Consider the following 288,358-nt stretch of genomic DNA (forward strand, 5'->3'; position numbering starts at 1 on the left):
CAATAGTACTGCATCTGAATTTGCATAATCAAGGATTTGCTGCATTTTCATGAGTGTAGTGAATAGACGTTGGTTGATATTTTCTATCATCTGCATGTACTGTTTTTATAATCAGGAAAAAAAAAAAAAGAAAAATGTAGGATGCCTGGGTGGCTCAGTGGTTGAGCATCTGCCTTCAGCTCAGGGCATGATCGCGTGGTCCAGGGATTGAGTCCCACGTTAGGCTCCCTGCAAGGAGCCTGCTTTTCCCTCTGCCTCTGTTCTCTGCCTCTCTTTCTGTGTCTCTCATGAATAAATAAATAAAATCTTTTTTAAAAACCAAAACAAAAAATGTAATTTCTTAAAAATTAAAAAATATGAAATTTAATTTCATAGAAAGGAAAAATAAAAGGACACAGAAATGCTTGAGTTCAATTTGCTGAGATCAAATAAATACATTTCCAGGAAAATTGCTGGGCACTGGAGCCACAAAAGGAAGATGTGTAATTTGTGAACTAATGCACTGCTCAGCGGGGTGTGGTACCTCAACAACTACTAAAGCAGATGCAGTGGGACACCTGGGTGGCTCAAGTGGTTGAGCGTCTGCCTTTGGCTCAGGGTATGATCCTGGAGTTCCAAGATCGAGTCCTGCATCGAGCTCCTGCATGGAGCCTGCTTCTCCTCCTTCTGCCTATGTCTCTGCCTTTCTCTGTGTCTCTCATGAATTAATAAATAAAATCTTAAAAAAAAAAATAAAGCAGGTGCAGAAAAGGTGTATTTCCCTGAGGCCTCCTATCCATCCTAATTTCTCAAACTTTCAACTACTATGGCAGCTTTAATCTATTTTATATGTTGAAGTTCCACATAAGATTATATTCAAGGGGCACACCTGAGTGGCTCAGTCAGGTAAGTGGTAGACTGGATTTTGACTCAGGTCATGATCTCAGGGTCCTGGGACTGACCCCTGCATCAGGCTCCTCGCTCAGCAGGGATTCTGCTTACGGATTCTCTTTCCCTCTCCTACTGCCCCTGCCATGCTCAAGCACTCTCTCTCTAAAACAAATAATCTTTAAAAAAAAAAAAAAAAAAGAAGAAGAAGAAGAAGAAGATTAAATTCAAATAAACTAGTCTAATAAAAGAAGGAGGTGAAAACTGAGAGTTAGTCTATTATAACACTGAAGGGTTCATGATCCAAGTTTTATTCTAGTCACTGTACATACACAGCCATGTGAAAGACACAATTGTAGTTGTCACCTGTCAAAAATGCTGGCATTTTTTTCTAGGTAAATTTTGACATCACTTATCCAATACTTGTTGAGTGTAATGAGCACGATATTATGCATATATCCATGATAAACTAGTTAGTGAAGAAAAAGAGCAAAGAGCATCTTGAGGGTTATCAGCAAAGTCTTCATAGGTGTGACAACTGGGTCTTAGAGCATGTGCAAACATCTCCTGATTGGATTTTTTAAAAAAAGGTAGAGGCATTATAGGTAGAAAGAACTATACATTTAAAAGTAATTAATAATAAACAGCTACCACTGAATGGATACTTTATGCACGGAATTTTATCCTCACAACCAGCCATGGAAGCAGAGGTTAGCATTCCAATGCATAGGCGAGGGTATGGCCAAATCACAGAATGCTTGAGTGGCAGGGCCGTATTTGAAACTGGGGTCGTCGGATTTCGAAGCCAAGATTCTGGGTGCAAACAGGTGCATACACCGGAGAGGTGTGGAGTAGCGAGGTGCTGCTGGATTTCGAAGCCGAGACTGGGTGGAAACAGGTGCATACACTGGAGAGTGTGGAGCAGTGAGGTGCTGCTGGATTTCGAAGCCAAGACTGGGTGCAAAACAGGTGCATACACCGGAGAGGTGTGGAGTAGTGAGGTGCTGCTGGATTTCGAAGCCGAGACTCTGGGTGCAAACAGGTGCATACACCGGAGGGGTGTGAAGCAGCGGGGTGCTGCTGGATTTCCAAGCCGAGACTCTGGGTGCAAATAGGTACATACACTGGAGAGGCGTGAGGTGTGAAGCAGCGAGGTGCTGCTGGATTTCGAAGCCGAGACTGGGTGCAAACAGGTGCATATACCGGAGAGGTGCGAAGCAGGGAGGTGCTGCTGGATTTCGAAGCCGAGACTGGGTGCAAACAGGTGCATGGAGAGGTGTGAAGCAGCGAGGTGCTGCTGGATTTCGAAGCCGAGACTGGGTGCAAACAGGTGCATACACTGGAGAGTGTGGAGCAGCGAGGTGCTGCTGGAAGGGAAGTGGTGAGCCACGGGCCTAAAAAGGTAGGCGCCCACTACCGCCCTCTTGACTAAAGGCAAATTGGGCAAAAAGGGTGTGGGGGTGGGGTGGGCTGGAATTGGGAGATATCAGGACAAATGCATGACTTCATGTGTGTGTATCCAGCCCAGTTCTGTTCCCCGAAGAGGCCTGGGGAGCAAGGACAACCGCAAGCCGTGCTCAAAGGTGGGGTCAGCAGGGACGTGCAGGTTTGCTTGCCCTGCGTCCGCCCGCTCCGCTGTCTCCTCTCGCCACGGATGCACGGTCCCTCACCTTCCTGCCTGCCTCTTTTGCAGACAGGTAAGCAGCCCCTCAACTCCTGCAACGCCCGGGGCCGCAGCGCCCGCCAGCCCCGCCGCCATGAAAGCCCGGCGAAGCTCCCGGAACCGGAAGCAGCGAGGAAGAGCCCGGGTGGGCGGTGACCGCGACGGCGTAAACCCGATATGTGGGCGGGGCCTCGTCACGTCTCGCCTCTTATTGGACCTCACGTCTGCCAGTCTCTGTCTCCGCCCTCTTATCCCCGCCCCTTCCGTGCGTTCCGTGTCTTAAACGGCGGGTGGGGCCGGGCGGAGACTTCCGGTTGGGGGAAGAAAGTTGGGGCGGAGGAGGGGCCGCGAGGAAGGAGGAGGAAGAGGAAAGGGCCGGGCGGCGGGGGCTGTAGGTCGTTCGGCGGCGGCGGCGGCGGCTCTCTTCCGGGAGGACGATGGACAGCCAGGGCAGGAAGGTGGTGGTGTGCGACAACGGCACCGGGGTAAGCGCCGGCCGGGGACGTGCTGGTGGCGCGGCGGCCCTCGGCGCTCGCGGCGGCGCCCATGGGCCCTCGGGCCGCCGGGACCCGGGGGCGCGGGGCAGCGCTTCCGGCCTCCGCGGGCGTGGGGGGCCAGCTGACCCGGGGCAGCTCGGGGTGGGGGCGGCGGGCCTGGCGGACGCTGGAGGGGGAGGGTGGGGTGGGGGATGGGGGGCCCGGGGGGACCCAGCCTGCAGCCCGGCCGCCGCCGCCGCGCCCGACGGGGATGCTCTGGCTAGAGGGCTGCAGGGGTCAAAGGCCGGGCAGGTGGGTCTGTTGGATGAGGATTCCGTTCCCCAGGGTCGCTGCTTCTGTAGAAGGGAGAAGCACCAGGAGGGCCTTCCTCTTCCTGTAGAATTGAAGATACCGAACGGCAGGCAGGAAACGAGCTCGAGGAGAGAAAAAAAAAAAAGGGAAGTGCTGTCATGCAACGAGCCGCAGCCCTTTCGCAGTTTTCGAGCAGCCGCAGTTTTTGGAGCTGCTCCCCCCTTACCCGGGGGTAGGGGAGCAGCGTGGAGCCAAGCATCATCTACTTTTTGTTATGCAGGCTGGGAATTTGGCCTCGGTGCAGCCCCCGCAGAGGCACGTCCGTGTCCATTGATCTTGGGAGATCTGGGACACCCCCCCCCCCCCCCCAAGGCTCAAGTGTTCATTTTGGACCTTGCGGGGGAAGTTCACCAATTCTGGTAACTCCCTCCCCCATCCTACTTCCTTAGATGCAGAAACACAGATCATGTTAAGTTTTTAAGATTCCAAAAGGCAGACGATTGTTAAAAAAAAAAAAAAATCTGGCTAAACACTGATTTAGAAATCATGTGAAAGTTGTTGCGTTCAGACCCCTCCCCCATTAAAAAAAACACCTATTTGGAGGTGCACATTAGGAGACAGAAGAGTTACTTACGGGATGGATGAGTTCTGTAGTGATCATTTGCCCCTACATTGCAATGATTTCTTTTTCTTTTTTTTTTTTTTAAGGTTTTTATTTATTTACTCATGAGAGACACACAGAGAGAGAGGGGCAGAGGGAGAAGCAGGCTCCATGCAGGGAGCCTGACGTGGGACTCGATCCAGGGTCTCCAGGATCACGCCCTGGGCCGAATGCAGGCGCTAAACCGCCGAGCCACCTGGGCTGTCCCATTGCAATCAATGATTTCTAATCATTTTGGAGTTAGGGTATTTTGTGACTTTTCTCCTCTTTTTTCCATAAATGTGGCATAGGAATGAAAATAGGCTTCCAGGGATCCCTGGGTGGCGCAGCGGTTTAGCGCCTGCCTTTGGCCCAGGGAGCGATCCTGGAGACCCGGGATCGAATCCCACGTAGGGCTCCCGGTGCATGGAGCCTGCTTCTCCCTCTGCCTGTGTCTGCCTCTCTCTCTCTCTCTCTCTCTCTCTCTCTCTCTGTGACTCTCATAAATAAAATTTAAAAAAATAAAAATAAAATAAAAAATAGGCTTGACAAGTACGAATCTGGTCAGTGGCATCTTTACAGCACTTATATGGTGACCGATGACAGCTACATCTGTGGTGAGGGAGGCACGACATATAGTTGTCAAATCACTACGTTGTACACCTGAAAAAAAATTTTTTTTACTTGAATTTTAAAATATTCTGGAAATTGGATTGTTGGGATGAAAAAAAAAAGAGCTGATATTTACTGGCATAATACTGCCCTTACTGTTTTACAGACTTTTACAAGCGATGATTATATTAGTTTTGTATGAACTAAGTTAAAAACAAGAGAGTAAGAAGAGATATCATAATCATGGGACATCCGTTCAAAATGGTATACTTAAAAAAAAAGAAAGAAAAAAGATCCACCACTATGGAAACATGTAAATATGTTTCTGTGTCCACAAACTTGTAAAGTTTTAGAGGGAGAAATAAGTTCGTAGAGGTTACCCTGTGAGTTTGGGGATAAGAGGGAGGGAAGATGGGAGAGGCTTCGTGACTCTTCTGCATTATTCGAAAGTGGTCTGTTTTGTTTTTTAAGAAAACATGAGACTCTCTTCAAATTAACTACAAACATTACTTTTACAGCTGAAAGTCCGTTAAAGGTGCTTTAAAAAAAAAAAGTAGCTTGATTCCCCCTGTAGTCTCAAATTGACCTCTAAATAAATCTAAGACTTTGGGATCCCCGGGTGGCGCAGCGGTTTAGCGCCTGCCTTTGGCCCAGGGCGCGATCTTGGAGACCCGGGATCGAATCCCACGTCGGGCTCCCGGTGCATGGAACCTGCTTCTCCCTCTGCCTGTGTCTCTGCCTCTCTCTCTCTCTCTCTCTGTGTGACTATCATAAATAAATAAAAATTTTTTAAAAAAGAAAAAAAAATAAATCTAAGACTTTAAAAATTGAATTTAAAATATTTTTGTAGATATATTTTATCTTCCCTTTAGAAATCAGAGCCTTTATATTTCAGTGGATTCCTTCTCTTCGAATGATAATGAGCTCTGTATTTGTAGTGTATGAGCTTTTTGATATTCAATTAGAATAGGAGTGTTAGCCATGAGTTCCTTTTTTGTTACTATTTCATTAGTTTACCTGAGGTAGAAAGCTGATTGTATGTTACTGATTAGGCTTATGGCTAATCCATAATTTAAGATTCTTGTACTTTAAGAGATCAGTAAAGGAAAAATGTAGTTAATTTGAACAAAATTTATGTATTTGGTGTTACATTTCTAATTACTTTAAAATTTTATCTGAATTTTCTATAGACCTGACTGGCTTCAAATGAAGAAATAGTTCTGATGTAATATGTAGCCAGGAATGCTGTGATATTTCTGAAAATTTAGAGGATTCTAAATACAGAAATTCTCTATTTCTTACTGCTTATATTTCATAGTCCTCTTGATTTAGTTTAGGTACCTAAAGCTATACTGAGTTATCTACAAGTAAATACTAAGGTGTTCAAATTTAATTTCTAAAAACTTATGTAAATAGTTGTTAGTCTTAAAGCAACTTGCCTTTTACACATTTTAGCTTTTAGACTCATAGGCTATTTGAGAAGTTGATGATTTTGTCTAACCTTGCTGGCAGGCCCTGATTCAAATTTTCTAAAAGTGGGTGAGTTATTAGGATTACATGCCAGATTACAGATCACATGCCAGATGTTGGTATTGCAGCGTCTCTTCTGCACCAGCTCCCACCTAGACTAGGGTCTCTCTCAATTAGGGTGGGTGGCCTAGAGAAGGAAAACTTACCTGATTCCAATAATTCATGCATTTCATCTTTGTAACCATTCAAAGCCAAAATAGAGCTTCCATCTAAATAGAGCCCCTGAAAATGGCCAGACAGGTGAAAATCTGGAGATCTGTTAGGCGTCTTTCAAGAGTCGGGCCCAAGGCCCCTAATATATATTGTTGCCAAATGGGTGATTTCATCAGCATTGAGCTAGTTCACCAAGGAGGAAGACCTCTGCGCCTGCTATGTGACTGGTACAATTTTTTAGGGTCTTGGGGATCCCTGGGTGGCTCAGCGGTTTGGTGCCTGCCTTTACTCCCAGGACGTGATCCTGGAGTCCCGGGATCGAATCCCACGTTGGGCTCCCTGCATAGAGCCTGCTTCTCCCTCTGCCTAAGTCCCTGCCTCTCTCTCTCTCTATCTCATGAGTAAATAAATAAAATCTTAAAAAAAATTTTTTTTTAGGATCTAGTGATACAAAATAGCTTGTAGTGCAAGGATAATTATGCTTTCACTAGTAATTCTCACATTTGTTGTTTATGGTATGCTTTATCAGATTTATGCTATATTTTAACTTTTTTTTTTTTAAGATTTTATTTATTTATTCATGAAAGAGACAGAGAGGCAGAGACACAGGCAGAGGGAGAAGCAGGCTGTATGCAGGGAGCCCTATGTGGGACTGGATCCCGGGTCTCCAGGATCAGGCCCTGGGCTCAAGGCAGGCTCTAAACTGCTAAGTCACCCAGAGATCCCTATGCTAGTTTATATGTTGAATTTAGGAGTGCTGATGTAAGAACAAACCAAAAGCAAATTTGGCTTCACTCTGCAAAATGCTTTGGAATAGAATTTGGCTTAAGATGAGACTAATCACTAGGCAATTAAATTAATGAATATATTAATACCATCAGATTGAATTAATAAAGAAAAAATTAAATAAGCTCAAATAAGGCTTTATAAACCCCAGTTTATTTTTCTCAGGGGAGAAACGTACTTTTAGAGCATATATAGGTGGATTTTTTTTCTTCATTTTTGCTTGAAAGAACGTTATACTGTTCATGCTCTTACCATTTGATGACTCAGTGGCAAGTAAGGGAGCCAGTTCAAACCACAGTGCTAGAAAAGGAAACTATATATGGTAAAATCTATTTCTTAAACATAGCCTTCTTGCACACAATGAGAGAACTAAGTCCAGGACTTAAAATGATTAGAGTGGGTGAGTTATTTCAAGGATTAAAATGATACCAAATGAGTAGTTGAGAAAAGAATATATTCTTTGCATTTTATCGCATCATTAATTAGATTTTTTTAAAAAGTACTTTTTGCAAGAAAGGAAATGCCAAATTGCGTCTTCATTTTGTTATTAAAAATAGATTTTGATTAAATTATTGTTATAGCTATTAATGCTTTCGGATTTGAAATAATGTGACATAGTACAGCTACTGTCATTTTAACTGAGTATCTGGTACCTTGTAGGAGTGTTAGTTCTGGATTACTGTGGCAGCATCTGCTTCCAATAAGCTACTGCATAAGCTGAATAAGTAATTTCATTAATAAGCGATTGATATGTTTAATTTGAATTAAAAGCCAAATTTCCTTGTTTTGTAAAACACCAGAATAAGTAAGTAGGTTTACAGTTGTTTTGATAGTTTCAGGGGGGTCTCATAGCTTAGTCTCTTGGCAAGAATTTCATCCCTTAAAATATGCTCAAACAAGAATTTTAAGATCTAAACTGCCCATGTGAACATTTATAATCAGTAAACATTGACTATGTGCTTTTTTATGTATTTGCCATGTGGCATGCTTCTGAGTATGTGCCTCTCAGAATGAGAGGGGAAGCATATCAACCTTCACAGCCTCCTCCCGGCACCAGGACTTCTTTATTTCCCATGCCAGGCTCATCCTCCTACCTGCAATTTTAATATGATTTCTCTCTTAAATCATTTGTTTATATTTAATATGCTGATGGCCTTTAAAAACTTGTTGATTGTTTTTTCATTCATTCTATAAATTTCTTTGAAAGCATTTATACCTATATAAGTGAGCATTTTTAGACTGCAGTGGACCTTTTGACACTCCCAGTGTTCTTATCTGTTCATTACTTTGTGGTAAACATAAGGACTTAATATCTACATAATACTTTCTATATTTGGAATATAAGGTAAATTATGACTAATGTTGATATTAGGCTGATGATCATGACAGTTTTACTTACAGAAATTTGAGTATGGTTAGAATAATAATTAGAAGAGATTCTCTATCCTTCCATATCTTTTCAGTTCATATTAAGTGAGCTGAATTTTGACTTAAGGACAAGAAAGAATTTATGCTGTAGAAGAATGTGGGAGGTTTTTTCCTTTTTCTGTTAATTTGAATATACTTGAAAATACTAGGAATTATTAATTTCCTCTGTGGCATTTGTCTTTCCAACTCCTTCTGGGTCACATTGATAAATACGTTAGAAGACATTGTAGAAAAATGGACTAGTACTACTGAATTCTGTTTAACATTATTTTGGGATAAGAATATAGTATAGTTCTTTACTGTCAACCACTACTCAAATGGAGAAGTAGGCAAGAGCAAACAGATGCCATCATATCCTACTATTGACTTGAAAGTAATCCAGTAGGAATTGTATCATAGTTTTAGAAGTGGGTAGCTATAACTGAAAAATGCCCTAGCCTTGGTGGCTTAGAGGTTAACTAACCAGGACTGGGTTTTGTGGGTTTGGAAGAATATAAACGGTATGTTTTTGTTGGTTTGTTTGTTTGACTTTATTGATTTATTAGAGACACAGAGAGAGAGAGAGGGGCAGAGACACAGGCAGAGGGAGAAGCAGGCTCCATGCAGGGAGCCTGACGTGGGACTCAATCCCGAGTCTCCAGGATCACGCCCTGCTGAACCGCTGAGTCACCAGGGCTGCCCGGTATGTTTTATGTAGTTTCTAGAATGTAAAGGTTAATTGAGAGGATAGGAATTCAGGTGGTATTTCAGACATATTTTTCATAGTTTCATCTGCATAAGTCATGACTTTAACATACTTTAAAAGTTCTATTTATAAAAGACTTGAAATTCACTTGAAGTTCTGAATGGCAGAATGTTCTAGGCTATTTATAATTAAATGTTGTTCATCAGCATTTCCAACAAGGTTGGTGCAGATATGTTTGAAATATGAAAATTCTGTATTTTGGAGGGTTAGTCAAAAGTCAGTAAGTTTAAGATTGATGCTAAGTTTTACAATCATCAACTAAAACAGTTCCTTGTACACAGTAGCTTTCTGTCAAGGGATAGGTTAATAGTTTCTGTTAGCCTTTTTGTTATTACTGTCATGTGTCACATTCAGATACTGTTTTTCTCCTTAATTCTTTTAAGAGAATGTATGGTGCCTGGAGCCATGAAACAATGCACTTTTTCTCAATATGAAATGTATTCTCTGTATTAAAGTAATCATAGTATCATACACTCAAATCAACAGCAAAACTTAATTTTTATTGATCAGTTACATAGTATGTACTTCCTACGTGCCAGACACGGTTCTAGGCACTTGGGATCCATCAGTAGACACAAAATCCTTGCACAAGAGAACCTACATTGAATAAAGACTTATTAAGGAAGAGGGTAGAGACCCTGATTACACTTCCTGTGCTATAGCTTCCTCCTCCCACCCTAAAGTTTTTAATTGCATTTCCTTGCAATGTCTGTTCTTAAAAAGAAGACTGAACAGACTGTATTATTGGTATAAGAATTAAAAACCCTTGGTTTTATTTTCAGTTGTACTGTAGTTGTTAACTTCTCTAGTGTATCAGTTTCTTACAAAATATCATCAGAATCAGTGTTATGCCCTCATTGAGAACTATACTGTCCGAATATAAAATTCTGTTACCTGCTATTACAAAGTACATTTATCTAAATGTAAAAGTATAAGCAGTCAGAAATGCCTACCATTTTATTTTAACATTGATCCTAGTCCAGATGCCGTTTTTCCTCCCTATAAATGTTGATTAAGTGAATTGACAGAGATAAATGAAAGCCTGCTTTAGAAAAATTGAAGTTTTAGTTCTGCCCAGTTTCTAACATTTCTCTTTCTAAAAATTATTAGCATTTGTTGAGTGAATCTGTCCCAGTCTGTGTGACTACGGTGTGTTGAGATTTCTTTGAGACATTGGGCTGCTCCTCTATGAACTAACTTGAACTCTGGAAGTAGTCAATGCCATAAAGGAAATAAAAAGGAAGATGTGATAGATTGGGTGACTACGTTGGATAATTTGAAAGCACCAAAAGTTTAAAATACTGTATAAATGCAAAGTGATCTTTTTCAGATGCTGGTTTTTAAGTGGACATAGTAAATACCTTGACACTAACCCACTTTTACTGTTCTCTTCTAGTTTGTGAAGTGTGGATATGCAGGCTCTAACTTTCCAGAACACATCTTCCCAGCTTTGGTTGGAAGACCTATTATCAGATCAACCACCAAAGTGGGAAACATTGAAATCAAGGTAATATTTTATTTATTGATAAATGAGGATCAAAACTTGTCGAGTGTTCTTTGAATTAAGTAGTTTTAAGATATGATACCAAGAAAGCTAAGAGGCAGAATTTCTTATATTTTTAATTTATATCCACACTTGAAGAAAGACACAAAAACAGAAATGCCAATACTCTCTGAATGGAGTAAAACTCTTAATAAGATTTTTATATATTAATGTGAATATTGTATTAGTGACTTAAAGTTCTATTACATATGTTTGAAAGAAATCAGCTTGATATTTTTATGTCTTTCAACTCTATATATTTTTCATTATATGTTACTGTCTATTTGGGACCTAAGACTTCTCCTTTTCATGTTCTCATGGCCTGATCCTCCTCCTTTTTAATATTGCTAGTCAGGAAAACAGGCTATAAATTTTATTGGTTCCTTTTTTCACTAATATAGTAACTGATTTTCTGATGTTCAGGAAGAGCCGTGCAAGTCTTAAGTTGGCCTTGCATTATTTATCTTACTGTAGGGAGAGAGGAGGAAGGTTGTCGTTACCTGCTCACTGTACTTAAACATGAGAGATTGGACATTAAGGATGATAGATTTTTCTCTGTATTAAAGAGATTGGAAATCAAGTGGGAATTACAATATTTTAAAAGAAAAAATAGCACAATCAAAAAGATAGTGGTCACCAGTTGACTTAAATTCTTCTGGTGGCCTAGGGATCAGATTATAAAAAATGCAGTCAAATTTTGGGGCCCTTTTCCTGAATTATTTGTGAACAAGCTAACATTGTTGGTCCTATCTGGACAGTCTTTGGCAAAACTTGAGTTAGATTATGAGTCTTTTGAAATGAGTTAAGTGGACCCCTTTGGGATGTTTGTTTGAGATATCTAGAAAGGTACTAATAGCTAGGAGAGATTGCTACTTGGTAGCGCTCTGCTCTTGGTACTAGAGAATTGAGTTACACAATGAGTACAAATGCCAACTGAAACTGAGGTTCTGGGTTAAATTTTTAAAAGCCTAAGATAGTGAATGATTCTGGCCTCTTTCGTTATTTTACAATCAAGTGGGACACTCAATATGATAATTTTTTTTCCAAGGTCTTTTCTTTTGGGAAATTTAGGGATACCTTATTCTCTTTTTGTGAATGCCTTTCATTCTGATTGAATTTAATCTTTAATGAACAACTTAAAATTTAGCTGATACTAGTGATAAGGACAGACTTTTAATGAAGTTGGAAGTCACATTTTTATTCAGTATCAGGCTTTTAAAGAATATCTTTTTTATATAATTTACAGATAATAACGTTTTTGAGGTGTACAGATACATCACATATAACCATTTGTATTCTCTAACATGGCACAAATGAATACATATCTTTTCACTCCCACTTTCTTGCTTTTTAAGGCCAAGTGATAGAAATGAAACTAGTCCATATTCTAAGACATTTTTGCTAAGGAATTCCCCCGTAGCATTTGCTTGTATGGTTTGTCATTCTGTGTTCTGTTGGCTCAGTTCTGTTCAATCTGTTCAATCTTTTAAGTCTCTCAAGTTAATTTGTTCTTCCAGTAGAAAATAGTAGAAGAAATCTGTGTCAAATTTAACTTGACTACTAGAGCTTGGAAAAGCCACTCTAAACTCACCCTCTACCTACTCAGCTAGACCTTTTCTGTTATTTATTTTCCTTAATTAAGGTTCTTAAATTCAGTAATGAATTAAAGAAACTTGACTTTCTGGAATTCCTGTGCCTAGTGGATTGACTTATACATTTTGTGTTTTGTTAGCTAAAATGTGGTGATAGACTAAAAACTGGAAATTTAAATTGTTTAATGAGTTAATTTTCATTCAGGAGTAATAACTGTCCATGTTAATTTGGCCCTATTTATTAACTCCGTAAAATATAGAACTGCATCTGACCTCTACCTAATTTGTCTCTATTGCTTGTATGTTTAAAAATTTCAGTGAGGATTTTATTTAGGCCTTTTCTGACTCTTACTTCTACCTTCTCTCTCTTCACCTTTCTTGACCTGTTGAAGTAGAATAACAAAAAGATGGTAAGTGAGGTTACACACATGCTCTCTGTTTGTTTTCCACTTTTGCTTGACGGGACAGTAGTTGTTGTTTTGTGTCCCTGTAGTATTGGGGAGGGGGGTAATTCCATATTTTAATTTTAAGTACTTTGATTTTTAACCTTTTTCATTGCTTCAATTTAGTAGCAACTAATTAAGTCCTATACTTTCCTGATTGCATACAATGGACCAAACCAGAACTAATTACTAACATAGTTTTGAATTGTTTTCCTTGTGTTTCTTGTAGATGAATGTTATAATTAAAATGGAATGTGGTGTGCATAATATTAGAAACCAAGTAGCTTTATTTAGAATATGTGTGATCCAGAGCATTGGGGTGAAGTTGTTACATATGGATAAATCTATTTCATTGATCAATGTTAAATTGAACATTGGGTATCATAGTCTGTATGTATTTACCTCCAGTTGGGTAGCAAATATGTAATAAATTGAGTAAAACTTTAATATGCAAATGACTATAGATTGTAAAAAGGGAAGAAAAGAGATTGACTGCCATTTTTATTGATGAGCGGATTTTTATAACATTACCTGAGGATAAATAAGAAAAATGTGAAAGTCTTATAAGACTTTTACATAAACAACAGATCTTCCCCCTAAGTAAATAGCATCATGTGGCCCCTTTGTCTTTTGAACTAGAAGTTGGGCACATCCCAGACAATTAACTCTTCTTTATATTTTTGTGTGATAGTTCTTAAGTGCTTCAGTAGTAGGTATTTTCAGGTTTGTGTGTTTTTGATATTATTTGTAAGCAGCTTTGACACAGATGAATATCAGGCATTTCTAGTGTTTTATATTTTAACTAGTAACAGTATCTTTTTGGAGTTTTCTTTTGGATAAATGAAAACATTTAAATGGAAATTCCTATATTTATTCTAAATAAAAGATCATGCATTAGTGTAAAATCTTAAAGAGATTAAGAGTACATTTATAGAGAACCGTGTAGGCTTTAATAAACTTTTTTAATGGAATTTCCTTTTAGGGATTTAATTGTGGTTTTAAAGTGTGTTCACTCTGTTTTCCAATTTGAGGTGTCATTGTTCAGAATAATTCTTGGCAAATATAATCTATACTGCCTGCTTTTCGTAAAATATAAATGCCTTTGAAACAGCATCTCAGACAGTTTCTGTGATTTCTCATTCTTTCAGGCAACAGGTGGTAGTTTAGGCTTGAAGTTCAGGGATGAAGTAAGTGGGTGGTAAAAATCTAAGGTTCTGAGGTATGAGGGCAAGTTACATGCTCTTGGCATTTGTATTTTTTGAAGTTGAAATGTTCTAGGGAAGATGATATGTTTTATGATTTTTTAATTAAAATTTTAGATATGGATAAATTTTTGAATTAGGTGTTTGAGTTACTCCAAATTATTTGCACTAATTTCGTAGGTTAACACCCTTTTCCATTTTAACTGCCCTTTTTTTTTTTTTTTTTCAGAGGAATGGTAAAATATTCAGTGCCAGATGTTTCTTTCAGTTAATCCTTTAGGATATCTGTTTTAGAAGTAGATAGATGAGGCTTTTATTTTGAGTTCGTATTGGGTCAGACATGTAAAGCTCTATTCTTGCATGGAAATAAAAGTAAATATTCTGATGAAATCAAATCAGACTTATTCTAAATTTGATGAACTATAGTTGTGAATGTGTATCGATTATATAAGCCATCTAATAGAATGATACATTCTAAAGGAAAGTAAGTAACAAAATTGTGTATTATATTTGTTAATGGTTAAAAGTAACGTATGTTCTTGTAGGTATAGATTCCACCCTAACATTTTATTAAGTGGTTAGAATGTATAGCAGAGTTGTACGAATTTTACAGTGAAACCTGTATATCCATCACTTAGATTCTGACATTAATATTCACTCTGCTGACATATCACATTTTATTTATTCATCCCTCCATCAGCCTCTCGATATATTCCAAGTATCAACATACTTCTAAAGTAATTTACCATATGCATGTCATTGACTAGAATTCACAGATGCAGATTTTTAATTTTCCATTTTCCTATCAGATGATTTTAAACAGTTAATATTTAAGAAATTTGAGTATTTAAGTTATGCTAATATTACTTTATAAGAAATTAGTTGCAACAGAGAAATTTTAGTGAACATTTTTAGCATCTGCTTTAACTTTGTTTTTCCTTTTTGTTGTTGCTTTCAAGTGGATTTTCCAAAAATCTTTTTTTTTTTTTTTTTTTTTTGAGTTCTCACTCTGGTTTACCTCTGATCTTTTTTTAAATTGTCATTTTTTAAAGTTTTAAACTCATATATTTAAACCTCATTTTGAGACATTTTATGTTAATTTTAACATTTCATTTCCTCATGTTTTAAACTTATGGTATTGTAGCAAACAGTAGCTGTTTCTGATAGCTTTTTTAAGTTGAATTTATCAGTATATGTAGAAATCAGGATTATTTATCTTGACAAGCTGATTTTTAAAATAAATTCTACAACATCATTAGCCTTATTATACATACAAAATTTGACTTTTCAAATGTGGGTCATCTTAAGTATGCTCTGGCTCTCCTTGGAGACAAGACTTGTGAGTACTCTGCTTCTTGTGTGCTAGCATAGTTTTCCAGTATTATACTTTAAGGTTGGAAATGTTGCTCATGAGATAATTTTTAAAAATTGTTTCCCTGTGTCTTAATTTTTGGTATCTCTACAAATTTCCATTGATCTTGATGAGACATATATATAGAAACTTAATTTCAATTCTGAGGCATGTGCAGGTAGAAATTTGTGAAATTTGTAAGTTACGTGGTGCATATTTGCATTATTACAATATAATAATCATTTTATTTTTAACTTTCATTATGCTTTATAGTACATTAAAACGTATCATTTACACTTACCATTTCGATATTTAGTACAAAGACGTGTGCTGCATGCATTGAGCATTTTTCTACAAGTTTTTTTTCCCTGATGTGCTATTTCACATATCACAGGCCTTATTTTTTGAACATTTGAGCAAAAGAAACAGATGAAACCTCATACAAAACCCTCCAAAATATGAAAATGTGGGGTTTATTTGTGCTAATGCTCTTCTTTTGGAAACATATGTATTAAAGGTAAGGTCCATTTATTGATTTAAACCACGTTGTACATAAAAATTTATTATTCATGATTAAACTTTCCAAGGCATTGTTCTTGAAAGAAAAGATTTTTTAAACTTGTGGAATGAAGAACTTTATCTGAAAGTGCCAGAAAAATTAAAATTAAATTATCCCCAAGTTTTCCAAAAATATCATGGAAATGTAATTTTCTAAAGATATTTTATGCAAAAATTTGGCCTAAAGCCTTGATATTATACTTTTCTAGGATCTTATGGTTGGTGACGAGGCAAGCGAATTACGCTCAATGTTAGAAGTTAACTACCCTATGGAAAATGGCATAGTACGAAATTGGGATGACATGAAACACCTGTGGGACTATACATTTGGACCAGAGAAACTTAACATAGATACCAGAAATTGTAAAATCTTACTCACAGAACCTCCCATGAACCCAACCAAAAACAGAGAGAAGATTGTAGAGGTAAGTTTTTAAATGTATATATGTGCTTCTGTGATATGGTGTTAAAGCAAAGATTCTTTTACCATTGTTATTAAGGATAAAGACAATGAAAATAATTGTTTCCCCCCCAGATCCTATTAACTAGTCATTATTTCTAAGTAGGATATATCAGTAAACAAAATAAAATCCTACTGCCATGGATCTTACATTCTGGCAGGTGACACCCACCCCTCTACGCCACCCCACCCTTGCCACCCAAAAAGTGAGTTAATTGAATGGTTCCTTAGAAGAATATAGATGATAAAGGAGGGGGGGGAGAGCAGGTTAAGGGAGGTGGGGGTTATATTTTTCATAGAGTTCGAGAGTAGGCTTCTGAGAGAAGGTGATGTTTAAACAAAGAGTAAGGGAATCTGCCAGGAAATATGGGGTAAAAGCATTCCAGACAAAGGAAGTAGCCAATGTGAAGGTCTTAGAATGGGAACAAGCCGGGTATATTAGAGTCCGCAAGGAAGCCAGTATGGAAAAGCAACAGGAGATGAGGCCAGAGAAATAATAGGACAGGATCATCTAGGGCCTTTCAGGCCCTTAGAATTATTCTTTTACTCCAAGTGAAATGAAACATGTCACACAGAAGGGACATGCTCCAATTTAGATTTCTGTGGCTGCTGTGTTTTGCGTAGACCATATTTGAAGATTTTCACTTATCAAGGCAGAAAATGATAGTTAGGATTAGGTGTAATAGCAGCAGAAGTAATGAGAAGTGGCCGGACTGTGGATCTATTTTGAAGGTAGGGCCAAAGCATTTTTTAATGCATTAAATATGGGTAACAGAGGGGAGAGTCAGAGATGACTCCAAAGGTTTTGGCTTGGGCATGTGGAGGATGATGTTACCATTAACTGAGATGGGAAAAGACTGAGATAAGTAGACCAGGATTTGAGGGGAATAGATCGGGAGTTCAGTTTTGGTCAGCCTTCATTAGACATCAATCAAAAATGTCAGAGAGATAGAGGTACCCTCCCCCTTTTCAAAAGTTCATGTTATGCCACTCCACTTTTATATGAGAAAGGGGGGAAAGTGAAAATGGCATCAGCACTTGTTTTGCAGCGAGCCTATAGAGGCAGCGTACACCCTGCACAGCGGGAGTAGCCCCGTCAAGCTCCTCTCCTTCCCCGGACCTACACTCAGCATCAGGGCACCATAGCTTTGAACTGTGTCTGTGAGCATCTGTGCTTTATCTCATTTTGTTTTCTGCATCCATTAGCAAGATTTTCCCTAGAGTATCAGAAAAGCCTAAGGAGGTTATTTTTGGGGTTGGGAACACTCACAACATTTTTCCATATAAATTAATGGTAATTGCTTCTTTGGATTTATAATATTTCAGCTTTACCTAAGTTTTCGTAGGATTGCTCTTTTTTTCCAATAGCAGGGAGACCTATAAAAGATCAAGTTCAGGAGAAAAGCCTGAGGCTACAGATAGCAACTTGGGAATCATCAAGATATAGATAATCAGTTCACCAGGGAAGTGGGAGCAGATAGTAGTGAGAAGGCTAAGGACCAGGGAGGTGGGAGTTAGCAACAGGAGATTGGAAGGGCTCTTTGGGAAGCAGGTTCAGAGAGCAAGAAGTAGTCTGCATTCTTCATAGTGTAGATAAGTAGCTTCTCAAGGTTGTCTTTCATTATGTTTTGTTTTATATGAGGTAGATACTATGTGTCTTTGGTTATATATGAAGTAAAAACTTGTATTTTTTTTTTTTTTTTTTTGTAAAACAAAATCTGTTTTAGTGGCTTTGCAGATAGAACTTAATGTTAATATTGTTTTATTTTTATGACCATATTTAGGTGTTGATGGAAATTTTGGAAGGATTTTAGAAGAGATTGTTGCTAGACAATATTTTTAAATTCTGGATTAAACTTAAGTTTTATATTAAGTGTTTTAAAATTTTAAGATCCTGGTGTTATTTACAGAATCCATGTAATTCCTAATGGCTTATATCTTATTACTTTTTTTCCTCCCTAATCACTCCTAGAACTGTGAAAGATAGCCTATATTGTGTTAGTTCATATTTTAGTTGCAATTTATTCTAAGTGGTTTATAAGTACTAGTACTTTGTGACGAATAAGTAGTTATTTGTAATTGGTATTTTATTTTTAGCAGTGCATTGTAAAATCAGAGAAGAGGTATTTTTACATTAAATCAAAAGGTTCCTCCTACACATGGAAACTTCTTCAGGAAAGCAGTTCGGTGTTGGAATGAACCAAGTTTCCTTTCAGATGAAAAGTTAGGGAGATGACATGACACCTGGATGCCTCTTCTGCTAGCTAGTTGTGTGTATGTGTGTATTTATTTATTTATTTCCCTGCCCCTAGAATGACAAGTATTGGTCTCGCCTTATATTAATATTCTTTTTACTTGGGGGTGCAAATTTGGCTGTGACTGATAATGCCCTACTTTAATCTCATCCAGAAAGCTGATTTAGTACTACAAATACTTTCTAATTATCTTACAAATAAAACCAAATTCTGATGGACTTTCAAGATGACAAATGCAAATTCATCTTCCACTCTTCGGTTTTCTTCCCTGTAGAGGGAGAATGGGGGATGATGGAATAGAATACTGGTTAGAATATCTAGTTGCTTAAGTGATGCATATATGTTTCAGAGTTCTAACATTTAAACCCTTTGTGATTCTCATTGTGATCAGTTATAAAATGTCTAGGTATCTAGATTTTCACAGTGGTGGGCAGCACTGCCAGTCAAGTAGTACTCACTGTAGATGGTAGAAAAAGTCCTACAGAATGTTCCCAGCCCACCTGGACTACAGAGAATGAGCATGGTTGTGACCAGATAGCACAAGGAGACTCCTCCGTTTGGTGTGGTTCAGCTGAGAGTGGTGCCATAGCTGCCACAACTGGGGCTCAAGCTGGGAGAGTGGGCGTAACAGCTAGGCAGTTTCTATATCTGCCAGCATTCGGGAATTACTGCATTTATTTTTGTCTTCCTGCCCTGATGGTTTACTACTTTCTTCTTCTTCTTTCTTCTTTCTTCTTTCTTCTTTCTTCTTCTTCCTCCTTCTTCCTTCTCCTCTTCTTTCTTCTTCTTTCTTCTTCTTTCTTCTTCATTTCTTCTTCCCTTTTTTTTTTTTTCTTTTTTTCTTTTTCTTCTTTTTTTAACTGCTGGTGGTAGAGCTCCAGGCTTGGCCCAGGTTGGAGCAAAGGAGTTGGGGGAGGGTTAGCAGTTAAGCAATTTCTATAGTTTGTCCTTAAAGATATTTTTATTAAGGGACATCATTAAAGAAAGGCTTGTTCAAATGCAGAAATCTTTTTTCCACTCCAATTAACCATTAACTAAGACACTCAGAAATCTTTCCTTTGGGGGCACCTGTGTGGCTCAGTGGATAAGCATCTGTCTTTGACTCAGGTCATGATCCTGGCTCCCCGGATCGAGTCCCACATCGGGCTCCCTGCAGGGAGCCTGTTTCTCCCTCCCTCTGCCTGTGTCTCTGCCTCTCTCTGTCTCTCGTGAATAAATAAGTAATCAAAAAAAAAAAAAAAACTTTATAGTACTTATGAAATACTTGAGGACTCAGTATACATCTGAAATTCTGTTCCCCCGCGCTGGAGCTCTGTGACAGCTGAGGAGAATGGAGGACTCCTTTAGGTCCCTTTTGATTCTGTTTTAACAACTAATCTACTCTGTGATGTCAAGAAAGCATAAAAGTATTTATTATGTACCTTCTAAATACCAGCATTTCTTTCTTTCCTTTTGCATTTTCAGGTAATGTTTGAAACTTACCAGTTTTCTGGTGTGTATGTAGCTATCCAGGCAGTTCTGACTTTGTATGCTCAAGGTAGGTGAAACTTGACTTTTAAAGTAACTCAGCAGACATTAAGTACATTTTATGTCAGAGGAATTTGATTTTTCAGTAAGTTATAAATCCCAGAAAAGCACGGTATTTATATATTTATTTAAATTTTTTTCCGGGTACCTGGGTGGCTTGGTGGTTGAGTGTCTGCCTTCGGCCCAGGGAGTGATCCTGGAGTCCTGGGATCGAGTCCCACGTCAGGCTCCCTGCATGGAGCCTGCTTCTCCCTCTGTCTATGTCTCTGCCTCTCTCATGAATAAATAAATAAAATCTTAAAAATAAATAAATATTTTCAAGTATTCAAATATTTTCACAATTTCTAAACTTTGTCAAATAAAATATTACATATATTTTTATTTCCTTCCTTAAAAGAAAAGACTTAAGGTAAAAAGAAAACTTCTCAATTTTTAAAAAGTAGGAGGTTCCCTGTTTTAGACTATTTGTAAATATTTTTCATGCAGTAAGGAGTGAATATGGAATTTGTCCTTAGAATTTGGCAGAGCTAAAAAAAAATACATTAGAGATCCAAAAAAATTAGCATAAAGTCTTGCTTGTTGTATACACAGTAGAGGAGAAGGTACACAGTTGGAAGTGCCTTCCTAACTTATGTTTTCTTGGTGCTGCCATTAGTAACTGCCTCCCTTACTATTGAGAATAAAAATTGGCTGTGATTGAGCGTGTACCTTTGGCTCAGGTCATGATCCTGGGGTCCTGGGATCGAGTCCTGCATTTGGGTCCTTGCAGGGAGCCTGCTTCTGCCTCTGCCTGTCTCTACCTCTCTCTGTGTCACTCATGAATTAAAAAAAAAAAAAAAAATTGGCTGTGTGGGGAGTTCTTTATATTCTACTAGTCTTAGTAGAGAATTTATGGGGCTCTCAGATATGTGCCACATAGTCTGTTAGGCACTTGAAATGTGAAGATGCCCCCAAAGAATTTAGAGTCTAATAGGGAAAAAGATATAGAAACAGATAATTTCACTCAGCATGTCAGAGAAGGTTTCTGAAGGAAGTGACACCTGAGCTAAGTCTTCAGCCTTAGTAATTAGTGTGTATGACATAGTCCTTAGAAGACTCACTTTGATATTGTGATGACCCATCTAATTCTAAACATGAATTAGTAAAAAAAAAAAAAAAAAAAAATCACCTTGGAAAAATACATGTTGGCTTATTAAACTGTCTTCAGTACTACCTATAGACACTTAGAAAATTCTTGGAGGAATTAAATTTTTAAAGAAGCTTTTATTCATTCACCAAGTGGAATGTACCTTGCACTGTGTTTAGTGCAGAGGAGGTAGTAGTAAATAAGGTAGATGTCATCTCTTCTTGACCTTAAGATGATTATATTCCAGCTGTGAGTAATTTTCCTTTAAAGAGGAATTAAAAATCACTTGTTACTTTACAAGGAGTGTGCCTGCACCAAGGCAATTTTATTTCATTTTTAGAAAAATAAATTTTAGAAATTATTTTAGAAAATACTTTGAAAAAAAACATAACTAAAAAATTTGAATCTAAGTTGGTGATAAGTTTCGTTTAGGTGGTGAGGATGGGACAGTTCTGCTGAAGTGAATTTTTGTTTGAATTGTATTTGAATAAAACTGACCTTAACAGATTTTTCTAGCAGTATTCATGTATTTCTGTCCAATGAGAAGATACCCTCTCTTAATTACTGATATTTAGCCATTTTTTTGTTCAACTGTTGAATCCTTAATTTTGAGAAATGATAGTCTAGTAATAACCTAAAGAAGTCTGAGCCACAGTACATTCTACTAAGTGAGGTGGTTAGTGCTAAACAATAGGAAGAAGATATTTGGAGCCATAGAAGGGTTGTGAATAAGGGAAGTGACGTAGTGAGTTAGGAAGCTATGTTTGACTGCATGCTACAGATAGGATTGAAGGGAAAAACTGGAAATTAGGGAATCTGGAGGTTAGAGTTGTCAGGAAAGGTGAAAATGAACAGGTACAAACTCAACCTTCAAGAATCCATAGGAATCAAAGTGGAGAGAATGGGTACTCCAGTAGCAAAATGGTGTGCCCCTGGAAATGGGTCAGATTTGTACAGGGGAGGGCTAATCTGTAACCTATGGGAGTAGGAGAAAATAAGGTGAAGGTGGATGAGAAGGTCTGTTTGGAAAATGAAATGTAAATCCCTTCTTTAGTTAATGTTACTGGGAGTATTTTTGAATTAATGATGTGGATTCCTCTTTTTACACTGAAATGTTTCTTTTCGAGAGGAATGCAGCAATAAAAGGCAGTAGATGATTTTTATGAAGCTTTTTATGAAAGAAAATCATCAATCAAGACATACCAGCTTCAAAGGGAGATGGATTGAATGAATGTATCAAAGATGAATCATGAGTAAATATTATAGTGCATTCAAGTTTGTATTAAGAAAGGGAGAGAGCGGGGCAGCCCTGGTGGCTCAGCGGTTTAGCGCCGCCTTCAGCCCAGGGCCTGATCCTGGAGACCCGGGATCGAGTCCCACGTTGGGCTCCCTGCATGGAGCCTGCTTCTCCCTCTGCGTGTGTCTCTGCATCTCTGTCTCTCTCTCTCTCTCTGTATCAATCATTAATAAGTAAAAATAAAAATAAGAAAGGGAGAGAGCCTATTCAAGGATGTGAAAATGATAAAATAACAGGTAAGAAAAATCACTTCTTGGCCTTTTGGGCAAGATCAAGTGAAGAAAATTGTAAACATTGCATATTATAAGATTAAAAAAAGTTTTTTGTTTTTTGTTGTTGTTGTTAAAAACATTATTAGACTATTAACTATTAGAAAATTTGAGTCAGAAAAAGGTTTTTGTTTTTGTTTTTTTCCTGAATTAACCCTAATGCAAATGGTAACATTTGCAGTCACTTTTATTTTAAATATATGTATGGGAAACAAGGCAGCTTCTTTGCTGTTCTTTTAGTATAAGGTTCAACTGACATTGTCTTTCTGTCTCTGGTGAATAATTGAAGTGATCCTTTGGCTAACCAAGATTAATGGTTCTCAAGTGTCCAGCTATCTAGTATCAATAGGAATTTTTCCAAAACAGAGTTTGGAATATATTATTAAAAAAAAATAATAAGTACATTATTTCAACAAGTTCACTATCAATTCGTGTAGTATTTATATCTCACAATGGTTTTCATAAAAGTTACTGTGATGCTTTAGAAAGTTTCACTTCAGGGGCACCTGGGTGGCCCTGTCGGTTAAGCATCTGCCTGCAGCTCAGGTCATGATCCCAATGTCCTGAGATCCAGCCTGGCATGGGGCTCTCCGCTCCCTGGGGGGACCTGCTTCTCCCTCTGCCTCAGCCTGCCCCTCCCCTACTTGTGTTCTCTCTCTGTCAAATAAATAAAAAAAAATATTTTTTATTAAAAAAAGAAGGGGGGGGATCCCTGGGTGGCTCAGCGGTTTAGCGCCTGCCTTTGGCACAGAGTGTGATCCTGGAGTCCCGGGATCGAGTCCCACGTCAGGCTCCCTGCATGGAGCCTGCTTCTCCCTCTGACTGTGTCTCTGCCTCTCTCTCTCTGTGTCTCATGAATAAATAAATAAAATCTGTAAAAATAAATAAATAAAAAAAGAGGGGGATCCCCAGGTGGCTCAGCGGTTTAGCTCCACCTTCGGCCCAGGGTGTGATCTTGGAGACCTGGGATCGAGTCCCACGTCGGGCTCCCTGCGTGGAGCCTGCTTCTCCGTCTGCCTTTGTCTCTCTCTCTCTCTCTCTCATGAATAAATAAAATCTTTTTTAAAAAATTAAATTAAAAGAAAATTTCACTTCAGGGCAATTCAGGGATCAAGATTAAATTGGAAAGAAAAATAAGCGAATTATACTGAGCTTTAAGAACATGTTTTTCAGTATAGGTTTCAGAATCTTTCTTCCCATCTCCTGGGGTAGCGCGTGGTTAGACTAAAAGTCTCACAAGAGACGTGTGTGAGAGAACACTCACTTTAGTGTCTAGATGTTAGAAGTAAATTGCAAAATAACAAATAATAAAGAAATGCTGACTTCTAGACCATTCTGGTTGGTGAAGTTTCTAGTTTGGCTTCTGTACTAATTTTTGAAATTTGCTCACTCTGATTTTTCTGATTTGGCTTTTTATTTAAAACCTACTGGTTCTCACACAGGTTTATTGACTGGAGTAGTGGTGGACTCTGGAGATGGTGTAACTCACATATGTCCAGTGTATGAAGGCTTTTCTCTCCCTCACCTTACCAGGAGACTGGATATTGCTGGAAGGGATATTACCAGATATCTTATCAAGGTAAGCAGAAGAAGGTATCACAGAAATTTGCTTTTAGAGGCACCTGGGTGGCTCAGTCAGTTAAGTGTCTGCCTCCAGCTCAGGTCATGATCCCGGGGTCCTGGGATGGAGCCTTGCAATGTCCCTACTCAGCAGGGAGCCTTCTCCCTCTGCCTTTTACCTTGCTTGTGCTTGCTTTCTCCCCCGCCCTCTTTCTCTCAGTGTCACATAAGTAAATAAAATATTTTTTAAAAAAGAAGAAAGAAAGAAAGAAATTGGCTTTTGTAATTTGGTTTTTACTGACTTAACATATTTGAATGTATCCTGTCAGGATCATAGCAGATCTTCTGTACCACAGAGGGAATGACCCATTTACCCCATTATTCATATAAAAAACCGGTGTAAGATTTACACACATGCTCTCAGGTATAGTAATGAGAATAGAATACATCATTACGTAATTATGTTTGCTACTCCTGAGGACTGGGGACTAAGAAGAGACCTTAAAACTTCTTGAACAAGAGAGGCAGCCTTTTCTGCCATAAAACCTTTCTTTGAGGGGCACCTGGGTGGCTCAGTCTTTTAAGTGTCTGCCTTCGGCTCAGGTCATGGTCTCACGGTCCTGGGATTGAGCCGCACATTGTCAGAGTCCCTGCTCAGCAGGAAGTCTGCTTGTCCTCCTTCTGTCTCCCCTCATCCCCCCTGCTTGTGCACGCATGCGCGCGCTCTCTCAAATAAATAAAATCTTTAAGAAAACAAAAACCATGTGTTAAAACCATAATCTTGATTGGATTCCCTTTTCTTGTCTTTCCCCAGAAAAACAGTGATAGTAAATTAATGATGCTTGATTAAAAACAGGGCCCAGTTAGAGCACCTGGGTGGCTCAGTCAGTTAAGCATCTGACTCTTGGTTTCAGCTCAGGTCATGATCTGAGGGCTATGAGATTGAGCCCAGTGTCAAGCCCCACATTGGGCTCTGCACTGGGTAGCGAGTCTGCTTGAGATTCTCTGCCTCTGCCCTACTGGCACAGATGTGCAAGATCTCTCTCAAAACTTTAAACAATCGGGCCCAGTTGTACCAGACTTCAATATTTAGTAGTTTTCATGGAATATATCCAGTTTTTAGTGTTTACTACATATTAAAGTTTAGTTCTAAATATAATTAGTATAATTTTATTTAAAATATTGCTGAAATGGGATGCCTAGGTCGCTCAGTGATTGAGCATCTGCCTTTGGCTCAGAGCATGATCCCAAAATTCCGGAATTGAGTCCCACATCGGGCTCTCTGCATGAAGCCTGCTTCTCCTCCCTCTGTCTCTGTCTCTGCCTCTCTCTCTCTGTGTCTCTCGTGAATAAATAAATAAATAAAATCTTATAAAAAAAAAAAATCTTATAAATAATAAAATATTGCCTGAGAAAGCATATAAGACTGTCATTTAGAGGCATGAGTTTTGTTTTGTTTTGTTTTTTTAGTTTAGACTGGTTAGTATAACTAGTGGTTATACCCCAGGTCAGTGGCTCCTCCACCAGGGGTGATGCTGTCCCCCAGGGACATTTTGCAATGTCTAGAGAGAGACATGTTTTGGTTTCTCCAGCTGTGTAGGAATGCTACTAAACATCCTACAGTGAATGGGCAGCCCCCACAACAGAGAGTCATTAAGGTCCACAATGTATCATTGGTGCTCCTGTTGAGAAACTCTTCTTGGGTGATGTCTGTGCAGTAAAATGGGTTTGTATTAAGTCTTCACCTTGACATTGAGTTCCTTTCATCTCATTTAAGTAATGAGATTAAGTTAATGAAAACTATAATATTCTCATTCCAAGCGAAAATTCCGTTTGAGGAATTTCCAGGGATTTTCTCACAGAGATTAGGGGATTAATTTTTAAGTTTTTATATGAAAAGTCCAATTTATTCATGATGCATATTATGGCTTTTCTTGTTTCTTTTTGTTTGTTTTGTTTTTAGCTACTTGAATTCTCATTGTGTATTTGATTAGCAAATGCTCTTGCTAATATAAATATTATCAGATATAATATTAGAAGTTAGGGATAAAACTTTCTAAGACCTAGGGGTATTTCATGAGTATAGCATTAATTGAGCAAATGGCAGATTATAGGAGTCTGGTACTAAACTATTTATTAATACGTAGACTTTTGATTATTTATCAAAACCATCTAAACATTAGCACTCAAGCAGTAATTTTTATTTTTATTTATTTATTTTTCTTATTTATTTATTTATTTATGATAGTCACACAGAGAGAGAGAGAGGCAGAGACACAGGCAGAGGGAGAAGCAGGCTCCATGCACCGGGAGCCCGACGTGGGATTCGATCCCGGGTCTTTAGGATCGCGCCCTGGGCCAAAGGCAGGCACCAAACCGCTACGCCACCCAGGGATCCCCTCAAGCAGTAATTTTTAAAAACTAGCTTAGTTTTTTTAACTTGTTTTACCCATTTATTATTCATGAACTGTTCATTCTTTCACTCTCTGTACAATCGAAATATAAATCCTTCTATGGAAAGTACTACTCCTATTTCTGAAACCTTCTGTAAGACCTAAGGATTCACTGTCCATTTGTTATGGGCATGAGCTATTTCGTGAGCCGTGATAGCTTTTGCCAGAGTTGAACTCACAGAATAATTGTGAATTTACTGTTTTTTGTATCAGCTGCTGCTTTTACGAGGATATGCCTTCAACCATTCTGCTGACTTTGAAACAGTTCGCATGATTAAAGAAAAATTGTGTTATGTGGGGTATAATATTGAGCAAGAGCAGAAGCTGGCCTTAGAAACCACAGTATTAGTTGAATCTTATACAGTAAGTATTTCCAGTATTTAATATATATGTGGGTTTAAAATGGAGGACCATGATCATTGGTGTGTGCTTATGTAGGTTTTCTTAGAATCCGTATTTTTGTTTTTGGGTTGTTATGGTATGTGTATATATGTGACCTTTAATGTCTTTCTATAATAAGTTTCTTTGATTTAGTTATTTTAGACACCACATAATGTGAAATACGGCAAGAACCATAACTTGCTTTTCTACCTTAAGACATAATTAGATAAGAGATGTTATTTTGAGATTCTAGTATCTGGAGTAGCATTTTTCAACATGTGTTTACTTTGTCTGGTAAGTTTGGGAGTCGGTTCCGCTTTACTGAAGAATTTCTCAGAATCTTTGTTGTGCTAGTATGTGTGTGCCTGTGAGAATATGGCATACTGCCTGTTTCTCAGCCTTATTAGACTACAGGATTCCAGCATTTCATGCATGACAGTCGTGTTGTATGAAGCACACTTTGGCAAGTGCTCATCCTGTAGCATTGCTCCAATAACTCAGCAGGTGGCAGTCTTTTCCTGACTGTATTTTCTTAATGAGATGTTCAAAACAGACGTTAACTTGAAAGTGTAACTGGGAAGACTCAGAACTCAGACCCCTGGTTATACTAGGGGAGTTGATTCTACCTGCATTTTTAACTTCTTGTTATCTTAATTGTCATCTGGGTTTAAAGTACTTCCATATCTCGTATTTGATCTAGTTATTACTAAAACGAAATCAAGTAATAGGCAGTAAAAGCAAGTATTCTTCAACCATTTGATTCATGTAGGCTCTGCAGATCACAAGTATGTTTGAAATAGTCATTTTAAGAATAACTTAATTTTTATAAAATTGTCTTATTTTTAAGCAATACTGATCCAGATAATTGACAAGCAACTTAATGATCTCCAGATTTGCCCTGGCGATTCTTTTCTAAAGCTTTTTTGAAGGACGCCTGGGTGGCTCAGTGGTTGAGCATCTGACTTTGGCTCAGGGCATGGTCCTGGAGTCCTGGGATCGAGTGCTGCGTTGGGGAACCTGCATCTCTCTCTGCCTCTGTGTGTGTGTGTGTGTGTGTGTGTGTGTGTGTGTGTGTGTCTCATGAATAAATAAGTAAAATAAGATAAATAAAATTTAAAACTAAAGCTTTTTTGATAGTACCTCTAGATTTATAATTTTTCACCTACATGACTTATTTGGAAGAATATGGCATGAGAAAAAAGATGAGGGAACTACAAATGTCAAACATGTTTTATTTAATTTCTCCCCTCCTTTCTCAAAGAATTTGAGGTGGATTACAAAATATATAGTTGACCCTTGACCAGCACAGGGGCTGGGAGCGCCATTCCCCTATGCATTGTATAACTTTTGACTCCCTCAAAACTTAACCACTAATGACCTCCTGTTATTGCCTTGCCAATAACATGAACAGTTGACTAACACATATTTTGTATATACATTATATACCATGTTCTTACAATAAAGTAAGGTAGAAAAGAAAATGTTAAGAAAATCATAAGGAAGAGAAAGTACATTTACAGTACTCTATTTATTGAAAAAGAACCGTGTGTCAGTAGACCCATGCAGTTCAAACTTGTGTTGTTGGGTCAGCTGCACAACAAATAAGAGTAGACTGATGAAACTGATGATGGCAAAAGAGTAAAGTTTCACAGTGTAATTATTTGGTAAATTCTTTAAAGTTTTTAACTGAATGTGTCTATGCTCTGCTACATGGTAAAAATAAATCACAAATATGTTAAAATAGAGAAGCAGCATTGACACCAGCAGTAATCCAAATGCACAAGTTTATTGCTTCCTTTTTATGCTCAACTGCACACAGCAATGGAACATAACACATCCATGCATTGGTGATTTTTCCAAGAAATTCCTGATGTGTTGGAGCATGGCATGTTGGCATGTTCTGTATTTTTAAAAACAGAACAGCATGATAATAACTAACCGTATTTTATTTTACCTTTTTTTCCTTTTTGAAAGACTTATTTTAGAAGAAACATGTTGATAAGTGATTTTGGTTATAGAACAGATGTGTTTGAAGTACTAGTGTTCTAAAGAACACTGGGAAATTTTTTAATGTTTTGCTGACTAATACCTGTTATTCTTGGTTCCTAGCTCCCAGATGGCCGCATTATCAAAGTTGGGGGAGAGAGATTTGAAGCACCAGAAGCTTTATTTCAGCCTCACTTGATCAATGTTGAGGGAGTAGGTGTTGCTGAATTGCTTTTTAACACAATCCAGGCAGCTGACATTGATACCAGGTACATCATAATGATAGTTTCAAAGTTATTTGTCAGTAGATGGAGTGTGTGCAGTTAAAATGACCAAGTTGTCTATTACCCTACTCATGTTTTTGAACACATAAGGCAAAAGAATGTTTTGAGGGTGGCACTGGATGTGGAGTATATATCATTGAGTCTCAGAAACGACCTTAAACTTTTTTTTTAATAGTTCAAAATTAAGGAAAAATTTCAAGAATGATATAGAGAACTCATGTATACCCTCTACCCAGTGTCACATTCTTAGTTTGATGTTGTGCATGTTTCTTCTGTCATTCTCCCTCTCTCATTTTTCTTGAGCCTTTTGAGAGTACGTCGAGCACGTAAGTAAGTCCTCTTTACTCCTCAGTACTTGCTTTGTATTTCCTGAGAAGAGAGGTGTTGTATTCTCTTACAGCCACAGTGCGGTTATTGAGCTCAGGAGATTGATTACTGATCTACTGTTAGCTGCCATCCACTTTTCAGTTTCACCTCCTGTCCCAGTAATGTCCTTTATACAGTTCTTTCCCTCAGGCGATTATCAAGTCTATGATCACACAGTGTATATAGTTGTCATGTCTCTTTTATCTTTTTATGACAGTGACATCTTTTTAGACCACAGGCCAGTTATTTTAGAGAATTTTTCTCAACTTGAGTTTGAATATTTTCTCATGAGTAGATTCAGGTTACGGATTTGGGGCTGGAATACTACTTAGGTGGTATGTGCTTATCAGGGTCTCCCATCCACAGATGGGATCTGTTGTTTTTTGTTGGTGATATTAGTAGTAGTAAGCTCTTAATGAAGCTTCCTGTTTAGTTTTTGTATTTTTTCTTAGTTTATAAGTAATTTGTAGGAAAATTCTTCTCTTGCTGATGTGATGAATCACATTGATTGTTTTACGAGTGTTGAACCAGCCTTGCATCCCGGGGTAAATCCTACTTGGTCATGGTGAATAATCTTAATGTATTGTTGTATCCTATTGGCTAGTATTTTGTTGAGAATTTTTGCATCCATGTTCATCCGGGATATTGGTCTATAATTCTCCTTTTTGTAGGAAAATTCTTTGAGACTGTGTTGATCTCCTATTCCTCGTCAAACTCTGCCCACCACCCTTTTTAGTGTCTGTTGATGATTCTTGCCTAAATCCTTTTTTATTAAAGGTGATTTTCTAATTCTATCATTCCTTCTATATTTATTAATTAGCATTCTAGCATGAGGAGGTGCTTTTCCTTGTTTTGTTATCATGGACTCATGACTTTGTCTGGTGATTATAATTTATTACTGTCTTTATTTTGATGCTCACATTCTTCCTGATTTGGCCAGTGAGAGCCCCTTCAAACATACCTCTGTGTCCTTTGACATGCTGTTATCTCTTTGAGCACATTGTTTTGTGGCACAGGATAGTCCTGGCTTATCTATAATTTTGTGGATGAAACATTACCATATGTATAGTTGGAACTATATAAAAAGGATCCTTGGAAATACGACTGTCCCCACCCCTTGTTCTCCACCCTAGTTCTCTCTCTTGTAGGTCTCATTAGTTTCAGGCTTATCCTTTCTGAGTGTGTGCTTACACAAAAGGTAGCATAGTATAAATGCTTTTTTGCACTTTACTTCTTTGACTTAATATATCCTAAACAGTCCTGTACCATTTCCTAGGGGTCATCCTCCTTTTTTCCAGTGTATACATATCATGGTCTGTTCAGTGAATCTTGGTTCTTTAGGTAGATTCCAGTATTTTTGCACACAAATAATGTTGGAGTTAATAACCTTGTGCACACATTTTTGTACTGGTGGGTGTGTATATTCTGAAAAAATTTTGAGAGAGGGAATTGTTAGGTCAAAGGATAAATAAAGGCATGTAGTTTTGTTACTGCTCAGTGCCCTCTGTGGCAAGTGGGACCCTCCTCTTTCCTACCGTAATAGATGAGGGCACCTGTGTCTCCACAGCTGGTCATGGTTTGGCAGCTTTTTAACTTTTATGCCAGTCATGAGACTAATGTGATATCTCAATGTAGTTTGAATTTGTATTTTACTTAAAAGTGAAGGTGAACGTATTTTTCTATGTTTAGGGCTGGTTTTATCTTTTTCTGGTGGATTATCTGTTCATGGCTTTGGCTGCTGCTTCTGTAGAATTTTTGCAATTCTCCCTCTCCGTTTTTAAAAGTTCTTTTTATATTTATATTAATAGCTCTGTGATATCTATTGCAGATACATGTCCTAATTCCATTTGTCTCTTGCTTATAGTGTTTTTTGGCTATACAAAAATTTGTATTTACTCAGTATCAAATAAATTTATAACCTTTTATTGCACCCAGGATTTGAGTCCTAGTTGAAAAGCCTTTCTTCTATACACTCAGGTCATGGAGGAATTTACTCAGAAGCATTTTGTAAAAGGCAATTGTTTGCTTACTTGTCTGGTTAACCCTGAATTAAATAAGCACCAAGCGAATTTTTGTGCAATGACTGAGGAGCAGAATAATAATGGAAAGTAATAAAAATAGCAGTTGTCTTATAACAAGCAATCAATTTAATGGAAGATGATCCAAAAATCTAAACTTCTAGTAGGGAGTAAATTCTCATAGTAGGGATTATGTAGTTACTTTCATCCCTTGATTTAACAATCATTAATAGTAAAATTGCATTTGAAAGTGTATGCCTATTGGCGGTGATTCAAGTTTTGTCATTCCCAAAGCACTGGAGTCAGGTTCAGTACCCTTATGATAGAGTTAGCATTGAGAAGTAGCACAGCTCAACTTTTGTGTGTTCTGCATGTTCAAGATGTCCATGTAAATGCCGGTGGGTACCTACCATGTGTAGCCATATCTCAGCTGCAAATGCTATACTCATGTGCATACTTCTGCAAGTAAATATAAAAACCGCTCTTCTATAAGCTGGGATTATAATAGCCTGAGCCATTGGAAGCCAGTTTGAGTGAGGCTAAAATAGATGTGACTTGGCTCCTGAACTTTTCTATGAGAAGAGCTCCTCAGACCCTCACTCAGTTATGTTACTTTTACTGCATATGCAGTTACTTTAGATTTGATTATCTGGTATCATAACCATTAGCGTATTTTAAGGGAGAAAGAGAGGACTGCTATAATAAGCAAACACCTCAATCTCACCTAAAATAACAGCAGGCAGTTCCAAAGCAAAAGAACAAAAGGCAAATGGAAAAATTGAAAAGCAAGAACTGAAATCATAGTAGAAAATGGTTAATTATAGTAACAACCACATCACGGTGGCTCCAGGGAAGCACTGTGATAAGACATTCCAAATAGTGGAAGTTTATAATGTAAACTATGGTTATTATTGAATGCTCAATTACTGGAGCAGCTGGGTGGCTCAGTCAGTTGGGCATCCGACTCTTGATTTCGGCTCAGGTCGTGATCTCAGAGTTGTGAGATTGAACTTGGAGTCAGGCTTCATGCTTAGTGCAGAGTCTGCTTGTCCCTCTCCTCTGACTCCTCCCCGCCCCCCGGTGCTCGCTCACTCTCTCAAGAAAGAAAATCTTTTTTAATAAAGGCTCAGTTATATTTGCAAGAAAGTATGTCATATGCTTTAGAAGTCATTTCATTAAAATTACAGTATTTCACATGTACAGAGGGTTGGTTATCTAATGGCAGTGTGAATAGCAAACATTCAGCCCCGCAACTTTCATGTTGAGTTTTGTTTAATTCTCCCAGCAATCCCCCTGAGGCCGACAGATATAAAAGAAACTGAAAGACTGTTTTCCTCATCTGAAACCCCAAACGAGTACCTTTTATGTCCTTCCAGATCTGAATTCTATAAGCACATCGTGCTCTCTGGAGGATCTACTATGTACCCTGGGCTGCCATCACGGTTGGAACGAGAACTTAAACAGCTTTACCTAGAACGAGTTTTAAAGGGAGATGTGGAAAAACTTTCCGTAAGTATAGATCAATAATGCAACTGTTAACATACTTTTAAAACCCTGTAAAGTAGCTTGTGAATCTTGACAGCCACCAGAGGGAGCAAGAAGTCTTCCTAAACAAATTATTAATGCAGTCCCATGCAGCCTTGAAGAGCTAGGGAGAAGTCAATGACTGGAGGTAAGCTCTGTTTGAGAACGGTGGTACGGCCTGGCCAGCTCTGTATTCAGTGGCCCGAGGCAGTGAGGTCCAGGGCCAAATGTTCCGGTTCATCTGTAATAGCCTGGAGTCAGCTGCCTCTAAATGCGGGAAGAACCTGCCGAGGGAAGTCCCAGACCCTTTGCTGTGGGGGACAGGTTTGAAGACCTCCAGTGGATGCCTGAAACCACAGATAATACTGAATCCCACGTTGCTATGTTTTTTCCTATACAAGAACACCTATGATAAGTAATATATAAATTAGACCCAGTAAGAGATTAACAATAACAACAAAATAGGACAGTTATAACAATATAGTAGAATAAAAGTTATATGAACGTCTCTTTCTCAAAATATCTTACTGTACTGTACTCTTGTGATGATATGAGAGGATAAAATGCCTACATGATGAGGTGACGTGCGTTATGCAGGCCTTTTGATGTAGTGATATGTCAGAAAGAGATCATCTGCTTCCAGACCATGGGTAACTGAAACCACAGAAAGCAAAGCCACAGATAAGTGGGGACTGCTGTACTATGGAGAGAGAAATGCTTCTTTGATGTTTTGGGATGATTTTTAACTTACTTTTAGGATATGTAATCAGCCTTCATTGTTATTCTTGGACTGTTTCATTTTTCTGATTTTAGGTTATTTTTTCTGACTGTTTCTTGCATATGTCTTATTTCCCTAATCAGATTGTAAAACATCATATGTCAAATATTTTGAATCCCCATCAGCTATCTTAGCTCCTGAAACAGGTGTTAATTGGTACTTGTCAATGTATAGAATAAAAAGTAACGTATGAACTAGTATATAATAGTTGATGGTTATTTGGGATTGATTTTTTTTTTTTTTTTTCCTACAAACGCTGGAGTGTGTGAGGTATACTGTATATACTATGCACTCAGCTGGGAGTCATTTAATTCTGAGTTAATCGCTGAGCTTTGTCCTAGCAACTTTGATCTGCTGTTGTAGATAATGAGATTACATATTACAGGGGACTGTATATATCAGAGATACTAATGTCATATCTTTCAACTGTGACTCAGATTGTGAAAATTGAATGTGGATTCATATGCATTGGACAAACTAAAAGACTCAAAAGGAGCCTTGTTTAAGTATTTTGCTTATTTGTCTATTTTTGAGTTATGCATAGAGTTTAAAATTAGTCTCAGGTGATTATTTCTTGAACTGCTTCTGGGTGCCAAACACTTGTCTAGGTGCTCAAACAAGCAAAACAGTAGTAAATAGAAACCAGATCCCCACTCGGATTCCGCGAGTGTGTCCGTAGTAAAAGGCACGGTGAGGAAAAGTGAAGTAAGGTCAGGGGCTAGAAAGCTCTAGTGACTGGGGAGGTGGTATGCATCTTTCTATAGTGTGGTCAGGGCCGGGCTCTGAGGGATTGGTTCTGAGCAGAGACCTAAATAGAGTGAGCAGTGAGCCTCCTAACCCTCGGTGCGAAGACTTCCAGGCAGGAACGGCAAGGGCTGTTGGAAATGTGCAGGCGTGGCCAGAGGGGAAGGAGTGAGCCCAAGGAGGCTTGGGAGTGAGCTTAGATAGGTGGTTGGAGGCAAGGCTTGTTCAGCCACAGTGAAGGCTTTAGCTTCACTCCTAGTGAGATAGAAAGCCTGGGAAGGATTTTGAGCAGGGAAGTGATAGGGTCTGACTTGTTTTAAAAAGGATCGCTGAGTCTGGTGTGGTTAGTAGATTGTTGCTGGAGGGAGGAAGAAAGATTGTAGAAGGCTGAGTTAGGCTCGGAGGGAGGGGGGAGATGGTGGAGGTTTATGAAGTGGAGGAGGTATGGAATGGTTGTGAGTAGAAGAGAGAAGACACGTGTCATGGAGTTGCCGAGCTGCACTGAGGGGCTCAAGTGACAGAAGTGATGCAGTTAAACCAAGACGTTGAGTTTCTCACCTGTCGTATTCAGTTGCTGGGGGCAGCTGTGAAGTAGTCGGTAGTTGGTGTTGGGCCACATGAGTTTAAGACTTAAGGGAGAGAAGGACCAAGTCACTAAGGACAACACCAGGAAGTGGTGGAGAGAGCACACACGCATGCAAGGTTGAGGTATGTCTTTATGTGGTTACATAATCAAGAGTGGCTACAGAGTGTAAAACTTGTCCCACTTGTCTTTAATTTTGGTTGCTGTGTTCAATTTTTCCAGCATCCCCGTGGTTTACTTGACCGTATTTGGTCTTGTTTATTTTGAGAACATTTCATTTGAATTTGAGACAATATAAAGTGAGCTTTGCTTATAAGAAAAGAATTTCAACCTTACTGTTACATGGGACCCCTTCCTCTATGATTTAGAGGCATTAGACCTTGAAGAAACTGTGGAAGTCCTCTTACCCAAACTCTTGACATCTGGCTAAGTGATTTGTTCATGTGGTCGTCACCAGGAGATTGGAAAACCTGCCACAATCAGGACTCTGGTACTTGTGCTCTCAGTAGGCTGATTGTAGAAATCTCTTGGTCAAATCAAGACACTTTTGAGAGTGACGGGGGTGTTGTTAATAGTGTTGGGGCAACGGGTATAAATGAGGGCTGTTCTGAGCGCACTGGGATGGATGTGTGTGATCTCCTAGCTGTGAGCTTTGGGCAATATACAAAAAATGTCACTGTCTCAGATACGGAATCGTGCCGTCCTACTTATGTCACAGGACTTGTGAGAATTCAGCAGGAGAATATATGAAAAAATCATTTTCATAAAGCAGAAAGCTTTATGCACTTGTGACATATTATGATCTTGTTTTTCCCCTTTAGAAATTTAAGATCCGCATCGAAGACCCACCGCGCAGAAAGCATATGGTGTTCCTGGGTGGTGCAGTTCTAGCAGATATCATGAAAGACAAAGACAACTTCTGGATGACCCGACAAGAATACCAAGAAAAGGGTGTTCGTGTGCTGGAGAAACTTGGTGTGACTGTTCGATAAACTAACTCCAGAGCTTGTTCGCATCACACCCCTAAATGCTTTCTTTTTTCCTTTATTGCCAATCTTTGAACTCATTCAACTCCAGGACGTGGAAGAGTCCTCTCTGTGCCCTTTGACTGGAAAGGTCAGGTTTTATTCTGGTGTCTTGGGGAAGCTTTGTTAAATTTTTGTTAATGTGGGTAAATCTGTTTAATTCAACCACTTCCCTACAAACACAACGAGAGGGCAAAGGGTCCTGTCTGCTGCTTTGTTTCTTCTAAGTAGGCATTTAGATCATTGCTGTCGGCTTCCTATTTTCACATTACTGCTCTAATGCTGCTAGTTTTAGTCTTTAGCACACTAGGTGGTATGCCTTCATTAGCATAAGAAAAAACTTTACAGGAGCTTTTTACATATTATTGGGGTGGGGGTGGTAAGGCATGGGCGGGCAGCTGTTGACCCCTTTACGGCATTTCCTCTGGTGTGGTGCTTTCAACAGTTACTGCACAGTTGAAGTACCTTAAAGCTTCTGGAATTAACATTTTAGGGAAATGTTAGGCTCAGAATTAAAGTGTTTGGGGTGGGTTTTTTGCGTGGGGGCAGGGAGTGGTCTTTTGATTTTGACTTTTTGATTTTTGAGCTTTTCTGCTCTGAGATATCTAAGATGAAATTTATTTGCAGTACTTTGATTTGGCAGGTTTTCTTCTACTTTTGGTCTGCCTGGAACTGTTTCCATGATATAAAAAGCAAGTGTAATATTCCATTACATTACCATGTGGCTTAGGGATTTATTTGTTTTGTTTTTAAATCAACCATGTTAGCTGGGAGTAGACTCCCTAGAATCTATCAGTGGAAAATTAACAATTTAAAAATGCTCTTGGAAATTCAAATTACAGATTTAAAAAGTGCTTAAGAGTGCTTCTTTTTATACCAGAAGCATTAAGGTAATCCAGTGCCAAGTACCATTCTTGCAGTTACTCTTTTATATAACTGACCAGTGCTTATTTAATAAGAATAAGTAGATACATATAAATAATTACTGGCAGTAGGTTATAATTGTTGGGTTAAAAATAACATTAAAATATGGGACTTGTTGCCAGTTGGGTAATTTTCATTAGTTTTTTATTATTATTATTTTAATTTGAAACCTGAAAGTGGAGTAAAATTTGACTACTTAAAACATTGGCAAAAAAAAAAAATCAAGATTTAAATTTGTATTTGTACTGAAAAAGTAATCATAACTAGTAAATCTCAGCCACCTTACACTTGAAAGAAGAGTTGTTGATATTTCTTAAATGTTAGCAGACTTTCCCGTCTGTCAGGAAAATCCTATTTATGAATCCCGTCGGTATTGCTTTGTTACTGAGAAAACCAAATAGTACTCAGACTTGAATTCTTTCTAAATTTGAAAAATAAAGTAATAAATTGTATCACGCTAAGGACAAGATGCAGATTCTGGGGAAAATATGTTTTTATTCATTTCAAAATATTCTTTACTAATAATGGTTTTGAGCAAAGAAGCTCAATTTTTAGGTGACTGAAATTAGAGAGGTTATTGGCTTTAGAGTCTTTTTTTGTGAGCAAACTTAAAAATCAATTTATATGAAATAAGCAAAAGCAGGTTAGTTTTAATTATGCAGCTTCTGTTAATATTAAGTATTTTTTGTCTGTTTTACCTCAATTTGAAACAAGTAAAAGAAGTTTGCATGCTGGCCATGCTTCAGTACACATGAATAGCCTATGAATAACGTGTACCAGAGTGGAGGGACATGGATGTCAGTCATTTTGGAATTCTGAAGTGTTCCTAAATCATGTTCTTCTAAATCCCCCAGCCTTTGAGTCCTGGGCTAAAGGACACAAATATAGGACAGTAGCTACCCAGCTGTTCATTTAAGGTAAATGGATTAACTCTTAGCCTTTGGTCATGATTTTAATATATGAGGGTAGAAAACAACAAGGACTAGGATGGACTCTTAGAACAATGAAAGATCATTTATCATTTGTCCCTTGAATATAGAATTTGGTTTTACTTTCATAATTCTGCTAGCAAACATGACAGTTAAAATGGTGTATTTATATATATAAATAGTATAATTTTAAAATTTCCATTTTCTAATTTTCCTATTCCAAGGCAAAATAATGCATTTAGTAATCTGGGGGGTAGTGGAAATACTACGTTTAATTGAAGTTGTTAGGTCGGGAGTCCCTCAGAAATTAAAATTTTTTTCTGTTTTAAAAAAGATCTGATGTTTAGCTCTTGGAAACCATTGTCACTTAAATTTCCAATAATGATTAAAATTATTTTTAAATTGGAATTGCCAATGCCTTGACCTTTGAGAAGGGTTTCTTGGAGATAAGTCCTACATTTAAACTTTTTTCTTTAAAACGTGGTATTGGATGTTGACTTTTTACACAGTTCTAAGCACTGTTGTTAATATCTGGAAAGCATTTTGAGAGATCAATGGACAGTAAACATTCTACATTTAACGTGAATACACTTCTTTTTGATTCAGAAAATAAAATCAGATTTTTGAAAGTAAATTTGAATTTTGTGTTGGTTTTGCCTATCATTTTTCTCTTTATTTTATTTCGTTTTATTTTTATTTTATTTCATTTTTCATTTTATTTTTATTTTTTAAAGATTTTATTTATTTATTCATGAGAGACACAGAGAGAGGCCAAGACACAGGCAGAGGGAGAAGCAGGCTCCATGCAGGGAGCCCAACGTGGGACTCGATCCCAGGTCTCCAGGATCACACCCCGGGTGGAAGGTGGCGCTAAACTGCTGAGCCACCTGAGCTGCCCTCATTTTATTTTTATTCATATTTTCATTTTTGCTAATGCAAATTGGATTGACAACTTCACACTAGTTGTCAGGCGAGGTTCAGTTCCAGTTCCGTGTTGTTCTATTATTAAAAAAAAAAAAAATCCCGGGATCCCTGGGTGGTGCAGCAGTTTGGTGCCTGCCTTTGGCCCAGGGCGTGATCCTGGAGACCCGAGATCGAATCCCACATCGGGCTCCCGGTGCATGGAGCCTGCTTCTCCCTCAGCCTATGTCTCTGCCTTTCTCTATCTCTCTGTGTGTGTGACTATCATAAATAAATTTTTTTAAAAAAATTTTTTTTAATTAAAAAAAAATCCCTCTTTTTTTCCGGTATGATTTTAAATACGTAAGGAAAACAGAAACTGGAAACCAGAGGAAATTACAGCCACAGCTGTAATTTTTCCTTCAAGCGGACAGTTTTATTTCCTGCAAGACTTACAGTGGCTGTTGCAGGATTAGGAACACCAGACAGACCTTCTATGTAACGTGCCCCTTTGTTCTACTGACCTCTCCTTGCTTTCCTACTTTGAGGATAGGCGCTGAGGAGTAGGTGATAGGATTTTCGTTTAGCCTTCTTCATGAACTTGTGTGCTTGAATCTCATCATCTCTCCCTTCATGGCCACGTTCCCCCAGGACTTCCTGGGGTTTGCCTCCGCGTCTTCCGCAGCCTCTTCCTGGTTGCCGGAATAACATGACCGCTGTGTCCATATGCCACGGAGGAAGAAGATACCGGGCGCTGCTCCTCGGTGATGGAACGAATGTTGCAGTGCTCTCCATTTTTTCCCTTCACCCATAAACTTTGAGCACTGCACAGTTGAGTGTGGAGATGTGCTAATTGTAGAAGCATCAAAGAAGGGTACCCAACAAAAGTGAACCAGAAGCTCACGGATTGATTTTAGCTCAATATTTAACATATAATCTGATCTTGGACTAATCGACCCAACTACCCACGGCACCTGGGGTATGTGTAGGGACCCTCTTTTCCTCCAGCTCAAATTCCTTGACCTATTAAAAGCTTGAATACTTTGGAAGGGCCAAATTACTGGCTTTAACCACTGTATTGCAAGTAATCTTAGCTATAGAGTAGAAAAACTTGCGTTGGGGTTGTAAATAAGGCAGCTGTTGTATACACTTACACCAGGTTTTCAAGTTAAACTTAACATTTTAAAAGCCGCCTAAAGCATCGTGCTCTACATCGTTTACCATCTGAAGTTAGGGAGGAAGAAGCTATTACACTATAGTTTTGTTTAAATCCTCTTTACTATGGCAGTGACAATAATAATAATAATGCTTTGTACCTAGTCTAAGTATTTCATTTTGTGTTGTGTGCAGATGTAAAAGCCCCATCGGGGTAGGGGGATCTAAATGATGACTGTCTTTGGCAGAACAGTTCCTGTCCTGTCTCCTCTGTCTACCCTCAGTTCCTGCCCACCCAGAGGAGGAAAAAGACTGGAAAGGACTCTGCAAATATTTTTCCTTGAAAGAGAAGAATCAGTATTTTAACTATGCTTGCGTGCACCAGCTGAAAGGTTTGGGTCTGGGTTTTGGCGAGTGCGGAACGCAGTCAAATAAAGAATAATAAAGTATGGTTTCTAAGCCCAAGGTGTAGACTAGAACACTGCCCTTGGCCGTCAGCATCAGGTTGAGCTTTTGCCCGATGAGTGCCTTTTCTTAATGGTAAAAAGGATACCCCACCAGGCCGCCTTGCTCTTCCTTGAATATGGGTTTGGAGAAGAGGGCCCAACCCTCAGGAATTAAAAGAGTTCTATGCACTAAAAAAAGTCATTGAAAGATTTTTGAATGCAAAGGTATGAATATCAGATAAAGGTGGACATTTTTAGCAGTTAGCTCAAGAAACTGAAGTCAAGACTTGCAACAATATTCAGTTGATCTTTTTGTGAAGTGGCTGCCTTGTGTGCAGGGGTGGGGACTTTTTCTCCGGGTATATTATAAAATATGCATAAGAAATTCTAAGGCCTGTCTTATCTTAGGTAACCAAAATCTGAGGATTTCCTGAGTGAGGAATACTTCCATTAACTGCTCTTAAACATTTTCAAGTGTCATGCCAACTTGGTATTTGAAGAGTAAGAAATTTGGGCTTTTAAGTGAGACTCCAATGTCAAAAATAAGTTGATAACATAGCATTTGACCCTTTGATTCGAAGCTTTCGGTCTCTCTCCACGTCTGTGTTTTCTTTCTTAGATCTAAAGCTTCTGACATTCATCTTTAAGAACTGTTGAAAGGAATGTAGGTTTGGAAACTACAACCGTGATGACCAGGTGCGATTCAGAAGACTTCCATGATCAATGGAAAAGGCCATTTTGCTCGTTTGTTTTGTTTTTACTTAGAGTTTTAGGTAGAATTTCATACATCAAGTATCCTATAGGAAATTAGGTAGGTGGAGCATAATGAGCTAAATTTCCAAAATAGTCAAATTACTTGCCACTCAGTGTCACTCCTGATACGAAGTCAGAATCACACAGGATGTTTTAAAATGCAGGTTCCTGCCCTGACTCGACCTACGGAGTTAGGGGCTGAGGTTCTGAGGGTCGGCCTGTTTTCCAGCTGTGCCGGGGGCCCCGCCCCCCCCCCCAAAGCTCTCACTCCCCTGCTGGAGGGTCTTCACAGGGCAGGCAGCCCCAGAGAACGAGCCACGGCCCCGGGTGCACACTGGTGCACCCTTGCCCTCCCCCCTGACGCCCCGTGGAGCTCTTGGCAAACACGGTCAGGAGTGGGGTGGGAACAGGCCCTGGACACCACGTCTGGGCGGTGCTGGGTGGCCCCCCTGCTGGTTTCCACCCCGTCCCCAAAACAGATCCTCAGTCCTCAGTCCTGGGGGTGCTAACAGCCTTTACTCAAAATGCAAACTCTGGGGAGGTTAAAGCACCATTAGCCATTCAGATGTGTGTGAATTTAAAGGAAGACCGGGGAGGGACTCAGCCGACACCTCAGGAAGATTATCAGCTCTTTGTGATTTAAGGCAAGGGAAGGTCTGTAAGTTTGGCCCAAGGCGCGCCTCGCAGAAACCAGACTCCGGGGAAGATGTGGACTTACCGGTTTATTGCTTTTTAGGGGCCGTAAACGTCCGGGGGAGCTGGGTGTGGGAGTCATGAAATAACCGGAGCAAACTGCGTATTTCAAAATTGTTTTTAGAGCTTCGTCCTCCCTCTGACTTGCGTGCTTCCCAGCTCCCGAGCTCCAGCTAGTCCGGCGAGGGCTGCGATCCAGCCGTTGACGGGTTAAAACGATTTGTAGTCTGGCCAAGCAGCCCACCTCCCCGATGCAGCTCACTTCTGGAGGGGAAGGGTCTGTTGCGAGTTCCATGCAGCTGCCCCACAAACTTGAATGCAGCTTGGAGGCCGAGTACAGATAGTGAAGTTCTGGTTGGTTCGGTTGGTTTTGTGTTTTTGAAAATAGAGACCCAGTTCCAGAATTTGGAAGTTTGCAGAGTTTTATTAGCGTGGCTGACGGCTGCTGGAAAGAACCAGAAGCTCACCCCCCTGCGTTTGCTTTCTCAGGCGAGGATCATGTTAGCCAGAGATTTGAGGGGGGGGAGGCCTCGGTGCGGGCCGCAGGTGAGCGTGTGCAGGTGAGCCCGTGCAGGTGAGCCCATGCAGGTGAGCCCGTGCAGGTGAGCGTGCGGGAAGCTTAAACAAGCAGCTGCAGGGGAGGAGGGGGGGAGTCCGATGGAGCCTCCGGCGAGTGGGGGCTGCTGCTCTCTTCGTCCCGGGGCGTGCGGCGGTGCCTGCGCTTGCTGCCCCTCGCCCTGTATCCCATTCCCGCCGTCTTCACCAGGTAAAGCTGCTCCTGAATTCCCATCTCGGGAGCCTGCAGCCTCCTCTGAGGCGCGGCAGCTCGGGGAGGGCGCCTCGGGGGTTGCAGACCCACCTGCAGCTCGTCCCAGGGCGGAGGTGTGGTGGCCGCGGGGGGGACACGGGGGCGGCCTCTTGCTGACGTGCCTCGGGGTCAGCGCGCGTGTCAGCCGGTGCCTTTGCTCAAGCGGTGGAAGCGCCGTAGGAGAACTGTCCTCTGACTCCAAGCTCCTGGCCTTTTACGAGTGGGGGACGGCGTCGTGTTTGGCTCGGGTGAGCTCAGGGGCGCCTGGGCTGCGGGTGGCCTGTGCTCCTGCCTCACGTGCGCGCTCCTCTGTGCTTTTCCCGCTCAGACCGGGTAAGAGGAGCCGAGACCGGCCGAGTCGGCGAGGCCCGAGCCCCCTCCCGCGGGCGCTTCCCAAGGAGCAGCGGAGACGTCCGGGCACCCTGGGCGGGGCGCTCGGTGCTGGGCCGCGATCCTGGGCCGTGAGGGCAACGACGCCGGAGGAAGCCCCACGGGGAGGAGTGGGAAGAGGAGGACTCCTGGCCCCGCGGTCACGGCCGGCCCGGCCTTCAGAGGCGGGGCCCCCAGGGCCGTCCCGCGGGTGCTCCCCGACCCGGCCCGGCCCTGGGCCTCCCCGGCAGCTGCGTGGGGGAGCCGAAGAGGCCCGGCCCGGGCCTTGGTTCGGGAGCCTGTCGCTGCCAACTGTCGCATCTAGAGCGGCCGATTTCCCGGTGTCCGAGCGCCCCTCCGGCCGGGACCTGCCCCCGGGGCACCTGCTGCGACGCAGGCCCGGGCCCCGCTTTCAGGAGTGGAGGCGACCAGCCTTGGCCTCAGAGAAACCTCAAGCCGAAACCGGGGTGTTTTGTACAGAAGTAATAAGCTGCGGCTCAAAGGATGAAAATCTGGGTGTATTTTCCCAAAGGTTGTGCTTCCTCGTTGCCTGAGAGAATGAAGCCCGGTGCCCCCTGCCCAGAGCCTCGCTACCAGGGGCCCTGGGACTCGGGCTCCTCCCTGCCCTCCCTCTCCCCTTCCCTCTCTGCCCCTCTGCCTCCCACTTCCTCCTTCCCGCCCCCCTCCCCCCCTCCCCTCCCCTCCCCCCCCTTCCTGTTGTGTGCCTTGAGAAAATTGGCTTCCTTTATTACTCTCCAAAGTGTTGCCAGTCTCATCCGTTTGAAAGGGCCTTTGTTCCCAGCCCCTTTGGAAAAGGAGAGTGTTTTCCTGCCTTGGTTTACTGCCTCTCAGGGAACAGGACTTGCGGCCTGAGCCAGCGTTATCGAACTTTGACCTTGCCCTGAGTTTCTGGGAGCGCAGCAGCGGGGTCCCAGGGAGGAGCCCCCCACAAGCCGCAGCAGGCCCCGCCGCCCGGTGCTGCCCCAGGCCCGTGCGGGCCCTCCCGTCCTCGTTGCTCCCCGGAGGTGAGAAATCAGGCGCGAGAGTGAGAAATGAGGCCGCGAGAGGAAGATCCCCAGCAGCAGGGCGCAGAGGCCGAGCCCGCTCGCAGGCTGCCCTGTGCTCCCCGTGTGCCCGCCCGCCTCGAAGCCTCGATCCCGGAGGAGCCCGCCCGACTCCCCGTCCCCAGCAGAGGCCCCGGGGGAAGCCCTCGGTTAACTCGGGCGGGAGAGGGGAGCGCCCCGGCGGGGGCGGCTGGTCCCGCAGCCCTGGAGGAGCGTTCGACGCGGCCCCGCCGCCTGCTCTGCGCCGAGCGCCCAGCGAGCCTTTCCCAGGCCGGGAGTGAAGCCGGAGCTCCGGGCTGAACCGAGGAACCGCCTGCCGGGCTGGGGCGGGCCTAAGCCCAGGGGAGCCGTGCCCTTGGAGGGAGGGTCTACCAAGTTTGGGTTTTTGAATTTTTTTTAAGGATTTTATTTATTCATGAGAGACACAGGCAGTCACAGGCAGAGGGAGAAGCAGGCTGCATGCAGGGAGCCTGACACGGGACTCGATCCCGGGACCCCAGGATCAGGCCTTGGGCCCAAGGCAGGTGCTCAACCACTGAGCCTCCCGGGCGTCCCTGGGGCTTTAATTTTTATTTCCCTTCGGTAGCCTTAAATTTTGCTTCTCGGGTGTTCATTCGGGTCCAAGGCCCTGAATTTAGATCAGAACTTGACAGATTCGTCTGTAGAGTCTCCAAAATCTCTACACACAACAGGAAGGCGAGAAACGGAAGGAATGTTAGTTATTGAGGTTCGCGGTGGCCCCTGGAATCCAAGTGGCCCTTGAACACTCGGGGACCGGGGACATTGGAGTCGTTGAACCGGCTAAGGGCTGGCTGCTGGGCTGCTCAGGGCGCCGAAGGCCGTGGAGGCTGCCCCGTGGCCCGGCTGGGCCGCGGGTGTCCCTTGGGCAGCAGCCGTCTCGCTGTCTTGAGTGCAAGGACCTTCCCGGATCTCTGCTGGGAAGACCAGTGTGGTGGAGAATGGCCATTGTTTGCTTCTGTCCCCCCTTGGCTAGAGGCGGGCAGGCGGGGGGCTGGATCCGGGTCCCCTGTGGGTCTCCTGTCGCTGCTGCTGCTGCAGGGGGACCGGAATAGTGGTCAGCCTCTCTCTCAAAGCCCCGGGGAGCAAAGGGCAGGAAGGAAGGAAGGAAGTTGTGTAGGATAAACAAAACAAAGCAAACCAAAAAAAGCTGCAAGAAAGTACTTGAGCTGTGCGAGAATCTGTAATTCACGTAGTCCCGGGGCTGGCTGAGGGTTAGGGCCCGGATGCCGAGAGTGTGGAGCGCCTGGCCGGGCCTAGGAGGGCCCCGAAACCGATTCCTCCCATGTTTCTGGAGGTTTAGAACCGTCCAGGCCCTGGGAACCTGGTTCTCTTTGACCATAACCAGCAAGTTTTACCATGAGGCCATTCACCCTGTCAGTTCGCCTTAGGTTTTCATAATGGGGTTAAGTAGGTTTCATGAACTTGTTGAAAATAATTCATCGCTTAAAAAAAAAAAAACTGCTTTGAAAGAAGTGACTGTAGTGACACCAAGGGTGACGTGATCTCTTGACTGTTTAATCAAAACCCATTAAGCCAAGGAATCTCCATCAGGTGCTCTTAGGTAACTGAGCCGGCCCCTGACCACCTCCACAGTTCCGTGCTTCTATGGCAAAGACTAGATTCCTCGGGATCGATGGTGTGTCACACCTCACAGAGGGCTCCTCAACATCTTAATGAGCCTTTGGATAGCACCACACACCTTTAAAGAGGCCAAGGGGTGGGCGTTTTGAGAGGCTGCCCAGTTATCTTCACTCTAAAGGGGGCCGAGGGTTTCTAAGCCGAGTGCAGCTGTTCAGGGGAGGGCCTGGAGCCCCGGCCTACACAGGAGCCAAGGATTTTGCAAGTGTTGCACGTGTATATGTGTTACATTATTTTTTTTATATTTTTATTTATTCATGAGAGACACACAGATGCAGAGAGAGAGGCAGACACAGGCAGAGGGAGGAGCAGGCTCCATGCAGGGAGCCCGACGTGGGACTCCATCCCGGGTCTCCAGGATCAGGCCCTGGGCTGAAGGCAGACGCTAAGCCACTGAGCCACCCGGGCTGCATTACATTAACTTGCAGTCGAACTTGACAGTGAACCAGGAAACGAAACAAAAAAATAACCAAAAACCAACTCATGACAACGTCGGTTTCAGTTGACGCTAAATAAGCACATTTGAGGTTACACGGGTTTTGCAGGAAATACCTTTTTCTGCACTGGATCGGATTATTCCGCTCTGCAAGGATTAGGTTATTTAGCCCTCAGTTTGGACGTGAGGTCAGATCCTGCTCGGCTCGTCTTGCTCCCCCTACGAGTCCAGGAAGAGTGAGAAAATCCGAAATAAATTTCCAGGAACTATGGAGGCTGCATGCAGATGGAAACACAGTGAAACAAAGTCACAGCCGGGTTTTCCCCTCAGGGGGGCCGAGGGTACGGAGGGGAGCGGGCAGGGGCGCAATCGGAATTTTGGGTGTGCCTCCTCTGAAATCAGGCAGAAGTGCTAGAAACCAAGAAAGCCACTTTGAGAAGTACTTTCCTTGATGTCAGGAAACTGTGGGATTATTTAATCACATAAAGACAAAGATTTTTTAATTCACACTCTGCGGGGGCTGAGCTCTCCGCCCGCTGCCAGGAGCGCCGCAGCGGTGTTTGTTGGTCCCGAGTTGCCCGCGACGCCGTGGCCCTCGTGTCTCTGTGTGTCGCCGAAGGACAGATGCTCGCCTCCTTGCGGCGACGGTCCCCAGATTCAGGGCCTGTGACACCGTCATCTGGCTGTCCCAGGGTTGCCAGCAGCCCAGGAGGCTGCAGAGCATCCCCAAGCCCATCCGACCCCCGCACGAACCTGAAGGCCCCGTGTCCCCTGCTTTCTCCGCCCTGGGGCCGCTCCCCGGCCGTCCTCTGCCTGTGGTGACCTCGAGCGTCTGGAGAGCGGGGGCTCATCCTGCAGGATGTTCCTCAATCTGGGTTCCCCGCGAGCAGGTCCGGGTGCCATCACCCGGCCAGAAGGCAAGGCCAGGGTGCTGGCTGCTGTCCACCGGGATGTCCATGTTCGTCCGCTGTCCCCGCGTGCCTCGGTTTCCCCTCCTCCCCGGTGTCTCCCAGCAGCCAACAAGCCATCTGTGGGGCCGTATCCCCCGAGGGGCGAGGACCGGCCACAGCGACGGTGGGGCTCCCAAGGGCGGGAGTGAGCCCCGGCTCGGATCCTGGCTCCCACATGCCCTGTGGCCCCGGGTGGGAGTCCCCCCCACCCCCTCAGCTCCTCCGTCCCCGCCCCTGAGCTGGGAACACGGCCTTCCCCTCGTGCCCCTGACGGGGAGCTGGTGTGCCGCCGAGGCCCTTCGGGGGTCTCCCCCTTTGCCAGCTCTTCCTCACTCTCTAGGGTTACTCTGGGGACCACGGCCTGTGGCTGTCACTGTCGTGTTTGGTGCCGTGAGGGGCGCCGAGGGCAGGCGAGGAGTACGACATGGCACCTACAGCAAGTGGGGGCCGGGGGAGGGGGGCTCCTGCCTTGGGCTCGGGTCGCGCCCGGGTCCTCGGAGGGGGTCTGCCTCCCCCTCTGCCGCTGCCCTCCTCCCCCTCCTTGTTTTCTCTTTTTCCAGTAAGTAGATAAAATCTTAAAAAAGCAAGACACCTTCAGCCCAGGGCGTGACCCTGGAGACCCGGGATCGAGTCCCACGTCGGGCTCCCTGCATGGGGCCTGCTCCTCCCTCTGCCTGTGTCTCTGCCTCTCTCTAGCCCTCATGAATAAATAAATAAAATCTTTTTTTTTTTTTTTTTTTTAAAGGTAAGTCATGGAGGTCCCGCAGGAGAAGCTGGGGCTGGGGTGGGGGCGCAGGGACAGCACGGGCCTAGGGTGTGTGGTCCCAGGCGACGGGCGGCTGTAAGGACAAGGGCCACCAGGGGCCCCGGGACTCCTCCAGGCGCGGGCCCGAGCCTGCTGTGCCCCAGCGTGTGTCCCTGGGACCACGAGGCTTCTCCAAGCTTCCATTTCCTCATCTGTGAGATGAGGGGTTTTGACCACGTCCCTAGTTCTCGGTCCAGGCCAAGCCTTAAGAGCAGGAGGGGAATTTTAAGAAAATGTCAATTCCCGAGTCCATCCCCACAGCCACTGAATCAGGACCCAGGCAGGAATTTTTCAGAAGTTCCCAGGTGATTCTACGGTAAAGCCGAATTGGAGAACCACAGGCCCGAGGAACCCTAAACGTCCTTCCTCGCCTGAAGTTTCTTCAAGTCCGTGAAGGAATATTCTGAGGAACCGAGTTTTCTGGTGAACTTAGAATTCACCACCAGAGCCTCCTTCTTGTTTCTCTTCCTATTTTTGACGAGCGTTTTCTAAAGCAAATAAACCCAAATAATCTTTCTGTAAAATGTTTTGATTCTAAAAAGTCCAGGGCAGCGGTGCCTGGGTGGCTCAGCAGTTGGGTGTCTGTGTCTGCCTTCGGCCCAGGGCGTGATCCCGGGGTCCTGGGATCGAGTCCCACATCAGGCTCCTTGCAGGGAGCCTGCTTCTCCCTCTGCCTGTGTCTCTGCCTCTCACTCCATATCTCTCATGAATAAATAAATAAAATCTTAAAAAAAAAAAAGTCCAGGGCAGTTAACACGGAGTCATGTCAGTTTTAGGGTCAGGTGTACACAGTGACTCAACACGTTCGCGTATCTGTGTGGTAAGTGAGCCTTAGTCCCCATCATCTGTCTCCCCCAGGGAGGACCCCCAGCCAGGACCGTCAGTCCTTCATAGTGAAGGGGCCGTTTCCCGGGGCGCCTGGTGCCTCAGTGGGTGAAGCGTGTGCCTTGGGCCCAGGGCATGATCCTGGGGTCCCGGGAGGGAGCACAGAGTCGGGGCTCCAGGCTGGTGCTCTTTCTCTCTCAAATCTTTAAGTCTATTCCTTTGTCTCTTTTTCCCCTCTTGTTCATCTGTTTTGTTTCTTAAATTCCACATTTAAGTGACATCACATGGTATGTGTGTTCCTCTGACTTACTTCACTTTGCATAATACCCTCTAGATCCATCCGTGTTGCTGCAAATGGCAGGATCTCGCTCCTGTCTGACGCCCGAGGAGAATTCCGCTGTGTACGTGTAGCCCCCCCCCCCTTTCTCCGCTCCTCTTCTGACGGACGAGCCCAGAGAGCCTCGAAGGTCCTTCCTACTTTAATGTTTCTATGACTATGAAAAGGCTTTCAGAGGAACTAGAGTTTTCTGGTTACTTAGAATCCCCCCAAAACTTCCTTTTCAGTTTTATCCCTCCTTTTGAAGACTTTTCTAAGGTGTATAACTTCCTACCCAGGGAAATAAGGATAATATCCTCAGAACATGGACCGTCTCCCGAGCCAGGACAGATATCAATCATTGATAACCTCTCCAACTTGCCTTAAAAATCCTTCCCAGGGGATCCCCGGGTGGCGCAGCGGTTTGGCACCTGCCTTTGGCCCAGGGCGCGATCCTGGAGACCCGGGATCGAATCCCACATCGGGCTCCCGGTGCATGGAGCCTGCTTCTCCCTCTGCCTGTGTCTCTGCCTCTCTCTCTCTGTGACTATCATAAATAAATAAAAAAAATTTTAAAAAATCCTTCCCAACCCTAGGCAGCCATGACCAGTCAGCTGACCCTGGGAATGAAATGGAAAGTTAAGCTCCGTATTTCTTTCACGATGGGGTAGCTTTCAAGGCTCAAAGATTCCAAACAGCCTTCCTTCCGCTCCAACTCCAAGCGCACAAGACTCTAAAACAGGTGGTGGTCGGGGGGCTGCGCTGCATGTACACCGAGTCTGGGAAAACTTGGGGTATAAACACCTACAACTCTTCATGGAAGTGTGCTTTCTGCCGTTTACTCCTTTTACTTGAATGCAGAGAAGCCAGTTCTAGGGAAATAGTATCATGAATAGACTAAGAGCTAGAGTTCAAATTCTTTTTTTTTTTTTGTGTTTGTTTTTTTAAGATTTCATTTATTTATTCATGAGAGACACACAGAGAGAGGCAGAGACCCAGGCAGAGGGAGAAGCAGGCTCCATGCAGGGAGCCCGACGTGGGACTCGATCCTGGGACGCTGGGATCACGCCTGGAGCAGAAGGCAGAGGCTTAACCTCTGAGCCACCCAGGCGTCCCAGGAGTTCAAATTCTCACTAGTTGGCCACTTGGGCCAAGTTACCCAAACTACCCTCCGCAAAACGTGGGCTAATCCTAGCCTCTATCTCACAGGGTTATGGTGAAATTTGAATGAAACGACAGACCTAAGGCCCAGGGTCTGACTCCCAGGTTAACGCTCAACAGTTGTACCATGGTAACAGCACTTGTTGAGGGCGTCATTGAATTATGATGAATGAACATTGCATAGACGTGTTAAAGGTAGTAGAGATAATAGTAGTGGAGATAAGAGACGTACCCCTACCAGGTGCCCCAAACCCCACTGGTGGCAGGAACATAGGCGTCTGTGCATCCAAAGTGGGTACTTGTCAAGGCCGTCCTGGGTGACAGTGACCCATGTCTGAGACGTCATGGCAGCTTGGGGTAATCAACAGGAGCTACGGTACCTCCGAGGGGGCATGTGGGAGATTAGTGGGGGTGCTTTTTGGTCGACACCCGCCACTGGCATTCGGGGATGGACTGGAAGCTGGGTGTCCTGCAATGTCCCGAGTAGTCCCGTACGAAGAAAAATGATCTCCTGTCCCGCATGGCTTTTGAATATCCTTCCAGACAAACTCCTTACCAATGTAAATGTAAGCGAGACTTAGAACATAATAATTCTGGAAATAAGTTCCAAGAAGTTATTTGAAGAGCCCAGTAATTTAGAAGACTGTTCCACAGAGAGAAGCCAGCTCAAAAGGAGGAGAGATCCTGTCTGGAAATTACCGTGTAATCTGCTCGCGCTGTGCAGGCGTGAGCCAGCTCGACGCACTAAGCATTTCTAACTACAAATTCTTCTGAAAAGGGTTTCGGTGCCGTTGGCCAGGTACTGCGCAATGACACCAACCGAAAATTTGTTAACAGGGATTTGAGCTTTCTTTGAACAGACTCGAGCCAGATATAAACAGGCTTGTGAAATACAAGGATCTCCTTGAGTTTCATTGTTTGAAAACATTTAAAAATATTGTTATAGGGGATCCCTGGGTGGCTCAGTGGTTTAGTGCCTGCCTTTGGCCCAGGGCATGATCCTGGGGTCCCGGGATCGAGTCCCGCATTGGGCTCCCAGTATGGAGCCTGCTTCTCCCTCCTCCTGTGTCCCTGCGCCTCTCTCTCTCTCTCTCTCTCTCTCTCTCTCTCTCATAAATAAATAAATCTTTTTAAAAAATATTGTTATAATATTGCCATCTATGTACCTATTGTTTTTTTTTAATAGCACAATGATAGGAAATCTAGGATGTAAGAATCCCACCCTAAAATGTATTTTTCTAGTTGCCTGCTCTTTTTCAAGAACATTATTTTGAGGGCAGCCCTGGTGGCACAGCGGTTTAGCGCTGCCTGCAGCCTGGGGTGTGATCCTGGGGACCCTGGATCGAGTCCCACATTGGGCTCCCTGCATGGATGGAACCTGCTTCTCCCTCTGCCTGTTCCTCTGCCCCCCCCTCTCTCTGTGTCTCTATGAATAAATAAATAAAAATTTTTAAAAAAGAACATTATTTTGTTTCCTTTTCTGGAGGGTCCTGTGTCCCCACTTGGCCTCTCTCACTCCATCCTCGCAGGACACAGCCCAAGTTCTTTTTAAGTAGAGACTGTCCCTAGAGCGATAACCCCAATCATAAAGGGGGGAACCATCTGGATTCTGTACTTATAAGTAAGTCCCAGCTCATTTATGACTTTGAGTCTGTGGCTTGCCTCAGGTGCTATCTCTATTTCAATCATGGTGGTTTTGTCCTACACGCAGGAGAGTGTTCTGTTATTAGCGTAACATTAGTTTTTATTCCAATGTCCACCCGTACCCCTGCCTTTCATTTTTCTGTTCTTGTACAAGCCGCTCTGATCTTCTTCTCTTAAACCCCAAGCATCTTATCAGCAGGTTCAGGCTGCTGCATTGTCCTCTGGGGCAGCCACGCTTGAGTCTGTATTTTGCAATACGTGCTACTTTATTATAAATTATCATCTTTCTGTTGATGCTCTTTGTTAGAAGAGTAGGTCTCAATGGGGGACGATTTTGCTCCCTGGGGGACATATGGCGATATCTGGAGACAACTTTGGTTGTTGTGATTGAGGGTCAGGGGCTGCTGGCATCAGTAGGCAGAGGCCTTGGGAGGCCGCGAGCCACCCTGCAGTGTAGGGACAGGGCCGCGGGCCTATGTGGGCCCATGCCAACAGGTTAAAAACCCTGTGCTGGGGTGCCTGGTGGCTCAGCGGCTGGGTGTCTGCCTTCAGCTCAGGGTATGACCCCGGGGTCCTGGGATCGAGTTCCGCATCAGGCTCCCTGTGAGGAGCCCGCTTCTCCCTCTGCCTGTGTCTCTGCTTCTCTGTGTGTGTGTGTCTCATGAATACATAAATACAATCTTAAAAAAAAAAACCTGTTAGGATATTACATTAATTACATTAACTTGTGTGTCAATAGCTCATATAATCCTCAAATTTTATTTGGGGGTATTGAAAAGAGTTTATAAAATATTTGTCATACAAAGAAGCTCTAAACCACTGGCACAAATCAGAATAAGAGGACGTGGTCTGGGTAGACTTTGCATTCCCCACTTCTACCCGAAGAGCTTGAACTAGTTATATAAGTAGAAAATGACTTTTTTTTTTTTTAAGATTATGTATTTATTTATGAGCGAGAAAGATGCAGGGCTCTATCTGAGGGCCCTGGGATCATGGCCTGAGCCAAAGGCAGACGCCCAACCTGGGGGCCCAGACTGAGCCCCCGCCGGGGCCCCAAGTAGATAATGACTTTGAAAGAGTTTCTGTGCTCTAAGCTCAGGTGGGAGCCAGGGGTCGGATGTGAAGCTCTGGGCACCCGGGCCGCCGAGTGTCCGTCCTTCCTGCCCCATTTCCTGAAGTCCCCCGACGGTCCGTGTCCACACGCCCATCACACCTGCGAGCGCCTCCTCCCGCTTCCACGACCCTTCCCAGGCCGGGAGCTCGCGGCGCCCTTCCTGCCCGGGGGCACCTGCCGCAAGAAGGTCTCGGGGTCCAGGGGGCTGCTGCGGGGGAGACGCGGGGCAGGCCCCCGAGGGCCACCGCCAGACCGGACCTGCAGGGCCCCCCGCTGCTGGTGACGATCACCCCAAACCTGGGCGCCATCGTCGTCCTCGGGGCGAGGGACCGGGCCCGGGGCAGGCGCAGACAGCATGAGCCCAGGCCCGCCTGTCACTGAGGCCTCTGCCGCCGTCGGGCCACATCCCCCCTCCTGGGTGGCCCTGCCCGGAGCCCCCTCGCGCCCCTGGGGGAGGCTGGCTGAGGGCCCTGCGCTGGCTCCCGCCGCCCCAGCTGCACACCCTGCGGCTCCATCCCAGCTGCTCGCAAGCGGAGCCAGGGCGAGGGTCCGTGCATTTGGCTCCGCGCTGTCACCGGGCTGCACCTGCCGTCTGCAGGCTGGACCGGCGGGGGCACAGGGCGGGAGGGGCGCCGTGGGACAGCGATGGTTCCCAGAGAATCTCCCAGAAGGAACAAGGTGGGGCAGCTTTGACATGAGGAACTCGAGAGGGCAAGCGCTCCGAGGTCACGCAGCTAGGGAGGAACCGAATGACAGCTGCAAATTCTGTGTCACCTACGTGAGCTCTTGGTTTTTCTTTTTCTCCCCCCTTTTAAAGGCATTACAGAAAAATAAAAATGCAGCTAGGCAGGGGTGCCCAGGTGGCTCACTTGGTTAGGCTCAGGTCTTGACTTTAGGGTCATGAGTTCAAGTCCTGCACTGGAGGACAGGTCCCTGCACTTGGGACGCCTGGGTGGCTCAGTAATGGAGCATCTGCCTTCAGCCCAGGGCGTGATCCCGGAGTCTTGGAATCGAGTCCTATATGGGGCTTCCCGCAGGGAGCCTGCTGCTCCCTCTGCCTGGGTCTCTGCCTCTCTCTTTGTGTCTCTCGTGAATAAATAAATCTTAAAAAAAAAAAAATCCCTGCATTGAGCTCCATGCTGGACATGGGGAGAAGAAGAAGAAAGAAGAAAGAAGGAAGAGGAAAGAAAGAAGAAGAAAGAAAGAAGAAGAAAGAAGGAAGAGGAAAGAAAGAAGAAGAAAAAAAGAAGACAACTAAGCAAAAAAAAGGAAGAACACCCCAAGTCCCACTGCCCAGAGATAACCACCATCTCCTTTATCCACTCACCTATCAACGGACACCTGGGTTGGTCCATAATCTGGCTATTGTAAGTGAGAGGGGTTGTGATTTTAGATAAGGTAGGCTGGGAAAGCTTTTCTAAAGAGGTGACGTTTGAACGGAGACCTGAAGTGAGTAAGGATGAAACCCTAAAGAGATCTCAGGGAAAAGCATTTCAGGTGGAGACAACAGCAAATATAAAGGTCCTGAGGCAGGAACGTGTTGAGGAACGAGGAGGCCAGTGTGGCTAAAGCGAGGAAAAGCGGGGGACAGAGGTAGAGGATAAGGTCGCAGGGATACGGTGCAGGCCAGACCCTGTAGGACTGTGAGAAGGTCATGGGAAGAGCTTTGGACTTTATTTTATTCTATTTTTAAGATATATTTATTTGTTTGTTTATGATAGAGAGAGAGAGAGGCAGAGACACAGGCAGAGGGAGAAGCAGGCTCCATGCCAGGAGCCTGATGTGGAACTCGATCCCGGGACTCCAGGATCACGCCCTGGGCCAAAGGCAGGCGCTAAACCCCTGAGCCGCCCAGGGACCCCCAGGTTTTGACTTTATTCAGAGTGGATGGAAGCCACTAGGGGAACCAAGCAGGGGAGCGGCGTGTGGTTTAAGGGAGACTTTCTGCTGTCTAACAGGCACGAGCAATTTTCTAAACGGTAGGAGGCCACTCACTGCCTTTGACAATAATAGAACTTATGAAGATTGAGTTTTTATTTAATGACTGGAGGAAGATCTTATAAGGCCTCCGGATTGGTCATTCGCTCATTACACACGTACTGAGCACCTACTATATGCCGGGTTCTGTGCCAGCTGCCAGGGATACAGATGTAGTTGATAAGACTTTTTTTTTTTTTTAATATATCTTATTTTTAGGTAATCTCTACACCCAACACGGGGCTGGAACTTACAACCTGAGATCAAGAGTCACATGCTCCGCTGACTGAGCCAGCCGGATGCCCCACAGAGTTGATAGACTTTTAGTTCCTAACTTTTGATACCCCAAAAAAATCACAATTACTTTGCCCCCCTAATTAGGATTTCAGGCTCCCATTCACAGGGTGGGTGGAGTTCCATCGCCGTCATATTTCAAGAGGTGAAGGTCCTCCCTTTCTTTTACGGTCACAGACGCATCTAGAAATTCGCAGGTGCCTGAGCAGCGAAGGGCCTCTGGTCTCCCCTCTGTGAGGGAGGATGCCAGCGTGCTCTTGGCCCCAGCCCAGCGGGTTCCCAAAGGCAAGCAGCTCCGTCCCCCTGTACCAACCGGGGCTTCCAAGATCCTTCCCTTGTTCCAGGACCACAGCTGTTAAGAGTTCAGTCCCCCTCTGGCCTGCTTGGCGCTCGCTGGGCGTGATCGGGTCCCTGACAGTTGCTGCACGGATGCGAGAGGCCCAGTGACCCTCGCTCCAGCCCCTGATCACCTTTGGCCGGACGGGCAAGAGCAGGCAGAGCAGTATTTACAGTGGGGAGGCCGGGGGCGGGGCAGGGGACGGACTCCGGGTCCTCTGCCTCCCCGGGACGAGCCACAGGCCCACACCACCCGTGCTCCGTGCTTGTGCGCGCCTGTACGCTGAGAACACTATCCACTTCCAGGTTTGTGCCATAAGGAAAGGTGTACAACAAGCTCCTCTGTTTATCATGAAAGATGCTGAATTTCTTATGACAGTAGAGCAGAAACAAGTTGTTTTCTTTTTTTTCATTTTTTTTCCCTTGGAGGCAGAAGGGATTTATTTATTTATTTATTTATTTATTTATTTATTTATTTATTTATTTATTTATATTGGTGTTCAACTTGCCAACATATAGCATAACACCCAGTGCTCATCCCGCCAAGTGCCCCCCTCAGTGCCCATCACCCAGTCACCCCCACCCCCCACCCTCCTCCCTTTCCACCACCCCTTGTTCGTTTCCCAGAGTTAGGAGTCTCTCATGTCCTGTCTCCCTTTCTGATATTTCCCACTAGTTTTTTCTCCTTTCCCTTTTATTCCCTTTTTTTAATTCCCCAAACGAACGAGACCATATAATGTTTGTCCTTCTCCGATTGACTGACTTCACTCAGCATCATACCCTCCAGGTCCATCCATCGAAGCAAATGCTGGGTATTTGTCGTTTCTAAGGCTGAGGAATATTCCAGTGTATACACAGACCACGTCAGAAGAAGGACTTCTAAGGATCATGCAGCTGAGGTGAAAAAAGTGCTCTTCGGGGTGCCCGGCGGCTCAGTGGGTGGAGACGTTACTTCCTATCACGGAGTTGGGAGTTTGAGCCCCGTGTTGGGGGTAGAGTTGACTTAAAACCTTAAAAAAGGAAAAAATAAATAAATAAATAAATAAATAAATAAATAAATAAATAAATAAATAAATAAAATAAAATAAAAAATAAAAAAAAAAACTTAAGAAAGGAAAACAAAACAAACAAAACAAAAACCCGAAAACCGGTTTTGTCGTTGACATTTTGTCCGTCACGTTCCCTCTCTGACGTCTCAGTCTCCTCGTCTCTCCGTGTCCTACTCCAGGGAATAGCATCTTCCGTCGCAGCCGGTCTCTCCTGGCAGCAAACACGGGGCCATCTGCGGGCAACCAGGGCCGGGGGCGAAGCGGCTCTTTCGCGCGGTCCCCCCCCCCCCGCTCTTCGCTCCTCCTCTTTCCTTTCACGTCCATTTCCATCCGTTCACCAGTGTGTCCCCGGGATGTTATAAAGGGCACAATGAATAAGGTAAAGAGACGTTGGGGGTGTCCAGAGGGGTCCCAGGAGCTCCTGTCCCAGTGGAGTGGGGGTGGCGCCCTCCCTGCACCGGATGCGTTCACCTGAAGCTCCAAGTTTTGTTTAACCTTTTTCTTCTGATTCATTCCGATTTCCTTAATGTTTGTTGTTGTGGGTTTTTCTTTAAGTGACCTCTATGCCCACCCCGGGGCTCAACCCCACGGCCCGAGAGGGAGAGTGGCCTGTCTCCGACCGAGCAGCCTGTGTGCTGACCGGGAGGGGCCCAGGGGGAGCCTCCGGGCTGTGCCGGCCCCTGCTCTGGCCGGGCCGGGCCCCTTGGGCTCCGCCAGAGACAGTCGAGTGGGTGCGTGAGTGGGGGCCAAGGAGGCTTCGGGGGCGCCGGGCCTGCGCCCAACTCCCCGCGGTGGCCCGGTGACAGCGGCACTAGTACTGGCCCCACTTCACAGGTAATCGAGGCTCGCCCCAGGTCACACAGTGATGCAGCAAAGCTTGGCTTGAAATCTAGGGTTGGGGGGTCCCCGGGGGGCTCAGGGGTTTAACGCCGCCTTCGGCCCGAGGCGTGATCCTGGGGTCCCGGGATGGAGTCCTGCATTAGGCTCCCTGCATGGAGCCTGTCTCAGTCTTTCTCTCTCTCTCTCTCTGTTTCTCATGAATACATAAAATCTTAAAAAAAAAAATCTAGGGTTGGGGTTCTTTTTTTATTTTTTAAAGATTTTCTTTCTTTCTTCATGAGACACACAGGCCGAGAGAGAAGCAGGCTCCCTGCGGGGAACCTGACTTGGGATTCGATCCCCCGACCCCGGGATCATGACCTGAGCCAAAGGCAGACGCTCAACCACTGAGCCACCCAGGTGCCCCCTAGGATTGGGGTTCTAACACCCGTGTCTTTTTTTTTTTCCTTGATTAAAAAAAGCTCAAAGTGGAATCGGTCCATATACGGCAAAAGGCAGCACTAGGGGGTTACAGCGGAACAACTGTGTCCCACCAGACCCCAGCCCGGACCCAGTCCCCACGCCTGGCTGCTTGTGCTGCCTTCCAGCTGCAGGAACGCACAGATGTGCCCGTGTGTGTGTCTACACATGTATGTGCAAGTGGCTGTGTGCTGTCCACACTCCCTGCACCTCTTCTTCGTGTGGTGTCAGTACGCAACTGCCTTTCACGGGGCCGCACAGTGTTCACAGCACAGACCTGAATATAGGAACTTACCCAGTCCACTCCTTAGGGACATGAGGACTTTCTGGAGTTTTCTGTGTCTCGGGCCTGTCTTGAACTTTCGCCATCGCAACAATGCTGCAGTTAGCATCATCGGCACATGGCTGTGCAAACGTGTGTGACCGCGTTGTTCATTTCGATCACCAGAGCGAGATGACAGGTGGGGACAGTTGGGGGTCCCTCACCAGGTTACTGGGTCAGAGACTCCGCTTCCGTCATCTCAGGGTACTGGGGATGGCAACCAGGGAGCTACCCAGGCCCTAGGCATTGGCATGTGCCGTAAAGACCACCTCAGCTTCGACAGGGACGGACTGTGGCAGCGCCCGGGGCCCCAGGGTGTTTCTGAAGGAGACTGAGCCCGTGGGCAGCAGGGGCTCCTCTCCAGCCCCCCACTCCCCGCCTGGGGCAGCCGGGCATTGGTAAGGCTTGCGCCCTGCCCGCCACCCCAGGAGGCAGCCACAGAGGTGGTGTGGTGGCCCAGGTCACACAGCAGACACGGTGCAGGGGGGGGTCCCCTCCACCATCCCTCTCGGTGCAGCATGCACAGCGTTGCCCCTACTCTGGTTCATGCTGAGGCGTGAGAAGCTTCTGGGCCTGGGGGACAGGGTGCAGCCTGCCCTTCTCTCTGTCCCTGGGCTGACGTGCTGTATGCCCAGCTGTCAGGAGTCTGGGGTGACAACCCCCCCCCCCCCAGTCGTCCCGGCTTCGTACAAGGTCTCCTCTGTCCTTATGTGTCTCTCCCCAGCTCGGGCCGCCCCGGATCCGCTGTCCTCCTTGTAGTGACTCCGTGTCCCCTGCGCTTGCCTGCAGTGGCTCATGCCATGGGGTGGCCTCCAGGCCGCTAGGGAGGGCCCCACGCCCACCCTGGAGGCCTGTGTCGCCGCCGTCCTGCACAGCCGGGGGGGACAGCACATGCGGGGACCAGGAGCACAGCCTGGGGGGACCAGCACCCGCGGGGACCAGCACCCACGGGAGGGTCCCGCCTGTGCCAGGTCCCGGGGCGGGCTGCTGGGGGCGGCCAGGCCCGGGGCTGCAGGAACCGCAGTTGGCTGGGGCCTGCGAGCATGGGGGGCCGCGCCGGTGTGCACCCCACAGGGTGAGCCCCGAGCCACCCGCGATGCTCCGAGGGGCCCTGGGCGGGAAGCTGAGTGTCCGGGTGCTGTCCCGGCTTCCAGGACGGGAGCGTTGGGTCTCGGTGCCAGCCTGGCGGGGGGGGGGGGGGGGGGGGGGGGGGGGGAGGGGAGCCCCAGAGACCCCGCGCACCAGCCCCCCCCACCGGCCCTGTGTGTCCCTGGACGTCCCTGGGCTCAGGTCAGCCTGGGGGGGGTAGGGCGCCCCCGCCTCCCCATCCTCCCCCCTCCCCCTTCTATCCCCACTTCCCCCTTCTTCTCCCCCCTCTTCTCCCCCCTCCTCCTGCCCCTCCTTGCCCCTCCTCTCCCTCCATCCCTCCTTCCCCCCTCCTCCCCACCTCCTTTCCTCCCCTTCCCCCTTCTCCCTCCTTCTTCCCTCTTCTCCCCCTCCTCCCCCTCTTCCCCTCCCCTCTTCTCCCCCCTCCTCCCCCTCCTTTCCTCCTCCTCCCCCTTCCCCCCTTCCTCCTTCCCTCCTCCTGCTCCCTGAGCCCTGCTCTCTGCGCCCTGCTCCCTGCGCCCATGAAGCCGCAGACCTGCCATTTGATGGGAAAATGAGAATCTCAGTGCAAAGTCACAGGAGACAGAGGGAAGCAAACACCATCGTGCCTCAACATAACCCGGACGCAACCCCCTCTTCCAAGGAAGGGGCAAGGCACCGGGGTCCCCTGCTCCTCTCACATCCTTTGGAACCAGCTCCCAAAATACCAGAGGCTGAGCGCAGGCCTCCCTCGCTGTCACCGGGCTGAGTGATGAATCCTGCAAACACACAATCTCTCCCCTCCCCCAAGACTGTGCATCTACTTACATTTAGTGTCCTTTTACGTTTTTTTGAAAAACTCTTTTTTCTCTCTCTCTCTTTTTTTCCCCCCTAAACCTAAAACACCAGCTGTAAAACCCACCGCTTCCTTCCCCTCCAGGTCGGCAGTGGTGGGAGGTGGTGGCGGCAGACAGCCGGGCCGGGCCCCCCTGTGCTCTGAGTCAGGCCTTCCTCTGGGCGGCCTGCTGCCTGCAAAACAAACTTAAAAGCTGGTGAATGGCACTTAGGGGCCCACAGGCATGCAGGGAGGCCGAAAATATTTGCAGAGGCACACACTCTGTTCACAGAATGAAAGGCCACTATGTAAATATCTGGGCTCTGTCGGGGCGAGGCATCTTCAAAGTGGCTTCTGCTTGTCACACCAAGCCAGCAAGGAGGCAAAGACGTTCATTCAAAAGCTGCTCGCAGGAACCGTGCCACAACTTCCTGGCCCCAGAAGGTAGACTCAGAAAGGGACCACAGCCTGGGGTCCCGTGTTTCTTTTTCTTGCCCTTTCTCCTTCGCTGCACACCGCACAGGGTGGTTGTGTGACGGCCTACAATGTCAGCTTTCAGGGCTGCGCAGACATGATCAGTTTTCTCTCTCTTGGCAGGGGAAGGCTTTTTTGGAAGACACTCAAAAGGCAACCATAGTTACTAATGGAGCATGGCAAGCATGAGACAGAGGTAGTTATTACCCAGTCTTGACAAAAAAGGAAAAACGTGGGCTGGTTTTTGCATCAAGCCACAAATATTAATTCCGAAGACTCCCAGGTGAACGCAGAAGCACAGCAGACACACCTGATACCCCCTTGCGAGCGTCCCACACGCCTCCCAGAAATCCCACACGCACGTGAAGCCTGGCGACGGCCCTCTGACCACACTGGGGGCACGAGCCAAAATCCGGGCAGAATTTTCGCTCACCACATCATCCACTGGGATGCATTTAGAAGAACATTCTTGGATGTCACGCCATTCATGTTGGCCCCGCCGAACCAGACGGCCCCCGGAAGGGGAAGAACTAGGTTTTGTTTCCCTCCGTCCCCTGGTCAGTGATCATCTCTCACCTGGGCAGGCAGGAAGTGGTCTTCCAGGTCAGACACGGCCTAGTTCCCCTCGTCTGCCTTTCTCCAAAGCGACAAGGACTGTAGTTTCCAGCACGTAACGCAGTGAAAGAAGGGTGGCTAAAGTCATGCATCATCTCCTTCAGATGCTGAATTGCTAGAGGAAGTGTCCGTGATGGGTAGAGAGGGGAAGGGGGCCGGGAGTGGCTGCTCAAGGTCTGCTGCGTTCCCCAGCCTCATCAGAGAGCCTGAGAAGAAACACGTCACCTGGTTCAGAAATCTCCCAGAGGGTGCTCAGCAGCCTCAGATCCACAGAGGAGGCCGCCAGCACCCAAGTGGGAGGCTAAGGATGCTGCATTTACCTTGCCTGATGGCCTAGGCTGAGCCCGGAGAGAGGGCTCTCCATGTGACACCAACAAGGGGCCAATGAAAAGAAGGAAAGGAGACCCGCCCTCAGGGCTGGGGGCAGCACAACTCTCTGAACACTATTGTTCTATAGAAACAGATGCTAATCTAAGAGAACTGCCGCCCTGCCTCTCTGGGAAGATGCAAGAAGATACGGACGGCCTCAGGGCACCTGGGTGGCTCAGTCGGTTAGGTTTCTCACTCTTGGTTTCAACTCGGATCATGAGATCGAGCTCCAAGTCAGGTTCCATGTTGGGCGTGGAACCTGCTTAAGATTCTCTGTCTCTCCCTCCTTCCCCCCACCCCATCTCTCTCTCTCTCTCTCTCTCTTTCTTAAAGGAAAAAAAGAAAAAGATCTGGCCTCTGCAGAACTGGCTAAAGAAGGAACTAGAAAGACAAAACCATCTTGAGCTAAGAAAGGAGACAGATGAGAACTGGCTAAAATAAGATAATAGAAAGTACCTCAAAAGAGAAGAGCCAGAGTCAAAGCTGCATTTGGAGAGAGTAAGGGCAGAAATGACTAAGAAATAGCTGTTAACTAAGGAGGAGAAAGGCCACTCGCTTTTTGTTCTCAGGATCTCTTTATCCTCTTAGAAGTTAATGAGGATGACAAAGAGCTTTAGTAGCTGTTGATAGGCCTATAGTAGAGATTAAAATGGAGAGGTTTTAAAAATATTTATTAAAAACTTGCTTTAAAATAAGCCTCTGCATGCTAACATAACATTATTGATGAAAATTAACCATGTTCAAACAAATTTTTAAAAAGATTTTATTTTAGAGCATGTGTGCAAGTGGGGGGAGGGACAGAGAGAGGGAATCTAAAGCAGACTGTGCTGAACCTGACCTGTTGAGAATTTTTATCATAAATGGATGTTGAATTTTGTCCAATGCTTTCTGCACCCATTGAGATGATCATATGATTTTTATCCTTAAAAATAAGGATAATGCTAATGGGGTATGTCCTGTTGATGGATTTATGGATATTGAGCCATCCTTGCATAACTGAAATAAATCCCACTTTATTATAGATTTATGATCTTTCTAACGTTTTGCTGAATTTAGTTAATTTTTGGTGAGAAGTTTTGCATCTGTGTTCACCAGGGATATCAGCCTGTGATTTTCTTTTCTTGTGGTGTCCTTGTCAGTTTTTCATATCAAGGTGATGCTGACCTCATAAAATGAGTTTGGAAGTGTTCCTCCTCTTTTGTTCTTTGGAAGAGGTTGAGAAGGATTGGTGTGAATTCTTCTTAAAATTTTGGTAGAATTCACCAGTGAGGCCCTCTCTGTTCAGGGACCTTTGGTTGTTGGGAGGTTTGTGATTACTGACTCTCTTTACCAGTAATCAATCTGTTCAAGTTTCCTGTTTCTTCTTGACTCAGTAGCTTATGTATTTCTAGGAATGATCAAGACCTGAGCTGAAATCGAGTCAGGACATTTAACCCACTCCCTCCCTTTTTTTCTCAGTGACTCTAACGGTTTGCCAATCTTATTTCTTCAAAGATTCAGAACTTGGTTTCATCGATCTTCTCTACTGTCTTTTTGGTCTCCTTTTCATTCATTTCTGCTCTGATCTTTGCTATTTCCTTCCTCTACTAACTTTGGGCTTAGTTTATTCTTTCTCTAGTACATTAAGGTACAAAGTAGGGTTTTAAAATTGAGATCGATCTTGTTTGTTAATGTATGCATTTATCACTGTGAACTTCCCTCTTAGAACTGCTTTTGCAGCAATTTATAGGTTTTGGGTATGCTGTGTTTCCACTTTCATTTCTCTCAAGGTATTTTTTAATTTTTGAGTTTTTTTTTCTTTGACTCTGGCTGTTTGATAATATGTTTTTAAATCTCCACATATTGTGAATTTTCCAGTTTTCTCCCTGTAATTGATTTCATTTTGTACCCTTGTGATTAGAAAACATGATTGTGATCAGATTTCACTAACCTTTAATTTATTAAGCCCTGTTTTGTGGTCTAACATGATTATCCTAGAGAATGTTCTGTGTACTTGAAAATAATGTGTATTCTGTTACTTTGGATGGAATGTTCGGTATATACCTTTTAGGTCCATCTGGCATAATGTGTCATTTGAGGCCACTGTATCCATATTGATTTTCTGCCTGGATGAGCTATCCACTGGTGAAAGTGGGCTATTAATGCCCCATACTATGATTCTGTTGCTGCTTATTTCTTCCTTAAGGTGTGTTGATATTTGCTTTTATATTTATTAGGCTCTTCTAAGGTGAGTACATAAATATTTATAAGTGTCATATCCTCTTGTCAGACTGACCCCTTCATCATTATGTAATGCCCTTCTTTGTCTTTTATTGTAGTCTTTTTGAAGTCTGTTTTGTTTGACATAGGTATAGGTATAGAGTCCTCCTTTGGTTTCCTTAGCATAAAATATCTTTTTCTATCCTTTCACTTTCCATCTTTGTGTCCTTACATCTGAAGTGATTCTCTTATAGGCAGTGTACAGATTGGTCTGTAGAGACATATTATAACTAAAATGTCAAAAGTTAAAGATAAGGACTCTTTTTTTTTTTTTTAAGATTTTATTCATTCATGAGAGACACAGAGAGAGGGAGGCAGAGACACGGAGGGAGAAGCAGGCTCCATGCAGGGAGCCCAATGTGGGACTCGATCCCAGGTCTCTAGGGTCACGCCCTGGGCTGAAGGCAGCGCTAAACGGCTGAGCCACCCAGGTGTCCCAAAGATAAGGAATCTTTAAAGCAGCAAGAGAAAAACAACTTGTTACATACAAGGGAACAGTCATAAAAATATCAGCAGATATTTCAACAGAAATTTGCTGGCCAGAAGGAATTGGCATAATGTATTCAAAGTACTGGGGAAAAACAAAACAAAACAAAACAAAACAAAACTTCCAACCAAGAATTCTCTACCCAGCAAGGTTGTTATTCAGAATCAAAGGAGAAATAAAGATATTTCCAGATAAGCAATAGCTAAAAGAGTTCATCACCACTCAACAGGCCTTATCAGAAATGTTAAAAGATGTCTTTTTTTTTTAAGTTAATATTTTTAGTAATCTCTACACCCAATGTGGGGCTCAAATCCATGATTCCAAGACATCGAGTCACATGCTCTTCCAACTGAGCCAGCAAGGGCCCTTAAAGGGATGTCTTTAGGTTGAAAGGAAAAAGTGCTAATTAGTAATAGGAACATATGAAAATATAAATCTCACTGAAAAAGGTAAATATATGATAAAACTTAGAATACTGTAATATTATAAGGATTGTGGATTAATTATAAAGCTAGTACAAAGGATAAAAACAGGGGATCCCTGGGTGGCTCAGTGGTTTCGTGCCTGCCTTCGGTCCAGGGCATGATCCTGAAGACCCAGGATCAAGTCCCATGTCGGGCTCCCTGCATGGAGCCTGCTTCTCCCTCTGCCTGTGTCTCTGCCTCTCTCTCTCTCTGTGTCTTTCATGAATGAATGAATGAATAAATGAATAAATAAATAAATAAATAAATAAATACATAAATAAATAAAGGAGTGAAAATGACTATAATAATTAAAGGCAGGGGATCCCTGGGTGGCTCAGCGGTTTAGCGCCTGCCTTTGGCCCAGGGCATGATCCTGGAGTCCCGGGATCAAGTCCCACATCGGGCTCCTGGCATGGAGCCTGCTTCTCCCTCCTGTGTCTCTGCAACCGCCCCCCCCCCCCACGTCTATCATAAATAAATAAATAAATATTTAAAAATAATTAAAGATATAAAGATGTAAAATGTATTAAAAACAAAGTGGGGGGAGAGTAAAAATGTAGAGCTTTAGAACATATTCAAACTCCAGTTGTTATCAACTTAAAATGAACTGTTGTAAGTTGCCATATGTCAGTTTCATGGTAACCACAAAGCAAAACCTATAGTGGACACAAAAAAGAGAAAGGAATGTAAGTATATCGCTACAGAAAATCATAAAATCACAAAGAAAGCAGGAAAGCACAAAGGAAGAAAGGAACAGAGTAGCCACACAAGAGCCAGAAAACAACAAATGGCAATGAGCACGTACCTAACAATAATATAGAAATGGACTAAGTTTTTGAATTGAAAGAGTGGTTAAGGACCTATTTTTAAGTAAAAACAACATATACTCAACGTGTGTATAAATGCATAGGAAAGTCCAGAAAAACACACAGGCTTACTTTTGGTGGGACCAGGAGAGTGTTATGGGTTGAACTGTCTCCCCTAAATTAATAATGGAGTTCTTTGCCTTTACTGCCTCAGAATTTTATCTGATTTGGAGAACTGAGTCTTTACAGAGGTAATCAAATTTTAAAAAATTCGGTCATTACGATGGGCCTTTAATTCAGTGTGACATTTCCTTATAAAAAGGGGGAATTTGGACACAGGCACAGAGGGAAGACAGTATGAACAGGCATAGGGGATGACCATTTATTAGCTTGTGTAAAAAGCCTGGAACAGACTCCTCCCTCACCTCTTGCGTTTGTGGACTTCTCGTCTCTGTAACCGAGACCACGCATTCCCGTGAAGCTACCCAGACTGTACTGTTGAGGCAGCCCCGGCAACCTGGCGCAAGGAGGCTCCCAGTTTCATGTTTTCGCAGGATATGACCATTTTTATAACGACTGCGTGCATTTCTTCTATAATCAGAGCATGCCCTTCCTTCAAGTTTTAATTTTGGAAAACGAGAGAAGAGACAAGAGGGGAGAAGAGGCCACGGTGGGACTATCACACAACTGGTTTTATTCTTCATCAGGAAATAAGGAACGTACCTCCTGCTTCTTGCTCGGTCTCGGCTCCGCCCCCACCCCAACACTGCCTTTTGGGGGGCTGCCTTGCTTTGAGGGGACCTCTATCTGAGAAGACTGGTGGGCTGTGATTTGCTAGGTGACAGCTGGGGTCTGGTCATGCAAGATGTCACCAGGACCATCGCCCTTCATTCCACACACCTGGCTCGGGCCCGGAGTGTGGGATTTCGGACCATCTCCCCCTCAGATCAGGGAGCCCAAGGAGCCTGCAGCCAGAATGCCTGCAAGCAGCTGGCACCTTCTACAAGCTCTGGCCCCTCATTCCCGCGGGGTGACGGAGCCACATCAGAATAACAAACCACCCTAGGAGTCCCCGTAAGGCAGAATTTTCCAATAGTTTTTCCCCTGGGAAGATGCACCTGAGCACAGGTCCAGGCGAGGAGGGCACTGACTTTTACAGGGGTCAAGGCCACCGAAGAGGGCCGCAGGGTTTCAGGAAGCGGCGCCCCGCAGACCCCGGGCTCCCACCCCAGGCCAGTCCGCTGAGCCAGGCCTAGCGGCCTCCACGGACCGCTCAGAGCCCCCGGCCTTCTGCAAGCGCCACCGCTGGCGCCTGGCCGCGGACACCTGTGCGAGCCCCGAGGCTGCGAGCCGGTTCGGAGCTGCAGACGTGCAGGTCTAAAGACTCCCAGGACAGCCCCAGTGGCCTCGGCGTCGTGCACGAGAGCCTGGTCTCGGGTCCCTGGGGTGTCCTCGGGTCTCCAGCGCAGAACTGCGGCCGGGCCCAGCCTTTGCAGGTGCCCCCGTCACCCGCCCGGCGGGCCCAGGCCAGGCGGCGTCCCGTCTGCTAGAGCCTGAAAAGGCCAAAGCTCGAGAGGGGACGTCCCTTGGCCACGGGCTAAGGGCCAAGCACTGCCGGCGGGGCCGGGCCAGCGGGGCCGGGCGGGAAGCGCGGCCCACCTGGGGCTCCTCGCGTCCTCCCGTGGCTCCCGTGGCTCTTCGCCCGCTTCTTCACGGCCTCCGGCTCCGGTTCTCTCAGCTCTTGCCGCCCCTCACGGCCGGTTCCCCCTCCTCCTGCTTTCCGGCCAGCGTCTCCCATGGTTGCGCCTTTGCCAGGGGCTCGGGGAGCTGAAACCAAGAGGGAGGGCAGGGCCCGCCTGCAGGTCTCTGAGGCCCTGCCCGGCTCCCGAGAGGCTCCCGAGAGGCTCCCGCGGCGCGGAGCCTGCCTGTGGCCCGGGACAGGCCCCGACGCTCCACTTCCCCGGGGACCGTCGCTGGAGCCGTGCGGCGTCCAGAGCCCCTCTGGGAGGCAAAGCGGGCCCGAGGCCGCCGGGACAGGCCCACTCGGGGAGGCCCACTCGGGGAGGCCAAGGGGCTTGCGTCTCCCAAACCCCGACCCGAGCTCGGAGTACAGCTGTTCCCTGTGAGGAGCCCGCGGGGGAAGCCAGGCCTGGGGCGACGGGGTGTCCCCCCCCCCCCCCCCCCCGGGGCTGGGCCACGCCGCATTCCTTTCGCTTGAGGCGTCCGAGCCGAGGAGCGGCAGCCTCCCCTCGGGAGCAGGACAGAACCGCGGCCGGAAGGGGAAGGGCCTCCCCAGCCCGACCAGCGCCCCGCGCCCCGCGCCCCGCCGAGGCCCAACCGGACAAACAGCCGAGCCACGAGCTGGTAGGACGTGGTTGTATTTACACGGTACATCGTAAAGCAATGGCTACGTTGCTCATACATATTAGAAACCATAAAAAAAAGTTAAGAACTAAAATGTACATCATACACTTGTATATATATTTTTTACACAGAGGTAAAAAGGCTTATTATAAAAAAATCAATACAACAGGGTTTTTAGTATACAGGTGAAGGACGAATTACGCTTCAGGCACTTTAATTTGTTAATGTGAGCAAATAGCTTGGGGTGGGGGGTGGGGGAAGCTTCCAAACAAATCTTTTGGTTAATGTTTTGTTACCACAGATACAAAAATAAAATCTGAATAATTTCTCTCAAATGATTGACGTCAGTATGGCAAAGCTGACTGGGAAAATACGACCCACCGCTCAGCTGCAGTGTGGCAATTAGAGACGTATTTACATCAGCGTCCCCACGGCTGGCCTCGCGCCCTTAACCGCTCACTGCTGCTGCCCTCAGACCGAAGGTAAAGGTAAAGGTAAAGGTACGGGCGGAGGAAGATGCACCAGCACAACCTCGACGGCGGGAAAGGGCAGGGCTGAGGAACTCAACGGGGACTCCAAGAAACAACAAAAAACCCAATAAAACCCAAGATAACAACCGCGCGGCAGGGTAAGTGTGTTCCTAGCGAAATAAATAGGGGCACTTGAACCGAGGTCTGACAAACCTACATTAGTGTTGTGCTTTGTAGAGGAGAGACCTTGAGAAATGCCCTGAGGAAGCGCCTCGGGCGGCCGGGCGGGGGCCGGGCGGGGGCCGGTCTCTCCACGGGTCTGGGCCGGGTCTGGGGCGGCCCGAGGGTTTTCCACGCGGTCTCCAGGCTGGGAATCGTTCCCGCTCCCTCCATCACCAGACCGACGGCTCGCGGCTCCCCTGCCCAGCCCGAAGGCCCAAACCGGTCACTCCGACGAATGGAAACGTCCGTCTACCGACGAACTCGCGGGCACACGGAGCATTTACACCGACGATCTGGCCAAAGAAATGTGGCGGGTGCTCGGGGGGGGGCTGACAACACGCCACGAGGGTAAGCACGGCCAGCACGGCCCCGGTGTGATTGGCGGCCTGGAAGAAAGTCCCTTTCCTTGAAGACTGCTGTCCCGTGTGCAATAGAGAAGGGACGGGGGAGGTGGAGACGCGGAGAGCAGGCGATTAGCACGGGAAGGTCACGGCGGAAGCACAGCCGGGCTTGCCGGGCCTGCCCCCACGGTCCCCGCGACGTTCTGATTGTACTATGCTACGTACCACTCTTCACTTTTCCTCTTTTCTGCAGCAAGGAGGTTGGGCTACTCCTTGCACTATATTAGAAAAATACTCTTTTCCAGCTAATGAGAAGCCTCCTACACGGCAAGGCGACAGGTAGCCCCAGACTGCTGACCTAACCATCTGTGCGCCCGAACTGGCCAGTCTGGGATTGGAGATGCAGGAGAAAGACACTTAGGCATTGGAAGGGTTTTTATATATGGCCTTTTGTTCCCCCGCAAGTATAAATGAGAAAATTTGGTGACGTGAAATTCAGTCCCGAATGAAAACAAATCGGAAACCCACGAACAAAATGCAACCCACCACTCTTCAGGTTTAGGACGTTTAAAATCCACCCCCTACCCTCCCCCCCCCCTTTTTTTTTTTTTACAGATAATCGCCAGTGGGCCCGTGGGAGGAAGCTCCTTTACTTTTATTTACCACAACCGTAGTGTTTCTCAGCTGGAACTCTTTGGAGAACACGGGGGTGTGTGTGTGTGTGTGTGTGTGTGTGTGTGTGTGTGTGTGTGTGTGTGTGTGTGTGTGTGTGTGTGTGTGTGTGTGTGTGTGTGTGTGTGTGTGTGTGTGTGTGACTATTTCGTTTGCAAAACAACGAGCACAATTTCTTCGTTAGTGTTTTCTTCTAATATTGCTAAGTTTTCAGAAGTGGTGGGGAGACAAAATTTAAAAAAGTTCTACCTTAGGGGGTACCGGGGAGGCTCAGAGAAGCCTGAAATCCTCCTTTTCTAGCCCTGGTCCATGAGGATGCAGATGCAATGCGGTTTAGGGAATTATCCTGATTCACACAAGTTAAATCTGAAGTTAAGGCTCAATTCTTAGTCATTTTTATGGGTGAATGTGTTGCATCAGTAAAATAATAACAGACGGATTTTGGGGGGGGCGGGGAGGGCACAGAAAATGACGATGGGCTGCAGACAGAAACTGCAGCTTACTTGGGAAATTTGGCTTTACAAAAGTTAAAGCGATCTTGTTTCGTGGCAGAAGTCTGTTAGCCAGCTCGCCTCCCGCCATCGCCTGACTGCAGGTCAGAAGGCTCCTGGCGGGGTTTCATCAACCTGACCTCACGCAGGCGCCAGAAGCGGGGCTCCTGAGCTCGCCGCAGGCCGAACCAGGAGAGTGCACCTGGGAAAGCCCGCCGCCAGCGCGCACCCCAAAGCGGCGGTCCCCACTGCAGGCGCCTGTGCACCAGCAGAGGTGGGGACGAAAGACGTGACGTGAACGCACGGAGGAGACCGAGTGATTACGGCTTGTCACTAATACACGAGTGTGTGCGCGGGGGCTCCTTTCCATGGACACTGCGGGTGTGTGGGTGGGTGTGTGTGGGTGTGTGGCCGATGCAGTGGGTGGCTGGGTGGGGGTGGCCGGGGAAGTGCAGAGTCCACCAGGCGGGGCTCCCCTGGCTGGTACCGGGGAGCAGGGAGGAAGGGGGGGAGGAGGGCAACTGAGTCACACGGCCGCTTTGTGCTTCCCCCCGCAGCACCTGCACATCACTCCGCAGTGGTAGCAGGCCCGGAGGGGCAGGTAACAGCACATACAGGGGGCCAGGAAGGACAAGGCAATAAGAGCCATCCACCGGAGGCAGAACTTCTCGTCGCTGGTGTCGCACGAGCAGGGGTCTGTGTAGTCGCCCTCGGGGTCCGACATGCAGTGGTAGAGCATGCTGTCCGCGCACCACATGCAGCTCACCCGGCGGATGCAAGTTCTCACGGCGTCGGGCGCGTCCTGACAGCGGCCCCTCCGGTTCTCCTCGTGGACGAACATGTCCCTGCAGTACTCACAGCGCGAGCGCTCGCCGTCCTCCTTCCGCCGCCGCGACTTGCCCCGGGCCGGCTGGGTCTTGATCACGCCAACCCCGCGCCCCTTGGGGTCGTCGCCCAGGCCGAAGTCCGACGAGTCCACGTAGGGGTAGTTGTAGTCGTGCTTGGGGACCTCGCCCTTGGCAAAGCGCACGTAGGAGTCGGTGTCGTCCGCGGGCTCCGGGGCCTTGCCACGCACGGGCGCATGCCGGTAGTCCTCGTAGCCCGTCAGCCAGGTGCGCTCCCGGGGGTTGATGCGCACGATCTCCTCGTCGTCGTCGGGGAAGCTCACCTGGCGGTAGGGCCTGGGCATCGGCTGCCCGGGGACAAGCAAACACACATGGTGTTACAGTGGCCGCAGGGCGGGGAGGGAGGCCGAGGAGGAAACAGCCCCCCACCCTATGTACCCCTGGCCTCGACAAAGCCATCCCTGGGGGGAATGGGGGTGGGAGTGGGACCAAAACCAACCAAACACCCAACAGACACACCTGTCCTGTCATTACCGCACATCCCCGAGGTCATAGGGGTATTTCAAGGTGTCCTCCTCAACCCATTCCCGGGGCCCCGAAATTTCTTTTCCCCCTTTTGTTGAGGGTATGACCCTCTAAGGTGGGCAAGTGTGCGGACTGTGGGGGAAAAAAAATGTATTTTGAATATTTAGACCTGAAGACACCCACATGGAGAAGCGGAACTTGGGAGGCCTTCCCTAGGAAGCCTAAGGTGCCGGGGAGCACGGTCTGGATTTCTGACAGCCTAGTGGAGTTTGACCTGTTTTTGTACAGCGTGTTCTCTTTTGTTAAGATGGGGTTTTTTGGGCAGCCTGGGGTGGCTCAGCGGTTTAGTGCTGCCTTCAGCCCAGGGCACGATCCCGGAGTCCCGGGATTGAGTCCCACATCGGGCTCCCCGCATGGAGCCTGCCTCTCCCTCTGCCTGTGTCTCTGCCTCTCTCTCTCTCTCTCTCTCATGAGTAAATAAGATCTTTAAATAAAAAATAAATTGATATAACCTTTATTAAAAAAAAAAAAGACGGGTTTTTCCCCCAGTAGAACTGAAAAATACTGGCGTGCACGGCCTGTGGTAAGGGGAGCACATGTGGGTATCTGTGTGTGTGATATGTGCACACCAGGTCACAATACAGAATGCATTTTTGCACTGTGGGTCATGCTCAGAAAAGCAAAAAAAAAAAAAAAAAAAAAGATGCTAGGAGCTACCATACGGGGGTATCTTGTCATCTGGTGGGGAAGAGGCAGGAAGGGTAGGAGTGCAGATCTGCAGGCTGTCTGGGGTTTGGATCCTGCCAGGATCTCACAGATGGTGAGGGGCAAGCTGTAATGTGAGCTCAGGCAGGCCAGACCCAGAGGCCCCCACCGCCGCCTCCTGCAGGCAACAGAGTCATCTCGGAGCCAGTCCTGCTGTGGCTTCCGGCAAGGCCCTGTCCAGGGGGGCAGGCGCTGAACACTCGGTTACCAGAGAGACGCAGGTAAGCCTGCCCGTCCCAGGCACCTTCGTTGGGACAGAGTGAGATTTCATACCCCTGAGGTCCTTTGGGTGTGAAGGCTTTTTAAGGGGTGGGGAGAACACAGCTCTGGATGAACCCAATGAAGTAAAATTCAGACTTTGGAATGTCCTAGTAAGTCGCTAAGCCTCAGATTCTTGATCAAAAAGCACAGGGCTAATCTATACACGCTGCGCACCCAGAACCTGTCGCACAGGGTGTGGCTGACACCTGCTGCCGTTATCGTCATTAGGATACTGTCACCGAATTTACCGCGAGTTTATCCATCACTCCCACCAGACTGTGCGCTCCTTGAGGGCAGGGGCCACATCGCACACACACTGCCTGATTCCTATTAGATTCTAGAGCGTTTCACAGATGTTGGAAAAACCACAATCTTAAATCAATCAAAACAAATCCTGGGAGAATAGGCTTTGCTAATTATTCTGCAAAGTAAGGAGAGTCAATTAAGGTCAATTAATTCCCATCTATTGCTCCTGTAATGTGGTTCTTAAAAAGAACATTTTATGGCAAAATATTAGGAAGCACACAATAAGATTTTTATTTATTCATGAGAGACAAGAAAGAGAGGCGAAGGGAGAAGCAGGCGGCTCCATGCAGGGAGCCCGACGCGGGCCTTGATCCCGGGTCTCCAGGATCAGGCCCTGGGCTGAAGGCGATGGCGGTGCTAAACCGCTGAGCCACCTGGGCTACCCAGATTTACAGAACTCTTAAAAAAAATCATTAGGGCAGCCCAGGTCGGGCTCCCGCGTCGGGCTCCCTGCATGGAGCCTGCTTCTCCCTCTGCCTGGGACTCTGCCTCTCTCGTTCTGTGTCTCTCATAAATAAATTTTAAAATCTTTAAAAAAAAAAAAAAAGTTCTGTAAATCTAGCTTTACATTAAAAACAAAACAAAAAAATCCCCTCACTGCCCTATGTTGCTTTTTTTTCTTTTCCAAGCAGACTGGTGGCCACATCACCCTCCACGGGCACCAGTCCATGTCCCACAGTTTGGGAACCTGCTCTGCAGAACGGCCACTCGGTAAATATTTGTTGAATTACTGAATTCCAGACTCCAGCTACATCTCCCCAAGCAAGCCTGGGCCTGCCGCCTGCGATGCCAGGGTGCCTGAGCCAAGCGGACGGCATTCCTTACTCCTGATCCTGGCTCTGGGCTTTCACACAAAGCCAGGAAGCCCTTTGGACAGAGGAGCTCGGGAGGCAGCAGGACACCCTGGGTGAGCACACGCTTGCATCTGTCACTTGTTCTGTCGGAGACTCTAAGCCCTTAGCCTTCTCCTCGGTACACTGGGGAGGGCGAGGACCTGCCGTGGGGTGATTCGTGAGGATTCAACGAGATGAGCACATGAAAGGCTTAGCACGGGGTCTGGCACGCGTGTACACGCACACACACGAGGAAGTAAGGAGGAGTGGCTGCTGCCACCATCCATGCGAGAAACGGAGGCTGCCTAGGCTTGAGCGCCGGGGCACGGGGAAGGGGAGGGGGCCGGTCCAGACTCGGGAGGCATCCACCCCGCACCCTCAGAGGAGCCAGACTGCCACGCACCTGTTCGAGGTGATAGTGGTCCGTGGGGTAGGAGTCGTGCAGGTGGCCCAGGGTATAAATCCTCCGGTGCTCACAGGATGTGGGAGAGGAGATGGTCCGAGTAGGCTGTTCCCTCTTCTGGGAGGAATTAGAAGAACTGTCTGTAGCTGTCTGTGTAGAGGGAGGTAACCAAGGGTTAATTAAAACAAAAACAATAACCAAACCCACATAGCAAACCCTAACACACCGTCTACCCACACTTGTGGCGTCTTGCTGGACTTCCCGAAATCTGGAGTTTATCTTGGCTGTGGGAGGCAGAAGGACCCCTAAAGGGCCAGATTGTCTAAACATGATGTGGCTGGCTCAAAGGGCAGGGAAAGCCAGCCACCCAACCCTGGAAAGTTGGGTTTGTTTTCTCAAATGTGGGAGTAGTCACTGGGCTTTGCGGGGAGAGGGCTCGCTACACCGGGCCTCCTGCGGGTGCCGTCCCAGTTTGATCAGGAACGGTTACCCCATCTGCAGCCCTGAGTGCACGGTACTCTGGTGAGTGCAGGGGAGGCAAAAATCAAACCCAAATGTTCCTGTGCGGAGCTAATCCCAGCCTGGGAAAGTCTCAGAAATAAGGATATCTCAAGGGTATCGTGGGCATCGGCTTTCCAGGAAGAAATCGGGTAATCTTTGGGCTGAAGGCAAGCCTTGGGGGTCACTGTAAGCTGGAAAAAGAGAGCAAGAGAGAGGATGGATCGCACGGGAATGACGGTCCCTGCCTGTTGGTGGTTAAGTGCAGATCTGCTCTCCCGCTAGAGGCGATGGGTTCAGACTGGAGGCTCAAGGACAGTGGAAAGTGGACAGGTCTGTGGAAAGTGATCAGATACTGGGATGGACTGTGGCCACCACCCTTACAACCGGGAACCTCAGAACCCCTTCCTCCATTGGCTTCTCAGGATCACAGTTCCTTTACTCCCCCCAATGAAAAGGTTTTCCTAGTATCCGGGGGTCCTATTTCTGGCAGATACTAAGGCACTCCTAGCTCTTGCTACTCAACCTCATATTCCCGTGGTCTCCTTTGCTTATTTATCTCTTTATTTATATATATATTTTTTTGTTAGCATCCTGTATCTTTTTGGGGGCAAGGGTAAAAAGACATATGAAAGTTATTTTTATACCCTCACCCCCAACTTCTAAAGTAATGCCTAGAAAAATGGGACAAGTATTTAGGTAAAGACACCTGTATTCCCGGGGATCCCTGGGTGGCGCAGCGGTTTGGCGCCTGCCTTTGGCCCAGGGCGCGATCCTGGAGACCCGGGATCAAATCCCACATCGGGCTCCGTGCATGGAGCCTGCTTCTCCCTCTGCCTGTGTCTCTGCCTCTCTCTCTCTCTCTCTGTGACTATCATAAAAAAAAAAAAAAAAAAAAGACACCTGTATTCCCATTACATGACTACTGTTAATTTTTAAAACTTGGTGGACATGTGCAGCACCTCTTTGAGGACCCAACCTTTCTGATTTTTACCCCCCCTCTCATCCTGTTTGGTCCAAGTGATGCAGAGCTGACACCTGTTTCTCATCTCCCAATCCAGAGTGACTAATTCAGATACAGATTTACGGTCCACTCCGACGACGCAATAAGAGATTTTTTTTCACTGAGATCAGAAAAGATGCTGTCTTTATCTCCGAAGTTAAGTTCGAAGGGTCCTTCTAGGTCAGAACTCAGGGAAGAATTCTTCCTTGAATCCCAGTAACAAGAATTTTTACTTTTTCCTAAACTATGTCCTGTTTTTCAGCTCTCTCCGCTCTTGTCTCATGTCTTCGGGGGTACTGACTGCCCACCCCCGCCCCCGTTAATACACAGGTGGTCGTAGAGCACACGGAACAATAAGGCAAAGAGCTCTTAGCAGTCCTGGACTGTACAGGTGCACATGGCGAGCCGGGCCCGGGGAGCACAGGCGCAGGGGCTACTGTGTCCACGTCGCCGGCGGGACAGCACACTGGGACCTGCCGACCCGGCCAGGCGGCCACCGCAGTGCTGCACTGAAATGCAGCCCCTGATCTCCACGGCCCACGGGGGACGGCCATCCCCACACGGCTGCTTCGAGGTCGCGCCAGCCCTTTCCCATGCCTGCTCGCAGAGGGCTTTTGCTGAGGTTCAGGAGTACAATGTCTCCAAGTAAAGAGCCTGCTTTAGGCAAACCCAGGAGCGAAGGGGATGATGTCTCATCATACAAAGGTTCCTAAAGATCTCAATAAACACTTCCCTGGTGAGTAGGCACAGGCCCTTCAGCGTGATTCAAATCTCAAGGGCTAAATTCTGAAGCTGCACCCCGCGTGGCCATCCTCTCTCGGGTTAGAAGCTAGCCTACCGAGCACACACGGCACTGTGCACCTCCGCTCACCTCCTGTGTTAATCATCTGTTCACTCCCCACCCTTTATTCTGTGACCTTTGTCCAGGTTCACGATGTGTAGAAAGGAGGCACACCCGGGTTTCCCTAGCGCTCATCAGCCAACCAGCAATGCCACCCCTGATGCACTCCTCCTACCTCCCCAGCCCCGAACAGCCTCTTCCCACCGCACAGTCAAGTGCAAAGCTTCCTGGAAGCCATCAGGGAACGTGAGACTGAGCAGCGCCTCTGAGTCTCTCCTCATCTGATGGTGAATCTTTATGGGGATGCAAGGAGGACGGAGAGCTCTGAGGCGTGCCCACTGTTCACGGCCTCCTGCAGGCAGAGCTGAAGACCATGCCTGGACGGCGGTGGGTGAGCACAGACTCTGGCCAAGGAGGGCATGTGGGAGGCTCCATTAAGGCCGGCGCTTACTCCACATCTACACCATCAGCCAGACCTTGCCACGTAGTGCGTGTGGCCTACAAACCAAAGCAATGTGCTAGGAGGGCACCTCCAACGAACAAGGGGGGAGATCCTTTTCTTCACATGTACCTTTTCTTTTCTTTTTCTTAAATTAAGTAATCTCTATGCCCAACGCGGGGCTCAAACTCATGATCCTGAGAGCAGGAGTCACATGCTCTACCTACTAAGCCAGCCAGACACCCCATCCATGTGTACTTCAGACCCGATTCTCTGAGCTATAACTCTGCTTGGAATTGCCACACACACACTGGAGAAAAGCAGCCCCCCATGAGCTACACACACACACACACACACACTCCGTCGGATTCCTGGAATGTCGGTTGTTTGTGCGCACCAGCCCATGACACCTACCAACCTACCCATCTGGCAGCTCCACCTTCGACTCCACCAGGCTCTGGCTGCTTTTAAGCTCACCTTGCTCTTTCCAGGGGTTGCCTCTTTTGAGGGTTTGAGCTCAAGAAGAACAGAGGCAGAAGCTGCAGACTGAGGTTTCCCCCACGTGGGGACAGGCGCTGCTGCCTCGCAGGAGCCCTTGGGTAACGCGACCCAGCGAGCATGGCCATCGCCATGTGCAAAATGTAGCCTCCGAAAAATCTTGCCTCTGGGTTGGACTCTGACTCAATGTCCAGGCCCATTATTCAAAAGACACCCAACTGAGCAGTTTGTGACCTAATATGAGGTGCCGAACAACAAAATGCAATGGAATAATCTAATGCTAAGTAACAAGGTCTCAGCTCAGGAAGACTGGATGTGAGTCATCCTCTAATTAAAAGTTGTGTGATCTCGTTCAAGGTAAGAAGCTTTGTGTGGCCTGGTGTTAAAGCTCTCTACTAGGGCGGAAAGCTGAGGCAAGACTTTGACAAGGAAGAACCTAGACAGAATAGGAGCGGAGAAAAGGAACACAGGGAGGGTCTCGGAGCAAGAGTCAGGGCGTAGAAGAGGGGTCCTGCCCACCTTAAAATCAAGGAAAGAGAGACAAGGGGCATGATCCTCTACTCTGCCTGTGACACTCATTCCTTCCCTGGAAGGTTTTGGGGTTTTAGAGGCTGGGTGCTTTGTGGCTCAGACACACAAGGTGACGGGCCAGGGGCAAGGCTAAGTGGCTTCCATTCTAGACTCCTGGACAACCCAGAGCAAGGCTCAGAGGAAGAGGAAAAGAGTTCAAGTTGCCCAGTGAACATCTAATAAAATTCCTCAAAAAGAGCAAGCTTCCCATGGCCAGACCCTGCAGGCATAAACAGTACTTATTTTGAGAATTCAGCTATTTCTTTTAATTCCCCAGAATTTAACAACGAATGAGAGAAAAATACCAGAGCTTCAAAAGTTGACGCAGACTTCTTCCAAATAACTGACTTTAGGGTTACAGTATCGGACAGTCCATCAAAACCCGAGGTGCAAAGGACACTGAGCCGAGGCTGCCTGGAGTGGGTGGAAACCGGAACGAATGCGGGAAGGAGAAGATCCAGGTCTCCCGTAAACCCGCGGCTGGCTCCCTCCTACTGCACGGGCGTATTTTTACAAGACAGGATTTCTTACTCTTGGAACCTTGGCTAGTCTTCCCTTTCCTTGGGTTTCCCTGGGAGTTCTTAGAAGCACATGCATCTGTTCACATGCCCAGGGTCCCGGAACGGGCCTCCTTCATCAGGGAGGCCAACCTCTTTGACCCAAGGGAAGATCAGAGAAGGAAGGAGAGAACCAAGAAGCCAGAGCAGCTGAGGAGGCAGTTTGCTTAAATTACCATCCTGGGATGGAATCCTGGCTGTTGACCAAGGGCTTTTGGGGGCATTCAGGGTGGGTCAGATGATGCATTTCAAAGTGAAACAAGTGTTTTCAAGATATGTGCATCCCTTCAGCTCCCCTTGGGATTTCCTACTGAATCTTTGTTTTTTCCAAAAGAAAAGCAGCAGGAAAACGCTGCTTAGGCAAAAGACGTGCCCAGGGCTGTTCTTTCAAGGACACTTGGACCTATCAAGGACACTTGGAGTGTGTGTCCTATTCTGTCTATCTGTGACTGTGAGGAGGTTGGCAACTGGCAATTTACTTCTCCGTCTTGGGGATGGAGACAAATGGGACGAACCCCACCTTCAGGAAGACAAACAAGGACAGTCCCTTCATCCCCGTGTCCCCAGGAACACACGCAAGGAGAAGAAAACACAGGACACAAGGAGCAACTGTGTCAGGTTAAGAGGCCAACGTGTTTTAAACAAGACAAAGAAAACTTAAGTTAAGAAAATGCTGAAGAAAAACTTCAGTTAAGAAATGCTGAAGGAGCCAGACTACCTCACCCAGAAACCCTACAGCCAGGTTCTGCACAAACTGCAGGGTAGAAAGAAAACGGACTCCAAGCCAGGTTATAGGCCATGTGTCTCGGACAAGCCGTTGGATTTCCCAGGGCCTCAGTTTCCTCACGTGTAAAATAAGGGGGAAGGGGGACGCCTTGGTGGCTCAGCGGTTGTGTACATCTGCCTTCGGCACAGGGCGTGATCCTGGAGTGCCAGGATCGAGTCCCACACGTCAGGCTTCCTGCATGGAGCCTGCTCCTCTCTGTGTCTCTCATGAATAAATAAATAAAATCTTTTTTTTTTTAATTTTTAAAAAATTTTTATTTATTTATGATAGTTATATATATATATCTTATATATATATCATATATATATATATCTATATATATATAGAGAGAGAGGCAGAGACATAGGCAGAGGGAGAAGCAGGCTCTATGCACCAGGAGCCCGATGTGGGACTTGATCCCGGGTCTCCAGGATCGCGCTCTGGGCCAAAGGCAGGGGCCAAACCGCTGTGCCACCCAGGGATCCCAACAAATAAAATCTTTATGAAATCCTTCCCTTTTATTATTTTTTAAAAAATATTTTATTGGGCAGCCCCGGTGGCGCAGTGGTTTGGCGCTGCCTGCAGCCTGGGGTGTGATCCTGGAGACGGGGGATCGAGTCCCACATCGTGCTCCCTGCATGGAGCCTGCTTCTCCCTCTGCCTGTGTCTCTGCCTCTCTCTCTGTGGGTCTATGAATAAATAAAATCTTAAAAAAAAAATAAAAAATATTTTATTTATTTATTTATTCGTGAGAGACACAGAGAAGCAGAGACACAGGCAGAGGGAGAAGCAGGCTCCATGCAGGGAGCCCGATGCAGGACTTGATCCCAGAAGCCCAGGATGACGCCCAAAGCCGAAGGCAGATGCTCAACCGCTGAGCCACCCAGGCGTCCCCCCTCTCCCCGCCTCCCCTCCTCTTAAGAACATCAGAGGTCCCAGGGGTTTGACCAAGACTGTTGCACTTCACTGATCTGAAGGCCACAGACTTCCTTCAGATTGATCAAGTATAATTCTTGTCTTATCTGCAGATGCTGCTGCTATTTTACATTTTTAAAGGGCGCTACCTAGTAGTTATGACCACAATTTGTATTATTTGTACTGCAATCCGCCACCAAAATAGAGCTCAACAGCTGATGCAAGCAACGCAATATTCGACCTTCTTTCCATTGCAAGGGCTTCTCTCTCTCTCTCTTATTTAAAAAGTATGTACATGCACTAAATATAAATGTATACCATGCCTCCCCACCTCGGGCCGGGCAACGAGACCAATGACACGAGACTCTGGACACTTTTCTGCTTCTCAGAAGACAGTAAACTGCACAGTTGAGCGCCTCAGAAGGCTTCTGGTTCAGGTGGCTTAATGAGCGTTGTTTCCAACTCTTCAGTAAAGCACGCCTTTCCCCTCAGCACCTGCTAGACCCACAGACCTAGGGCCAACCCTTTTTCCTTCAGTAAACAGGGCGTTGTCACCCATTTTGTCAGCACGTCTTTGGGAACAGGTAGCAACACTAGCTCACCTGCCCTAAGGGCCTAAAGAGGTTCCAGGTGTCCTCTTCTAAAAAGGCAAGAAATCAGCCAGACACGGGCTCTTGCGTGGCCCCAGCAGGCAGGCAGTGTAGGTCCAAGAGGCGGCTGCAGGAGCGGGGGAAAGACAGGACTCTGTCCTCAGACTCGAGGACATTCTCCTCTCTGGGACCCAGAGGATAAAGTGGGCATTCTTTCATTGTGAAGAAACAAAACAAAATTCCCACTCATTGAAAAAAAATAGTCTTTATGTCTCTAAATTCTGAAGTTAGGTGAAATTTTACTGTGAAAGGAAAGGACTCTGATACACACACACACCTCTTGGCTTCGCTGGAAGGGCTGAGGGGCTGGGAGCAGGGCGGCGGGGCTTCAGGGAACCCTGAGCAGGTATGAGCTCTGTATGAAGGAGTCAAACGGAAAGAACAGTATCCTGCTAGCCACGGCCTAGAGACAGATGCGATGCATATAAACGAAGAAAGACGCAAGTGGGAGGGCTACCAAGAGCCTTTGGGCTTCCTGAGTGGAGAGCATTGCCAAGCTTTTGTCTGAGCCCTAGACATAGTAATTGCTTTAATTTAGCCACCTAGGTATCAGGCGTTGAATAAAAAAAGATCCTCCCCTTCCTAGGCAATGTGAGCTTGATAGTTACTGTCATGTAGAAGATAAAGCAGCTCCCACCCATCTTTCGGAGACCTTCCAGCCACCCTGCGCAGTGCTGGGTCTCAGCCAGTAGCAGTTACGGGACCTGCTTCCTGGTGTCGACCACAAAGCCTATGGCGGCCCCTCCCAAAACATTTTTGCTTTTCTTACTAAACCACCAGAGACCAGTTTCACTAGCTGAACTCCGTAGCGGTAGCCTACGTTTTCAACCTACTTTCTCTTTTATGTCGCCTCTCCGCCATCCTACTCAGCCCAGTCCCTGGACTCCAGAGGCGGAGGCAACAGGAAACAGCTCTGAGCAACTGGTCATCTACAATGAGACTGAGGCTTCCAAGCCGGGCCAAGGGGGACCTCGGGCCTCCGCCGAAGCTGAAGTAGTTTTGAGCCGAGGCGCTAGTTGAAGAGGCCATCGTTCAGGAAGCTGCTCTGCAAGTAGGGGGTCTGGTATATCTAGTAAGAACAATTTATTGAAACTTAGTGAACAAACACTTCCTTTTCTTAAAATTCTCTGAAAGGCGGCAAGCAGATGTGAAGTTTGCATTCTGGGTGGGCAGAGTATGGAACTGAGTCACACTGAGCCTTGGTGATTTTATCTGCAGAAACGGAAGTGTCAGTATGTCCCTCACAGGGTGGCTGCGAGGACCAAGTACAGTCACGTATGTGGGAAGTGCAGGGCAAGGTGCCAGGGGTAGCTCCACACCCGCAGTGCCTTGCCTTCCCCTCCCCTGGGCCAGCAAATAGAGGCTCAAAGGAAATACATTCACCTTTAGAAGGGTTTTTGTTTTTTTTGTTTTCTTGAAGATTTTACTTATTCATGAGAGACATAGAGAGAGAGAGAGAGAGAGAGAGGCAGAGACACAGGCAGAGGCAGAAGCAGGCTCCACGCAGGGAGCCCGACGTGGGACTCGATCCCGGGTCTCCAGGACCATGCCCTGGGCCGAAGGCAGGTGCTAAACCGCTGAACCACTCGGGCCTCCCCACCTTTTAAAGGGTTTAAGTCCAAAGGATCAGTGACTCACAGTTAACTACTCGCAGAACCAAGTCTGGAATAAAGGCTTCTCCTTAGCTTCCAAACCCCACACACTCAGGGGTCACACACCACTTTGCAGAAAATCAGTAAACGAACCCCACTTACTACCAAATCGGTAGGTTTACCTTCAGTTTTAATGTCAGGATGGATTAGTTGGGAAAAAACTTTAAGAAAAAGGAAACACAGCATGCTGCAGTCTTCTGCTTCTGTAACTGAAAACTTAATAATTACAAAACACAGTGAATTCATTTTTTTTCCTACTAAAATCAAGAATGAAGGACGCCAGCGTGGCTCAGCGGTTTAGTGCCTGCCTTCATGCCCAGAGCGTGATCCCAAGGTCCTGGGATCGAGTCCCACGTCAGGCTCTCTGCATGGAGCCTGCTTCTCCCTCTGCCTGTATCTCTGCCTCTCTCTCTCTTTCTCTCTCTATCTCTCATAAATAAATAAAATATTTTTAAAAACCCCAAAAGAATGAAAACAAGCACAACTTGCAAATACTCAAAAGCCCATCTAGGACAATAAAACAAATTGCTTCTTAGTACTTTGGTTTCAAACGTTTGCTCTAGCCACGGTTTATAAAACACCTGGGGTGGATGGGAGGCGCCTCGGATGTCATTAGGGACAACTGCTCTGAATAGCCAGAAAGTAATAAAATGCAGCTTGTAGTAAACAGGATGTCAAGGGTTCAGGCATAGGGCATGAGGAAGGACCAAGTTTTCCAGTCTAGGCAAAACATGGCTGGAAGCGGACGATGTTGTAAAAGCCATGACTTTTTTCCTATGTGAAGGAGGGCTGCCTGCCTAAAGTATGATGAAATGCCAAACGTAATCCAAATACCAGCCTTCTTCAACCGGCTTCTAGGAGAGATGTTAGACCCACGCACAGTGACGCGGATTATTCTTCCCAATTCTGCAAAGGATGGAACACAGGTTAGTACCATTCTAGGTACACGGGAGACTAGTGATCTCATTACATAGGACCGATGCCTTGAGGCACAAGGCTTAATTAGGAACTGCTACTGAGAAGGGCTGCCCTAATCCAGAAACAATACTCGCGTGGTGGTAGTAAAAACCTAGAAGGCAGGGGAAAAAACAAAATCGAGACCTTACATACGGTAGGCTTTCCTATGGTCAAGCTTTGAGGTGCTATTTTGGGGGACTGCTGGGCTCCAAGTCTGTCACATGAATGGGCCACACAGGGCACCGCTCATATATTTATCCTCTTTTTTTTCTCCCCTTTCCAATTTGGGTCCAAGAGAACCCTAAAATATAACGCCTGTATTTGGCTGTTGTCTAAAAAATAGAACAGCTGAAATATCATAAATATAATTGTTCAGCAGAGGAAGAGCAAAATAGCAGTGGTGAGCTGGAAAGGCTGGGGGTGGCGTGCACGGCTCCTGTGCCATGAGCTGGCCGCGGGGTCTTCGGCAAGTCACCCGGTGGACTCTGAGCTGCTTCCACGGCCCAGGCCGTAAAACGAGGTGAAGCCTACTTCATCTGCCAGAAGGAAGCAGGCTGGCTCATGTGATAGGAACTCCAAATCCCTTCCAATTCTGAGACCTGTAATTCTAAGGAGTTGGCATGTCTACCGCTAACCTCGCCTGCCCGCAAGCCAAACATTTCCAGCTAATTATTTGCACGGTGGACATACTGCTTCCCAGCACCAGGCGGAGAAAGCAGAGCGAAGAGTACCTCCAGCCGCAGACCTCAAGGTCTGCTCCATCTCTTTAGGTCTTTAAAGCCTTGACGAGGGGTAACCAGGATCGCTGGAACTTCTCGATTCTGCTTTCTCCCTTGACCTCCTGGCCCTTGTGCTGAGAAAACCCTGGCATTCTTTTTTTTTTTTTTTGAATCAATACACGTTTATCATTTAATATCATCAATAGTAGTTTTGCCCCTCCCTATCTCTGCTTGTGCACCGGAGAAAAATACACTTCCAATTCAAATTCTCGTGGCTCCTTCTTCTCGTGCTTCTCTCCATGTTTTTGTTTTCTTTTAAAGATGTATTTATTTATTTGAGAGAGAGAGAGAGAGAGAACAGGAGAAGGGGCAGAGGGAGAGGGAAAGCAGATTCCCTGCAGAGCGGAGAGCTGCTGGCGGGGCTCGATCTCTTGACCCGGAGACCATGACCTGAGCCAAAATCAAGCGTCAGACTCTTAACCGACTGAGCCACCCAGGTGCCCCTCCACTGTTTTTAATGCTGTGTGGTTGGTTATATAGGATTTTTTCCTGATTTGCAGAGTTAGTTGTTATTTCAGGACTTCTTATTATGGAAGATGAAGACTTAGCTATTTTATACACCCCCAAGTATCTGTCTATAAAGCAAATATTTCCCTAATCCTCCAGCTTTAGAGCCAGAATCCAGCCACTCAGCACAATGACAGCTGAAGCAGGGACAACACTTGACTGCAGATTCTAGATTAGCCTGCTCTAGAAGTATGTGTCCATATACACTACAGCTGCGTTCTCCCCAGATCGCATTAAAATTATCCTTGTCTATCTATGAAGATGCTAGTAACGATTAAAAAATAATCTTAGACTCTGGCAGCAGTAAATAAACCACTGGGTTTTATGGATCCAACCCTACAAAATAGGATTTGGGAAAATTCTTCATTAAATGGCCATAAAACACAGAGCCGTTCTATACAGTCCATTGTTTCTACTTCTCCTCTTCTCCCCCCCACCCCAAACCCCTTTTCTTGTACGTTTCAAATCCTCTGGCCTCGGAGTCCTCAACTGTGGGAAGCTGGGAGGAAGTGAGTCCTAAGCTGGGGACCAAAGCAGCTCAGCCTATCCAGGGAGCTAAAGTGTTCCTATCTCAGGCCGACAACGGGCCTCCTCCGCGAGATACGCCAAAGCACAGGTCTTTTCTGCAGGACAAAAGCACAAGAGCGGGAACAGACTTGAGGGTCTCTCCGTCTCCCCAGCCCTGAAATGAAAGAAACTAAAAGCTGTCGGTCAGAGGCACCAACAAGAGTATGCCAACCCTCAGCAATGCCAAAAACTACTGTTAAACAGAATGCTAACCTGTTGTTGTTGTTTATATTTTTTGCGTTACTCATCTTCCAAATTTTACCAAATGGCTGAGACCTGATACCTGCATACGTAATGCCAGGCACACCCTTGCCACGTAAGTATTTGTGTTCACCTGTGCCAGTCACTATGACTGAGGTCCCCATGAGCAGAGGGCCCGGGGTGAGACCGTGTTGCAAGGGGGAAAGAGTCAACGGAAGGGCAAGAAGCCTCAGGAGCAGTCAAAAGCTTCAAGGGACTGACAATGCTAGTTGTTCAGCTCCTCTTTGTAGACACAGCAGAAAACACAGCTAGAAAAACAGGACACAAAGCTACCAAGAATCCCTGAAAAACCACCCAACTTTGCAGGGCCTCCCAGGATAACAATAAGGCAAATGAACAGGGACGCCTGAGTGGCTCAGCAGCTGAGCATCTGCCTTCAGCTCAGGGTGTGATCCTAGAGTCCCGGGATCGAGTCCCGCATTGGGCTCCCTGCATGCGGCCTGCGTCTCCCTCTGCCTCCCTCTCTCTCTGTGACTCTCATGAATAAATAAATAACATCTTAAAAAAAAAAGGCAAATGAATAAAATACGTAAACCTCTGACGGTTACACACTGTATCTGAGGTTCAGATCACCTGTTTATAGAGAACTTTTAGACCAAAGCTTTATAGGATTGCTGAGACTATCGTGGTGAATATCCTGCTTCTAATTAGATAACGATTCAGTCATTCAGCAAATAAAAAATTTAAAAACAGAAAAAGGGCAGGCTTTCAAGTGGCAGGACAGGAATCGCCATCTGAGTGCTTTGGAATTTTAAAGGAGACCAAACAACTGTAACTGATGGGAGGGAGAACTATTAGGACGCAAGAATGAATCAACAGCCCAAACTCAGAAAATCAGAACAGCCACTCATCGGGAGCCTCTGCTGGTGGCTCTGGCAGGAAGCACATGGACACAGAGCAGGCTGGTGGCATCGGACGGAACAAACAGGCACGGGGACACGGCGGGGGAGGCGGCAGGTGGCCGCGGAAGCACGGAGCATGCACGCGCGTGTGTGTACGTGTGCGCACGCGCTCATCCACGCACCAAGCGGGGCACTGATGTTCCTCTGAGGAATCACAGCCTGGTTTCACAATCCTGAGGAGTCAGGAGGACAAGCTGGTTTGGGGGATCAGCAGGAGGGCTGGGAAAGTGTGAGCAGGGACAGCCTGCGCTCGGTGAGCGCCCCAACAGCTCCAGGGGGAGTTGGGGTGTCTCTTCCTCCACTGCTTCCCACCGTAGAACACGCATCAACACACTGTCCGCAACGTCCTGTGCTCCTTCCTGCCCCAAGGAATCCCCTGAAGCAGACGGAACCCCCTGGCACTCGTGGCAAAGACAGACCCCCCCACCCCCATTCCTCAAGTTTCAACCTTACACACACTGTTCTCCCAGAAAACCCTCATAATCCTGGGTCCATCGTGTTGTTCAGAAGGTCTTCTCGCTGTTTATACTCTATCCGTACTGCATGAGCCCCAAGTTCTTAATATCTGTCCCATCAAGAAGTTAGACGACAAGAAGCTTCGGGAAGCCGTGGACCGTGCAGGAGTCCGTGGGGGCGCTCCCTGGGGGGCTTGGACACCGCACATCAGGTGACCCTCCCGTCCTCACAGTCAAAGGCCTAGGCCAGGCCTGCTTGGGGGAGGGAGGTGCTATTACTAATAGGTCCTTGTTTGTCAACAGATGCTACAAAGGCAAACAGACTTCAAGGTCCACCGGGAGGCAATTAAGCGCGGCTCCTGGGGGCCCGCGGGTGTCTGGAACCAGGGGCTCCGCACACTCGCTCCGGACCGGACCCGGAGGGCCCCGGCCTCCATCACCCTCTCCCTCCCGGCCCCGCGGGTCTATAAATCACTCCTGGCAGGTAGCTGGGAAGCAGCTGCGAGGGACAGTTCTGCTCTGGAGCACAGGAAGCCACCTTTTAACCCGCCTGCTGTTGTTTGTCTCTCGAAAAACGTGACAAAGGAACAGATGTAAGCAACATGCCAACTGCTGGGGGGAGCTGCGGGGCGCTGGAGGAAGCCTGCTCCGGCCGCCTCGCACCAGCCGCTCAATGGGAACACGGGAGCTCGGCTCCTGATGCCCCCAAGCACGCGCTGTTCACGCCAGGCTGGGCTCCGTGGCCCTCGGGCAGCTCGCCACCGTGTCCCCTGCCAGCCAGGAGGCCCCTTCCCGAGCCCGGTTCAAATGCCTCCCCCCAGGTCTGGGTTGGCCTCCGTCCTAGAGGCCTTCTCGGGCCCTCCCGGTGGAGCACCCTGGGCCTCGCACCAGGGCCCTTCCCCCAGCCTCCCATGGGTCACTCTCCGCTCTGTGCAGACCATCCTGCTAGCTCCACAAGGGCTCGAGGCACAGGTTACACACCTCTATATTCCCAAAGTCGCATTTTTCAAATCCCTGGTTCCATGATGAGTGCACTGGGAAACACCTTCAAAGGGCTGAGGCCAATATTTAAAAATACGAAAACAGCTTATGAAAGATACTTGGGGTAAGTGAGGAACTAGTGGGGAACTCTTAGATGATATAAAATTCCTATTAACCTTCCTAGGTTACAGTCATGATGTCATGCTTCCTAAGAGAACGCCTTATTTCTAGGAGATGCATGCAGAAGTATTAAAAGAATTAAAGCACTGAGGTTGAACTCGTTTTCAAGTGGATCTGCAAAAACGAGAACGAAAAACAAAAACCGAAACCACGTGCATGTGCATGGGTAAGTACACACATGCACAGGGAGAGCAAATGGGAGAAAATGTTTCCACCGCGGAATCTAGGTGTTCACTGAGTTGTTCTTTGAATTTTCCTGCGGTGCTTTAAAAGTCTCATAATAGAAAGTGGAAGTAAATGAAATGGAAGAGGAAAAAAAAATGAGAATGCAGAACATGAAGTATGATCTGGTTTCAGGTGTCTACATGTGTGTGTCCTGCGCTATAATGTAAATATTTCTTACTAGTGGGTCAAGGAGAAGAGTTTGAAAATGCTGCCCTACAGCTTCCTCGCCGCGCCAAGCACACTGCGGGCGTGCAATGAACTATTTGTTAATTAACTTCTAGAAGCACAAGACTTCAATGAAGAAGCAAGCTGAGGAGTCATTTGGTGTCCGGTCATATCCCATTAACTCAAGCTGTGTCAAAACATCCAAGCCTTTTCCTGCCTTAGCATACCTGGGCCTAACCTCAACTCAGCCTTCAGGCTGTTCTTATCGGACATTTAATTACTCCTCAGAAAGGCTATTCTGGGCTTTCCCCTCAGATGCCAGGGAGGGGGTTGTTTAAACGGAAGACTGAGTCGGGTGACCAGGTGTCCCACAGTTTGCCTTGATTTGAAGTGTCTTGCACACTAGGGAAGACCACGGACAGATGAGGGAGAGCAGATCTGCTGTGCCACGTGGCTAACGGGACCACGGCAACATGGGCTCAGCTAGCAGAGCAAAAATCGGGACAAGACGGAGATCTCCCCCGTTGGCATCCCAACAGCAACAGCAAATGCCGAACTCCAAAGTGTCTCTCACACCCTTTAACAAAACCCCTTTCTGACTATTCACCAACTAATCCAGGAAGCAAAGGACAAAGGGAACTTACTGTAAAAACGTCATCATCGCCAAGCTCAGCTTCGTTATGGATGGTGGAAGATGATGTGGTTGAACCTAAAAAGATCAAAAAAAAAAAAAAAAAAAAAAGGAAAGAAAGAAAGAAAGAAAAAAAAATTCAGTAGAACGCATTTCCGACAATAAGTCAAAGCCAATCATTTAAAAAAAAAAACATATTTTAATGAAACCACACTCCGTTCCTTTCGAATGCGAATCATCAGTAGACACACATGACCTGGGAATTAAACGTTTTTCATTCACTCTTCTTTAACAGACTCTAGCTAGAACGTTCCGGAAATCACACCTGCCGACTGTAGCTCTCAGTTAATCCCTCAAACTTCTGCAGGGGCCACTGGCAAAGAAGCACCCAGAGAGGCACCTTGAGTGGGCAGGGGAGCCAGCCCGCTGCTCCGAAGCACAGTGGTCCCCGAGCTGGGACCCGCCACAGTCTCCCCGTCGCCTGGACTTAGCTTTCTGGTCTTTTCTTCTGCCAACAAGAAGGGTTGACTGGACGGTTACGACTCTTGCTCTGGAATTCGACACTGGACTCAAAAACCCAGACGGTGGGAGATGCCTTCTGAGCTGACACCCACACAAAGAGGTTCTCTCTCACAATGTTGGGGCATCGGTGAGTTTCCTGTTTCTGCAGGCTGGAAATCTGGGCTCCTGCCAGAAAACCCCATTTATTCTATCATGGAATGATCTGGGCATTTAGGGTATTTACTTGTCCATCTCCTTCTTCACTCTGGTATGCAGATCCATATAACTTCTCTCTCTTCCCCTAACAGTACCCAATACCACGTGGACCAGCTTAACGGACACTGTTAGTGGCCAAAAAGAAAAACATATTAAAACCTACCCAAGTGATAGGTATACCAAAAAGGAAATTTCTTCTCTATCTCCTTTTCTTGGTTAGGTCTTTCAAAACATGCATCTGGAAAATATTCTGCTATTCCATACAACTGGAATTAGAAGTATTGCTCAGAAAGGGATGCGAACGATTTAAATTTCTAACAAAGAGGTTGCAGGAAAAAAAAGAAGTCCCCTGTGCAATTACTACTGATCTTTCAGGAGTTTTCTCTACTTGTTCAATTCTTCCAGGCGACTGGCATTTGCGGAAAGTCTCATAGAAAACCACTAGGTAGGGCATATACAGAGAAAAAAATTACAAGTGACAGAATCAAATTTGTGTGTAGCTTCAGTGAATGGCACACAGCACAATTCCATCAATAACATAGGAGCTGTTTTCTCTGTAAACGTCTAAAAGCTACGTTGAATAACATTTTAAACATTTGCCACCTTATGTCAGACCCATCGTGTGAACTCTGGTCTTTACTGCCTTTCTGGCCATCACATGGTTGTAGCCAAGAGGCTCGTGTTCTAGCTAGAACTCTCTTACTACCAATGTTTTTTTTTTTTTTTAATTTTATTTATTATTATTTTTTAATTTATGATAGTCACAGAGAGAGAGAGAGAGAGAGAGATGCAGAGACATAGGCAGAGGGAGAAGCAGGCTCCATGCACCGGGAGCCCGACGTGGGATTCGATCCCGGGTCTCCAGGATCGCGCCCTGGGCCAAAGGCAGGCGCCAAACCGCTGCGCCACCCAGGGATCCCTCTTACTACCGATGTTAAGCGAGTCTTCTTTACAAGATTTGCTTTTTTGCTCTCACCCCGAATCCACAAAGGAGAAAATGCCATCCGAACACTGCAATTCTTAAACAAATGCAGCACACGTTCTTCTGTAATTAACCTCTCCGAATCCTGAATTCGGCTTTCGCGTGCCTTGCTTGTTTCTTTCTTCAACAGGGTCCTGGCCATGGCACTTTCCATACTCTGAACGGATAACTGAACGTGGTGAAGTGCGGACTCCAGGAAAGCCCACGAGAACTGACTGCCCAAGAGCCTTCCAGGCCACAGTCAAATGCAATGTCTACTACCCACTCACCCACAGACTTAAGGCCTAGACCAAGCCGGCTCCAGGAGTCACAGATCACCTTCCTTTTCGGTACCAGCCAAACACCCTGGGCTCTCATTACAGGAAGGCAGTGGGAAGACCTGGTGCCTTCTGGGCCCATCAGAATCCATTCTCCATTTCTGAGCCCACATGGACCAGACCAAAGCCATTTCAATAGTCAGAGAAAGGTGACATCTGTCAAGCCATCGACATGCAAGTCCAGAACTTAGCTTTTCAGAGCAGAGTCTACAAACCAAATGGGATCACCCCTTTACTCTGGAACCCATCTCCTTTCCCCCTATACACTGTCACTTTGCAATTGTTCTCTGTGGAGGTTCCTGAAGTTTTGGCATCTACTGACCTAGCCCCCAGGGCTCCCCCAAATAAAGCACAAAGATAGGATGGCAGACAACTGGAATAAAAAAGGACCTTGGAACATTCCCATTGTCCCCGTAAGAACACAGTGACAAAATCCAGTACCTTCTATGAGGTCTTCGATTGCTTTCCTCACTCCCCTGTCAAAGGCTCGAGCATCTGCAGGGCTTTGGAAAGTAAGTCCAAACTTCCTATTGTCGACCTTCCAGTGATGAAAGGTTGGGTTGGCTTTGGTGTAGACCAAGTCCTTTCTTACATAGCATTCCAATACCACCTGAAGGATCAAAACGCACAGGCTGGTTACTTGTGAAGCAGACACGATGGTGTCTGGTTACAAAAACCCAACTAGGAACCATCCATCGTTGCTGGCAACAAACGAAAACCCTCCAATCCCTGCCTTCTCTCATCTGTGAATCTCTCCATCTTGAAAGAAGCTTTTGCTTGCCTCGTGGACCATCTGCTCTTTGCTGATGGTCCCCCACCCCGTTCGCCTTTGGTAAGCCTCACTGTACTACTTAACGTCCTAATTCTCCATCATTTTAATTCCTCCCGCCCCTGATTGTGGGGGGCACTACACCAAGGCCCAGCTCTTGGGGGCTTTGCTCCTGTTTCAGGTCTACTACTTCTATGTCAGGGCCTTTGTATTCATGGCTCTCATTCCCTCTTCTGTCCTGATGGGTGTTTCCCAGCGACTTCACATGCAACATGTTGAAAAAATTAACTAACCTGTTCTGAAATTTCTGCCAACTTCCCATATTTAGCAATGCTGACCTTTCTCTGTTCACGCTCTCCATCTCAAAATCTCCACGCCTGTCTCCGTCTCTTCTGCTTTCTCTATCTCCTGTATTACTGACCACTAGGTCCACTTCCTTTTTATCTTGTGTATCAACCTCATTTCAGTTGCTCCCACCCTGTAAACTTTGATCTGCATTATTCCAACAATCACGTTTCTAGTGATCTAGTCCCAGAAATGCCTTTTACTAAAGCTGTGACCTGGAGCTAATTGTTTCAGACCCTTGATTTTTTTTTTTCTTTAAAATGGAAATAACGCCAATGCTATCAACGAGAGAACACAGACACCAACATGCTTGGAAAACACCAAATGAGAAACTTAACAGGGTCACGCTCGTTTCCCAGGATATTCCCACCATCACATTTTACTCTTTTATTTATTCCAGTTCTTCCTGTGACCTTCACAATTTGGTACTTGATTTCACAGTATTTTCTAACAGTTTCATGTGCATTAGCCTTGTGCCCTTAACCAAGCTGTAAAAGATCAAGATGCATTACAAAATAACTCCATGTCCAGCACGGTGCTGTTGTTGATAAAGACACCAGAGTTTAATATTATATAATAAAAGAAGCAGTGCCGTCATGTGAATGTAAACTTCATTCTTTATTCACACACACACACACACACACACACACACACACACACACAAACAAACCAAAATAGGGACAGTATTTACTCCTACGGCTTCATTAGGTATACTAAGATGATTTTGCTAAGTTTTAATAGCTTTGATCTTGTTCTGGCAAAGCTCCACATTTAACAAAATCAGATCTTATTAATTTTAGACTAAGCAGAGAGAAAGAGTAAAAGCCCTGCCTAAATTAGTATAAGTTCAAATTAGAGAGCAACTTTAAATGCAGACAAGTTTCAAGAATACATCTAAGCAAACAGAAATTAAGCGCTGCCTAATAAATGGTCCCCGACTTAATAAATAGATGAGTATAATGGTGACATTGGTATATCAAACGGAGATCCCAGCAGTTCACTTTATCACATTGTATTGAAAGAAGACAAAAGTCCCCTCACATAGTTCTATTTATGATTAAATTGCTTATTATGGCCATTTTTCTCTAAGAATAGTGCAATGATTAAATGTCAGCCCAGCCCCATTCCAAATTGGGGAAATCCAAATAACCAAGGCTTTAACCAACAAATGTTATCTATTTTAGAATTTAATAGTCTCAATTCAAAGTCTCAAAATAAACTTTTTGTAAAAAACAGACTTCCAGTTTCTCTCTATTTTTTTTAAAGTAAACTCTACCCCAACATGGGGCTCGAACTCATGACCCCGATGGGGTCAAGAGTCTCATGCTCTACTGACTGAACCAGCCAGGCGCCCCTCTCCGTGTTTTTAGGGTGAAAAAAAATTAGTCTTTGGTTGATGTTTTCCAGGTTTAAAATTCTCCCAGTGGTAAATTTTCTTAGAGAAGGTACAGAACTCTTAGAAAAGTTCAGCCATCTAAGATCAGTGAGGGCAAGGGGACCAAATACCCTCTCTTTATGTCCTTGTCAGAGGAAAGAACATCATTACCTATCTGTTTAGTGAGAAAAAGGAAAAAGTTCAGATGCTGTCACCTTCGCAGGTATAAACCCTCTAGTGGAGTTTGGCATTAACTCAAAACCTGAGAAAGGCTTTAACAAATTATCCTTTTAATTGAGATGCACGGGGAGAGAAAAAGGACTATAGATTCTCGCTGGGAGCTTTATTTATTTTTTTTTTTAAATTTTTTATTTATTTATGATAGTCACAGAGAGAGAGAGAGAGAGAGGCAGACACACAGGCAGAGGAAGAAGCAGGCTCCATGCACCGGGAGCCCGACATGGGATTCGATCCTGGGTCTCCGGGATCGCGCCCTGGGCCAAAGGCAGGCGCCAAACCGCTGCGCCACCCAGGGATCCCTTGCTGGGAGCTTTAAAAAAATCTATGAAATCCATGAGGGCTCCGTGCTTGTTCCTCTCTCCCTCCAGAGCCGGCCACCGCCCGGGGGGACACAGGGCCAGGCCCCTTCCTGCCCCCTTCTGCGCCTTCTTTCCATGCACGGAAGCAACTAAGCGCGGCCACACCTGCGACTGGCTCTGCCGCTTGCCCGTTACCCTCCTGGGGGACGGACCTTGGAGCCGACCCGGGGAAGCTCAGCCACGGAGGCCACGTGGGGATCGCCGGCCGGTCGCTCCGGGGACAGCGCTGGGGCGAACATCCTCTCCACGTCCCCAGTCCTGTCCCGGGCGCCCCTGGGAGGACTGCCCTCTCCGGCCCCCACTCGTGTCACGGGGTCCAGGACGGCAAAACTATTATTTTCACAGAGTAAGACCTTTTTTGTTGTTCTTGGCCTTTTCACTGTCAGCATTTCTGGTGGGGACGCGAAAGGCACAGCGAGTGGGGCGGCAGCGAACTGGCGACCCCGACCCCTCGGCCGGGTGAGGCCAGCTCACGCCGGCGTGTCCTCCACGGAGCAGTTAGCAGGTATTAAATCGTGACCCTTGAACTCGGCTTTTAGCCTGTGAGGCGAAACGGGAGGCGCACACAGGGGACTGTCCCCTCTGCCCCTGCGTTCAGTGCGCCGGGCGGTGCTGCTCTGCTGAGGGGGAAGCGGGCAGGGCTCCAGGCCGGGGACCGAGGGGCGGGCCACTTGCTCAGCTGGTCTCGCCTGCTGCATATGGATGGCGACCGTGGCAAGGAAAGGTCCTCGTGCAACTGTTTCAGTGTGACCCGGACTAACTGCCTTCTTCAGGGATCGCCAGGTTTCCTTGACAGAACCACCGGCGGACGAACTACGGTTTACTCGGCCCCGGGATCTGGCAGATACTTTCTTGAAAAGGAACACGGCGAGCCCGGCACTTCAAGGGAAACAACTGGAGGCATCTGTTGCCAATACTAAAACCTGCACTTTCCAGTGAAATTAGAATTTTGGACAGCTTCCCAACATTTAACTTTTCTAATGTTATTAGTGGTGATGTCGAGAAATGTTGACTTTTTGATACTATAAGACTTAAATGTATCAACATCTGGAAGATCCGCGGCACTCAAACCATTATTTTTCAAATGACATGACGTTACAAAATCAGGAATGAGTAAAAGGTCCACTCAAAGTGAAAGACAACTCTGTCTAAAGTGATAGATTTTACTGTAACAGTCTGAAAAGTTCATTAATGTGGATTCAGATCACACATCTCAGAAACTACTTACTCCAAGCCGAGTTTTGGTGTGGTACCCAAGTACATCTACATCTAATATCCTGAAAAGGCTATTAATAATTTTCTCCCTTTTTGAACTACTCATCTGTGTGAAGCTGGGTCTTCCTCATAAACTTCGACCAAAACAACAAACGGCAACAGCTTGAAAGCAGGAGTAGATCTCAGAATCCAGCAATTCCCTATTAAGTCAGATATTAAAAGAGATTCGCAGAAATATAAAGCAATGCTACTCTTTTCCTCCAATTTTTTTATTCTGGAAAATAATTATATAGTGACTTGTAAGTAATTTTTAAAATTTAGGTTTTAATTTCTAATATGGTAAAAATAAGTAGCTATAACTAAAAAAATGAAGGCCTTTTAGGGGCCTCAATACATTCTTAGAGTAGAAAGGGATCCTGGGACCAAAAAATGTTTGAGAAACTTTGCTTTCCTTAAATCTTTGTGTCTAACACTCTAGGATTGGGTTTAAATATGAAATTGCAGGTTAAAAAGTACATACATTTAAAATGAACATCCTGCCAAATTGTCACCCAAAGAGCTCTACCAGCTGGAACTCCCACCCAACGTGCACGTATGCTCACAGATCTGCACATGTACAATGAGTGGAATGACCAACCTTTTAGATTGTGATTCATCTTCACAGGGTGGTTTCTCATGGGATGTAAGGAGTAAAATTCTCTACTTTATCTAAAATAATTCAACTCAGAAATTTTACATTTATATATCATTTCTCAGGAAAACTTAATTGTCCCAGCTTAAAAAAAAATTATCCATATAACCATTTCTGAATGAATGTCTGGAATACAGACTTTCCACACCGAAACAATGGTAGTTCTGTTCGCAGGCTTCAACTTATAATTCAAATAACAACAAGAACCAAAGTGATAAATTCTAGAACTGCACTACGTTGGGAAAATTAGTGATAACGCTGTTTCTATCCGAAAAAGTCATTTCTGGTCCTAGTTGGAATACTACCAACTCTGATACTATCCATCCAAAAATGATCTCCACCCTCTCCTCACCGTTCCACCACTTTGTGTGTGTGTGGGGGGGTGTCCTTCAACAACCTATGCAATCTGGAGGCTCCCATGTGGGGTTCATGCCCTCTAATAGGCAGCTTGGAGGCCAAAGGAGTCACCACAACTCCAAAGGGTGTGTGTGTGTGTGTGTGTGTGTGTGTGTGTGTGTGTGGTGGGACAGGGCGGGGGGGGGGGGGCGGGGGTGTCAGAGTTAAGTACCACCAAGTAGAAGAGTCCAGAATGTCCCAGAGTGTAAGGGGTAGAGAGATGGAGAAGCACTGGGTATATGGGGGCGTGTGATTTCAGTGTGAGGGCCTTATAATGAAATGGTTTCTAATGTAGGCTCTGCTAATGACCACGTGCTTAAGACCAAGGAAATGGATCACTTCTTGGAGCCTTGAGTTTCCCCACTGCAAGGTGGAGATATAAAGTATCTTCCTCCTTCAGAATGTTACAGAAATTTAACTGAGGTTTTATTTTACATACAGGGCCTTGACCAAAATGGTAAAAGTTTACAATTATTAGGTACAAGTCAGTGGTTACATCCAAGTTTATAATTATATTTCTAAAACAAAGGGGCTGGATGAGACAATCTAAAGGCCATGCTACGTTGACATATTCTCTGACAAACTGTGAAACTATCAAGAAAAAATCTAAAAAGACTTCGCTGCTCAGGCACGATAATTTGCTAACACAAAAGTAGTAATAAAAATAAAAAGGGAAGGGATCCCTGGGTGGCGCAGCGGTTTAGCGCCTGCCTTTGGCCTAGGGCGCGATCCTGGAGACCCAGGATGGAATCCCACATTGGGCTCCTGGTGCATGGAGCCTGCTTCTCCCTCTGCCTGTGTCTCTGCCTCTCTCTCTCTCTCTGTGTGACTATCATAAATAAATAAATAAAAAATAAAAATAAAAAGGGAAGAAGTAGGAAAAAAATCCTATTAAAATTTTTGATGAAAAAGAACACCAAAACAAAATGTAAGTAACAAATTGCAGTAAATATGGCCAATGAAAAGGAGTATCTTTCTTATAGGGGAGGGCATGCGTAGCACGGAGAAAAATAAGGCCCCCAACAGATAAATAAGCAAAGGACACGACAGATAATTCATAGCTGTTTAACAAGTAGAAAAACATCAATACCATTAGTGCTCAGTGACATGATACCATTCTTACTCTGTCAAATTGGTCAAGACTTAAAATATAAGACCCTCCATGTGTTAAAGGAAATTCTCATCCATGCTGGTAGCAGTTCTTTGTACAAGTATCCAAAGCCATACAAATTTGATGCTCTAAATTATTCCCAGAAAATAGTAAATGTGGAGAATGCAGGTAGGTAATGCTGGGTGGGTGCGTGGGTGGGTGCCAGGGAGGAGAAGCACCTTAACAATGATAATAACCCTAAGGAGATGATCAAATAAACAATGTTGCATCAACCTGATACCAGCAACTAGAAAATTTGCTAAGGCAAAGCAAATGAGGTACAAAATTGTTGGCGAGCTCCAGTCAGAGCTATGTAAAAATAAAAATAAGCACATGGGGGAGAAACTACTAACGGCAGTTGTACACATGTGACTTTGGCTCAGTTTTAGGGTCAAAGTGACAGGTATCAAATACTGGTTCCAGGTCCTAAGGATGGGTCCCCCAAGAACAAGGGGAATTTCTGAATCTCAATTTTTTTCGCTTGTAATTATCCAGGCTATTGTAAGGACACGGTGATGTCACCTAACTAAGGGCTAGTGTTGTGTTTAGCATATGGCAGATGTCAGCTAAATGGCAGTTATCTTACTTTCTTACTGGTAGCGTGGTCATATTGCCTTTATTGAGAATATATTGCAAATAAGGACGTTTTGATTATTTGACTAATGGGTAGGGAATTTCCTGAATGGACACCCTTCTTAAAAAATGAGCTTATGTTCTCCCTTTTAAACTTTCATTCATCTTCTTTCTGGAAACGAATCAAGTGTGAAAATAGCATTTCTGTTAATCTATATATAACATTTACAAATTGTCCTGTCTTATCTATTTGGTAACTTTTTTAAACAGAAAGAAGTGGTTGCAAAAGATTACATTTGTACATTTAACACATAAAACTCAACAACACGCTCGCTGTCAAGGGTCTCAGACGTAACACGGACGTTTCCTGTGGTATCTTGCTATTTTCCCTGATGTGATCCAATACGATCCTGCACGTTGTGAAGCAACAGTTGGCCTCTCAGTATAGACTCCAGGATCAAACAGGACAGAGAGGAGCAATGTTCAGGTTCAAGGCCACCAATTAAAAATAGGCTCGGACATTCAATTTTTCTTTGCATCATAGATTTCTTCCTAAGTTAAACCTGGACACCCAAGTTCTTTCGTGGAACTGTAGGTTATGAACTACCAATGCTCCACTCGTGAAAGAGTAACGATCACTCTCCAAAGTATGTATTTAACAAGCACGTAGAATGATTAGAGATGTGTGATACCACTACTTTTATACAAACATGTTTTATTCATTAGTGTATGAAACCAAAGCTCCAGTATTTTTTCAATAAACAGTACTGACAAGTAACCACATGTCGGGTGACATTCGGCCTTTGCACCTGACCTTTGACCAGCCAAGCCTTGATGGCATGCTCCACGAAGAAACCCTACATTTAAAAAAACAAAACAAACAGACAAACAAAAAAACACGAAGAAAAAAAAAAAAAAAAAACCCCGACCTCACAGCTCCCGACAGTGTGATTCAAAACAAAGAATACGCTTTTGTTTTGAGTATCTCGTTACAGTGACAGAAAGACAGCGGAATTCATCAAAGACGCACAAGGACAGCCAAATACACGACTTCTAAGCACCTGCGGTGTCTGGAGTGTGGTAAAAAGTGCCTCCGCGGGAAGGCCAGGGTTAACGTTTTGCATTTGACATCAGCTCCAGAGCTCTAACTTCCGAAGCTTTCACAACAGTTTGAAGTCAGAGAAATAAAGGGGTGGGGTGGGGACACGGGGGGGGGGGGGACACGACAGTAACCACCACCAGCAAAACCTACGAGAAGAGGGCTATGGTTAAACATAAAGCAATCAGTCGTTTGCTGATGTAAAAACCCATGCGGTGCATGTCTGCCATTACCAGTTTGTCTTTCTGTCGTTCACCATGGATGAGAAAGCCGCTTCGTCCATTGCCTTCGGGGTGCATGACCTTACAGACCCCCACGCGACTGATCCCGCCTCCTTCCTGTGGGAACCATCCCCCGCTGGAGTCATCTCTGGTCATAACCACAGCCTTGACACGCACAATATAGCTGTCACTAAAACGACAACAAGAAGAACGGGGCATGACAATGGTCTGGCAGCTGCAGGACATGTTTCACAATGCAAGGGGACCACCAGCCAGCATGTTTCTGGACTCATCGAAAGAAAATCTATGCCTCGCAGCAACGGTAAAGGGTAGCTTCTCAATGTAAGGCGGGGGGGGAACCCAACACTTAAACTAAACACACGGCAAATATACATTTTTGAAGACACCCAGTAATTCTTAAAAAAAATTGTGAGTCTTTGAAGACATATGCAGGCATAACATTCTCTAGTTTCTGGGCTGTATTAATAAAATAAATGAGCTCATTGCTGTAATTTGTTATCTGTAAGTTAGGAAAGACAAACCTATTAACTTAAGAGGATATTACCATTTCAACCCTTAAGACTTAGTTTACAATGAATGGCCTAGGCTTAACATTTTTTAAAATTAATAATCTTTTGATTTAGCACAAGAACAGGATAATTCCCTTCCGAATTGCACATTCACCATGCAATCATGTATGTAGGTGGGAAAGCATTTCAGTCCCAATACCCTCTACACATGTGTTGCCTTCTGTTTATGATTTTATTTTTTCCAGTCTAAACTTCAATTTCGCAATAAGTTCTTTTGCACGTTTGCCAAAAATCCTTTCTTCTCCAGAGACCAACTCTAGCTCTTTCCACTCTTCATCGTTTTTGGGGAAACGCACTTGGGTGTCTCGGCAAGGCCCTTTAAATTCTCATTTGCTGTTTTCTTTCTTTGGACAGAATTCATTTTTTTACTCATTCAAACATATATTCACATCTTCTATATGCCAGGCACTGGGCCAGATTCTGGGGGAAATAACGATGCAGAGTAACACAGAAGGCCTTCTGTCCTCGGGACGGTGGGAAGACCCTCCGCCACCCCCCACGCCAGCCAGCGCCCGGCCACTGCCATCTCCAGTCTACCAGAGGCCACTGCCCTACACCCCTGCTCACCCTGCACTCACCCAGGTTTCCCGGGACTCCCTTGTGCCTCAACTTTTCCTGTGACTCTACTCCCCTCCACCATGCCTCCGTGCTCCCTGTTACCTCCTTATCATTCCTTTCATTTTTAAAACAGGTAAAATACATATGAGATAACATTTTACCTTTTAACTGTGTGAGTCTGGGGCACCAAGCACACTGCCATTGCTCTGCAGTGTCACCACCATGGTCTCCAGAACGATGGTTTTCATATTCCCAAGCTGAAACTGCAGACCCATTCAACACTAACATCCCGTACTCCCCCCACCCCGCCCAGCCCTGCAATCACCATTCTATTTTCTGTCTCTATGATTTTGACTGCTCTGGGTACCTCACAGAAGTTCCTTCCACTTTCTGAACCTGAATGGAAGCGTGTTCTGGGGCTGAGCTCCTGGGGCCCACGACTTGGGGTCACGGTCTCTCTCCTGCAACCCTCCATGCTAAGCCTAGAGGTGGGGCGAGGTGGGGCGAGGTGGGGCAGAGTAGTCCGGGGTACTGGCGTGCTCTCCAGTTCCTCTGAGACTCACAGGTCTGACCATGCCCCCAGTACCCTCCTTTTCAATCTTCCACAGACCTCTGGGCCACATCCCTTCCCTCATTCCAGGAAGACATTTACAAACTGTCCCTCCATCTCTCCACCATGATCCCTGCTGTGATTCTTGGTAATTTCCTTATTCACACAGAGGATCCGGACACAATTCTTTGGCTTCTTAGTTTCTGGAACTCTTCCTCAACGCCCTTGTCTTACCCCCAACCTTATGTAACCCAAGCCCAGGTCACATAGCGACCTTGTCATTACCCGTCTCTGCATCACCTCCTTAACCTCAATTTCAAGCATCCTGCTCTCCAGCTACCACTTCCCAACTTCGCAGCTCACTCCCTCCACATTCCTACAAGTCTTCACCCCACTGGGACCAACCATCTATTGCTCTGACCATGTCCCCTGACCCCATATCCTTCATGTTCTCACTCGATTCACTGCTCAATTTACATTCCATAATCTATCATAACACGCTTTTGTACAAAAACAACACATCGCCCTCTCTTTCTTCACTGTAATGCTTGGTGAGACCCCAACCCTGGTGAAATTCCACCATCTACTTAACTCCATGCCCCACCCAGGCTGTTGAACACGACTTTGTTCATAGGTCTTAGTTTTATTTTATTTCTTTAAAAGATTTATTTATTCATGAGAGACACACAGAGAGAAGCAGAGACACAGGCAGAGGGAGAAGCAGGCTCCATGCAGCGATCCTGGCCAGAACTCCGGGATCACGCCTGAGCTGCAGACAGACATTCAACTGCTGGGCCACCGAGGTGTCCTTTTTGTTGTTGTTGTTTTTTAAGACAAAGGTCTAGTTTTAAAGTCACTAAACTCAAGTGGGCTCGTAAGTGCCCCCCAGCATGCTGATACATTTCCCTCATCTGTCCCCAAGAAGATCATTTCATAGGTCCACCTAGCCTGTCCCTCTCAGATGATGGATGAGCTTCCTTTAATTGCCCTGGGGAAATAAGCAAAGTCAGAAGGGACCTTGCACCTGTACCCACTATTACTCTGCCTCTCCTTTAACTATGGCTAAACCATCCATAGCCCAAGCCAGGGCCAACCACCCTACCTAAAATTCTTCTAGGGCCTAATAGTGCCCAAATTCACATTTCCACCCAGACCTCTTCCCTGAGCTTCAGGTCAGTAAAATCAACTGCCTAGGGCATCTGGCAGGCATCTCAAGCAACATGTTTCAGATTGAACTCTTAATTCTCAATACCTTTTTATTCTATTGGGTTGTCTCCTGGATATATAGCCAGAACCTCCTTTTTATCACCCCCATCAACAGTGCCCTAATCCCTGCTACCATCATGTTTCAGACTATTTCAACAGCCTCCTACCTGGCCTTCCTATGTCCACACCTGCCCAACGTACTAAGAAAATAGAAAGGTGAGTCAGATTATGAGACTTTCCTCAAACAAACCATCAAATAGCTTCCTACATTACTCCGAGTAAAAAATCAAAGTCAAGCACTTATCACTCTCTTCCTTGTTCTTTCTACCTCAGTCCCATTGCCCTCGTCCTCCACATTAAGCACACTATGACCTCAGGGCCTTGGCACTTGCTATTTCCCCCACACACACCCTTCTCTCCCCACTAACTCAGCTCATTTCCTTATTTCATTCAGGTCTCTGCCCAAGATTAATTCATCAGGGAAGATTCTCTGCTTTATATACAGTAACACCCTCCAATCTCTTAAATCTTCTCATCCTTCTTTATCTTTCTACATGCTACTAAAACAACATCCGCCCTATTTGTTTGCCCACTTTTCCCAACTAGAATGTAAACTTCATGGAGCAGAGCCTTTGCACTTTTTGTTCACTGCTACATTCCTAGAACCTACAGCATGTGTTTTATATGTGGTAGGCTGTGGAATGAATGGGCTAGATACATAATATTTACATATTTAAATATTAAAAAGTTATTAGTAGCTAACAAAATCTCCAAGAAAAAAATATTCATAGCATGCATTTTTAAAAAATTTTTTTATTTATTTATGATAGTCACAGAGAGAGAGAGAGAGAGAGAGAGGCAGAGACACAGGCAGAGGGAGAAGCAGGCTCCATGCCGGAAGCCTGACGTGGGACTCGATCCCAGGTCTCCAGGATCGCGCCCTGGGCCAAAGGCAGGTGCTAAACCGCTGCACCACCCAGGGATCCCAAGAAAAAAAATATTCAATACTCATTCACTTATCAGCCAAAATAGCTTAGTTGGGATAGAATAAAGATTTCATTAACAAGAAAAGTAAATTTAATAATCAGGTGGTATCTATCATTAATCTGCTCGTCTCATGATTCAAACCCATATTCCTAATCTCTTGATAACATTCATTTATATTAGTTACATGCAGACAAGTTGAAAATACATTCCTCTCCCTCCCACCCATGCTCCATTCATTCTAGAAAAACTAAAGGTCCCCAGAATTTGTAACTCTCCAAGATGAAACACACGGCTTTCTCAGATCTTCTGGGAACGTACTATGGGTTCATCCTGATAGGAAATGGCCAAGGTGAATATCTGAAACTCTACACACCTCTTGTTAAAACATGTTTTTTTTTTTTTTTTACATTTTTTGTGTTGCAGCTGTCTGCTATCTTTTTTTTTCTTTTTTAATTAATTAATTAATTAATTATAGTCACACACACACACAGAGAGAGAGAGAGAGAGAGAGAGAGGGGCAGAGACACAGGCAGAGGGAGAAGCAGGCTCCATGCACCGGGCGCTCGATGTGGGACTCGATCCCGGGTCTCCAGGATCGTGCCCTGGGCCAAAGGCAGGCGCTAAACCGCTGCGCCACCCAGGGATCCCTGCTGTCTCCTTTCCTGTGAGGGGATAAAGTAAACAGGGAAAAAGAGAAGTTGGCATTACTTATGTTGGTGCCATTAACTTACTTCCAAAGAGTATTCATTTATTGGAGATTAAAAAAAAAAAAAAAAAAAAACTCCACCCCTTGGCCTCCAGGCTACAGGAGCTGCTAATTCTGGTCTTTGCTTGCAGCCTGCCACATTCTCTCTCTGGCCCTAATTCCTCCTGTGCCCCTTCCCAAGAGCACAGACCTCTCTGTGATGGGGTGTGCGTGCTGGGGGGTGGGGAACAGAGCCCCCCCAGCCCATCTTCTCTGGCAACAACCCCATCAGCCAGCATTAAGGGAGGCATCTGGCTATTTAAAACAAGCCAGGGGATAAAGTGTTGCACTAAAAGCTGTGAAGGATGTCTGGATAATCCAGCTGCATGGCCACATGCCAACTGCTTCCTATCTGTGCTGTATTTATGTTACTCAGGCACTTCACCCCACCCAGAACAGAAACATCAGTGAACTCTACTACCAAAAAGGTATACGGGACGAAAACTCCCTTCCTACCTTCCCTCTGTCTCTTTCTGGAAAGAATTAAACAACATGTTTAAGCCAGATGTTGGTTTGTTTGGGGGAGGATGAGACAGGAAGGGCAAGGGCAGATTAGGATTTTTTTTTTTTTTAATTTGCACAGGGAAAAAATGGTGCTGGTATGCTTCAGAAGAAATTTTTAAAATGCTATCATTGTCAAAAATAACAAAATTTTTAAAAAATGTTTCTGCAAGCAGCAACTGCTTAAACCAGTGTAACTCATTAGGATCTGGTGAAGTTCCACGTGTCGATCTAAATACCAAATGAATGGAGCCCTAGTGTCTGAACTGGGGCTCAAGTGCCCCCAAAGACTCCGTGTCACTACATATGGGACCTGACTACTGCCACCCAAACAGTATCATACTCTTTCAGTGCATTGTGAGTAAAAGTGGCTTTTATGACTTGAACTGGAGACCTGCTGTTTAAAGGTCATTTCTTTGAGGAAAAAGCTTTGCATTCCAAACACATGGGCTTATCTGTAAAAGTAAGATTTGTTCTATGATCTGTCAGTGTGCAACAGAGGGCGGGGACATCCTATGGCAGGATGGGGAGGCAAAACAATTTCAAAACTAGATTTTTTTATTTGGAGGTGTGGATGGATGGATTCCAAGGTGGCACACAGCAAGGTTTGGGTCTTTGGCTTTTATGTTCTAAGTTCTCTTCCAGATTCAAAGCAGGCCCTGCCTGGCCCACAATATAGAAGTAAACAAAGCAAACAAAGGAATCATAGGACTTGGTGATGAGGCACCTTGGTCTGTAAATGCCATTCAGAGCCAGACAGGTTCAGTGGCACCCTGACCTCCGTAGCTGAAGAATCCTCTGGTGGAGCTTCAGGTTTCCTCATCTGCAAAAACCCCAGAGAGGATGGACCTGCTGGCATGTCTCAGGGGGTGAGAAGCGTGCTAGAGGCCAAGTGCTCGACACTGGGAAGTTCGGTAAGTTGCAGCCATCATAATTATTTTTTGCTAAACGTCTGACTTTGAGGACAAAACAGGTCCTCTGAAGACCAGCTCCCCTGGCCACTAAGGAGTGGGTTTCCAGACGGCCGGCCCTTTTCAGCTAGCAGAGAGCGAGTAGCAGGGAGGCTGTCAGGCCCTTGACAACACAAGAAAATCCCAAAACGGAGCTCCTGCAGTTGTCAATGCAAGTCGGATTTCTAGACACTTGGTTTGGGGCTCCGTTTCGGGCACACCTGTAGAGGAAAAGAATTCCACCTGCCATGTGCGAGGTGGCCCCGTGCTCCTGCCCCTGCCCCGCAAGCCCCAGGGACGGAGCCTAGGCCCCTTACTCGGCCCCCAAAGTGCCCAGGGCCCCCGCCTTGGGGCCAGCCCTCATCTGCTGAGGCGGCTCCTTTCTCTCCCCGTCCTGCTCAGCATGCCTGCCCCCTTCCTTTCCGCTCCCCGCCACCAGACCTGGAGGGGGATTAGTGAGCCAAATACGACACCTGAGCCAAATACGACACCTGAGCCAAATACGACACAGGTCCTCCAGGGGAGCCAGGCGCACTGTCCCCCGTCCCCTCTCATCTTCGTGCCTATAGATTTTACAGAGTCTTCGATGTTATTGATCATATGCGTATATCAAGTATTCTGTGTGTGCAGAAATAGGAAATACAGGCCTCGTCATTTAAAAAAAATTAGAATCGGGATGCCTGAGTGGCTCAGTGATTGAGCATCTGCCTTTGGCTGAGGGCGTGATCCTCGAGACCCAGGATCAAGTCCCACATCTGGCTCCCCGCATGGAGCCTGCTTCTCCCTCTGCCTCTGTCTCTGCGTGTGTTTCTCATGAATAAAGATTAAAAAAATAAAAAAAATTAGAATCAACAAATTATTTCAGCGGAATCAAATGCACCGAGAAGCCAGATATTGGTCATATGCTATTTAAGCAGGTGGTGGTTTCAGGAGGGGTGACACTCCAGTGAGTACCAACTACTTTATTTTTTAAAAGTGGACTGCTCTGGTCTCAGAAATGTACACATTCCCAAATTACAGGCAAGAAGTTATCCATAATGTAGTTCTGTGCATGGTGGTAACACGGTTTTCAGCTCTGTACCAGCCACTAGAGGTAGGACACTTGCTCTGTCCACCTAATGTCTACTAAAATGTGGAGTCTGTACAGTTAGGCCACTACAGAAAACCGTGGCACGAAAAGCCCCTAAACATGCTAGATCTTGGCAGCAGCCCATTCTGGCAAAGCCATCAGCTCTCCTCTCAAACGCCGATGAGCAGGCATTAGAAGCACAGAAGGAATTTTCTGAATGTCCAACATTTGCTTCATAAAGAAAACTGCTTTGCAGGATATTGGAGTTGGGGAAGCTGAAAAGTAGGCTAAGATCGCTTAAGAAAAAGCCTTCCCTACAGTTACTGAACATCTGTGACCTCAGCCACGCAGTCGTGCTGGGGACTGCCCTCCCCGTGTCTGCTGGGAAAAGGATCCACATACTCGAACAGGTACTAACACCATGATTTTGAACGCCTGGTGTCAAAGCTCTCTCCCCAGGACCAGATTTACCGAGACAGGACATCTCCGTTGTACTGCTGCTTCTCGGAGACGCCACAGCTCATCTCGCCCTTGCAGAGCAAAGCCCCCAGAGGGTGTTACGACAGAGCTGTTCTATGTTCTATCTGCAGGGCCAATGCAGGTGTTTTAAAAATGGTAATGTAATGAGTTTCCAGGAACGGGACCCCAATATATAAATGTGGTACCCAAAAGGTCATGGTAGTAGTGGGTGCTTGTCTTACACTGACTTCATCCAGGAACCAGCACAGGCTCCAAGCCTGGGGTCCCGTGGGAGCCCCAGAGGGGTGTGAACAGGTTCTCCTCCTTTACTGTGTGCTGGGCTCAGAACCCGTGAGCGAGGGTATGAGAAAATGTTTGAGGAATCCCCACGTTAGTCTTGTCTGCTGTTCTGCAAAGTCATTAGAGCCCTCCAAGTCCCACCCTCGGAGGGTGAGGTATGGGGCACGTCCCTTCCCATCCTCAAATGCCACATATGAACACAGCATCTTTGTTGTTTGTGCTACCTAGCTACACTGAAGCGTATAAATAGACTCCCTCACCCACACACCATTTTCTAACGCACCATGGAAAGGGTTGCTTTCTCCATTATTGTGAAGGACACTGCCAGCAAGACTGGGTGTTCGAAATACGAACGATTATTACTTTTAGTAAAATGTTAAAACCAAAGCTCACAAGTTCATTAGATACGGCCACTGGTATTTCTACGTTCCTATCGACACTGAATACAAAAATACTCCTTTAGAAAAACGATCACAAACTCCCAGTTGACAAAGCCAGTGAATGAATCTAGGCTTCATAATAAATGCCCATACCCTGAACAGAGTGCCAATTTAGCCTGCTCCGTGCCTCTGCAATATCTTCCTTTAAGTTACAACACTGTAAATAGACACATTTTCTAATCTCAAGTGCTACTTTACACTTTCCGGCCTTAAGAGCCAAAGCAGCACGTGCACTGGACATTCTGGCACATTCTCTCTCACACGGGGCCAAGGCACCTGCCCTGTAGATGTCCTCAGGAATGGACGTTCTGCAGGGCTGGCCCACGTGGAGGGTACCGGGCAGCGTGCCATCCACCGCTCTGTTCCCTCTTTCTTTGCTGCTGTGTCTGGTGACCCGTAATGGCCAAGGAAAGGAAATGAAGCAAAGACAGAAAAAGGACAAAGATCAAGACTGGACGTTAGGCTCATATGCTTTACAGTGGCTTAACGAGGCCTTTGAGGAAATAGTTGAGGAAATACCAGAGGCACTGAGGGGTCCCCTGACATCCTTGCAGCCTGGGAGCACTGCCCTGGGAGCACACCCGACAGTTCCACCGGGCTGGAGAACCGGACAGCCGGCCGAGGCCAGGGAGAGCCTCTGTGCCCCGACCTCAGCCAAGAGCCCCCAGTCTAAGGGCCGACCTTTGTGGTGTGTGAACAGAAGGTGGTGACGCCCACAGCAGTGCGTGGGCCTGCCAGCAATCACCTTTCTGAGTTTCCTTCCCAGCAAGGTTTACAAAGTTATATTAAACTCAGTCCACTGTACTGAGCTCAAAATGAAATTTTTCATTTCACCTCTAACTTTTATCGCCTGTAGTTTGAACAAGTATGAATCCTCCACAGGAAAAGAGTGATTCGGCTGGATCCTACTTATCCTGCTCTTGGGTTTTTTTTTTCTTCTTCTTCTGTAAAAATCTTTTGATTTAATATATCAAATGTCTTAGGAATGGAGCTGTAGTTTTGAAAAACAACAAAACTTTTCCTGTCAACATTTAAACCCGGCACTTAGGGGCACCTGGGTGGCTCAGGTGGTTGGGCATCTGCCTTTGGCTCAGGTCATGATCTGATGTCCTGGGATTGAGCCCCACATCCCCACATCCCTGCTGAGAAGGGAGCCTACTTCTCCCTCTACCCCTCCCCCTGCTTGTGCTAATAAATAAAATCTTAAAAAATATATATATACCCAGCACTTAAATTCAGCAGCCACAAGAATACTAAATATATAATATCCGTGATGAGGAGTTGCTTACAACTAGGGCACAATAAAGATAAGGCATGAGGGCTGTTCTGCTAATATACAAGCTAAAACCATAACACTGGGCAGTTTTAAATCTGGCAAATGAAGTGTTTGCTGAAGTAAATCTTAACTTTGCACGCGAAAAGGCAATTTCAGAAGTTGTATCAAAGACAGATTTTTTTTTTTTAATGGCTCTTTGGCAACTCTCCCTGTGTCAATATAACTTTCCTGAGCAAGTACCTCTTGAGGTAACTAATGCATACAGTTAGAAGAAAGGCCCCGCTGAGGTCAAGCCTGGAGTGATGGGGAAGGACAGGCTTGGTAGTTTACTGTGAGTGTGTGTGTGTGTGGGGGGATACACAATCAGTGAAGAAATTTCTTGAAATTTGAAGAGTCTCTGCTCTAATTCCTACTAATAGCAGAAATCTTAATTTCCTCACCCTGGGAGGGGGGGGTGGGAATTAGGGAGCTGGAGATCCCTGAGCATGAGGCCTTAAATCCTAGGTGGGTGTCCTGGTCAACCACATGGGACCTCTGTATCCTTATCTGTCCAGTATCTATATGGTAGGTAATTAATTACCTTGATAGCAGGCTGTGGAAGAGTTGAAATGATCTGAGTTTTATTTTATTTTTTTTAAGATTTCATTTATTTATTCAGGAGAGGCCCAGAGAGAGAGAGAGAGAGGCAAAGACACAGGCAGAGGGAGAAGCAGGCTCCATGCAGGGAGCCTGACTCAGGATTCGATCTTGGGTCCCCAGATCAGGCCCGGGGCTGAAGGCTACGCTAAACCGCTGGGCCATCCGGGCTGCCCTGATCTGAGTTTTAAAACACTGGTTCCCAGATATTAAACTCTGACAACAAAGAAGTAAATATGATACAATTTTTAAATTTTTTAAAAAAATTACAATTCCACTGAATTCAACAAAGTCAAAAAATTTTTTTGAAAAGCTTTCTTTTGTATAGCTCAGCATCAAATGATCCTCTGCTCGTCACAAGTAAGAATTATACTAGCACAAAAGGGGTCTAACTCACATTTAGACTCTTGCTTTCAAGGCAAATCTATACCAAACAAGACTTCCAAACCCAAGTGGACAGGTTGCCAGCCTGCCTCTGCTCCTTGCTCCTGTAACCCGCACGCTTAGGAAAGGAATCATATCTGCTAAGGCTAGTTACTGAAGCAACAAGATTAAACATATACATGTATATGCGTGTGTTTTATTTCTTTTTTTTTTTTTTTGCGTGTGTTTTATTTCAATGTGAATTCTATCTCTGCATTATGCACAGATCATCTCGATGTTAATACGGGAAATTTTAGGTTCAGGCAAACCATTTTAGCAAGTGAGGGTAAGGTTTTTTTTTTTTTAAAATCATAACAGCTTATTAAAGTTGTTAAAGTAGATACTGAAGATTTCTGAGTTTTTGTCAAAAATCATCAGAGCAGGGGGCATCCAGGTGGCTCAGTGGCTGAGTGTCTGCCTTTGGCTTAGGTCACGATCCCAGCACCCTGGGATCCAGTCCTGCATCGGCTCTCTGTTCAGCAGGGAACCTGCTTCTTCCTCTCCCTCTGTGCAGGTGCTCACTCTCTTAAATAAATAAAATCTTAAAAAAAAAAAAAAAATTCACCAGAGCAGGACAACTTGGACCTGGGTAAACTACTTAAAAAAAAAAAATATATATATATATATATATTTGAACCAAAATATAATGAATCTACTTCTCAGACTGGAATAGTTCTGTCCTGAAGGGCTGAGTCTCAAGGTGATAACACAGTCGGAAGTGGGGGTGAGGGAAGCCTGGGAGGAGAGAGGCCGAAGTCTGAATCTAGGTTTATGATTTTGCTTTTATTGTCGGCTGCTTTGCTGAGCCCAGAGTTCAGTGGAGTTCATAATTAATCAAGATCAAAGGATTACTAACTTAAAACAAACAAAATAACCCACCCCTGAAGAACTCTTTCTTCTTCTCCTACTTTTTACTCCGAAAGCAATAATTTTCTTTGACTTTCCCTCTGTTTTACACACCCTTCCAAAAATGGTATTTACGATCCACATTTAAACCCCCAAAGGCCAGCTAATGGAAATGTCAGATTACTAGGGAAAATTAACTCTCACCACATTAAAGTATATATGTAATAGAAACACTGGTACTTCAAAACACAAATGGCAAAGGGAGTTGTTTAAAGTTAATAATCTCCAATTCAGGTCTTTAAATTGTAGCCCTTGAACTTCCAAGTCTGACTTTCTCAGAATGTCTTTGCTTTTTTTCTCATTGAATTAGAGAAAACAAAGGACGAGAGTATCTAATGATCCACATGCTGAAATGTTTAGGGAGAAACAGACTAATATCTGCACCTACTTTGAAATACATTTAAAAATATATATACAACAGGGCATCTTGGATGGAGAGAGGGGTGGACACATAGATGCCCAGGTGATAAAGCAGTAACAACAAAATGGTAGCTGCAGACACGGGAGCTACTGAGTGTTGACTGTACACTTCTTTCTTTTTCAACAGCTGAAGACTTTCATAAAAAGAAAATTTATGGTGCTGCACTATTTTTTTTTTAAGATTTCATTTATTTATTGATGAGAGACACAGAGGCAGAGGCAGAGGGAGAAGCAGGCTCCCTGAGAGGAGCCCCATGTGGGACTTGATCCCAGGACCCCGGGGTCATGACCTAAGCCAAAGGCAGACGCTCAACTGCTGAGCCACCCAGGCGTCCCTACTGCTGTACTATCATCCTAAATGGAGATCAACACTAAACCTAGAAGATGTTGATAATGGCACTAAAAAGTCAGCCTACTTTCCATGTGGTCCAGGTCACATTTCTCATTTTGCTCATCTGCTACTCCCCCCACTGCCCATCCTGAAGGAAACCACGGTGAAAAGGTCAGGAAATTACCAAACTATGTTAATTACCGAATTCCTAAACCTACAATATCCTTTACGAGCTAGTCCTTAGTAAAACCTGCTCTCACACAAAAGTGATACTGTAGCCCAGAAAGAAGAAAGTCAGTCAGAATGTTGAGCTAGCCACAGGCTGACTAGCTCTTAGGAGCCTCCCTGCCTCTGCTCCCGAAGGATCTACTGGACCTAGATGCCGTTTCAGATGGCAAGAATTACCAATTCATTCTTTCCCTTTCTTCTAAGCTCCCGCCACCTCCTTCAACAGAGACGAAAAGCTTAACACAAAGAAACAAACAAAGCACATGCAAGGCATCTGTTCTCCCCGAAGAATTCTGGACCTCTTCCTTTCCCAGTAGAGCCTGGGATACAGGTGGGCCTGAGGGTGGAGTTTAGGTCTTCAATCAAGACTATGAAGAGCTACACAAACAAGTCAGATATGCATTTTTTTTTTTAAGCTAGGGGGAAAAAAATTGTAGAAACCATCTACTCCAGACCCCTTGCTTAGAAAAACTGTAATCCAGACACAAGGGAGTTGTTCAAGGTCACTGGCCTTGGGGGCAGATAAATGACTAAGATTTAATCTTGGTTAACAGCCCACATCACTTTTTTTTTCAAAGGTTCCTATGTGGTGACACAGGTTTCCCGTATCTAACCTAGGCGATTCTAGCGGGTATAAAATCTTCTCGTTGGTCTCTTCCAGTTTCTTTTTTGTTGTTTTTAAAGATTTTATTTATTTATTCATGATAGACACACACACACACACACACACACACACACACACACACAGAGAGAGACGGGCAGAGGGAGAAGCAGGCTGCATGCAGGGAGCCTGATGTGGGACTCGATCCCGGGTCTGGACACCCTGGGCCGAAGACAGGCGCTTTAACCGCTGAGCCACCGGGCTGCCCCGGTTTCTTCCAGTTTCTTGTACAGGCAACTGACTGTCAAAGGAATCATATGGAGAAATGAGGAGGTATCACTAATGACACTGCCACGTGAATGAAATGACGAGCTGGGGGAGAGGCTGGGAGGTCCTCCTCAACCCTTCCAGCAGTAGAGGCACCATCTTCATTTCCAGATCAGTCAGCAGACACAACCTCTACTGCACAACTCCTTCTCCCTCTTGGGTGGGATACCCAGACTCTACAATCTGAGAGTGAACTTCAGTTTCTTCATATGTAAAATGAGGGACAGGGTCCAGTGACCTCTGAGGTCCTTTCAATTTTGGTCACCCCTTTTAACTTTGTGTAAAAGGGGGGGTGGTGGCGTTTGAAAGTCCTTCAGCTGTGCCAAAGGGCTTAGCAAACTTAAGTCACCCAAATACTCTACAAAAGCAGATCAGAAAACTTGCAGGAGCAAAATGCTACAGAAAACGTTTTTTTTTTTAAAAAAAAAAAAAAAGATTTTATTTATTCATGAGAGACATAGAGAGAGAGAGAGAGAGAGAGAGAGAGAGAGAGGGGCAGAGACAGAGGCAGAAGGAGAAGCAGGCTCCACGCAGGGAGCCCAATGTGGGACTTCATCCCAGATCCTGGGATGACACCCTGAGCGTAAGGCAGACACTCAACCACTGAGCCACCCAGGTGGCACCCCAAAAACATACTTTGATTTGGGGGGAAAAAATAAAATCCTTGAAACTACAGAGACCTGAAACCACAACAAACTAACAGATATGCTCTCTAGGTACAAGTAGCACTGGGCAATTATAAGGTTCTTAGGAGCAAACATGACTATTGAAGTATTTCTTTAAAAAAAAAAAAAAACAAGAAAATGATGAAAATGGAGTCTTAACAAGTTTCATAAGATCTTTAAAGAAAACAGACACAATGTAGCCATCTAGCTGGGTTTACCCATCCACAAATGGGAGATGCTCTTTAGCCACGTGGAAGAAAATCCCCAAGACATATTTATGAACCAAATGCAGGCAAAGAGGAGAAAAGGGATGTGCTGCTCCCTTTCTCCCAAATAGTTCATCCTGTGCGCTTTACTCAACTGACTCAAGACTGATGCTCCAGTACCAAATCTTCATTACCTTCAGAGAGAAAGGAAAAAAATGTTAAGAAAAGGTAATGGAGAACTGCCTAATTAGTCAATGTGGAGAGACATTTACTATATAGACCTTTGATAAAGCAACTCAGTGCTGGTTTGGTCCAGGCTCCCTCAACGTCACCAATGAGTTCTGGTCTAAAAATTTTCTTGTAAACTGGACTATATTTTTCCACAGGAAAAAAAAAACACACATTAAATGGTGAGCATCGGGATTCCCAATCCAGTCTAAAAGCCTAATCAAACCCTAAAATACATGAATCACAGTTATATTCCCAAATGGTTTTGACTGCTAAGAGTCTCCTTGACAGGGACGCCTGGGTGGCTCAGCAGTTGAGCGTCTGCCTTTGGCTCAGGGCGTGATCCTAAGATCCGGGATCGGGTCCCACATCGGGCTCCCTGTGTGGAGCCTGTTTCTCCCTCTGCCTGTGTCTCTGCCTCTCTCTCTCTCTCTCTCTCTGTTTCTCTCATGAATAAATAAATAAAATCTTAAAAAAAAAAAAGTTTCCTTGACAGAAGCCTTGTTGCTCACCTTCTGTGGAACAGCCAGTTCTATTCAGCTCTCACTAAGCGTGTTCCTATCCGATGGGGGTGGGGGGTGGAGTGGAAGAAAAGGGGTAAGCAAGGAGGAATCCCTAAACTTTTTTTAAAGATTTTATTTATTTATTCATGAGAGACACAGAGAAAGAGACAGAGACACAGGCAGAGAGAGCAGGCTCCCCATGAGGACTCAATCCCAGGACCCTGGGATCACAATCTGAGCCAAAGGCAGATGCTCAACCACTGGGCCACCCAGATACCCCTCTCAACTTCTGATTTAGGCTTCGTCTACGACCCCTGGATCTTGACCAGCCCTAAAAAGGGCCAACTTGATGATCACGTGCTAGGAAGACTGAAAAATCTTTTCACCTCAACAGCAGACAAACCAAAGGAAAGCACTTAAGTTAACCTAACTTGGGATGACTGGCTTAAATGCAAATGTAACAATGGTACATGGTATGACTGCTACAGTTTAGGAATTCCAAATTCGGTGTCCCTGAGGAAGCTGTTCTGTCCTGTGGTGCCGGTGACTGTTGGTCAACGATAAAGAAGGACAAAACAAGCGTCGGGCTCACAGGCTAATCGCCCGGCAGCGGATTCTTGACTAGTTCTTCACCACAACAGAGACAGGATTTGACCTTACGAGGGCAATTTCCTTCCGAGCTATTGCAAAACAGCCATCCACTCAGGAACATGTGCTTCTAGGAAGTTACTCTCCTGCCATAAGAGAACAAGGCAATAAGAGAAAAGTGTAGGCCAACTAGCTACCAAGCTTGCTCACCGCTGAACACCATATTCTTAAAATATTATTTCATTTATGGGAGAGTATGCTAGTTTCAGTTCAAAAAGAACTTCCAAGGAACTCTAGAGCTACCCTCACACAACAAAGTCTACCAGCCTGTGGAAGGACTGGAAGCGGTTTTATTTCAAGACTCATGATCTTGAGTGAGTCTTGAAATTGAGACCTTTGGAGGCGAAGCTGCTTACCTGACCGGGCTTTCCTGACCATCACCACCATGTTTGCTTCAGGGAGACCAACCAGGCATTCAGTGGTGGCTAAAGACCACTGCTTGAGGCAAGGCAACTGAGTGGCCATGGCCAACCACCCACGGCGCTTTACTGACAGTGGCAGGCTGTACAGCCAAGGAGATGTAATTACACTACCTTAAAGTCATGCTGTCACTGTTGGCTGTCATTTAATATTGGAAGAAAGAAGAAAAGGGCTCCTGTCTTAATGTCATTCAAGAGGAACTACCCACAGCTCATTTCATTCACCAGTGTGCTTCGGCCACCTCCCAGGCCTAAGCTCACCTCGAGGAAAGTCACGATCCTCGAAGGCACTGTGGATACACTCTCCCAGATCGAGAATTGCTACCTACCCAGCAATTTCCCAGTGAGTAACCTGGCATAGGGAAACTCTGGTGTAAACTGAAAAGGCTGGATAAACATAAGGTGATATGACAAAATGACACTTTTTCTGGTGTGTTTGCATACAGAGGATTAACTAACATTTATTGAAAGTCAATTCCTATCTCAAAAGGCAATTAATTTCACATCTATGCTCACTGCAGCATTACTCTCAACAGCCAAGAGGCAAAAACAACCTAAATGTCTTTGAAGGGATGACTGGATAGAGAAAATGTAGTATGCATACACAGAACATTTTTCATATGAAATAAAAGAGAGAGAGAGAGAGAGAGAGAGAAATCCTGTCATTTGCTACAACATGGTAGAACCCTGACATTATACTAAGTGAAATAAGCCAGTCTCCAAATTACAAACACCGCAAGATTCCACTTTCTAAAGTAGTCAAACTCATAGAAACAGGAAGTAGAATGGTGATTGTGAAGGTCTAGGACAAAGGAGAAATGGGGAGTTGTTTACTGGGTATAGTTTCAGTTCTGGAAGATGAAAAAGTTCTGGAGATTATTTGTACAACAATGTGCATATGATGAAAGTACTACGTACTCAAAAATTGCTAAGATGGTCTATTTAATTTATTTATTTGGCTATTATTAAAGGAAAAAAAAAGATAACCAATCTAAGAAACAAGAAGGGGACATGTGAAATGCATATACTCAAGAAGGACCCCAAATGCAGGAATTTGGGGTTTAGGCTAAGAAATGTTTTTTCAGTCTTTAAGAAGTTAACACTGCCACTTAAAAAAAAACAACAAGAGCACCTGGCTGTCTTAGTCAGTAGAGCATGTGACTTTCAATGTCGGGGTTGTAAGTTTGAGCCCCATGTCGGGTGTAGAGATTGCTGAAAAATAAAATCTTTAAAACAAAACCAAACCAACAACCACCCACAAAACTCCCTCCTGATTATCAAGTCAGCATATGTCCATTGTGCAAACTATTATACATCATGAGCACCCTTTAAGCTACGAAACATTCTTCTACACTATAAGGAACAATGAACAAATTTGTAAGACCTTCACAAAGTAACTATAAATGGAAGATCTTATGCCTAAAATATAAATGTAAGTGTGGCCTACGCTTTGTTCTTTCGGATACAAGGCGGATCACATATATGAAAAACACAAATACTTCCTTTGTAATTGGTTTTACAGAGATAAAAATGGCTTTTCTTATAAAATCACATCAAAGAACAGAGGAAAGTTAAATATAACAGACCTTCCCCTAATTGTTAGCTCTAACAAATTCCCCTCATCCTTAACCAATTATATCCGAATAGAAGTCTTATCATGTTTACAAGTGACACAATCCCTAAAAAATATTTCATATGATTAGTCCTTTTTACTAACCTGTTTCTAAGATTATTAAAACACAGACACACAAAATCACAGACTTTCTAACAGTTCTATTTCTTTAACATGAGGGTTAGCGATGTTTTTAATATTTCTCAAAGCAGGAAAAAGGGGCTGTTTTATTTTTCTCTGGAACAAGTTCCTGCCAGATTTTGCACATTGCAGTTCTTTGGCGATGTGATGAGAACACATGCCCACCCACAGACACTAATTTTGCTCTTCACCCTTCCCAAGCAGCCTTTATGACACATGCTGTCTGCGCTCCATTTCATGGAATTCAAGAGGCCCAGTCAAACAGCAGGCCTCGTGGGGCTAGAGCAAGGGCAGGCAACCCATCTCTTTCACTGGATGGGTACAAGGAACATGTGTTTGAACGAAAACCACAAAAAAGCCAAACCCAGCTTGGACATCTCCAAAGTGAAAAATCTTTACAACTGCATGAATTAGCACTGAAAACTTAAAAGTCATCTCTTGGGTTGAAATCTGGAAAGAAATAGTATCTTGTTGTGGTTCCTTGCATACTGAGCTCTGTGAAGACGATGTAGCTCACTCCCTGTGCTGCTGTCAGAGTGTGAGGCAAGGAAGGTAGAGCTGTCACGGAAGCCAAAAGCTCTTTCAGGAAGGGCTGAAGCGCCAGCCTGGTTCTCAAGCATTCGCTTTCTCTATGGTAATCATTAATTACAAAGAAATGTTGGTGATTAAGAATCCAACTGGGAACGGGCATGGCTTCCCTAACTGTCCCACATATACCCTAAAGACAATCTGGGCACAGATGACAATGCAAACAAGCTGTTAGCAAATTTATATCTGAAAGAATGCTCAGGATGAAGAAAAGTTCATGCTGGTTGGATAAGACAGTGGTCGTTCACCCCATATGTGGGTCCTTAAGAGCGAGGTTTATATGTCCTAAGAGGGCTGTTCTGTACTTGTCTCTGGCTTTTCTGAGACACAACAGGAAAGCTGTCATTTCCAGATAATGATACAAGATTTACCTACAAGTGCTGGTAATCCCACGCACTATGTAGGCAGAGTGACCATACACTTCGGATGTGGGGAGGACAGTGTAACAGCAGAATAGTGGACAGGTCCAGCTCTCCCCTTGGGGGGCTGGAGTTACCACTGCTCATCCACCTGTACAGCTACAGAAGATTATAAACTCATGAAACAGGTCTTTCTAGACACAAATATGTGTTTTTAAAAAATGTTGATTAATTAATTTTAGTAATGTCTATTTCTTTTTTTTTTTAGATTTTATTTATTTATTCATTCATGAAACACAGCTAGAGAAGATTATAAACTCATGAAACAGGTCTTTCTAGACACAAATATGTGTTTTTTAAATGTTGATTAATTTTAGTAACGTCTATTTCTTTTCTTTTTTTTTTTTTTTTTAGATTTTATTTATTTATTCATTCATGAAACACATACACAGAGAGAGGCAGAGACACAGGCAGAGAGAGAGAAGCAGTCTTCATGCTGGGAGCCTGATATGGGACTCGATCCCGGGTCTCCAGGATCACGCCCTGGGCCAAAGGCAGGCGCTAAGCCGCTGAGCCACCCAGGGATCCCAGTAATGTCTATTTCCAATGTGGTGCTAGAACTCACGTCACTAAGATCGAATCCCATGCTCTTCTAAGCCAGCCAGGTGCCCCAATCTATAAGGATTCTAAAAAAACAGGTTTTTATTAAATGGTTACCGAATTCATTACAGCTTTGAGTTATTAAATATAATTTTAAAAGATGCTAAAGAGGGGAGGGGTCTCCAACTCCCTAAGATATGGAAAAACTATCTTTGATGCTTACTACTAATCTGTTCCAATAAAATATCCTGGACACTCTAAGCCTTGAGGATTCAAATGCTCTCCCTGACTGCCGCTCCTCAAAGAAGAAACCAAGAAAGTAATAAATAAATCCTTCATCCGAGGTTGTCACTCTACTTGGCTCAAAAAACATGGCCTCCAAAACTATCAAATGAATTTTTTGTTTGTTTGTTTTTACTAGGGCAGTTCTTTCTCAATATCCATCCAAGAAGAGTTAGATTCTGAAGAACCAAGAGGGAATAGCTAAAAGTTGCTTCTACACAGAGCAATTAGTGGCTCCAGATTATAGACTCCAGTAAATCTATGAATAAAAAGAAAAAAAAACCCAGGAGGCAGCTATTGCCAATAACGATGAACCACACTGAAGAGGGAACGAAAGCAAGGAGAGGGCTGGGCCCAGATCACTGGCATTTTTCAATTTAACACCACCTGGCACATAGCTCTGAACGTAGGCAGCATCTCACTCAATACCTATTGATTGCTTCCAAGTTGAATGATATGAGACCCCTGGTACTGGCCATGGTCTGTATTCCTTTTCTCTCAAAAGAGGAAGAAGGAATCTAAAAAACATGTAGTCACTCTGGATCAACAGCTCATGGTGCTTAACGGCACAGGGGCCTCTGAGAACGGTGGCTACAACCCTAGGGGTGACTGTCCTTGCCAAATCACAGTCATCAAGATGCCCTGAGTGGGTAATGAAACCAAAGCTGAACAAAACCTATTTCGCCCTAAAATCATCTGGACAGGATCTGAGTCGCGACTATACAAATCACAGGGAAAGTAAGTTATTTTCACTGAAAATTCCGATACAGAAATTTAGACTAAATTTAGACAAAATGTTTTTATGTACCTGCCTGTAACCATTTTCTGTAGGCCTCAAGGGGGGGGGGGTGGGGAGAAAGGTCAAACAAAGCCTAAGATTTCAGGGAAATCAGAACAGATGAGTTATTCTACCTTTAATTCACGTTTTTAAGTCACATTATTTTCCTGATGACTTCTAACAGTGAAACTTGAGCCACGACACCCACCAAAGCAACAGGAGAACCCCATCCACTAGAAGACCACAAATTCAGGCTTTAGTTCAAGCTAACATTTTTAAAGTAGCCTTTCTTCTGCAACTTAAGAAAAAAAAAAAGTCAATGAGAAGGAATAAAAAGCCTTACTTTGAATCTGAAGTATTTTTTTAATACCACCAAACGCTATTATTAACTATGCACGATACAAGCATGTATACACATACACATATAAAAATAAGCACTACAGATGTGGGCAGGAAAATTCTTAGCAAAACCCCCACATATTTCAAATACTGTTCTTCTTCATTATTGTCCTCTACCATAATTAGCATGTTACAGCATAACAGGTGGCTTTCATTTATAGAATGCAAAATTAATGAAATTTGGAGATGGTCCTGTCTTCAAAAACAAATTGGCTATTCTAAAAAAAAAAAAAAAAAAAAAAAAGCACACCTCCTAATGTACAGAACAGAAACAAAACAAACCCCCTTCATGCTGGCGTTCCATATTATCTAAATTTCTGAATGTATTCAAATAGGTAAATTTAATACATTTACGGACAGTTTGGAGTACACGTCCCTCAAGGAAAACAAGTCATTATGACGGGCTTTACAAGAATGGGGAAGAGACAACAAAGACTGCCTACATTTCCAGCTCGGTAAGCCTAGATCTGCTTAATGCTCTCTGAGTGATAACAGAATTTACCACCATAGATGGAGCTGCTCTGCAAATGTTAAATCTTAGGCAAATTTGTGGGCAGTTGTGTTATGGGGTCCTGACCCAGCCATTCTGGACAGACAGACCAGAAAAGCATAAATAGTGCCACTATAAACTAAGTATAGCATCTGTCCCTAACAAGTAGGACACAAAAAGTATTTTTTAGAAATATGAGGAGACACTCAATGGACTGTCAACACACAGAGGAATGTTTAATATACTCAAATAAACAAGATCTGTGCCTTAACGAGTCAGGCATTGTTTAAATTTAGTGAGTGAAGAAAGAGAGAAGGTCAGACAGGCGACACGGCTTCCCAATTATGCAGAACAATCCTTCAGATCATGTGAAAGCTATAATTAAATGTTGTTACCAACCCCTCACTACCCTTTCTCCCACCTAGAAAAGTAATGCATGAATTCAGCATGAGCAGATTATAATTTGCAAAAATTAGAAATACTCAGTAGGGGAATAAAGCTTTCTTGCATTAAGTCATGTATCTTGAAGGATAAGAAAAATCACAATATTGAAAATAAATCAAAAAAAAAAAAAAGAAAAGAAATCCAACATAATAAACACAATGATTACTCCTAGACCAGATCCATTAGACCACCTCTGGGTTTTCTTTCTTTCTTCTTCTTCTTTTTTTTTAATTTATTAAAAGTTTTAAGCTACCCACCTAAAAAGGTATACCACACCTCTGCAAGCTGTTCCTTAGGTAGAGTCCTTTAAACTCAGGGCTTTAAAAAAGGGATGAGTTCACCTGAATATCTAAAGAGAAATTTGTTTGCAGCGAGGGAGATGAGTGGACAAGAGCTCTGTCCATCTGAAGACCAGTGGTAACCTATCTGTCCTTGCATGTGAGCACACGCGCGCACACACACACACACACACACACTTCAGTTCCTTCCAATTAGAATCATTTTTTTCCTCCCTTAAAAAATGCTACATTATCGGAAAGGTTAGGTAGAAGAGAACAAGGAGAAAATAAAGTTCACGTAAACAGTGAGCACATACCTGCCGGGTGATGCCATTTCCTCTACATTGTAGAGCCCAAGTGCTGGGTATTAGCATTATTGCTACTATAAAGCTTCCGATAAAAATGGATGGTCTCTTGCGGACCTGAGAACCAGCTGGCTGCTTGAAAAGTGGTTTCCCCCATATATGATTCAGTCTCCTTGACAAATATACTGCATCGTACTGGATGAGTCATCCGAGGGTTAGTCCGCATTTTATAGGCCTGTTGTGTCATTACTCACATTCAACATCCTGCTTCTCAAAAGTGGAAGCTGGAAGCCTGACAGCTGACAGATGCTTTTTCCAATTAAAATATTGTTTAAAAAAATTCCTGTAAGTTATGATTATCAATCATTGATGATACTATGAAATGCCCAAGAAGCAAATGCACAGCTCAATACCTGAGAATACAGTGGTAGAACCACAGGCGCAAATTGCTTACCCGCCCCCATCTCCAAACCAAATAATTTGGTTCAGAGCTGAGAGCAAGGACTCCTCTCTTTTAAGATATCAGTGAATTAGTATAGGCACAGACCCTGTTGATTCTGACGTTGTAAGTTAACCCAGCTGCGGGAGCTCCTGTAAAAACTACACATCAAAATTTTGGTCCTGGTTAATCCTGTCAAGTGGGAGAGTGGCACTGTATTTATAAAAATGTCTACTTCTTAAAGTTTTTTTTAGGAATGAAATGATGGGATATCTGGGATTTGTTATGAATATTTTAGCTAAAGCGGGGTGGTGGTGGTAAGGAAATGTGGTAAAATCTTCATCGTTGCTACATCTGTAGTAAGTAATATGGGGATTGGCTATATTATTCTCTCTTCTTTTGAGTTATCCAAAGATTTTTATAATAACTTGTTTTAAAAATTAAAGGTTTCTTTCCTAGTCCCTACAGTCTAATTTGTACCCAAACAAGGCACTTTTCTAGTTGGTACGAACCTATCATATGTGTGAATGGCCACCATTCACACAGTGCAACCAACTGACCATGGGCGTGGGAGTTTCCAGCTTGAAGATATGACACACATGTCCAAAGGCCACTGTGAGAGCTGTATCCACCCAATGAACAAATGCCTGGTGCTCTCCCCTCCCAAGACTATCTAGTGGTTGTTCCTTATGCTTCCTTTGAGGACACAAGCCCCAGTCTCATTCGTGAGCTCAATGTTGACATTACAAGGGAGAGGTTACTATTTCCAGCTTCCTTATATGGTTTTGGAAACACTCCATGAGAGGTTATGTAAGTCACATCCATAGTCCCCTTATACCAACACATCTCTTTGTAAGGTAGCAGTGTTTGCTCGACTCACTTTATGCTCAAATTGGGTTACTTAAACCATCTGAGGGAGAAAGAGAGCTTTGATTTCATGCCTGGAAAAAAAAAAAAAAAGATATGGAGGCTCCAATGTATGTTAAACAAAACCACCATTGAAACTAGGTGTTGTTTTAAAAATCGTCCTTGTTGATATGTTCTGAAAGTGTGACAAGTCACCACAGGAAACTTAAAACACAGAGGTCCTATGACAGCCTAGGACCTCTGAACTGCTCCCTTGAGTTCTGAATCCAAAGGACAGGAGGGTGTGTCGGGTCAAGGCTAGTCCTCAAAAGACATTGCCCAAGTGGACTGAAAACATGCAACAAATGGTTGTGATGGTCCCCACAGAACATCAACTGACAAATGAATCCAATGAATCCAAACTGCTTAGGACCATGTGTAGACCTGAGCTGAAGCCCTCGCTGGTTCTACAAATTCTTTCCTCATAAAGGCTGCAAGCTACAGGCTTATCAAAATGCCCCCTCGCAGCTTAATGAAAACTTTTCACATTTGCAGAACACAGTTTACAACAGGCAGAAATGGGGGGAAATTCAAAAACCTCTAGCCTAATTTGAGTTTCTATAAGTAATTTGAAGAAATAAACGTATAGTTCATTAAAGAATATAAAAATCAAATTTAATTAAAAATTTAAAAGCGAGATGCCTGGGTGGCTCGGTGGTTGAGCATCTGCCTTTGGCTAAGGTCCTGATTCTAGGGTCCTGGGATCGAGTCCCACATCGGGCTCCCCATAGGGAGTCTGCTTCTCCCTCTGTCTCTCATGAATCAATCTTTTTAAAAAATATATAAAAGTAATGGTAAAAAAAAAAAAAAGTAATGGTAATAATAATGTGTACACATAAACATATGCACACACACACATACAGAATGAGAACACGGCGAATATGGTAAAATGTTAACAAATGGGGAACTGGATATAGAAGAGTCCTTCAGAGGCGCCTGGGTGGCTCAGTCAGTTAAGCATCTGACTCCTGGTTTCAACTCAGGTCATGATCTCGGGTTGTGATGCTCACAGGATCATCAGCCCAGCCCCGTGGTGGGTTCCATGTGCAGCACACAGTCTGCCCAAGATTCCCTCCCTCTTCCTCTGACCCTCTCCCTCCATTTATATGTGTGCACATGTGCGCGCTCACTCTCAGACAGATAGATATATAGATACATAGATAGATACAACCTTTTATAAAGATTTTATTTATTTATTCATGAGAGACATACAGAGGGGCAGAGATACAGGCAGAGGGAGAAGCAGGCTCCATGCAGGGGGGCTGATGTGGACTCGATCCCGAGACTCGATCCCGGGACTCAGGGATCACGCCCTGAGTCAAAGGCAGATGTTCAACCGCTGAGCCACCCAGGCATCCGAGATAGATAAAATCTTTGTGTGTGTGTGTGTGTGTGTGTGTGTGTGTGTGTGCAGAGGAAAAGGCATTTTATCTGGACATATAGGAATTTACAAGGGTATATATCTTTAATGAATTAATAGCTAATCAGTATATTTTCTTTTTCAGGTGATTTCTTAAAGGTGCTAGTTTTTTTTTTTAATAAATTAATTTTTATTGGTGTTCAATTTGATAGATAAAATCTTAACAAAAACTTTGCCCATCTAGCGGAGGTAACAAATAGAAAAGAAAAAAAAAAGTCCATCATTCTATTCCTACAACTTTTCTATGATGATGAAACACTTCAAAATAAAGTTAAACACACAGAAAAGAAAATACATAACCTTGTTTAAAAATTTTTTTTTGCCAGCTCTAATAACCACCACAGTTGCTGGTACCAGCACACCCATTAAAAAAAAAAAAAATCATGCACCATAAAGGAAATTTACCAAAATGTCAACACTAGGAAAGGTCTCTGGGTTAAGATTTCTCAAAGGGTGTTCCCCATAAACAGTTTTAGAAGAGGATCCAAAAACAAAACCAAACAACCAAACAAACATTTTGGGAAAACTACAAACTATATCCTTGAGAATACTGTTTGTTTAGTCTTGCATTTCGGAAGTTTATCTGACTACAGGAACCCCTCCCTCCCGTGACTATCCCCACGAGAAGAAAGCACTTTGGGAAACGTTGCTGTATGTGATGGGATATGGAATTGCCCCCCCACACACACACACACATCTTTTTACTCTTTTTAGCTTTCTTCAGAACACGCCTTACTTATTACAACAACAAAAGGCATCCGAACTTGGTTTCTGCCATCGTTAATGAACATTCCTATTTGGCAGATTGCACGCAAATGACCATCAGGAGTCAGCAAACAATCTGTAGCATGCAATACTCAGTCTCCCTGAGCACACGAGATCGGTGTGACCTCAGTGGCACCTACGCGTACAGCGGATTAACAGCTCACGGCAGGGTTGGCGTTAGAGACGAATGGCCATCCCAAGGCGCAGCAGCTTGCTCCAGGCCCAGCACTGGGGCTTGGAACCTAGAAATCAGCCTGGACTCCTCTGGCCTCAGACTCCTGGGCTTTTATATACTCCTCTCCTATGATCCTCAGGTATTTAGGAAGCAAAACTAGCTGGGAAGCATAGCAGAACTCGGCTTCCAATTTATTGTAACTCGTGAATGGACTCATTTTAAGTTTTTGACACATACTAATTTGTAAAGGAGTTTTTAGCAATGATGTCTTTGCATGTTTTGGGGCTTTTCAGCAGGGATGGAGAGAGGTTAAAAGTCCAAATACTGGCTAATGTCAAGATCTAAAGGCAAATGTGGGTATCAGTGATGAAATCTATAGGCCGTACCGTGTAGTGGTGAAAGAGCCTGGAATTGAGTCAAACTGTCTCGGTTCACAATCCAGCCCCACCCTTATGTTATTTAACTTCTCTAAGCCTCTGCTCCTTTATCGGTAAAACGGGTGTAATATTAATACCTTCACAGAATTGTCCTGAATGGGATAAATGGGATCACTCACAACAAGTACTTAGCGCAGGCCCGGCCACGTACAGAGCAGGCCTGAATTTATGCAAACAACAAAGATGGGGATGTCTCTCAAAGTCTTATAAATTTAGATGGGCAGGAGTGGGCAACTTAGGGCCAGCCACCACACTGGTCTGTTCCTATATCGCCCAGGGCTGCTTTACAGCCACAAAGGCAGAGCGAGCAGTTGTGACAGTGCCCCGTGGTCCCCAAAGCTGAAACTATTTACTAAAAAGAAAAAGTTTGCCAACCACTGGCGAACAAGAATTTAGTGGATAAAGAAAGAATCGGGTCTTTCCGCTATAGTAGTTTCGGTTATTGGTCCTTTCTTCTGTTAAGGTCTCAATTTAAGAAACCAGACACACAGGCGTTACTTTCGGTGATCTGGTCCCCGAGGGCTGGAGCTCCTGCCTTCCTGTGATGCAAAACCCGCACCCCAGTGCCCTGTGTCCCGGCCCGGAGGGGGTATCTAGAGGGCCTGGGGCTGCCTGGGGCTCCTCCCATCTCCACTCCTCCCTGACCGGCCCCCTCAGAGAGGAAGACCTCCCTATTTCAGAGTCAGGCTGATGAGTGTGAGCCCACAGACCTGCCTCCCCTCCTCCAAGTCACATCTGTACATTATGTCGAAACCACATGTGTCCCCAGAGCTTGAAGCAAGAGGTGAAAGATGATCTGGAAGAGGCATTCAGGAAACTGAACAAACAGAAATGAAGGATGCTTTCAAGAGGGCTGGACAGCCACAGGCGGGACTAATACAATTTGAGGGGCCTTCAGAAACGAGGGCTGCCGTAACATCATCACTGCCGACAAGAGCCCAGTAAAGAGACCGAGGGCCAACCCAGAAAAATGAAGAACATGCTTTAGATGCGGGTCCCAAGGCAGTCCCTGCATCCAATCGTGCTGCCTGTTTTCTTTGGCAGGAAAGCTTGTTTATTTGGAGAAATGAACCCATTGCATTAATGGATAATGCAGGTGAAGGGAGTCCTGGGACTGGTCTCTGGGAGAGGAAACTCAAACAAAAGAAACCATTCTAACTCCCTTCAGTTAGCTCTTATAGGAAGAAAAAAAAAAGCCTTAGGCAGCTGTTTGGATAGAGATTAAATCTGAGGTGTACTTAGATACACAGCCTTTCTGGTGGCCACTTGTTGCCTCACTGGCAAATATCAACAACTTTACAGTCGATCCAATAGGAAATTGCATAGTTAATACCAATGCGCATGCTGAGGGCTCTTCAAGAAAGGGAAGGGGGAGCCTGATGATTTCTGTTGTCACTTACTGAGAGCAGGATTTCAGAGACATACTCACAGTGACAAGTCTCACTTGAGACCAAGCCAGTTTTCAGCCACACTCCTGAAAGTGTAACTGGCTGGCACGAGGGTTAAATAGGTTCTTTATAACACTGGTGGTTACTCTGGGGATGTTCAGCTTGGTCAGAGCCAGAAGACCTGCACTGAGCTATTATGTTTAGTTGATATTTTCTTTCTTTTTTGAGAGCGTCGGAGTCCAAGGGGCTGAAGGAAGGGGAGAGAGGCTTAAGCAGACTGTCTGCTGAGCACTGAGCCTGGGGGTTGGGGGGCCTCAATCTCACATCCCTGAGATCACCACTCTGAGTCGGATGCTTAATCAAACGAGCTACCCAGGTGCCCTAGATTTTTTTTTTTTTTTTTAAAGATAAGAGACCTTATGATGTGAGGACCTTTCAGGCTGTGGATTTCTTGAAGGAAAGGTGAAGGGAACTGACATTCACCCCGTGCCTACTTGGTGCGGGGCATTCTATATGGTGATAATACCCACAAATTTTGTGCCTGGCCTGCGTGCAATAAAAACAGGGGGCTGGATTACGAGGTCAATTTAGCCTAGAGAGTCTAAATACCTTCAGACAGGGCAGGACTGACAAAAGTGGAAGAGGGAATCCAAGGTGTATCAGAAACATGGGAAACTCACTCTGGGAAATTAGGAAAGGAGCTAAGAGCTTAATCAGGAAGGAAAAGGTAAGGGCATTAGGGGTTTTGGAGATATGGCCAAGTTGGAGGCCAGATGTCCACCAGAAGACCCTTCAAGCCTGGAGAGCAAACAGGGCAAGAGGGCCTGGCCTCAGAGACATGGGCTACAGAGAGAAACAAACCTACACCTGTGCCTGAGATTTTAAGTTCAAGGGAAGAAGGTGCCTCAAGACCTGGAAAGGGAACATGGGAAGTGCCCAATGGGTGACCAGTGAGTGTATTTATCATGTGCCACACTCAACAGTGAGATCTGTTGAAAATCTGCTTATGGTTGGATAGGTCATTCTTCAAGATACACTTGCTCCATGAGGATCCTACACAGGCTGAGTGTGCCAGGCCCAAATCTGCCATCAGCCCAACCCAGCCCAGCCCACTCTGTTGTTTCCCCAACTTCAGGACAGAATTGGACCTGAAGCTGCTCAAAGGCTGTGTAGTTCTAGGAAGTCTTAAACCTACCATAATGCTGGCCACAAAAAACTTATCCAAGATAATGGCAGCTTCCTAGCTGGAGCAAGCCTTTCTCGCAGAAGAATTGGACCTAGAGCCACTTCAGAAGTGGAAGCCACTTCTGTCAGATGGCTCTACAGATATTCAGTTGCGGAAATGGAAATCTCTCTTGAGAACTCTCGACAGTGCTCTTTGACTGTTCACCTATGGAAAAAGCACACACTGCTGGAGTTAGAAATCCTGCAAATTCATTCTGTTGGGAGGCAGTAGCTTGGGCCTGGCTTTCCCACTAGTTACGTGCCTTTGGGCAGACTCACTTTTCTTGGTGCTTCAGTTCCCTTGTCTGGAAAACGTAGGGCGTAACCTAATCCAGTCTTTGAACCTCCAGAATTCTACAAGGCATGGATGGGTAACAGCGACACGAGAAAACTGCCTACTAACACAAGTGAACAGAGAAGAGAGAGGAGTCTAAAGAAGGCTGGCGATGCTGGTAGATCAAGACCAAGAGACTGGCAGCAAAGCTATGTTCTGACCCTGGATCTAAGAGCCCAGCCTAAACTAACACACCCGTTTAAAAGGATGTGGATCTCACCCCAAAGCTAGAACTGTCTTTTCCTTACAAACAACATTGGTCAACAACAGCAGCTAATGTCAACATTGGCTGGATCATATGCAAGCATTGAGCTTTACGATTTCACAGGACTTTTATCCCAGACGGAGACCAGAGGTAGGAAATGAAGCCTAGTACACTCTCTTTGTCTTCATGGCAATCAGTACCACTGATTACGGCATTTTGCTGTGACTTGCATGTCACCTTTGCTAATGGATTTGAGACTCTCGAAAAGACCCCCCCACACACACACATTTTTGTAGCTCAATGCCTAACAAATGGTAAACCTTTGGTAGACCAGAGTTTCTTTCATTTCATTCAACAGAGATGACCCTTTATTGGCTTAAATAGGGACTGGGGATGAAAATTAGATGGAAGGAGGAAAAAGACAGAAAGGTAGTAGCAAACTTTTGTAACGTGTATTCTTCTTTACTCCAAAACATGGTAAGCTCACTGTAGAACATTTAGAAAATGCAAAGGAAAACATTCACCTGAAGTGACATCTAGGTGGTGGAATGTAAGAGCATTACAGGCATCTACATGCCTGTTTACTAATTTAATGTATTATTTGTCACTGTCTGAACCCCATCACACAAATAACTGGGAAATGTTTCCTTATTTTTTTTATTTATTCATTTTTAATCAAAACAAAAGATATTGTGTATAAGGCTTAACAGGATTTTTTTTTTTTTTTTTTTAGTTCTTTAACTCAGCACCCTGGGCAGGGGTGGGGGGATAAATAATCTATGGGTTTCACATCTTAGAGATCTTAGATATTAACTAAAAAACTAGAAGAGCAGTCTAGAATCCTAAAGCAAACTTCAAGAGATTTCTAGTTCTAGACCAATGACACTTGACATATGAGTAAACTAAGGCCAGCAGCCAAGGTTTTTGTTCAAATTTAGTTGTAGGAGCCAGAAACTGGGCTCACAACTTTGGACTCTGAGTCTACATTACCTACCTAGCAAAACCCAAAACCATCCCTCAATTCTGTCCCCCTGATAACTTTTGGTTCTGAAAGGCAATCAGAGGCGATTCCAGACCAAGAGAAGTAGATGATGGTCGGTGTCCAGAATATTTACCGGCACTACAATTCTCAGGTACCAGGTTAAATAAATCACCAGAAGGGCAGCCAAAGTGACAGATTACTCTGAAAATTGTTTCTCTGAAAATTGTTTCTGACTTCGCCATCAACATTTAGTTCCATCAGAAATTTTTAAAATGGGCCAACGAATCTGAGTTAGGGCTTGCTGGTCAACAGAGTGCAAGCGATCAGGTAAGGCTTTCAGATCACTCACTTTGGCACCACCTTTTAAAGGATCTTCCCCTCTCTGGAATCTCCAAAGGTGGTCATAAAAAAACTTGCTGAGAAAGGAAAGGAAAGAGGAGAATCCAAAGTATCTCCCCAAGAGAAGATCATTGCTCTCTCTGTGCTAGGTAAGCCTCATAGGGGAAGTTCGTATATGCATAGTTAATTTTCCCATATTCAACATGAGAACAGAAGCCAGAGTCTGAGTACGTTTAAAAGGAGAAAAGAGGGGGGCAGCCCAGGTGGTTCGGCGGTTTAGCGCCGCCTTCAGCCCAGGGCCTGATCCTGGAGACCTGGGGTCGAGTCCCATGTCAGGCTCCCTGCATCGAGCCTGCTTCTCCCTCTGCCTGTGTCTCTGCCTCTCTCTCTGTCTCTCGCATGAATAAATAAATAAAATTTAAAAACAAATAAATAAATAAAATAAGAAAGGCTCTTTCTCTCAATGAACACATGAACTCTGGAGTTGGTCAAGATTTGGGAACCAACTGTCCATGTGCCCCTCCTGATCTGTTGCTACCACTGAGAGGACCCTGGTAATTAGAGATGCAGCACACACTCATCTTTTAACATGGACTGCAAATGCTGGCCAACTACCTCACTTGGTGCTCCATCACGAATACAGTGATCCCTCCCAAGACTGGAGAAGAGGCAAATAAAAGGCTGTATACTGGCCTCCTCCAGAGCTGCCAAGGGTAATTAGGACCACATGCCATTTTCATGGGTACAGCTCTACTCAAAAGAGAAAAACACCTGTAAGTGAGATAACAAGTCCCAGGTCAAACTTCAACCTGGTCAGTGCTCACTCCTAAAACAGTTCTCACTGTAGTCATTCAAGGACAAAAAGGGAGCAAGGAGGGCTTACTCACTCCATTCACTTAGATGCTTACCAGTTTTATTAAAATTAGTACCAGATGGCTAAAACAGAATAGTGAGAATGATCAATGAATGTGGGTCCTATGTAGTTTACAGATGCAAAACCAAAGAGTAAGGCCCAAATACACAAACTGGCATAAAACATAAGAGGTATACTTGTGGCAGAGCCCAGAATAGGTCCTGAGTATCCCTGAATTTCATCTTTTAAAACACTTTTAAACAAAATTCACTCCAACCATGTTCTTTGCTGATTCAAGTCTCCTCCAGATTCTTTCCGCCCTTCTTTCTCCACTCAAGAGGGAGAAAACTGTTGCACGCATTTGTTTCCTGTAAGCCGTAGAGAAACTGTCCCTAATACTAAGAATGTGCCAAACGTGAAGAACAAGTCTTAACATTAGAACATTCCTAGCTACCAGGGTAGGACCAGTTCAGCTCCACAGGATTTTGCTACCACTCAGAAGTTGGAAATAAAGACAAATGCACAGACAATATGGCACACAGGATGCCAAGGTCGAAACAAGACTGCACAGAGAGACGGGAGATGGGAAGGGAAGCCATCCCAATCCCTTCACCCTGGCCCGCAGCTTCTCCCACCATGCCTCCTCCTCCTCCTAAGAGGGCAACCAACTGTGTTGAAGGACGTAGGTGGCTTGCGTTCCCTGTCCTCTCTGATTAAAATTCAGATGTCAGCTCAGTTTATATTTCAGGGTGAGGAAGGAGAAAAGCCCATGGGCTTCAGAAAAGAAGCAAATATTTATAAATCTGCTTTTGAGTAAGGCATCACAGAAAAATATGGCACATATTCCATGGGCTGGTCAAAGCTTCACTGATCATTTCAGAACATACCAGACTCTGAGGTGTTTTAAGTACAGGTAAGGAGTGGTCAGAAGCTTGTCTAAGATTAGCCGAGGCATGATAAGCCATCAATTTATCTGCAGGATATGTGATTGTTCTGCATAAGTAACACATTTATGATTCATAAATCAAAATATAAAAAGGGATACTCCCTTGGGGTGCCTGGGGAGCTCAGCTGGTTAAGTATCAGTCTTTGGCTCAGGTCAGCTTGGGGTCCTGGGATCAAGCCCCACGTCTGGCTCCCTGCTTGGTGAGGGAGTTGCTTCTCCCTCTCCCTCTGCCTCCCTCATTCTCGTTCTCTCTCTCTCTCCAATAAATAAAATCCTTAAAAAAAAAAAAAAAAAAAAAAAGGTATCTTCCCACCACATCCTATTTGCTCTGGTCCTTCTTCCATCCAACACACCAGTAGTAAACGTCTTTTAAAAGTTTTTTTTTGTGTATCCGGGGCAGCCCGGGTGGCTCAGCAGTTTAGCGCCGCCTTAGGCCCAGGGCCTGATCCTGGAGACCCAGGATGGAGTCCCCCGTCGGGCTCCCTACATGGAGCCTGCTTCTCCCTCTGCCTGTGTCTCTGCCTCTCTCTCTCTCTCTCTCATAAATAAATAAAATCTTTTTTTTAAAGTTTTTTTGTGTATCCTTCAAGGGTTTATACAAATATATTATTCACATATTCTGGATCTTTTTTTTTTTTTTTTTTTTTACCTCCTAGGGATCTTTCCAAACGGCAACACAGAACAAATTCATTCCCTTTTTACATCTGTACGATATTCCACCATAGAGATATAGTACGATTTATTTAACCACTATAAATGTTTCTATTAAAGAACATTTAGGGTTTTCTGAACCTTTTGCTATTGAAAACAATCCGGTGATGAACAACTGTAGAGATCAGAGTTGCCTTTACGTATTAAGATGCTTGTTTACTGCTCTGTAACCTGACCATGATACAGAGACAGGAGGAATAAAAACCTTGCCATGCAAATCCATCTGAAATCAAGACAAAGCTCTTCTAAAGCAAAAAATATGGTGATGGAAATAGGAGATTCTCATTTGATATGATGTATATGGAGTGGGCAGACAAATAGATATTTGTGGAAGGAGCCAGAGTCCAATTACTTAGGTTGCCCATCCTCCATCCTTGTCCTTCTCCTGCCCACTCCCCACAAATACTTGCCACCCATTCATTCCAGGGGCTCTCCAGTCATCGGTCCCTTTAAGAAATTCCAGCAGCATCCCAGCTCTTAAGAGCCACACTGTGTCAATGTGGTGACTGGTGACTGTGTCAGTCTTTCTGCCCCCCTCCGCCACGTCATCACCTGGACCTAAACCCGGAGGTCTAGCTGGAGGTGAAGCCTCACAGAACCAGCTGCACCCTAAGGAAGCAGGGCTGAGTTGGCTGGTCCCTGCATCAAAGCACACGTCCCAGGTGAATGCTCAGGGAGAAGCAGCAGGGCAGGACCCCTCAGCAGTGCCCAGACAGGAGCCCAAGAGGCAGTCCCAGCCCTTCCCAGCCACTGCCTTCAGCAAAGGAGCAGGAAATCTGAAACTGTCCACAGAGCTGACTCATACTGTCTTTCTGCAAGCAGCCTCAGGTTCTATTCTAAGTTCACCAAAGACACTATGCCTTCAGGCAGAGGCAGAGCAGCACAGCGGTGGCTGTGACTGGGGCCTCAACAAACCTCCAGCACAGGTCAAGGTCTCACCAGAAGGGCTAACTAAGGAAGGTAAGGAGCAAAGAGAGACCATCCTGTAAACATCGGAGGCGCCGAATGCCATTTACGCCTTTTGTCAGACCTGCATGTGCATCCTCACCTGTGTGCACACAATGATGGTTTAATTACCCCGGGGTGACATCACACTATTAAAAATGAATTATACTTGTGTAGACCCTAATTGGAACAAAGCAAATGTGTAAGTGCATTTTTGTGACAAACTGGAAGAAAACTGAGCCCGGATTTGCTATTACATGAGATTAAAGACTTACTGTTAATTTTCTTAGGTGTGTTAATGGTATTGTGGTTATTTTTTAAAAGTCCTTAATCTCTTAGAGATACACACTGAAGTAGTTATAGATGAAATGACCTCTAGGATTTGCTTTAAAATATGCCAGGCCACTCCTTCCCCCCACTTCCCCAAAAAGCGCGTGTGGTGGGGCAAAGGAAACATGAATGACTGCTGGGTGATGAGTGCATGGGATCCCTTACATCATTCTTTTCATCTTTGTGAATGTATAAAACATTTCCTAAGAAAACAGGTTGTTATAATAGCTATATACCACTGAGACCTCACTACTGACTGGAACGGGCAGGTTCAACCCCTAGAGGGGACACCCTCGCCCCAGATAATCTGTGGAGGATAGACAGGACAAGTCAACTCAGGAGGAACGGGACCAGAAGACTTTTCATCTCGTCACCTAAAGCACTGCTTCTCAAACGTGGCTGCACACTGGCATCATCTGGGAGTTTGGCCTTTAAAAAACAAACAAAAACACTGGCGTCTAATTTGTTTGGGGCACAGCTTAGATTTCCAGATTTTTCAGGGTTCCCCCCAGGTAATTTTAATGGGCAGCAAAAATTGAGAAATCAGAGCTCTGGGAACCTAAGAGGGTGGTTCAAGGGAAGTCAGAGATTAAGTGTGAGGGGTCCCTGCTGGAGGCTGCCTGTGACCCCGCTGGCCTAGTTCTCCATCTTGCCAGGGTCCCCAAGTCAGGGACCCCGGCCAGCCTTCCCTGATGACCAGTGCAATTAAGGATGACACCAGGACTACAGTAAAAACTAGGGACTTGGCCAACAGCTTAAAACCTGAAAGTGGGCTTCCTTTAAATCCAACCAAGAAATGACCTGGGATCAAAATCAAGTTCATACTGAACATTCCATTGAGCGTTTCCTTTCACTCACCTGAGCAGCCAGTGTGCACCTTGCCGAGGCTAGCCTAGGTTAGCTACCGAAAAGCTTTTGTTTTAAGAGGCAGAAGGGCCTTAGGCAGCTTAATTTGTTATAGCTTCTGAGTGCTACACGGCTGGCCTGATTCAAAGCAGACAGGAACTGGCAATTCTCCTTTTAGGAGTGCAAGCTGCACCTCACAAAGGACTAGGGAAATTTCCCTGCAGCAGGCGGCGTATTCTGATGTAGGACTGTGGGCTTCTGCACGGCAGTGAGGTGTCATTCTCAGGACCCTGGGAGAGGTGGAGGGTCTGCACCTGTTGGGGGCTCTCCATAGATGTACCTCTTCTTTTTTTTTTAATTTTTATTTATTTATGATAGTCACAGAGAGAGAGAGAGAGAGAGAGAGAGAGGCAGGCAGAGACACAGGCAGAGGGAGAAGCAGGCTCCATGCACCGGGAGCCCGACGTGGGATTCGATCCTGGGTCTCCAGGATCGCGCCCTGGGCCAAAGGCAGGCGCTAAACCACTGCGCCACCCAGGGACCCCCTAGATGTACCTCTTCTGACCCTTTCTCACAACACCCCTGAAGTGGAACTGCGATCCAACCTTACAGAGGAGGGAAACGAGGCCTATGCAATTCAAGTTATGACCCTAGAGGCAACCCAGCAACAGAGAGCAGCACCGGAATTTGACCAGCCAAATTCTAAAGCCCGATGCTCTTTCCACAGTCAAGATAACCTTTAGGATACACTGAACACGGCAACCTCTAATTTCCACCTGTAGGAAATAATCCAAAGGTTGCTTCGGGACCCAGCCCTTCCGGACAAACCTATTAGTCATCCTGAGCCTGAAGATACAGAAGTTGAACTTTCTTTCACCGTTTTCAATGGGGACGTGCATTTTCCTCCACTCCTAGTGAGGGCCAGCCCAATGGTGCTTTCTAGGTGCTCAGCAGTCCATGGCAATACAGAAGGAAGAGGGAGGCTTCTCGCACATCCAGCTTTGAATTCTGTGTATCACAAAGGGTAACCGGACGTGGAAGGCAAGTTAACAACATGCAGAGCCAGGTTTTGGCCTCTACGCCTGGGAAGCCAAGGAACCTTCTGCTCCCAGCCCCAATACCAGCTACATGAACCCCAAATGCCAACCCAGCTGCAAATGTCACTGAAGACACTAAGTCTAAAGATGAATACGTACTCCAAAAATACAACCTTACAGATCTGAGTCAATACTGCCCACTCACCCTGACTTTCTAGTTAAAACGCCATTTTTTAACTTTTCGCATATCTACCACCAAAGCTTATTTTCGACTCATTAACTAAACTTAGCTCTAAAGAACTTAAGGCCATTTCCAAACTTAGAATCTACTTTCACAATTTAATTGTTTTTTTTTAAGAGATTTATTTATTTGAGAGCGAGCAAGCGAGCGAGCGCACACACGAATGGGGAGCGAGGGGCAGAGGCAGAGAGGAGTAGGCTCCCCGCTGAGCAGCAAGCCCCATGTGGGGCTCTATCCCAGGGCACTGGGATGCTGACCTAAGCCAAAGGCCGATGCTTAGCCACCTGAGCCACCCAGGCGCCCCCACCCTCACAATTAAATACTTAATATCATCAACTTCTTTCCATCTGAGAATTCCAAGAAGGAAAGGCTTTTGAAAATGTTTCAAAGCCAATGGTTGAGAGATCAAGATATGCATGTTGCTTCCTGAGGTGAGGTCACAGCTTTGAAAGATACAACACTCAAGTACAAAGCTACACATTCAGATACAAAGGTATAAATTCTAATGTGTTTGCCTTAGAACAAAAAAACTGGGGCCACATGACCATACTTTCTAGTACATTTTGTGTAGGGCTCTAATCCATCATGCAGCATTAAATGGCATTAATGAACATCGTAATGAAATGTTAACTGACATTTACCTGATGTGCCAAGTAACAATGCCTTTGTGTGTCCTCTTTAATTTGCACAGCAGTTATCTGAGATGGGTACCGAGTATCCCCATTTTGCAACTGAGACCGCTGCCCAGAAGCAAAGAGCCCAACCCATGAAGCCATCCAGAGGGCGAATGAATGAAGACAGCAGCCGGACTCCAGAGCACACAGCTCTTAACCCCTTCCCTTATTTCCAAACCTCCCCAAATTAGCCAGCAAGCCGTGGAGTTGCCCTTTCTGCACCAACATAAACTGCAAGGCACCTTGGAGAGGCCAATGGAACATCTTTCGAGATAGGCTGGGACCTTCCACTGGAGCCAAAAAGCTCCCTGGGGAGAAGACGCTGCAGCATATAGCATTTTAAAAGCCATGTGAGAGGCTGTCCTCCTAGCAAAGCTCTGAGACACTCACAGTACTCCTCAACTCTCAGCTCAGCTTTTCAACAACCCAGAATCAAAGCCTCCCTGGTGTCGTGTCCCAGCCTGCACCAGCAGACGTGTCCATAAACAAACGCGCGTGCAGAATGGAACAACGCGTTCATGGGCTGGTCTGGGCAGCGCTGAGTGACACCCTACAGGTAAGTCCTCAGCTCTGGAGTTCCACAACCCAAACTGTACTCCCTGCCCCACTGATTTCTAGCCATGAGATCTCAGGGAACTTCTCTTTCTAAACTCAGTTTCTCCATCTGCAAAAGGGGGAAACAATGGCTCCTACTTTGGGGTATACTGGAGTCTGTGATGCCAATTAACTTACGTGTAATAACGCATGTCACACAGAACGAGCACTGGAGAAAAGCTGGTTCTCATGTTGATTATACCAGCAGAAGTTCACTATTCAACGGACAGAAGTATGGAAAAAATGCACCAAAAAAATGGAGCTCCTTGGTGTGGAGCTGCTGGGACGGCTGAGGACAGAAATCCCCTCCCGGGCACAGGTGCACCAGCCGAGAAATTTCACCCTGTAAGAGCCTCTGGCAAAATGCTAAGTGTATAACCCAACAGGTTCCTGGCCTTCTGAAGTCAACATGACACTCCTCCCTGAGACAGGGAATTATTTGGGGCTTTCAAGTACCAGTGGGGTTCTCAACCCACCCCCTCCCCAACCTGAAATGGCACCCCCGGACATTAGGAGGTTGGCTGTGGTTCTGTACTACTGTCTTCGTCAGAGCAGGACTTTGCTAAGCTTCACCCTCACCACTCCACTCCAAAGATGCATGGGTCTGAAATAGTGGCTTCTGTTGCCTAACTGGGTAGTTCCTGGGGTGGCAGCTACTGGAGCCTGACCCGGGAATAGATGAACAATCTAAACAAGAACATAAAACAAAACAGGAAGATCCTATGGACAACAACATCCCTGCAGGCCCCATGCTGACACGGGGAGTTCTGAATGGGGGGGGGGGGGGGGTGCGGTGGTGGTGGAGGAAGCTTCCAGGAAGGCGGCTAGTCTGCAAAGCAGGCTAAGAAAAAAAAATTAAGCCAGGAGGGGGTGTTTCTAAAAGGATTTTTAAAAATAACTGCTTATGAAGTTATTAACTCTTTGCTTAGAAGGAGGCTGTCCTACTCACTGTCCTAGAGAGTCCAGTTAGGGCTGGGTCTCCCCTCAGCCAGGCCACCAGGGAGAGGGGGCACCCCTCCCCTCCCAGCCCCTACCACCTTCAAAGCCACACACAACTGGCGGCTGATCTCACCACACAGACCAGCAGCACGGTCCCTGAGAAATGTAACGTGAGCCCCCTGTGCAATTAAAATTTTTCTAATAGTCACATTAAAAAAAGTAATAAACAGGCAAAACTCATTAGAATAATACAGTGGACGTGGTCCAATGTATCTAAAATATTTCCCTTGCCACGAGTCATCCAACTGATGAGAAATTATTTTACATTCTTCTTTGTAGTAAATCTTCAAAGTTCACTGTGTTATTTTACACTCCGGGCACGTCTCAGGTCACCCATGCATCGCTGAGAGCGCACCACGGCCCAGGTGGCTGGTGGCCACCACGCTGCACCGTGCAGGTGGAAAGCGGTGGGCCGTGGGCTGGCACAGAAATTCCCAACCCAGCCACCTGGACCGCCCAGGGGGAGGGGGGCGCCCTGTGCAAAACAGGCCACCCCCCCCCCAAAACTCCCCACCCGGGAAGGCCTGAGCAAGAGGCGGCTGGCTTCCCTCCAAGTTCTGCTGCGGCACAAGCCACCACCCCTGCAGCCAGGTCCCCACGGCCTCTCGGCAAGAGTCGCACGAGAAGGCTTTTATTTAAGAACCACTCAGCAGCACGCTGGCCCCGCATCTGGCCCCGCATCTGGCCCCGCATCGTATGCACAGGAAGCTGGGAGCTCCTGTCCCAGAGGCAGGTGGCGTCCTGGGCCCGCGCGGGACAAGGCCGCGCCCGCCTCCCCGAGCTCCTCCGCTGGGCCACCGGGTCTGAGCACGGCCCGAGCTTCCACACGGCTCCTCTTTTCTTTGTGCACAGTCACGAGCACCAAGGATATGCTCGTGTCCCCTTGTCTGTCAAGGGGGCAAAACTGGAAGATGTTTCTCGAACAAATGATGGCCCAATGAGGGGTATTTTAAATTCTTCAAAGAAGGGGCAGATGCAGTAGGTGCCTCTGCAGCCAGCACCTCAGCTCCTAGGGCTCTGGCCGCGGGGGTGGGGGGTGGGGGGTGTGGGGGTGTGGGGCTGCCACGTGGCGCGGCGAGCTGGGGGCGCCTTCGGACACCCCGCAGGTCCCTGGCCGCGCCGGCCTCTCCCGGGCGCTGGGGCGGACGTCTCGGGCTTGGCCTGGCTCGCCGGGCTGCCTAATTGAAACCTCTCAGAGGAAGCGTCTGACACACCAGCATGGAAAAGTTCTCTTATCATTTGGAGAAAATAATTTAGGGCTGGGTAGATAAACATGTACAGGAAATACTTCTATAGAGGTCCTGATCCTCTGAAGATTAATAACCCACGGAACTGGAGACCAGCCTCAAACTCGGAGGAAATAGGCCAGTTATAAAAACAGGAAGAACGGGAAGTTTATTTTTGGATGAATATTTGTTCTAGCGAAGCTCTCGATACTGACACAAGCCTTGATCCGCGGGTCATGCGCTGCAGCTGAGCAGCTGCGGGCAGGTCTCCACAAGCCGTCCCGTCCCGCCAGAGATTTCCGGGTCTCTTCGGAAGGGGCCTCACCCCGCTCCTGCAAAGCATCTGCCCCGCTGCACGGCCCCGGCCCCGGGCCCCTCCCCGCTGCGGCCCGGCCCCAAGGCCCTCCCGGCCAAGCCTCCCGTCCGTGAGCGCGGCTGACTGTGGGGCTCCCGGGGCCGCGGCCAAAGGGAACACGGAAGCCCTACGACGTCAGGCTGGCCAGAGCAGCGCGGCAACGCCAGCTCCGAGGGGCCCCCAATGGCAGAGGACACGACCCGTCCTTCTCCCCCTCTTCACCCTCATGGGCATTCGTCCCTCCTTTCTCAAAGGCCTCCCGACAGGGAAATTGGCTTCCATCCTCTTTTCGTTTGTTTGTCTGCTTTGATTAGATCTAGTGAGCTCACAGACAGCGTGACTCTCGGTCCAGGTGTCCCTGCGGAGACTCCGCAGCCACCCCAGCCCTCCGACGCTCCGTCCCAGGGCGGCCCAGCCACCGGCCCTTCCGCCGGGCTCCCCGCGCGCATCTGTAGTCCGGCCGCTCCCGGGCCCGTCTCTCCCTCCCAGGGGACGCACACCAACGTCACCAGGGCTCCCAGTTCACGGCCCGGTCATTTCTGTGCCTCCTCTTCCCACCTTTCCAGAACAAAACTTGGTACACGTGAGGAATACTACAAATTCCTACAGAACGGCCACCAGGAATGTCGCTCTCTCCTTCCAGTGGCCACTTACGGAGCCTCCTAGGACCTTGCCAAGTCATCAGTTAGAGGAGAAATCTTGAGAGTTCCCTGAAGATCTGGCTTTTAACCAGACGAGATGCCCGGGCCCTCTAGGGACGGAATTACAGAACGAGCTCGAGGGTGTCTGAACAGGAACTTCCATTAACCACCATTACGAAACCTACTGGCCAGACACAAAGGCTGCACATGTTGACTCTGGCAGTGGTTCCACAGGTGGCCCAGCCGGCGCAGCGGCAGAAATCTCGCCACCTCCTTGGCCGCTGCCAGCATCGTGGGGGGCACTGAAGGAAGGATGGTAAACAGGAGCCGGCACTGCCTTCTCTCGTCTTATGCCATCTGACGCGGGGTGGGTAGAGCTGAGAGGAAGAGGGTGATCGATGCTTAATTCCCCACCAACTGCCGTCGGGAAGTAGGACAAAGGCAAGAGCCTCGGATTTTTCTCACCTAGAAACTGTAAATGCGATCTCACTGCCCTTGAAATGATGACCTCTTCAGAGAGAATGACTGGGCCCAGAAGTTCTTTTGAGCAAGGAAGCAGAATGAGGTAGGGAGCAGAAGAGATGAACCATGACCACCACCACCCCTGAAATGTGAGCCTGCTCTATTATTCTTTAAGAGGAAGAAAAACATTGAAAATCCCAGATAGCTTCCTAAACATTCAGGCAAAGTTGATTTTTCCAGCAATTGGCAACTGATCATGCTCATGGGAGACAGCAAGGCCAAGGGGGGGGATGGGTGATACTGAATCAGAAAAGGCACAGGCGGTAACTTTCTGAGCTCTCTGATATTAGAAGATCTCCTCCAAATTGAGTCAAGGAACATTCCTCTCCAACCCCCCACCCCACAGCCATTCAGTAACACTGACCACAAAAGCAAGAGCCACCACGCTTTAGCCACCACTGAGTAGGGCTGGACCACTGGTTCTCCCTCACACCTCTGCTGGCGGGGTCCACAACACTCTGCACTTTTCTTGTTTACTGCATTCTGCACTTAGGGTGCACCTCCCCCTTCAAAATGTAAGGTCATCCCAGACCCAGACCGGTGCTGCCAACCTGGTACGGTCCGAATGTAATCACAGATCTGTCAAAAATCGATGATCTCCATCCTTCCAGGATGGTTCCCTTCTCTTCAAAAGAAGAAAAACCAAGTTAACATGCTCAGGGTGTCTAAGGGAGGACCTTGCAGGTTTTGGACCTCCAGCCATCATCCTGGACATTTAGGGCACTTTGTGTCTCAGAAGTCCCAGGCATTCGGGCACCTGGGTGGCTCCATTTGTTAAGCATCCACCTTCGGTTCAGGTCATGGTCTCAGGGTCCTGGGATCGAGCCCTGTATCCAGCTTCCCGCTTGGTGGGGACTCTGCTTCTCACTCTCTCTCTACATTTCTCCACTACGTGTGCTCTCTCTTGCATGCATGCATGCATAAATAAAAATCTTGCCCCTCCCCCAAAAAAACCCCCAAAAACGGAGTCCTGGGCATTAGACCATCCTTCTCAACCTTCATGTTTTTCCCAACCACATTTCACTCAGCAAACATTTCCCACATATAGTTCTTTAAGAGCTACATTTTGCTTTTGTTTTTTAAGTTGAAGCTGGCTTCAATGTTACAGGAAAACACCTGGGTTACGAGGTACTCAGCAAATACCCTGAATATCTAAAAACCCCAACGTGGGGACTGACGGGCTCCTCCCTTGTGAGAGGATGATTTTGTGGCCTTTTTGCTAAAAACCTCATGCAGAATGGGTTAAGTGGTAGGTACTCAATCGATGCTGGTCCCCTCACTCGTCACAGAATCCTGGAGACAGAAATTCCAAGTGGCTACCAGAACAATCTCCCGGTTGGGCTGTATTCACAGCTCTTGGTTGTGCTTCTCTCTTTCAGGAATACAGTCACCGTTCTCCAGCTATGACCACAGAAAACGGAATACGAACTCCCTCCAGAGGCTTCTAGTTTTCCCATCTAATAACTTGTAACCCTTATCGATTTTTTGTACAAAATCACGGTAAGCACACCCAAGTCTCAGTCTACCAAACAGGGAACAGTTTATATAAATATATTCAATTCTGATACCAGTAAGTGAAAAATACCAAAGTTTCAAAACATACCAGGTAAATGTTTCAAAACTATTTTTGAAGTCAATAAGGACCTATGTGGCAAGGTTAGGTAGTAATTCTGTACATGTGAATTCCAGAGCGAACATACTACAGCATCTGGTTAACCAAAATCAGAAATATTTAAAATAATTAACCCTATGCAACCGAGAATGCGAATTTGTTTCCAGCATAGATCTAATAGCTTAGATCTTGTTAATTTTTAGTTAACAGTCCAGCTTAGACTGTTAACTAAAAATGCAAACTACACATACACATTTACGTAAAAAGGGAACTTATAAATACTGGAAAACCAGGGAGTTTGCAGTGAGGCTTGCGTTTTAAGCACAAGGCAGGGTTAGTGCCTGGCACAGCCAAAAAGAACCAGGCCAGGGACTCACTCACGAGGTCTTTGGTCACTTATTTTCATACTTGCTTAGGCGGAGAAGTCTAACCTGAGTGAATCCACTGCCTCCATGGAAGGATCACATGTCCCCCATTGGGGGCAGGGCAGGGACTTATCAGCACCTGACAAACGAGGAGGGGTAAGGTGGCGCCCACCCAGGGCACCATGTGAGCAGGCTGCCCAGCCCAGCCCATGCCTGCCTCCCGGCTGACGTCTCTGTTCCTCCTCTATCCTGGGCCATGGTCAAATCAGTCCAGGCCCAGAGACTTGCAGCTCCCTTTTCAGTGACTTCTGGAGCCCAGAGGGTGAGGACCTTCATGAAGAACTCTACTGTTTGCTTGAATGAAGGTGACCAGTCTCCTCACTGGGGTGCTTACCATGTGCTTAGGGTGTGTTACCTCTGGGGCACTTAGTCCCTTGGTCCCATCCAAAGACTACTGACCAGTAAGACAAGGGGGCAGAGGAAAGGGAGACCATTTGTCCCCCAAACACATGCACGCACACACACAGACGCACGTACACTCATTCCTCTTATGTTCTTGTCCTTTCCTGATACCCAAACCCTGGGATCCCTGGGTGGCCCAGCGGTTTAGCACCTGCCTTCGGCCCAGGGCCTGATCTTGGAGTCCTGGGATTGAGTCCCACGTCGGGCTCCCTGCATGGAGCCTGCTTCTCCCTCTGCCTGTGTCTCTGCCTCTCTCTCTCTGCGTGTCTCTCATGAATAAATAAAATATTTTTTTAAAAAAACCCAAACCCTGAGCACCTGGTCCAGTATCATAAATTTGTATGTTACATTATAGTATTATATATTCAGACTGTAACACAAGTTAAACTGTCTCTCTCAGTCCAGCTCCTAGCCCACCTTCCCCCCACTGTCCTTGGTTTAGAGGTGAACTGGCTCTACTGGGTGGCCCCACAGGCCGCCAGTACCCCCAGGCAGTGCTGGTGAATCATCTGGGGGAGGGAGAGGGCAATTCTGCATTTCTAACAATTCCCCAGAGATGCTGGGCCTGCGGAGGGAGCTGTGGGCACAAGGGGCTCTGGAAATCTTGACTGGCCCAGCCAGTTCCCTTCCATGTAGCTTCTCAGGCCTTCATCCCTTCCCTTTGAGGATGATTAGTCCTTTGCTTTGCCCCAGCATCAGGGATCCCCCTGGCAGTTCTCCCCTGTTTTTGCCCCTGCAGAAGCCTCATCACCCCTTTGGGGTCAGCAATAAAAAGATGTATTATTAGTCTTTTTTTTTTTTAAGATTTTATTTATTCATTCGTGAGAGAGAGAGAGAGAGAGAGAGAGAGAGAGGGAGAGAGAGGCAGAGACACAGGCAGAGGGAGAAGCAAGCTCCATGCAGGGAGCCTGATGTGGGACTCGATCCCAGAACTCCAGGATCATACCCTGAGCCAAAGGCAGATGGCTCCACCACTGAGCCACCCAGGTGTCCCATATTTTTTTTTTTTTAAGGAGTATCTTGCCTTAGGAAACATGGTCTTTCCTCTGACCACTAAAAATTTTGAAGATATTCTACTTCTAACAATTTAGAAAGAATCATCTTGCTACATTACCTCCCTCTTCCCTCCCCAAAAAAAGTGTGTTAAGGGGAGGGAGAGTGACTCATACTTTTGAACTTTTTGGAAGGAAGAATATAAAGAAACACACAGGTTCTTTGAAAACCTGACACACGAGGTCCAAATTTAAACTCTGTGTTAGCTTACCCGCCACGGTCTCGTAAAGAAGGACCTAAATTGATTATTTGTCAAATAACATTTCTAAGATGTAAAAGCAAAAAAACACATTCCCTGCCCGGCCCCCCTGCTCCTCACACCTAAAAAGAAATGCAATTCTGTGCTTCCACATCATGGGTGAAGAATGCCACTACCCTCTCATTGTTCCGTTAATGTGACAAAAACAACCAGAAACTCTGGCAGAGTTCTCAGCAAGGTACAAGTTCAGACAATAGCGGAAGGTATTTCTTTTTGGTGAAGAAATGGAGCTGCTCTAACTTGAACGAGGGTTAGGACGCTCTTTGCCATGCATGGATTTTGAAGGAGCTGGAAATTCAACAGAAGCAAAACTGCATTGTAAGAGAAAACTGAAATACATTTTTAACACCTGGACAGTAAAGCAAATTTGTTGAAGTGTTTAAGACAGATAAGCAAAAAAAGGAAATACACCACCTGTGATCCACCACCCAGAGATCACCACTGCTAACGCAGCAACATGCAGGGACCGGGGGCTTTGAGCAAAAGGGAGGATGGATATTCTAATATACTTCACCTCATCCCCGTGTTCAGACTCATCTGGAAATGTGCACAGAGTCCAGAACCATCGTGGAAGATTCCAGCACCTACAGAAATGTCTGCTGGTTTGGAGAGAGGAGCCAAATCACCTTCAGAGAAGAGGACGGCGGATGAGCCAGACTCAGCAAAGTAAAGGAAAAGGAGAAGTGTTTCCAGAAATAACTACAGCTGCACCTGGACCCAGCCCTATGCCACAAGATCATGTGGCAAAACTGAAAGAGCTCTATCACCAGAGGCCAGCGACTCTGCTATGGAAATCCCCAGCCCAGGCTCCGGACGGGGAAGGTGTTTCCTCTGGCTGAGGTCAGTGGCGGCCCCGGCATGACGGCATGACGGGGGCTGCAGTGAGGAGCAGCAGTGAGCCGAGGAGGAGGGCGGCCAACTCGGTGGCCAGGTAGGGGCGAGAAGGTCATAAACGTCAAGGGGGCGGCAGCAGCGGATGTGGCCGGAGCGGGGCGAGGGTCTGCAGAGATGCAGCCGGTGGCGAACAGCCCAGGCGGGCCGCACGCTGAGAGCTGTGGACCGTGCGCCAGCTGCTCCATTTCTCTAGGCCTCTGTGAATGGGGATGCGACAGCGGTACTTCTTCCTTCCACGGGCTGGGGTGATTAGACAATGGTGACCACCTAAAGAAAGCATCTAGAATGACACTGGCTACACGTAGGCACCGTTTAAGGTTTTACCGATGTACTTTTTCCTGGGTTTTCTAAAATAAGCCACATTCATTTTATCACCAGAAAATCTATTGCCTGATTCCCAACAGGCCCCATCAGCTTGTCCCTTGTCACCTGATCTTTGGCCTTTCCTGCCAAATGACACAAACGCCATCTCAATATGCAAACATGTACACTAGAGTGACCAACTGTCCAGAGTAGGGCTCTCAGTAGCTAAAACTAGGGCAGTGCCGGCCAAACTGGAACAGTTGGTCACCTCAATATATACGTAAAAGAATAAAGAAGGAAACAAGACATGCCTATGACACCACAGCTCAGAAATGGACCATAACAACCAGTGCTAACAGTGTGATGAGGTTCTTTTTGGTCCTTTTGTTACACATATATTTTAGGGAAAATTTGGATAGTGATAGGTTTAAGTTTGGGGTTTGTTTTTTTTAGATTTTATTTATTTATTTATTTATTTAATTTATTTATTTATTTATTCATTCATGAGAGAGACACACACACACAGAGAGAGAGAGAGAGAGAGAGAGAGAGAGAGAGAGAGACACGGGGGCAGAGACACAGAGGCAGAGGGAGAAGCAGGCTCCCTGCAGGGAGCCCGATGTGGGACTCATCCCAGGACCCTGGGGTCACGCCCGGAGCCAACAGCAGATGTTCAACCACTGAGCCACTGAGGCATCCCCATAACAAGTAGTTCTCCAACAGTTGTTTCCTTGTGTGGCTTTAAACCCATTTTAGAGATGAAGAAGCCTGGGTTCAGAAGCAGCTTGCTCAGGACTCCCCAGCTGGTAAGTGCCAGAGCTGGGGTTGGAACCCGGATTTCTCTGACTGCACCACGGCTTTCTGCTTTCATTCTCTGCCTCTGTCAGAGTTCTGTATCCTGTTTTCCGCCAATGCTGTGTCATTAGTAGTAATTCCTTGAACAAACTAAAGCTGCATGCTATTGGACCACGTGGATGATCCGTGCGGCTTAACCAGTCTTCTATGCTCTTACCAACATTTTCGACCCCATGTAACTTTAAACACCTCTGTCCATAAATGTGTCTCCTTAGAATTATGATCTTCAAATTTCTACAATTTTTGAGTAAGGATGGTGAACTTAAAAATATATGTATAAATAACCAAATTGCTTTCCAGAAAAAGTACACTAAATTCTACATGCAAGAGCAGTATATGAAAAGTGTCCCCTCATCAGGCATAGCACCATCAAAAACATTTTCTAAAAAAAAAAAAAAAAAAAAAAAAAAAAAAAAAAAAAAAAAAAAAACAATTGAAAAATGCTATTGTTCCATTGTATTACTTTAATAATTTGTGGGGTTAACTTTTTGTTTAGCCAAGTCTCCTCCTTTAACCAGTTCGCTTGGCATTTTTAAAATATTAAAGTAGTCTGTTTCTCTAGTGGTTGTCTTAGTGTCTCTTTTGGCAATTTCCTAAACTTTTCACAGCTTCGTATTAACTCCATAAATCACAATTGAGGCAGACGTGTGTGCGCACACGCATGCTTATGCGTCTGTTAAATTTGTCTATGCTGTCATGCAAACAAAAGCCTGGAAACTTGTCAGGATTCTTCTGTAATTCCTTCCAATACTTTTATGTGTGGGCAATCCTTCCTTTAGAGAGAAGTTAAATATCCACCCATGTGTTTGGTTTATTTTTTTAAGCTTTTTCTATTTACCTGGCGGTCTTGAAGTAAAATGCGAGGTGAGGCTCTACATTCGAAGGAAATCATAAAACCCAGGGTACAATAGACTTGTGTTGAAATGAGGAAATGGTTAAGAGATTAAATCCACATGATATAAACCGGGGATTTGCATGAGACCTACTCTCAGTAATGAATCAGCTCATTAAAAAGCTCTGCTTGACAATGAATAGGATTAATCAAAACAGGCCAGGGACACTCAATCCTCTTCCTACCCCAGGCCCTATTCTAGTCGTCCTAAGTGGTGTTGTGGTGGATTGCAGGAGCTGAGCAGAAAGGATGAAGGATGGAAGCAGAGTCCGAAGGAGCCTGGGGTCCTTCGGGCACTTCCGGCCCCAGAGCTCAATGGGCAAGAGATTCTACTTCTGTCACTAAACAACAGGAAATAAGGAACAGTGAGGAGCCGGTCAAGAGTTCAAAGCAGATCTCCCCGACTCCTTCTCAAAAGGCGAAAAGATCAGGAACTAGCCATTTATTTTTCTTCCATGAAGTTATTGCAACAGAGATAAAAACGAGGCAGCGCGTTATCCAAAATAGTGCTGGGCAAAGCCTTCCACCGCCTTTCCGACAAACGCACAGTGATGCTGTTCTGTTGTGGGAACAGGCAGGAAACGTGGCACCTCTCCCCAGCCTGCCCCACCCGCTCCAACTCCTACCTGATTTCCCAAATCCGGAGCCAGAAGAGTGCAATTTTACCCACCCCTATTTGTTGAATCGTCCTAGTTTCTCCCCCTTTCCCTTTGCAAACCTACACATAGGAAAGGGATGTACCAGATACAAGGATGCTTTCTGGTGTTTCCTGGGCTGCGGCCCACTTCTCCAAACAACTATCTCAAATATCCTCTCCTACTACGGGGCAGATAGGCTATTCTTTTTTGGAGAATTCATTCATCATTCATCTATTCATTCAGTAATTATCACTGCCAACTGTCCAACTACTCGTGAGAATGAAAGCAGAAAGCCGTGGTGCAGTCAGAGAAAGCCGGGTTCCAATCCCAGCTCTGGTACTTACCCAGCTGGGGAGTCCTGAGCAAGCTACTTACCTTCTGAACCCGGGCTTCTTCATCTCTAAAATGGGTTTAAAGCCACACAAGGAAACAACTGTTGTAGAACTACTCATTATGGGGACGCCTCAGTGGCTCAGTGGTTGAGCATCTGCCTTCAGCTCAGGGTGTGATCCCAGGGTCCTGGGATACAGTCCTACATCGGGCTCCCTGCATGGATCCTGCTTCTGTCTCTGTATCTCTCATAAATAAATAAAATCTTAAAGAAAAAAAAAAAAAGAAATACTTGTTATATGTGAAAAATACCCAGGGAAGAAAACTGCAGAATGTCACCCAATAGTGACTGCTGCTTGGGAACAAAGCTTTCCCTATGTCATAAGTACCCGTGGATGAGAGGCCTCGTCATATGTAAAAAATTTTAAAGTCCAACAAATGATTTAAATTCTCATTTCCTCCTAGAAACAGATTGACCACAGTTCAACAACTAAGCAATTATACATCATTAGGTTTGGAAAGATGACTCCACAGACAAATCCCTGCTTTTAAAATGCATAGTTCTCTGGCAAAGAGTGCTCCCTCCACAGGGTGGGCACACCCGGGGGGTGGCTGTGGGTACCCCACACAGGCCTCTGGTCTGGTGGAAACCTGCAGACCGTTGTGAGTGGACACGAGCAAGCGCTCAACAGATCCTCTATGGCCAAGAAGCCTTAATGAGCTCCCACACCAAGAACTGCTGCTGAGCCAAATCTGAGGCGCACACACAATCTGAAGACTGTTGCTTACCACTGTTTCATAGACACACGATCAAACGTTTACCTGACGCACCTGAAGAGAGCAGCACATTTCTCTCCCCTCTCCTGGCATGTACTAAACACTCAAGGGGACAGGCCTCCTTCCAACATGTTCCACCTCTGTCCCACACCCCTGTGCATTTCTATGATATTAGGATTGCTAGGAGCCGTGAGCTGTGTCCAACTCATTATCTCAATTTTCCGCACACCAAGCCCATTCCGATCACAGACTCAAAGAAGGTGGAATCCAAAGGACTCAACACTCAAGTACTATGCAGCAGAGTTTCTTCCCTGGATATGAAGGGGGGGGGGGGGGGCGCCAACTTTGAAGCACTCCATTTTCACGTTATGCTACTTCCATGTCTTTTTCTTAGGCAAGTTTATACCAATCGTAGGACTTTTATTCCTTTTCTGAACAAGGGAAATGAAGAAACTGCCTCGGCTCCAGGTTGATTCTAGCAGCAAGTATAAAATACAGAGTTGCCTATGACCAGGACTTTGCCACATTCAGCAGCTTCTCTCCGTTACTGGCCCCTCCTGAGCCATCACCCTTGGCTATCCACCCGTGTGCCCGTCCTGGACTTGCCTCATTCCATCCCTTGGTCTCCTCCGGCCTCAGATCCAAGTGTTCAGCACCGCCAAGGCCGCAGCCCCAGCTCCCATCCTCCACTCTTCTCTTACCACCTGGAATCCCCGTGGACCTCGAGCATTGCTGAGTCCAGCGCTGAGGCCTTGCCCCACGTGTGGGCACCCTGTAGCAACCTGACCCTGCTCGGCGGTCACGGGGCTGGGCAGGAAGGCCACGGGCTCCCTTCGGCTCTCTAGCACCTGTACCCCACAAGATGGAAGTCAGAAACCTGTGCGCCCCCACTGCTCCCTCCCCTCCCGGCATCACCTCTGTCCCTCATCTCATGGCTCCTGTGGTGGCCGGACTGCTCTCGCTGCCCCCAACCTCAAGTCTATCTCATACACTATACTCCATTCCACGTCTAACAAGTCACTTAACCCCTCTCAACTTTTACTGTTTCCTCGTGGGTAGAGGGGGCGCCCACAGCACCTCTCTTATAGGGCTGTCAGGACCATGAAGTGGCAGTAGGGGTATCAGGCACCCGGCTTAGGGTGTGGTGTGGAGTGATGAACTCAGATGTTTCTGCCGAGAGCTGGGACTCCTGCTGTGGCCACATCACACCCCATTACAAGCCTTCAATGGCTCCCTGCTGCTTACAGAGTAATTAGCTCAGCAATCAGGGTTCTTTCTTCCATCTGCCCCCAAAGCACTTTTTTGTCAACTTTACCTTTCAAACTACTCCTCTTCCCCTCAAATGATCTTTTTTTTTTTTTTTAAGATTTTATTTATTTATTCATGAGAGACACAGAGAGAGAGAGAGGCAGAGACACAGGCAGAGTGAGAAGCAGGCTCCATGCAGGGAGCCGGATGTGGGACTTGATCCCGGGTCTCCAGGATCACACCCCAGGCGGATAGCGGCACCGCTAAACCACCAGGGCTGCCCTCAAATGATCCTTTGCTTAAGCTAATGACTGTTCTATCCTAGAAGCCAGAACACTGAGATCTGGAATTAGACTGTCTTGGGTTCAAATCCCCACTCATTTCCTACTTAGGAGTTTCCTTGAGCAAGTTATTTTGAATGCTCCAGGACTTCAATTCTGTAGTAGGAAAAAAGTTGCTATGACAATTAAATGGGAAAACCCAGGTGACAGCTCAGCCAAGTGCCTCCTGGGCTACAGCGAGAACTGAATAAGCAGCGATGATCCTTTCTCCTAATTCGCCATCATCCTCTTGCTTTGTAGCGCACATGCTACACACCTCTGCCTGAAACACCTCCTCTCTGCAGAGCTGAGCCTGGCCTTAAGGCTCAACTCAAATGTCACTCTCTCCATGAGGGTTTACTTGCAACCCACCCAGGTTACGCATCTCCTTCCCCTTCCAAACACCTACAAGCACATGGCGCTATTCTTGGGCACTTCGTGGGAAAAGCTCCCGTGTGGCTGCCCTACTGCAAGTCGTCCTCTAGGTGACTGACAACATTTATGGACAGGCCCTACCCCTGATTCATCTTTGTGCTCTCCACAAAGTCCTCCATATGGCAGAAAGTTGGTAAATATTTGCTCACCGAAAGAACAAATTTTTGGAGGAAAGGCAAGAGGGAGTTCCAAGCTTTGAAGACTAAGGACCCAGTACCACAGTGTAACTGAGCAACAGGACAGAGATGGATCTGTCCCGGGACATGCTAGAGAAGTAAAGAATGTTTTATTCCTAAGGAGCACTGAAGCCAAACTATACAAAGTAAAGTGAAGTCAGCCTCCTCCTGTCTACTCCAAGTGAAGCATGGGCTGCCTCTCCAGAGCCAAGAGTGGCCGCCATTTTAAACAAATAAGTCACGCTGCGTCTGGGCCCAACAGCCCTCAAGGCTTCAGCCCTGAGGGGAGGGACTCTTGACTATCATGCACTTGAAAAATTAGATCTTTGATCCCAAGAGGCTATTCTAAACTTCTAACCAGGCCTGTCTGCTTTAGCAGTTCGCTCCTTAAAAGCATGTGTTGGTAGCAAGTACAGCTGCATTCTTAATCACTTACACCCCACAACCAACTAAAGATAGCTTGAAGAGGTCTGCCATATGCCAAATTCTTCTTTTAAATAAGAACACAAGAACCGTTCATGCAAGAAAAATTCAGTCATGGCCATCAGAAGAGAATAAAGGAAAAGGATTTGACTTTTCTCTTTGTTTTGAATGAAATAGACGTAGGAAAATTCTGATAGAGAAATAGATGCACGTTGCATCCCGGCACCCCCATTCACCGGGCTTATAGGATATTATGTGACCTGGCTAGACCCCCAACACTGATGAGAATCCTGAACATGATCCAGATCCTGCCAGAAATTAGCCAATTACAACGCCAAATAAGACACACAGCCCTCACAACCACCATACGAACAAATGGCAAGGTTAACTATTCTCACTGGCAACCACAGTAGGCTTGGATCTACCTCTTTTCCTTTTTACCCAAACCCTACCAACCCATCGAGGCAAATACAATTCCTTTCTCTTCTGTGAGGTTTCTTTGAACTGCCTAAACCAAGATAACCTCCCCTTTTTGCGCCATCAAATTCCAAGGTTTTTTGTCACCTTTTTTGGGCCCTTTGCTCCCAATACAAGGTAACCTGTAATTATATTTAATTCAGACTCTGGTCTTTAAAAAAAAAAAAAATTATTTGATAGCCTATGCACGAGAGTAGGGGGTGGGGCGGGGGAGTGGGGCAAGAGCAGAGAGAGTCTCAAGCAGACTCTGTACTGGGCACAGAGCCTGACCTCACAACCCGAGATCACCACCTGAGCTGAAACCAAGAGTTGGACTCTCAACAATTTAGCTACCCAGGAGCCCCGACTCTGACCTTTCTAACTAGATTGTCAATTTCTTTTCTTTTTTTGCAAGATTTTATTTATTTACTTGACACATATTGAGAGAGAGAGAGAGCAAGTGAGCACAAGCAGAGGGAGGAGTGGCAGGCAGAGGGAGAGGGAGAAGCAGACTCCCCGCCCAGCAGGGAGCCCAATGCAGAACTCAATCCCAGGACCCCCGGGATCAAGATCTCAGTCAAAGGCAGATGCTCAACTGACTAAACCACCCAGGTGCCCCTAGACTGCCAACTTCTTGAAGACAGGAGTCTTAGTAAGACTTCTTTAGACATGTCACTTCCTCCAAATGAATAGCCCCTGACAGGCCTATGCCCAAAGTGGTAGAGGATACAAGTGTGAATATCTTTCCAATAAAGCACAACCCTTGTGACATCAATGTGAGCACTTATCTACTTGCTTTCTCACGTTTGGCACTCTTCCATCACCCGAGTTCCTCCACGATTCTCCTCTTCATGCCTTCTTGAATAGTTATAGGACATTTTCATTAAATCAAGATTTGGTGATACACTGGTATAATTAGATATTTAGAGCTGAACTTGTATAATTCGATAGTTAAAATTTTTGCAACTTTTTTAAAAAAGAATTTATTTATTTATTCATGAGAAACACACACAGAGCGAAGCAGACTCCCTGTGGGGAGCCCAACACAGGATGAGATCCCAGGAGCCGGGGATCACGACCTGAGCCAAAGGCAGACACTCAACCACTGAGCCACCCAGGTGTCCCGTAACTTTTTATTTCTACATGAAAAATGGCCACCTTGTGTTTAGTTTTCTATATATCTATATATCAAGGACTGTTTCATCTGCAAACTGGGCCAGAGCTGGAAAATATTCTTGTGATGGAATCAAAAGCATTTCTACCTTTAGTGCCATCCCTTCTGGGTGACCATCTTCCCGCATCTAGATGGACGGCTCTAAGGGCCTGAATGTGTAGCTGCATTGCCGGGGACTCTTCTCTTCATTTCTGCCCTGTGTTGGACCCTCGTCCCTTGATTTCACAGTGTTCCCTTTTTCTTTCTCCCTTACTCTGTCTGATGCAACGTTCTTCTACTCCCTGTTTTTTGGTTCAGACTGCATCTGGAATTCCTGCCTTTCGGATTCTGTAGCAAAAACTTCCATCTATCCCACCCCCAACCTTGCACCACCCACCCAGGCACGCAGTTGGGTTTCAGCTTTCTCCACTCTGCTAAATCAGCATTCACGCAGTGGCATTCCATCTTGCAAAATTTGGCTGATATCTCTCTGGGAGGTTTCTGGGTTTATACTGTTTTTTTTATTCCTTATGTCATTTTATTAGAGCTTTGGGAGGAAGTAGAGATATATACACTTGTTCAATTAACTATGTTCAACCAGAAGTCAACAACTAAATGTTTACAAGTGGAATTACAAGGTCGGTCACCATGTCTCCTACCATTTTCCCCCCTTCTGGCATCAAATATAAAGACTTACAAGTAGCAAGAGCTCAAGAAGTATTTGCCAAAAGCGGTGGGCCAATATATGCGAACATTTAGACCACCCACAGATTATTAACTGCAACTCTGAGGATTAAAACATAAGAACATCTGTTCGTTTTTTTTGTTTTTTTTTTTTTTAAGGTAATTCTAAAGGCACGCTCATTTCCTAAGAACTCTGACATCACTAGGAGGGTCGGGTGCTTTATGCAGACCTGTAGCTGCAGGACCTCACTTTCTGATACTCTGGAAATTTCTTTATACTACAACAAAACAAAGCAAAAAAACCTTTAGAAATTATGTTTACCTTATTTTTTTTACTTTTTGCCCCAACAGTAGTAAACACCAATGCTGGTAGAACTCTAAAGTTCTTTGCATTTAAGAAAAAGTCATTCATTTAGGCAACAAATACTTAGGATTCTACCATATTCAGGTACTTTCTAGTAAGTAATACCGTGCACTAGAGCAAAGACAAAGATGGATGGAGAGATAGACCATGAACATATAACTCAACAGACAGTGATTAAATCCCACACAGATTTAAAACTGGGTGATGTTACAGGGTGACCAGGGTCAGGAAAGGCATCCCAGGGGAGTGGTATTTAAACTCAGACACAATTATGAAGGAGCCAGTGATGGGAAGAGCAGGAGGAACAGCATTTAGTCAGAGGAATGGCCAACACCAAGACCCTGAGACAAGAAAAGAGCTGGCCTGGCTTCCACAAGAATGGTGCCGGGGAGGACAATGATCGATCCAGGCCGACACAAGAATCCAGGGATTAAGTAAAGCAAGTCAGAAGTTCCCAGGGAACAAGAGACATGAAACAATATGGTTTCTGTAAACATCACTTGACTACCCTGCAGAAAACGTATTATACAGGGGCAAGAGGGAGGCAGAGTGCCAGAGGGCTCCAGCAGTCCTTCAGGGGGAAGATCGTGCAGCCTGACCAAGGGAGACAGCTGCAAAGAGGTACAGGGAGCAACTTTATTTTGTCATGAAGGAACAACCAGTCTGTTGGATGGATTTGATGCAAACAGGCAGTACAGGAGAGGGGATCAAAGATACCATGACATTTGGGATCCGGACCACTGAGGGAATGCCGGTGTCATTTGTCAAGACAGGGAAGGTTGGGTGAGTGGGCTGCCCACTTTCTGGGGATCAGAAGTTGTTTCAGACATTTGAGTTTAGATGCATGCTAGACATCCATGTGGCGATACTTAGACAAATCTGGAATTCTGGAAGGGCCAGCCTGGAGGGATCAACCCGTGCATCATCTGCACCCAGACAGTACGCAAAGCCATGGGACTAGATATACCATTCAGGCAAGCCTGCAGAGGGGAAAAAGGACAAGGGGGCAGGTTTGACCCCTGGGGTGTCCCAGCACTGAAGTGGGTAAAGCCTTAATTAGTGAATGAACAGTAATTCCTATCATAGCTCACTATGCAATCACAGCCTCGTTAAGATAAACTGGAAGTTAAGCTCACACCGATATTGTTGCCCGATTTAGAGAAATGGACTCCCACAAAGTAGCTGCATCTGAAGAAATTCTCTAAAAACTCAAAATTATTAAAATCAACAGGCATGGCACAGACACGCAAAGAATTGTAATTAAGGTTTTTGTTTTCGAGACTCCCAGAAAAGTGTGATTCAGTACTAACCAAAAAAGGTCAGACAACGATGAGCCCATAGGGTCAAACTGAGAAAGAGAAATGAATCTACCATGTTTAGGGCATTTTATGCTTCTGCCCGAGGATTTTACTGGCACAGCCCATACCTTTTGCCAACACTGCAAAAAGTAACATTTGATTTACATCCAAAAGCCCAAACACATTCCCAAAAGCCAAATGTAAAGCACCAGAACTTCACTAAAGGTCTACAGGGAATCTCGCAACGTCCAAGCTTCTAGGAGCAGCGATGCTAGGCAGTGCCATATGCACAAACCAAGCAGCCCTCCTCAGGAAACAGCGATTTCCAGAAGAGACTAGGTATAGAAGAGTCAACATGTAGAATGACGTATGTAGACATCTTTAGAACACAAAGAAAAACCTCAAAATACTAAAGAAAATTCAAATCTCGCCACTCCAAGTATGGTCCCAAGAAAGCAGCAGGAGCAGTATCAGGAAAGTTACTAGAAATGCAGGGTCTGAGCCCCTCCACCCCAGACCTGCTGCCTGGGAGCCCAAAGCTTAGCCAAACCCATGGGTGATGCACACACACACAGCAAAGCCCAGGCTAGGAGGCCTGGGCGTCCTGGCGCTGGTTCAGCACCGTGATCACCAGGTGAACACAGCCTCAGCAGCAGCAGCATAATCAGTTTCTGAACAAGGGACGTTCACGTTACTCGTGTTCCCCTTCATTGTTTTAAGGATTGTGTGTAGGCAGGCAACCCTGTCAAATGAAGTTAAAAGTCTGTAATCAAATATACTCGCAAAATGAATCACATATATTAAGTATATTAATAAACTGCATGGTAAGTAGGTATAAAAACAAGTTTATACCACGTGTTCGTGACCAAACCGAATGTTTTAAAAGTCTTTCTCCTCTCCTTACTGGATGGCTAAACGGTCTCAGTAATGCCGATTTTCTCGGGGAGTTTCCTCAAGGAGCACACATGATTTCACGCAGACACTCATTCATACTATATCCCCATTCGCTCATTCAGCAGATCCTGCCGGGCTCCTAGCATGCCAGGCACCGCGCACAATGAACAAACCAGGCAAACTGCCCTGACCCCCCAGAACTAGACCCTACTGTGCAGAGTGGACCCCGGGGTCTCTGAGAGCTGGAGGGTCAACAGACCCAAGTTTGGGACCCAAGACCACAGAGAAGCCACTTATCAGACAAAGAGTACAGGTTTTCAGATCTACAAAACCGCGTGTCCACTCCTTATAAATGCACACAGCCCAGTCATCCCACGCACCACCTCCCTCCCCAGCTTGGACATCAGCCTTTCCTCCTGCCCAACGCATCCCTCCTTACCCAGCAACTGGCCGGAGAAACCTCAGTCGGACCCACCTCGTGTAGGTCCAGGCACGCGCTCCCTAACAGATCCTGGCCCTTTTCTGTGCGTTCTCCACTTTCCTTGGTTACACGTGTGACTTAAACACGAGGTCATAAACCTGATTAGATTACGATAATGGCAGCCTGCTAATCTTTAGCCTTCGTGCTTTCTTCAGTGCCAGCTGTCACTTGTAACTGTGCATATATCAGCCCATTTTCCGGAAAAGAAACTTAAAGGCTTGGAGTCAGCAGCTTCTCTAGGTCACGTGGCTAACCAAGGGCCAAATCAGGGCTCTGTTCTCCTGCTTACAGCACTTTCAGCTCCGTGGACAAAACATGGATCTAGGGAACCACCCCAATACCTACTGCATCTTTCCCTTTATCATTCAAGTATCAGTAAATGAGGGTTCCTTGCCACACATATGCCTTGGTTCTTCCTCTTGCTTAGATCTGGCCTCAAATATTCCACTAAAAAATTTTTTTTAAAGATTTTATCTACTTATTCATGAGAGACACAGAGAAGAGAGGAATAGACACAGGCAGAGGGAGAAGCAGGCTCCATGCAGGGAGCCTGATATGGGACTCGATCCCAGGACTCCAGGATCACACCCTGGGCCAAGGCGGCACTAAACCACTGAGCCACCGGGGGATCCTCAACCACTAAAATGTTTAATGGTGATTCTTTTTTTCCTTCATCACAAACCCATCACACATTCCAACTGTGAGTGATGTCCAAACCAGCAGGGTGAAAATGCTCCCCTCCCTCCCAAGTGCATCCAATACACACACCTGAACTCAATGGGACTTCAGCACCCACCCCCCAAAAGATTAATCAGCACCACGGGGCTCCTGAGAACACAAAAGACTATTTTGTGGGAGTAATGCCGCACTGCAATCTTCTTTTCTGTGATTACACCTCATTTTATAACAATGTTCAGACATTTGGTTGGAGCAAGTATAGTAATTACATTTCTCACTTTGAACTAATTTAAGCAGCTACATCTGAGCTCCGCCACAAGTCCTCAGGCTCATCCACCCTCCTCCTCCTCCTCCCCCTCCCCCCCAGAGCACTCCTGTCTGAGGAGACCCAGGACCTCTTTGCTGAGTGACTGTTGCCCTTTCCCTTCGGGAACTCGTCCGAATATCCAACCGAATCCCCCCAGCTGACCCCCTGCCATGGACAGCACACCCACAACCCTCTCTCCAAGGCGCTCATGTGGATGATCCCCGTGGGAAGGGAAAACAAGCAGGCCCAACCACACTCTCTCACCACTGGGTTTAACCCCCAAGCCTCAGGATCCTCCTCTGTAGCAACATGCTGCTTCCTGCAGAGGTTGTTGAGGGATACTCCTTGGAGCTGCTAATGCTGCCCCGTGAGTCACAGGAGCAAGCACCTCAGCTCGGGGCAGGATGCCAGAGCCACAAACACCATCCCAGAGGCAGGAAAAACCGAACTTGTACCCCTAGAGAAAATGTGAGAAAACAGGATTTCCTAGTCCTCTCCACCCAAACCTACACCCACACACTCTCTCATCCTCCAACACCCTCCTTATAGTTCACTCTTCGTGGTGGTCAAGAATAATACACTGAAATGATAAAAACAGCAACACGAGCCACGTGCTCCCTTCCTCCTTCCATCAAAGAGTCTCGTTTTGCTCGGAGGGACCCAGTGTTCTGTCTCCTCCTGTCTGTGCACCCAGCTGTTTCCAAGACGCAAGGAGCTTTCAGAGAGGCCGTGACGGGCCTCCAGCGTTGTGGAAATGAAGCTCATCGTTAAGCTCTGAACCGCACCTGGAAAGGTCCTGACTTTTTAAATCTCTGGAGAGGACTTGCAGAGGGGGGATGGAAGGTTAGGGCAGGTAGCAACACACACTTCAGACTCTGTTATTTCACTTTTTTTTTTTTTTTTTTGGCTAGGCGAATCAGCCCTCCTTGCTGCAGGTAAGAGACAGGCCAGAAATAGTTAACATCAAACTCCCCTTTGTTGGGAGCAAACCTGTTCCGCCAGAATGGCCTGATAAAGGGAGCCACCACTTCCTTAGAGATAAGATCCACCTTCCTGAGCGCTCAGACCCACAAGTGAGAGGCAGGGCTCTCCAGCCAAGCCCTGGGCAGCTCACGCGGGTTTCTGGTCCAAGTCACTGGACACTACTTGGGGCAGTGGAAAGTTTAGCCTCTTTCCCAAATGAGACACTCAGCTCCTTTATCCACAGCTCAAAGTCCCACGATGGAAAGTCTCTGACCTCACAGCCACTGTGAGCTAACAATGAGAAAACTCACAAATCACAAGTTCGTAGCAGAAACTTGAGATGGCTGCACATCTGTGTGCGTGTGTGTGGAGGGGTATGATTAATACCTACGCCTGAATTCAAGGAAAACCCATCAAATGATCATCTTAGGGCCATTTAAATGATCCTCCTCAAGTAAAGATGTCGTGGGAGGGGGCTCAAATCCACTGCTACATGGCCACAGATGCCAAGGAACTGCTGGTAAATCAAAGAGGTGGATACATAGCAAAGTTCCTCTCAGCTCAAGGTTGGGGGTGGGGGTGCTGAATCTTGGTGTACAGGGACTGTCACCCGCATTCATGTGCTTTTTTTTTTTGCAAATCTAGATTTTAGTGTCTCTCTCCCTCTGCCTGTGTCTTTGCCTCTCTTGGCTTGCTTAAATCAAAATATCAGCTTGTATTTATTCTCTCTGGCTGGTGGACCCACCTGCCTTTGCACAGTGTCTGAAGACACCGTATCCCCACTCATGCTTCACCTCGGGGGCACGGGTCACCCCAGAACTCCATTTCGAGGATACTTCTCCCTTTGGCTCTTGGGGGCGTCTTAAAATACTACTAATCTAAGAGCGTGCAATGCTCTAGTAGTCCTTTTCCTTTCTGGAACAAACAATAAAAAAAATATGGAAAGCCGGGCAAGGAAGCCAGAGGACTAAAGGGACAGAAGGGGAAAAAAAGTCATCAAAATGTTGATGACCTGACCCGTGTATGGAGGGTAACTCCCCAAATGCCACCAACCCAGGCCGTGCCCCCTTTCTTCCTCTTTCCTGTGTCTCTGCCGGGAGTCCCCTCTAGAACCCTGCACGGTCACAAATCCTTGGCACAGCCTAGGAGACTGTCCGCATTCAATGAACCAGATAGATGAGGAGTCCTAGATCCCCCACGTCCACTCGCTTGGCTTACACAGGATTGAGCAGTCCGCTTTCAGCGCCAGGGATAGTTGGATAGTTGCTCACAAAACCCGTCGTGGGGGCCCCTCTCCTTTCTTGCCGGCGCCTTCTGAGCTGCTTATCCGAGCGAGCGGCATGATCCTTCCCTTTTGTTCAGCCCTCAGGCCCCCTCACCAAGACGAAACTGCTTTCTAGATGCCAGTCACACTCCGTAGTAGGCACCTCGGATGTGCCAGACACCACAGCAGACACCGTCACGGGCTGTGTCTCACGGAATCCTCACAAGCCTCGTTTCATTAATACCGTTTAAGAGATGAAGGTGCCCAAGTTTGGGAAGATAAAAAATGCAATATGAGGGGCAGTCAGAATCTGAACCCCCCCCCCCCCCCACCTCTGAGGGGCAGACTGAGGCCAAGGCGCTTCCCTGAACCGGTCACAGAGCTCCAAGCAAACTGACCAGAACCAGAGCCCCCCTCCAATGCTTGTGTACAGGATGCAAGGCCCGGGGCCCAGGAACTGGTCAGATTTTTAAAAATATTCTTTTGGCCCACAAACGTTGCCCTAATATTGGCTTTCATCACCCTTATCTTTTTCAGCTCCACCCTCCAAAATACACAGTGGCTACCTCAAAATTCAGGGATGGCCATGACAGAGCACCTCTTTGGGGACCCATTAACTTATGTACATACATCATTTCAACTGATATTTAAAGCAGCCCAGGGGCACCTGGGTGGCTCAGCCGGTGAAGCACCTGCCTTCGGCTGGGTCATGATCCCAGGGTCCCAGATGGAACTCCCCACCCCCAGGGGAGTCAGAAGCAGGGAGCCTGCTTCTCTTTCTCCGCCTCCCCATCCTGCTCTGCTCTCTGCTCTATTTCTTTCTCTAATTAAAAAGAAAAATCTTAAAAAAAAAAAAAAAAGAAAACCACCCAGAAAATCTTTAAAAAAATAAATAAATAGCCTCACTTCTAGTAATGGGAATGTTGTTTCCTGATGAAGACTAATAATTTTAAATACAGGGGGGAGGCGGAATTTTAACTCCTATGCTGATGCCCGAAAATCTACAAGTAGCCTACACTTGGAGGTCCCTCCTCCCTGCCCACACTGGGGCCCTCAGTGTGCTCCTGGCATCTGATGGTCCCTTCTCTGGCAGAGGCTCTTTCACATCACTGCTTGCACTCCCCATCCCAGTTTTGGGTTTTGTAAAGATTTTATTTATTTATTCATGAGAGAGGCAAAGACACAGGCAGAGGGAGAGAAGCAGGCTCCCTGCGCGGGGCTCAATGTGGGACTCGATCCCAGGACCCCGGTGAGCAGAAGGCAGACAGATGCTCAACCACCGAGCCACCCAGGTGCCTCCCCACTCAATCTCAGTGTTTAACCTAACTAAAAATGGTTCCCAAATCAAATCAAAAGAGGACCTAGTTTTTTTTCTCCTAAGGATGGGGCTTTTATAGTTAAGGCAGGTGGAAAGATGTCACGCAGAGTCCCCGGTGAAACCAGAAGGAGCCTGCTGCACTTCCATACCTTTCCTTCGAGGAATGGTGGTCGTTAGCATGGGGTGCCCAGCTGGTGTCTGGACGGGGTCCCGTCCACCGAGGAGGGCCTGCACCTTCCCTGGGGGGAACCTACCAACTGAGGCTCCTGACCTACCGCAGCTGCTAACTTAAGGGGCTGCACCAGCGGCGGCAGCTGCTGCAGGACATACCCATTTCCAAACCGATTGCTTTCCCCGTATCAAGCGCTACGCTGAGCACGTGACCCACAGGATCTCATCTTCTGCGATTCTTTTGAGGAGTTACTCTCTGTAGAGGCCCAGGTGAGACTCCTTCCACCGCTGAGAACAAGAGTGCAGGAGCCCGGGCGGCCCGGCCAGCCTCCCCCAGCAGGCCGGTGATGGCCCCTGCGATGGGGAGGGCGATTCGGGCAGCTGCAAAAGTGCTAACATGGCATCATTTCATAGTCACTTAAATTATATGCTTTTAAACAGCACTCCCCCATGATGACACGACAAACGGCACGTTTACCTGTATGCCGTGACTGGCCACACACGTACAGGTTACGTGAAGTAACTGGCGTGAAGGGACTTGTAAAACTCGGCTACAACAGGGGACAGAAGTTAGAGATGGAATGTTGGCCCCAACAGCTCACTTCCTTGCCTTAATTGGCGTCTATCTTGGTGTTAATTGACTTTGAGTTAAGAACCATTCATACAAGTCGAGGAAAACTGACCTTTGGAGCGCTGGTGACTTGTTGGGTAAATATGTCTTTATGGACTTCATAAAATGCAGATTGTGTAAACACATACTCAGGAACTATTAAAAGCACTGGGTGGCTGGAGTGAGGCTCAAAGGTGGCCTTTAAGACTCCTGAGTACTCAGTAGCTGGACAATTAGGAAAACGAACATCAAGGATGTATAATTACAATCTAGGAAGTAAATCTCCTGGCTCGTAGTCAGAGGAATCACCTAGGAGAGCTTTTGAAAGATGCAGATTCCCTGGGCCACACCCCAGAGAGGCTGATCCAGGACGTCTGGGTGGGTTGCAGACACGCATATTTTTAACAAGCCTTCCGGACTACTGACTGAGTAGGTGGCCCAGGACTAGCTTTGAGAAACACCAATTTCGATGCTGTTAGCAGCTCGCTCCCCTTCTTGCCTGTCCTCCTGCACCCCAGCCAAAGAATGCCATCCAGGGAATCAAGACTAGAGTACTTCATCTGCAAACGGAGAGTTTTTTTGGGAAAGGAGGGAATGCCCATCCCCCATCAGTGCCCAGCACACCAAGAGCCACAGGATACCTAAGTGCTCAGCTGGCACTAGGAGGGCCTCCTTTTCGCCCTGTCCCGGGCAGAGAGTTGTACCCCTCTAAAGCCCACAGCAACTGAAGGCGACCAGTATGTCCATTCAAAGAAAATTCAAGGGTGCAGGCTCAGCACGAGCAGCATGCATTTTCGATGCCAACAGCCAGGCGTCTTTATCCTGACCCGTGGCCCTCAGCCCACCCCAGACTGCACAAAGAGAGGCAAGTATCACAACATCTAAGAGTCTGTTGCATCTGGAAAAGCGCCTCCAATTCCGGGCCCCGGTTTTCTACGAGAGATAGTTGAACCTGAACACTGATAAGGAGACGGGGATGCCGCGGGGCCAGCAGAGGGGAGCCAAGCCTTCATGTAGCAGCAGGACGGCCAGAACAAGAGGGCTGGGTGTTGCTGCCGCGGAGGACAGTGGTTCCATAGAAGAGCCTGCCGACAATCAGAGCTGCGTGCCCAAGTCACCGGGCACGTGGGCTCCTTATCACCGAAGTGTCCCAGTAGAAACCGAAGGGCCATCCAGCCTCGTAGAACAGGGCATACTTCTCAGCTCCCTGAGCTCCCATGTTCCCATCCTGAGAGGGGGAGGCGGGGGGGGGGGGGGGGTGTGCTTTCATATGGACAACCTTGCCCTCGACCATGAATAGCCCTATCCCCAAACGCTTATCACAGCAGCTCATTATAACATTTGTTTTTTTTCTGGTGGACACAGAGATTACCAAATTAAGTATCGAATGTGGTGATGTGGTGACTTAAGTATTCCCAAGGCCAGTAAGTGTCAAATCTATAAACAGTTTATGAATGAGTATAAATTTTCAACAATCAAGAATGAGTACTTGTGGGTAAGAGCCGGTGTGTAGTTTATTGAAAAACTCATGAAATCTATATAAAAAGTCGCCGATATTCCCGCTTGAGGGGTACACCACCTCGGCAACGCCAACAATCCAACTGATGCCAATGTGCTACTAGTAAAACTACTTAAAGAAACATCAAGTTTCAAAAACACCAAAAAAGGGGCCTGACATTTTTAAAGAGCAAGTTGTTTTCTCACAGCCAGGCACTACAGCACACATTCGTTCTCACAAGCTTGATTTCAGCGGCCAGTTGCAATCTGCTCGTCTCCAAATAGGGGAAAGGAAGAGGGGTGGCCTTACTTGTGTGGATTTTACACGTGTGTGTGTGTGTGTGTTAGTGCACGTTTCTGCATCATCACCCCACATGGTTGTCACAACATCCGAGTCCACATTCTTGTTCTACCTGAGAGCCACGGAGGAGGCTCTCTGGATGTGCAGTGCTTGCCCAGGGCCACGTGGGTTGGTCACTACTGCACGAGTTGACCCTCAACCCTGATCTCCCTGGCAGGGAGGGGCTCATCGCCTCACCACCCCAAAATCAATCAAGACCAGTGCTGGTGGTAGCGCTCCCACAAAGCTGTTTGGACCTTGAGCGTTTTCTCGGAGGTCCCAACCCCTTGTCAAGAGACGCACACACGGAGTGAGCCGCGGGAACCTTTAGGAGCTGCAGGGCTAAGTGCCACCAGAGGCATCTCAAGTGCATCTGCCTCGACTGACCGTCTCTGTGCAGGGAGCTTTTCTGGAGGGGAGGAGCAGAAGGGGGGTGTAGGAGATTTAGGGGCTGAAAGGAAACTAGAAATCTACACATGAGGATTCTCAATGGGAGGTTCAGAGTCTGAGGGCGCACAGGCCCAGACATTTGTGCTCAAACTGCCATTTTTCTGGAGTTCTTATTAAGTCATTACATGACTTCAGTCCCATTTTTTTGGCTTGATTTTTTTTTTTTTAATTGTGGCAAAACAGACAAAACATACAATTTACCATTTTAACTGTTTTTAAGTGTATGGCTCAGTGGCATTAAGTACATTTACGCTGTTGCACAAGACCGTGTCCCATTTTCTCCTACTTCTGGGTGACAAGCTACAATCTTAAAACCTGGCATCAGTTTTTGTTAGAGACATCTGTTTTAAGTCAGTGTATTTTCATTTCTAGGTAAAAGCATATGATTTTATAACTGTTTTCCTTTAAATTCGAGCAAATACCAGTCTTGCCTTAACAAAGGTTTGTCAAAAATCAAATGCAAGAACTATTCTTGTTTCCTGCAAGAGAACTGGTTCCACTCCAGTAAAGAAAACAAAACAAAACCTATATTTACTACTTTAACCATTAAAATAGAAATGTGTATCCTACAGGCATCTGTGTTACATCACCAAGTTAATAGTGCTTTCAAAGTTTTAGCAAAACCTTTTTTAAAAATAATAATTTTAAAAAACAGTCATAATTTTGGACAGTTTTAGGTGATTTCTTCATATGCTTTAGTTTTTTTTTTTTTAATTAAATAAGACATCTCTTGGATCAATAACTGAATTTATTTTTTGTCTCTTATACTCTCACTTCACATTGTAATGTCAATTTGGTATCTTCCTCCCTTAGCAATTATTTGTTATCCAACTCAAATGAGATGGAACCAAGAGGGAAGGGCAGGAAAAGGAGGAGGGACACTTATCAGAACATTTCCCTTCATAGATATGTGGAGGTGCACTGCCTTCTGAACACCCTCTGAAAGGGCAGGCTCCTCAGGATAAATTAATGGTGGTGACAGACTGGGGAGGTGTAGGGAGGAGGGGGTGTCTTTTTTTTTTTTTTTTTTTTTTTGAGATCTGACATCTAACATCATGTTATTTCAGGTGACCCTAGCTGTGACATGATTCGATATTTGTATATACTGCGAAACGATCACCACAACGAATCTCGTTAACATCTGTCACCCAGGAGTTTTAAAAAGAGCCCATTTTCCCTAGTTGGTGCCATCTTGGTTGGTTATAACCTCTAGGTTTGGCCGGGCATTCTCTAGTTCTCCTCTTCCAAATCCTGATCAGTCTAAGGCACTTCAGAATCTCCCAGAGTTACTTTAATAACGAACGACACACAGAGCGGAGGTGAAGTTCTAATTCAATTCATGTAGGGATGAGAAAGGTTAAGACTGGGAAGCAGGAAGGGTACTGTGTCCTAAACAGCATCCCAAACCACAACCCCAGATAGGCTCCACCTTGGGGCCTCTTATTAATGCTGATACATCGTCCTAGTTAGGACCGTTGTGGGGAGGGGTCTGTTTCAGGTTGCATGCCAGGGGTGCTGGGTGCACCACACCTGTCTCTTTCTCCTGGCCAATGCTGTGCTCAGCTCCTTGTGGAGTAAGAGGAATGTGGAAGGGGGAGCCATCATTTACACCTGAATGATCCGCATCACTTTGAGGATCCAGAAACCCTGGAACTAGGAGCCTGAAACTCCACAGTGGGATCTTCGGGCTCACAAGGGACCCTTTTCCTTTATGAGTGAGAAGAATGCCCAGCTGATGGGGATGCACAAGAAGAAAAAAAGGTCCCTTTTTTTTATCCACCGTCCCGGGTGGATAGAAGCCCAAGAGAAAGAAAGTGTTAAAAATACCAGTTTCCTACCCTACCCTGAGGAGAGTCAATCTCCTCAGCCCAGGGGGAGTCCTGACTGAAGAGCACCATTTCACAGCAGGATTAGGAAATGGCTCAAATCCCACTATGGCCTCCCAGACTCCCTGCTGGACCTCAGGCTTTTGGGGATAGGGTCTTGCTTTGGAGATTATTTTCATTCTTCCTCAAGCCCTTGGCTACAACCCTCGCTGTGTCTGATCCAGAGGATAATCCCAACTTTATCTGGGTTCAACCTATGGGGCAGTGACCTTAGAACAACCTCAAGTAAAGAGCACTACCATAAAAAATGCTCTTACATGACCAGGTGGTCAACTCTTCCCTTCCCTCTTTAGTGGCAACAGCACCTGCTGGCTTAGAAGCGTGCAGTGTTCTCACACGGATGTGCCAAAACCGCCACCCTTCCCATCCTGGCATCCACCTACCCTCACCCCACGAGACCTGCACATCAAATATGACTTCCTGCTGTCTATGACCACACTGCCTTGGCAGTTAGCATCAAAAGCAAACACATGGGGAGAACAGAGGCCACTGGAGCTGGGGAGGAAGAACGGGCAGAGGTAATGTTTCAAAACTTTTTTGCCGGTGCCCAGGTGCAAAAACCTTGGAACATCACATATATTTCAACTTTTCACCTAAGGGCTCATCTCCTGTCTCCCAGAATGGCAAGCTGAAAGAGACCCTCCTCTGCTCCACTCCCAACCCTTTTGTCCCTGAAACACAACACACGGAAGTCATACCTCAGGACCCCTACCTGCCGTCTGCAGGTGAGCCACACAGGGACAGCACTGGGCAAGCTCACCTGTTGCAACCTACTGCACGAGAGCCGACCACAGTTAGCAATCTGTTCAATGTTGACGGTTCACCGTCTACGTGGACCACGTTAACCCAAAGTGACTGTTTCCCACCATCTCTATCCTGCCACCCAAGGGTTCCACACCTCAAGGACAGGAATTGTAATGAATGTTTAACATATTGCCCAAAACAGGACTGGGACCAAGGCCAGATGACATGTCCTCACTGACCTATCCCAAACCACTGACTAGCTGTGTGACCCCAGGATACTCATTTGACCTCCCTAAAGTGCAATTTATGTATAAAAGAAAGGAGCTGAGATGGCAGGTTCCCAAGATCCTCTCCAGTTCTATACTTTTATGGTCTAATTGCAACTATTTCACTCTACTGAGGAAGGGCAATGCATCCTGCACTGCACATGGGCAATTTCAACAAATGTGAGTGCTGTGTTTCCACCAAAGTAACAATACTAAAAACAAACATAAACAACATTCACTTGGGTTATTCCCAAGTTGCAAGTTTGATCTACAAAGTTAGTTAATTTTGTTCTGAATTCCATGGCGCACTTGATCTTCCAATAAGCATAACAACACCCTCTTAGAAACAAAGCTTTTTACAGCAATGCCTACTGCATTTAAGTAAGGCCAGAGAGAAGAGTCCTGCCCCTGTATGACAGAGAAACAATTATTAGCGGCCTCCTTGACTCCAGCCTAGCCTGCACCCTCTGACTAGTTCAACTTTGCATTTGCCCACATATCACATCAGCACCTCTTTGCTTCAAAACCTTGAACAGTGCAGTTCCTTGTTGGTGAGTATCCCCGCCTGTCACGTGAGAGACTGGGGTTTGATTCCCCAACGGGGAGGCACAAAAGCGATTTTGGGGATCCCTGGGTGGCTCATTGGTTTAGTGCCTGCCTTCGGCCCAGGGCGTAATCCTAGAGTCCCGGGATCGAGTCCTACATCGGGCTCCCTGCATAGAGCCTGCTTCTCCCTCTGCCTGTGTCTCTGCCCCTCTCTCTGTCTCTCATGAATAAATAAATAAAATCTTAAATAAAATAAATAATAAATAAATAAAATAAATAAATAAAATAAAATAAAATAAAATAAAAACCTTGAACAGCTCTGTCTTACCTAAGAACAAATGTCCAAATACTTGCTTTGTGAGCCTGGCACTCAACAGCCTCCCAAAGCTAGCCTCAGCCAACTCAATCACCTCTTTCTCTGAGCTCCCCCGGCATAAGCCTAGAGGAGTTTCCTGCCTGTGGAAGAAATCCTTCGAAAAAGAGACACTTCCTCCCTATGTGGCCTGTCCTGTGCCTCCCCATTAGGGCCACCATCCTTATCTGAGTCCTCTAAAATTCAAGACCCAACCTACTGAAAGTGAAGGCTTCCCTGACTGGAGCAGCAAAAGGTGTTTTAATTTCTGCTTTGTATTTTTATGTTTTAAAAAAAGAGTATCATGCCAACAAACACATGAAAAGATGCTCAACATCACTAATCAGCAGGCAAGTTAAAACCACAAGAAGTTATCACCTTACACCTGTCAGAATGGCTAGCATCAGAAAGACAAGAAACTGGGGTGCCTGGGTGGCTTAGCCGGTTAAGTGTCTGCTTTTGGCTCAGGTCATGGTCCCAGGGTCCTGGGATCAAGCCCTGCATCTGGTTCCCCGCTCAGTGGGAAGCCTGCTTCTCCCTCTGCTGTTCTCCCAACTTGTGCTCTCTGGAGCTGTCAGATAATTAAATAATAATAAAAAAAAGACAAGAAATAACAAATATTGGTAAGGATGTGGGAAAAAAAGGAAGACTCCTACATTGTTGGTGGGAATGGAAATTGATACAATCATTGTAGAAAACAATATAGAGGCTCCTCACAAAAAGTAAAAACAGAAATGCCATAGAATCTAATAATTCTACTCCTGGGCATTTACCCAAAGAAAACAAAGCTCTAATTCAAAAAAATGTATACAGTCCTATATTCATTGTAGTATTATTTTCAATAGATATGGAAGCCACTCAAGTGTTCATCAAGAGATGAATGGGTGGGGTGCAGGGGTGGCTCAGTCAGTCGGGCATCTGCCTTCCACTTGGATCATAATCCAGGAGTCCCAAGATCAAGCCGAGTCGGGCTCCCTGCTCACAGTGGGGAGTCTGTTTCCCCCTCTGCCCCTCACCCCATTCGTGCTCTCCCGTTCACTCTCAAATAAATAAACAAAATCTTTTTCAAAAAGACAGATGAATGGATAAAGATGATGTAGTACACACACACATACACACGCACACACATATACACACCATGGAATATATTAGTCATAAAAAGGAAGGAGATTTTGCCATTTGCAACGAAATGGACAGAGCGAGAGGGTATTATGCTAAGTGAAATAAGTCAAATAGCAAATGATTTCACTTATAAGTAGAATCTAAAAAAACAACAAAGTAAGCAAAGCAGAAACAGACCCATAACACAGAGAACAAAATGGTGGTTGTCGGAGGGGTGGCGTGGGAGAAATGGGGAGGTGGGGAAGGGGCGTGGGGGGCACACGCTCCCAGCTGCAGAACGAGTGAGTCACAGAGATGAGAGGTACAGCACAGGGAAGACAGACAATGGCGCCGTAATGGCACTGAGCGGTGACAGATGGTAGCTACACGTGTGGTGCGCGCAGCACGAGGCACAGGCCGTTGAGCCACTGTGTCGTGTACCTGAAACTAACGAGACCTTGAGCGTCAGTTGTGCTGCGATTAAAACAAAAACAGACTATTATGCTTATAAATAAACAGGAATACATTTCCTTTGACATTAACTCTCCCTGCAATATTTGGAACTAGAAGAGTCCTTCGGTAGTGTTTTAGGTTATTCAACCCCTTTATCTGAGAGATGAGAAAGCAGAGTCCGGAGAAACCCGACAGCCTGGGTTGCGTAGGAGGCCCGTGGCAAGGAAGGACCGGGAACCTGGGTTTCCCGACCCCAGAGCCGTCCACGCTGCCGCTATCCCCAGCACAGGGACTGGACAGCTGCCCGCGGCGGCCCGCAGGCGACAACTGGAGACAGGGAAGACTCACGCCCCCAGCGCTCCCTCCCTTACTCAGAAGACCCAACACCTGCCGAGTCTCTAAGGGACGTGTCCTCATCATTTTCAACTTCTCCTTAACCTTCTCCAACTAAACTTGGCCCCTACTTTTCTCAGACCTTCCAACCCATCCGCCCTGGGAGTAGGGCCGCACCCTCGTCTGCACGCCTCCCCCAAGATGACCACACTCACTAAGTTCTCACATCCAGAACGAGGGCCGCAGGGATTCCCAAGTTTCTAAGTAAAAAAGACTCATACGGAGAAAACTCGGGGACCGGCTCCCCTCCCCAGGGATTACAGCTGTGTTTGTTAATAACCGTGAATTGAGAAAAATACACAAATATCCACCACGAATTGTGTAGTATTTTAATGAGGTCACGACTGTTATTTTAGAAATGTGGCCACAGGGACGCCTGGGTGGCTCAGCAGTTGAGCACCTGCCTTCAGCTCAGGATGTGATCTCGGGTCCTGGCATCGAGTCCCGCATCGGGCTCCCTACAAGGAGCCTGCCTCTCCCTCTGTCTAGGTCTCTGCCTCTATGTGTGTGTGTCTCTCAAGAATAAATAATTTTTTTTAAATGTGGCTACATACATTGAAATAGAGTAATAGATACAAAAAGGTGACATTATGTGTTCAGTACAGACACTTGGGGAGTGCTTATAGGATCTCAGCCACTGGTTTAACTGCTGGGTGGTGACATCAGATCAAGACTTTCAGATGGAAAAAGAAAGAAAAAAAAAAAAAAGACTTTCAGATGAGGTATCTAAATGCTAGGGCAAGGGGAGGTTAGTCTCCCATCACCTTCCCATCAAAGAAAAATATGACCGGCTAATGTAAGACACAACCAGAGGGTCATTAGCTCATTTTGGATTTCCCACTGCATCTGCCTCCATGTTGTAGTTTTACTATCATAAGCAGTGGGGTATTTTTTAGTACCCACTGTTTTGGGGGAACAAAGGGTCTCTTACTTCAGGCCCCTGATCTATGCTTGGCTTTCCAAGCAATGCTGCCTTCCAGGGGAAAGCCCCATCCCAATTCACATTCCAGTCTTTTCCCCATCTCTCACCAGGAATCATCTCTGAAGAGTAAGCACTGACAAGTGATGGATAATTTGCATTTTAACCCTATTCAAATTTGGGTAAATGGTTTAATATGCATGCTAATATTCCATCATTATTCCAATTAAGGAAACTATTATGTTAAAGTGTTTAATCAGGAGAATTAAGGAGAACTCCAGACACCTAAAATTAACCTCTAATAGTCTTGACATTCATTTCATTTAGGTGCAATTTGCCAAGCTATAAGCAACTCCCCGCTTAAAACTTCTGCTTAGGCACGTGGGTATTTCTGATAAGACCTAAAAGCAATTCATTTCCTAACTAGATTGCTGTCTGAAAGAATAAACTGAAAGGGCTGCAATTTAAATACAATCAAATCCCCAAGCAGTCGCATTCCAGAAGACTTAAACACCATCATCTGCGTCCCCAGGAACAACAATGCTATTCGCATCAGAAACAACACAACCACTTCCTCTTTCTCTGACCTTCTCTGTTTAATTACTTCCTGTGATTTCTTCTAGGGCTGAGCACGCCTGCTTCCCAGGGCTGCAGGCTTTCCATACAAGACGGATTTGTCTGGAAGGTGCAGAATGCCAGCTGACCATAGACATTCCATACAAAGTGCCGGGACTTCGTATTTCTTTTTACAGGACGGATTTCTTGGGCCTCCTGGCATTCACCAAGAACTTTTTTTTTTTAAGCCGTAAGAAAAAATTCTCCCAGCACATTCCCATCTAAAGTCAAAGCTGGAAACCCTGCCAGGGATGGAGAAGTGGCTGCCTGGTAATATCCCTCCATGCATAAGCACCACCTTCCCATCCAGTGAGCTTCTTCAACAGATTCCAAATGCCAAGTATGTAAAGCCGACTTTGAAGACACAAACCTGGCAGCTCTGAGCTTACTAGCATCACAACCATAGGCCCTTGCAACTCATAATTTTGACCCATGGATCAGCAGCACCAGCGGCACCTGGAAGTTTAATAAAAATGCAGAATCTGAGGGGTGCCCGGGTGGCAGAGTCAGTCAAGTGTCTGGCTCTTGGTTTCTGCTCAAGTCAGGTCATGATCTCAGGGTCCCTGGGATCGAGCCCCACACTGGGCTCCATGCTCTGCGCAGAGTCTGCTTGAGATTCTTTCTCCCTCTCCTTCTGCCCCTCCTGCTTGTGCTGTCTCCCTCAAATAAATACATAAATCTTGGGGATCCCTGGGTGGCTTGGCAGTTGAGCATCTGCCTTTGGCTCAGGGCATGGCTCCTGTAGTCCTGGGATCGTGTCCCATGTCAGGCTCCCTGCATGAAGCCTGCTCTGTCTCTGCCATTCTCTCTCTCTCTCTGTCTCTCATGAATGAATAAATAAAATCTTAAAAAAAATACATAAATCTTTTTTTTTAAAAATGCAGGAATCTGAGGCCTTACCAAATCACAATCCTCCCTTTGCAAGACTCTCAATGCAGGTTCAAGTTTGATCCTCCTCTCAAAACAGTGAGGCTAGAACACAGGCTCAGGAGAATAGTGTGCGTTGTTATCCATTCTGCTCATTCAGATTTTCAAGGATAAGGTGGCTAGGTCTTTTTCCCAAAGAGGTACCCTGTAAAGTTGCTCTTTATATCAGTACAGGAGAGGCCACCTCCGTGGGCACTGCTTCCCTCCCTCCCAGAGGAAAAGGAACGCGAGAAAGAAATGTCACCTCACAGTTTTGAGGTGTTTTCAGGATTCAAAGTGAGTTCTAACTTCATTTGCTCAATAATAATATAAATCAAGCTGCACACACAATTTTGTTACACAAGAAAACTAATGCTCTATGAAGTTACGACCCATAATATTCTACAGACATGGGATCTAAAGTCGAAGGACCTGGAATTCAAAATAATAAATTCTGCTCTGCGACCTCAGACAAGATACTTAACCTCTGTGAGTCTTTTCCTTGCCTGTCAGGCATGTTCCTTCCACATGTGAGTGTGCAAGTGTACACAATACACACACACCCTAAAAATAACTTGAAGAGCTTGTTAGGCCATTCTGGGATGGGCATGTCGTTCCTTTAATGCTCCAGGTAAAGAGTTCCCCCCACCCCAAATTTGGGAATCCCAAAGCATGCAGATCTAGCTAGGAGGAACTCTGAAGAAGCAATGGAAGGAAAGAAAAAACTCCGAGAGTCATTCATCAAGATGATGCTGTCCTCATACCCCTAATGAATATGAAGTGCCTAGCACCCTAGAAGGTAAAAGCTCCCTAAGGACAGAGACTCCCTCTGAGTCACAGCTCTGGTACTCTCTGGGGGATTAGGTGTGCCGTAAGTGAATGGCACTCAACGGCTAGTCACTCCCTTTCCTCCAGCCTCACCACCCTGGTTATTTATTTTATCCAATATGATAATTAATGAACAGCTTTGCAGTTAGGGTCCAAGTATCTTCTAAAGTCAAGATCTTTAGATTCAAAGTCTACCATGCTCTGAATGGACACCTGTAATCTAGTACCCCCTAATTCTCCCTAGTGTAAGAGACATCTAAGAATGGATGGTAAGGGCCTCAAAGCTGGTTCAAAAACAGAGACTCCAGACCTGAAACCTGTTTATATGCAGATTAATTAAGAGGACACCATTAGGCCTTCAGGGCCAGAAGTAACACTGAGCCAATGTATACTACCCTGGAAGAGCAGGCCTGTTTTCAAACTTTGAGTCTGAGAAAAATCACAGATTTGATTTGGCCTATTAAGTGAAGGAGAACGATTTAATCACTATATTAAGACTATATTCACACTTATGCAGCTTTAAAAGATCTGTAAAAATGAGTAAAATTACTAGGATGCTGATTAAATTAAACCTCTGATCTAACATTCACTTTATTTTTTGGCTGAAAATGTAAAACATAAACACCAACAGGACATGCAAGTGGACAAAACAAGTCATGAGCCAACTCACTCCTAAGGGAACCTTCAGCCAGCCACCCCCTCAACCCAGCCCATCCCAAGACTACGGACTCTTAGAAACAATCTGAATAACGCGTGAAAGGTTTCTCAACCACAAACAAAAATGGCAAGAAAGCCAAAGATGCTACTAAGAGGTAAGTACACCGACAGTAAACAAAGGAGGCAAGCTTCCACAAGACGTGAAATCTCAAAAAGATAGCCAACTAGGATCACTGATCCTAGTGCTGGCCAAAAGCCAGCAGGGCCTTACTGGTATTACAACACCAGAACTAAAGTGCTACTCTAGGTCCTAATAGCACAGCACCAGAAAGCCAAATAAGCAAAATATGACTTCTAGGCTTTAATTGTCCTCCTAGAAACCCCCTGGAGCAGGTCACTTCAGCTCTCACAGGCATTATGTGGGAATCTTATTTCTTGCCTCAAAAGGTTGCTGTGCAGGTAAAATATTGTTAATGGGTATCTTCTACTTTGTAAATTCTAAAAATAAATCACACCTTGCTCTGTGACAGGAGACACTGGAGGTACACTGGAGGTGGGTGAGTCCCACTGAATTCCCAATTTATCAGGCACTGTGCTGAAGTGCTCTACCTTCCCAATTTCATTTCCACTTTTTAACAGCCAATGGATCAGAGAGCAGCGTGAGCTTCATTTACATCAACCAGGGCTCCAGGCTTCAGACATTTGCCAGGGGCCCTGACTAAAGCACGGTGTGACCACAAAATCCAAGTTTCTTCCCCTACCATCATGGCAGCCTGCCCCTACTAGAAGTTTTGAAAAGGCAGTAACCGCAAAGTCTTTTTGGGATGTAGGTACAGTAAGAATAATAGTTTATATTTTGATATAAGGTAAAATCATTTTTCAATTAACGAATATTTGCTTTCACCAATCAATAGACGTTTGCAGAAAGCCTACTAAGAGCTCAGCACTCTGCAAGGCTATGGGCGAAAGGCTTAAGAAGCTATTATTCTCACCCCTAGAAGGGCATATAGGGCCAATCTTCTTTGTGCATTCCCAGGGTGGGATGCACATACAAAATAAGAAGAGCTCATCTGAAAAATCAATACTGGAAGCCAGAGCCAAAGCAACGCAAGGAGAAAAAGAAATAAGAAGAATAAGTAATGAAAACGAAAAGACAAAAATGTCATTACCAGATGAACTAGGAAAGACAATTAAAAACTTAACCTGATAATTAAGTTTAAGCACTTAGGAATGGACCAGAGGGAATATATATAAGAACAAGAACCACCAGATTTGAAAAATCATTATATCAGTACACAGAGGAGCCGAAGCCATACATTTCAGAAGCTGCCCTCGTTCTAATCCCTTCAATCGCCAGCTCTAAATGCTAGGATGAAGTCAGAATCCATTTCTTCACCTCTGCGCTCTACGTGAATGCAGAACCAGGAATTTGGTCTTTAAATAAATAACAAACTACACTTTGAGGAGGGCATAAAAAACATAAGCACAATTTGCTATCTTGTGCACAATACGCCACAAGTGAACACCCTGCGGACAAAGTCTACCTGAGAAATTAGTTATAAAACAGTTGTCACTTAATTTAGTGAACTCCTATGCCAGTTACTATCAAGTATTTTACTAAGATCCTGGCCTGACTTCCTTCCCATGACATGGGACACATGTCAAAGCTCCAGTAACAATTCTTCATGCCCACCTAGGGCAAACACAGAGACGGTACTCTCTGCTCCACAGGGCACTCTGTGCACCAGTGCAAAAATATCCCTTCTACCCCAGTGACTACACGCCCCAGAAAATTACTTAAAGAATCATCAATGTTCTAGCCTTAAATATTGATTAAAAAGAAGCATTTAAGGGATCCCTGGGTGGCGCAGCAGTTTGGCGCCCGCCTTTGGCCCAGGGCGCGATCCTGGAGACCCGGGATCGAATCCCATGTTGGGCTCCTGGTGCATGGATCCTGCTTCTCCCTCTGCCTATGTCTCTGCCTCTCTCTCTCTGTGTGTGACTATCATAAATAAATAAAAAATTTTTTAAAAAAGAAGCATTTAAGACTTTTTGTCAATATGACTGGATCTCAAAACCAACCAACCAACCAACCAACCAACCCAGTCCAGTCCAATTTACTTGAGAAAATAAGCCAAAAAAGAAAAAAAAAAAAAAAAAAACCCACACACCCAAACTTGCTGCTCTGCCTCTATTATCATCCTGTTCAGTTTCTGAGGATTTTGCTGTCAGACTGCGTATTTGTGTTCCGCCCAGTAATAGAGGAACTATGCCAATATTGGTGCTCATCAGCACGGCTGTCTCCGACTTCAAGTGTTGAGACTCCATCAGAACCCTGCAGCTACTGCAAATTGTTAATATTGTGATTTCCGCGGAGATTCTCCTGCAGAAGCAGAAACAGAAGCCTGGGCTTACTGCACTCAAGATCCTCCACTTCCCAACTCCCACAATAGTGACTGGAATCAAAATAGTTTTGACTTGTCAATCCCAGATCACTACCAGATAGTTAGTTCTGCACCCAAGTACAATAGTTCTGCACCCAAGTTCCACAAAATGTGCCAAGGACTTCATAGGAACGCAGTTTCTCAGAGGAGGCTTACCCACACTGTAAGTCAACCAAACGCAATGATTATAATTACCGCAGCCGTTGGTAGGGACAAAGCATTTTTAAATAATTAAATACAAAAATACAAAAATAAATAAATAAATAAATAAATCCATTTCTGTTAAGTTCAACAGACATTTATTAAGCAACCATAATGTGTCCAATGGTATTGAGCCAACAACTAGAAGACTACTAGGCAGTTGAGAGGTAATCCTCTCAACTCAATGAATCCAAAAAGCTCCTATTCTGGTAAGAATCTAGCTAGATATAAGCCCAACTCTAAATGGTGAGAACTGCCAAACAGTGTAGGGAAAAATGCTATCAAGAGTCCTCAGTCTGGGGGCACTGGGTGGCTCAGTGCTTGAGCATCTGGCTTTGGCTTAGGGGGTGATCCTGGAGTCCTGGTGGATCGAGTCCCATATCAGGCTTCCTGCATGGAGCCTGCTTCTCCCTCTGCCTGTGTCTCTGCCTCTCTGTGTGTGTCTCTCATGAATAAATAAATAAAAATCTTAAAAAGAAAAGAGTCCTCAGTTTTGACTTGAAGGGGGAGGTGAAGAAAGTCTAGGAGGATCTCAAAGAAGGAGTGGCCGCAGAACTGATCGGTGGGGAATGACCAGAATTTCACTTGATGGGAAGGAAGAAAAACTTCAGAATAAAGAGCATGGGTAAGTAGACTGTTGAAGCAAAGTAGTTTGGGTATTTGTATTGATTCACTTTTACATATTTTATTTGGTTAAAGCAAGTGGAAAGCAGACAGGATCAGCCATAGCTAGAAAGGAGGGAGCACTGCTAAGTCCTTGTGGAAACAAGCTTAGCAGATGGAGATTAGTCCAAGTCCACCACCTAGAAAGAAAGATGTACAGCCTCACAGTAGGCACTTCACTGTATACGAGGATAAAGTCCTCTCTTACAATTTTGTTAAGGTCTTTCCAAGTTTTTTGTTTCATCTTGCTTTCAAGATCTTCTGATGAATGAACCAAATTCCAGTTCTGCGTAGCCAATTGCATGCTTTTAACAATTTAAGGAGTTCTATATATGTGGAGTAGAAACATCCCTTTTTAAAGGCTAATGCAAAGAAACTGAATCAAAATTTGTTGTACCAAGTCTAATTTCTAAAACTGCTAGAATGAATGTACAGCTAACCTCCAGCAATAACCAACTATGAATTCACACTCCCATTATCTTAAGGTATATCATGGAATTAATTCTCAAGCCCAAATTTATTTAAATTCACTTTAATTCAGTATGTGCCTCATAGCAATTTCAGGGAAGATAAAGAAGTGGAAAAAAATTACAATGACAGACTGTCATCGATTCAGAAGAATTAAGGACAGCATGACTGACAGAAACAGCGAGAGCTCGGAAGTCAGGATGACTAAGGCTGGCCAGCCTGTCCTCTTCCGAGAAGGTACCTCACAGTCCTTCCTGAGCCAGGCTCCTTCATTTACTAATGATACGGCCTTGGACAAGTTACTCAACTTCTCTGGGCCTCAGTGTCCCCAACTATAAAGGGGGGAAATAATACCCTACCTACCCCAGAGGGCTGTTGAGAAGACTGAATGAGTCAAGGGCTATAAAAAAATGGTTGCTCAGGCAAGCAACTTCACTTAAGCCTCCTCCTCAGTCAAATGGGGTAACTCCAGGGCGCCTGGGGAGCTCAGTCAGTTCAGCCTCTGACTCTTGATTTCGACTCACGTCATAATCACAGGGTCGGGATTTCATGCGTGGTGGGATCAAGCCCCGCATCGCATCATCGGGCTCTGTGTTCAGCAGGGAGTCTGCTTGAGATTCTCTCCCTCTGTCCTCCCATCACTCTTGTGTGCACACACACTCTCTAAATAAATAAAATCTTAAAAAATAAAATATAAATGGGGCAACTCCTTCATAGGATTATTTGAAAATGAACAAGCTGAGCTTATAAGAAACGTATCCCAGGGCCCTGCTAAGAGCCAACACCAGACACCTGTTCTATGCTTGGTGCTCAACAGGAGGCTTCACATGCTATCTCATTTAATTTTCACAGCAACTCCATGAAACTGGTAACATTCATTCCCATTTCATTCACTCCGTTAAAACCAAAGTGATAGGTAAGTAACTTGCCTTAGATCAGAAAGTGAGCAAATGGCTGAGCCCTGAGCCTTAATGTACATTAAATGCATTTAACTCAGGATCTTTAATTGGCACCTGGCTGAAAGGACAGTTGTAAAGGACATTTTCAGGCAATTGGGCTGAATGTTAAAGACAACAGAATGATTCTTAATTTTGTGAAGTGTGATGATAGTACTATGGTTTCATGGAAGAGTATTCTCATCTTTTAGAAAAGTATGTTCAAGTATTTAAATATAAAGCATTCTGATGTTTAATTTCTTTGAAATGGTTCTGCAAAAAAAAAAAAAAATTTAAGGGAAGACCTTCCAACATTAGGAAAAACATGACTAAGGAGGAAGCTACAAATCCATTCTCAGCAGGATATGTCTTGCAGAGAGGTTTATGAGAGCAACAGAATAGCTAAATGGTAGCTCCATGTTTTCTGAATTAAGCTCATGTGAGAAGAGTTCCTTCATTTTGTCAACAAATTTCCAAATCGTTCAAGAGCCTAATCAAATGCTCTAAAGATACAGACAAAATGCCTAAGATCAAAATATTTTTTCCACTCTCATTTACAAAAGATCATTTTCAATAGTTTGTGGATGCTTTTTAGTTTTGAATCATTAAAAAAAACTGTAAAATTTTAAGTTTTTACATGCATTGGTAGCTGGAGTGGGATCAGAGGAGACCAGTCAGAGTATTTTCTATATAGAAGCTACATTTCAGGACAGTCGGCAGAAAGAGCAGATAAGCTTTCCTGAGCTAGCATATGTTTATTAGAAAAGTTTTAAATCGACATGGAAAAGAGCATTAAGCTAAAATATTTATTATTTTTTAAAATTCGGCACAATTTTGCCAGTTGCAAGATTCTGACTTCTTGTACTCTGATGCTAAATGTATTTATTACATTTCTGTACCATTTAGCAAAAACCTTAAATATATACGGACTCTCAAAAAAAAAAATCTATTATACCTAAGACATAACTGTAACTCCCAAAGGTCTCCAATTTGAAGTCACCAAATCTCTTTATATAAAACACACCTGGTCTACTTCCAAAAGGTTACCTGCAGGACCCCAAACATAAAGCCATTAGAAGAGAAAATAAAAGATCAAAATGCATACTAGAGGAGGAATAAATAAACCTAGCAAAAACCTAGGCTAACTATGACCGCTGTAATCCAGTAATAATTTTAGCTCTGAGCTTCCAGACAATGGTTGCAAAAAAAAAAAAAAAGGAAAAGGAAAAAAAAAAGAAACCCAACGACAACAAAAAGGCAATCACAGCAAGCTCTGCAATCCAGAGAGAAACCTTCTTCCAGGCACTAATGTTTAAAAGGCATTTTTCAGATGGGTCATTACATAAGAACTTGAACAATACAATGGACAGTGTCCACAAACGGCAGTTAACAGCCCATGCAGCCCGTGTGCTTATGGGCTTACATTTCACGTCTCATGCCAAGGTCATTACATTAAAAGTAATCCCAGGAAGGCCATTTCTGCAGTAGGCTAAGGCGTGCTACAGCTTTCTGATTAACTGAAACCAGAACCTGTCCTCAAAACCCACTGTCTCAACTGGGCTTCTGACAGCAGTGGGGCAGCCAGTTCCAAGCTCAAGTGCTCTGAAAGCATGATATAGAGGCCGTCATTTCTTGCTGATGATCCCACCCTAAATCCTTTTGCTTTGGCTGTCAGATGGGGTAGGATGCAAAGCTGCCATGCTGCAGTGCAAAGGGAGAGGCCGGACCAGTACTCCCAAGGGAATAAAGCCAAGGACCCCAGCGCAGGGCGAGTGGAACCAATCTCCAACACGAATCCCAACGTCCGGAGCAAGGCCACCATCCCTCCCTGCTACTACTGCTATTTGCCTGTGCAGGGACAAAGGAAGACCCAGAGAAACACTGGCCTATTAGTCCAGTCGGAAGGGAACAAGGCCCAGCAACATATTTCTTCCTCCCAAAAGCAACTTTTTCCCCCCCATTTTACAGTTTTAAAAAGCAGCGTAGGAAGGCAAAGGCAAAAAAACGTTAAAAAAAAAAAAAAAAAAAAAAAAGATCAACAGCGGTGGTGGCATCGCAGAGACACGCACTCGAGGCGGGCTGGTCCCCAGCGGCAGGTGTCTCAGCAGACCAGGGGTGACTGCAGTCCAACATCCCCAGGGTGGGGAACAAGGGAAGGCAAGTCCCTTTGCCCAAACACCCACCCTCTCACCCTCTCCCGCCCAGCCTGGCAACAGCAGACGCCAAAGGATAAAGGGCATTTAAAAGAAAAAAAAAAAAAAGTAGATTCTTAATAAGAGTAGAGCACAGCACTCGGTCACCTGCTGCAAGAGAAGCCCTCGGGGTCACCCAGCCCTGAGTCACCTCCCCTCTCGGCACGGTCCAGGCTCGCAGGAGCAGAGGCCCCCGCAGCCCCCGCGCCCCCGCGCCCCCGCGCCGCCCAGGGCTCCGCGCCCCAGCCCGCGCCACCGCTACCTTGGCTAAGGGCAGCTCTGAATGAAAGGAGCCGAGGCAGGCTCCGGATTTATGAATGTGCAGGGGAGGAGGGGAGGGATATCATGTGACAATAAAGGAGAGCGTCTTATTCACAAAAAAAAAAAAAAAAAAAAAGTGGCTGGTGGCGGGCACAGCCGCTGAGCAGCGGGGACGGCCGCCGAGCGCTGACCGCTCGGACCCGCGGCCGACGACCTCAGGCGCCGGGCCCAGGAGCCCGCCTCGGCTCCCCCTGCACCGGAGGCGCCCCGGGCGCGGGTGGGAGGGCGGCAGCTCCGGCTCCGCGACCGCCAGGCTGCAGGAGCCTCACCTTGGCCCGGGGCTGGGCGAGCGAGCCCGCGGGGGGCGGCGGGTCGCCCGGGGCCCCCCCCCCCCGGCCGAGCCCCCGAGCACCGCCCCCTGGGGCCCGCGGGCCGGGCACGCAGCCCGTGCACCCCTGCACCCCTGCACCCCTGCACGCGCGCCCCCGCAGCCCCCGCCTCGGATCCGCCCCCCCGCGGGGCGCCCGTCCCGAGCCCCAGGGCGCGTGCCCACGAGCTCCCCCGCGCCGCGGGACCCCTCCGCCGCTCCCCCGCCGCGCCGCGCCCCGCCCCGCCCCGCCCGGGGATCCCCGGCTCCCGCAGGCCCCCCGCGCGGCCCGCGCCCCGTCCTCCCTCCGCTCCGCCGCGTTGTTTTTTTTTTTTATGAATGAAAATGTGGTATGCAAATGAGAGCGATTCAAGAAAAACGAAATGGCGGAGCCCGGGCCCCCGGTGGGCTGCCTGCGGGACCGGGGATGGGGATGCGGACGGCGGGACGGGGATGGGGAGGGATGGGGAGGGGGGTGGGGGTGGGGGTGGGGGTGGGGGTGGGGGGGCGAGCGGCGGGGCGGGAGCCGCGGAGCCCCCGCGGGAAGACCCACCGGCCCGGGGAGCCGCAGCGGGGGTGCCCGGTCCTTCCGCTCCGGCCGCGGGAGATCTCGGGGGGGGGCGCCCCGAGGTCACCCGCGCGCCCTCGGCCCCGCCGCCCCTCCCCACTCCGCGGGCAGGGGCAGGGGCAGGGGCAGGGGCAGGGGCGGGGGGCAGGCGCCAGCCCACGCCGAGTCCGCCCCGCAGCCGAACTTACTCGTCCGGGTGTGTTTCCTCGGTCATTTTCCTGTTCACCTCGACGCCTGTCCCGCGGCGGGCAGCCCGGCTCCCTTCATCTTCCTGCGCGCTCAGCCCCGGCTTCACATCCCCGGAGACCGCCCGATGGGGCTGGGGAGGGGGCGGCGCGCGGGGGCGCGGGGGCGGGGGGGGCGCGCCGCGGCGCCCGGGGCCGGCCGGAGGGGCTCGGGGGCTCGGCCCGGGCGGAGCGGGAGCGCCGCGGGCGGCGGGCGGCGGGCGGCGGGCGGCGGGGGAGACAGAAAAACAAGCGCGGCGTGCGGCGGGCTGCGGGGGCCGGGGGAGGGCCGGCCGCGGGCGGGGGCTCGGCCGGGGTCGCCCCGGGGCCCGGGCCAATCACGGTTCCGGGGAGCGGCCGGCGGCCGGGGGAGGTGCGCCTGGGAGGCGGTGCAGGGCGCCCCGTCCGAGCCCCATCTCCCGACCCGCCGATTTACTCCATATTGGATCCTCACCGCCGCCAACAGGAGGAGGAAGTAGGGCGGAAGCGATGACGTCTTCCCAGCGGCCAGAGGTGGTGGAGTGCAAAAAAGCTTCCTACTTGCGACCGAAAAAAAAAAAAAAAAAAAGGGAGAAGAGAGAGGAAAAAAAAAAAAAGAAACTTTGGCCCGCCTACTGAGCATGCCCGCTCCCTTGCCCCCGCCCCCCGGCCTGCGCTCCCGGAGGGGCCGCGGAGCGGAGCTGTGTGTGCGGCGGCTGCCCGGCTCCGATCCGATCCCTGCTGGACGGCGCTCCGGGTTTTGAGAAGCCCGGGAGGAGGGAGGAGGCGGGAGGGAGCCGAGGGCTCGCGCACATCTGGCTCCAGTTTGGTTCCCTCCCTCCATCCGAACCCCTGGATTAACGGTGGTGGGGGCGGGGGCGGCGGCGCGGAGTTCAGGGGAGGCCGCAGGGGTGCTCGGGCTTGGAGGACCAGCTCCCCCGCGCTGCGGCGGGGGGGGGGTGGGGGGCACAGGTGTTTTTGCCAAGGTTCCGAATGGCAGAGGCTTTTCAGTTTCTCATGAATCTTGTGATTTTTTTTTTTGTCTTGCTAGAGGAGTGGACGTTTACGAGGAATCGATATTTGTACTTTAAAGAAAAAAAACGGTAACTCCATCACAGCTCAGAAATGCAAACGCATTTCAGTAGAAATGATGGGCTTCCTCGGGTTAAAGGGGGGGGGGGCCAAATACATTTTAAAAATTACTTAGTAAACCTCTCTCGAGTTGGAGGATGGCCCTTCGAAGGCCCCAGGTACTGGGCCATAGGTTACCAGTCCGGTGGGCTTTGGCACACTGAGCGGATACCCGCTCTCCCTACCTTTTGCCTTTAAATGATGTGTCTTGTCTTGGCTCAGGTCCATGAGCTGGGTGGGCCCATGTTCTCCAAAGCAGCACTGTCTGGGCAATGGACAGGGCATGCAACCTGTGCAGTTAGTTGCACAGGGATCTTTACTTGGTCTGACATTCTGCTGTTGCAGTTTTGAAATTCTTTGCGGTGTTGGAACAAGGGGCTCCACGTTTTTACTTTGCAGTGGGTCCCACAGATGACATAGTTGTTTAGTGCTTCTTCCTGGGGGTCTTGCTAGATAGAGAGCAAGAAATACAGTCCCTGCCCCTTCCTGCTCTCCAAGCACAGTAGACATTGCACCCTACTGAATATGCCAGGAGAACGTGCAGAGATTTTAACCAAGTAGCAGCCATTGAACAAATTAAGAGATTAAATATACGTCTCAAATGTAGTATACCTAAGGTGTGTATATATGCATTTGGAGAGCCACAAGTGTTTCAAAGATAGTAACAGTATCACCTTGGGTCAAGGAGAAACTAGTGGTTTACCCTAGGCCTCATGCCTATCAAAACCTTGATCTTTGTGGACATATAGAGGGGTTCACCTGCCTTTGATACTGAGTGCTGGTGTGTAGTGCTGAAAAGGGAACTAGACAGGGAAGGAAGGCCTGGGTTTGGTTTTTCCCTAGCAGCCTTGAGCCCTTGACTGAGACTTTTAGCACTGAGTTCTTCAGTTTCTTTATAAAACAGGGATAACAAGGCAAGTCTTGTCTTCCTCGAGTTTTGAGGCCATTGAGAGTTTATGAGAAAGCAGTGAACAAAGGCTAAGGCATCTCTCCAGCTCTCACCTTTGGTCATTGCTTTTCTCCTGGAGGAGCTGAAAGAGATCCCAGTCATTCCTGAACTTCCAGGGACGGACATTTGTCCATGTCAGAATTATCCACCCAATGGGCATCTGTATGGCTCCACCTTCCAGTTTAAGGAGGCAAGGTAGCAATAGTGGCAGTTTAAGGAGGCAGTTTAAGAGTGACCGAATGGCAAGGGGGCAGGTGAGATGATTAATTCGTGCAGGTACGTAAGCGAATCCCGTGTCATCGCCACTCATTCCTCCAGCGCCCTGCTAATAGCGGTGAATGACTGGCCCAGGTGGCAGAGCAGACAGCCAGAGGAGCGAAGGAAAACATTCTAAGGTCCAGGAGTCACCAGCAACGCACTTGGATGCCCTGATGCCAGATTCCATCAGGTCCTTTGGTTTTCTGAGCCTTGGGTACAACACTTGCAGTGACAGGAGAACACCCACAGCACAGGGTAGCTGGGAAGAATAGACGGCTACTGTGTTAATAAGCAGCACACTGCAAATAGATTCATAGCGACCCTTTCTCCTCCCCGGCCCATTGTATCATTCGGTGCTACCCCCCCCCCTCACTTTCGTGTTCCTCTATAAAGAAACCCTTCCAGGTCTCTCCTGCCTCGTCCATCATCCAAGAGGGGCTTTTAAAAATGGAAACGTTCTCAGCAAGTCACCTCCTGGTCCTCCCCCATCAATTCTTGGGACTCCTGCGGCTCCATACAATAAATGGCGATGTGGGGCGAATAACTCTGATACGTGTTTATTGATCTGAATTCGGGGGGGGGTTACCAAAGTCTACTGAGTTTGCTGCCAGGATAGCGGGTACCGCGGATTTAGGGCTTCCATTTAATGACCTTGCTGGAAGAGCTAAATACCCACATCCGTGCCCCCCGCCCCCCACCGGCCCTACAGGGGACGCGCAGCTCTGCCCACGACCTCGGGGCGAGGTCGCACAGCCTCAGCAGCGGAGTCGATCTTCCCGCGGCTGCACGCACAGCCCCAGCCCCCGGCAGGACCCCCGCCTCCCGGCCCGGGGGGGGGGCGGGGCGGGGCCGCACCCCCCCCCCCCGCGGCTCCTTCCGCCGGCCGCCCGGAAAGCCCGGAGCGCGGAACCGGAGCGCCCCTCGGCGGCCGCGGATCGGGCATGCTCAGTAGACGCGCAGGGCCGGGCCCCCGCTCCCCGCCGGCCGGCGCGGGCCTCCCCCCACCCCCCCTCTCTCCCCCTCTCGCGCCCTGCGCCCCTGCGCCCCTGCGCCGCGCCACCGCACCCCACCGGGGCTCGGGCTGGGGCCGCGAGGGTACGTCTCCCGGGGTGGGGCTGGGAGTGGGATCCGGGAAATCCCCGCCCATCCCCCCGGCCCCCGGCCCGGCCTCGGGGCGCGCGGGGGCGGGGCGGGGGCGGGGCGGGGGCGACTGCGCGGCGGGGCGGTCGGTGCGGCCCCGCCCCCGCCCCTCCGGGGTTTCTCAATGACCCGGCGCCCCGAGGCGCTCCCGCCGCGCGGGGGTGGGGATCCGCAGCTCGGGGCATCAGCTCCTTCCGGTCTGCCCGGAGCCCGGCCCCGCGTGCGGCCCCGCAGCGCCCCGCGCCTCTGCCGTTGAAGCGGCGGCCGCGTGCCCGGCGGGGTGCGAGCAGCCCAGCTGTGCCCCCCCCCCGGGGCCGGCCGGCAGGATGGAAACCCAAGCTCGTAACGACGGAGATGATGCAAACTTAGAAACTGACCCTGCGCCCGGGAATGAGCCCCCCCCCGCGCGGGGCGTCCCAGCCCGGGCATGAATGGCTGGAGCCGGATTGCATAACCCACGCGGTATAAATAGCCGCGGGCGGGCGGGCGGGCGGGCTCGGTGCCCCGGCGCGGCGCACTCCCGGCTCCTGCCCCCTTGCTGCTGCGCGGCCGGGATCTTAAGTGGCGGAGATGACAGGCCCTTGTCCCTGCCCCCTCCTCCCTTGGGGTCGCCTACTATGAAGGACACGCCAGCCTCGCTGCTTTCCGAGGTGTAGGAGACAGGCTCAACGGCAGGTGCGGCGGGGCAGCACCTGTGCGCGTGGGGCGCGCAGCGGGAGGCAGAGAAAGGGACGAATGAGTGACAGGCCCGGGCAGCCTTCTGGTCGAGAAGGTGTAACCGCGTAGGGTGAGCCTCTGGAGTTTCAGTTTACACCTCCAGCAGCCTCGGTTTCTGAGCCGATTATTCAAAGGGTCTTTCGGCGGTGGGCTGTGGCCCTCGCTCCCCCGACCTAGGCCGCCGCCTCCGGAGAAGTGCAGCTTCTTTCAGCAGAGCTGGTTCCCTCTCCCCTCTGAGGCTGCAAACATCCCCGACAGTTCAGAGCCCTGGGGACCTTTGAGGCTGGGCGGGGGTTAGTGCGACGAGTCTGTTTAGCCATTCTCCAGTTCTAGAACCCTTAGAAGACTCAGCTGTGTCCAAGTCGGAGGAAGTATGAAAACCCATTCTTTGCAACAAATATTTCACAAATGTGTGGTCATTTTAAAAATGAAAGTATGCAGAGGGTTTCTCCCCCCTTCTCTTAAACAAGTTTCAACTTATTTTCCCAAAGTAAGAATGACCAGTGCTTTGCCAATGGGTTTCTGGCATGCCAACGGCAATAGTCAGGCTCAGTATTTTTCAAATTGTCCTCCAGACTGCACTCAAAGTGTGAGTAGTCTGAGGCAATGGGGATGCAGAAATGAATGAACCCAGGGAGTTGCCATCTGGGGGTTAAATCCCTTGGGATTTAAGGCCTGTCAAGAAAACCCTTAGGGCAATGGAGTACCCCTCCAAAACCACAGAGTAAGCTAGAGAGAAAGCAGAGGTCCAGGAAGGGAAGGGGTATTTGAGCTGGGTCTTGATTAGATAACTGGGAGTAGGGGCCTCCAGAATAGCCCAGGGAGCACAAAGGTGCGAAACAGTGTGGGGGAGCCAGGGAGTAACAGGACCTCCAGAAGGCTAGGAGCCAGGTCAGGGAGGCCACATGGGCCACGCTGAAGGACCTTGGACTCTCCTGAAGTCCTGGAACCTTTGTAGCCGGTTCACAGCTGATCTTTGTCAGTCCAGGTTCTTTGTAGTGGCCTCATAGTTATGCAAATGTGGGGCAAGTGGACATTCATTGTCCTAGGATTTAGGGTGCAAAACCACATTCACAAACTGATAGCCCCTGGGCCACTTAAGGCCCCAGACAAGTTTTGTTTTGCCTGCTTTAAAAGAAAAAAGAAAAAAAAATAGCAAGTTAACAGTTCAAAATCAGAATATTTCACATAATAATCAAGATTTTTGGCTCCTGAAAAAAATTCCAAAGATGCAGCAACTGTGACTGCCCAATTCCTGCTTGGTAACAGTTTATTGTCTGGGGTGGCCGCTGCCTTGTCTGTCAGGCTTCTGGCTCCTAGAAGCGTTTGTGGTTTTAACCTCTATGTGAAAGAAACTTTTATGACTGGATCAAGGCCCCTCTCTGAGACCCCAAGGAGGCAGAACTTGTCACTGGGTGCAGCAGTTTGCATGAGGAGCCCTGGGGCCTCTTGAGGAGGAAAGATACCAATTCCCAATCTCCTGCCCCAAGACTCTGTATAGAGAAATTGGATGAATCTTAGGGACTTTAATGTGATTAGGGGTGACGGGTGGGGGAGGGGAGGGGGGTTGGTGCCCCAAGATTCAGAGACACAACTGACAGTTGCCACCACTCAACTTTGGGGTCTATGAAATAGGTCAGGGAGTAAGAGATATACAGAGGCCGGCAGAGAGGAAAGCAGAATCTAGAGATAGATAGCTAGCTCCTTGCGGACATCATATGAGCAACTGGGTTCAATCTTGCCTGAAGCTTAAGGATGATCTGGACTCTTAAGATCAAATTGGGCTGCTGTCACTTAGAGCCAAAAAAAAATTCTACTAAAATAGAATGCCAGATTTTGGATAGTGAAAAAGATTGGGAGGAACTAAGGAATGGAACAGAAGGAGAATTTTAGAATGTGTCTTTGCAATTTAACATAGGGACATCTGGGGTCAATGCCAGGAGTTTCATAGGATTCTGATTTTATAGAACGGACTTCTTCCAGGAAGTTAGTCAACACTGTTATGAGTTGTAGTGACTCTGTTTATGTCACCATCCCACCAACACCACAATTCACATCTCCCACTTCCTCAGTCTTAACGTTGTTTTTCCTACCTTTATTCTCTACCCCCTTTCTTTTGTGAAGACCATAACCAAGAAAGGAAAGTTGATAATGAATTAAAAAAAAAAAAGAATCAGAGCTTTTAGAATTGGAAGAAATGAAAAATTGCTTGTGGCAACCTGGGCTCTAATAAACCATTTTAACAAGTTTTCTTTTGGTTATGGATAAAGGGAAAAGAGAATAAAACTCAGGAAGATATGGTTCCTATATCAGTTAGCTTTTGTATAACAGACCACCACAAAATTTTGTGGCTTAAAACAATAAATATCTTATTATTTTCATGAGTCTCTGGTCTGTTGACTCAGTGGCTCTCTTGGCTTTGGCCAGATCATCTTGGGCTGGATGGTCTAGGATGGTTTCTGATATACTTGGTGGTCGGTGGGCTAGTTGATGTAGTAGGGCCTGAGCTGGACTAGCTCTTCTCTGTTCCACATGACCTATTTATCCTCCAGCAGGCCCTCACAGATTAGATCATATGGCGGTGGTGGGCAGGGTTCCCAAATCAGCAAGAGAGGTAAACCCCAAAGTGCATGCATTTTTAAAGCCTCTGTTTGCGTCACATTTGTTAATATCCTATTAGCCAAATAAGTCACAGCCAACCCAGATCAAGACTCAAGGAGTGGGAAAATAGACTCTCTTTTTTTTCTTTTTTTTTTTTTTAGAGAGAGAGAACAAGCAGAGAGGGAGGGGCAGAGGGAGAGGAAGAGAATCTTAAGCAGACTGCAGGCCCAGCACAGAGCCTGACACAGAACTCCATCTCACAACCCTAAGATCATAATCTGAGCTGAAACTAAGAGCCAGATGCTTAGCCAACTGAGCCATTCAGTGCCCCTAGACTCTCCTTCTTGATAGAGTGGCACAGTCATATGGCAAGGGATGTGCACACAAGAATGAGAGGAACTTGTAATAATTTTTACAATCTACTTAGGTCTCTAACCCAAGTTTCACAATTAGGGAAGGATATTAGGATATTTATAATAATAATATACATTGATCACACTTTTAAGTATTGTATATTTGTGGTGCATATAAAATATACATGTATAAGTATATAAATATATGATTCATAGTTTTAAATATCATATATTTAAATATAGGTTATTATTTTTATATAGGGGTACTATTGATAGAATTAACTCCCACCTTTATAGTCACTGATTTATGACCAAATAACTAAAGTTGCTTAATGTTTAGATTTGTACATGCTTTAAAACTCTTCTCCATAATTTAATAAAGAAAGAGACCTTCGAAACTTATGCTTGTCCTTCTTTCTCAGCATGAAGATCCTATCTCTGATATGCCTTGCCTCTTAAAATATGTGTATTCCTAAAGAGATCTGGGCAATTAAAATGTTTGTAAACCAAAGCACGTATAAAAAAATACCAGGGAAGCTAAACTAAGTTTGCCATAGATTGAATCATATAGAAAAGCAAATAATCATCCCCAATTTGTTCATTATATTAAATCAGACTTTATGCACAGTTTTGGAATTAGTTAAAGCAAGGCTTGCTTGTATACATTTTTGATGATGGCAGAGGTGGTACTCATGGTGGTATAGGTGATGATGATGGTGATGATGACAAAGGTATTGAGAAACGGTGATGATAATGGAGGTGTGGAGAGGTGATGATGAAGGTAGAGTGGTAGTGGTAGTGCTGGAAGTGACGGTAGTGGAGGTGGTAGAAAGATCTGAAATAGAAACTGTGAGTTTGGAGCAAGAGTTTCTCTATGATCCTTTCACCTGAACCCAGACATACAGACATCTGGGCAAATATATTGAAGAAAGGAGTAGAAAAACAGTATGTCAGAGAAAAAAAAAAGAAAAATGAATAAATTGTAGGGTGAGATGCCCTGTACGCCAGGCAGTTTCCCACAGAACCAGGAGGGCCAAGCAAGTACTGTTCCTCCTGGCTTCCCTTGGGTATCACTTCCTCCAGAGGGTTCCATCACTTCCCTTCAGTGGGGCTAGATGTTCCAATGTCTGGCCTCATCTTCCTCTGTCCTAGGCTTCTTTGCACATTATGTAATTGTGTATCTACTTATATATATTACCTTCCCACTAGATTGTAAGCTCACTGACAGAAGAGACTACCTTAGTCTCTCTTACTCGATCTAGAGTCACTGTGGCCCATAGTGGGTGTCCTGCAGTACTTACTGAGTGAATGAATGACAGGCCACCATGGCTTGCCTTCTTTCTTTTCCTCTAAAAACATATTTTGTCCCATGGGATCGGAGAAAGTAACCTCCTGAATAATTTCCCATGTGTCACTGGCCCAACTTGCTGGTGTCAGATAAGGGGCTGGGAAAGTCCACAGTGGAACAGTAGTATAAAATAATACAGTACTAGAGTTCAAAGGACATTTTAAAGAACCACCTGTTTTAAGATGAGGAAGCTGAGAGAGATAAGCCCAGATAAGTCAAGTGACTTAATTAAGATCACACAGATAGTTAGGATCATATCTAAAACCGTAACTCAGGAACTCAAAGTCCAAGTTCCATAACTAAGGTGCCTTTGTTGGAATACAACCAGATGAACCCTTGGCACTTCTAATTATGCTCATGGGAAGCAATGTTGCTTATCAGCGTTGTAGCTTCATTCATGAAAGAGAAAATGAAGGTTTATTTTTAGTTTTCCAAAGTCTGCCTAGGAATGAATATATATATATATATAATTTTGCATTGTGGCTCACATTAAAGTTGTGGGAGAGAGGGAGTGTATGTAAGCGCACGCATGCACAAGAGGAAAGGGCAGAGGAAGAGGGAGAGAGAGAATCTTAAGCAGGCTCCATGCCCAGCGTTGAGCCCAATGTGGGGCTTGATCTCACGACCCTGAGATTATGACCTGAGCTGAAATTAAGAGTCAGATGCTTAACCAAGTGAGCTACCCAGGCGCCCCATACAGTGTATGTTTTAATAAAAATAAGGTAATATTAAACATCCTCTTTTGTAAGCCCCTAAAAAAAACCTCAGTAATAATATGCATGTGTTCAGAGTCCTGTCTCATACATGTTTTTGAGGAAACAGCTATGATTTGATAACATTCTCTTTAGTATTAATGTACACATTCATAAAAATAGTTGGCAAATAGTGACAGATGGCAAAATAGCCTCATATAAAATATTTTATTCCTCTGTGACTCTGCTATAACCCATCTAAACTTTTACCTTAACATTCATTAAAAATATTGAACCTATTTGCTCAACTAGCTTTCTTTACTAACTATATCATAAATTCCTGGAGGGGAAGGGGAAAACAATGACCAAATTAACTAAGTTCTTTCTATATACACATAACTATAACTATATCTATCAGAATGTGTGATGCATGCAAACGTTTATGGAATGAACAAAAAATACGCTGGTACAGGGTTCTTTTGCAGTTATAATAAATGTTTTGCAGGCAGATTTATACCATTATTTGCATTGAAATTCTCATTTCAAACCAGTTAAGATCACACAATAATTAAGATCACAAAAGAAACAAACTTTGCTTTATCATCAACATCATCATGAATCTTTCAATGGTTCTACACTTGAAGTTTCAGCCTCAAGTTCTGTTAGCTCTGGGTTGAATTTTAACCGTAGACATTTTACTCAATGCTAAAGAGCCCAAAGATAAGCAGAAAATCCATCAGATACCCCAATACTTCAATAAACTTGACATTTTGGGTTAGCTGATTTTTAAAAATTCAAGTGGCAGGGGCGCCTGGGTGGTTCAGTTGGTTAAGTGTCTGCCTTCTGCTCAGGTCATGATCTCGGGGGTCCTGGGATTGAGCCCCACAGCAGGCTCCCTGCTTGGCAAGGTGTCTGCTTGTCCTTCTCCCTCTGCCCCTCCTCCCACTCCTGCGCTTGTGCTCTCTTTCTGTCTCAGATAAGTAAATGAAATTTTTAAAAATTCAAGTGGCAGAGCACATGTTCATTTTTATTTCAATACTTGCTGTCACATAGATGTCACATTATAAATATATTATATAATCTCCACTTCCTTCCTCATTTCCATTCTCTCCTAAATCCACCATAGTCTAGTTTTTGTCCTCACAATTTCACACAAGTTGTTCCTCAGCTAGATCACCTCATTTGATTGCCAAATCTGACCATCTTTCTTCAGTATGGATTTGTCACCTAACGTAGCTGACCACTTCCACCTTCTTAAAACTCTTCCTCAAGTGGCTTCCATGACCCCAACTTCTGGTTCCTCTTTATTTCTGCTTATTCAATTTATTCAGCAAAAATGTCACCCGAGTACCAGTATAAAGTGTTATTGGAAGGGTATGCAGTAATAGTAATACAGCTGGCATCTACTGAGTAGTTACCAATTATCAGGCGATGTTTCTAAATTTTATACACTTGACATGTGTGCGCCCACTCTCACTGGAGCAGGGGCAAGCAAGCTTTTCCTTGAAGGTAAGTATCTTCTTCAAGTAAGTATCTTTGGCTCTGCAGGCACCGTTGTCTATGTTGCAGCCACTCAACCACTGCAGCATGGAAGCGATAGACAATCTATAAGTAAATGAGTGTGGCCATGTTCCAATAACACTTTTTTTTACAAAACAGGTGGCTGAAATGGTCACAAGGGCTATAGTTTGCCAATCCTTGTTCTAAAATCTAATATAAACTCTGCCCAAGCAAGAATTTTTGTCTGTTTAGATACCCAGTGATCTCCATTTTACAAATAAGGAAATGGAAGCACTAAATGTTAAATAACTTGTCCAGAGTCACCAACTAAAAAGTAACAAATCCAGGATTTAAATCTACACAGTCTTGGGGCACCTGAGTGGCTCAGTGGTTGAGCGCCTTTGGTTCAGGGCGTGATCCTGGGGTCCTGGGATGGAGTCCTGCATTGGGCTCCCTGTGGGAGCCTGCTTCTCCCTCTGCCTGTGTCTCTGCCTCTCTGTGTGTGTGTCTCTCATGAATAAATAAAATCTTAAAAAAAAAACCTACAGAGTCTTGCACAACAGCCTGTAGTCTTCATCACTACACTGTGCAGTCATGGCACGAAGAGGAAGGTCTGCCGCGAATCTCACGGGAATCTGGAGAAGTCATTTTAAGTGAACCTTGAAGAATGAAGAATTCACCAGGAAGAAGAGAGGAAGGAGAGGCTTTCCATTAGGATGTAAAAACTGCAGGTATACAAAGACAGGGGACTGATACAAAATGGTAATATGGGCAAACCGGCAGCAAAGGAAGATTGTTGCTTAGGGAATGCCTTCACTTTTCAGTAATTCACATGTCTGGACACAGGCTTTGAGATGAGAAGTGGTGGAGATGAGGCTAAAGAAACATGCCAGGGGTGACATGTGAACAAATTTGGATTTTAACTTGGTGGCAGATGGGCTACTGAAGTGTTTTGAGCATGGGAAAGAATGACCATATTTGCATTTTAGGTCAATTTTTAAAGATACGTTTTAAAATTAGATGATACAAGCATATTGTACAACATTCAAAAGCTGGAAAGGTCATCCTCCTGCCCGCCTCCAGCCGTCCAGTTCCGTCCCAGAGGCACCCACTGTTGGCAGTTAGAAAGACTTCCACATATAGCAGGAAGAATAGATTGGATCCAGGTGAACTGGATGTCTTATTAATTAATTTAAGTTAATTTAATTAGTAAAATTAATTAGTAAATTCATTTGAATTTTCTCCTTAGGGTAGAGGATAATGAAAAAAGGTTGAGAAAGACTGCCTTATACCTTTATAAATGGTTCATTTATTAAATCCTCTTCGAAGGACTCAAGTTGAGTGTGCATCTGTTTCTGCCCAGGTGCCTAACTGATAATGGATGGTGAAACTCAGATGGAGAATAATTATCCACATGGTACATAATCAGACAGAAAAGGTCATATACCATCTTGGTAACAAGCACAGACTGCTTGCATTAGAATCCTGGCTCTGCCATTTTCCTGGCTGTGACTCTGTGCCTCTCTGCAAAATGGGGATAATAATGGTACTTATCTCCTACTGGTTGTAAGGATATCATTCAATATGTGTTGGCTAATTGCTCAACGAGTTCTGATGATAAGAGCTTCACAGGAGACCCTTCTTGCTTTTGCAAGAGGGTGCAAGAGTAAAGGTTTAGAAATAGGATTAAGGAATGTGGAGGATGTCAACACCACTTCTCATGCCCATGGGTTATGGGGCATGAGAAAATAAGCAACATCCTTTCTAGAATTCAGCAAGGAAAGTTCCTTAGGTAATATGTCTACTTTGCAGTCAGGCAAGGAAGAGGTAGGAGGTTAAAGGTGAAAGAAGTTTGCAACTGAATGGGGGTTTTGAGGCAAAGAGGTTCTGAGGCACCTGGGAAAGAGGAGGGCAAAAGGTGACAAGAAAGCCCAGAGCAAGATGGCAGATTGGAGATTAGGGTGAGGCTGGAGGCAGGGCCACCCTATATGACAATTCAGGCTGAGCAGGGCAGGGAGTGGGGAACTATGGTCATATCTAGCCAGTTGCCTATTTTTGAAAAGCCCATAAGCTAAGAATGGTTTTTGCATTTTTAAATGATTTTTTTAATTGAAAGAATACTATTTTCATGATACATGAAAATAATGTGAAATTCAATGTCAGTTTCCATAAAAAAAGTTTTCTTGTATCCTGGCCATTTGCCAATTCATTTATGTATTATCTGTGGCTGCTTTCCTGCTATAATGGCAGACTTGAGTAGTGGCAACAAGATCAAATGGCCCATACAGTTGACAATATTGACCATGTGGTTCTTTATAGAAAAAATTTTCCCAACCCTTGCTCTAGTACATCATCCATAGTCTCCTATATGAATGACACCCCCAGGAGTTGTGCAACACAGGGGACCTGGCCCTAGAAGCACTCACTTTGGATGGTGATAAAGGATTACAGTGAGCAAAGGCATGGATGGAATTACATGGCCTTGAGGCTCTTTTAGGAACGTGGGCACAATATTGTTTTGTTAGAACAAAGCAGGGCTGTCAAGCTGGATTTAAGCCACCAGCTCTTGGCTGATGAGAAGCAAGGTGTGGTAGACACAACTGGTTGCCCACACCATCTACATTTTCCCTTTGGTTTTTGACTAATGAAAGACATTTGGTCAAGGAGGTCATGTGTCCTATTAAAAATGGTGATCTTAAGAAAAGTGCTCAAAGAATGATGGAGGTAAGTCAAGAGGACACAGAAGTCAGCTTAAAGGAGTTCCTAATGGCCAGTCAGTAACAATTTGAGCATCAAGATAATGATAGTAGATTCTAACCTGCGGAATAGAATAGGAATCTATGAATCCATACTGAAACAAACGAATGGAGGAGGAAAAAAAGTTCTATATGGAAAATGCAAACTGAGAAATTATAGAATGAATGACAGAATTAGAACATCACCATTTTGCAATCACCATAATATTATTTCAGGCAATATCATCAAACGGATGCTAAAACTGGTAGGTGAAAGTTTGATGGGAAACATGATATTTATATAGTCTGTGATCTCCCACAGATTATTAATTTTTTAAAAAGATTTTATTTATTTGACACAGAGAGAGAGAGAGCACAAGCAGAGAGAGAGAGAGAGAGAGAGAGAGAGAGAGAAAGCACAAGCAGAGGGAGGAGTTCCAGGGAGAGGGAGAAGCAGACTCCCCACTGAGCAGGGAGCCCAACTCAGAGCTCCATCCCAGGATTTTGGGATCATGACCTAAGCCAAAGGCAGACGCTTAACTGACTGAGCCACCCAGGTGCCCCAGATTCTTATTAATTTAATTTCAAAGGGTAAAATGGTGACTTTGTGGTAAGAAAATCTTACCAATACTATCATACCACCTTAATCAAGTAATCAAAATTACTATCGTTAGTAATAGGACAAACCAAATTATGTACCTCCTTTTATGATGCCCTAAGAAAGACACCATATCACTTCTGTAGTATTCTAGCTAAAAATACATCACTAGAATCATGAGAAGACATCAGACAAATCCAAATAAAGGATTTTCTACAAAGTAACTGGCCTGTGCTCTCTACAACAATGTCAATGACATGAGAGATAAACAATTTGAACTTTCTAGATTAAAGTAGATTAAAACAGCATGAGAACAATGTGCAATGTATGCAATGCAATGTATGATCTTGGATTGGTTCCTGGAGAAGGAAGGAAGGAAGGAAGGAAGGAAGGAAGGAAGGAAGGAAGGAAGGAAGGAAGGTTTATTTGCAATGAAGAGCATTAGTGAGACAATTGACAAAAGCTGTGTATTAAATAATGGCATTTTATCAGTGTTAGTATTCTGATTTTGATCACTGTATTATGGTTATGTAAGGGAAGATTCTTATTTGTAGGAATCATACACTGAGGAATGTAGAAGTAAATGTGCAATGGGAGAGAGAAAACAATAAAGTAAATGCAAATGTTAATATTCGGAATAAAAAGTATACAGGAATTCTTTGTACTATTTTTGCAAGTTTTCTGTCAGTTTGAGATTATTCCCAAACAAAAAGTTAAAAAACAACAACCACCACCTCATCTCCTCCAAATTCTGATACAGTGAGATATTCATAGGCCCCATCCTAGCCAATGAGTTGCAAGTTTTAGTTTAACAGATGGAGCTTCTCAGAAAACTATTGCTTTTCTGATAAAAGGGGGAGGCTTGGCATACGCCTTTTGTTCCTTGTCGTTCCCTTTCTTTCTGCTTGGAATAAGGACTTAATGACTGAGGTGGAGCAGCCATCTTATTACCATGAGGACAAAAGGAACTGGAAGGAGCATGAGTCTTGTTGGCTTCAGTAAGCCCTGGTTGGACTGCCCTCCAGATAAATTTTGTTTTTAATATTTTATTTATTTATTCATGAGAGACAAGAGAGGCAGAGACACAGGCAGAGGGAGAAGCAGGCTCCCTGTGGGGCTCGATCCTGAAACCCCGGGATCACGCCCTGAGCCAAAGACAGACACTCAACCGCTAAGCCACCCAGGTGTCCCGCCTTCCAGATAAATTGATTAATTCACTGTAGTCAAATTTCTGTCATATGCAGCCAAATGCAATTCCAACTGAGCTAGAACATCTAAGGATCCCAGTGGTGTTTAGGGTTTAGGGTTTGTGTGGCTTGACTCCTCAGTCTTCTTCATGGGCAACGGTTTCTAACTGCCTTTGAATGTTAATGTTCCCTAAGTTTGGGTCCTCAGCCCTCTCCTCCCTTGATATAGTCTCCTTGGATTACCTCATTCACTCCTACTTACCATTAAACTCCGGGGACTCTCAAATTACTACCCCCACCCTGGATGTTTCTGCATTGCTGATTGCAGACCACCTATCCAGCTACCTACTGGAAACATATACCTAGGGTGAGTCACTTCAGCAGTTACAAAGCCGAATCTCTTTTCAGACAAGACAGACACATGTGCATATTTATACACACATGCACGCGCGCACACACACACACACATACACACATACACACACACACACACACACACACATCTCTTTCTCTTTTTTCAACCACTTTCCCAAGTCAGAAACTCAAGGAGTCATCCTCTCCTCTTCCTATTTTCTCACCCCCTACATGCAATTAGTCATCCAGGTCTTGATGACTCCATCTCCTAAATAGTTTCTGAATCCATTTCCTCCTCTTCATTCTCATTATCCAGAAAGATGCCTCATCATCTCTCACTGGTATTTTTTCATTAACCCTCTAACCAATCTCCCTGTCCCTGTCCTCTTTTCCCCAAATATATACGGTTGTCCATTACCTTTCTAAAATGTAAATATGAACACCATACTTCCCTACTTAAAATTTTCCTGTCACCTAACTGCTGATGGTAATATCTTTTCCTCCTCGAATTCCTAGTGTGGTATGTAATCTTCTTCTCCTGGCTGCCCTTCTGTGCCATGTCTCTGTGAGAACTGTCGACTGTCCTGGCTAGTTGGTTATATAGTATTAGGAGGCAACTCCTCCCAGGCTCCCGTAAACTAGTGGTCTTCCTTTGCTCCAATACTCTCACTTTATTCCATGTCAGATGACTTCCAATGGTCTTCCGCTTGTAACAAAAATAGATTTTATATGTTGATTGAAGTGACACTGGGGGCCCTGTGTGTGATAGGAAGAATTGAGCCTCGTGGCCTGAATCCCACAAACTTCACTCGTATGGATATTTCAGTCTGTATATGGTGGCCCAGGGAGAGTTGCTGCAGGGGTGTTATAACACAACCTGGCTCCACACTGTGGGCCTCCTAATGCATTGACTGCTTTTGAATGAAGTAAGCCTGGGTTCTTGGAACCGATTCTTTTATTTCTCGAAGCCAGCTCTTGGGGCTTGGGTAGGATGGGAGAGTTGGTAACAGAACAGGAAACAAAGTTACCCAGCTTTGTAGGTGCCAGCCATCAGTCTTATCCTTTAATAACCTTCCTTGCTCAGTTCCTAGAAAATACTTTTTTTTCTTTTCTTAAACCCATATCAAATGGACCCCTTTGAGTCGTCCCTCATCCAGGCAGTTAGACGTTCCTGCTAGGAGCTCCCATGGTGCTCACCACACCACTTGCACACTACAGTGCAATTATATATTTGCATGTCCATTTCCCCGCTTTTGGTTTCCAGCATCTGAATGCAAATCTTACTACTCTTTTCTGAATGCCCCTCCCCCATGAACATATATCCTCATAGTAGAGCCTGACGTGTGGGAAATAATCAGCAAGTGTCTGTTGACACTTGAAATGAATGGATGGGTGTTTCTTCTAGGTTCCAGGTGGAGCACAGTGGCAAGAGCTGAGATGTGGGTACCATTCCCATTCAGTTCTTCCACTAACTAGCTTTGTGACCACAATCTCAGCAGCTTCTTCTCCCTATTAACGAAGTAGTGACAATGATACTCACCTTGTAAGAGTTGTTTTGAAATTAAAAGTTATTGAATTCATTAGTTGTAGGAATGTACTGAATGCCTTTACTGAGGCAGGCACTATGTTAGGAACCAGGGGTATAACACTGTCTTTTCCTCATAAAGCTTTTCCATCTAACAAGAAAGATAATTAAACAAGAACCTACAATAAAATATAATGAGAATTCTAACAGGAGAACAAGATACCATAGGAACACAGAACAGGGGCATAATCATGCTGGATCACAAAAGACCTCCCCAAATGATATAAAATAATTGTAAAGTACTATACTCTAGTCAGGATGATATTATTACTATAGATAAGACTGCCCTTGAGTTCATAGGAGACAGCTATCACACTGTGTGAAGTAAGACTTCCTAGAAAAGGTGGAATGTGGAGCTGGACCCAACTTCCTTTAATATTGCTGATCAATATTTATCAGGAGGGCTTGCCCTCTGAATAGTGTGAATAGTGGATAGTGAATCAGAGATGGATTTGTCTTCATTTGTCAATAGTCCAACTTACCTTGTGACTCAAAGAAACCAAGCCCTTCAGTTAAAGAATAAAAACCACAGAGATAGGGAATCCTGAGGAAAATCAGAGGGGCCAGCGATGTTTGTAGACCAGGTATCAATGATAAACACACTCTTGACACCTGCCTTCAAATGCATTCAGGATCCAGCTGCCACCTCACCATCTCTTCTGTAACCCCCTGGTCTGGGCCACCGCCATAGTCACTGGGACAACTCCGAAATCTTCCAAACTAGTCTTCCTGTTTCTAACCTTGCTCTCTTCCAATTTGACTTCACACATATTCCAACTCTGTAATGTGTGGTTCCTTCCGTTGGGCACATTAATTTAAAGAAGACCAGCTGTTTGCAAGGAAAGGAAGGCTCGGCTCAAAGAGTATGAAGGAAGCTTGTGCTCATTTGCAGCATGAAGAAATGCAGGTAGGTGCCACCTGTCTATCTCACAGTGGGAACTTGTGGCAGGTAAATAAACAAGACCCAATAAGCCTATCACTGTTGTTTTTGTATCCAAGGGATTTTAGATAAGCCCCAGCTCCTTCACCGTCTCTAGACTCCCATCCTCCACATTTCCCACACATTCCCTGAGTTGTTTCCCAGCTGCGAACATCCCATCTCTCTGCCCCCTCATCTCCTTCCGAGTCTTTTCCTGACTCACCCTTCAGTTGTTCTCAGCAATGCACCCATATCCTCTTGTCTATCAAAATGAGCTTCACATCATCATCATAATGTCCTACACTGGGGGAAGGAGAAGGGAAGCCAATGCCCCGTTCGGTCAGCTCCTGAGTATGCCAAACATAAAGGCCAGATGTTCAATGTGGGTTTGCAGGGAGAGCAGTTGACTGACCCAGGCTTCAGATATAACTGCATCTTCCAAGGATGATCTATTTCAGATCTTGGCATTTTCCAAATGCCAGCAAGGTAAGGAGTGGAGATACCATCTACACCAACATCTTTTACTTTTCTTCCCCCATTTTTATCCTAAATATTTTTCAAATGTACAATCAAACTGAAAGAAAAAGCAATGAAATCTGTGGCTTCTTCACCTAGATTAACCATGATAAACATTTGCTTTCTCTTTCTCTTTTTTTCCTCTTGCTCTTTCAAGATTTTCTATTGTATCTTTCTATCCACTCACATGCATACATGAGGAAACTTTTGTTTGTTTTTAAGATTTTATTTCTTTATTCATGAGAGAAACACACACAAACTGCTGAGCCACCCAGGGATCCCCCATGATGAACCTTTTTGTTTGTTTGTTTGTTTATTTATTTATTTATTTATTTATTTATTTATTTATTCATGACAGACACAGAGAGAAGAGAGGCAGAGACACAGGAAGAGGGAGAAGCACATGATGAACCTTTTGAAAGTAAGTTATAGACAATTTATTTGATGCTTCGCTCTAGATACTTCATTGTATTTCCTAAGAATAAGGACATTTTCCTGTATAATACAGGCTCATTATCACACCCACAAAATTTAACCTTAGTGAAACAGTGTTTCTAAAATATGGTCCAAGGGGGCCCCTGGGTAGCTCGGTTGGTTGAGCAGCTGCCTTCAGCTCAGGTCATGATCCCAGAGTCTAAAATATGGTCCAGATTTTTCCATTTCTCAAAATATATTTTAAAGCATTCCCTCAATCCAATCAAGGATCAAGTGTTGCATTTCTGAATTTGGTTTCTTATAAATCACAATATCATAGTTATAATATTTTATTATCATTTTTAATGCTCAAATTGTTCCAAATTTGGCCAGTAGAGCCATTATCTTTAACTTTTGATTACTTATATTGACTTCTAAGATTGTTATTCTGGAAATTTTTTTTTTTTTTGCTATGTTTTATTTTGTTTTTGGAGTGGGGTTGGGATTAGATTTTGGATGAGAGGGGGGAATCCCTGGGTGGCTCAGTGGTTTGGCACCTGCCTTTGGCCCAGGGCACGATCCTGGAGTCCTGGGATCGAGTCCCAAGTTGGGCTCCCGGCATGGAGCCTGCTTCTCCCTCTGCCTGTGTCTCTGCCTCTGTCTCTCTCTCTCTCTATCATGAATGAATGAATAAATAGATCTTTTAAAAAAAAAGATTTTGGACGAGAAATTTGAAGAACTAACCAGGCTTAAGTGTTCTGAGATCTATAGACAATTGAATAATTTATAATGCGCTTAAACCACATGCTCATGAAATATGAATCAGAAAAAAAAAACAAATTTATTTAGTAGCAAAAGATGAAGTCATAGAGATAATACCCAGAAACCACCATTTTCATTGCTGACATTAAAGAATATTTTCTTTTAATCTAGAAGCTTTCAAGGCAACGCTAAGCTTCCTTGGGAGTCAGTATGGTTCATCAAGACAGGGCTTGGTATCTGTACACTCAAATCCCAGCAGGTCTTTCCCAGCTGCGTGACTATGGACAAATTACTTCACCTTTCTCACCTTAGTTTCCTCATGTGCATAACGGGAATACTGTTAACCATTCTAAAGATTTTGTAATTACTAAGAATAATGTAGTTTTAGTGCTTGTCAAATAGCAGGAACTCAGGGCAAGTTACTCTTTTAAAAAGGGAAGTAGAGAAGGGAACTAATTGGGTTACATGAATAGCTAAAGGCCCATGTTGTAGTAGCTAAACAAATGTGAGCTGGCTGCACTTCTAAAAGTATATCCTCTACTCATATAAGCCTGTAGCCAATGCATCTCACATACTGGAATATAAACTCCATGGGGCAAGGAGTTCCACCTGCTTTACTCCCTGTTTTGTCCCCAGTGTCTAAAAGATAATTGGTGCTCACTAGGTATCTTTTGAATAAAAGCATGAATAAGTGAATCAATACAATTTAATATTTAATTCAATACCAGATAAGATAGAGATACCCACTGTTTACATAACTCAAAAGTGTCAGCCTCAACCCTTCTCCCCCTTTTTTAGAGTTGGTTTCCTCTGACATAAAGTGTATTATCAGTCAGCTACTGCCACAGTTGTGCTGTTTACCAAATTATTTAGACAAGCTCAATTACTTAAAACAAGAATCCTTTATTCCCATGCTCCTAGATTGATAGATTGGCTTGACTGAGCTCAGCTGACCCTTGGCTCTGGACTCCAAGCTCTAGGTTAGATTCAGTTATGTTTTATGTGTCTCTAACCTCCTTGGAGCAGTGGCTACCTGGGGCATGTGATCTGTTCCATGTATCTTATTCTGGGGCCCAAGGTATGGGGTAAGAGTGTTGGTGTGGGCATTGTTCTCTCTAAGCTGAGTTGACTTTTAGGTTTTCCCATCAGTGTAGCTACAGTATGAATACTCATTCTCCTGACAATTTCATGGGCGATTTTTGGATCTGCCAGATACAGATATGTACACACACTTAAAGATGAACATGAATTCTCAGATACAGTATAACTACTAGGAATAAGAAAAGAGCCATGTACTGTTTAATGAATGTTCTTTTATGTCCTGAAATTTCTGGGAGAGATTTGACTAAATATTCTTCACCAAGAGCTCTTGCTCTCAGTTTCCATAGGGGTAAGAGTAGAGAGTGGTTTATTCTCTAAGTTACACTTGTATAGCAGATCATGGTGGGATGAAGAAAAAAAAAAAGCCAATGTGATTAAAACAATCCTGTACAATTCTCCTTCAGTCCCCCAACCAAACTCCAACTTCCTTATGCAGCCCAACACCCCTGTCTTAAAAAAGATGACTACAGGCAAAGCTATCAGAGTTATCTACAGGAATCTAATGAAAGTGAGAGGACACCTCCAGGAAATAGCAGCCATTGGGAAGTAAAGCTGGTGGAGAAAGGGGATGTCAGATAATGAAATAAATATATCATTGCTTGATGGTAAAGGAAACAATCAACAAAGAATTAGATTTAATAACCGAGTTCAGAAGGGTTGCTAATCAACATTTAAAAATCATTTGCCTATACTAGCAATAATCATCCAAAATGTAATTAAAATACAAGAGAATATTTAATATAGTCAATAAAAGCAATAGGATACCTGGGAATTGGCCTAACCAAGTTTTATGGGTTGACTGGTACCCCCCAACATATGTTGATGCCACTAGCCTCCAGTACCTCAGGATGTAGCTATATAGGATCTTTAAAAAGGTGATTAAGTTAAAATGAGGACCTTAGGGTAGGTACTAATCCAATATGACTGTGTTCTTATAAGAAGAGGAAGTTAGGATATAGACATGATAGGGGGAAGACCATATGAAGACACAGGGAGAAGACAGCCATCTATAAGCCAAGGAGAAAGATCTCAGAAAAAATAAAAGCAATCCTGTGGTCACCTTTATCTTACACTTCTAACTTCTAGAATTGTAAAAAACCAAATTTCTGTTGTTTAAGCCACTCATCCTGTGGTACATTGTTATGGCAACCTTAGCAAGCTAATACAACAAGAATATACAAAATTTCTGTTCATAAAACTTTAAAAACTCTAGGCCAAGTTCTACTTCCTTTTGCTCTTCTCTTTCTTGCATATTTGGTCTTTATCCATTAGAGTGGGGCAGAGCATGGCATACTTCCTTTGGAGGATGGAAGCTAGTAACAAAGTGTCAGGTGTCACCCCTGGTGCAGAGTGAAATATGTGTGTGTGTATAGGGAGAGGTGGTGACCTAACATGGGATTCAGATTCCACATGGGGTGGCATGAGGAAAATATCTATGTAGAGATATATGTTCTGGCAAATTCCATCATGCCAGAAATCAAGAAAGTGCACATAGAATGGTAGGGATGTATCAAAAGGCTCTCACTAAAGGAGCTCCCATTGGCCACACTGGGGACAGCTTCAACTTCAAAATTATGATGATGATGATGGATTATAACCCTTTGAGTAAAGCAGAAAAACTTTTCAGTACAGATAGAAACAAACAAGTTAATAATTTGAACAGTTGAGAAGAAATGAGATATTTATATGGTTTCAAAATACCCCCACATCCTGATTAATTACAAAGGGAAACAGTAACTTCACAGAAGAGAAGCCTAGCATGCCCCACTTTAGATCATTGATCAAAGGGAACATCATTAATATGGGACAAGTTGACACCATGAACGCCCTGATAGGATGCAGTGAAAAAAATACAGCATCACCTCTGTGGGTGTGTGCATAACCTGACATATAACCTGAATCTAATCCCACGAAAATGTCAAAGCCCATTGAGGGACATTCTACAAAATAAGTATATGTAAACTGGGGCCAGGAAAATCATGGAAAGACAGAAGAACTATTCTAGCCTGAAGACAAAAGAAACATGACAACCAAATGCAATGTTTCATTGTGCATTAGATTCTTTTGCTATACAAAATGGCATTGGGACAGTTGATGAAACCTGGAGTCCCAGGATTGTAAGGTGAAGATATATCAGTAGAAATTTCCTGATTTTGATGGTGTATGAAAGTTATGTGATAGGATGCCCTTGTTCATAAGCAATACACAATGCAGCACATATCATCAAGGCATGAGAAAGGCATCAGTTCAGAGATTTACTCTCAAATGGCTCAGAAAGAAAATGATTCCTTCTTTTATACATCCCCATTTTCTTTCTTTTTTTTTTTTTAAGATTTTATTTATTTATTCATGAGAGACACAGAGAGGGAGAGAGGCAGAGACAAAGGCAGAGGGAGAAGCAGGCTCCATGTAGGGAGCCCGACGTGGGACTTAATCCCGGGTCTCCAGGATCATGCCCTGGGCCGAAGGTGGCGCTAAACCACTGAGCCGGACTTAAACCCGGGCTGCCCACATCCCCATTTTCTGTAAGTTTTTGATTATTTCAAAATCTTGAAAATGAAAAGAAAAACTAATACAGGACATGGAAGATGATCTATATACATATCCATGCTCTGTTGGATGGACTGCTTTAACAATATAGAAATAAAAATACTCCCACAATTAATCTTTGAATTTTATGCCATCCCATTCAAAATTCCACTGAGATCTTTTGAGGAACTTAAAAAAAAAAAAAAACACTCTAGGGGCCCCTGGGTGGCTCAGTGAGTTAAGTGTCTACCTTTGGCTCAGTTCATGATCCTAGGGTCCTGGGATGGAGCCCCATTATCAGGCTCCCAGTTCAGCGGTGAGCCTGCTTCTCCCTCTCCCTTTGCCCATCCCCCTACTTGTTGCTCTTTCTGTCTCTCTCTCTCTCTCTCAAATGAATAAATAAAAAAAAAAAAACTACTCTAAATGGAGAAAGTTCTATGAACAGCCCTGTAAACTTCATGTTGAAATCAATATATTTAATACTGCATATTATGCAGTATGTCACCCTTAAAAATAAAACATGGGGTTTTGCCCTACCAGATAGTAAACCATACTGAAAAGCCATAGTAAGAGTAGGATAGTTGTTGAAAGGACCTAGGAGAATAAAGAGGAAATGGGGGGAAATGTGGAGATGTTGGTCTAAAGGTAAAAACTTTCAATTATATGATAAGTATAGCTAATAAGTAATGTATGTATACTTGTGTGTATATTATTTGAAATACTGTATGTATACTTGAAATTTGCTAAGTGGATCACAAGCATTCTTATCACAAGGGAAAAAAGTTAACTATATGAGATAACAAATGCATAAATTAGCTTAATTGCGGTAATCATTTCACAATGTATATCAACTCATGTTATACACCTAAATACATAGAATACTTATTCCTTAATAAAACTGTGGGAAAATGGAACGCCTGGGTGGTTCAGTGGTTGAGCGTCTGCTTTTGGCTCAGAGTGTGATCCTGGAATTCCGGGATCAAGTCCCACATCAGGCTTCCTGTATGGAGTCTGCTTCTCCCTCTGTCTGTCTGTCTCTCTCTCTCTGTCTCTCATGAATAAATAAATAAAATCTTAAAAAAAAAAAAAGAACTGTGGGAAACATTTTTTTAACTCATACTAATAAAACCAATGTGGTTTGAGTACAAAAACAGGCAAATAGGCCGATGAAACAGAGTTCAGAGACAATCCCATGAATGTATGAGAATTTAATTGTATAAGGTAATTCATAAATCAATAGGCAAAGAATGAATTATTAGCTAGATTGGGTTGGCTCATCTTATGGAATAAAATTAGGTTAACAGGAAATATTAGACTATTTTTAAAACATTTTATTTAAATTTAATTAGACTATTTTGTGACCAAGAATTAAGGAAAACCTTTTTCTTTTCAAGATTTATTTGTTTATTATGAGAGGGACTGAGAGAGAGAGAGGTGAGGAGAGAGAGAGAATCTCAAGCAGACTCTGCCAAACAGAGTCTGATGGGGGCTCGATCCCATGAGCCTGAGATCATGACCTGAGTTGAAATCAAGAGCTGGACACTTACCTGACTGAGCCTCCTAGGCACCCCAAGGAAAGAATTTCTTAAACAAATCATAGAAAACACAAGCCCTAAGACAAGATATTCAATAAATTATATTACATTAGCATAAAGGACTTTTGTTCAATAAAGGGCACTATGGGCAAAATTAATAGATAGCTGACAGAATGGAAGAAGATAGAATTTGCTATAGAAGTTAGGGATTGATATCTAAAATGAACAAAGATGGGGCACTTGGGTGGCTCAGTGGGTTAAGCGTCTTTATCTCAGGTCACGATCCCAGGGTCCTGGGAGGGAGCCCCACATCAGGCTCCATGCTCCACAGGGAGCCTGCTTCTCCCTTTCTCTCTGCCCCCCCACTTGTGCTCTTTCTCTCTGTCATAAATAAGTAAAAATATTTTTAAAAATAAAATATACAATGATGCTCAACATCATTCATCACCAGGGAAATGCAAATCAAAAACCACAGTGAGACAGGACCTCACATCTGTCACAATGGCTAGTATCAAAGACAAGAAATAAGAAGTGTTGGTGAGGATGCAGAGGAAAAGGAACTCTTGGGTGCTATTGGTGGAAGTGTAAACTGGTGCAGCTCTTGTGAAAAATATGGAGGTTTCTCAAAAAGTTAAAAATAGAAATACCATATGATCCAGTAATTCTACTACTGGATATTTACCCAAAGAAAACAAGAACACTAATTTGAAAGGAAACACATCCATCCTTATGTTCGGTGTAGCATTATTTACAATAGCCAAGATATGGAAACAACCTATGTGTTCATTGATAGATGAATAAAGAAGTGTGGTGGTGGTGGTGTGTGTGTGATGGAATATTACTCAGCCATAAAAAAGATGAGATCTTGCCATTTGCAAAAATATGGATGGACCTAGAGGGTATTTTGCTAAGTGAAATAAATCGGACTGAGGAAGACAAATACCATATGATTTCACTTACATGCGAAATCTAAAAAACAAATGAACTAATTAAAAAACCAGTACATCCATACATCCTCAGGAATTTCTAAATTATGGAAGCCCTATCCTCTAAAATGAAAACCCATAAACACAGAGAACAAACTGGTGGTTGCCAGAGGGGATGGACAGGGGGGCCAGACAGGGGGGATGGGCCAAATGGATGCAAAATAGTGGGAGGTCCAGGCTTCCAATTATGGAATGAGTAAGTCATGGAGGGAGAAAAATACAGCATAGGGAATATAGTCAGTGGTATTGTGGTAGCCTTGTATGATCATAGCTATTCTTGTGACTATAGCCTAAGTATATCCTTGTCAAAATCACTATGTCATACCCCCGAAATTAATGTAATATTGTGTGACAACTTTACTTCATTAAAAAAAAAAAAGAAGAAGAAGAAAATGGCAGGGCACCTGGGTGGCTCAATTGGTTAAGTATCTGACTCTTGATCTCAGCTTAAGTCTATTTTTTTTTTTAAGATTTTACTTATTTATTCATGAGACAGAGAGAGAGAGAGACAGGGAGGTAGACATATAGGCAGAGGGAGAAGCAGGGTCCATGCAGGGAGCCCAATATGGGACTGGGTTCCAGGACCCAGGATCACGCCCTGGGCCAAAGGCAGACACTCAACCGCTGAGCCACCCAGGTGTCCCATCAGCTCAAGTCCTAATCTCAGGGTTCTGAGTTTCGGCCCAGCATGGAGCCTACTTTAAAAAAAAAAAAAAAGACAGCCACTCCAACAGGAAAACAACAAGGTCATAATTAGGGTTGTTTTATATGTGGGACAAACAGGGCTCCAAGAGGCCACAGGCTGAGCATTCCTGCTTCCCCTTGCTCCTTGATTAACAGACAGGAGATGAGAGGGGGTGGCAGTGCTCAGATTCAGACGTAGTTTGAACGCAGAGTCAGCAGGATCTGTCGAATGTAAGGTACGAGAGAAATAAAGACTTGGGGGTGACTCCAAGGTTTTCCAGCCAAGCGACGACAGGAAGGGCAGATCCGCATGGGATCAGGACGTGGAAGGCTGTGGCTGTAGCAGGCTTGTGAGGGGGGAGATGGGATGTTCAGTCTGGGATTTGTTCCGTTGATGACGGCCTTGGTCATCAAACACTGTGGGAGCTATATAATTGCTCTATCCCTCAATGCCTTCGTATCTTTTTCTGTAAAAAGTTTTCCAGTCATAGAGGGTTTTTTTCTTTTGTTCTTAGGAGGCATCTCAGAGAGTATTTATTGACTCCATCTCCTGCATATTGCATAGGAGGAGCCTGAGGCCCAGAGGAGGAGGATATAACAAAGACTTCACCCCAGCCTTCCATTTCCTTTCAGCAACCTCTCCTTTTTAGTGGTTGAGGACAGAGAAAAGAGAACTGGAGCTAATTTATAACTTTAAAATTTGTCATTGCTTTTTGTTATTTGCCTCTGGCCTTTCAAATACAAATATCCTGACTGAACCACTGTATATGTGTCTGTAATCTGGAATCTATGGCCCTACCACACCCTACATAGACCATTCTTTGTTTTGTTAATGAAATTTATCTCCTGTGCATTTCAGTTTAGTATAGAAACTTCTTTGCTCCAGATTACCAGTTCTGGCATTTTTCTCCAGAGGCTTAAAAAAGGGATGTCGCTGGCACCCTGGGACTCTCTTATGTTTAACGCTACAAACACGTGAGCCCAAATCGTGGCTGCTGTGCATTTCTGGATTTAGGGACAGATATTACAGATGAACTAACTGACCTACTGACAGAGGCCCCCATGGAAGCAGGATGAGAGCAGAACCAGGCTTTGCCGTGCACTTGCTATTGGCCAAACTCTTCTTTCAGAAAATATCTCTCTGGAGGGGAAGCTGCAAACTGTGGACCCCCATCCGGGCGTTGAAAAGGCAGCATACAGCTGTCCTTTTATAGGCTCCTCCCAAAATAACTCTCAACAGGATATGGCTCGTTATATTAGTTCTGTAATTTTATTTTCCAAATGATGCTTGTCTTTGAAGCTTGGCTGGGGAAGCTGTAGCTAAGATTAAGTGGGGGATATCGTTTTGTGACAATATTTCCTTAGATTTACACATGACATTTAGGAAGAATTTTTTAAATTTTTAAAAATTTTATTTAAAATGAATTAATGTATAGTGTATTAGTTTCAGAGGTATAGTTGAGTGATCCATAGGTTGCATAGAACACCCAGTGCTCATTACGTCACATGCCTTCCTTAATGTCCATCACCCAGTTACTCCATCCCCCCACCCACCTCCCCTCCAGTGACCCTCATTTTGTTTTCAATAGTTAAGAGTCTTTTATGGTTTGTCTCCCTCTCTGATTTCATCTTATTTTATTTTTGCCCCTCTTCCCCATGTTCATCTATTCTGTTTCTTAAATTCTGCCTATGAGGGCAGCCCAGGTGGCTCAGCAGTTTAGCGCCACCTTCAGCCCAGGGCCTGATCCTGGAGTCCCGGGATCGAGTCCCACATCAGGCTCCCTGCATGGAGCCTGCTTCTCCCTCCGCCTGTGTCTCTGCCTCTCTGTGTGTGTGTCTCTCATGAATAAATAAAATCTTTAAAAAAAAATTCTGCCTATGAGTGAAACCATATAATTGTCTTTCTCTGACTTATTTCACTCAGCATAATACCCCGTGGTTTCATCCACATCTATGTAAATGGTAAGTATTCATCCTTTCTCATGAGTAATATTCCACTGTATATATACACCACATCATCTTTATCCGCTCATCTGTTGATGGACATTTGGGCTCCTTCCATATCTTGCCTCTTGTGGACATTGCCGCTATAAACATTGGGGTGCAGGTGCCCCTTCGAATCACTATATTTGTAGTCTTCGTGTAAATACTTAGTAGCACAATTTCTGGGTCGTACGGTAGCTCTATTTTTAACTTATTGAGGAACCTCCACACTACTCTCCAGAGTGGCTGCCCCACTTTGCATTCCCACCAATAGTGTAAGAGGGTCCCCCTTTCTCTGCATCCTTGCCATCTATTGAAACATATTATTATTTTTTGATCTCTTAAAGCCTGTGACAGAAAATATTGGATCATCTCCCATTCTGTCATTTGTTTCCTACATTGAATAGAAGTATCGAGTACCTCTTATTTGTCAGGCCCTTCACTGGAGCTGGGAAAAACACAACAGTGAACAGAAACCAACTAGCCTCTGATCTCAAGGAACTCAGAGCCCGAGAGGAAAGGTGGACGTTAATCCAAGGATCTTACAAATAAATGTACAATGCTGCTGTGACACATGCTAAGGAGGCCAGACTCTGGTGCTAAGAGAGTATACGTTGGAGCAATTTGGTATAGTTCAGGAAGAATGCTTACCCTATGAGGGGGAACACCATGTGCAAATGTCCTGGACTGTATCCAGTGAGGCTGAGTAGAACCAGGGAAGAGAGGGCTCAGGCAGATGAGATCGTAGAGGCAACCAGACCATGTGTCTTTTACAAAATTTAGTACCCAAGCCCCACTCACAAAAATTCTGATTCAATTGGAGGAGGAGGGAACAGATACAGGTTTTGTTTTGTTTTGTAAATTCAACCCTAAGTAAAGCAGCCAGGGTTGAGGATCACTAACTAGCCTCAGGTTATTTGATCCTTAATCTAAGGGCTACTAAATTGCTGGTAGGAGGGGATGACATGATTCAGATATACCCTGTGACCCTACAATGTCTGCACATACATATACCCAGTGGGAAAAAAGGGAAAACTGGCATGCCTGGGTGGCTCAGTGGTTGAGCATCTGCCTTTGGCTCAGGTGGTGATCCTGAGGTCCTGGGATCCAGTCCCACATTGGGCTCCCCACAGGGAGCCTGCTTCTCCCTCTGCCTGTGTCTCTGCCTCTCTGTGTTTTTCATGAATAAATAAATAAAATCTTAAAAAAAAAAAGGAAGACTTAAATTTTTAAAAATATCTTTCAACTTTATACAGAGGTCTTTTTTTTTTTTTTCCAGATGAAAAAATAGAGGTGACAGCAGATGTATATTTTTTCCCTAATCCTACTTAGGTATTCTTTAGGATCTCTGGTATTAGAAAAAAAAATTTTTAACTTTGACCTTGTCTCACACTTGAAAATAGCTCTTTTTCTTTTCTTTTCTTTTTAAGATTTTATTTTAAAATAAAATGCATGCAGGGAGCCCGACGTGGAACTCGATCCCAGAACTCCAGGATCAGGCCCTGGGCTGAAGGCGGCGCTAAACTGCTGAGCCCCCGCCCCGCGCTGCCCTCTGGCATTAGAAATTTGATCTCAAATGGAGTGGCACAAATTTAAATCCTGAGTCTTCAAAGAATTTTCCATACATCCTCAGGAATTTCTAAATTATGGAAGTCCTATCCTCTAAAATGAAAAACTTATGCTCACCTAGGCTCTTTATTTCCAAAAAATGTTTCCATGAAAGATCTACAGGTCACAGAAACTGTTCTGATTTGAACACTTTAGTTGCAGCAGGAAATTTATGGTGTTAGAATTGCATGGTGTCTTTACATATAAATTGTCTTCCGAATAAATCAGTTTGCTGATAGCGAAAGTGTTTCCATAGTAATATCGCAGTTGATCCTTACAGTGATAGTGTGAGGGAAATGAGGAACAAAGACACTGGTGGGTCCTTCAAGGTCACAGAGAAGTTAGCAGCCAAAGCAGAGCTAAGCCTCAGTTCTCCTGGCCTCTGGCTTCACGGCCTGCCCTCCACCTGCCCAAACTGGGAAATGTGAGATGGTAATCAGGACTTTTCAGAAGATTCTGGTGATGTGATTATAATCATTGTAACACACGGTTTCCTTTTGTAAAGTCTTCGGACATTAACGCAAATGAGTCTCATATGCCGCTTCAGGGGGAGAATTATTTCCGTTTCATCTTTGTTCACACAGGTTCAGTGTCTTCTCACTTAGCCAGCCAGCTCCAGGAGGGCACAGCGCGTGGCTGTCTTATTCACTGCCGCACCCCCACCCGCCTTGCTCAGCATAGGTAGGCAGTCGATAAAAACGTGTTGAGTCAACAGATGAATAAATGGCTGAAAGAATAACTTAGACCGGAAATTCTTTGAGGACAGGAACTGCGACTGCACTTTTTAATTTGTTTTGATGTGTCTAATGTACCCATAAGTAGCCTCTGGGACTTAGTAAATTCTTAACTAGGTAGCCTGCTGAATTAGTCCAAACTTAAAAAAGATTAGGGCTGTTACCATCTCTTCTATTCTTAGGAGGATCAACCATCCCGGTTTGCTCAACACTATCCCAGTTTAACACTGAAAAGTCCTGCATCCAAGGAAATTCTTCAATTCCAAGAAGACCAGGACAGTGTTCACCCTAACTAGACACAGAATGTAAGATTTTCACCTTTAAGAATGTACCTTTCAACCCACTGTTTCTCGGGGTGTGATCCCTGGACCAGCAGCAGCACCTCCTGTGAATCTGCAGGGAACAGGCCAATTTTCAAGCCCCTTCCTTGTCCTACTGAATCTAAAATTATGAGGCTGGGTCCAATAATGAATATTTTAACAAGCTGTCCAGGTGACTCTGATACATGACAGAGTCAGAATCACTATCAACCTGAGCATTGTTTGATCAAATAGGAAGTAAATAAAGCCAACAAGCAGACACTAAGATGATTCTGCTTCTCTTCCGCTTTAGCTTTAATTTTGGTTGCTTTAAATCCTCTCCTGCTGGCTAACCTCTCATCCAATTGAAGTAGTAAAGAAGGCATGGGCCTCTTTTTTTAAAAAAAATTTTATTTATTTATGATAGTCACACACACAGAGAGAGAGAGAGGCAGAGACATAGGCAGAGGGAGAAACAGGCTCCATGCACGGGGAGCCCGACATGGGATTCGATCCCGGGTCTCCAGGATCGCGCCCTGGGCCAAAGGCAGGCGCCAAACCGCTGCACCACCCAGGGATCCCAGGCATGGGCCTCTTAACACACCCAAAGGCTTCAAAATGTGAAGGATTTAGCTTACAATATTTTCCTAGTAGGGCTGTTTCCAGGGGTAGCATCAGTAATTACTTACTGTGCATGAGCAGAGCAAATGGAAAAATTTCAGTATATGCGCAAGAATATGCCATGAATAGGTCCATGAATGAGAAGACAGCAGTAATATTTGAGAAGAGCATCTTTTATAAAAGATGTGTTCATGATTTTGTCTTTTAAACCTCCAGATTCCCAGAGGTATGAAAGACAGGGCCAGACCTAGTGCCCATCCTCCACATTATCCAGTTACTCCATTTCCCGAAACATCAATGAATTCAAAGTGAATGAATCAGGCATATTTTGCTAGTCTCTGTAACCCTAGATACTTTAGATAGGATTCTTAGTTACCCGGCTACCATCAGCTCCCTAGGGAGAAAAGTAGGAACTAAGGCACTGAATGTTCTTTTCTTTTCCAAGATAAGGAAACTGAGTGGTTAAGTGACTTCCTCAGATGACTTTTAGAAGGGGCATCTTGGCCACGAAGGGAAGTCAGGGGCCTGGGGCTTCTGTACACATCTGAGGCCATGTGGGCTGACAGGCCTTCATCTTTAAAGACCTGAAGATGGTGAACTTTTTTCAATGACTTATCAGACAGATGGAGTGATGGCTTCCAGCCACAGAACTCACTCTGGACAGCTGTCAACGTTAAAAGTTCTATTTGCAGCTCTCCTCCATCAGATTGTTTTTGTTTTTTAAATTATTCCTAACATGGCTAACTGGTTTGGTTGGCCTGGTTAAGGACATTGATTCACTGCTCTCTGGGGTGTTGACTATGTAGGGGCAAAGGTGTGGGCACCATGCCAGAACACAAGCTTATGAATGGTGTCAGCCAAGACCAATTTCTGATTCACCAAGGAATGATGTGCTACGATCCCTTAAGACGTCAATATATTTTTCTAGGGCAATGAATCGACTGAAATGACCTTGCAAACCTACCTCCTTCCCATCTGTTTTCTCATCATGTTGTCACTCCATTAACTAGAAATGAGTGAAATATCCTCTCAAGTTAACCTCCAAATTTAAATAAACTTAAAATAGTAGTAGGAACACATGTAATGCTTACTATATACTTTCTCCAAAGTGACATATATTCTTAATTCATTTAGTCCTTATAATTTACCCTCTTAGGTAAATACTATTACTATCCTCATCTTACAGATGAGGAAACTAAGGCACAGAGAAGTTAGATTACCTCTACCCTAGTATTTCTACCATTTCCTTCTGTGTATATATATATATCTATATATATATATATAGAGAGAGATAGATAGATATATCTCTATATATCTATCATGCATGTTTTTTGCAGACATCCTTCAACCCACAGAGCTTTGCCAACTATTCCTCAGTCACCCTGTATGGCAGCCATAGCAGATGCACCCAGTTCTAGTACCTGGATTCTCAACTTGCTCCCCTCTGCTCTCTTTCCTCCTCTTTCTCACCTACCAGAACACATTTCCACATTACCAGCTTGGCCTAGTCAGTGCTTTTTTTAATAATTTATTTTTTTAAAATTTATTAATTAATGAGAGATAGAGAGAGGGGAGGCAGAGACACAGGCAGAGAGAGAAGCAGGCTCAATGCAGGGAGCCCGATGTGGGACTCGATCCTGGGTCTCTAGGATCAGGCCCTGGGCCAAAGGCAGCACTAAACCGCTGAGCCACCAGAGTTGCCCAATAATTTAATTTTTAAAAAAGATCGATTTGTTTATTTTAGGGGGAATGGGGCAGAGGAAGAGGGAGAGAGAATCTCAAGCAGATTCTCCACTGAGCGCAGAGCCCATGGGTAGGCTGAATTTCAAGACCCTGAAGATCATGACTTGAGCTGAAATTAAGAGTCCTACACTTAACTGACTGAACCATCCAGGTGCCCCTGATCAGTGTTTTAAACAAATTATTAAAAATTTAAAAATACTTTCCAGTGGTTCATAACAGTAAAGTCAGCTAAAAATAATATGGAAATTATATGAAATACAATGAATACAGAACTTTCATAGCATTAAGAAAGTGACTCTGATTAATGTGATTTCAAACATATGTTTGGGTATGATCTTCAGACCTCATCCCAGCTGGGTCTGTCCTGCCAAGACCCTGCCTATAATTTTCTGATTGTCAATCACATAGGTCGGTGATTCTCTGCCTTCCTGGCTTTTGCCTGCTTGCTTCACAATGGCCCTGGTTCTTGGTACCCTGAGGCTTCCACTCAAGAGTTCTCCAGTTCTCTGACTATACCTTCTACTCCAATGTGTATATCATCCCAATCTTATGTTCACATATGCTAATACATGATAACAGCCAGCATTTTATAGCATTTACTTTGTGTCAGGCACTTCTGTGAACACAAAGTTATGTTTCCTTAGACAAGTGGGTCAGTCCCAGACAGCTTGCCAAACAGATTGCATGGTCCCAACTCCAGAGTATCTGATTCAGTAGGTCTGGTTCGGGGTCCAAGAATTTGCAGTTCTAACAAGAGCAGATACTTGTCTAGCCACCAACTATCTGGGAACCTCTATTATAGAGCATAAGATATCCCTCAGGTGGGCTTGTTAGAAATTCTCTTGTACACGGTTAGAAGGGTATTGGATAGTTTTTTAAAACAGAGGCTGAAAAGGATTCTTCATCATTCTTGATAGCTATCAAGGTTTGAGTATTTACAGATTACACCTCTCTAGAATTAGAAAGTCAGTTGGTTCTTATGGGCCTCAGCAGTTAGATGTCAGTTGCAGGTGGAAAAAGCACCAGCATTGGTGAGTGCCTGCTGTGTGCCAGGCCCTACACTGGGCATTCTGCTTCCATGATAAGCTCATTTTGATGAAGAAACCTTAGAGATCAGAAGGTCTGTAGACCTTTCCAATTAGTGTGCTGGAATGGGTCATGTGCACTGAGTTCTCAATCCCCTCAGCAACAGTGGTGCCAGGACTGGATCACCCTGCCAGTTACCTCCTGAGCAGAAAAAAGCCTTACAAGCTGACCCGAGAGTACCCTGGCCACAGGACAGAACTTCATTGAGTTCAGATCTAGGGGCAGACACTGCTTCTCTGTCCTCTGACACAGTTTTGGAGGGCAAGGGCTGGACTATAGGGACAACTTTGGGAGCCCGATCATGCCCAAAGGCGGAGGCAGCCTGGAGATAAAATATTCTCAGAATTAATGCTGAGGCTGAAGCACTCAACTGGTAAAACCCTCCCAGGTACTATAGGGGAGAAAAGATCCCCTTTCTGGTAGGAAAACAAAAGGTCCCTGAGGATACTTGTGCACCCCAATCTTGGGATACAACTGAGAGAGAGGAGGAGAAAAATAGGATTCAGCTCCACAGAGATACCTTTTAGCAAGGCTGGAAGACTGCCAGCCGTTGTCCTTGGCGAACTGTGGCAGAAACAGAGATTTATGACCCATATTTTAATGGTCTCTTGATTGGATGATTAGAGCTCCATATTTTTGTCTGCTGGCTAAGTAGTTTGGTGTCTGCACAAGACTCAAAGTGCTATAGCCAGGCTCCCGGACAATCAGTCAATGGCTATATATATTGGGGGAAATCTTAAGTAACTTGATTGGCTTTCAGTTGTTAAGAGCATTGATTTTCTTTTAATTGCTTATGGTTTATAAGACTCAAAATAGCACTGGACAACAGAGTACAGGTTGGATTATTAGTTCTTTAGGCACATTAGTTCTTGACATATTTTGTCCTCTAAAAGGGCCAGTTAATGTATCAGTTAATATATTAGTACTTCAAGCCAAAGGTTCCATTGATATGTCTACAGGACAATTCCCATTCATTCCCATGGGAAGGCAACTTTCAGAGTCACATGCCCCCATAAAGGTTCTGGGAGATAGTCTACCTAAATATGGCTGGGGTTGTACAGCCTCTCTTTTGCTCTGAATGTGATCCACTAGTTCTTGTTTTTCTTTCCTGAGGGGCATGTGTTCTCAGAACCTCCACCAGCTTATGTTGTGGGGAAGGAAGGCATTTTCCAGGGACACTAACTATTCCTCATGTTTGTATAGTGCTATCTAGACTTTAGTGTCACAGAGAACATTAAAAACATCCTGGGCTGCTCTTGCTTTTATAAATAAAAAGTTGAGGCCTAGGGAGGTTAAGTGATTACCCAAAATGTCACAGGCAGCAAGAAGTAGGGCCAATGATTATAAATCCAGGGTCCTTGCCAGGACATCAGACTAATCTATTTATGGGTGGGGGACCCAGGCTCCATAAGGTCTGTGGAGAGAAAGTCTTATTAAGTTTATCCAGGTATGTTACGTCCCTGCCATCTTCATATATAGGATTTGGGTGAGGAGATAAGCACACAGGCCAATGAGAGTGTGGGAGAGGAGCCACAATTCCTAAGTCCTCTCTTTAGGCAGGGTTTGGAAGTCTATAGAAAGATTCCACCTTCCCCATCTTTCTCCCAATTTAGCTACTAGATCAAGAAGCCAAAGTTAATGGCTTTTTCATTGGCCTAAGTAGTCCAGCTTAATAAATGTTTCAGAAAGATGATACCAGGGAGACCAAGGCACTTGTGCAGTTCAAATATAAAGAATATAAAGATCATGCCAGAATGACCAGACACAAGTCTGGCACAGGAAGGTTGCAAGGGCTGGAAGACATGTGTTTTGACATATATGTATACAGGCCATAGGACTGGCACTGGTTACACAGACATACCTAGAGGAGAGGGGAGAGAATTTTCCAGCCTCCCATGAATTCATTCTGCAAAGATTTACAGGGCATGTACAGTGTGCCAGGGAGGGATGTATAGATATGAAGATGGCAGGGCCCCCTCTCTAGGAATTCTCATCCTGCAGAGATGAGAATATGAGGACTAGGGGGAAGGTTAAGTCCAGTGTTGAGCAGCTACTGTCAGATCAGCTGGGGTTGATGGTGATTAGGGCTGCCTCCCAGCAGGGCAGAGTGGGGTGATCTCTTCAGATCTGCAGCCTGCAAGGCTCAGTACTGACATAGTCTCAGAGGGATCACCTCATGTTAGCTAACTGGTCCCCTTATGGATTAGTTCTTCCCTCACAAATGGCTTTTAGGTTCCTACAGAAATTCAGTTGTTAAAACTGTCAGTAGACTTTACCTCATGCCCCTTCTCCTGCTCAGAACCCAAGAAATTGCTCAGGTATTACATTTTCATAGCCAAAGGTCAATACACCTGCTCTGATATCTGAAGATGAATTTGCAATCAGTGACATCTTCCCAACCTCAGAAATGTGGTTTTAGGCATTGACTAAAAGGTATTGCTTAAAGCAATCTCCACCCCAAAGCGCTTTAATAAGGAAAGCTTTTGACATTTAGCAATTACTTTGTGACAGGTGCTATATATATATATATATATATATATATATATACATATATATATGTGTGTGTGTGTGTGTGTGTGTGTATTAGCTCATTGAATTCTAACAACCCTATGGGTAGGTCCTATTATTATCCCCAATTTATGGGTAAGTAACTAAAGCTGAGAGTAAATGATTAGCTCAAGATCACATCAGGGGGAAATGGCTTAGTGGGGATTTGTAACTCCTGAGCCCAAGCTTTGAGTTTAAGTAGTTTAATCACCACATTAAACTGGGTCTTTATCTGAAATAAAGGAACACTCAAGGCAAATTTCTGTTTCAGGCATTTTCAGAAGGGTGGGAGGGGTTTCTCAGTCTTAGAAAAGTGTATAGTTTGAGGAATGTATGTTTATCATAATATTTACTACGCAGTTTTATATTTTAAAAAATAACAATGATGAAGACTTTCATATGACCTTAATTAAGGGAGAGCAGTCATCTATAGCACCCAGGGCGGAGAAGCTGGAGGCAAAACATGTCTCTATGGTGCTGACAGCAACGAAGTAAGGAAGAGTTAGTTACCCATCTCTAAAGTGGGCAGGATCACAGCACTTGCTCATGAGGGTGATTGTGAGTATTTAGTGAAGTAAGGTCTGTAAAACCAGTGCTGTGTTCAGTAAGTAACTACAACTGATTACCCAAGGTTTTGGGGTGGGGGATAAATAACGCAACTAAGTAATAAAACATTTTTTTTGTTGTTGTTAAAATAAATGGCCATGCATTTGCAACGATGTGGATGGAAATAGAAGGTATTATACTAAGCAAAATAAATCCAAGAAAGACAATTATCATACAATCTCACTGGTATGTGGAATCTGAGAAACAAAACAGATGAACATAGGGGAAGGGACAAAAATAAGATGAAATCAGAGAGAGAGGCAAACCATAGAGACGCTGAACTCTAGGAAACAAATTGTGGGTCGTTGGAGGGGAGGTGGGTGGGTGGATGGGATAACTGGGTGATGGGCATTAAGGAGGGCATGTGATATGAAGAACATTGGGTGTTACAGGCACTGATGAATCCCCAAACTCTCAAACTAATGATAAACTATGATAATTAAATTGAATTTAAATAAAGTTTTAAAAAATTAAAAGAGAAAATAAAATGAACAGACATAGACATGACTAGAATGAAAACTTTGCATGTATTTAAAAAAATATACAGTAGTCTGTTCTTATTTAAGACCACCCCCAGTGGATGCTTGACACCGCAGATAGTACTGGACCCTATATGCACGATGTTTTTTCCTATACCTATTTAGCTATGTTAAAGCTTAATTTATAAATTAGGCATAATAAGAAATTAACAGCAATAAAATAGGACAATGGTAACAATATACTGTAATAAAAGTTACGTCAATGTGGTCTCTTTCTCTCTCTCAAGATATCTTACCGTGCTGTCCTCGCTCTTCTTCTTGTGATGATGGGAGATGATAAACTGCCTACGTGTGAGATGAAGTGACAGGGACGGTGGAGCACGTTGTGCAGCGCTGATCTATTTGTGGGAAGGAAGATCATCTGCTTCTCGACCACAGTTGACAACAGTAACTGGAACAGAACCACAGATAAGGGGAGACTACTGAAGACCAAGCTTCAGAGAAGTTCAGTGCCTGTAATGGGACCTCTTCAGGATCTGCCTTAGACATTAACCTCTCTTCTGCTTTGGGGACTATTTCAATGAAAATGGCTAAGTTGCCAGACTCCAAAACATCCTTTCCTGTGGAAGGAAGGCCTCCAGCACCCAGCAGAAGGGCGGTATCACTTTCCTTAAGATGAAACCTGGGCACCTAGAGCAGCCCATTGTGTGTGCTCTTTTCCAGAACTCCCTGGTAGCTACTGAAACCCCAGAGAGAAGGCTGGGGGGCAGGGTCTGTGTTCCAGGCACCAGCTAGAAAGGGAGCTCAGGGGCACCGGGGTGACTCAGTGGTTGAGCATCTGCCTTTGGCTCAAGTCATGATCCCGGGGTCCTGGGATTGAGTCCTGCATCAGGCTCCCTGAGGGGAGCCTGCTTCTCCCTCTGCCTGAGTCTCGGTCTCTCTGTGTTTCTCATGAATAAATAAATACAATCTTTATTTTTTGTAAGAATACTTTGTTTTGTTTTGTTTTAAGATTTTGTTTATTCATGAGACACAGAGAGGCAGAAACACAGGCAGAGGAAGAAGCAGGCTCCATACAGGGAGCCCGATGTGGGACTCTATCCTGGGACTCCAGGATCATGCCCTGAGCCGAAGGCAGATGCTTAACCGCTGAGCCACCCAGGTGTCCCAATAAATACAATATTAAAAAAAGGTGGGGGGAGTTCTACGGGGAGAAGGGATACTTTCCAAGAAGCATGGCAAGCTGAGGAATCTTGGTCACTTCCTCCTGTGAGCTCGCTTATCTCCTTTCTGCCTCCCTCTAGAGATTAGCAGGAAAACCCGTCCAACCACTCTTGTGAAGGAAGCCAATCTCATATCATTATTTCCTTTCTGCGACTCTGAGATCCCGAGATGTTGTACTATTCCTCACAATCACATGAAGCATTAGGTTCAGCAACACGTCTTCCAATGTCTATTCTCGTTCTCCTGCCCCACTAGACCACTTGGCATCTCAGCAAGGGCCCTTCTAGAGATCAGGGTTAGGAACTCTGGACGTGGAATGAGACGGGATCAGTTTGAATCCTGGCTCCACTTCTTACTGGCTGTGTGACAGTGAGAACATTTCCATGACCCTGTTAGAAAAGCTCCAGTCCCTGCCGCTGTAAACGTAGGGATCAAATGCGATGATCTCTTTCAAGGCTGAGTACAGGGCCTGGCAGAGAGGAATCCCTTAAAAAATGTTACCTGTTCATATTTTCTTAGAAGTAATTCAAAGAGGTGAATTTTAGGATTTTAGGGGGCAGAACCTGAACAATTATTCAGGTCCACATCCATCCTAAGTAGCCTGGAGCATCAGCTGGATAGTTGGCCTTCTTACCTCTTTCAGAGGCTGCCTTATTTGGATCTATCCCTCTACAAAAGCTGAAGTTTGCTGCAGCCTATGAGGGCCTGATAAACACTTAGCAACAACACCTGGATGGAGGGAAGAGTGGTCCTTGATATACCTTTAAATCCAATGCTGGGGGGGGGGGGAAGGGGGGGCATGTTCACCAAGAAAAGAAAAATTGGCTTTGTGACAGCTGTGTGCTCCGCTGAGTGAGATTTCCAGTTGAAGGATGGATGAGTGGAGCCACATTCCACATGCAAGTCCTTGCACTGAAGAGCAGCTAGTGTGTAGAAAACTGGCTTGTTTACTCAGTGGATCCATCTGATAGAGCAGAACCTCACTCCTTGCTTACTGCTCCCAAGAAGGATGTCCAGCCCAGGGACCCAGGAGGGGGCCGTTAAAGAAAACACTAAAAAAAAAAAAAAAAAAAAAATTCGGGAAAAATGGTGAGACTTTATTCAGGACAGCTGCAGCGGGGCTTTACAGTAGGCAGAAGGGGGCTCAACAAGGAATGCAGCAGGCCAGGTAGTAGCCCAGGGGCAGGAGGGGTGGGGGTCAACAGAGAAACTACTAAGAGGAAACCTCAGGGTAAGGGAGCCGCTGGCTAGTCCCCACCTTACAGGATTCTTGCTGAGGGCAGGCCAGGGGGACCCGACATCACTTGAGGGTGGTGGAGGATAAGGAACCTGATGGAGGTGAACAGATAGTGTGTGTGTGGGGGGGGGGGGGGCGGGGGCGTGGTTAGTTCTGGTCAACCTGACCTAGCAAGGGTTTTGGTAAAACTGGGTTTTACAAGGAAGTGGACAGATGGGCATAGGAGAAGGTTCGGGAACCTGGCTGAAGTTTGGTCCAGCAAAGAATCTTTGTCAAGTCTGTAGGTCTGACATTCCCCAGGCCCAGCCAGCTAGTGGGGCTCCCTAGGTGTCTCTAACCCTTGTCTGTGACGGGAGTCATTGCTGCAGAAGGAGTTCAGACAGGTTTACAAACACCCAGATTGGAGTGATTAGGAGAAGCATCCCGTGCAGTAAGGGGTTCTTGTCTGAGAGAATCTGCAGTTCAGCAGTAAAGGAAACCCAGTGAAGAGAGGGCTCTGTCTTGGCTAAAGGAGGCATCTTGCTCTGACCCTAAGTAGCCTGGAGCATCAGCTGGATAGTCTCAAGAAGGCTAAAGGCACTTTCTGTCTGTTATCTCCTTTGTTATGAGACCATCTAGGGGAAGCGGTGGGGTTTTTAATCAGCCCCTCCAGCCTTTTCAAAGATGGGTCTCTGCCTAGAGAGGCCAAAGGCCTAGGCGAGCTGAAGAGACAGCCTCAGGGAGGCTGCCGTGCACCTGCACTTGCTGGGGCTTGCCTCCTAACAGAGGGACAGAACCCCACCTGGTTCCTACTAATCACATTTTTATTATGGGAGAGATGAGTGGCTGGGGCGCCTGAGTGGCTCAGTGGTTGAGTGACTGCCTTGGGCTCAGGGCGTGATCCTGGGGTCCTGGGATCAAGTCTCTCATCAGACTCCCCGCAGGGAGCCTGCTTCTCCCTCTCCCTGTGTCTCTGCCTCTCTCTCTCTGGGTCTCATGAAAAAAATAAGTAAAATCTTTTTTTTTAAGAGATGAGTGGTAAGCTCTAGTTTTAAGTTGACTTGGAAGAGAACCTGGGAAGGAGCTCCCAGCTTAACTCTTTCCGAACCAGCACAAGTTCAGCAGGAGGGATACAGAGATCCTACTCAGTCCTCTTTTCCTGTGGACGAACTCAGAAGTTCTACAAAACTGGGTTATTTTTAGCCTTTGAGGTGAGACTGATCCGCCCCTCTCCTCGCCCATTCCTTTGAAATGCAGAATCCTTTTTGCTCCAGGCCCGGCCAGGGTGTCTGGTTGTTGCCTGCGCCATCCTTGAGCAAAGGCCCAGCAGCAGGGCGTCTGTCCACACCCCGTAGTGGGGAGGCGTACAGCTGACCAGCCTGTAGGAAGGGTTTAAAGGAACTGAAGTCCCGGAGCTTTCAGCTTTCAGCTTTAGTAGTCGCTCCCTTTGTTGATCCAAGCTGATAGGTGGGGTCCAATCGAGCAGTGGGAGGGGACAGAGAGACAGGGGGGTCCGTGGCAGGGGGTTATTTCCAAGGAAGGATTGATTACTCAGGTAAGTACAGAAACACCCTTTCTGCAATCAAAAACAAAAAAATCCCTCACGCCACAGTTTTTGTTACTTAGGAAGGAAGTGTGTCTTGAAAAAAAATTATCAAGAAATATTTAAAACACACGAAAAAATGCAGAGTGCATTATAACTCACAGATATGAACTCCTAACACCCCGATATGACACATAGCCCTGTTGAATTGTATTCAATATTAAGGAATAAAACATTACAAATCTCAGCTGAAGCCCTTGGGTACCCGCTCTCCATTTGTCTGCCCCATTTGAGGGGCTGAGCATCTTTCATTCCATCATAAGAAGTTTCAAAGCAAAGAAATAGAAACTTGCCAATTAGCTGCCACTATTGTGACATTCCTTTCACTTGTTCCTCTTCTTCAGGTCAGCTCCGTCATTCTCCTCATTGGCCTGTCACCCTCAGTTCCAATAAAATGTCTCTGCTACCACCGATGGGAATACAACCTCTAAGTTGGAGGCTGTTGGTTCTGGAATGAGTCTGAAGTGGCCTTAACAATTACAAAGGAGAAAACTAAGGCCCCCGTGGGTGAGGTGTCTTTGTGGTGACACTGTGCGGACTCAGGCGTAGAAGGTGGTAAGGAGTGGTGTGACTCTCCCTAGAACCTAATTAAATCCTGCCCACGGTGCACATATGGTTCATGCCATGGACTTCCACCTAATCAATGAAAATCTGTTAGGGGATTTATTTTGTTACTTAATATAATGAATGGAATGTTCCATAAAACTTCCTAACTGGGGAATCCTTGGGTGGCTTGGTGGTTTAGTGCCTGCCTTTGGCCCAGGGTGTGATCCTGGAGTCCTGGGATCAAGTCCCATATCAGGCTCCCTGCATGGAGCCTGCTTCTCCCTCTGCCTGTGTCTCTGCCTATCTCCTCTGTGTCTTTTCATGAATAAATAAATAAAACCTTAAAAAAAAAAAAAAAAAAGGTAGTTGGCCTCAGAGATCATTAAAACAAAACAAAACAAAAACTTCCTAAATGTAGGAATGCCTGGCGGGCTCAGTGGTTGAGCGTCTGCCTTCGGCTCAGGGTGTGATCCCCGGGTCCTGGGGATGCAGTCCTGTATTGGGCTTATAGGGAGCCTGCTTCTCCCTCTGCTTGTGTCTCTGCCACTCTCTCTGTGTCTCTCATGAATAAGTAAATAAAATCTTAAAGAAAAACTCTCCCAACTTCCTAAGTCTGCTTGGGATCTTTAAAACACTTCAGTTGGGGAGTAGGTTTTCATTAGTATGCATGAGAAAGTCTTAGGTAGGAGAATTACACAGACGCCTAAAGAAAGAAAAGAAAGAAAAAAATTGGAACCTGCAATCAATGTCTAGCACAGTCTAATAAAATGTCCAGAAACTAGCTGCCCTGGGACTATACATCCTATTCCTTTATTGGCTGTCTACTATGTGCCAGGAATTAAAGAATGGATAGATCACAGCCCTACAGGAGCACGGGAGAATGAGCATGCAACTTTCACCTGGTGTGGCATTTATGAGCTCACTGGCTCGGCTGAGGGGCACAGTGAGTGGCCACAGGAAAGATTTAAAAACTCCTAGAGATGCCAGTTTATTGGTTGGAACCCAAAGCCAGGTTTCAGGAACACCAAGCTCTAACCCAGTGCGGATTGCTTCCCAGAGTTCTCAAGGGATGGTATTAGTTTCTCGCCAGGAATCCAGACTGGGCAGCGGGCGGGTGGCAGGAGGCCTGGGGTGGTAGAGCGTGGGCCCTGAGCTAGCAAGACCACCTGGGGAGGGGCCTGACGCCCTGACTCTTGGCTGGATGGTCATGATAAGACCTAACGCTGAATGGGTGTCAGGCTCCGCCTTACTCCTTGGATCCTTGTAACCTGTGAGGGAGGCTCTATTAAGAAGAGGAAACCAAGGCTCAGAAAGCTTAAGAACCTTGTCCAAGATCACACAAAAAGGAAACAGCAGGAGCTGAAGTTCTTTCCCAGGCCGGGGACTCCATGGCTCATGACATTTCCCCCCCTTAATTGAGGTATAATTTACCCACAGTAAAATTCACTCTTTTTAGTGGGGTACAATTCTGTGAGCATTGACAAATGCATACAGTTTTATGACTATCACCTCAGCTACATACACACAGTTCAATTATCCTCAAAAAATTCCCTCGTGCCTCTTTGTAATCAGTCCCCTCCTTCCACTCACCAGCAACCCTGGGCATCCAGGGATCTGTTTTCTGTTTTGCCTTTTCCAGAATGACATATACATGGAATTCTATAGTCTTTTCAGACTGGCTCCTTTCCCTAAGCAAAATGCATTTGAGATTTCTTCTGTTGCTGCCTACACCTGTTGTTTGTTCCTTTATTGAGGAGCACTGTTACGTTGTATGGACGTACCATAGTTTGTTTCCAAGGGCATTTGGGTCATGCCTAGTTTGGGGCAATTCTGAATAAGTGTGCATAAACATTTGTGTATGGGCTTTTGTGTGAACTAAAGTTTTCATTTCTCTTGTGTCGATACCTAGGAATGGGTTTGAATAGCTCATGCTTCTCACTGGGTGCCAAGGTGCTCAGGAGCTGGATGGTCAGAGGTATTCATGGCCCCTCCTTTGGGGGTGAGGGCATGAAGAAAATATTTTTTTAATTATTATTTTTTGAATCACAGCCTTTCAGAAGACTCAGAAGTAATTGTTTTGTTCTAGTCTTCACATTTTTTTAATTTAGGAAAAAATGATGTTATAACAAAGTCTTAAGCCTAAAATGTGATTTTAAATCAGTGACAGGTGCTAAAAACTAGACACAACTCTTCTTACTATTTGTAATCTTAGTTCTCACACCTAAATAAAACTCAACCTTTCCCCTGACGATGTGTACGTTACTAGGTGTTTTCTATGTCACTTTGAAAGCCATTATGGTTTGGCACGCGAAGGGGAGTGGGTGTGAGGTTTTTCTTTCCCTCCTCCCTAGAAGTCTGCTCTTACCTCTCAGGTTTATATTAACACTAATCCCCTTCTCCACTTGCCTAGTTCCTGCCCTTATTCTTACTCATCATCTGCTTTGAAAGAGAGAGCTAGATTCTCAAATGGAAGCCTCCTTACTATATTTGGTTAAAATCTTTACATTAAGCTGAGGGCATTCAGACATCAGCTACGCCACGTCACCTCATTTTATGTCCTGATGTGTGCGTGTAAGCAAATGTGCAAAACCTCCCACTTCCAATGAAACTCTTCTTCCCATTTTTACATGGTGAGTCACTGGCTCTCCCACAAGATGGGTTTTAGTGAATTGACAAAATGAAATAGGACCTGGTGAAAAGAATTCACCTGCTGTGCCTCCCTCATATAGATAGAGGGATCATTTTCTCCTTCTTTGGGCTGGATGTGTGGAGAACCTCCCTGAGTTAATGCTTGACTGGTTTCATATTCAACACAAGCACAAGCAAAGATTGAGAAAACTCTCATTGCTGTGCTCTGTTGGGTTCATTTTCAGAAGCCAAGTGTGATATCTCTTGAGGTTTCTGAGGGCTGGGGCCTGTGTTCTCCTGAAAGCAAAGCCTGACAGGAATGCTTCTGTGTGAGCGGTCTATTTGAGAGTGAAACAGGGAAGGAGGAAGAACCAATAAAACAACGTGTTACTGAATTGGCCACCTTCTGAGCAGCTTTATGAAATGCATCTGAGGAACAGTGGGAGGTGAGGAAGAGGAAATGGGGAAGCATTTATGCTTCTGCTCTCAGTCCCTGGTACTCACAGCCCCACCCACACCAATACCCCTACCTACACTCGCCTGATCTGTGGCAGAGTGTGGGGAAAGCCATGATATGATCCCCACATGGGCTCACTGGCTACACAAGTGTCATTTCAACAACTGCTGGTGGTAGTTGGGCTTCAGACTGTTGCTGAGTAAATGGCAAAACTCCCTGGAAACTCCTGGAACCTGGATCCAGCCTTTGACTTCCAATAGCCATGGCTGTGAAACTCTGGTTGCCCCATGTGAGCTGGCAAGAATGGTGCCTGTAGGATTTCTATTTGGAAGAGGCCTGGGGGCAGCTACTGGTTGAGGCTTGGTGGTAGGTCTTGAAGCTGTGTTTGCATAGCAGACATTGCTTTTACTTAGTATGCTAATTTGAGGGTAGCTGGTTGATAGTGGGGGCTCTTAGGTCTGGACACAGTCACCCAGGGTGAGGTTCTTTTGAGCCAGTTCTACCCACAGTAGCCCAATGTCTTCAAGGCTTTCCATGCCTGATCTCTACCAAATTGTGCAGAGTGCGTGGCTGGGCTCTTTCCATTTCTCATCCTGTGTGCCAATCTGGCCTGCCCACTCCCTCACTGGGGAGAAGTTGAAGGTGAGTAAAGAAGCAATACTCTCCCAGAACAGGAGCTGTAAATGAGGTCTCGGTTGCCAAGCCTTCAGGGAAATATCTCCAATCCCCAAAGTCTGACTCCTGGACTCCAGGCAGTGTGATCCAAGCACAACAGTGAGGGCTGGCAGTTACACAGTGTCCTCTGGTGCCAAGTTTTCGGAGCAGAAGCCACGGCGGTCACACTTACTCAATCAGCCTTGAGACCTGAAGGAAAGGTGACCTCTTTAAGTATGTGATTTGTATTCCTTTATGCGTGTCTTAGCTTGAAAAGCAGTTGCGAATGACCATGTATCTATAATCCTCAGCAGTTGTCTCTTAAACCTTGGTTTTGCCCCTGGTAAACATTACCTTTTCCTCCCCAATTTGCTTTGACTTGGAGGAGGGGGCAGGGCAGAATGATGGAGCAAATTGTCTGGAATCCCCTTGCATTGTGGCTTGGCTCGCGTGTCTTTGTCATGCCATTCACCATCCCTGATGGCTCTAGTCTTAAAATTTATCCTTTCAACTACTTCTGCCTTATTTTTGTCTCCTCCACCCCCAGCAGATTATAAACTCCTTGAATTTGCTTTATTTATGATTTAATAACGTTTCGTTTTCCAAAACATACAGCTGGTAGGACCTGTGTATGCATCATCTTCATCAGCAGCTGGGGCAGCTCCCCCCTTGGTGTTTCTGGGGTAAATGATTTGAGCTCTGTGCCTTGAAGCCAGTTCAATAAATCCTTTACCAAGGAGCTCCTCAAGGGCTGCCCTGGCCAGGGAACCCCGAATCTTTAGTCTCTCAGAGGCAGCAGCTGGGCTTATAAGCTTAGAGTTGGGAACTTCCTTATGGAGTTTGTCATATGTCACTTTGTCAAACAAGACCAGGTCATTGAGCTTGTCCCGAACTTTGCCTTTGGACCATTTCTTTTTGGCCTTGCCCCCAGATTTGTTCACTGGGTCTTTGTCTTTTTTGGGCGACTTTCCAGGATCTTTTTTCTTGATGTCCCTGCAGCATAGTGAAGCTCAGAGAGCAGCTGCTCTCATTGCAGGCTCACTAAGATGTTGGACCAAAAAAACCTCCTTGAATTCACATTACATTTCTCTGTAGCCTGCACAGGGCCTAGTCCAGTGTCTTGGACACACTAGGAATCAATAAATGCTTCTTGAATCAATAAATGAATAGAAAAAAAAAACTCATGAAAATTTGGGAAAGGACACTCTAATGGCCTCTGTCTCTACTGGGTCTTTTTTTTTTTTTCTACTGGGTCTTAAATATGTTCAAGAAATTAAGTGGTCTTGAGCCCTATCTCCAGCATCCAAATAATGAGTACTTTGTACCAATTCTTGTCAGGTTTGCTTGCTAGCATCTTTGTTTCTTCCACAAACATTTACTGAAGACCATTCCCAATGGCAATCATCAATGGTGTAGGCTACAGAGAGAGGCTGCCTTGGTTCAAATCTCAGCTCCTTCTTCTAGATTGCATGACTTTGGACAAGCGACTTAAGCTCTCTGAGCTTCATTTTCCTAATTTGTAAAATGGGAATAATGATAGTGCTGAACTCTATTGAGATGAGGTAATACATATAAAACATTTGGCAGGGACCAAATGAGTGCTCAGAAGAGTGAGATTTGGTGCCTCTCTGTGGGGAACTGGTTACCCAACAGAGAAATGCATGCTAATGCAACCGTGTGTCCTGAGTGTCCTGAAGCCAGCCTGGAAACATTGATTTGAGTGCAAGTAGTTTGTTTGGGATGAGATGCCAGGAAGCCCAGGGAGGGAAGTAGGGAAGGGAGATAACCCATGATACTCTAATAAACAGACTACATTGTGGGCAACCAGGGCCCAGTCCTGCTGGGACCTCTGGGAGACCTCAGAAAGCAAAAGTCAGAGTTATGCCCCCTCCTCCCAAGTGTAAAAAATCTGGGGCATTTTTCACCATCTCCTGTTATTCATTGCTTGAGGGTTGCTCCCAAAGGCTGACCTCTCCTGCACTTCCACACAAAACTCTCATGCCAAGAGTGAAAAGTGCCTACAGAAGACAGCCTGGGGACAGGGTCAGAGTCTCCACTGGACGTGTGGGGACATGGTGAGGTATGGACCATGAAAACACTTGCTATGAGTTGCTCCTGTCATCCGTACAAACCAGTGGAGAAACAACAGTCACCCTGTAAGTTGTCTAAGGGGAGGATTTAGCAGTGGAGCAAATGCCTCTGAAGAGAACCCTGTGGGCTTCTCACACCCAAGGGATGGGTTGCGAAGGGTGGCTCTCAAATTCCAGCCTGTGCCCTGTGCTTGCAGGGCTGAAGACCAGCTCTGAAAAGGCAGAGACTGCCGCCCAAGGTCTTGGTGAGAAAGGCTCCTGGCTAACTGTCTCACCAGGAGTCTGCAGCCTGGCTGTGCTAGCAGTACAGTGCAGGGGCACGAACAAGCAAGCTCCTGGGTTCAAAGAGCCCAGTGCTGCTTCAGGTACCTCCTCCCACTTTTTCCATATCCCCATACTTTAGCTCTCTTGGTCCATTTAAAGCGATGATAGTAATTTGATGCCTACAGTTTTGGTATATATATATATATATATACACACACACACACACATACATACACATATACATATATTTTTTCTTTTAAGATTTTATTTGTTCATGAGAGACACAGAGAGAGAGAGGCACGCAGGCAGAGGGAGAAGAGGGCTCCCTGCAGGGAGCCTGAAGTGGGACTTGGTCCCAGAACCCCAGGATCACAACCTGAGCCAAAGGCAGATACTCAACCACTGAGTCATCCAGGTGCTCCTGATTTTTTATATTCATCGTTCTCTCTATGAGAGCACAAATTGGGGTGAGTAGGATGCCCCCCAAAATTCGTGTCCATCTGAAACCACAGAATGTGACCATATTTGGAATTAGGGTCTTCGCAGATGTAATTAGTCAAGATGAGGTCATATGGAATTAGGGTAAGCCCTAAATCCAGTGTGACTGGTGTCCCATAAGAGCTTCCTCTTATGGGAAGAATTTCTTATGTCCCATAAGAAATTTGGACATAGAGACCAGATGTGCAGGGAAGAAGGCCATGGGTAGAGAGAGGCAGAGATTGCAAAGGTATAGCTGTAAGCCAAGGAACACCAAGGATTACTGGCAACCATGAGACGTGGGGAAGAGGCAACAATGGAATCTCTCCTAGAACCATCAGAGGGAGCACAGCCCTGTTGAAACCTTGATTTCTGACTGGTAGCCTCCAGAACTGTGAGACAATACATTTCTGTTGTTTCAAGCCACCCAGTTTGTGTCACTTGTTATGGCAGCCCTAGGAAACCGAAGTAGACTATAGACTATAAGCTCCCCGAGGGCAGGGATAAGTCTTACTCACCTGGGTCTTCCTGCAGTGTTTACTTCAAAGCATGTCGGTTGACTCAAGATGTTAAATGGAGCTTCTTGAAGAGTGTACATTAGCAGAAGGTGTGGTCTGGCTGTCGTCACAGCTGTAGAAATTAGTGGGATCAGATGGGGAGAGTTGGACCCAGGGGCTTGGGATGCTGGGTAGTTGCCTCTTGGGAGGGCTGGACAGTGCTAGGGAAAGGAAACAGCAAAGAAGGAGTTGAAAGGGAGCCAAGATTTCTTTCATCTGCTTCCCAGTTTGGGCTAGAGCTGGCCTGGTTTCAGGGCCCTCAAATCTAATTGTGTGCATTCAGAAAGTCTCAGACACTCTTTCTGGGAGTGGGGCAAATCCTCAGGAATCTAAGGTCCTGACCGTGGATTCCTCCAGCTGGACTCCGGAGGACTGGGTATCACCAGGGGTGGGGAAGGGGGATTGTGGTTTGGAGTTGAAGTCAACTTTCGCAAATAGCCCATTGTTCTCTTTCATCCTTCTGTGAAAGAGGATCAGAAGTTCACTGTATGGCTCTAAGGAAGTTCCTGGCAGCTCTGTTTATAATAGCAAGATTTTGGAAATGACCCAAATATCTGACAATGGATGATTGGTTACATAAAGTATGGTTTAGCCAGACACTGGAATTCTATTCAGCCATTAAAACTGATGTCATGGGTGACTTTTTATTGACATGATGAGAGGGTATCATATATATAAAACACATACATATATACTATTTTACACATATGTGTATGATATATGTATGCAGCATAGGAGAAGATTCATGAGAAGGAGGGAAGACCAAGGTTTTAACAGGAGCTTCCTCTTGCTGGTAAGATTGTGGATGATTTTCTCCTCAAAAATGGGCACATATTTGTAATGTAAAATTAGAGTTGTTTTTCTTTTTAAAGAATGTTCCTACAGTGTTCTATAGGTTCAGCAATGACTTTCCTCTTTCCTTCTCTTTTTTTTTAAGATTTTATTTATTTATGAGAGACATAGAGAGAGAGGCAGAGACATAGGCAGAGGGAGAAGCAGGCTCCATGCAGGGAGCCCGACGTGGGACTTGATCCCAGGACCCAGGGATCATGCCCTGAGCTGAAGGCAAACACTCAACTACTGAGCCACCCAGGTATCCCTCCTTCCTTCTCCTTTATCAGAACTTACTTTTCTGCCTCTTTTTTTGGCACAGGTTTTTTTTTTTTTTTTTTTTTTTTTCTCTCAGAGAGTCAACAGAGAGCCATGATAGCAGCACAGAGAAAAGTTCATTATCAGGGGAGATGGGCAGTCTTGCTGCAGCTTCTGGCATCCAGATCACTGTGATGGTCCTTCCACTTTGTGCAGGAGAGCATAGGCTTCCCTGACTTCAACTCCCAGACCATTCTATGTTGTGTCAGTGCTTCATTCCCTCTGTTAAGTCTTGTCTTTCTTGATATCCCAAATCTCACATCATGTCTCTAAATACAATATTGATTTTAAAAAGTTATAGCATTCTACTCCAGTTCAACTCAGCTAGCATTTATTTTACTGCTGACTTTGTGCTAGACTTGATTACCAAGAAAAGGGTCTACCCTTGAGCAGGGACTGTGGCATCTATTAGGTGCCAGACACTTTGTTGAGGACTTTACATACAGCCTATCAATTTAATTGATTTAGTAGTAAGCACTACTATTTTTGTGGTACAGATAAAAAAATTAAGGTTTGGCAAGTGCTTGGTAATTGTTTAAACAGGAAGACAGGAATTTAAATCCGGTTCTGACTGTACTACTAGTAGTAGTACTACTACTACTTTACTCTATTACTATTATGGTTACTATGACTACTACTACTGCTACTGCTGCTGCTGCTACTACTAGTTTACTCCACCACTATTTACTCTAACTACTGCTACTACTACTTTATTCTTACTACTGCTGCTATTACAACAGCTATGACTGTTACTGCCACTGTTACTTCCACTACCACCATCACCATCACCTCTACTCTTCTCTAGAGGTGCCATTCCTCCTCCTTCTCTAGATTCTTTAGAGTCCAAAGTAGTTTCCATTATTTAGTTGTTCAACTTGTATAACAAGTTAACAACTTGTTACAGTTTACTTAACTATTCCCCATTTTGAACAACTAGGTACCTTGAAGTATTTCCACTATTATAACAAGACACTGTTACTGTATATACAGACCTTGTGCTGACCTTTAAAAAAGGCTTTACATATTCATATACATTATGTGTGTGTGAGAAAAAAGACTGGAAGAAAATATAATAAACATTTGACAACAACTGCATATAGGGAGTGGGATTGCACATGGGAAGCTGAGGGGAAATCACTTTCACTCTGAAAAATATAGACTTTTAGAGCAGTTTTAGGTTAACAGCAAAACTGCAAGGAAGGTACAAGGATTTCCCATATATCCCCAGCCTCACCCCTCTCCAGCCTCCTTTACTATCAATATCCCCCACCAGAGTGTTACATTTGCTACAGTGAACCCACATCGGAAGGATATCTTGGTTGCTTCTAAGTTTTGGCAAGGACATCTTGGTTTGCTTCCAAGTTTTGAATAAAGTTGCTATAAACATCCATGTGCAGGTTTTTGTGTGGACATGTTTTCAGCTCATTTGGGTAAATACCAAGAAGCACAATTGCTGGGTTGTATGGTAAGAGTATAGTTTTGTAGGAAGCTGCCAAACTGTCTTCCAAAGTGGCTGTACCATTTTGCATTCTCATCAGCAACAAATGAGAGTTTCCATTTTCATTCCATTCCATGCTCCAGATCCCTGCCAGTACTTGGTGCTGTTAGCATTTTAGATCTGACCATTCTAACAGGTGTATAGTGGTATCTCATTATTGTTTTAATTTGCAATTCCCCAATGACTAATGATGTTGAACATCTTTTTATATGCTTATTTTCCATCTTATCTTCTTTGGTGAGTTGTCTGTTCAGGTCTTTTGCCCATTTTTAAATTGAGTTGTTCATTTTATTGTTGAGTTCTAAGAGTTCTTTGTGTGTTTTGGACAGCAGTTCTATATTAGGTATGGCTTTCACAAAAATTTTCTCCCAGTCTGTGGCTTGTCTTCTCATTTTCTTGAGCATTTTCACTTTTTACTTTACACATTTAATTTTTTTCCTTTTTTTTTTTTTTTGAGAGACTATGCCTGCATATACGTGCACAAGTTGGGGGTGGGGTGAGGGGTGAGAGGGAGAGACATAGGGAGAGGGAGAGGGAGAGAGAGAATCTCAAGCAGGCTCCATGCCCAGTGCAGAGTCCAATGTGGGGCTCAATCTCACCACCCTGAGATCATGACCTGAACCGGAATTAAGAGTAAGACATTTAACCAACTGAGCCACACAGGCACCCCTACACACTTCATTTTGGTTGATTTTCTTTCCCCAAAGGGTGTGCAGTGTTTTCCATGATAAAACAAAAAATTTTTTAAACATTGCTTTCCAATGCATTCAGAAGCATACAAATAACCTATATAATGGCTTTTAGAAGAATTTCTGGGCAAAATAAAACATTTCTCCTAATCAGGGAGCTAACATTCTGCCCTGACCCTGTAAGGAGAGAGTACTAAGCATGTTCAGTATCTCCCACTGGAGGTAATGAGCTTTTTCCCAGCTTGTGTGTGGTTATGACTGTGTCATGTATTTCAGAGTTTAATGATTATATTGTGCATTTATATGTCTGATAGGGGCTTGGATAAACAGTAGAGTCTCTGCCTCCCTGAAAAGAAATCCTAATGAACTGGATTCCTTTTAGCTAAAGGAAGATGGATGGAACCAGCAGCATCAGCTAAAGAAAGCAGAGAAAGGTTTAGAAAGAGAGCATACTGGAGGCAGAAAAAGACATTTGGCAGAGGATAGACTTTTTTTTTAGCTTATGAGCTTGTATGGCCCTTTGTAGGAGGAAGCTCCATATTTATGGTCAAAGTTCTTAGGTCCCAGACCATTCCTACTATAAAATGCCTGTGGGACTTAAAGTGCTAAGCTTTTTGAGCCAGTTTCCTTATTTTGGAAAATTCAGATGATAACAATAGTAATTATCGTACAGGGTTGTTATGGGAATGAAATGATGCTTCAGTTTCAAAGTGCTTTGTAAAGAATGAGGTGCTTGTTCTAATGTGTGATCCAAGTATTCCTTGGGTATTTAGACAGACTGTTCAAATGTCTACTGTGTGCTAAGCCCTGGGCATGCAAGAGGCATTAATGCCTGGTGTTTACCCTCAGGAACCTGTCAGGCAACATGAAAGTTCAGATATGTGAAAGAATCATCCCAATACTGTTGCCCTGGGACTCATGCCATATAACTTGCTCCTCAAAAATATAGGGTCACCTGTGTTGTTCATTAATGTTCTTCTCATCTTCCAGTGTAGACTGCAGGCTCTCTGAGGATCGGACCATGGCTTTTACTTCCACAGCAATTTATATACTGTTGAGTGAATAATATCTATTACCACGTATGAGAGGACTCTCCCCAGACTAGGCTTTATGTTAAGACCTTTGAGATATATATTTAGATACATCTAATGTATCTTTAAAACAACTTAAGAGGTAAGTAATACTACAATTTCAACTTTACAATGAGGAAATGGAGGCAAGAACAGATAAATAACTTGCACGAGGCCTCTCAGCTGTTGGGTGGTCAAGTCAGAACTCTTCCGGTTACGAGACCCATGAGATCACGACCTGAGCCAAAAACTAGAGTTGGATGCTTAACTGACTGAGCCACCCAGGCTTACCTCATCCTTCCTCTTAAACTCCACATGAAGTAATTTCTCTACTTTAGGCCCTTAGATGAGTTTAGTAACTAGTCAACAAATTTCCAGAGTTCTTTGCAAATGAATAGGGGCTGTGAAGTCTAGTAACTTAAGGTTCAAATTCTGACTCTACCACCCAACAGCTGAGATCCTCTCCCTCAGCCCTCTTCCCCTGCTCTCTCTCAAATAAATAAATAAATCTTAAAAAAAAAAAAATGAAGAAGCAAGAAGTGAAGTGTAAGGGAGCTGAGAGAGGTGAGAGGGAGCCTTGGGCTCTTGTCATGTCTCTGGAGAAACATTCCTGTAGTTGGAGACCACATGCACATTCCTGGTCCTGCTTTGTGAGAATGGAGAATGTTTTCTAGCTCCCACTAAGCAGCTGCCTATTAAAAACCTAGTGGGTTCCCCATATGAGGACAGGTCAGTCAGGATGAGGACCTAGTGTCCTCATACGGTAACATGCAGAGTCGAGTCCAGGAGCTGGGTGGATTGGGGTGGGGGTCATCTGGGATGCTGCTTACACAGAGACCAAGTGATAAAGAGGAGATCAAAGTAAAAGCTGGGAAGGGGCGACACTAGGAGGAATAGTGAGGCAAATTAGTAGACAAATGGAGCCATGCATGGAAAAGTTTGGGTCTTCATGGTTCTTGTTCTTTTAAATGAATGTTATCAGCTCAATCAGAATCCAGGAGACAGCTCCTGGAGGGGGACTGTCAGCAGCAGGGAGAAATGCTACCACTGTTGGGCCTGAAGTAGCAGGGGAACAAGAGCGGATACTGGAGCCCCCTAAGAGCTTTAGCTGTAGGGATGCGCGTCCCCTGGGCAGGAGCTGTGGCCTCAGTAGAGGAACACATGCCAACCTGCAGCTTGGCAGGAAGTGAACGAGGGGGATAACACTCTTAACTTCTCTGAGATTCTCCGATTTCCTGCCACTCACAGAGGCTTCACCCAACCAGAGCCAGAGAGCAAGAGAGCTGGCTCATGCTATTTATGGTGATCAGCAATCTGAACACAGGGCAGAGGAAGATGGATCTGGAGGGGCAACGGGAGAACATCCTGTGCACTTATCCACAGAAGTGCTTAGCAGCTACTCTAAAAACAACCAAGAGGCTATCGTAGGGAAGTACCTGAATAAACTGCGATATGTCCACACTAGGAAACACTATACAGCTGTTACAAAAATAGAATGGATCAATAAGTATTGATATGGATGGATCACTGAGATATATTGTTGAGTGGCGAAGCAAATTGCAAGAAGATGCTAAGTAGGATGGCATGTTTATCACAAACATGCGTGCGCGCTACCGTAAGTCTATTAAATACCCCAAGTCTACTGTCTGCTACAGTGTGTTGTGTGTGTATATATGTAAAGTCTGGAATGATAAAAGTGGTTTGCACTGGGGAGGTGGGAGGAGGTTCAAACAAGGGAGACAAAGAGGACCTCAGCAGTGATAGACCCTGTGGGTTCCGTTTCCTACCCCCACCCAATTCTTCATGCAAATGATTCAAATTTTGTTCAGGTGTCAAAGGGCAGCATTTGCTCAGGGAAGAAAGGTCCAGACTTCGAACGTGGTCTAAGCCAAGTCTGTCACACCGCTTCTCTGTGCCTGTGATTTGCCTACAGGCAGGTATGGGACTCAGTCTGCTGGGGACTCAGAGGAAGTATTTGTTTGCTCTAACAACAGAGTATAGTGGACGGAGAGGTCTGCCTCTCCCCTTCCTGTTTGTCTTGGGTGATAGCGCTTGAAAATGTGATGCTTGGAGCTATGACAACCATCTTATGACCACGAGAGAAAGGCCAGGAGAACCGTAGAGACGGCAGTCCAGCATCCTGACATCTTCTTGCTGTTCCGCGGCAGACAGGATTCGACTTCAAGCTTCTCGTTCCCGGAGATACTAAAACACCTTTCTTGCTTAAACCACGGTTAGCCAAGCATTCTGTTCCAACCAAATATGTCCAAACTAACACAGCAGCTTAATCTGAAAGAGATTAGGTAGTTTCTCAGGAGAATTTATCCCTGTGCTACTTGTGTTCATTAAACTTTGTGTGTGTGTGTGTGTGTGTGTGTGTGTATGTTTGGGGGGGGGGGGTGTAAAGCTACCTCAGGCACTTATGCTTCATCTCCGGAAATGACCTGGTTCACCTTCTGCTGGCTACCTGAGGCTCTCTCTGCCTTTCGGGATCCTCATTGGCTTCTGACTCTGCACTATGTGCTGAGCTGCCTCGATTGATGACTCCGGTGGACAAGACTTGGGGACCACATCCCCTCACTCCTCCTGGGGCTGCTCTATCTCCTCCCCACCTCAGGCTGGGGGATCCACTACCTGGGGCTGCACTTCCCACAGCCGTCCCCACAGGGGTTGGGAGTGCCCCCGAGTAACAAAAGAGGTCTGGGGAGACTGGAGAGATGCGGAGTCCGAGAGGCCAAGAGGTTCAGGCCTAAAGCAAAGGGGACCAAGGTGGAAGACCACCCCGCTGACCGAAGGCTGTTCACAGGCCCTTGTGATAGGCTGAGGGAGAGAAGCTGAGGTTTTAGTTGGGAGCGGGGGGTGCCGAAGAGGGAACTGGAGTGTGAGTTGCCATCCATCCCTTCACGATGGATGATGCTCTACAAACGGTGGCAGGGCAAGCTTTCTTCATTCTTCAGGGCAAGAGTACAGAGATCTCTGGGATGCTGTTTCCAAGGGCAACTCGAGGAGCTCTCTCTCATAAGGGTTTCCTTTGTGGCACTGGGCAGCCAGTCCCACGTGAACAGAACATTTTGTGGCAGCAGGGCCCGGCCGGGGTGGGGAGACGAAAACGGTGCTTCTGTCGTTTCTTCGCCCCTGGAGGTGGTAGGTACTGGTTTCCTCCACCCCTGTGGGACCTGATCTCTTCCCGTCTGCTCTTTCGTTCCAATCCTACAGAGGGCTTCAGGCGCACGCTTGCAGGTGCAGGCTCAGAAGGGGAAAGGAGAGGATGAGGAAGAGCCACCTTCTGCCTCAGATGCCAGCCGCCTTATTAGGCACGCTTCCCTCTTTCTGCTTTTTGGAAAGGCTGAAAATAAGCCCTTTTGTAATACAGACGTGCAAATCACACTTCCCTGACGACTTAACAGGCCGCAGCTGCTTAGCAAGCCTCCTTGGGTCATTGGGTCTGCAGGCACTTCCTAATCCAGAACGTTCCGACGACGTTTCCAGGCAGTTTACCTCGCTGCTTGCAGGCTAGTCGAGGGGCTCAGGAGGGGACCCAGCGCACCCTGGGCCGGAACTCACCCCCAGCGTCTCCACCGCAAGCTCAAGACATCGCGAAGCGCCGAGTCCTCAGGGCCGTTGCTCCGCTCCCTTCCTCGGGTCAGGTCCCCGCATCCCTGACAGCCTCACCTGGAAGGGACCGCGGCGACCGTCCTCCCACAGGCCCCACATGGGACCTGTCCGCTTCACACGGGCCGGGCCGGTTAGTGGAGCAGCCCGGGGCGTGACCCGAACTCAGGACTCCCAGTCCACGTGCTTCCCACGAAGTCCTACTTTATTAATTTCTTCTTTAAAAAATTTGTTTTTAAAAAAAGATTTTATTTATCTGACAGAGAGCGAGAGAGCGCGCGCCAAGCAGACCCGTGCAGACCGACCCTGACCTGACCCGACCCCGGCCGCGCCCCCAGCTGAAGGAAGCTGCCAACACACCGAGCCCCCCGGGCGCCCCTGCTAATTTCTAAGATTTTTTTTTTTTTAACCTCTTCCCTTTAAGTTCTTATTTTGGAAAATTTTAAACATACCCAGAGTAGAGAGCCGGGCGCAGCAGCCCCCGCACCCCTCCGCCGCGGGGGCTCTGGAAGCTTCCGTCACCCCGTCAGCTGCCGCGGACGGGAGCGCCCCCTCCTCAGGCGTCACCAGAAGGTCACAGCAGGAGCTTCACGCTGCCTCACGCGCCTGCGCCCTGCACGTCACGTCACATCGCGTCACGTCACGTCACTCACGTCACTCACGTCGCCCCATCACGTGGTAGGTTTGTCCTCTCAGAGCGTCGCGGGCGGAAGGCCGAGCTCAGGAGTCAGGTGTTTGGAGAGACAGAGACCACGTTTGCGTGACTTTCATTACAGCGTGTTCTGTTCTCTTTTATTACTAGCTTTTTTTTTTTAAGATTTTTAAAATTTATTTATTCATAGAGACAGAGGCAGAGACACGGACATGGGCAGAGGGAGAAGCAGGCTCCATGCAGGGAGCCCGACGTGGGACTCGATCCCGGGGCTCCAGGATCATGGCTAAACCGTGGCTGCCCTATTACTACTTTTTATTGTTAATCTCTTACTGCACCTATTTTACAAACTAAGTTTTTTTTCTTTAAAGTATTTTATTTATTTATTCATGAGACACAGAGACGTAGGCACAGGGAGAAGCAGGCTCCCCGCGGAGAGCCCGGTGCGGGACTCGAACCCGGGACCCCGGGATCGCGCCCTGAGCCGAAGGCGGCCCCTCAACTGCTGAGCACCGCCCCCCCACTGGAGTCCCTAAGTTTTGTCATCGGTACGCACGAGTAGGGGTTAATACTCCCTGCAGTTTGAGGCATGCAGGGGCGGGGGGGGGGGGGGGACTTGAAACTGTCTTGAACTTTCTCTGGATAAGGAGGGGGACTACTGTGCCTGAGCACCCACGTACCCACCATTCAGCCCCAATAACTGTCTTTGTTGTAATGTTCTTATTTATTTATTTATTTATTTATTTATTTATTTATTTATTTATTAATTATAGAGAGAGAGAGAGGCAGAGACACAGACACAGGAGGAGGGAGAAGCAAGCTCCATGCCGCGAGCCCAACGTGGGATTTGATCCCAGGACTCCAGGATCACGCCCTGGGCTAAAGGTAGGCACTAAACTGCTGAGCCACCCAGGGATCCTCCTCTTTTGTTTTGAGTTTTCGGCAAGGATATTTCATAGGTGGTGCTGCGTACTTCCTATTGGATCCCAGGGGAGGACACCATGTCTCATGCTAAGGTGATGTTAAGGTTGATGGGTGGGTTTGAGAGGTTCAGTCTGACACATCCATTATGAAGTTAGCCAAACAGACATTTGGGGAGTAAACAAGCACTAATAACAGATGAAAACTGGGAATGTCTTGGCAAACGTGTCATCTTACCTCTTGACTTTTCAAGAACTTTAGTCATCTCTAATCGATTTTCTTACACTCCCCCCTTCCCACAATGTTTACAAAAGTTACATAGGCACGTGATCTTATTTTTTTTTTAATTTTTATTTATTTATGATAGGCACACAGTGAGAGAGAGAGGCAGAGACATAGGCAGAGGGAGAAGCAGGCTCCATGCACCAGGAGCCCGATGTGGGATTTGATCCCGGGTCTCCAGGATCGCGCCCTGGGCCAAAGGCAGGCGCCAAACCGCTGCGCCACCCAGGGATCCCTAATTTCTCTATTTTAATAATGTTCCCTAGCTTTAGGGATAGAAAAGGTTTAAGCACCTTTTCTATCCATGTTCTCAGGACAAATTCTAATTTTAATTGTCTGCTCATGTTCAAGAGGGGGATATTAAAAAGCCAATCAGAAGCTCTGACCTCACGATCTCACAGATGGGGTTTGTTGTGAGCTTCATTGTAGGGTTACCTGGCTATACTGTTTTTTTCTTTTTTTTTTTCTGGGAACCCCCAATGTCAGAATGTTTATTTTCTTCTTGAGCCAATAAGATTGCTTAGAGAAGAGTTTTCCAGTCTTCTGCCTGGATGTGATAGTCCTGGTTGCCAGGGTTCCAGGAGACAAGGTGGGCAGGGCTGTAAGTCTCATCCTTCAGTATGTGGACTTTCCTATTTGTTTCTCTTTGTAATTGCCTTGCCATCTTTTGGGCATTCTGTCTTCCAGTGCCCAGGCCCTTTGTTAACTTCCTCCAGAGAGTAAACCTAAATCTAATGTCAGGGTTATGGAAAACCAGTGGACTAGTTGGATAGAGCTGCTTGGAGCCTTAGGATTAAACTGTTTTATTAAGATATAATTGTCATGAAATAAATAGCACTTATTTATGATGTATAATATCATAATTATGTATACATTCATGAAATCATCATCACAATCAAGATGATGAATATATTAATTACCCCTATTCTGTCTTCATCCTCAGACACTATTGATTTGCAGTTACTATAGATCACTTTGCATTTTTCTATTCAAATTTTGTATGAATTGAATCATACATTGTATGTTTTTTTGTTGTTTTTGTGGAGAGGAGTTCTGGCTTTTTTTTACTTAGTATAATTATCTTGAGATTCATCCATGCTATTGAGTGTATTGATAGTTCATTTCTTTCTATTGCTAAGTGGTATCTCATGGTATTGATATGGCACAATTTGTTTATCCATTCATTTGTTGATGAACATTTGGATTGTGTCCAGTTTGGGGTTATTACAAATGAAGCTGCTGTGCGTGTTCACATGCAAGTTGTTGTTTGGGCATAAGTTTTTCATTTTTTAAAAAAAGATTTATTTATTTATTTATTTTAGAGAGCGGAAGTGAGTCCACAAGAGGGAGGGGCAGAAGAAGAGGACGAGAAGATCTCAAGCAAACGCTATATGGAGTGCAGAGCCGATGAGGGGCTCAGTCTCCTGACGCTGCGATCCTGACCTGATCAGAAACCAAGAGGTGGATGTTTAACCAACTGCACCACTCGAGCGTCCCCATGGTTTTTCATCTTTCTTCTGGTTAACACCTAGGAATGAAATGACTGGGCCACATGGTAGGTGTATATTTAACTTTGAATGAAACTGCCATGCTATTTTCCAAAGTGGTTACACTGTTTCACATTCCCACCAGCAATGAGTGAAAGCATTCTAATTGTTCAACATCTTTGCCAACACTTGATTTGGTCATTTGAATTTTAAACGTTCTAGTAAGTGTTTAGCAGTATCTTATTATGATTTAATTTGCATTTTCTTTTTTTTTTTTTTATTATGAGAGTCACAGAGAGAGAGAGAGAGAGAGGCAGAGACACAGGCAGAGGGAGAAGCAGGCTCCATGCACCGGGAGCCTGACGTGGGATTCGATCCCGGGTCTCCAGGATCGCGCCCTGGGCCAAAGGCAGGCGCCAAACCGCTGCGCCACCCAGGGATCCCCTAATTTGCATTTTCTAATGGATAACAATGTTGAGCATCTCTGCATGTGTTTGTCATCTGTATATCTTCTTTGGTGAGTGGTCTGTTCAAATCTCTTGCATTTACAAAATTTGATTATTTTGGTTTTTTTATTGAGTTTTAAGATTTCTTCACATATTTTAGATATAAATCCTTTATTAAATGTGTGTGACTTACATGTATTTACTCTCAGTCTGTGGCTTGTCTTTCTTTTCTCTTAGCAATGTCTTGCAAAAAGCAACTGTTCTTAATTTTGATGAGATCCAATATATCGATTTTCCTTTTATTGATTGTTCTTTTGGTGCTGTACCTCAGAATTTTTTGCTTAACTCAAGATCAGAAAGATTTTCTGTTGCTTTCTTCTAAAAGTTTATACTTTTAGGTTTTATTTAGATTTAGGTCTGTGATCCATCTTGAGTTTTTCTATATGGTATGAGATGTAGGTCAGAGTTGTATTCTGTATATGGATATCCAACTGTTCCATGGCCATTTGTCAAAAAGACTTTGATTTCCCCATCAAATTGCTTTTGTACTTTGCAAATATTTTTTTGGTATACTCTATTTTGTTTTATTTGTTTATCTTGAATTTAGTACCACACAGTCTTGATTACTATAACTATATGCTAAGTTTTGAAGTTAGGTAGCCCTCCACATTTCAAAGCTGAATTGTTGCATTGTCTTTTGCAATATTTAAAAAAGATTTTATTTATTTATTTTTTCATGAGAATACACAAAGGAGAGAGAGAGAGAGGCAGAGACACAGGCAGAGAGGGAAGCAGGCTCCATGCAGGGAGCCCAACATGGGACTTGATCCTGGGACTCCAGGATCACACCCTGGGCTGGAGGTGGTGCTAAACCGCTGAGCCACCCGGGCTGCCCTGTCTTTTGCATTTTAAGTGAATGATAGAGTGAGCTTGTCAGTTAAAAAATTACATTTATATTGTTAATGTAAAAGTTAGCAATATAAAATAAACGTAAGGGTATAATGTATACATATATGGTAATATAATGTATAACATAAAAAGCCTGCTGGGATTTTTTAAAAATTTAAATTCAGTTAGCCAACATATAGTAAGTACATCATTAGTTTCAGATGTAGTGTTCAGTGATTCACCAGTTGGGTGTAACACCCAGTGCTCATCACATCATGTGCCCTCCTTAATGCCCATCACCCAGTCACCCTGTCCCCTCATCCACCTCCCCTCCAGCAACCCTCAGTTTGTTTCCTATAGTTAAGAGTCTCTCATGACTTCTCTCCCTCTCTGATGACTTCCCATTCAGTTTACCCCCCTTCCCTTATGATCCTCTGAACTATTTCTTATATTCCACATATGAATGAAACCATATGATAATTGTCTTTCTCTGATTGACTTATTTTGCTCAAGCCCACTAGGATTGTATTGTATCTGTAGATCATGGGGGAAATGTACATCCTAGCAATATTGAATATTTCAATGCAAGAAAACAATATATCTCTATTTAAGTATTCTTTCATTTCTTAGTTTTTATTGCACATCTTTTTCATATTTTATTTATTTATTTAATTTTAATTTTAAAGATTTATTTTTATTTATGGTAGACATAGAGAGAGGCAGAGACACAGGCAGAGGGAGAAGCAGGCTCCATGCCGGGAGCCCAACGCGGGACTCGATCCCGGGACTCCAGGATCGCGCCCTGGGCCAAAGGCAGGCACGAAACCGCTGAGCCACCCAGGGATCCCCAGATTTTCATATTTTTAGATGGAATTGTAACTGGTATTATATTTTAAATCCTATTTGTCATTATTATTGCTAGTATGAAGTAATATAATTTGATTTTTTACATTGCTCTTATACACTGAAACTTTGGCAAACTCATTATTAATGCCAATAGCTTTTTTTGTAGGTTGCGTAGGATTTCTACATAGACAATCATGTCACCTGTAAATAAAGACAGTTTTACTTCTTCCTTTCCAATCTGGATGCCTTTTGTTTCTTTTTCTTGCGTATTGTACTGGCTAGGACCTCTAGTTCAATGTGGGATATGAGTGATGAAAACAGACATCCTTGTTTTTTTTTTTTTAAGATTTTATTTATTTATTCATGAGAGACACAGAGAGAGACAGAGACATAGGCAGAGAGAGAAGCAGGCTCCCTGTGAGGAGCCCGATGTGGGACTCGATCCCAGAATTCTGGAATCACGCCCTGAGACAAAGGCAGACACTTAACTGCTGAGCCACCCAGGCATCCCCCTTCCCTTGTTCTGATGTTAGGGGGAAGATAATCAGTCTTTCACCACTAAGTATGATGTTGGCTGTTGGTTTGTCATAGGTATTTTTATTAGGCTGCAGAAGTTCCCATCGATTCCTACTTTGAAATGAAATAAAATTTTTTTTAAAATTTTTATTTATGATAGTCACAGAGAGAGAGAGAATGGCAGAGACACAGGCAGAGGGAGAAGCAGGCTCCATGCACTGGGAGCCCGATGTGGGATTCGATCCGGGGTCTCCAGCATCGCGCCCTGGGCCAAAGGCAGGCGCCAAACCGCTGTGCCACCCAGGGATCCCTGAAATGAAATAAAAGTTAGATTTTGTGATGTGCTTTTCTTGCACCTTTCAAAAATAGTCACATGGTTTTTCTTTTGTAACATATTAATATCTTGGGTTAAATTGATTGATCTACAAATGTTAAATCGACCTTGCAACTCTGGGATAAATCCTACTTGCTCATAATATATTATTCTTTTAACATACTGTTGGACTCAATTTGCCAAAATTTTGTTTTAAGAAATTTGCATCCATGTTCATATGGAATACTGGTGTGTAGTTTTTCTTTCTTACAGTGCCTTTGGCGTGGTATCAGAGAGTGCTGGCTTCATAGATTTCCTTTTTTCCTCTTTAATTTTTTGGAAGAGTGTATAGGATTAGTATTGTTTCTTTAAATTTTGGTGTATGATTTCCTTTTTTCTGCTTACTTTGGATTTCATTTGATCTAATTTTTCTGGTTTCTTAAGTTGGAAGGTAGCTAACGTTGTTGATTTGAGACTTTCTTCTTATTTTGCTTAATTTAAGCCTTTGGTGTTATAGATTTCCCTCTAAGTTCTGCTTTAGTTGTATCCCACAAATTCTGATGTATTGTGTTTTTATTGTCCTTCAGTTCAAAATACTTCCTAATGGCTCTTTTGATTTCTTCTTTGACATATGGGTTAAGAATTATAGTATTTGGTTTTCAAATATTTGGGATTTTTAAGGTATGTTTTCTTTATTGGTTTCCTCTCTTTTTTTAAAAAAGATTTTATCTATTTATTTGACAGAGAGAGAGCGAGCGAGCACAGGTAGGCAGAATGGCAGGCAGAGGGAGAGGGAGAAGCAGGGCTTCAATAAGCAGGGAGCCTGATGCAGGGCTCCATCCCAGGATCCTGGGATCATGACCTGAGCTGAAGGCAGACGCTCAATTGACTGAACCACCCAGGCGCCCCTCCCTTATTGATTTCTATTTTAATTTCGTTTTGGTCTCAGAACATACATTGTTTGACTTACGTTCTTTTGAATTCATTGAGACTTGTTTTATGGCCCAGATTATGGGCTCTTTTGGTAAATGATCTTTTTGCATTAAAGAGAACGTGTGTTCTGCTAGTCTTTGGTGGAAGTAGAAACTATCTCAAGGCAGTCTGCTGAGGTAGTCGTGGGGCGCACCTTCTTTATTTCCTGTCTCTCGGCAATAGCTGTACTTTGTTGCCTAATAGCCAATGTCTTGACAACAATTGTTGCATCTATTTTGCCTGTTTTATTAATTGTGTCTGGTCGGAGGCTAAATCTGGTCTCTGTTGCTCCATCTCAGTTTAAGTGGTAGTCTCTGTGAACTGCTATTAATCTGGTTTTCAACCAACATTCATTTTAGTCCTTCCTTAACATTCTGCCTCAGAAGTACCTGGTTCTGACCATTTCTGAGCCTTTAGGGGTTTCTTGGCTTTCCTGACTGCTGACTCTGGAATCTCATAAATATCCTAGAAGGTCATTGAAACAGAGCTGGGGCTACACAGGGGACACTGAAATTGGACGATTGTGGCTGAGCTGGTCGTTTTCTTCTGAGGCTACACTGCCTGGAACAGAGCCTTCAAACTCACTTACCAACCAGAGCCCCACAGGGAGGGGAAATGAAGGAGACAGGATGGTGCAAGATGAGGGGAGAGGGAGGTGGTGACATAACTCACCTTGTTTAGACATATCTGCTCTGGTCTCCTGTGGCTGTGCAATAAGAGGGTCTTGTGTCATCAGCTCTCCCACTAATTCAAAGATGCTGGAAATTCAGAATGTTATGCAAAACTTCCTCTTTTGAAAATGTCGACAACTAATCCAAATTATTAAAATGTGAGCCAAATGAGAATCCAAATAAGGACTAGATCTGCCTTGTCAGGCTGCCAATTTGGTACCTTTGGATTTTCGTGTCTGCTCTTCCTTTGCAGGTTCCTGCTTCATTATGTAGGCAACTTTCCCTACTGCCTCGTGCCTCTACTCCCCAAACGTTGGTTCACACATGCTCCTGGTTTGCCATGCCACCTACCCTGACCCCCATTCCACGTGACCTTGGCTCAGTATTGAAATCTTCCAATTTCAGACTTTTCAGAAGGGAATTTTCAGACTTTCTGATCATCCGTTCAGCCTTGGTCTTGCTAACTGTGGTTGGAGGGGGTTCATTTGGGATTGTATTTACTGGCCTCTGAGACTGAGGGTGAGATAGGTTTCCGTGGAGAGTGAGAAAATGATTGACTTTCTGTGGAAACCCAACTGTATCATACAATGGGAAAGCTTGAAATGAATGGCCTGAGAAAAATGTGGTTAAGCTTCATCATATTCCATATGAAGAAACTGAGGCTTATGAGAAATGAAGTAGCTTCTCCAAGTTCAAAGATATTATTAGTTAGCAATGAAGCTGAGTCTGGGATTTAATCATCTAGCCAAATTTTCTCTGTTCTGTGTTCCATGAGAACAGGGAATATGTCAGTATCTTTAATACATGCTAGATGCATAGTAGATATTTAATGAATATTTGTTGAATAAAAGATATACTGAGTTGTTTTCTATAGTGTTAGGATACTTAATTTATAAGTTAGAATAAGATTTAGCTACATATAACAGAAAACCCTCGAAACAATGGCTCATACACAATAAAGGTTGTTTAACTCTCTTATGAAAGAAGTCTGGAGCCGGAATGGACCCATAGGATATCAGCATCTCCGTGTCCTTATTTTTGTTTTGTCATCTTAGTGCATAGCTTCCATCTTTAAGTTTGTCTTATGATTGGAACTCTAGCTATGTACTTGAATTCCAAGATGGAAGAATATAGAATGGGTCCATGGCAACAAAGTTTCCTGTGAGTTCTACCTGACATCTGCTTAAATCTCATAGTTTGAAACTGAGATGTGGTCACCCTTGAATCCAAGGGAGGCGAGGAAAAAAAAGTTGGATAGATCGTCTTCTTGACTAAATCTGGGTTTTGTTAAAGAAATAGAATGGAATGGGTATTTGTTGGCAACAAGCAGTTTCTGTCAGAGTTGGAAAGAGTTCATGACTGATTGAAATATGTTTCCTATAGTTTTGATATGTATAGTAACCGGGACAAAAGTATGAAGACCTCTAAAGATACTTAGCAGAGGAAGATACAAACAAACAAAATACTAGTTTGGTTCAGATAATATTCTAGTGTTCTGGTTTAACTTTCAGAAAACTTTGGTTCAGTTGTAGTTCATATCAGTTTAATTGAATTTTATTGGTTTTCATAGAAATCTTTTTGGGTGAGTCCACAATTTAGAAAAAAATGATGTTTGGTTTCAGCTCAGTACTGGGTTTCACAAATTAGTGCGGTCCCTTCCAATTTTTGGTTCAGAGCTTGGGTCATCTCCATTTCCTGGCTGTGATGTATCCATACTAGGAATTTTGCAATTATGGTGTAGAAGAGCAGATGTAGGCCAAAGAACTGATTTCTGTTTAGGCAGGAGTTTATCAATCCTGCTTTTCTTACGTAGGAACTAATAATCCTAATGGTTTTGATTGATTCTAAATTTATCTCTGTGATTTGGCATGGCTGAAGGCCCCAATTATGGTAGATGCACCAAAATGAATACATTAGCGTATTTTATCCTTGGTCTGTACTATAAATGCACCTGATTTGAAACTTTTCTGTTCTTACTCGTAAGTCCTGCATTTTCATGGTTTGGAATTTTTACCATGTTAGTTCTAGAACGCTATTCTGGATTTTGTTTTGTATAGTGTCTCAGAAAATATACTTGAAATTAGAAATTGCAAGTTCCAATTTTTAAAAATGGGTATTAGGGAAATATGGTAATTTTCAGAAACAGAACATGTGCTGAAAGTGATGGAAATCCTGCTAAAGGAAATTCAGGATCAGGGCCTTGAGAGAGCTGTGGCTCAACATTGCAATATTATTTAATATTTTAATGAGAAAGAGATCTGACTTCATATGAAATATCCCAATTTTTACATATCAGCTACTAATTAAAAAAATTAAAATCAAGGAGTGGGTCACTACTGTGTAGGCCGAACTATATATGTGTGTGTATGTATATATAGTTCAGATTTTTGGGCTGCTGGTTTTCAAGGTCTGATTTAAATGCTCCACATTTCTCCATGTCTGTCTTATTCTCTTCTATGCTTTATTCAATGATTCTGTCCTTATTCTTTTGAGTAAAAGTGTTGATAAAATATTTGAAAGGTACTTCCTACTTTCATTGGTATGATGTGCCTGAGATTCAAAATACATTGCCTAAGATTCAAGCTATATATTCTTCTCATTGTCTACAAAAGAATAATTCAGTGAAAAGATGATGTTAAAAAGGTCAGGAATTTAATCTTCTGGTATGACCCTATGCTTCTTGTACCCGTTGGCCATCCCTATGAAATTTATTTGGTAAATTTGCACATATGACCATTGGACATAAAGTAGAGAAAACGTGGATATAAATGGTGCATTATTATCCATCCCACAAAATCAAGTAGCAGGTCTGTGTGTTTTTGTGCTACTTTTTTTATTTTTCAAAATGCATTCAGTGAGGGCCAACTGTTCTAGGCCTGTGGTATAATGGCCAGGAGAATGTAGAGTGGGTGCATGCAGTTCTCTAGGTTCTACTTATTTATTTTTAAGGGAATTAAGAATTAAAGGGGGGATGCCTGAGTGGCCCCAAAAGCTTCTCAAAAAGCTATACTAGAAGCTGAGGCAAGCTCAGGGCTGAGTGTCTATACCTTCAAAAAGGCAAGGAGGGTCAAGGCCAGAGACTTCCTGCCTTCCCTCCTCTCTGCCTGACCCTTTAAAAACCCTTGAATCTTAATTTGCTTAACATTAAGTCATTAGCAGTTAGTAAGCATCTATTAGAAGTCAGAAATTTTATGAAGAGTTTAAAGGAAGAGAGGATATGTTTTTGGAGAGATGTCTGTAATTTACTTCCAAAAAGTTCAGCATAGACAGAGAATCTTAAGTTTGTGCTATTTGTTTTGGTTCCAGCTCCAAGGGTAGCAGCTCTTGCCAAGAACACCCAGTCCAGGGCGTGACCAGCTTCATCCTAATCAGGAAGTTCAGGCAGCTGCTACAAACACTAACACGGCCCATACCTTGCTCAGTGCCTTATGCTTCGCTAATTAGCATAGTGAATATCACAAGGGGGTTTTGTGGGTGAGAGTAATAGCTAGTAGCCTGCATTATAAAAGTGGGCCTCAGTTTGATGAACTGAATATGAGATACATGTATAGGTGGGTGAAAATGTTTCAGGGCCACTAGCAGAAACATTTGGGTAGAAGAGTCTAGCACAGCCTGCATCCTGCATCCTTAGAGCAGGCAACAGGCACTTGATCCTTAAATGGTCTTATATCCAGTCATTGGTTTAGGAGGATGTCTGGTTACCTAATGCCACCTGTGTGGGTAACAGGATCTTGTTTCTGGAATGTGGCCTTGTCTTTCTCAGATAAATCTTTTATATAAGGTAGTGGTCAAAACATTTCAAAGGGTAGAGAGCTTAGACTTCACAGGGCTTATAGAACAGGCTTTATACACAAACAGGCTTTGTGTTTACTTGTTAATAAGTTGTTTCTTAGTATGTGTGTATATGTGGGAGAATTTGGTTTGAGGTTCGCCATCAACATAACGGGATGTGGAGGGTATGAGGAGGCTGCAAATCCTCCCAACTTCAGCAGCTACTGCTTCTACCAAAAAGAACCAATGGTGCCTGTAACCAAACTGGCTTAGGTTGGTTTTCAATGACTCCTTCCCCTCAGAGAATTTGCGTTTTAGTAGGAAAGAGTAATGATTGGAGTAACAATTGGAAAAAACACAACTCAAAAAAGGATATCTCATGCTGCAGACATTACACACACAAGAATGGAAGACTTCAGAAAAGGCAGGGAAAGGTGAGCAGTTTGTTTTTCTTTATTTTTGTCAAATTTATGGAAGTATAATTTACATGATATAAAATTTGTCCATCTCAGGTGTACAATTTGATGAATTTTGACAAATGTACACCCACCTGCATAACTACCATCAAAATCAAGGTATAGAACATCACCCCCTAAGTTCCAAATTTCCTATTTATAGTCAGTCCCCTTCCCTCACCTCTTGGCCCCTGACCACCACTATCACCATGGTTTTGCCTTTCAAAAAGAATCTCGTATAAAAGAGATGCAGTTTGTAGCCTTCTGAAACTGGCTTTCATTTGGCACAATGCATTTGAGATGCATTCATGTTGTAGGATGTATCACTCATTTATTCTTTTCTGTGGCTGGGTAGCGTTCCATAGTATGGGTGTATCACCATGTGTTTATCACTTCACCAGGTGATGGACCCTTGGACTCTTTCCAGTCGAGATTATTATGAGTAAAGCCGCTATGTGTGTTTATATATATGTTTCCATATGGATGTATGCTTTCATTTCTCTTAGAGGAGGATGGTGAATATATATTTAAAACAAATGGTATTCTTTTACATTTTCAAATTTATTTTATTTTTTGATTTATTTTTTAATTGAAGTATGGTTGACATACAGGATTATATTCGTTGTAGATGTATAACAGTGATTCGGCAGTTATATACATTATGAAATAGCTCACCATGACAAGTGTAGCTATCATCTGTCATCGCACAAAAGTTAGGGCAATATTACTGAATATGTTCCCTATGCTGTACGTTTCATCACTGTGACTTGTAACTGGAGGTTTGGATGCTGTATTATTTTTTAAAGTATCTGCACTCCCCATGGCAAAGCATGAATGTTTCAGGAATTCCACATCCTCACCAGTATTTGGCTTTTTAATTTTAGCCATTTTTTGATGGATGAGTAGTGGGATCTTCTTGTGGCTTTGATTTGAATCTCCCTAATGACTGATGATGATTAGCATCTTTGTAAGTGCTTAATTTTCATTTGGACTGCTACTCCCCAGTGCTCACCTTTATTTATTTTTTTAAAGATTTTATTTATTTATTCATGAGAGAGACAGAGAGAGAGAGAGGCAGAGACACAGGCAGAGGGAGAAGCAGGCTCCATGCAGGGAGCCTGAAGTGGGGCCTCGATCCCGGGTCTCTGGGATCACCCCCCGGGCTGAAGGCGGTGCTAAACCGCTGAGCCACCCGGGCTGCCCCAGTGTTCTTATTTATTTATTTATTTATTTATTTATTTATTTATTTATTTATAAAGATTTTATTTATTTATTCATGATAGACATAGAGAGAGAGAGAGAGAGAGAGAGAGAGAGAGAGAAGCAGAGACACAGGCAGGGGGAGAAGCAGGCTCCATGCCGGGAGCCCGACGCAGGACTCGATCCCCGGACTCCAGGACCGTGCCCTGGGCCAAAGGCAGGTGCCAAACCACTGAGCCACCCAGGGATCCCCCAGTGTTCACCTTTATTTGGGCGATTCATATTTGTTGACACCCAGTTTACTGAAATATTTTGAATGTGAATCCTTCAGTGATCCCTTACATAGTGTTCAACTAATCTTGTGATTACTTATTTTGAATGACCTCAAACCTCTATTTTTCAGGTTGCCATCCCTCATCTATCTACCCTTCCACCCCAAAACATATGTGGTTCCCTCAGGAGGAACCATGTTCTTTCATGGCCCTGTAACTATTTCAGAGGGGTGCTTAATGGTTTGGGTCAAAGATCTGTTTCTTGGGATTTTTAGACTAGATTGGAGATAGGCTAGTCTTTCTTCAGTGGCTGATACTATAAGCTGTATCATTTGTGGCCTTTTCTTCCCCTGCCTTGTGGGTTATAATGAACACTGTCACGTGTGGCTGCCCAAATCTTGTGAATATTTCCACATTTTGATATGCCATATTTTATGAATCTTGCCATTTCAAGGTGGGTTCCAAAAACTATAAATAAACCAAATTACGCTTCCCAGCTTTCTCTGCAGAAAGAGTGTACAATGATGGCCTAGATTACCCCAACCAGATAATCAACCAAAGAGGGACTTTGGGAATTATGTAAGCGAGCAGTTTGGCTGAGTGGGCTCCATCTTGATGGCATTGATGGATGGGAGAGGCAGAGTGGCTCTGGAGTTGGTGGCAGTTCTTCTGCTGGGTTCTGGGAGTTGCTCTGGGAAGCTCAGTCTAAAGCCTGTTTCTGGGATGCCTGGGTGGTTCAGCGGTTGATTGTCTGCCTTTGGCTCAGGATGTGATTCCGGAGTTCCAGAATCAAGTCCCGCATCGGGCTCCTGCATGGAGCCTGCTCCTCCCTCTGCCTGTGTCTCTGCCTCTCTATGTGTGTCTCTCATGAATAAATAAATAAAATCTTAAAAAAAAATAAAGCCTGTTTCTTCACACTCAATGATTTTGTGAGTTCATCAGGGTGATTTTCAGGATACTTAGTTAATAGTATGGCCAGGCACTGACTCCACCTGAGTGGATGCTATGACCAATCAGAACGGAAGTGGCTGTGAGAGCAGCCAGTAAGGTCATGTAGGTACCTGCCAGCCAAATGTCTGAGGACATCCAAGTTTTTTCAAACATCCCTTTCTCCTTAAAGCATATAGATTTTGTTGCTTATAGCAATTTAGAGAAAACTTGAAGAAAAACAGTCTTTAATGAGAGAGAAGCATTAAGTCAGTTTACAGAGAGCAGCAGGGAAAAGGGGCAGAGCCCATTGTGAGGGGTTTCTATTCTTCCCAAACTCAACTGGATCTCTGTTCTTCCACACCTTTGGCTGGTCTATGAGATTCTCCTGCATCGTTACTAAATCCCCGTATCTGACTTAAATTGATCAAACTGTTTCTGACTCTTGCTAAGTTAGACATCCTAAAATAAACAAGAGAGAGCTTCGGTGGCTTCTTGGCAAATGCCCCTTTGTGGAGACAACAGAAATGTAGTTCGATCTTGCGAGTTCCAGAGAGGAGTGAAGAATGCGGACTCCATGTGACCTTTATAAAGGGTCGTTTGTTCTTGTATCACTCAAAAATGAGATTTTTGGACTTATTTGTCCTTTCCTATTGTGGAGAGGGCATGCCAGTGGCTCATTTCACCCCATTCCCATCCTTCTCCCCGTTCTAGGCCTCTGTCACCAGGGAACAGAATAACAGGAAATAGGTGTCAGCGGAAAGAGAAGAGATTTTGTGTGGCCATGATAGCAAATTTCACGACACAGTGGCTCAGAGGAAGAAAGGCCACGTGATTTAGTGTACTTGCCTCGAAAAGCTCACCATGTGTAGGAGACACTGTCACCTTTCTTTCTTTAAAGAGAGAGAAAATGAGTAAATTAAATCAGAAAAATGAAACAGTCGGAGCTCAGTAGCTGCCCCTGAATGCTGATTGACTTTATGAAGGAGATGCATCAGGCAGGCTCTTTGCAACCCCGGAGCAAGGATTTGAGCTCAAGTACATTATGTAGGAGATGTGCTAGGAAACTACTACTGCAGGGGAATGAGGAAGTAAGATGGGAGGGGAAGGCAGCCAGCAAAGGGCACTTTATCAGGCAAGTTAGCAGAAGGCCGACCCTGTGGAGGGAGCTAGCTCTCCTTCGGAAGCTGTGGAGGCCAGTGCAGAAAACACGCCTTCTACGTGTGCTTCCCAGGACGCAAGGTTGCTGGGGTATTTGGCCACCACCTCCTGCCAGTTACCGCTCGAGGGCCGATGCTGGTGGCGGTGGTGGGAGTTAATGACCTAGTAGAGCACGCTCCGACAGGCAGGGAATGCCTGTAGGCAGAGGTGCCGGTTGGCAGCTGGAGGTTGGACCTGTGCCCTGAAATGAAAGGCAGAGCAAAGTGGGTGTGGCATCGCGGCTTCCGAGGAGCACACTTATGACACACCTCGCCATCTGCACGCCCGGGGAGGACCAAGGTAGCCCTCGGCAGTGGCATGGTTGTGTTAAGTCAGATTCAAATTGATTTGAGATTTGAGAGCAATAACAGAAGAAACTGAGTTCTTTGTGCTTTGATGCTTAAAGCCCATGTCCTCTGACTGTAAGCTTTATGCGGGCACGTCACCGTGTTATCCTTGGAGTCTAGTGTGGTGCCTGGCACAGAGCAGCACCTCAATACATTTCTGTCAAATTGAATGTTACATAACTAGAAACAATGGGAGGTATTGTTAGATGTGTGAAGTTGAGGAAAATCTGAATGTGTACAACATAAAAACGTAGAGTTTACAGCTCCAAAATGTCATTGTTAGTTTAAGACTATATTACTGTGTGACGAGCAAGTTGATTTGCTCATAAAATTATTAATTGGTTTGTTTAGAGGTCTAAAGACCTTGCAAAACATCGAAGGATTTTTTTGTAACTCAAAAAACGTCTACAGAGGGGGAAAGAAAAATCTGATTTTTCAGCTGTTTGTTTTCTTTTCTTTCCCAACACTCTGAGGTTTCTATGTGCTATTAAACAGGGGCCAAGAATCCCTGGCTTGGATTCCATCTTTCCTTGAGGCAGAAGTTCCCCCCTTTGGCCGCCAGGGCCTTTCCAGCCTGTAGATTCTTCAAATATGGGCTGACCAATGCAGAAATGATCAATTTTGTTGACCAACTCTAAGCACATGTGTTATTTGTGGAGGGGTAGTTTTTGAAAGAAAGGCTGGACAGTTTGTATTTAAAAGAGAAGTGGATGTTTTCAGAAGCTACTGTGGGAGGGAGGGTGACCTTTGCATACATGTGGAGAGCCTTCAAGCTTGGTGTTTATGGGGGATCTCCTCATATATCCCTTACTCACCCCTCCCCTCCTCTTCCCTTCCCTTCCTTTCCCTTTCCTTCTCCTTCCTTCCTTCCTTCCTTCCTTCCTTCCTTCCTTCCTTCCTTCCTTCCTTCCTTATTTCTTTCTGTGGGAGCTCATTTTCTCTGTTTTTTTTTTTTTTTTTTGGTTAAACATCTTTATTACATGGATTTTATAATGGTAGGGACAATTTTTTGTTGTTGTTGAAAGAATACCGGAGGCTAATGGAACCCAATCAGGCCCAGAGAATAAAATTTGGGAATTCAGTTTCCTTAAACTGCACAGATACTTTACTATACTTATTTCATGTACTTTGAAATGTGGCATGTTTATATATGAAGCCACAGAAAGAGTTGAGCTAATTATTAAGTGAGGTGTTCTGGTCAAGAAAAATGAGCTGGAACTAATATTAAAGTGGGTGACTATACATGTCCCCTCTTTCTCCACAGAAGGCAATGATATGTTAGTTAAACCCCTCCCTCCTATCTGGATGCTACAAACACACACACACACACACACACGTAACCCCCTCTGGTCCATTGGGAACAATAGTTTGAATGATTATGTAGTCAATAGAGGTGGGGAGAAGTGTTTGAAATTAAAAAAAAATGTTTCATGTGGTGGATCAGAAGCTGACCCATAAAATATTGCAACATTTATACCAACCAAGCCTGTGGTTATGGTTGCAACCATACATAATTACATCTCATTTTCATTTTATTTATTTTTTCAGAGCTCAGAGATTGCTTTTTCAGCTAAAAACAGGACAGGACATTTCACTGATAATAAAGGGAGGATGGAGGAAGTTTGATGATAGAGCTAGCTTGTAGTAGGCAATCAGGTTATAGACTTCGGTCCATGATAGCCAAGCATAGAGCTGACCCTCATTCAGGAACAAATAGGATCTAAAGATTTTTATCTATGTACACTCAGTTACTTACAGAGAAACACAATGAAGCTCTGTAACCCTGAACATGTACACAAAAATGAAATCCAGCATGAAGAAAGAAAGCAGTCCCCTTAGTCTTGCCATGTAGGGCCCTGTCCAGTGGAACTCCAAGCTCCTTTTCCTGCTTATTACTCTTTCCTCACATGAAACCATCTCTCAAGCAAACATGCTCCCCATACCCAGGTACTAATTGAAGAACACCCCTCATCTTGAACTTTAGAATGATGTTCTACATCATTACATTGTACTGTTAGTACATTGAACTTTGACTTATTAAAATCATGTCTGAATCCATTGACATCTTTGCTCTCCATAAGTAGCATATTTCTCATTTAATTTTATATACTAGGCTATACTAAGTCTCATTAAGGAGCCGTGGGCCTTTAAGGGAAAGCAATGGAGATGTGGAAAGGAGAAATAATAGCACCCAGGCAGAGACAATATCTATTCTCCCATTTTTACATAGACATACACAGTTTTCAGCTGAGCATGAGGCTGCGCAGCTAAAGACTACTACAAGACCAGTCTGCCCTGCAGCTAGGATGTGGACTTCAGATGTAGACTCAGTTATGGCCATGGGGTGAGCAGAAGTGATGTGTGTGTCTCCCAGGTCATGTCTTTAAAGGGAGGAAGCTGAGGCACCTGGGTGGCTCAGTTGAGCATCTGACTCTTGATTTCAGCTCAGGTCATGATCTCAGGGTTCTGGGATCAAGCCCCAGGTGGAGCTCCATGCTCAACAGGGAGTTTGCTTGAGATTCTCTCTCTTCTTCTCTCTCTGCCCCTCCCCCCTGTTCTCTCTCTTTCTCTCTCTCTCTGTCTCTAAAATAAAGGAATATATCTTTTAAATAAATAACGGAATGAATGGAAGAAGCTTACTTTGAATTTCCATCACCCTCTGTCCTGCTGTTAGTGATAGAAGCATGGACATTACCAGGCCACATCCTAGATCATGAAGATAAAGATTATGACTATGGTTGGCAGAGCAATAAAATATAAACCCCTTGTCCCAAATGGTGCCATGGTGTTAGTTCTATATTATATATACTATGTGAAAGAGAAATTACATTCTATTTTGTTTAAACCTTGATTGTTTTGGTTTTTTTCTGAAGTAGCCAAACCTGTATCTTAACCAATGAAGCACTGAAGAATTTCACTAAAGAAACTTCTTAGCCAATGTGGTGAACTACAGAGACTTTGTGTTAATAATCTGGACAGATCAAATCCCAGATGTGTTTTTCAGATGTTGCTACAGTTTCTTCTTCTATGTGAGAATATTCTTATCAGCACCTGGGGGGCCAACCTGAACCCTGAACTCAGGAAGTTAAATGATCTCTGTGGGAACCACAGATGTTGGATGAGGGAGGGATAAATAAGCTACTAGAGAGAGACAAGAGAGTACCCAGGCCTGTAGGACTTGACTGTAGCCTGAACAAATGACCCATGGCATCTGGGAAGAGTAGTCTTTGAAGCAGGATTGCCCAGCCATAGAAGAGAAATGCCACTGATGTGGTCCTTGCTTTGTACAGGGGAGAGGAATTTCACTAAAACTCTCCTAGACTATGTCTGGCCTCACAGAGCTGCAGGAATGGGAGGGAAAGGGGTTGGCAGTCTCCTTGGCAAAATATCCCTGAGTGATCAACCCGCACCAGGCTCTTCTCAGGGTGAGGCCATTAAACTTTTGATTCATCAAATCACCTTTGGTCTGTTCATCAGGCCATCTTCTGCTGCAATTTGGTTTCACACCTGTCTTCTACAATGAAAGTGCTGATCAAAGAGATTTTGAGCGTTTCTGGTCTTTGTGACCTGGATGGCTCATGGCAAATAAAAAAGTTGCCGCAGGTTAAGATTATGCCGATGTAGGAGATGGGTGCCCATGTGGGGTTGAGTTTCTCTTTGCAACTTAATTCACTTGCATTCTGATGCGTGCCTCAGGCTTGGGTGCTTTTCAGTAGAATGAGACCATCTTTCAGCCCTGCTTACCCCTCAGTGAGTCTCTGGCACCACTAGGTTGGTAAAAAATCATTGAGTGGCCCTGCTCTTCTCTCCTAGGAATCTCTTTGGGCCAATGGCTGGTAACTTTTTTTTTTTTTAAGATTTATTTATTTGTGTATTTATTTATTCATGAGAGACAGAGAGAGGCAGAGACACACACAGGCAGAGGGAGAAGCAGGCTCCATGCAGGAAGCCTGAAAGCAGGACTCAATCTCGGGACTCTGGGATCACACCCTGAGCCAAAGGCAGACACTCAACTACTGAGCCACCCAGGCATCCCTGGCTGATAACTTTTTTTGATGAGCAGACGTTTGATGGTGGAGTCCACCCCACGCACGTTCCCTGCGTTATATCCAACTCCAGAACTTTTGCCCTTACCCTGTGTCTTTTTCTCCCACTCAGAACAGCACATTGATTGGAACGTAAGAATGCTTTCCAGACAGAGGCAAGCTTGAATCCTCTCTAGTTAGTAATGAGAGCCCTTGTCAGGCTCTCATATTCCTTTGCTCATGCTTCGCCTGATGCAGCCACAGCCTGGTGTGGGGAGGCTGTTGTTATAAACCTTGGAGGACCTAATAATGCCTGAGAGCCAGCGATACTGCTGGATTTGGTGAAGAGTCACATTCTGGCTCTTCCTGAGAGTATGTGCAAGTGCTCAGTCTTCTGTCCACGGGGGTCTCCCTTAGGTTGAGATTAGTCTTAACATTGGTCCTTGACTTTTTCACCCAAATTTGAAATTTTAATATTATCCATGATGAAATTAAATCTTAAAGTTTTCATTATCCAGCCTGAAGCAAATATGGCCAATTTTATTTTGGGGAATTGAAAGCTATGTGTTTTCAGCTTGAAATAAATTAGAATGATGAGTTAGGAGTTTGGTTTAATGAAAAGAGCAGAGTTTCAGAGGCAGATTTTTAGTTGTGTTCTGGATAAAGCACCTTGTCTTTCTGAGCCTTAATTTCCTCATCTGTTAAAAGGGGATTTTTGCAGTCTTGTTGGAAAGATTAAGTACTAAACAGTACTTAACAGTACTGTAAAAGCACCAGCTAGAGCCTAGGACAGACAGCATCAACAGAGGATGCCCTTCCTCACAGCTCTATCCACTCAGGGTGCACTAGGGCAGTGCAGGGCTCAGCCACAGATGCATGAGGTTGGGGTTGATCCCCAGGGAGCCCCATGTGCAGTGAGTCTCTAGGCTGGGCTTTGGGAATTGCTGGCAGCAATGGCAAGAATGAGGCCGGGGGAGCAAAGCACGCGTGTGCGTGTGTGTGTGTGTGTGTGTGTGTGTGTGTGTCTGCCCAATTTTAGGAATTTTGAAGGAAGACACAGAATTCAGTTCTGTTTTTAGCTTGTTCTTGTACAGCATCCTTGTGATATCTGAGACTTGCATTCTGTGGTGATAAATCAGCATAATCCTTGATGCTTTTAAAAGAGATGGAGTGGGATCAATTGACAAGAAGTCATAGCTGCTTGGGGGAAGGCAGGGGAGTGATCACTGGTGCCAGTAGTGGGAGAGGCTCTGGGAAGGTCCCCTTGTCCCTAAATGTCCCTAAATGCTTCTTCTCTCACATACTAATCTGAAATGCTTGAAGCACCACAGGATACTGTCTTTTTTCCCCTCTCTGGGATCCTCCCTCCCTCCCTCCCTTCCTCCTTACCTTTCTCCCTCCATTCTTCCTTCTTCCTCCCCTCTCCTCTCCTCTGCTCCTCTTCCTGCATCCTTTCTCTGCCTTTCTTTCCTTTCTTCCTTCCTTCTCTCTCTCCATCCCTCTTCTCCCTCCCTCCCTCTCTCCCTCCTCTTTTTTCTCTCTCTTTCTTTTCTTTTTTCTCTTTCTTCCTTCCTTCCTTCCTTCCTTCCTTCCTTCCTTCCTTCCTTCCTTCCTTCCTTCTTTTCTTTCTTTCTTTCTTTTCTTTCTTTCTTTCTTTCTTTCTTTCTTTCTTTCTTTCTTTCTTTCTTTCTTTCTTCTTTCTTCTTTCTTTTTTCTTTCTTCACTTTCCCTTTAAGTACACATTCAATTAATTTACCTAGATCAACTTGCTTGTGACCTTGTTTGAGTCACTTTATTCCTCTGGGCCTCTTAGAATTTAATATTATCTAATTTATTTTTTCTAATGTCAACCAGCAACACTATTCTGACTGTAGAACATGATCTGCTTGGGTGTCAGCTCCTGGATGGGCATCTTCAGCATTCACAGGGTGATGTGTGCCCATCTTTATGGGTGGGGTGAGGGTTGCAGGGGATGCTGAAGACAAAATGAAGTCACTTCTCAGGCCCTGGGCTCACCATGCTGTGCCTTTATGAGAATGGTGCAAAGAAAGATCCCCACAGATTGAGAAAGCATCTGGCTGACTTTAGACCTGAGCTGATGAATGCAAAGCCACCAGCCCTGGGATTGTCCTATGAGTCTGACAATCTGTAAGTCCTAGGGGCATGAGAGAAGTAAGTGATCAAGACAAATTTTACGTCTTTTTTATTTTAGGCAAATGTGAGGATCACAATCAGGAGTTCTGGTTTTAAGGCCCAGGCTTACCACTGATTAACTGAATGAACTGACATCACTGTGCTTTCCTTTCTTCCTCTATTAATCTGGGTGAATTGAATCCATCTCATTACAGTTTGAGGAGAGACCATGTACACTTGCTTACTTGCCTGCTCACTCTCTCATTGTTCAAATGTCAGCTGGGCATTATTCTCAGAAGTGAACAAAACAGACAAGGATTTCACGTCCCTGTAGTCCAGTATGGAGGACAGATAGAAAACTAAATGAGATAACTTTGGATTGTCATAAACACCTTGAAGGCACTGTGTGCATAATAGTATGTGAAAGCAGTTTCCAACCAGTGAATATTTGTGGCACTCCCATCCATGGCTGCTTCTTATCTCTATACTTGCCATGATGGCTGCTTTGGAATTGTCTTCTTCAGCCTTGGACTGATACACTGGAGCAGCCTATGGAATGCCATGGAGATGGCATTTCTTCATTTCTGGGATAATTCATTTCTCTTTATGACCCCATCACTGAACTTCACCATTCATCTGTTCTTGTCAGGTGGTATATCACTCCAGCACTCTGGCTTGGGGAGGTGGAACCTGTATTCTGGGGTCTTCTTTGGAGTGATGGGCTGTTGTCATAGCAACTGCCTCCTAGACTTATAGTCTTTTCCAGTGGAGGTTTCTCCTTGGCTTTTCAGACTGTAGTCAATTCTTTCTTTTCAAATACCAGAGTAACTTCCCTACTTCTCATCTTCAAACTAGAGAAACCCTTGGCTTTCAAGGAAGTCTGACCTACACAGGTATCAAGACTTTTTTTCTTAAAGATTTATCTATTTATTTTGAGAGAGAGAGAGAGAGAGAGAGAGTGCGCATGCAAATGTGGAGAGGTAGGGTGGGAGAGGGAGAGAGAATTTCAGGCGGACTCCCCATTGAGCCCTGATGTGGGGCTCCATCCCAGGACCCTGAGGTTATAATCTGAGCTGAAATAAAGACTTGGCCTTTCAACTGACTGAGCCACCTAGGTGCCCCAGGTCTCAAGCCTTCATAAGAAAACAAAAGCAAGAGCAAACACAAAAGAACCCTCCTTGCCAGGATAATGGAAGCTGCTACTCAGGGCCTGTGGGAGAAGCTATTCTTTACTCTTGCTCCTCACTGATCTTTCCAGACCTGCAGGGGGTTCTGGTAGCTAGTTAGCTCCCCCTCTGCTTGTGGTTGTATTACTTTCCAAGTCTCGCTGCTCTTTGGGTCCTGACGCTAGATACAAAGGCCAGGTTTATAAGGTCAGGAAAATCAAAGACGGCCAGTGACTCACACACTTTCATGTGTCTCAGCCCTTGCCTGTTGGCCATTTCTGGACCAACTCATAACCACTTTCCTGGAGCCAGTGCAGGTAAAGGAAAGGAGCTTAGCAAACAGGGAAAGGGTGGGCGGCCTGCCTGAACCTGAACCCAAGCCGGGGCCTGTGATGTGGTCAGGCCACCATGCGCCAGCTCGGCAGTTCCCTCCAACCCTGGGAAGACAGGCCAGGGCACACACCACCGGCGCCTGGGAGAGCTCCTGGGTACCCTGCAGGGCCAGGCAGCTGAGGAGGGAACAACAGCAATGTGTTGGTGAAACTCCTGTAAATATGCCCTTGGAATCTTCCTTTTCTAAGCTTCAAACTGTGGGTCATGACCCACACAAATGGATCATGAAATCAATTTAGAAAATAAAAAGATATTACTGAAGATATTACTGATTATTGTTAATGTTAATTTTTTGGGTGTAATATGGCTTCATTCTTAGGAGAGGCATGCTGAACTATTTAAGTATCAGGTGCCATGATGTCTGTAATTTGCTTTCAAATAGTTCAACCAAAAAAATATATCTCGAAGCATATGTGCGTGAGCGTGTATTGAGAGAAAGATAAAGTAATATGGTAAATGTTAACTATTGGTAAGTCTAGGTCAATGGTTCTCATAGGGGAACAGATTTGCCCACCAGGGGACATTTGGCAGAACCTGGAGACATTTTGGTTGTCAAAACTGAGGGGGAGGGTACTATTGGCATCTAGTGGGTAGAGGCCAGGGACACTGCCTAATATCCTTCAATGCACAGAACAGCCCTCACAACAAAGAATCATCTGGTCTGAGATGTCAGTGATGCTGAGGTTGGGAAATTCTGCTCTAGGTAAAGAGTGTTTTTGTATCATTCCCTCAACTTTTCTGTAGTTTCTTTCTTTCTTTCTTTTTTTTTTTTTTTCTAAGATTTTATTTATTTACTTGAGAGAGAGAAAGAGAAGAGAGAGCACGAGCCAGGGAGGGAGGACGGGCAGAGGGAGAGGGAGAAGCAGACTCCCCACTGAGCAGGGACCCCAATGTAGGACTCGATCCCAGGATCCTGAGATCATGACCTGAGCCAAACACAGACACTTAACTGACTGAACCACCCAGGTGCCCCACTTTTCTGTAGGTTTGAAAAATTTCAAAAGTAAATAAATAAATGAAACAGAATAGACCAATGAAGAATCAAGTCTCAGAGTGCCTCCCATGTTGTGCATGGTAATTATATGGTAAAACTTGTTTTGTTCCAATCATGTATCTGTTATGCATTCTGGGTTACAATACAAAAAGTATTTCTTATGGGGATTTTGCTCAAAAGTTTGAGAAACACTGCTTGAACCTATCTTTCTGCCTGTACTTGCTGTTGGAGAGATAGAGAAGCTTATCAAACTACCCACCTCCAACTTATCCACAGTGGTTTTTTTCATCTTACTGCACATCATTTTGTGTTTATAACGTGTCACGCACTGTGCAAAGCATTTTATCTTGTTTAATCTTCACAAGAACCCTTGTGAAGTGGGTGTTATTCCCAGTCTCATTTTACAAACCAGCTGAGGCTCAGAGATTAAACTGACAACCCAAGGGTACCAGCTAATAAGTGGCAGACCAGAGATAAAGGTCTCCCAGATTCTAAAACCAAACACTTCATTGTGATGCCATTCTGCCTCCAACCCTCTCAAACCTTCCAAACTCACTGGCCTCGGTTTTGGAGTGAGAGAAGCCCCATTGTCCGGGAGGATGGACCGTGCGTGTCAGCAAGCTGCTGTGCCCTTTCCTCTCTTCCAGCCTAGTTGCAAGTCAACACATGTGAATGTGAGCACTGTTTTTTGGCCCTGGAGAAAGATGGTGATTACCTTGAAGTGGTGCACATTTGACCGGAAAAGAATTGTTAGGGCTAAGTGGCAAAAAGGCAACAAGTGATTATGAAAATATTTGACTCAAATTCCATCCTGATGGAGTCAGCCCTAAATATACATTTCCAAAAAGCCTGGATTGCCATGTTTGAGGGACAAAAACTCACACTGCTCCTTCCACCTGGACAATTCCTAGAGTGTAAATGAAGCTTTGAAGAGCTGACTGAGGTCCTTTTTTTAAAAAAATATTTTATTCATTTTGGACAGAGAGAGAGAGAGAGAGAGAGGCAGAGACACAGGCAGAGGGAGAAGCAGGCTCCATGCAGGGAGCCCGATGTGGGACTCGATATGGGACTCGATCCTGGGACTCCAGGATCACACCCTGGGCCAAAGGCAGGCGCTAAACCATGCTGAGCCACCCAGGGATCCCCTACTGAGGTCCTTAATGCGCCCCGAACCATGTGTGATCCAAGTACAGATGCCTGTGAGCCCCAAGTAAGTGTGGGTTCTCGCATCTTAGGGCAAGGAGTAAACAAGTCCAGTCAGAGAGAGAGAGATAGAGAGAACGAGAGCAAGTGTGAGAGAGTACTGCCTTCTAGTGAGGATGGCCTTTGGCCAAAGGCCACATCCGGTTTGTAACTCTAGCTAAAAACCTTTAGTCACCTCTGCCTGCCTGACCCTCACTTCCTACTTTTAATGGTCACTCATTCCTGGCCATTCTAATGAGTAACAACTCATTGTAACTGTCACTGCTTAGACTTTAATCTCTGTCACATTTCACCCAGGGTCCAGCTCTAAGGCAATGCCATCATTTGCATGCAGATTTGAGCTCCTCCATTCTTGACCCACATAGAAGCCTGAGTGGTCTTTAAGAAACATCCCTTCATTGCCATATCTTAAGTCACCACTCTTCTGGTCACAAATTCCCAATTCCCTGTTTGTTAATGAATGAGACCCTCATTTCATGGTACCCTCATTTCAAAGTGGTATGGACCATTTTCTTTTAAAATCTGTTATCTCCTATATTCCCACTCTCATCTCTCCCTTCCCACCATGTTGCATGGGCACCAACCAGCAATCCCCTGGGTAAGTCACATTCTCTTCCAGGTCCCACTTTCTGTACATGCAAGAATCTTTTGAGAGCTCTTCCTCATTTGTCCTACTTGGCAAATTCTTACTGGAGCTCAGTAACTTGAAGACCTGATGGATTGCAAGACATACTCTTATTTTATACCAATAAAAAGAAGAAACATGCTGTGACTTAAATGATCTTATAAACTTTTTATCACTTAGGATTTTTTATGCTTACTAAAAGAACTCTCTTAGACATTTTAAAATCATATATAATTTTTATGCATACATTAAAAATCATATCAATAAAATAAATTGATTAAAGTATTTCTTGTTTACATTCAGTCTGCTTCTTTTTCGTAACTTTTTTTTAACCATCACAGTCAACTTTTTAAATTAGTGACTTTGGTGAAGAGACTGACATGGATTTGGATGGACACAAAGCTAGAAAGAAGGGATAGCTAATATATGAGATATAAAAATAGGGTATAAAACCATCTTAATAAGTCAGAATGACGACCCAAAATTGAGATTAAAATGTAATAAGAAAAAATATAAAACTCCAAACAGTGACATCTGGGTCTCTGTGTCAAAAGCCCATACTCCTAAGAATGGGCATCATATCGATTCTGAGAAGACGACAAAGGTAAGACAGGCAGATTGGCTGACCTCAGTCACACATCCATAAACAAACAAGCACGGTATAGCCAGATTAGTGGACTTCATGAGAAACAAAAATTGTAACTAGCCTTCTAGTAACATGTGAAATGTAAAAATCAATCTAAACACTGCATTGCTTCAAAAGAACCCAGGAGGCCTTGAGCTTGGTATTCTGCTCTGTTGGTCCAAGTTTCTTGGACCAGGCAGTTTCTCTAGTAAGATTTTCTTTGGAGAGGTGCTGGCAGGTAAGTTTGTGGTTGATGCCTGGGAGGCTGGCTGTTCATAGCTAAGGGGCCAAGGCTAACTGCTGTTTGTGGATTTGGTCAGACACTGGGGCCTGGCAATGCACCTTCCTATCAGCTAGCCAATTTTGAAAACTAAGCTAAATAAAGTCCCTAGAGAGGAGTTATCACCCATAGATCATTCCAAACAGAGAGCTCTGATCTTAGTGAACTTATTTATTTATTTTAAAGATTTATTTATTCATGAGAGACACAGAGAGAGGCAGAGACAGAGGCAGAGGGAAAAGCAGGCTCCATGCAGGAAGCCCGATGCGTGACTCAATCCTGGATCCCAGGATCCCGCTCTGAGCCAAAGACAGACGCTCAACTGGTGAGCCATCCAGGCATCCCGAACTTATTTATTTGAAAAGGGTTTTAGGGCACTGAGCAATTTGGTGTCCATGGTGAGTGTTGTGTCTTTTCACTGTGGCTCTTGGTTTGATAGTGAGCTCAGAGCAGGTGGATATGCAAGCTGGATAGAGAAACACTGCTGTTATAAGGTTGGGAATGACATGTCATGTCTGCAGTTGGCTGTAGGGATGGTCCAGAGATGGGCTGCATGGACCGCTTGGAGGAGGGAGTGATAGGGAGTTGGTCCTCTGCTTCTAGAAGGAAGACCTGGGACCAGTTCTTTGCAACTTTGCAAGTCTGATCTTTGTTACTGTCACAATTGCTGCTCTGGTCCTCCAGGCTTTTAGGCTCTGGTGTGAGGCCCCTGCTGTGGTCATTTGAGAGGAGGTAAAAAGGGGCTGGCTACTGAGAGCCAGATGCTCTGACTTCAGCACCTGCTGGGGGCACTCTAGCAAGTGGTTTTATTGGTCTGAACATGTGTGGTCAACCCAGAATTTTAGGATTTTGCCCCAAGAAATACTTGGTATCCACCTCTACCTCTCTTATTGCTATCTGGGGAAGTTCATAATGATTAGCTTTATATTTTATTGACTTCACAACTTCCTGCATTCATTTTTACTCTTAAATCACCTGTAGCTGTAATACACAGAGATCCTCTCATATGGACATCATTTGCACAGAACTCTTGGTGAGGTGAAAGTTGATCAGCATATAGTTTTGTGCATAGATGAGGAAGAGTTTCATAGTGGGATCTGTCCCCCTACATTTTTTATTGTGATAAAAAAATATATGTAACATAAAACATACAATTTTAACCATTTATAAGTATATAGTTCGGTGACATTTAGTACACTTATATTGTTGTGCAACCATCACTGCCATCCACTTCCAAAACATCTCTAATCTTCCCCAGTTGTTTTCCCCACTTAAAAAAGAAAGTTGAGCTAGAAGATTCACCCTTTCCAAGTGTATAATTTAGGGGGTCTTCATTTACTCACAGGTTGTGAGGTCATCAGATTATCTAATTGCATAACATTTTTATCTTTTCATCACTTATTTATTTTTTTAAAGATTTTATTCATTTATTTGCAAGAGACAGAGAGAGAGAGAGAGAGAGAGGCAGAGATATAGGCAGAGGGAGGAGAAGCAGGCTCCATGCAGGGACCCCGATGTGGGACTCAATCCCGGGACTCTGGGATCATGCCCTGAGCTGAAGGCACATGCTCAACCAGTGAGCCACCCAGGTGGCCCTTCATCACTTATTTTTTAAAATCAATTTTATAATTTTAATTCCAATAAGTTGATGTGCAGTGTTAGAGTAGTCTCAGGTGCACAGCATAGTGATTCCACACTTCCATACATTACTCAGTGCTCAGCACAACAAGCGCACTCTTATCCTTCATCACTTTTTTTTTAAGATTTTATTTATTTATATATTCATGATAGACAGAGAGAGAGAGACACAGGAGGAGGGAGAAGCAGGCTCCGTGCCGGGAGCCCGACACGGGACTCGATCCCAGGACTGCAGGATCGCGCCCTGGGCCAAAGGCAGGTGCTAAACCACAGAGCCACCCAGGGATCCCCCTTCATCACTTTTTAATTCTGGTTTCCCATAGGGCATCATCCTCTCTGCCATCAGGTGCCTTGGTGTTTTCACATTTCTTTCTTTCTTTTTTTAAAAAATATTTATTTATTCATGAGAGACACACAGAGCGAGGCAGAGACATAAGCCAGGAAGAGGCAGGCTCCCTGCAGGTACTCAATCCCAGAACTCCAGGATCACGACCTCAGCCAAAGGCAGAGGCTCAGCCACTGAGCCACCCAGGTGCTCCTATAATCATGGTTCTTAAGAGTGCTCTACTATCCTCTTTGAGACTTTCTTCTAAGCTACTGACACCTCTTCTGCAGGTCTTTTTTTTTTTTTTTTTAAGATTTTATTTATTTATTCATGAGAGAGACAGAGAGAGGCAGAGACATAGGCAGAAGGAGAAGCAGGCTCCCTGTGGGGAGCCCAATGTGGGACTCAATCCCAGGACCCTGGGTTCATGATCTAAGCCAAAGGCAGACGCTCAACCACTGAGCCACCCAGGTGCGCTCTTCTGCAGGTCTTGATGCCAGCACTTTCCTGATTGTGCCTGATAGTGTCAGATAACAACTATGACATGGTTACCCACCTACCTGGCTGCCAGTGATGGTATGACACATACCAGTTTGGAAATGTGGAAATGTGAAAAAGAGTGTCTTAGAAATGATGGGCTCACTATCTTTCCAGCTTCAACCTCAAAGTTGCTGCCTCTCCCATGACTCACTCCCTTGCTCAGTTCTCTGGGTGGCATCATTTACACTCTCCTGAACTCCATTCTTTGGACAAAACCACATTATTCCTCTTATGGTATCTGTGTTATCTATGCTCATTTACATATTATCTCCCTCCCTGGGCTAGGAACTCCTACTTATGAAATGAGTATTTTATTGACATTTGGGTCTACTCTACCTAGTGTCATGTAAGGAATAAAGTATGTGCTCAATAAATATTTATTGACTGAACAATGATAATAAGAGCTAACAAATTATAGTTGAGAGGGGAGACATGCTTACACCAACCTTCCTGAATGTTAATCTCCATCCAGTATATTTTATTGGTGAAGTTAAAGAACACTTATTAGGAGTCATCTAACTCAAGATGTAACCAAAGAAAAAGAACCGGGTAGTTGGGAACACATGACATGCTGTGAAAACATAGGGATAGGGTAATAAAGAAGAACTAAGTTGTTAATGGCAATGAAAACAGAGGGTTTGTGCTTGCAATTAGGGCGAGGAGAGACAGGGAAGGTTAGCGTTTCCTAGGTGGCCAACTAGGACCCAGGGGCTCATTCCTGTCTTAGGTGGGATTTCTGGGGGCTTGGTAGGTCTAGGGACGACCTCGGCCAGGACAATGCAGATCCCTAGGCAACCTCTGCATCCTAGCTCAGCTTCTTCCACCAAGAAGGGGATATACTGAAGGCTTGCCTATCACAATTGACAATGACATTTCTCATGATAAACTGGCTTTCACATTTTATGTAGTAATCTGGAGATGGGATAGCAGGATTCAACTCAGTGCTACCTGATGGCTTCTGTATCAGTGCTCAGCAGTCATAGCCCCAGCAGCCAGGCTGGAATCCAGGAGCCCCCGGGGTGGCAGTGTGTTAGCTCCTTCCCCACTAATGTGTGTGTCTGGAAATTGTCTTCTTTGTGCTGAGTGTCCCAAGGGCTGTGGGTGCCTGTCTTCATCAGGGACAGCTCCCTGTGTACAGCTAGTCTGCTGGCCAGCCCTGTGCTTGAGTCTCTGCTTTTTTTTTTTTTTTTTAATAAATTTTATTTATTCATGAGAGACACAGAGAGAGAGAGAGAGAGACAGAGAGGCAGAGACACAGGCAGAGGGAGAAGCGGAGAAGCAGGCTCCATGCAGGAATCCTGACGTGGGACTCGATCCTGGGTTTCCAGGATCAGGCCCTGGGCCAAAGGCGGTGCTAAACCACTGAGCCACCTGGGCCGCCCGAGTCTCTGCTTTTTGGATCACTGCTGGTTCCCTTTCCTCTGGGACCTGCACCTAGTGTCTCTCTCAGCAACTCTGAGGGCCTTCCTGAGCTCTGACTGATGCATACACCTGACCCAAAGAGCCTTGGTTTTCTAGACCAGGAGGCTAATGTTCCTGTACCCCTACCAAATGGAAACCTGGAGTATTAATGCTGGGCTTCATCTTCCAGAGTTCACTCTACCCCTTGAGCTTTGGTCACTTGAAATGTAGAATCTTTTTTGACTGATAGAGGAGGAAACAATAGTCTTATCTGTCCTGGCTGATTTCCTCAGCTCTTGCCCCAATATTAGCCTATTTTTTTCTTTCTCAGTAGAAGCCATCGGCGTGCTTTCTGGTCAGAGCAATCTAGTTATGCCAGAAAGATCAATAAAATTCAGTTTATAGGTCTGTAGAACTGAGGACCTATCCTGGACCATGAAGGACTGCACAGGTGGAGTTCCCTGTGAGGCCCATGTTGACATAGGCTTCTTTTCTTACCTAGCATAACTAAGCTTCTCAACTAAGCTTCTCAGCTAAGCTTCTCAATAGTGGCCACATTTCCAAGGCTTTTGGGTTGGCATGCAGCTTCCCCGATTCCTCAGTGCTCAGTCATGACCTCTGCCTTGAACCTCCCATAACCTTACTATTTGGATCAGTAGAATTGGCATCTGCTGGGAACTTGTTAGAAAGGCAGAGACTCTCAGGCCTTACCCCAGAACTCCTAAATCAAAATCTGCCTTTTAATACCAAAGCCCAAGTGATTAAAATTCACAAAGAACTTTGAGGAACATTTGTCTAAAGTACTCATGATTGTGGCACTAGCAGTTGCTGCTATAGAATTTGTTATATATAAATGTGAGGGAGACTCCTGTCTACTGAGCACCCACTGTGTGCCAGCGCCTTTCTCACTACCAGGCCACAGTATTTGAGGGTAGAATCCTTACTTTGGTTCTGGCTCACTCATTTCTTCAACTCTAATTAGTGATCCATGTTTGCTAGGCAGTGTGCTAAGTGCTGGAAATAAAAAGGTGAACGAGACATGGACCCTGACCACAATTACTACGAGGCTGCATTAGCAGCACAGTGCCCTGTACATAGCACATGCTCGATGAGTGGTACCAAGGTGGTCGGTTTCAGAATGTTGGCATGGGGCCCTGATCCAGTTAGCCTGGCTGTGAGTGGTGGGTGGTGTGGCACTTGCAATATGGAGCCCAGGCTGAAGTGTATAAAAAAAGTCATCATTATTTACTGTCATTAAAAAGGAAGAAATACTACATGGCAATCCAGAAACATGGCTGTTTGAACTGTAGCTGATGTTAACACGAAACAGGAACCAAAAAAACTATATTCTTTGGCCAGTATGTTCAGTAAGTTGGCATTTCTAGTTTGTTTATTTGTTCACCGAAGTCCAAGAGTCTGAAAGCCATGGATCATGGGCCAAGCCTGCCTCACCACTTGTTTTTGTAAATAAAGTTTTATTGGAAAATTGCCACACTCATTTGTTTACATATTATTCGTGGCTGCTTTCGCACTACAATGGCAGAGTTGAGTAGCTGCAACAGACACCATCCACAAAGCTGAAAATATTTACTGTCCTAACCTTTACAGAAAAAAGTTTGCTGATCCCTGACCTAATCTTCTACTTTAGCTAAAATAAAAACATCTTCAATTACTTTTAAAAGTATACATATATTTAGATAGAAAAGAAAAAAAAAAGAAAAGGTTTACAATAATAAAACAAAGCTATTTGTGATTCCCTATGGGGGAGTTTGACTTGGAGGAATTTGTGAAATGGAATAATTAATTTTTCCTTAATATGCTTTTTTTTTTAAAAGATTTATTTATTTATTCATTCAGAGAGAGCGAGAGAGAGGCAGAGACACAGGCAGAGGGAGAAGCAGGCTCCATGCAGGAAGCCCGATGTGGGTCTCGATCCCGGGTCTCCAGGATCACACTCCGGGCTGCAGGAGGCGCTAAACCGCTGCACCACCAGGGCTACCCCTCCTTAATATGCTTTAATACTTTTCTAAATTTTTACTGATCAGGTTCTATTACTTTTTATACTTAAAAAGAGTATTTTGTTATATTAAATTATTTTTTATCTATTAAACTATTTTTTTTAATTTTTATTTTATTTTTTTATTCATTTATGACAGTCACAGAGAGAGAGAGAGGCAGAGACATAGGCAGAGGGAGAAGCAGGCTCCATGCACCAGGAGCCCGACGTGGGATTCGATCCCGGGTCTCTAGGCTCGCGCCCTGGGCCAAAGGCAGGCGCCAAACCGCTGCGCCACCCAGGGATCCCTATTAAACTATTTTTATATTATTTATTATGTTTCATTATGTTTTTAATTACAAAAGCTATATATGTTTATTATAAATATTTTTAAAAATACAGAGAAGCAAAAAGTAAATTAAAACCACCTGTAGTTAGAACAATCAGAAATTTTGCTACTGTTTACTATTTTGGTACATATATATTTCCCTAGTCTTTCATATGAATATGTTGCTATTTTGGTGCATATTCTTTTCGTCTTTTGGCTGAGTATATGAGAGTATATGTACACAGTGTATATGTGTACTCATTATCTTTTGTAAACTATTTTTGAAACTTTAATAGCACATTGTGAACATTTTTCTGGGTTGTTAAATAGTCAATTACCCAACATTTTAAATGGTTGCATAGTATTCTATCCTATAGTGATGTATGATGATCCTATAGTGATGTATCCTGATTCCCTATTGTTGGAAATTTATATTGTTTCCAGTTTTTTACTCATAAACAAGAGTATTTTACTCTTACAAACAAAGCTAATGTGAACTTTTTTGTAGTTAAATCTTTGCAGATATCCATTATGACTTATATAGGGTAAGTTTGTGCAAGTTGAATCACTGGACTAAAGTGTATGCAATCACCATGAATCTGATTCCCCACCATGATTCTGGTTCAGTTCCTCTTTGGATGTGTGGAATTTCCCCTCATACTGCCAAACAATTCTCTGACACCAGCTGTGTGTCCTACAATTCAACTCAATTCTGACACCTTCTACCTGGAGATTACATCATCAGATCCCATAGGTTGAGGCCTGAATCCTACAATTAACCCCTAATCCCAACCTCAGATGCCAATAGCAAGTCCAGATTTTCTCCCTGTGCTTCTGACCAACCTGCTGTAAATCAGAGGCTTCCATGACCCTCTCTTTGATTAATTTGCTAGAGGGGCTCATAGAACCAGAGAAAAATTTACCTTCTATATTACCAGTTTATCATAAAAGGATATAACTCAGGAGTAGCCAGATGGAAGTGATGCATAGGGAAGATGAAGGAGCTTCCATGTTTTCCCAGTACTTCCACCAGCCTGGAAGCTCCTGGAACCCTTTCTTTTGGGTTTTTCTGGAGGCTTCATGACATCTCCATGATTGACTAAATCATTGGCTGTTAGTGACTGAACTCATCTCCAGCCCCTCTCGGGTCCCTGGAGGGGGGACTAAAAGTTCCAACCTTCTAATCACAAGGTTGTTTCCCCTGGCAACTAGCCTTCCTCCCCTTTAGGTGACCTAGGGGTTTTCCAAAAGTCACCTTATTAACATAACAAAAGACACCATTCCTCTTGACTTAGGAAATCCCAAGGGTTTTAGCAGCTCCATGCCAGGAAAGGACCAAGACCAAATATATATTTCCTCCTATTGTATCTTTTTAAAAAAATTTTATTTATTTATTCATGAGAGAGAGAGAGAGAGAGAGGCAGAGACAGGCAGAGGGAGAAGCAGGCTCCATGCAGGGAGCCCGACATGGCACTCGGTCCCAGGTCTCTAGGATCACACCCTGGGCTGAAGGCAGCGCTAAACTGCTGAGCCACCCGAGCTGCCCATTCCTATTGTATCTTTAAAATGTTGTTTGTTGTTTGGTTACTTGTTGATAAAATTATGCCAGTTTAAATCCTCACTGGTGGTGTCTGAGAATGCCTGCTTCCCAGAAATGTCATCTAGGTATTATCAAAACCAACCAGACCCTTTGCCACTTTCGTTCTTGGTTTTGTGTTTTCTTAGCAGATACTCCTCCTCTTCCTCTTGCCCATTGGAGCCTCACCTCCTCACTCTAATGCTGAGTAATCATTTTCACCCCACATTTCAGGACCACTGAAGTCCTTACCTAGTAATCTTGGGCCATGCCAGCACTCAGTCTCGACATCAGCCAGTGTGGACATACGTGCCCTGTTCTGTGGCTCTACCCAAACACAAGTGGTGAGTGGTGAGTCTGGTGGGGCTGTGTGACCCGGCCTGCACTAAGTCACTCGCTGTAGAGGAGCACCAGCTCTGCTGTGAGGCTGGGTGGCCTCTCCTTCCCTCCTTGGCCAACATTCCCTACAGAGTGGTGTAAACGCTCTCCCTCCACTCCCAGTCCTGGGAGATTCTGCTGAACTTTAACGGCCAGACAGGAAGGCCTAGCTCCCTGGCCCAAGGACTTCCTTCTGGGTCCCGTTCTTCTTGCTATAGCTTTTGATATTTGCTCCTTTTAGGAAGATGTCCATACCCTGCATTTAGTTCTCCATCCTAAGCTTCCTTCTAGCTCTTTCCTTGAGCTCCCTGTAAACATTCCTGCTCCTGAGGTTCCATACTTAGTTCCTGACTCTTTTTTTTTTTTTTATAAAAATTTTTATTTATTTATGTATGATAGTCACAGAGAGAGAGAGAGAGAGGCAGAGACACAGGCAGAGGGAGAAGCAGGCTCCATGCACCGGGAGCCCGATGTGGGATCCGATCTCGGGTCTCCAGGATCGCGCCCTGGGCCAAAGGCAGGCGCTAAACTGCTACACCACCCAGGGATCCCAGTTCCTGACTCTTGTTCATGCTTTAGGCTCAAACCCTCTGACGCCATCATCTTCAGGCGATTGACTTACTCTCCTTTGGCTGCCTCAGAACCAACCTGTCCAAAACACAACTCATCGTCTCTGTCTCCTTAGCCCCCAAACCAGTGCTTTGTTCTGCTTTCTTCCTCTCTGAAGACACTCTTGGTCTACCAACCTCTCCAAGTTAGAAACCTCAGAGGCGCTTCATTCTTCTCTTTCTGCCTTGCCTCAACATCCCACATGTCCTCAGACTCTGCTGGTTTTCTCTATGAGGGCTTGCTTGTGGGGGCCTTCTAGAACCGAAACGCTACCTTGTTCATTGTTGACTGAAGCTGGTGTGGCACTGTCCTGTTCCATTTCCTGCTTCTTAATTCCCCCAGGGGGGTCCACCTTTCCTGCTGCTGTCACGGTGCAAATGTGATTGAATCCTTTCTCCAGGAAAAGAATCTCTTAGAGACTTCTCATACATGACAAAGGCCTTCATAATCTGGCTACCATCTTTCTCTACTGGCTCACATCCTGTGTGTCTGCCTCCAGCAGCCGGTCCTGGTCCCTCGTTCCCAGCTTGCCACCCAGTGGGTCTCCACACACCCTATGCCTTTCCCTCACAGTGCCCTGACCCGGCCCCTTAGAAACCCCCTGAGACTTTGCCTCTCCTTTCCTCAGCATTACTCACTTCCTGCCTTCTGTCCCTTGGCACCTTGGTCATATCACTGGTAAAGCAGTTATCATATTGTTATTCCACTTAATCATATGCCTTCCCCTCCTCCCTGCCAGATGATGAGTTCATTGTGGACAGGACTTGCCTTATTCACCTCCTTCTCTTCAGGGCTCAGCACAGTGCCAGGCACAGAGGAGTCACTCTGAGTGCTTGCTCCTCTGATGACCTCACTAAGCTTGTTCAGTAACTCATGTTTTAAAACACAGATGTTAAACTGCTGGTTTTCCTAGTTTTATATGATGACAGCCGAGACAGTATCGTATCAGTGACCAATTTCCGTATCAATCCAAGTTTTTGTTGTTATTCATCACGTGTATCTCTTATCTGTACCAGGAGATAGAGGCATGCTCCTTGAAGTCAGTGTGTTCTGAATCTGTTACAAATTCAGAAGGACGGGGCCTCTAGAAACGTACGTGCTCGTTTTCCACTCCGAACAGGAAGTCAGAAGGCAAATGAACACAAAGACAATCCCGGTAGCAAACAAAGCAAACCTGTATTTCTAACAACTTGTTCACCAAATGCTTTGAGATTTCAGTCTGTTCCTACCAGTTTAGAGAAAGGCATTTGCTCCAGCCAACCATGCTTGGAGCAATTGATGGGCCTTTGGGGCGTTAGCAGTCATGCCTGGGAGCTGGTGTGCCTGGCCAGGAAGGGTACTTCACCTCTCTGAGCCTCTAGAGGGCCTGGCATGGAGTAGCCCCTCACTCACAGCTGCTGAGGGGTGTTGCCTATTGTAGGACATAGAAAGGGCCTGCTACATGCGGCCTTAACATTGGGCCAGTTTAGATGATATTGCTACTTTATCCCAGCGCAAGAGATGGTTTAATTGTGGTTACCTGGAGTGGGGCAGGTGTGAGGTGGTTAGATGGGAGCAGGGAATGCTCTTGCACTTTAAAATTCAGTAACCAGGGAAGAGATTTTTTTTTTGTGCTTCAGGAATGGTTTTCAGAGGTTCTCTGAATCCCCTGGAACTGTATGGTCAATTATGTGTGGAAGTGCACTTTTCCGAGGGAAGAAACATTGGCTTTTATCAGCTTTTCAGCATTTCTGTGGCTTTAAAAATGCTAAGAGCCATGGGCCTCAAGTCCTACAGACTGGAGACCTAACTGTGCATTGCTGTTGATATCCTAGGATGTGATGGGGACAGCTCGGGGAGCAGGAATCAGCTCAAGCACAGGTCCCCTGGCAGCCCTGTGCAGCGTTGGACATCTAGGTGGGGAAATGAGAGAACCTCATTTAAGCCTGGCAGGTGCAGTGACTGGCTCTGCTATGGCATTTGCTCCTGTTACAGGCCCCGTTCTTTTGGACACTGTCAGCCCTCACGCTCCGGTGGGAGCTGCACTGCCTGGAACAGGCTATGCCAGGCTCTGCAACACAGCGTACGTGTGTATGTGTGTGTGTGTCTGCCTGGCTTTTGGGTGGCAGATGTTTGCACCAGCTGCTGGGGGTGGAGGTGCAGTCAGTAATCCAGGAACTTTATAAAAGAGCTAGCCAGTGATCCTTGTGTAAATGGAAGCCAAGGCTTGGTCTTACTGAGCCACGGCCCTACCCCACTCCCATCAAAGCTAGCAGGTAGCCACGGGAGGTCTACTGGCTCTCACAACAACACGAGAAAACAAAGATGTTCGTCCTGGAGGAACATCTTCCAGGCTTGTAGGTAGTGGTGCTGCAGAAGGTGGCCTTTCGTCCCCTCACGTGCCTGGAAAAGGTTCGGCAGAGGGTCTCCCCCACTGGCCTCGCAGGGGCTTTCAGGATGCAGAAACATGCCAGGCCTGAGTTCCCCTCGGAGCCCGAAGGAGAAGATGGACTGGAAATTGGGTGTGATCAGATTGCTGGGCTCTGTGCTTCATTTTAATGGCCTGGGTTTAGTGGGTGGGATGTCGTCCGGGGTCCTCCTTGCTGACCAAGGTTCCTGATGGAAATGTGCTTATGCAGAAGCAGAGAGAAGCTTCCTTTGACAGGATCTCACTGCTCCTTGTGCTCAGAGACAGTTCTAGTTCTACTCTAAATTACTCAGCTTTCCCCGCAAGCAAGTGGAAGTCCTTTGTGTTCCTTGCTGAAGGAGGAAAAGATTATGCCGCGAGATTCCAGCTCGAGCTGGTCTTCATGCATATTACATTCAGGTTTTTACAATGAGTGTTTGATTTGCTCTGCAGGAATATTTATTTCCAAATCCACCAAATGCTTCTTCAAGGCAGCCTCCACACAAATTTTAATTGCTAAACCCACTTATTCTGACTCAGTGTCTGTTTGGTAAAATGTCTAGAGATACAAAAAGCGGAGAGACAAGTGAGCTGGGCCCAGATGCTTCTCTATGACTAACAGAATGTCCACCCAAAGTTGGGAGATGAGCAGCCCACTGGCGTGTCATAGGTGGGTGGGTTTCTCATAATCTTATTTAAAGCTGTGCCCTATTGTACTAAAATTATAATTTGTGAATAAGCTTTAAATTAGAGCATTGGGCTGAACTGACTCACTACCGGGAACTGGGACAGGGTCTGAGGGATGTCTCTGTGTCACAGTCAACTCAGGCGAGCTGAGAACAGCAGAGGACCCCTGATGGGGAGCCTGTGCATGGCTCTCCCCAGGGTCACTTCTACAGCTGACCAGTGTTTCTGGGCCACGGGGCTTTCTCTCCACTCATTCTCTCTATCCTTTTAGAAGAATAGGCTTATGTTGCAGTGATCCTCACTGGGTCAGCCAGTGAATCTCAATGTCAGATGTTTGAAAATCAGGGCTTTGGGGCTTTGGGACATGTACCCAAATCTCTAGGATCTCTAGGATGGGCCCTTACAGGCGAGAGGTGGGGCAGGGGACATACAGAAATTTGGAAAATGGTTTCAGGGCTAGATTTGGATGTAACCTAAAATCCTCACCATTTCAAGTCATGGCTTCAGGGTCTTAGGAGGAGTAGGTGATCTTCTCAGAGTGGCACATACCACTCCGCTGAGCTCGATCTCTCCATCAGGTGGGAGCAAGCTCATTGCCTTGAGCTTCAGTTCAAGTGCTCAGTAGCTTGTTGTAGCAGTTCTTGGGAAGTGTTGTTGCGGGGGCCCCCTTGTGCCATACTGGGTACGTACGTCACAGGATGCTCAGTACTATAGGGTTGATTCCAAGTAGTCCCTATTAAGATGTCCCTGTGACAAATGAAGGACTGTGGAAGTGAGTAGGGATGAGGGAATCACTGGCAACTATTTCCATTAATTTGAATTCCAACTCAATTTGAATTCACTCAGCATATTACTTGTTCGACATATTGAAAGGAGAATAAGGTTCTGAGGTAACAGATTTCAGGAAGCATAATTTTTTTCATAGAAACAAGATAGAGAAATCTCAGAAATCCCTAGAAGAAAGACTGGGTAGTGGGATGACTTAAAGGCTATAACCCAGTTATTCCCAGTGGGGGGTGACATTGCCCTTGGGAACATTTCACAATGGCTGGAGAAACTTTCAATTATAGCTGAGCGGGAGGTTCTACTGAGGCCAAAGATGCTGCTAAAGATCCTACAATATTCAGGACAGCCACAATAAAGAATTATCTGACCCAAAAGGTCAATAGCGTCACTCTTGAGAAACTTTGTTGTAAATGGATCCCAAAGCAAGTGCACGTTCTCTCCCTCTCAGGACTGCAGCTTGCATTTTATGCATAATACTCAACAAACATTTTGGGAGCATCATCTGCGTGCCAGACACAGTGCTTGGCTAAGTGGGAGGCTAAAAGATGAGTAAGGCCAGTTGAGAGACAAGAGGACCACTGGGGCTCATGCCTCTCCTCTCCTCTCCTAGATTGAAAGCTCCCAGGGAGACGGTGCATCTCCTGGACTCTCAAAGCATCAGCGATAGTGCCTGATGGTGGCCTTTGTTCTTAACCAAGGCCTGTATGCATGGGGAGAGGGGGTGGGACGGTCTCCCCCATGTGGCCTGTGCCGATTCCATCCTGGGGAGTTCAGATGGCCTGCGGTGCTGCTCAGAGGGCCTCTTGGTTTCTAAAACCGTGTGGCTTCTCACTCCAGCGGGCAGATTTGTGTGAGTAGCTAAGATTGTCTCAGATGTGACCAAGAGTCCAGAGCTCATTCTCTTGCTCAACAGTGATTATTCACAGCTGACTGCAGATTTCTTCAGAAAAGCCCCCACATCCGGCCCCAGGAAGTCCTGCTCAGTGAGGGTGTCCTGGCAAGGGAGCTTTGGAGAAGGAGGAGAATCATCTGGGTCACTCACAGTTCTGTCATTCTAACCTCCCTCGATTGCACGTTGAGCCACAAGAGCTCAGGAGGCTGCGGAGGATTGTCTCATGAGAAATTCAGGCTTGAGGGAGATGGAAAAGCCAAAGCTTAGGATTTAAAGGCTGCCTGGACCTGCCCCAGCCCTACCCCAGCCCACCTAGGGAGAGGCCCCCATTTCCACTGCAGTGGAGCAGGAGTGCTAGGGCAATTCTTCTGTTGGTGGACGGAAAGCATAACATTTCTCTTTACAGTCACACATTTATATTTGTCGTATTCTTTGCCAAGGAGCCAGGGCAGGGTGGAAAGTGCTGCAGAATTACTGCAAGGGGTCTGTGACATGTGCAACAAGCCTTACCTGTAGATAAAATATATAATATTTCCCACATGTGCATTCTGTTGTTTTTTAAGTGTATGTAAGTGCTGCTGTGATGAAACTACAAGGATTAATTGAGGTGCTGAATTCAGAGTGATTGTCATTGCTTTGTTGCCTCAAATCACAGCCAGCTTTTAGTCTCCTAGCTTGCTTCTGGTCCCTTCCTGTTTCTACCTCTCCATTCAGAAACCAGGTCCTTTTCCTTTTCTTTTCTTTTCTTTTCTTTTCTTTTCTTTTCTTTTCTTTTCTTTTCTTTTCTTTTTTCTTTCTTTTCTTCTTTTCTTCTTTTCTTTTTTTTTTCTTTTTTTTCTTTCTTGGTTTTATTTATTTATTCATGAAAGACAGAGAGGGAGAGGCAGAGACACAGGCAAAGGGAGAAGCAGGGTCCATGCAGGGAGCCCGATATGCGATTCCATCCTGGGACTCCGGGGTCACGCCCTGGGCTGAAGGCAGGATGCCCAAGATTTTCATTTCTTATTCCCTTTAAATAAGTTGCCCCCAAATCCTAGTGTTCTACAGAGTGCTACCCACCAGAAAATTCAAGAACTGCAGTTTGGTTTACCGGTACCGGGTTTGTAACAGTTCCATCTTTCACCTTCAGCCAGCTGGGGTGCCTGGAGTTGAGGAGCAGAGAAAGTCAAGTCCAAACGAGGACCTGCTGGCTCCCTCTTGTGGTGATCACGAAGAAAACATGCGGGAAGAAAAGACATATGTTGTGGCAAATATTTAATTGAAACAGCCCAAGGACCATGATCTGCAAAATATGGTACGAGACAGAGTTATATTTTGCTGTGTATTGCAAAAGGGATTTGAAGCCACTGGGGGCTGGACAATAAATCGAGTAAAGAGAAAGTGCAGGTAATTAAAATATCAAATTTTAGCCCATGGTTTGTTTGCCAACAGCCAAGCTTCCCACCAGTTTACAAGGAACAAACTGGTTTGGGGATCTCTTTTCCCCTACTTTGATCCTGACCCAGAGGGGAGCCATGGCGAAGGTCTCTGCTCCTGGCAGAGAGTCACCCAGGGCTTAGGCTCACCAGCTGCAGTCAGGCCAGGCTACGAGGGGTTCTGAGTTGGCCTGGGGGGTCAGCGCAAGACATTGTGTCTCTGGTTCCATTCCCGTCAGCAGTTTCTCCTGACTGCTTTCAACCAGCCCTCAAGGCCTCCCACCCTGTCCCCTGGTCACTCACCAGTCAGCATGTGGCCCTTTCATGTCTTCCGTTCTTCCAACTAGAGACAGAGTTGCAGACGACAGGATCATGGTTAAGGTCTACTCCCCCTGAAAGGGGTGAGGGCATTAAGGGCAATGATTAGCATGTCTAATACAACCTGTCATGCATGAAATGCATTAAGCGTTTGGCATGTTCAGCTTCTACGATTGCACCATGTGCTCCTCAATGCTGTTGTCAGAGAGACAGCAACGATTGAGCATATCTGACGGTAGAACACTGGAGAAGTCCCTGCTAGGGGCATTCCCTTTTGCTTGGTTAAATCTGGCCTGCTTTCCTGGTCTTATGGGTCATTTATGTGAGGAGGCCCTCCTTGAAGCCCCCCAAGGCCAGATGATTTGGTTCTCCCATGCCCTTAGCACCCTGATCGTTGTGCTCATCACATTGTATTTTGCCAATTTACTTGGCTGTCACTACCACCAGGCTCCCTGCCTCTTGGAGCAACTGTGTCTTACTGCCTTTTACAACCCCAGGGCCCCAGTGATGATATAGCTGTGTCTCAAGAATGACTAAGGATCTTCCAGGGAGGCCAGGCATTCTAGAAATAAGTGACAACATGAACATGGAGAGCACCATCATCAAACGTGGGCAGGAAGGGGTCCTTGAACTGGGCACTGCACCTCTGGCCCTCTTTTAGCCCCTTTCCTCTCACAAGAGGTGAGGAGACCGTGGGATAAAGGGATGTACTCATGCAAAGCCCACATCTCCCAGATTGCTCTGGGTTCTGTGAACCCACAATTCCTCGCTCCTGTGGCCCTGAACCTGCTTCCAGAGCCTGCGCGGGTCTCCTCCAGGGCAGAGACCAAAGGGCACTAAAGGAGGTTAACTCTGAAGACTGAAGGATGAGGCCAAGGGAAGGCTTTTTCTTTCTTTTCTTTCTTTTTTGTTTAAGATTTTATTTGTTTATTCATGAGACACAGAGAGGCAGAGACACAGGCAGAGGGAGAAGCAGGCTCCATGCAGGGAGCCCGATGTGGGACTCGATCCCGGGACTCCAGGATCATATCCTGAGCCGAAGGCAGATGCTTAACCACTGAGCCACCCAGGCATCCCTGGAGGGCTTTTTGTAAAGGAGAGGAGGCAATGGTTAAATCATTATCTATCAATTGCTATTTTAAATTAACATATTACATATAAGTGGTAAAAAATCAAATGCAATAGCAAATGTACAAAAGTAAAAGTAAAATTCCACACCTTTCATCCCAAAACACTAGTCCCTCTCTCAAAAAGTAATAATTGTGATCAATTTCTTAAATATCTTCCAGAAAAAAAAATGTACATATGGAATTCCCTCTCTTTAAAGATGAGAGAGAATTGGCAGCATTTAAATACTGCCAATATGGAAAGGACCATATAGAGGAAAACGGTGAAAACAAGAGTATTGATGAGAGAAAGCTGGTAGCTGGCCATCACTTCCAGGGGGGCAGGATGGAATCCAACAGCGGGGGAAAGAAGAGTCTTGGCTAGGCAGGCAGAAATGCATGCCTTCTGCTGAGAGTAGAGGGTAGGGCAGAGAACAGAACTAGTGGAAGGGAGGAAGTCAGAAGGGTTAAAGGCAAGAGGCCATGGTTTTCAATGTTAGAAGTGACATGGTTCAAGTGGGTGAGGCTGGGAGGATGGAGGATAGTGTGGAGGTAAAAGTCCTGGGGGATTGAGGAACTTTGAACCTGGGATATTAGATGGAATGAGCTCATTACAGTAGATGTTGAAATCTCTTATGATGATGGCAGATGCCAAAGTTCTCCGTTGAGGTGGGCATGGCCTAGAAAGAGGAACACTGGCTGTGGTAGATGTTGGGAGTGTCAGAGGAGGAGAAGCTTGGCCACGGGTGAAAGACTAATATCTTGGAAGCAGAAACTGTGAGCGGGATGCCTATTTGCTGTGTCTTCTTGCCTTGGGTCAAGGGAGTATGGGAAAGCAGGAGGTGGATGACATATTCAGCAGAAAGGCTGAGAAACAGAGGAGGTTGTCTACATGGGAAGAAAGGTTACAACATGTTCTGGATGGAGGAACAGACTGGGAGAAACACAGTGGCTGTCCGTGGCCCAAGGCACCAGCTAGGAAAAACACCATAAAGAAAGGGGAAGATGTGAGGTGGAATGGATTTGATGGGTGAGGGCAAGGAATATGGATGAAGCAACAGGCCCCAGTGTTCCCATCATTGATGGCTTTAGTTTTGGTGCCAGAACTGGCTGCAAATTCCAGCCACGTCTTGGGAGAGCCTAAATGGAGCAGTTGCTCTATCTTCTTGGCCAGGTGGCAGGCGTATTTATTGTTCAGAAGGCCCGTTGGTAGAGGTCAGTTACATCTCAGTTAAATACCAATTGGGTGTTGCATTGCTTTGCCAGGATTGCTGGTCCTGTAGACTGGGTGACTTAAACAACGAAAGTATATTGTCTTACAGTTTTGGCTAGAATTCTGAAATCAAGGTGTTGGTAGGGTTGGCCCCTGGGAGGATCATGGGGGAAGGATTGCTTCAGGCCTTTCTCCTTGGTTTGTTGATGGCCATTGTCTCCCTAGATCTTTTCACATTGCCTCTCTATGTGTCTGTCTTCAAATTTCCCATTTTTATAAGGACTCCCTGATGACTTCTTTTTAACTCGATTGCTTCTTTAAACTTCCATCTCTAAATAGCATGTTCTGAGCTTCTGAGGATTAGGGCTTCAACATATGAGTTTGGAGGGACACAATTCAATGCATAACAAGTATCCTTGGGCAACCATTCTTAGCTTCAGTCGCTCTCTTACCTGATCACCATAGCAGTATGACTTCACTGAATTGTATGGATAAATGTGAACAGCGTTTGGCACATTTAAAATTTGCTACAAATTATCATCATCATCACCATCATTGCCATCATCATCTGGACCTCTTCACTTAGGTCCATGGTTGGTAAAACCACGGAGTTCTTTCTGTTGATCATCCTCCTGAACTTATCTTACAGAGAGAGACCCAGGCCAGAGTTGCAAAGAATAGCTGTAGGGCAAAGCTCAGGTCCTCTGTGATTTGCATACAGAGAGAATCAGCTTTAAAAGGAGAAGGGTGGGGGGACGCCTGGGTGGCTCAGTGGTTGAGCTCAGGGCATGATCCTGGGGTCCTGGAATCGAGTCCCACATCGGGCTCCTGCATGGAGCCTGCTTCTCCCTCTGCCTATGTCTCTACCTCTCTATCTGTCTCTCATGAATAAATAAATAAAATCTCTAAAAAAATAAAAATAAAAGTATCAGGGTCAACTTTGGCATCACAATAGGCTGAGTGGGAAAGGGGGAGAGAAATCTTAACACTTTAATTTGGTGGGGGAGGAAAAAAGGAGGGAATGTTGGCTCTATGATCTGTATGGAAGTCACAGAGTTTTAGGTTCTACTGGTGAGGAAGGACTTTCTTTCTCT

The 288,358-nt window shown here is 45.2% G+C and overlaps 2 protein-coding genes across 4 annotated transcripts; one reads left to right on the forward strand and one right to left on the reverse strand.

The window, feature by feature from the left end:
- Positions 1–2,850: 2,850 nt before the first annotated feature.
- On the forward strand, positions 2,851–39,024 carry ACTR2 (actin related protein 2). 2 transcript variants are annotated; one of them, XM_041755892.1, is made up of 10 exons: positions 2,851–3,015; positions 10,609–10,719; positions 12,743–12,757; positions 16,111–16,326; positions 20,081–20,153; positions 24,278–24,414; positions 27,062–27,211; positions 29,339–29,484; positions 33,260–33,392; positions 36,334–39,024. In XM_041755892.1, exons 1-10 carry the CDS (start codon positions 2,968–2,970, stop codon positions 36,502–36,504), a joined length of 1,200 nt encoding a protein of 399 aa, XP_041611826.1. In that variant the 5' UTR covers positions 2,851–2,967; the 3' UTR covers positions 36,505–39,024. The 2 variants fall into 2 exon arrangements, with proteins under 2 accessions (XP_041611826.1, XP_041611827.1); XM_041755893.1 differs by lacking the exon at positions 12,743–12,757.
- A 31,785-nt stretch (positions 39,025–70,809) lies between these two features.
- Positions 70,810–184,299, reverse strand: SPRED2 (sprouty related EVH1 domain containing 2). Of its 2 annotated transcripts, none has more exons than XM_041754974.1 (6): positions 184,012–184,299; positions 100,119–100,296; positions 92,115–92,283; positions 89,671–89,735; positions 74,659–74,808; positions 70,810–71,912 (listed from the first exon to the last, which is right to left on the reverse strand). In XM_041754974.1, exons 1-6 carry the CDS (start codon positions 184,035–184,037, stop codon positions 71,247–71,249), a joined length of 1,254 nt encoding a protein of 417 aa, XP_041610908.1. In that variant the 5' UTR covers positions 184,038–184,299; the 3' UTR covers positions 70,810–71,246. The 2 variants fall into 2 exon arrangements, with proteins under 2 accessions (XP_041610908.1, XP_041610909.1); XM_041754975.1 differs by lacking the exon at positions 184,012–184,299 and adding an exon at positions 122,567–122,696.
- Positions 184,300–288,358: the final 104,059 nt, after the last annotated feature.

Source organism: Vulpes lagopus, chromosome 5 (genome assembly GCF_018345385.1).
Source record: "Vulpes lagopus strain Blue_001 chromosome 5, ASM1834538v1, whole genome shotgun sequence".
In the NCBI taxonomy this organism is placed as follows: Eukaryota; Metazoa; Chordata; class Mammalia; order Carnivora; family Canidae; genus Vulpes; species Vulpes lagopus.

What these genes read in the sequence shown, in the direction of transcription:
- ACTR2 (XM_041755892.1), top strand. Translation starts at nt 2,968, where the DNA reads ATGGACAGCCAGGGCAGGAAGGTGGTGGTGTGCGACAACGGCACCGGG. An exon ending in TTACCAGATATCTTATCAAG is followed by an intron (nt 24,415 to 27,061) that starts GTAAGCAGAAGA and finishes TTTTTGTATCAG; the next exon opens with CTGCTGCTTTTACGAGGATA. An exon ending in TATTAGTTGAATCTTATACA is followed by an intron (nt 27,212 to 29,338) that starts GTAAGTATTTCC and finishes CTTGGTTCCTAG; the next exon opens with CTCCCAGATGGCCGCATTAT.
- SPRED2 (XM_041754974.1), bottom strand. Translation starts at nt 184,037, where the DNA reads ATGACCGAGGAAACACACCCGGACGA. An exon ending in AATCGAAGACCTCATAGAAG is followed by an intron (nt 89,736 to 92,114) that starts GTACTGGATTTT and finishes TGATCTTTTTAG; the next exon opens with GTTCAACCACATCATCTTCC. An exon ending in ACCACTATCACCTCGAACAG is followed by an intron (nt 71,913 to 74,658) that starts GTGCGTGGCAGT and finishes GTCCCCGGGCAG; the next exon opens with CCGATGCCCAGGCCCTACCG.